This window comes from Dendrobates tinctorius, unplaced genomic scaffold, assembly GCF_039654945.1.
Source record: "Dendrobates tinctorius isolate UK_male_01 unplaced genomic scaffold, ASM3965494v1 ptg000086l, whole genome shotgun sequence".
Taxonomy (NCBI): domain Eukaryota; kingdom Metazoa; phylum Chordata; class Amphibia; order Anura; family Dendrobatidae; genus Dendrobates; species Dendrobates tinctorius.
The window spans coordinates 2,820,899-3,109,256 of record NW_027361754.1 but is presented as its reverse complement, the minus strand read 5'-3'; the positions used below and the strand labels follow the sequence as shown (position 1 = coordinate 3,109,256).

The window sequence follows — 288,358 nt, the reverse complement described above, 5'->3', positions numbered from 1 at the left end:
CATTGACTTCAATTGAGTCAGTCAAATCTGCAGCAAAAACACATGTATAAAAATATTTGTGGATTTGCAGAGTTTTTGTTTTGTGTTTTACCAGCTTTCTATGGTGTTTCTCACGCTGTCATCTGTGTGACAGCGTCGGAAACACAGGAGCAGTAGTTCTTATCGGCGGTAACACTACCGCCTGTAAGACTGTCGATCAGAGCACTGCGGGATCATGCTAGCAGATGTCAGCGTGACCCCACAGCTATGACTGTCACCCGCGGTAACTTTACTGTCGGTCACAGCGCTGCTGGATCATGCTGTCCAATGTCAGCGTGACCCTGCAGCTGTGATCCACGGTAACTCTACCGCAGACTGTCGGCCACAGCTGTGAGGCAGTGACCCCGGTTGCAGCTAGGGGGCGCTGTATGTTCCCTCCAGAATACGCATGGAGGCGTATTGAGCCTATGGGAATGCATTGAGGTAACAGGCATAGCTGGGATTGCAATGGTGTAGCAGTGAACGATGTCACTGTGTGCTCTCCCCAGGTTGTGCATGGAGACATATGAAGTCCATAGGTGTCCATCGCAGTCACGGGCGTATCGGTGACTGTAATGCAGTTTAATAATAGAAAAACAAGTGTAGTCTTGGACATGCTATTGTCCAAGACAGATGTAGGGTAAACCTGCTCTGGAATGGGTGTTTTGAAACTGACTGCAGCATGTCAGTGGTGCAGTCTGTTTCATTTCCAGTCCGGGTTTTCCATGTGGCTGAAGGCCACAGGTTCTGGGTTAAAATCCCTGTATTAAGGGTGCAGAATCATTGTCAGTCTAGTGTGTGCTGATGTGCAGAGCAGAGTCCTGTGTGTGTGAAGCAGCACAGGCCAGCGGAACCAGCAGTCAGGCCAGTTGAATAGCCTGGCACCCGCAGCGTACACAGCGATGCAAGTCGTCCACGGTAACTGGTCTTGGATGTGGACAGTCCTGTTCCCGGAGGTGGATGTCCTGTGCCCGAAAGAGGACCGGCGTGTGTAACGATCAGGTGGATATGGTGCCCGGCTGCAATCCGGAGGATATCCTGGACTGTGTACGGCTGTGCAAGTAAAGAGTAATGCAGCGATGCAGGACACCCACGGGAACAAGTCAGAGGAGGACTGGCGTGTAGTAGTGCCTGCAACATGAAATGCTGTGTGAATAGAGACTGGGATACAGCGGTGCAGGACACCCACAGGAACTAGTCAGAGGAGGACTAGCGTGTGTAGTGCCTGCAACATGTAATGATGTGTGAATAGAGACTTGGATACGCGCACAGACACCCACGGTAACTAGTCAGAGGAAGACTGGCGTGTTTAGATTCTGTAAATGAAGGATGCCGTATAAAACATCTTTATCAACGATTTAGATGAAGGATTTGAGGGTAAACTGATTAAATTTGCTGATGACACAAAGCTAGGAGGGATAGCTAATACTAGAGAAGAGAGAGAGAGAATTCAAAAAGATATAAATAAACTGGAGCAGTGGGCAGCAACTAACAGAATGGTTTTTAACAGGGAAAAATGCAAAGTACTACATCTGGGCAATAAAAATGAAAAAAGCATATACAGAATGGGAGGAATAGGGCTAAGCAACAGCACACGTGAAAAAGGCTTGGGTATACTAATAGATCACAGAATGAACATGAGTCAACAGTGTGATGCAGCAGCAAAATGGCAAATACAATTCTAGGATGTATTAACAGAAGCATACAGTCTAGATCACGTAAAGACATTATTGCCCTCTACTCCTCTTTGGTCAGACCCCATCTGGAATACTGTGTCCAGTTTTGGGCACCACATTTTAAAAAAGACATCAACAAACTGGAGCAAGTTCAGAGAAGAGCGACCAGAATGGTGACCGGTCTGCAAACCATGTCCTATGAGGAACGGTTGCAGGATTTGGGAATGTTTAGATTGCAAAAGAGAAGACTGAGAGGAGACTTAATAGCTGTCTACAAATATCTCAAGGGCTGTCACATTGCAGAAGGATCATCTTTATTCTCATTTGCACAAGGAAAGACTAGAAGCAATGGGATGAAACTGAATGGGAGAAGACACAGATTAGAAAAAACTTTTTGACAGTTAGGGTGATCAATGAGTGGAACAGGCTGCCACGAGAGGTAGTGAATTCTACTTCAATAGAAGTCCTCACACAGAGGCTGGACAGGCATCTGTCTGGGATGATTTAGTGAATCCTGCTTTGAGCAGGGGGTTGGACCAGATGACCCAGGAAGTCCCTTCCAACTCTACCATTCTATGATTCTATTTTTTTCTTTTTTATTGCCCAGATGTAGTAGTTTGCATTTTTCCCTGTTAAAAACCCTTCTTTAGTTGCTCCAGATTATTTATATCTTTTTGAATCCTCTCTCTCTTCTCTAGTATTAGGTTGTGTGCACACGCTGCAGATTCTGCTGCGGATTGATCCATGCGGATTTAGCAAAATCCGCAGGTCAAAAGACCTGCGGTTTATCTGCGGATTAGCCTGCGGTTTTGCCCTGCGGTTTATCACCTCTACAATGGAGGAGATGGTAAACCGCAGCGGAATCCACAGAAAGGAAAAATCTGCACCGTCTGCACTGCGGTTTCCATTTCCCATAGGATATAATGGTACTGTACACCGCAGCAGAAACTGCTGCGGATCTGCAGGACCAAAACCGCTGTGGATCCGCAGCAGAATCTGCAGCGTGTGCACACACCCTTAGCTATCCCTCCTAGCTTTGTATCATCAGCAAATTTAATTAGTTTACCCTCAATTCTTTCATCTAAATCATTGATAAAGATGTTGAACAATACAGGGCCCAGGACAGAGCCCTGTGGTACTCCACTTGAGATATTCTTCCAACTGGACATTCAGCCATTTTGTGAGTCACTGCCTCTTCACTGCAGACAGTGCTACCGCAGTACTAAACAGCGCTGCGGGATCATGCTGTCAGATATCAGCATGATCCCACAGCTGTGATGGCCAACCACGGTAACACTACTGCAGACTGTCGGTCAGAATGTTGCGGGATAATGCTGGAAGAAGTGAGCGTGACTCTGCATCTGTGAATGTGACGCGCAGGCGTGGGCTGTTGAGACTACTTCTCCCATCACACTATGTCTGCTGTCACTGATAACAGTGACAGAAGGTGCCGCTGATGGGAGATGTAGTCTCATCTGCCGGCCCCTGTGTTCACAGTTAAAAAAAAAGAAATAATCTTGAGTGTTCCACGGTGATATCACGTGTAGAACAGTCACATCAGGAGATGTGACCGTTCGACCCGGCGATACACTGACATGATGTAATCACTCACGCAGTGTATTACTGAGCTGCCATGAGAGTTTATCGGAGTTCATCAGCTCTGGTGCTCTCATTTACAACACCACTGCGTGAGAACTTTCCCACACAGCGATGCCGTAAGGGAGATCACTGGAGTTGATCAGCTGAAGAACTCCACTGAAGTCTCACGGCAGCTCAGTGAATATTGTGATTTATTATTTTATTTTTGTTGCAGGAGAGGTTGGCTTTGATGGACTAGGCGTTTGGTGAGTGTGGTTTAATTAGGATTATTAAAGGAGTCTGTGTCGTTTTTTCAAATAAAAGACTTTATTCTGGGTGTGTTTTTATACAATATCACTATGGGGTTACTTATGGATAGGTGTCTTACAGACACCTCTCCATTACTATCATCTGACAATACAAAGGTGACATCAAGCCCACAAATATGAACCCCACTTGCCACACCTACAGGGCAAGTGGGAAGAGCAAGGCTAAGCATCAGATTTGGTGCATTTTATAGATGCTCCTTTTCTTGGGCGGCTGAGACCTGATGTTTTTAGTCTGGGAGAAGCCAATATTCATGGCCCCTTCCTAGCCTATTAATCTCAGCCTGCAGCTGTCTGCCTAGCTGTTGTGAGCTCATTTTCGGGTTTGCTTCTGGTGAGGGTTATGGAGCTGGCTGTGCTGACAGAGGAGTAGTGAGTTCTCTATCTGGACTCCCTCTGTTGGTGAAGGGAGGTAATGAAGCTGATCTAAATGGCAGAGACCGGCCACCTGAGGAAGAGGACTGCGATTGGATATCAGGAGTTTCTGATTGGATTTAAGGCAGCCGACTCCCTAGTTTCTTGCTGGTGATTTTCCTGACTGTGGCTCCTGGTTTCCAGTTTGGTTCCTGCCTTCCTAAAGCTACGTTTTCTCTGCTATTGTTCATATGAGTTTTAGTCTGGTTTACTTAGTTTTTGTGTTCAGCCAGCCCTGCCTGGGACTGGGCTGAATCCCCATTTTCAGTTGATCTCTTTTGCTCTGTCTTCAGAATATACCTGAGTGCTGATATAGTGATTTGAAGTCTAGCGACTTCAGGGCCTTTTTCTATCAGACGTGTTGGACATTCTTTTGGCAGGGTTTTTTGCGTGATTGCAGACAGCAGCTTTTCTTTCCTGTCCTTTCTAGTTAGTGAGGGCCCCATCGTTTGCTCAGCCTGTCTTTCTACCTGTGTCTGTGTTTTCATCTTGTTTCACCGACAATACATGTTGGGGGCTGTCTATTGCTTTGGCGTCTGCTCTGGGGCAGTTTAGATTTTCCCTTTCTTTCTTTAGGCTTATTTAGTTCTCCGGCCGTGACGAGGCGTCTAGGACCACCGTAGGCACGCTCCACGGCTACTGCTGGTTGTTGTGGATAGGATCAGGGGTCTGCAATCCGCTTGTTACCAACCTCTTCGGTTTTCTGGGCTTAGCTTGCTTTTTGTTTTTTCCTCCTCGGTGACTCATTCATAACACCTAGCCTTTGCTGTTTAGATTTTATCGGGTGACCCTATGTCAATTTTTTTCTGGGGTCCCCCTCTAAACTAGCCAGTAAAGTCTAAGCAAACAGCGACGACATGATATTAATAGCCTGGGAACCTTTATGGCTATTGGCTCCTTCCCAGAATATTAACATCAGCCGTCGGCTTTCCCTCTGCTGGTTGTTAAAAGTACTCGAGAGCCCATGCAATTTTTTTCTTTTTTTTTTCTTTAAAATTAACAGTTACTGTGTGGTTACAGCCTGTGTACAGTGGGTACGGAAAGTATTCAGACCCCTTTAACCTTTTCACACTTTGTTTCATTGCAGCCATTTGGTAAATTCAAAAAAAAGTTCATTTTTTTCTCATTAATGTACACTCTGCACCCCATCTTGACTGAAAAAAACAGAAATGTAGAAATTTTTCCAGGTTAAAAAAGAAAAGCTGAAATATCACATAGTCATAAGTATTCAGACCCTTTGCTCAGTATTGAGTAGAAGCACCCTTTTGAGCAAGTCCAGCCATGAGTCTTCTTGAGATTGATGCAACAAGTTTTTCACACCTGGATTTGGGTATCCTCTACCATTCTTCCTTGCAGATCCTCTCCAGTTGCGTCAGGTTGGATGGTGAACGTTGGTGGACAGCCATTTTCAGGTCTCTCCAGAGATGCTCAATTGGGTTTAGGTCAGGGCTCTGGCTGGGCCAGTCAAGAATGGTCACAGAATTGTTTTGAAGCCACTCCTTTGTTATTTTAGCTGTGTGCTTAGGGTCAGTGTCTTGTTGGAAGGCGGCCAAGTCTAAGGTCCAGAGCACTCTGGAAGAGGTTTTCATCCAGGATGTCTCTGTACTTGGCCGCATTCATGTTTCCTTCAATTGCAACCAGCCGTCCTGTCCCTGCAGCAGAAAAACACCCCCATAGCATGATGCTGTCACCACCATGTTTCACTGTTGGGATTGTATTGGGCAAGTGACGAGCAGTGCCTGGATTTCTCCACACATACCACTTAGAATTATCACCAAAAAGTTGTATCTTCATCTCATCAGACCAGAGAATCTTATTTCTCATAGTTTGGGAGTCCTTCATGTGTTTTTTTTAGCAAACTCTATGCAGGCTTTCATATGTCTTGCACGGAGGAGAGTCTTTCATTGGGCCACTCTGCCTTAAAGGCCCGACTGGTGGAGGGCTGCAGTGATAGATGACTTTGTGGAACTTTCTCCCATCTCCATACTGCATCTCTTGATAACCACCACAGTGATCTTGGGGTTCTTTTTTACCTCTCTCACAAAGGCTCTTCTCCCATGATTGCTCAGTTTGGCTGGACGGCCAGGTCTAGGAAGACTTCTGGTGGTCCCAAACTTCTTCCATTTAAGGATTATGGAGGCCACTGTGCTCTTAGGAACCTTGAGTACAGCAGAAATTCTTTTGTAACATTGGCCAGATCTGTGCTTTGCCACAATTATGTCTCTAAGCTCCTTAGCCAGTTCCTTTGACCTCATGATTCTCATTTGGTCTGACATGCACTGTGAGCTGTGAGGTCTTATATAGACAGGTGTGTGTCTTTCCAAATCAAGTCCTATTAGTTTAATTAAACACAGCTGGACTCCAATGAAGGAGTAGAACCATCTCAAGGAGGATCACCAGCAAATGGACAGCATGTGACTTAAATATGAGTGTCTGCGCAAAGGGTCTGAATACTTATGGCCATGTGATATTTCAGTTTTTCTTTTTTAATAAATTTGGAAAAATTTCTACATTTCTGTTTTTTTTTCAATCAAGATGGGGTGCAGAGTGTACATTAATGAGAAAAAAATGAACTTTTTTGAATTTACCAAATGGTTGCAATGAAACAAAGTGTGAAAAATTTAAAGGGGTCTGAATACTTTCCATTCCCACTGTACATAGGCTGTAACCACACAGTAACTGTTAATTTCAAAGAAAAAAAGATTGCATGGGCCGATCTTAATATTCTGGGAAGGAGCCAATAGCCATAAAGGTTCCCAGGATATTAATATCAGCTCACAGCTGTTTGCTTATACTTTAATGGCTTGTTTAGAGGGGGATCCCAGAAAAAAATTGACATAGGGTCCCCCCTATAAAATCTAACCAGCAAAGGTTAGGCAGTGATGTGACTGCTCTCAAAGACAGGCAGTGATACACTTGAAAGAGGGTCAGCGCCTAGCCCGGTAAATGTTAATACTACGGTTTGCTTGTACATGATTGCCATATTTGAATGTCTTGTATCTATGTATCTGTGCTTTATGTGTAAGCTGTATATACGTGTTTATTGCCATATTATGATGCATATGTTAGGGACAGTGCAGTTAGTAAAAAGGACACAAGATGGGGGCACTGAGTACACCTCAAAATAGAGCACAGTTGTAGGTCACTTCAGAGTTAATTAGAGGAGTGGTAGCTGGGAACTTGGGAGAGAGATTTCCTGGTTTAGAGTCAGTCAGGGGTGGAGCCCGGGTGCTGTCAGAGCTCCCTGTTCCAGAGCTGTATAGCTGCCACACAGAGTGTGATGTGAATCCCTAACCATCCTTAGTAGATGTGGGAGAATTGTGCACAGCAGAGAAGTGAAGTATATGGTGTCTGCAGCAGTGAAGAAGTCACTGAGGATAGGTCAGCCTAAGTCTGGTGCTGATGAAGTAGTCAAGTGAGCCACCAGTGAGTTCTTGGGTGGGATAAGCAAAAGGGGGTGGACGACCTAGTAGATAATTCTGTGTCGACTGAATTCGGTTCCAGGGAGATAGATCGAAGTGCCATTTTCACCGGGCTCCTCGTCCCACTGTAACTTTGTGTTCCACTCTGGTGTAGCTGAAAAGCTACGGAAAGCTGAAGAAGATGTATTGCTGGTACCGTGTCAAGTGTCCTAAAGGTGTATTGGATGTGCTGTGTCCTGAAGAGAATAAGTCTTTGTTTGAAGTTATCCTGGGTTCTTCCTCAAATCCTTTGAACTCCAGGAAGAATATGGGACACACCAGGGAAGCAGCAGCTCCAGCACAGTGAGTACAGAATGTGCTGACGTGTCCACCCCCGACCGTACTATTACATGTGGTGTAGTCGGCAGGATCTCACTGCCCCATATGGTGGTGAAACCGCAGCAGCGGTGGAGAAAGAAGAGAAAGTGAAAGTGTTAAAATCCCCTATAAAATACAACTTGAAGACTGTAGCGATGGATGAGTGAACGTGACTAAGATACCGATTTTGACTAAAGAAGAGCTGGAAAGTGAATCTGTGGACCCCAAGATGGTGACTGCCAAGATGGAGAGCTGTGGCGCCAAAATGGACTGTCCCTTTCAACAAGGTGCGCTTCGTGGTCATGACAGCGTCTGGATGACACCAAACATGAGCTGTCAACAATGTCAGGTCTGCCCCTGGAAGGAGTGGTATGTGCAGACGGACGTTCGCCCTTTCCCACCTAATGCCTGAAAATGGGTGGAGAGGCCGGCGAGGGCCCCACCCTGGAATGGGAGGAGCCCAGAAACAGTACCTGGTGGAGGAAAATCTCTTACCGGTGTTGAAGGAACCTAGGAGGCCGCCGGGTTCTGGGCCTCAATGTCAGGAGCCATAGCATCTCTCCCCTTCGCAGGCGTTAGAGACCGCGCCAGCGGGGCCTCGACCAAGAAGATGTGCCATGCCGGAGTCACAAGAGGAAGAACAGTGCTAGCAACATCAGGAGTCCATGCGGGAACTACGGCGGGAGGTGGAACCTATTTCTCCAGAGCCAGTTCCAAAACAGCGGGGACCGGAAGCGGTGGCCAACTCCGAGGAGACAAGGCCGGAAGAACGGGCCGTGCCGGAACCAACGTGCCCAGAAGCTGTTCCCGTCAGACCGCCGGAGATGGAACACAAGTGCACCCCGGAAGCAAGTACCGTCAATGACCGCGAGCTGACGGTGCCCACCCAAGTGGAGGAGGACGTCGCTGCCATATTCGAGAGTGCTGCTGACATCCATCAACAGGAGGAAGTAGAGCTGGAAGAAACCCCAGCCTCCCGCATGAGGCAGTACCTGCACTAGATGAGGGCTAGGGTGAGTGAGCCTTCACCCCAGCGCGCGACGGGTCATACAGCCCCTGCTCCATCGCATTCTCGGGGCAGTGCCGACACTAGGCCCAAGACCCGCGCCACCTCGCCCCCATACTCCCGTCAAGTTTTTGCGGAAAACGATCCCATTGGAGATGTGGATCCACATGCAGAGGCAACCGATGACACCTCTGCCCCTGACCATGCTTATCACTCTGGAGACTACAGTCATGGCCAAAAGTTTTGAGAATGACACAAATATTAATTTTTACAAAGTCTACTGCTTCATTTTTTCTAATGGCAATTTGCATATACTCCAGAATGTTATAAAGAGTGATCAGCTTAACAGCAGTTACTTGCAAAGTCAATATTTGCCTAGAAAATGAACTTTATCCCCCAAAACACATTTCAACATCATTGCAGCCCTGCCTTAAAAGGACCAGCTAACATCGTTTCAGTGATTGCTCCATTAATACAGGTGTGGGTGTTGATGAGGACAGGGCTGGAGATCAATCTGTCATGATTAAGTAAGAATGACACCACTGGACACTTTAAAAGGAGGCTGGTGCTTGGCATCATTGTTTCTCTTCTGTTAACCATGGCTATCTCTAAAGAAACATGTGCAGTTATCATTGCACTGCACAAAAATGGCCTAATAGGGAAGAGTATCACAGCTAGAAAGATTGTACCTCAGTCAACAATCTATCGCATCATCAAGAACTTCAAGGAGAGAGGTTCCCTTGTTGCAAAAAAGGCTCCAGGGCGCCCAAGAAAGACCAGCAAGCGCCAGGACCGTCTCTTAAAAGTGTTTCAGCTGCGGGATCGGGCTACCAGCAGTGCAGAGCTTGCTCAGGAATGGCAGCAGGCAGGTGTGAGTGCAACTGCACGCACTGTGAGGCGGAGACTCTTGGAGCAAGGCCTGGTCTCAAGGAGGGCCGCAAAGAAGCCACTTCTCTCCAGGAAAAACATCATGGACAGACTGATATTCTGCAAGAGGTACAGGGAGTGGACTGCTGAGGACTGGGGTAAAGTCATTTTCTCTGATGAATCCCCTTTTCGATTGTTTGGGACATCTGGAAAACGGCTTATTCGGAAAAGACCAGATGAGCGCTACCACCAGTCTTGTCTCATGCCAACTGTCAAGCATCCTGAAACCATTCATGTGTGGGGTTGCTTCTCAGCCAAGGGAATGGACTCTCTCTCAGTCTTGCCTAAAAACACAGCCATGAATAAAGAATGGTACCAGAATGTCCTCCAAGAGCAACTTCTCCCAACCGTCCAAGAGCAGTTTGGCGATCAACAATGCCTTTTTCAACATGATGGAGCACCTTGCCATAAAGCAAAGGTGATAACTAAATGGCTTAGGGAACAAAACATAGAGATTTTGGGACCATGGCCTGGAAACTCCCCAGATCTTAATCCCATTGAGAACTTGTGGTCAATCATCAAGAGACGGGTGGACAAACAAAAACCTTCAAATTCAGACAAAATAAAAGCATTGATTTTGCAAGAATGGACTGCTATCAGTCAGGATTTGATCCAGAAGTAGATTGAGAGCATGCCAGGGAGAATTGCGGAGGTCCTGAAGAAGAAGGGTCAACACTGCAAATATTGACTTGCTGCATTAACTCATTCTAACTGTCAATATAACCTTTTGTTACAGAAATATAATTGCAATCATATTATGAGTATGTGATAAAAACATCTGACAAACACACATAAAAACCAGAGGCCAGCAGATCATGTGAAAATATAATATTTGTGTCATTCTCAAAACTTTTGGCCATGACTGTATGCGGCTGCAGAGTGCCCTTCGGCCCGTGCCAGGGCCCGGGCTTTAAGCGAAGATACGGCACACGATGCACGCCGCTGAACTCTCCTTGGCTCCTTTCCCACCTAGTGCATGTTTGCACCTCCAGGGACTGTTCTGCGTCCCCCAGGGTAGGGAACCCTGCAACGCTCCAACGGAGAGTTGAATACGGCTGAAAATTGTTTTTTTTGTTTATGGCGCCTGTTGCCCCCCCTGTAGCAGAACTACTTCTGGAAGCGTGGACATACGCTTTGCTCCCCTCAATGGAAAGGGGGAGGGCACCTTTTGTTTTGTTTTTTTTTAAAGATTTTTGACACAAGTGGGCATTTATTTTTTTTTTTTTAATAAGAGGTAGAAAACTTGTAAAAACAAAGAGAAATTGCACTTTATTGTTGTCCTTGTGTGAAGTATTTTTAGTAAAGAGAGTTGCATATAATGGAAAAATGTACAGTATATTTGTGTTTTACAGTAAAAATGTTAATACTGCTTTTACATTGCCGGGGACGGCAATGGTTTTAGGAAGGGGGTACGTAAAAGGGTCAGGGCCTAGCCCTGTAAATGTTGATACTATGGTTTGCTTGTACATGATTGCCATATTTGAATGTCTCGTATTTATGTATCTGTGCATTATGTGTCAGCTGTATATAAGTGTTTACTGCAATATTGTGATGCATAAGTTAGGGACAGTGCAGTTAGTAAAAAGGACACAAGATGGGGGCGCTGCATACACCTCCATAATAGAGCACAGTTGTAGGTCACTTCAGAGTTAATTAGAGGAGTGGTAGCTGGGAACTTGGGAGAGAGATTTCTTGATATAGAGTCAGTCAGGGGTGGACCCCGGGTGCTGTCAGAGCTCCCTGTTCCAGAGCTGTATAGCTGACACACAGAGTGTGAAGTGAATCCCTAGCCATACTTGGGAGATGTGGGAGAATTGTGCACATCAGAGAAGTGAAGTGTATGGTATCTGCAGCAGTGAAGAAGTCACTGAGGATAGGTCAGCCTAAGTCTGGGTGCTGATGAAGTAGTCGAGGGGGCCACCAGCGAGTCCTCGGGCAGGATAACCAAAAGGGAGTGGACAACCTAGTACATAATTCTGTGTTTGGACTGAAGTCGGTTCCAGGGAGATAGATCGAAGTGCCATTTTCACCGGGCTCCTCGTCCCGCTGTAACTTTGTGGTCCACTCTGGTGTAGCTGAAGAAGCTAGGGAAAGCTGAAGATATAATGCTGGTACCATGTCAAGTATCCTAAAGGTGTATTGGATGTGCTGTGTCCTGAAGAGAATAAATTTTTATTGTTTGAAGTTCTGCTTCAAATCCTTTGAACTCCAGGAAGAATATGGGACGCACCAGGGAAGAAGCAGCTGCCAGCACAGTGAGTACAGAATGTGCTGACGTGTCCAGCCCCTGACCGTACTATTACACACTGACAGGAGGTAATCGCTCAGGCAGTGTACCACTGAACTACCGTGATAGCTTACTGGAGTTCATCAGTTGATCAACTCCAGTGATCTCCCTTACAGCACAGCTGTGTGGGAAAGTTCTCACGCAGCGGTGCCAAAAGTGAGAGCACCAGAGCTGATGAACTCCGATAAACTCTCACGGCAGCTCAGTGATATACTGCGTGAACGATTACCTCTTGTCAGTGTATCACCGGCTGCCGGGTAGAGCGGTCACATCTCCTGATGTGACAGTTCTACACGTGATATCGCCATGGTCAATACTGAGCAAAGGATCTGAATATTTATGACCATGTGACATTTCAGTTTTTCTTTTTTAATAAATTTGCAAACATTTCTACATTTCTGGGTTTTTTTTAGTCAAGATGGGGTGCAGAGCGTACATTAATGAGAAAAAAAATGAACTTATGAATTTTTTTGAACTTACCAAATGGCTGCAATGAAACAAAGAGAGAAAAATTTAAAGGGGTCTGACTGAATACTTTCCATACCCACTGTACATTCCTTCTGTTAATGCTCCTACATAGGCTGGTGACAATGTGTGTTTGTGTTGACTTATCGGCTTAGTAATGAGGGTGTCAGGCTGACACCTTTTCATTACTAAGGGTACTGTCACACTTAGCGATGCACCAGCGATCCCGACCAGCGATATGACGCGGTCAGGATCGCTGGTGCATCGCTAAGTGGTCGCTAGTGAGCTGCCACACAGGCAGATCTCACCAGCGACATCGCATGGGTCGGGGGTCGCTACTTACCTGTCAGACGAGGCGATCCTGACGTCCTCCCGCCCGCGTCCACGCATCGCTCGTCTCCACAGCAGGAAGCCCAGCAGGAAGCTGACGACGAGAAACGGTCCAGGACGTTCTCGCGCAATCAGCGATAACCAGCGGGGGAGCGGTCGGAGGTACGTATCAGACATAGCGATATCGCTAGCAATATCGCTATAACGTCACAAAAACCAGTGACGTTATAGCGATATTGCTAGCGATATCGCTTAGTGTGACAGGCCCTTAAGCCTAGAGCTAGGTGTCAATGACAGCTGCTGACACCAAGCCCTACTACTGCATCAGCATGAAATAGGTGGTGTTGAACCAAGAAATTAGATCACAAAACTTTTTTTCTTTAAAATACAGCTCTGGCAAAAATTAAGAGACCACTGCACAGTTTTATAAAAATCAGCTTCTCTACATGTCTGACAACCATTCCATTCCAGTGTCAGTTGAATTCCAACCAGAGGACACCTCATTCTACTTAATGTGTTTCTCATCAGGTGATCACCTGAACCAAATCTTATTTAACGAAGGAACGTATAAAAAAACCTGCTGTGTTGTTCACAATCCTCTTGAAATAGGACAAGCTGGATGGCAAAATAAGTGCTAGTAATATCCCAAAAGTAATAGGAATGAAAAAATAACTTTTAACCATGCCAAAGGAGTTGAAAAGAAAAGTCTTGAGTGAGGAAAAGAAGGGCTCAATTCTTGTTTTACTAGCAGAAGGATACAGTGAGCGTCATATTGCCTCCAAACTTAAAATATCTAAGACGGCAGTCCATTACAAAAAGGTCTAGCTGCAGACATTGGGGACTGGCAGAGGGCGAAAATGCCTCTACACTGACCAGGATGTCACTTAGCCAGGGCTGCACCTAGGAATTTCGGGGCCCCATACTGGCAAAATTTTCGGGGCCCCCTTGAGACTCCGACACTCTCTCTTGGAAAAACTCCACTTTTCACCAATCACACACCAGATCACACATATAGTCAGCAGCTTTTGTTTTGGTCAAAAGATTTTTTAAGCTGCCACCACGACAAGGTAGACTCTTTTCGCCGAGCCCTACTCTACTCTATCCTATTAATCATTTGTTAAAATATCCAATACAATTCAGGCATATTTCTATTCATTTTTCAATTTTTAAAATGACCAATAATATCACATGCAAGGAACAAATACCATCGCACCATGACCAGACACCATATTACCACCACATAGTGACCTATAATACTACATACAAGGGACAAATACCGCCACGCTATGACCAGACCACATATTACCACCACAGTGACCGAATAATATCACATGCAAGGGACAAATACCACCGCACCATGACCAGACCATATATTACCACCACATGGTGACCGAATAATAGCACATACAAGGGACAAATACCACCATACCATGACCAGACCACACATTACCACCACACAGTGACCAAATAATAGCACATACAAGGAACAAATACCGACACACCATTGCCAGACAACATATTACCACCACATAGAGGCTGAATACTACAATACTGATCATTGATAAAAAAACTACTAATATCACCATAAGTGCCATTATACACAGGAGATCTGTACTTAGTATGCAGTGTCTGTGTACAGGTAATACAGTGATCACTGGTGACATTATACACAGGAGCTCTTTATATAGTGTCAGTGTACCTTTTAATACAGTGATCACTGGTGACACTGTACACAGGACCGCTGTATATAGTCTACATTGTATAGTGTCAGTATACAGATAATGCACTGACTCACCAGTGATGTCTCTAGAAGTCCTTCATCTTCACTTTTCATCTTTCATCCAGCACAGACCGCCATCACTTCTTCCAGCCAGGGCTCGTCTCTGCAGGAAATAACACAGTTATCTAGAGCACAGCTTGCAGAACACATTACTTAATTTTTTCCCAAATTCTAAACTACACCAGATGAAGAAATAAAGGTGACATAGTGTCGCTCTGCACAGTAACAGGACCGCTTTCCCGATTTAAAACAGTATCCTCAAAAAATAAAATAAATACATCACTGCAGTAATAATATCCTGGCCCCCGTGTGTCTCATTCCTGACTCCAGCCATATGTTCTCCCATCCTGCCCTCATGATTATCCATTCTGCCCCCATGTGATGTCCCATCCTACCCCATATGATCTCCCCATCCTGTCCCATATGTCTCCATCGTATCCATCCTGCCCCATGATCCTGCACCATGTCTCCATCTTGCACCATGATCCTGCACCATATGTCTCCCATCCTGCCCCTTGTCTCCAATCCTGCCCCATGGGCGTGGAGAGGAGTGAATATTAAGTGGGCAGTGTTTGCCGCAGGCTGCGTTTAACACTGCCCGCTATAAGGGCCCGCAGACCAGGGCCCCCGCACCCCCCAGGGGCCTCCAGCCCATGGGGACGAAAGACGGGGATGTGGCGTCAGACAGGCCCCCCAATGCGCGTTGCAATAATGGAAGAGAGAGCGTCACATGACGGCCACGCTCTGTACACCTTGTACACACATGGCTCCACTCCGTAAACCTTGTACACATGCGGCTTTGCTTCATACTCCTCGTACACACACATTTACGCTCCGTGCACCTTGTACACACACGGCTCCACTCCGTACACACACGGCTCTGCTCTGTACACCTCATACACATGCGGCTCCGGTCCGTACACATCATACAAACGCGGCTCCGCTCCGTACACACACGGCACCGCTCTGTACACCTGGTACACACATTGCTCCGCTCCGTACACTTCATACACATGCAGATCTGCTCCGTACACCTCGTACACACACAGCTCTGTACACCTCGTACACACATATCTCCGCTCCGTACACCCTGTACACACACGGCTCTGCTACATCCACCCTGTAAACCCCTCCTGACCCCACACAAACTTCTCCTCATCCAGCATGATGACAAGCAGCAAAGCAGAGTCTTGCATACACTGAGGCCCCTGATCATGTGACCCCTGACTCCTCCCCTCCTGTGACCTCATCACAGGTCCTGTGTGTGCACACACAAGAGACTAGAACGTAGTGGCCGGAGGCAGAGCAGGGAGATCGATTCTCCCTGCTCTGCTGCAGAATGTAACAGTAGCGTAGCTTCGGGTGGGTTCCCTTAGAGTGCAGGGCCCGGGGCCACCACCACCCCCTCTGCCCCCCCGGTAGCTGCGCTACTGACTCAAAAATATACCTATAAAGAGAAAAATCAAACAGAAAATTAAATTTTGCAGTGGTCCCTTAATATTTGCCAGAGCTGTATCTTTATTTAGCTCAAAAAAGCATTTATTGCTGTACAAAAGCGCATACAAAAACGTGTGTTTTTTCTGCAGCATTTTTCCTGCCAAGAGATGCAGAAACTTTGCAGAAAATTCTGCACGCAAACACTCAACGTGCGCACATAGCCTAACCAGTCAGCCTCAGATTCCTCTTAGTTTGATGGAAATTGTACCTTTACCTAAGGTAAACAAGGAGACAATGGGATGATCCGCAGCTTTCTCTATCTATATAGTTTCTTTCAATCCCTTTAAAGAAGTGCCTTTTAAGACCAGCTTGGCTTTTAAAAAAATTCTTTAGCGTTTGCTATCAGACTCCTTGAATTTATATTTATACACTCAGAGGCACAAAATTAAGAAGCTTTCAGTGATCTTCTGAGAAAATCCACCGGATAAAAAGGGAGCGGAGCTGATAAAGGCGTCTGTTCAGCTCATTGTAAAGCATGGCATGTATAAAACATGTCGTACGCCCACGGCTCGGAGCAGCACATTAAATGCACGACCCAAACGCCCATGAGCGTGAAAACGTATTAAAGGAACAGCGCCATAATCCCCTTTAGAGCGGCCGACGAGATGTATGGCGTCCTATTAGCTCACTGCATTCCTGAGCGCAGGATGGATGTGGGGAAAGGTTTTGCTACGTGTGATGGAAACCAATCCAGGCCGAATAAAGAGAATTTAATGACACAGAGTCAATCCTATTAGTTCCGGTTGTGTATCCTGGAGGCTGGGGCTGATGGTGGATGAGCACTGGGTACATGGGGGCCAGCCGGCTGTGGACGAGAAAATCTTGTATTTTTAATGAACTTGATGAAGTATCGAGATGTCCACTGCGCCCACTTTCCCTGTTCATTTATCTCTTTGCATTGTTGACAAGCGGTGAAGATGCCATTGTCTGGTTGTGAGACGTAAAATGAGAATGGGTCGTAATTAGCCCCATTAGTATAAATAGAAGAATGTCGAATGTGGGGGTGTCCCCAGGTCGGACCCCAATACTAATTCCTGTCACATTCCTGTCACTCATCCCATGGAAAAACATTACAGTCGCCTCTCCCCGACCTGAGATGGCTGATAACGGAGAGTAATAGATTTAAGTCACCTACCCCAGTAATGGCTGATAACAGGGAGTAATAAATTGTAGTCTCCTGTCCTACAGTCTCCTCCCCCAGTAATGGCTGATAACAGGGAGTAATAGATTGCAGTCTCCTGTCCTACAGTCACCTCCCCAGTAATATCTGATAATTGGGAGTAAGATTGCAGTCTCCTGTCCTACAGTCACCTCCCCAGTAATATCTGATAATTGGGAGTAATAGATTTGTAGTCTCCTGTCCTACAGTCTTCTCCCCTAGTAATGGCTGATAACAGAGAGTAATAAATTGTAGTTTCCTGTCCTACAATCTCCTCCCCCAGTAATGGCTGATAACAGGGAGTAATAGATTGTAGTCGCTTGTCCTACAGTCACCTCCCCCAGTAATGGCTGATAACGGGGAGTAATAGATTGTAGTCTCCTGTCCTACAGTCACCTCCCCCAGTAATGGCTGATAACAGGGAGTAATAGATTGTAGTCTCCTGTCCTACAGTCATCTCCCCCAGTAATGGCTGATAACAGGGAGTAATAGATTGTAGTCCTCTGTCATATATTATTATTGTTATTATTTATATAGCACCATTGATTCCATGGTGCTGTACATGAGAAGGGGTTACATACAAATTACAGATACCACTTACAGTAATGAAAACAAACAATGACAGACTGATACAGAGGGGAAAGGACCCTGCCCTTTCGGGCTTACATGCTACAGGATGGTGGGGAAGGAGACAGTAGGTTGGTGGGTTGCAGCAGTTCCGGTGTTGGTTGATGTGATATCTCCGGTAGTGATAAGGAGGTAGCGGGGTCATTGCAGGCTGTAAGCTTTCTTGAAGAGGTGACTTTTCAGGTTCCGTCTGAAGGATCCAAATGTGGTTGATAGTCGGACATCTTGGGGCAAAGAATTCCAGAGGATAGGGGCAATTCAGGAGAAGTCTTGGAGGCGGTTGGGTGAGGAGCGAATATGTGTGGAGGAGAGAAGGAGGTCTTGGGATGATCGGAGATTACGTGAGGGAAGGTATCGGGAGATTAGTTCAGAGACATATGGGGGAGACAGGATATAGATGGCCTCGCAGGTCAGTATTAGTAAATTGAACTGGATACGCTGAGGGAATGGGAGCCAGTGAAGAGATTTACAGAGGGGAGAAGCAGAAGAGTAGCGAGGAGAAAGATGAATTAGTCGGGCAGCAGAGTTAAGGATGGACTGGAGAGGTGTGAGGGTGTTGGCAGGGAGACCACAGAAAAGGATGTTGCAGTAGTCGAGGCGGGAGATGATGAGGGCATGCACAAGCATTTTTGTAGATTGAGGGTTGAGGAAAGGACATATTCTGGAAATATTTTTGAGCTGGAGGCGACAGGAGGTAGAAAGAGCTTGGATGTGCGGTTTGAAGGACAGGGCAGAGTCAAAGGTTACGCCGAGGCAGCGGACTTCCAGTACTGGGGAAAACGTTATGTCATTAATTGTTATAGCTAGGTCGGGTATGGAAGATCTGTGAGATGGAGGAAAGATGATGAGTTCAGATTTGTCCACATTGAACTTGAGTAAGTGAGAGGAGAAGGAGGATATGGCTGATAGACACTCTGGGATTCTGCACAGCAGAGAGGTGACATCTGGGCCGGAGAGGTAGATCTGAGTGTCATCAGCATAAAGGTGGTACTGGAATCCGTGGGAATTTATGAGTTGCCCAAGACCAAGTGTATAGATTGAGAAGAGTAGGGGTCCTAAAACAGAGCCTTGGGGGACTCCAACAGAGAGAGGGTGGGATGAGGAGGTAGTGTGGGAGTGGGAGACACTGAATATGCGGTTGGAAAGGTATGAGGAGATCCAGGATAGGGCGAGGTCTTTGACGCCAATGGAGGAGAGGATCTGTAGTAGGAGGCAGTGATCAACTGTGTCGATTTGGCTGTAAGTAGGTCGTTAGTAATTTGGTCATGGCTGTCTCAGTGGAGTGATGGGGGCAGAAACCAGATTGTAGATTTTCAAAGAGCAAGTTAGATGATAGGAAAGTTCAGCGCGGACGTGCTGGTCCAGGAGTTTGGAAGCGAATGGGAGTAGTGATATTGGGCGATAGCTGGACATAGCGGTTGGGTTGAGGGTTGGCTTTTTAAGGATAAGCGTGATTGTGGCATGTTTGAAAGCAGAAGGGAAGGTACCGGACGTTAGTGATAGGTTGAAGAGGTGGGTTAGGGATGGGATAAGTGTGGTGGTGAGGTTGGGGAGGAGGTGGGATGGGGTCGAGAGCACAGGTTGTGAGGTGCGATTTGGAGAAGAGACAATTAAGCTCCCCTTTAGTCATCTCTCCCCAGTAATGGCTGATACCAGGGAGTAATAGATTGTAATCTCCTGTCCTACAGTCTCCTCCCCTAGTAATGGCTGATTACAGGGAGTAATAGATTGTAGTCACCTGTCCTACAGTCACCTCCCCCAGTAAGGGCTGATAACAGGGAGTAATAGATTATACTCTCCTGTGCTACAGTCACCTCCCCAGTAATGGCTGATAACAGAAATTCTATTTCTCTGCAGTGAATGTAAAAGTTGTCAGATTTAGGGCATGTGCACACGACGTCTTTTCTCTTCCTAAAATAGTGCCTCAAAACCGCTGCAAAAAATGGACGTTACGCAGAGCAATGTGACAACGACATCCCTGCACTCATGTTCCTTCTTATGTCTCTTCTTTTAAACTCTTCAGGGTTTAGAATCTCGGCAAATTCCAAAGGAAACTCTTACAGGTTACCTGTAGGCACAAAACTTGAAAAACAGTTACATATATACATACAGTTTCAACATTCACATAAACTAAGCTATATACGATATCTGATGGGTGGTATACCTTGTGTAGCACGGGTAGACCTGCGTAATACTGGTGTAGTGTGTAATGTACTGGATACACTACTGATGGTTCTGCATGGCACAGGGATACTAGATTGTGAACTCTTTAGACTCACCATGGGCATAACAGGTTCACCACTGGCAGGGCGAGGGTTCTCTGGCTCCACTGCTGGTGTGGCATCTGCTGCCTGATTTTCCTGATCTTCAGGATTTTCTTGAGTCACTTCTTCCTGTGCTACTGGGTCGCCCTCACACCCAGGGCAGCGGGGTACTTGGTACCGGGCCGGTGTCAGGGGGATGTGTCACAGCAGCAGTGACCTGGTCCATGGCCCTGGGCTCCCAATATCAATGGCGGTGATGTTAATAGTATAGTTTATATGGATAGTTCGTGACGCCACCCGTGGTGTTTGGCAAATAAAATGTTGAGTCAATGCTACATGCAGATCCACTGGGACTGATGGTGTGGTGCAGCAAAGATGGTGTAGCTCCCCACAGGTGGAGCTGTAGTCCCAGGGCAGTGTGGTGCAATGGATGAGGAGAGGTGCAGAATGGTATAGATGCTGGTACCCAGATGTAGCAGTGCTGAAGGTGTTAGCGGCGAATGAATGGAGGACACCAGAGCTTGCAGTTTCAAAGCTTTACTCACAGCTCGTGGTACCCACTGGTGCCTGCCTCCGTGCCGTGTCCTCCGGGGTAGAGACTCAATCAACCTCCCGGGCAAGTCAGGGTTCTCCTCTCCAACACTCCGCCAACATGTGCCTTTCCTGAACGACTCCTCTTTTGCGCCTTTAGTGTGAAGAGCTCCATTACCGTGGTTACTCTGAAGTTCCTGCTGTCAGATGTTCCTAACAACTCTACTTGTATGACAGACAGCTGTAGCCTCTATCGGGGACTCCTCTCAGAGTCCTGGCTCGCTAATCATTTGCTGTTGTGTCCCAAGTCTTGGATGGGAGTAGTGCATTTACAGCCAACTACTCCACCGGTGTCTGCTGCAGAACCATAAGTGTCCATACAACCTCGGGGACCGGGCCCCGGCCTTGCGCTGAGAACCTATAGGCAGGGTTCCTCTTCCAACCCACAACTCCTCTCTGTTCTCCTACTCCTTCGTTCCGCGCTGTTCCTTCTCTTTCTTATGGAAGCTTAGGTTGCAGGTCTAGTCTTTCTCTTTCTCTTCTCTTTCCCGTGCCAGCTGGCTCAGATCACTGAGGCAGCTGCAGCACTCTTTCTAAACTGAACTCAAACTGAACTCAAAACTAACTTCAGAACTGAACTCCTTCTCGCCTGACCTCCTGTCAGACTGACCTACAATTCTCAACTTTCCCTCTCTTTTATACTAACTCCACCCACCTCCCAGCACATCTCGTGTTACGAAGCAGGATTCCACGAAGGGTGCTCTGCTACCCCCAGCCTGAAGCTGCTAGGTGGACCTACTGAACTATCCTGTGTGTGGGATGTAGATGTTGGAGTGTGGAAAGGAGTTCCCAACTTACCAAGGCGGTGGGGCACCACACCTTAGGAGAAGGTGCAGTACCTCTGTGGCGACTGAGCCTCAGGGGCGCCACACTACCAATTGGGGAAATGTCAACACTGGCGCCACTATAGCATCATTTACTTTAGTCCAATTTGCAGGGAATTCTCCAAGTATGGTGCTGACCTTTTCTTCTTCTGTGGGTTGGATGTTATCTTGTTCTTCCATTCTTTCTTTTAACTGATCAGGACATAATCAAATGATCCCTTGATATTGCTGCTGAGGTTTCTCCTCCATCTTTACTAATAAGGCACACCTTGGTATTGTCAAAATTTGAGGGTAGAATGGTGTAGGGCTCAGCTTCCCATTGATGATCCAGCTTATGCAGTCTTCTTTTCCTCTTGAGGACTTGTTCTCCTGGTGACAAGGGAACTGCAGGTGCATGCTGATTGTAGTTCCTCCCCTGCTTTTGTCTTGCCTGAGCTAAACTCTTTTCCACACATTCTTGTACTCTTCTGTACTGTTGCTGCCTCTCTGTATCCCAGTCAGCATCTGGTGATGTTACTTCAGGTGTCAGGACTCCCATGTCCAAATCAATAGGCAGCTTACCAGGCCTTGCTCTCATCAGGTAGGCTGGAGTGCAGTTGGTGGAATTCACAGGAATGTGGTTGTAGAGGTCTACCAGATCTGGCAACTTTTCTGGCCACAGATTCCTCTCTTCCAAGGGCAAGGTCTTCAGTAGGTCAATCACTACCTGTTTCATCTTCTCACACATGCCATTGGTCTGTAGGTGGTACGGTGTTGTCCTGATCTTCTTACAGCCATACAAGTTACAGAATTCCTGGAACACTTCTGCCTCAAAGGCGGGACCTTGATCTGTAAGTACTTGCTCAGGATATCCATGTGGTCTACAGAAGTGCTGTTGGAATGCTCTGGCTGCTGTCCTGGCTGTTTCATATTTGACAGGCACAACTACCAGGAATCTTGAGTAGTGGTCCACAATGGTAAGAGCATAGATGTAGCCCGACCGGCTTGGAACCAACTTCACAAGGTCCAGGGGTACCAACTCAAGTGGCTGTTTGGTGATGATTGGCTGTAGAGGAGCTCTCTGGCTGTCTCGATCCTTTCTGCGCAGGTTACATTGTCCACACTCCCGGCACCACCTCTCAATGGCTTTCCTCATACCAGCCCAGTAGAACCTCTCCCGGAGCAATGCTTCCAACTTCTTCCATCCGAAGAGTCCAGCTCCATTGTCGTATGCTTCCAGGACCATTGATGCCTCTCTTTTTGGGACTATCACCTGCCAAACCAGCTCATGAGTGCGGGCATTGATACTCCTCCGACACAGCTTTCCTTCATAAATGAACAGCCGGCCTCTCTCCTTCCACAACTGCTGGGTTTCCTCAGGAGCATTCGACTCTAGGCTTGAGTCAGCTTGTGACAGTAGCTCCTTCACCAGGTGGACTGCGGGGTCATTATCCTGAGTTTCTGGCCAGTCATGATGGGGCAATGGATTTAGGGTGACTTCTTTCAAGCCAGACTGTCTGTTTCTCACTCCTTGAGCACGCTGTGCCGCAAGTGGCCGGTGGAAGGGAGGTAACTATTTCTTCAAGAGCCTCAGGGTCTTCTCCTGCATCTGGCAGATTAGGCATCCTGGACAGCGCATCAGCATTGGCATTCTTGTGCCCTGCTCGGTACTTGATGGTAAACTCATAGTTAGACAGCCGAGCCAACCATCGCTGCTCCAGTGCACCTAGTTTTGCAGTGTCCAAGTGAGTCAACGGGTTGTTGTCCGTGAAGATGGTAAACTTGACTGAAGCTAGGTAATGCTTGAATCTTTCAGTCACTGCCCAGACTATGGTGAGGAACTCCAGCTTGAAGGAACTGTAATTGTCAGGGTTCCTTTCAGTGGGATGCAGCTTCCTTCTGGCATAGGAGAGCACTCTTTCCTTGCCATTCTGTACCTGTGACAGTACTGCTCCCAGTCCCACGTTGCTGGCATCAGTGTACAACACAAAGGGTTTGTCATAATCTGGGTAGGCCAGAACTTCATCTCCTGTGAGAGCCATCTTCAATCTGGTGAAGGACCTCTCCAGCTCCTCAGTCCATTCAAATGTGGAATTCTTCTGCTTGGCCTTCTTGGGCTGTCCAACCAGGAGATTCTGCATAGGAGTGGCTATTTCAGTGAAGCCTTTGATGAACTTTCGGTAGTAGCCTACCAACCCGAGGAATTGGCATACTTCATGGAGGTTGCTGGGCTTTGGCCAGTCCCGGATGACTGTGACTTTGTCAGGATCTGGTGCCACACCTTCTGCACTTACTACATGACCGAGGTACTGTACCTTGGGCTTCAGGAGGTGGCATTTGGAAGGCTTCACCTTTAGGCCAAAATTGGACAAGGCTTCAAACACCTCAGCCAGGTGCTCCAGATGGTCTCCATAAGTCTTGGAGAAAACAATGACATCATCAAGGTACAACAGGACTGTCTCAAAGTTCATGTGTCCAAGGTAGCACTCCATCAGCTGTTGAAACGTTCCTGGGGCAGTGCAGAGCACAAATGGCATATAATTGAACTCACAGAGACCCATTGGAGTGGTAAATGCTGTTTTCTCCCTGTCTGCCTCTGCCACGGGAACCTGCCAATACCCACTGGTGAGATCTAAGGTGGAAAAGTAGTTAGCAGTTTTAAGTGCAGCTAATGACTCTTCAATTCTGGGTAATGGGTAGGCATCTTATGTGTAATGCTGTTAATTTTCCTGTAATCAACACACATTCTCATGGTACCATCCTTTGTCTTTACAAAAACTATTGGAGCTGCCCAGGGGCTACAACTGTCTCTGATAACCCCTGCTTCCTTCATCTCTCTCAACATCCCTTTTGCACATTGGTATTGTGTTGGGGGTATAGGTCTGTACCTCTCCTTAATGGGTGGATGGTTTCCAGTGGGGATATGATGTTGGACCCCTTTTGCCTGCCCAAAATCTAGTGGGTGTTTGCTGAATACCCGCTCATATTCTTGTGTCACTCTGTAAACCCCATTTTTCTGGTATGAAGGTGTAGAGTCAGTCCCCGCCTGCAGTTGCTGACGCCATTCCTCCATCTGCTTCACAGAGCCATTGTCCTCCACCTGATCGGATGAGACCAAGGGCTCTGCTGCCTGCAAAGAGTTGTTATTAACAGTGAGCAGCTTAGCAACTGTGGCGTACCGAGGTATTGTGGCCTCCTCCTCCCCACACTTCAAAAGGCGTACAGGTACTCTCTCCTTACGTACATCAACCACCCCTCTGGCTGTCAGGACAGTGGGCCTGCTATCAGAGTATACTGGCTCTACCAATGCCTGGTAATCTTTCCATCTGAGGCCTATGGCTGCCGATACCAAACCAACATTTCACATCTGGGGGTATTGCAATGGGGAAAGGATCACTCACTCTGACACTACCAATTTCTCCGCCAGAGAGTTCTACCTGTTGTCTTTGCATCAGGGCCTTGATCTCCTTCTGCAGGACTCGTTCACTGGAACCAGCAGTCTCAGCCACCTGTTGGAACAAGACAATAACCTCGGAAAGACAATTTTCAATTACATTTGTACCAAGAGTCATCATGGGATTACATTCACATCGATCAATATCCACAACTATCAGACCTTGAGATTTTAGCTCTACCCGACCCACTTTAAGGCTGTGTGCACACGTAGCGATTTTTAAGCGTTTTTGCCGCGATTTTCGGCGCGAAAACGCTTAAAAATCGTGTACAGAATGCCCCCCATGCATCCCTATGGCATTCCGCACATGCTGTGCTAATGCTGCGCTTTTTTCCGTGGCGGAATCGCATCGCGGAAAAAATCGCAGCATGCTCATTCTTTGTGCGGAATCGCAAAGAATTGCCGCGATTCCGCACCCATAGGAATTCATGAGAATCGCTTACTTCCCGCATGTGGCTATGCCCACCATGCGGGAAGTTAAGCGTCTCGTGTGCGGTTGGTACCCACGGTGTGGAGGAGAGGAGACTGTCCTCCAGGCCCTGGGTACCATACCCCTGTAAAAAAAGAATAAAAAATAAAAAATCGGGGTATATTTACCTTCCGGCGTCCCGCGATGCATTCCCGGCCTAAGCGTTCCCAGTAATGCCTTGCGGCAAGGTCCTGTGATGACGTGGTCTCGCGAGATCGCTATAGCAACGCGAGACTACCTCATCACAGGTCTCGCAAGGCATTACTGGGAACGCTGAGGCCCGGGAATGCAGCGCGGGACGCCGGAAGGTAAATATACACCGATTTTTTTTATTTTTTTTAGCATTTTAACATCCTATCTTTTACTATTGATGCCGCATAGGCGGCCTCAATAGTAAAAACCTGGTCACACTTGTCAAACACTATGTTTGACGAGTGTGACCAACCTGTCAATCACTTTCCACGCGATGCTTCAAATCGCTTGGAAAGTGCTTGAATATCGCACGCGAAAATCGCGGCAAAATCGCGATCATAATCGCGGTAAAATCGCGGTGAAATCACGCGGAAAAAACCGCGCGATTTCTGGGAAGGAGTCCGGTTTTTAGTAAGCGTTTTAAAACGCTACGTGTGCACATAGCCTAACAGTAATTTCTTTACATCCTATCTGCGGCAAAGACTGACCATTACTGGCAACTACTGTTAGTTCATCAGTTGGGCCACGGGTGAGTTCAGAATCAGCCCAATACCGCTTGTAGTGGATATAGGGCATAGTGGTCACCTGGGAGCCAGTGTCCAGCAAAGCGTTCATGGGGATACCGTCAATCACCACAGGAAGGATCGGTCTCCCTCCCACATACTTGGCTCGCCAGTTCCTTGGGCCTTGTGGTCCTACTCCTGGGGGTTGGCCCTCGGCCCCAGGGGTTGCTCGTTTAAAGGACAAAATCTTGTAAGATGACCTGCCTTGTAGAAGCGACGACAGATGGGACGTCCGTCCTGGTCATAGCGGTCGTTGTTCCTTCCTCGGAGTGGCGGGGTTCTCCTCCTCTGGAGCCACGGAACATCCTCTGGACCTGAAGCCAGCTGGATCTTTTCTTTGGAGGACACCTGCAGGGACTGCACGGTTTTAGTAAGTGCAGCCATCCCTTTGGTCAACTCCTGGACCTGAAGACGCAGCTCTTCTGTAGGATCTTTATCCAGAGTTTGTGCATCAGCCTCCACAGGGATGGAAGGGAAAGATGTTGCTTCCTGGTGGTAGGTGATCGCTGGGCGCCTAGGGGGCACTGGACGGCTGTCAGTTGATTCCTGCAGGAATAGCCCTGTCCTTAAAATCAGCAAAGTCCAGATCAGGGTTTTGCAGGGTTATGATGCGCAACTGTCCTCTGTGGGTACTGGAGAGGAGTCCTTCAATGAACTGCTCCTTTAACAGTTTGTCTTCCTCCTTCACACTGTCAGGATCAACTTGTTTAACTGCTCGCAGGGCCTCCTGCAGGTTAAGAGCATAGTCCCTTATACTGTCCTGCGCTTTCTGTTTACATCCAAAGAACCTCATCTTGATCTCTGCTGCAGTGCGGGTGTCAAAGGTGCTTCTCAGCTTGGCTAGAATCTTCTTAACAGTCTCTTTGTCAGTGTCCTGCCAGGCTTTCACCTCTCTCTGCGCTGCACCCGTTAGCTGTCCAATAAGGATGTTCACTTTCTGGCTTTCAGACAGAGGGTATACTTTAAGCAAACTGCACAGTCTCTCTTTAAATTCACTCAGGGTATGTGACTCACCCGAGTACTGCGGTAGCCAGGCCGCTCCCAATATATAGGGCATAGACAGCGGCATTATGGGGACCGCTGCGGCAGTCGCTACTCCTTGCGGCTCTGCAGGGTTGGCTACGGCATCCGCCGCTGCATTGTTGCTCGGCACAGACATTCTCTTCCCCCCCTAGTTAACGTTAGCCAGGGCCGGGGGTTGCATGAGCTCACCGGTGGCCGCTTCGCAGGCCCGACGCTCTGGGCTGTCGGCATCAGCTCCTCCCCTTCTCGCGCGCTGTCCTCTCTTCCTGCGTGGCACTTCACTTCTTCGCGCTGTGGCAGGCTCCGCCCACAAAGGCCTGCCCCTTTTATTCCCACGCGCGCCAAGCAGCGTGGCAATGGTGGCAATTGGCGCCAATTTCACACAGTCTTTTACACAAGCACATTCTATGGCACACAGTACCCAGGGGGGTACCGGGCTCCGTATTCCTGTGTGTGACATCAAGTTGGGTCGCCCTCCCAGGGCTGTGGGGCACTCGGTACTGGGCCGGTGTCAGCGGGATGTGTCACAGTAGCTGTGACCCGGTCCGTGGCCCTGGGCGCCCAAGTATTAGGGGAGATTGAATGGTGGAATTTAGTTAATGGAATAGTTTGTGACGCCACCTGTGGTGTTTGGCAAGGGAGATGTTAAGCCGACACTGCATGCAGATCCACTGGGACTGATGGTATGGTGCAGCAAAGATGTACAAGCTCCCCACAGGTGAAGCTGTAGTCCCAGGGCAGTGTAAATGTGGCTGGCACAGGGATGTAGCAGTGCCGGAAGGGTAGGAAGCAGATAAAGGCACAGCAGGGTGAAATTTCGGTACCTTTACTTGATAAATGCAATCCAGGGTCCTGACTACAGATGGTACAGGAGCAGGCTAGCCTGGAAGCATCTCAGGATTCTCTCTCAGCAGAAGGGCTGTGCAGTCTCCTACTTAGCGCTTATTTGAATAAAGTACTCCTAGTACTGAGTTACACTGGAGTTCCTCCTAATTCTCTTCTACTAGCACTCCTCGTATGGCAGACAGCTGTAGCCGCTATTCCTCTCTTGGCTCACTCCGTGCTGTTGTGCCTCCGAGTCTTGGATGGGGTAGAGGGCATTTACTGCCTCCTACTCCTCTTGTGTCTGTTGCAGGACCGTTAGTATCCGTACAACCGTGGAGACCAGGCTCCAGTTCATGCGCTCTCGCTGTGAGGGAGCTCTCTTTCCTCAGCTCAACCTCCAGCTTTTCTCCACACGTCTGCACACGTGGACCTCCTCACACTAACTGACCACTCCTTCCTCTTGGCCCTCAGAGAGCACTCCTCCCCTCAATTCCGGTTCAGAGTCCCCCCTGTTGGCCTGGAGTGGAACTGTGTTGCATGTATAGGTTAACTGCGAGAGAGACCCTTCACTGCTTCCAAGCCTGGCATTACCCTCCCTGGAGGAAGGCAAAGCCACTGTGGCAGCAATACTCCTGGGGGCGCCACATTTACAATAACAAAAACGCGGTGACAGAACTGCGGCGTTTTCTGAAGCGGGTTCACCTGGGAAATCAGCAGCTCTGCCACCATCTAAATTACAAACTGCCTGAACTCTGGTATGTTACAATTCACTGACAACAAGCAGAAAAATAAGAACTATTGATTAATTAATTCTTAGTTCCATAATGTTGTGAGCACTCTTTACACCACTAAATATCCAGGTATTTCCCATTCTGCGTATGGAGGTAGAAGGTGGGGGGCCCGAGTGGAGGTCCCAGGGATGATGCAGATGAATTTTCAGAGGATGAGTTGTGAATAGCACTGGAGATAAGGAGTGACAGGCATGGCGGACTCTCATCTTCATACATTGTGAGGCATAATCCTCCGCAGGGATCCTCTCCGCTGACAGGACGTCATAAATGTCAGAGCTCAGTGGTCACATAATCATTGGCGCATTGTACAGCTCAGCATGGGTCCTGTGCACGGTGCCCGATGATCCGTTGCTCTCCTTGTACAGAAAACGGATTTGTAAAAGCCATGAATGGAGCATGAACAGGATATATCTCCTAATCTATGGCAAGAATAGGCTGGAGCACCGGGAATCTACGAGGCGGACAGGCTGGTTAATGACTTGTGTGACCCAAAAAAGGCCTCCAAGAGGCCAGGTGCTAGACCAATCAGAACTTGGCAGAAGAGCTGACAATCCACTGTGGCTAGTGCCGCAATGTGGTGGAGTTCAGGAGATTTTACAGAAATTACCGAAACAGCTTTTTTATGTGTAATGAGTCATCCAAGATCTCTGCTTGCTGTTAGTGAATGGAAAAGTAAAGTCAAGCCATGCTGACCTAATGACAATTACATCCATCTATACAATTCACTGGGAGGTAAAACGCTAAGGCTATGTGCACACGTAGATTTTGGTCCTGCGGATTTATAAAAATCCGCAGGTAAAATCTCAGGTCAAAAGACCTGCGGTTTACCTGCGGATTAGAGTACAGTTTAGCCCTGTGGTTTCACACCTCTACAATGGAGAAGGTGTGAAACCGCAGCGGAATCCGCACAAAGAATTGACATGCTGCAAATCCGTGCAGAAAAATCTGCAGCATGTGCACAGCTTTTTCAGTTTACCATTGAAAACAAAAGTACTGTACAACGCACCTAAATCTGCTGCGGACCAGCAGAGCCTGAAACACTGCGGATCTGCAGCAGAATCCGCACCGTGTGCACATAGCCTAAATCCCAGAGTCATTTTTTTTTTGCAGTTATGCTGCAGGTTTTTATAAGAGCAGAAAATCGTAATTCTTATTCACTGACAGCAATCAGAGATAATAACTCTGACCCTTCTTTTGGCTGTTTCTGCCCCACACCCTGAATTTTAAAAGCACCTATGAGCTGGAGGATATTTCTGCCCCAATTCACAACATTTTCTGGCATTAAATCTGCCAATGCGACTGCCCCAACCTGCTATGTCCAAGTCAGTTTTTAGAAAAGGGCAGAGGTTGGTGACACAAAATTAAAAAGTGGCTTGTGCAAAACATTGCAACTTTTGTTGCAGAAACTAACATATAAGGAGTTTTCCATTCCCCCATAGCAGTTATATCATATATTTAGTGACATATTTCACACATCGTTCACGTGATGTCGTAGTTTTCGGAGCTTCAGCACCAACTTCTTCAAGCTGCACCAGAGATCCTACATGTAAGGAATCTGAGGGGAAACTCGAAGCTGCTGAGCCCCGCACAAACTCTGTAACAGGTCCCCCACCCATTATATATATAGCCCAGGACTCTTCCTTTAGGGCAGAAAACCTTTATTGTTAGGGTTTTCATCACCTGTAGCAAAGATTGATCACACTTAGTTTTCTTGCAGAGTTTTTGGAGTACAAACTCTCCAATGAAAATGTGTAGTTTTTGAAATACTTGTGGTCTCTGCTCGAAAATCTGAGCCAAACGACTCAGAGCGAGCCACCCTACGTAAAGTGTCCTGGTAGCACCACCCCGGCCACCTGTACTTATAGTTGCACCATGGCAGGAAATCATCAATGCCTGAAAATACTTGCCTTGCCAGGGTCAGACCTACCATTGGTGCCACCATAAAGAGGCCTAAGAGGTAGTGGGGCCACATCCACCTCCAAAGCCACACATAAGGTGCATTATTATTAACTATTGGACTCCAAAGGGCCCACAAACTGTTCAGGGGACATTTTCTGTTTCCATCCGCCTCCGGTAGCGACTGTACCCATGGATTTTAGTACGAGATTGTAAATATCTTCATAATCATGGGCAGCTCAGCAGCACCTTGATCTGCCAACTACTTCACCCACCCTCCTGAGCCGCCCCCCACCATTCCCCGCTCAGAGTGGGAAAAAGCCATGAACAATACTGCTCTGTATCGCCCTGTCATTGGAGATTGTGTATGGCACCCTTTGTCAGGATTCAGCTGGGAAGAAGTGACAAAGAAATGGTCTTCCTCACAAGCTGAGGATCCGCCATTCAGTATCAGTCAAGCAGAAGAAGACCTCGGACTTGGCCCTTTCAATTCCCCATTCCCCTTTTTGTCTGCATTTATCCAAATTCCACTTTTACCACCTTTTAGCAAGTTGCGGGACACGTCCCCTCCATTCAGAGACATGTACTGTTCATTATGAAAGGCCCGCTGACACTTCATATTCCCTTTCATGGTCAGCAGGTTTGGCTGTGGGGAGAGGGAAGATAAAAGGCAAGGGCTGCTGCAGTCACTGGGGTTGCTATGGGATTTTGTGTGGCCTGTGCCAAACGCAAAAATAAAAAAAAAGTAGCTTCCAAATGGCTCACCTGCAGAGAGGAAGAATTTAGCAATTTCTTGCAAAGGACTTGGGCTCCACAGTTTGCTGTCAAATGGCAACATGGTGGAACAAAAAGCTGAGGGCGAAGAGAAATGGCCTCTCTTCAGGGGGCATTACAAAGCTGAAGAGGGTCCCTGTGGGGATGATTAGGGCCCAATTTAAGGGTCAAACTCTATGGAAAGGGCTCATGCTGCTCTAGTCTATGGTGGAACTACCTGCCTGCCGGGCTGGAGTGTGTCCTCTGCCAGTGAGAGCAACAGTGCCCAGGTGACTACAAAAAGAGGCCAGACAAGAGGATGCTGAGTAAAAATAAGGGGAAATGAGGGTCAGCTACACAATGCTACAATCGTGTTACATTACCCATATACACCTACCTTTATATTAGACCTTTGTTGTACTATGTCTGCCATATAAAGTCTCCTTGAGCAGAACTAAAATGACAAAAACAGATTAGCTGCTGATGATTAAAAGTTACAGTTCAAATACGAGTATAAGATAGCAACATAGTATTAGCACAACAGCAACATAGTATCAGCACACAGCAGCAACATAACAGTGAACAGCAACATAGTGTCCGTGCACAACAGCAACATAGTATCAGTGCACAACAGCAACATCGCATCAGCACGCAGCAGCAACATAACAGTGCGCGACAGCAACATAACAACAGTGCACAACAGCAACATAGTATCAATTCACAGCAGCAACATAGTGTTAGTACACAACAGCAACATAGTGTCAGTACAAAACAGCAACATCATATCAGCACACAGCAGCAACATAACAGTGCACGACAGCAACATACAACAGTGCACAACAGCAACATCGTATCAGCACAAAGCAGCAACATAACAGTGTATGACAGCAACATAACAGTGCACAACAGCAACATAGTGTCAGTGCACAACAGGAATATCGTATCAGCACACAGCAGCAACATAACAGTGCACAACAGCAACATAACAATGCACAACAGCAACTAGTATCCGTGCACAACAGCAACATAGTATCAGTGCACAGCAGCAAGATAACAGTGTATCAGTGCACAGCAGCAACTTAATGTCAGTGCACAACAGCAACATTGTATCAGCACACAGCAGCAATATAACAGTTTATCAGTGCACAGCAGCAACTTATGTCAGTACACTGCAACTTAGTGTCAGTGCAAAACAGCAACATCGTATCAGCACACAGCAGCAACATAACAGCAACATAGTATCAGTGCACAGCAGCAACATAACAACAGTGCACAACAGCAAAATAGTATCCGTGTAAAACAGTAACAAAGTATCAGTGCACAGCAGCACATAGTGTCAGTGAATAACAGCAACATAGTTTCAGTGCACAACAGCAATATAGTATCAGTACACAGCAGCAACATAATATCAGTGCATAGCAGGAACATAGTGTCAGTGCACAATAGTAATATAGTATTAGCGCACAGCAGCAACATAGTATCACCTCACATCAGAAACATAATAGTGCACAGCAGCAACATAGTATCAGAACACAGCAACAACACAGTATCATCGCACAGCAGAAAAATAACAGTGTACAGCAGCATCATAGTATCAGCACATGGCAGCAACATGACAACAGTGCACAACAGCAATAATAATAATCCCTAGTAGCAGTGCACAACATCAATATGTATCAGCACACAGTTGCAACATAGTATCAGTGCACAACTCTTCAGTTTTTGAATTTCCCAAAAAAATTAAAATAACCAATAAATTTCATTCAACTTCACAATTGTGTTACACTTGTTGATTCTTCACCAAAAATTTACATTTGGTATTTTAATGTTTGAAGCATGATATGTGGGAAAAGGCTGAAAAGTTCCATGGGGTCGAATACTTTCATAAGGCACTGTTTGATCATTGCAGCCAAACAAAATGTTCTATTTTAACCTCATCGGTCCACAGGACTTGTTTCCAAAACGTTTAGATGTTCTTTTGCATACTTCTGACACCGATTTTTATGGTGAAGACACAGGAGATGTTTTCTTCTGATGGCTCTTCCATGAAGGCCATATTTTGTGCAGGTGTCTCTGGACAATGTACCACAACTCCAGAATCTGATAAATCTTTCTGAACATCTTTTGCAGTCAAGCAGGGGTTCTGATTTGCCTCTCTATCAATCCTACGAGCAGCTGTGACTGAAATTTTGCTTCGTTTTCCAAAAGTTATCTTGACCTCCACTGTTCCTTTTAACTGACATTTATTAATTACATTTCAATCTGAGGAAAGGACAACTCAAAAATGCTTTTCTATCTTTTTATAACCTTCTTCTACTTTGTGGGCCTCTGCCATTTTTATTTTCAGAGTGCTAGGAACCTACTTAAAAGAACCCATGGATGCTGTATTTTTTAGCACAAGGATGTTGTAATTTTACTTTTTAAATGTAAAAATTTACTTTTTTGCCTAAAATACAAAGGAAATGTCTTATCTTTAACTGTAGGTCTTTTAGAGATCAGTTAAGCTTCAACTTGCTTAACTGTTCACAATAACAGTGATAGCATTAATGCACAGTAGCAGCATTATTTCAGCATACAGCAGCAACATAGCATCAATGCACAGCAGAAACATAGGTATCATTACACAACAACATAGTATCAGTACACAGCAGCAACATACAGTATATCACAAAAGTGAGTAGATCCCTATACCTGTTCATAGGGAGCAGTATTATAGTAGCTATATTCTTGTACATAAGCAGCAGTATTATAGTAGTTATATTCCTGAATATAGGAGCAGTATTTTAGAGTAGTTACTGTATATTCTTGTACATAAGAGCAGTATTATAGAAGTTATATTCTTGTAAATAAGAGCAGTATTATGGTAGATATATTCTTGTACATGGGGCATTATTATAGTAGTTATATTCTTGTACATAGGGGGCAGTATTATAGTAGTTATATTCTTGTACATAGGGGCATTATTATAGTAGTTATATTCTTGTATATAGGGGCAGTATTATAGTACTTATGTTCTTGTACATAGGAGCAGTATTATAGTAGTTATGTTCTTGTACGTAGGAGCAGTATTATAGTAGTCAGCGTCGGACTGGAGCACCTTGCGCCCACCAGAGAAACTCATTCTTGTGGCCCACTATGTATCTACATAGAAATAAATACAAGACCACCAACTGTGCGATATATAGGGGTGATACAAGGGGAGAGGGGCTCAGTCAGGGTGATACAGAGAGAGGTGACGCAATCAGTCAGGGGTAATACGGGGGGAGGGGCTCATGGTGCAATAGAGGGAGGTTCCGCAGTCAGTCAGGGGAGATACAGGGGGAGGTGGTGCAGTCAGGGTGATACTAGGGGAGGTGGCGCAGTCAGGGTGATACAGAAGGAGGTGGTGCAGCCAGGGGTGATAGAGGGGGAGGGGACACAGTGAGTCAGGGGTGATAGAGTGGGAGGTGGTGCAGTCGGAGGTAATACAGGGGGAAAAAGGCTCAATCAGGATGATACAAGGGGAGGTGATGCAGTCAGGGGTGATACAGGGCTAGAGGGGCTCAGTCAGAGTGATACCGGGGTGAGGGGGTTCAGTAGGGGTGATACAGGGAGGGGATGCAGTCAGGGGTGATACAGGAGGAGGGAGTGTAGTCAGGGGTGATACAGGAGGAGGGAATGTAGTCAGGGGTGGAGGGGCTCAGTCATGGTGATTCCGGGGTGAGGGGATTCAGCAGGGCTGATACAGGGAAAGGTGGTGCAGTCAGAGGTGATACAAGGGAGGGGGCTCAGTCAGGGGTAATACAGGGGCTCAGTCAGGGTGATTCTGGGGCGTGAGGAATCAGCAGGGGTCATACAGGGGAGGGGTGCAGTCAGGGGTCATACAAGGGAGGAGGCTCAATCAGGGGTGATATAGGGGAGGGGGTGCAGTCAAGGTGATTCAGGGGTGAGGGGGTGAAGTTAGGGGTGATATAGAGGGAGGGGGCTCAGACAGGGATGATATAGACGGAGGGGATGCAGTCAGTCAGGAGTGAAAGGAGAGATGAGGTAATGGGGCCCTTATTTATCCCTAAGTAACTTAGCCCCACCCCAGACTAAAGGCCCCCCATTTACACTTACTTTTAGGCTGGCAGGGAGGCCCTTGTTCAACCTTTGAAGCTGTAGCAGGGAGTCCTCTATCTCCCTCTGCTGCTTACACTGAGGGAGAGGGGAGCGTGTGTTATGGATGACAGCAACTCATTACCTGAGATGCGCTGTACAGCCGGGGAGATGAGTACACAAACAAAGATAACTGCGCTGTGGGCAGTCAGTGCCAGCCTTATCAAGAGCTGCTCCACTCTCCCTGCTTGTTCATCACAGGGAAGAGCGGTGACATAAAAAGTCATCAGGACACAAGAGCGGTCTGTTATTTACAAATATTGCTCCGCAGTCTGCAGCAGCCGAACATGTCAGCTGTCATCAGTGATGCCCTGTCAGGAATATGGACACATACACAGCTCTGCTACATTTCCTTGGTTTCTGAATGACATGCTGGCCCCCTTCCTCCCTTATGTTTGTGTTGCCTGGCACCTAGCTGCAATCTTGTCTACCTGTGTGTGATTCCAGCCCCGCTCCTTCTATCCCTGCCAGTACTGTCTAATTCTATCTCCCTCTTTCCTCCTCCCTTGGGAATGTGTTGGTGATCAGAAACCAGCCCTTTGTCTGAAGCACATGGTTCTCATTTGTATATTACAGTGTTCGTTTAAGATCAAAATATAATGGCGCAGAATATTCATAGTAACAGGAAACTCATATTTCTGGAAACTGCAAGTTTAGAGCTACCCACACGTGAGTTTTGAAGCATTGGCGCCTGTAAGGAGCTGGGAAAAGGCTTCCTGCTTCCCGCCAGCCGGCAGATAGTTCGTGTTTGGTAGCAATAGGAAGCTAATCTCAGAACAAGAATAATGATAGTCCCGTCACCACTCTACGAGTTTCCAGCCAGAGATCTGGAATTAATAAGGTTTTGGTAACATCTGAAAAGGGGAGTACATTCCATAGCTCCACCACCCCGCTAGTGAGGTCACTCAGGGAAAATTATAAGGCTAGGAGGTTCATTCAGGCGGCATGTAGACCTGGGGGAGACGGCATATACCATCCATGCTGTGAACTGAATCTTTGTCTTTGGGAACCCCGCCCCCAAACCACATGGCGTACCATTAATAGAAATACGTAAGTCCTCATCTTTAATCCATTTTGTTTTGTTATTGCTTGTACATACTGTAGATTGTCTCATTTGTAATACCTTTTTATATTTTTGTAAACACTGCCTATTTCTTTTTGGAGGAAAAGCTATAATATTTGCTGGTTTGGTTTTCCTTGCTCTAATAACTTATTGCCACATCCTCCGAACTAAGTCAACGCTACTGATTGGGTTGGCTCCTGACTAGTGTTGAGCGATACCGTTCGATACCCAAAAATATCGTATCGGATGGTATCGCCCGATACGAAAAAAATATCGGGTATCGACGATTCCGATACCGGAAGTCCCATTCAAGTCAATGGGACTTCCGGTATCGGAATTAAAAAAAGCCCTTTATTTCCTTGTTGGCTAATTCTACATATTTGAAAACAAATAAGAATCATGTAGAATGTATTGTGGGAGGTGGAGGAGACATTAAAAGCATAGTGGTTTATTCAAATCACATGGCATAGCATTAATTCCAATTTTTTTTTTCAAGACGTTCGGAGTTAAAAAGATATTGACTATGTTAACCTTTTTTATATTTAGTCAGATATGTATGTTTCACAACTTCCATGCTCTTCACCTTCTTTTGTACTTCTCCCACACTTTCTCCTTCATGATCCGCAGCAGTAGCATTTTTTTCATCAACTTTTTCTTCACCTTATTCATCTTCTTCTTCTTCATCTTCTTCCCATTAATTTTTTTTTCCATTCTTCATATTCTTCTTATTCAGCTATTATCAATTTTAATATGCTATTTCTTCATCTTCTTCCTATTCTTCTTTGTCTTCATTTTCTTATGGTGACAGGCATTCCTGTAGTACTTATCTATAAAAGTTATAAGATTACACCTTACGTTCTGCCTGTCACTAAAGATTTACAACAGGATTTGTCCGCGTTCAGTTTGGCCTGCAGCAGCAGGCATTTTCCAGGGGCACCACGAGGAGGAACGGACTCACCCCCATTTACTGCTTAGTCTTCTTCTGCTTATAATTTTGATTTCTTCTATGCTGATTTTTAGTCTTATGCTTAATGTTCTTCTGCTTTCTGTTCTTCTGCTTTTGCTTCTTCTGCTTCTTGTTCTTCTGTCTTTTGTTCTGTATCTTGGTGGTTGTCTTCATGTTCTTTGTCCTCTTGGTCTTATTATTTAGGGTCATATTTCTGGTCTTCTTTGGTGTGGTCTTCAGGGTCGTCGTCATCAGGGTCGTCGTCATGGAGATCAATAAGGATTACCAAAGACAATTTCAAAAAGCTTGATCTTGGAAATGTAGCAGAAGGTACAAGAAGGCTGAGAAACTGGCGAGAACCAGCAGACAGTGATGGCACCCGGATGGGTAGCAGAAGGAACAAGAGCCAATGGCACTACTGAGGACCAACTGACGGTGCTGGACCACGGTTACTAAGCAGAAGGTACCTGTGCTAAAAAGCACTACCAAGGACCAGCTGACGGTGCTGGACCTCGGATACCGAGATGGAGGCACCTAGGCCAAAGGCTGTGGTGAGAACCAGCAGACAGTGCTGGCACCCGGATGGGTAGCAAAAGGAACAAGAGCCAATGGCACTACCGAGGACCAACTGACGGTGCTGGACCACGGTTACTAAGCAGAAGGTACCTGTGCTAAAAAGCACTACCAAGGACCAGCTGACGGTGCTGGACCTCGGATACCGAGATGGAGGCACCTAGGCCAAAGGCTGTGGCGAGAACCAGCAGACAGTGCTGGCACCCAGATGGGTAGCAGAAGGAACAAGAGCCAATGGCACTACCGAGGACCAACTGACGGTGCTGGACCACGGTTACTAAGCAGAAGGTACCTGTGCTAAAAAGCACTACCAAGGACCAGCTGACGGTGCTGGACCTCGGATACCGAGATGGAGGCACCTAGGCCAAAAGCTGTGGCAAGAACCAGCAGACAGTACTGGCACCAGGATAGGTAGCAGAAGGAACAAGAGCCAATGGCACTACCGAGGACCAACTGACGGTGCTGGACCACGGTTACTAAGCAGAAGGTACCTGTGCTAAAAAGCACTACCAAGGACCAGCTGACGGTGCTGGACCTCGGATACCGAGATGGAGGCACCTAGGCCAAAGGCTGTGGCGAGAACCAGCAGACAGTGCTGGCACCCGGATGGGTAGCAGAAGGAACAAGAGCCAATGGCACTACCGAGGACCAACTGACGGTGCTGGACCACGGTTACTAAGCAGAAGGTACCTGTGCTAAAAAGCACTACCAAGGACCAGCTGACAGTGCTGGACCTCGGATACCGAGATGGAGGCACCTAGGCCAAAGGCTGTGGCGAGAACCAGCAGACAGTGCTGGCACCCGGATGGGTAGCAGAAGGAACAAGAGCCAATGGCACTACCGAGGACCAACTGACGGTGCTGGACCACGGTTACTAAGCAGAAGGTACCTGTGCTAAAAAGCACTACCAAGGACCAGCTGACGGTGCTGGACCTCGGATACCGAGATGGAGGCACCTAGGCCAAAGGCTGTGGCGAGAACCAGCAGACAGTGCTGGCACCCGGATGGGTAGCAGAAGGAACAAGAGCCAATGGCACTACCGAGGACCAACTGACGGTGCTGGACCACGGTTACTAGGCAGGAGGTACCTGTGCTAGAAAGCACTACCAAGGACCAGCTGACGGTGCTGGACCTCGGATACCGAGATGGAGGCACCTAGGCCAAAGGCTCTGGCGAGAACCAGCAGACAGTGCTGGAACCCGGGTGGGTAGCAGAAGGTACCCATTCAAAGCAAAGTAGCCAGGCCGCAAGCCGGCCGCAGTTACCGAAACCCACAGTCCTACAGGGGGTCCATGTCCCATTGGCACTACGGATCCAGCCTTCAGTGCCAGTTCCCGCAGCCCACATAGGAGTCACCTAAACTGCAGGCACCGTAGAGTCGGCTAACCCGGCCGCAAGACGACAGGACAACGGATTGGTGGCATAGTGACCTTGACACTACCCGGAAACAGCAGGCGTGCTGGAACCAGGCTGGGCAACAGGGAGTCCCCGTGCCAAAGACACTGCCGAGAACCAGCTGACGGTGCTGGAACCCAGATGGGTAGCAAAAGCTACAAGAGCCAATGGCACTACCGAGGAACAGCTGACGGTGCTGGACCACGGTTACTAGGCAGGAGGTACCTGTGCTTGAAAGCACTACCAAGGACCAGCTGACGGTGCTGGACCTCGGATACCGAGATGGAGGCACCTAGGCCAAAGGCTCTGGCGAGAACCAGCAGACAGTGCTGGAACCCGGGTGGGTAGCAGAAGGTACCCATTGAAAGCAAAGTAGCCAGGCCGCAAGCCGGCCGCAGTTACCGAAACCCAGTCCTACAGGGGGTCCATGTCCCATTGGCACTACGGATCCAGCCTTCAGTGCCAGTTCCCGCAGCCCACATAGGAGTCACCTAAACTGCAGGCACCGTAGAGTCGGCTAACCCGGCCGCAAGACAGGACAACGGATTGGTGGCATAGTGACCTTGACACTACCCGGAAACAGCAGGCGTGCTGGAACCAGGCTGGGCAACAGGGAGTCCCTGTGCCAAAGACACTGCCGAGCACCAACTGGCGTTGTTGGAGCCCAGGGACAATCATGGTGTAGGCCAAGGCCTACTTGGTGGTAGTTTTAGATTGTTTGTAGGCTACAACAGACTGTCAACGTGCTCCAATTATGCATCTGTCTCCACTCTGTTTCCAGGATTTCACGTGGCTACCAACACCGCCAGTTTATGCGTACAGTAGCCGTCTGCCCAATCCACACGTGTTCCTGTGTTACTGGTGTTCTGTAATGTCAGCAGATCCCCTGATGTTTGTCTGCCACTGTCTCCTGCTCTGTCCACTTTCCCACCACTTGCAGTGGGAAGGTGGACAGCGCAGGAGACAGTGCCGGACACACATTGGGGATCAGCTCACGTTACAGAACACCAGGAACACAGGAACAAGTGTGGAATGCGTGGACGGCAACTGTGAGCAAGAACTGGCGGTGTTGGAGGTCAGGGGAAATGCTAGAGACAGAGTGGAGACAGAGGCCAAATCAGAGAATGTTTAAATCTGAAGTAGTTACAATTTGGAGGCAGCAGCAGTTTGCCCTCCACACAGCAGGGGATCAGCTGACGTTACCGAACCCCACTTTCACATGAACGAGTGTGTTTTTCTGTGTGGACAGCACTTCCGAGCACCAACTAGCGTTGTTGGAACCCAGGGACAATCATGGTGCAGGCCGAGGCCTACTAGGAGCCAGGTGTAAAGCTGAGGTATTTTGACTTTGGAGGGAGCAGGACACTTTGCCCTCCACACAGCAGGGGATCAGCTGACGTTACTGACCCCCACTTTCACATGAACGAGTGTGTTTTTCTGTGTGGACAGCACTTCTGAGCACCAACTAGCGTTGTTGGAGCCCAGGGAGAACCAGGGTGCAGGCCGAGGCCTACTAGGAGCCAGGTGTAAAGCTGAGGTATTTTGAATTTGGAGGGAGCAGGACACTTTGCCCTCCACACAGCAGGGGATCAGCCGACGTTACCGAACCCCACTTTCACATGAACGAGTGTGTTTTTCTGTGTGGACGGCACTTCCGAGCAACAACTGACGATGTTAGAGCCCAGGGATAGTCATTTTGCAGGCTGAGGCCTACTTGGAGGCAGTTTAAGATAAGACGTTGTTTGAATTTGGAGGCAGCAGCAGTTTGCCCTCCACACAGCAGGGGATCAGCTGACATTACTGACCCCCACTTTCACATGAACGAGTGTGTTTTTCTGTGTGGACAGCACTTCTGAGCACCAACTAGCGTTGTTGGAGCCCAGGGAGAACCAGGGTGCAGGCCGAGGCCTACTTGGTGGCAGTTTTAGATTGTTTGTAGGCTACAACAGGCTGTCAACGTGCTCCAATTAGGCATCTGTCTCCACTCTGTTTCCAGGATTTCACGTGACCACCAACACCGCCAGTTTATGCGTACAGTAGCCGTCTGCCCAATCCACACGTGTTCCTGTGTTACTGGGATTCTGTAATGTCAGCAGATCCCCTGGTGTGTGTCTGCCACTGTCTCCTGCTCTGTCCACATTCCCACCGCTTGCAGTGGGAAGGTGGACAGCGCAGGAGACAGTGGCGGACACACATTGGGGGATCTGCTGACGTAACAGAACCCCAGTAACACAGGAACACGTGTGGAATGCGTGGACGGCAACTGTGAGCAGGAACTGGCGGTGTTGGAGGTCAGGGAAAATACTAGAGACAGAGTGGAGACAGAGGCCAAATCAGAGAATGTTTAAATCTGAAGTAGCTAAAATTTGGAGGCAGCAGCAGTTTGCCCGCCACACAGCAGGGGATCAGCTGACGTTACCGAACCCCACTTTCACATGAACAAGTGTGTTTTTCTGTGCGGACAGCACTTCCGAGCACCAACTGGCGTTGTCGGAGCCCAGGGAAAATGAGGTAGTAGGCCGAGGCCTACTTGGAGCCAGGTGTAAATCTGAGGTTGTTTGACTGTGGAGGGAGCAGGACACTTTGCCATACACACAGCAGGGGATCAGCTAACGTTACCGAACCCCACTTACACATGAGCGAGTGTTTTGTCTGTGCGGACAGCACTTCTGAGCACCAACTGGCGGTGTCGGAGCCCAGGGAAAATCAGGTAGTAGGCCGAGGCCTACTTGGTGGCAGTTTGCGATTGTTTCTAGACTACTACTAACTGTCAACGTACTCCAATTAGGCCTCTGTCTTCACTCTGTTTCGAGTATTTCCTCTGGCTTCCAACCACGCCAGTTGCTGCTCTGAAATGCCGTCTGCACAACCCACACTTGTTCCTGTGTTACTGGGGTTCTGTAACAGCAGCTTCTCCCTAGAGGTGAGTCAGGCAATGTCTCCTGCTCTGTCCACATTTTCACTACAAGTAGTGGGAATGTAGACAAAGCAGGAAACATTGCCGTGCTCAACTCTGGAGATGAGCAGATGTTACAGGACCCAGGTACCACAGGAACAAGTGTGGATTGTGCAGACGGCACTTGACAGCAGAAACAGGCGGTGTTGTAGGCCGGAGGAAATACTCAAAACAGAATGGAGACAGAGGGCAAATCAGAGAACATATTAAATCAGAGGTAGTCAGAAGTTGTAGGCAGCAGGAGAGTTTGCCGTACACACAGCAGGGGATCAGCTGACGTTACCGAACCCCACTTACACATGAGCGAGTGTTTTGTCTGTGCGGACAGCACTTCTGAGCAACAACGGGCATTGCTGTAGCCCAGGAAATAAAGTTCAGGTCATAGAAACATGAACACAACAGGAGACCTGGAACCTGTTGCCAGCCAATTATTTATTCTGGAAGAGGACTGGCAAATTCAGGTGAGATCCAGGCCTTGTTCATTTTCACAAAAGTAAGCCGGTCAACATTATCGGCGGATAGTCGCGTGCGACGGTCTGTTACCACACCACCTGCAGCACTAAAGACACGTTCCGATAATACACTGGCAGCAGGGCAAGCCAGCACCTCCAATGCATACTGGCTAAGCTCTGGCCATGTATCCAGCTTAGAGACCCAATACTTGAACGGGGAAGAGCCGTCTGGGAGAACACTAACAGGGCACGACAAGTAGTCTGTCACCATCTGACGGAAACGTTGCCTCCTGCTGACTGGAGCCGTCTGTGATGGTGTAGCCGTTTGTGGCGGTCCCACAAAACTTTTCCACATTTGGGCCATACTGGCCTTGCCTTGTCCTGCGGCACTGCCTCTGCTACCTCTTTGTGCAGAGCTTCCTCCACTGCCTCTACCCACATGGCTGGTTTGAAAAGCACTACCAGCAACACTTGTGGGGGGAATGGAGAACATGATGGCCTGCACAAGTGTTTCTTGGTACTCCCGCATTTTTTGCTCCCGGTTCAACTGTGGTATGAGGCTTTGTAAGTTGTCCCGGTAGCGAGGATCTAGGAGGGTGTACACCCAATAATCAGCCGTATGGAGAATGTTGGCGATGCGGCGGTCATTTAACAAGCACTGCAGCATGAAATCAACCATGTGCTGCAGACTGCCAACTGGACCGGAAACGCTGTCCCCAGCTTGAGGCAGCATCTCTGCCTGCTCAGCATCACCCCACCCTCGCTGTACACACTGACTACTAGAGCCTTGTGTACCTCCCTCCTCTGGAGAGATGTGTTCCTCCTCCTCCATTGACTCCTCGTCATCCTCCTCACTAAGTGTCCCCTGCCTGGGCCTTTGTGTGGAAGCATGTTGCGCAGACTTGCCAGAAGCAGATGGCATTTCTGACTGCTCATCCTCGACCTCTTCAAAAACCTCCTCACTTAGTGCTTGTAAGGTTTTTTGAAGCAGACAGATGAGGGGGACAGTCATGCTGATTAGTGCATAATCTGCACTGGCCATCCGCGTGGAGTCATCGAAGGCACGCAAAACTTGGCAGATGTCCCTCATAGTGGCCCACTCAGTGGTGGTGAAGTGTGTCCGGCGCACAGTGCGACTTGTTTGCGCCTGATGCAGCTGGTACTCCATTACTGCTGCCTGCTGCTCACACAACCGCTCCAACATATGTAACGTTGAATTCCACCTGGTGGGGAGGTCACATATGATGCGATGTTCTGGCAGGCGGAATCAGCGTTGCAGAGATGCAATGCGCGATCTTGCCATGCTGGAACGCCGCAAGTGAGCACACTCTAGGCGAACCTTGTGCAGCAGTGCATCAAGATCCGGATAGTCCCTCAGAAAGCTCTGCGCGACCAAATTGAGCACGTGTGCCAGACATGGTATGTGAGTGAGGTTGCCTAGGCCCAGAGCTGCCACTAGATTTCGGCCATTGTCACTACCAAACCTGGCTGGAGATTCGCTGGCACAAACCACACATCGCTCTCCTGCTTGATGGCATTCCAGAGCTCCTGTGCTGTGTGGCTCCGATTCCCCAAAGAAATTAATTTAAGGATGGCCTGTTGACGTTTGGCCACACCTGTGCTCATATCTGGCCTAACAGGCTCACGCAGTGCTGATTCCGAGGAACTAGAGTAGGAGGAGGACTCAATATGTACAGACTGCATTCCTGCAATCCTTGGAGTTGGCAGAATACGTACAGAGCCACTCTCCAGATCTGTACCCGGCTCCACAACATTGACCCAATGGGCAGTGAGGGAAAGGTATCGTCCCTGTCCATGGCTACTGGTCCACGCATCGGTGGTCAGGTGGACATTGCTACTGACGGCACTTAGTAGCGCATTTTTAATTTTTCCCTCCACATGCTTTTGCAGGGCAGGGACAGCTTGCCTGCTGAAATAAAAGCGGCTGGGCACATTGTATTGTGGAACTGCCAATGACATAAAGTTCCGGAAGGTGTCAGTCTCCACCAGCCTGAATGACAGCATCTCAAGGGCCAGTAGTTTGGCAATGCCGGCATTCAGAGCCAGTGCTCGGGGATGGTTTGCCGAGTATGGCCGCTTTTTCTCCCATGCCTGTGCTACCGATTGCTGGTGAGTGGCCTGGGAGTGTGCTGATGACTGCGAACGTGGTTCAGTGGGTGGAATTTCACTGGGTCTCTGGACAAAAGTGGCAGTGGTTCTTCCATGGCGTTCCAGTGAGGAAGCCGAACCAGCTGTGTGTGAGCTGGAGGAAGAGGCCCCAACACGAGCTGAAGAGGTGGTAGGTGCTGCTGAAGGTTGGCCTACATCTTCAGTGTGTCTGTGTAACTCCACCTCGTGCTTGGTACGCGCATGTTTCCACATATTTGTGGTATTGAGATTGGTCACATTTTTCCCTCGTTTCACTTTCTGATGACACAGCTTGCATTTGACAAAGCAAATGTCATCTGCAACTGTGTCAAAAAAAGACCACGCACTGCAAGTCCTGGGAGCGCCCGTTTTGTGTTTTGGAAGAGGATTGCTCCTCACGGGTGCCAAAGTGGAGGCTACAGGCAACCAAGTCTGCCCCCGCCCTCTCCCTCCTCTTTTGGCCGTTCGGGGAATCTCTTCCTCAGAGCTGCTCCCACCACCTTCCTGTGGCTGACGCCATGATGGGTCAAGGACCTCATCATCTCCACTCCCCTCTTCAAGCACCGGCTGGTCCTGGGTTGTCTCGCCAGCACCGTACGCACCAGAAATTGGCAACTGAGTCTCATCATCATCTGATGCATACTGAGGTGTGCTGACCATAGGCACTGGCCCACCCGCCTCTTCAGATTCAGAGGGACAAAGCAGTTGCGCATCACTGCATACTCCCTCTTCACGCTCTAGAATGCTGCTTGGCTGGCCACCTCTTTCCAAGCCAACAGATTCTGAGAACAGAAGTAAAGATTGAGATGGCTCCTGTCCAGGGCTCTCAGACTGCCTGGGCAATTTGGCAGGTGGTGAAGAGACAGATGGTTGCTCTTCAGTGCTCTGGCCTTGGGAGGATGCGGAAGTCATTGAAGTGGATGCATTAGCTGCCATCCATCCGACAACGGCTTCAATTTGTTCGTCACGCAGCAGTGGGGTATGGCGAGGTCCTACAAAGTTGCGCATGAAGGACTGTTGCCTGGTAAAAGTGGGGGATGCCGGGTCACTGGTGGCCGCAGCAGATACCGAATCCCCATGTCCTCTCCCTGCTGAATCCCCCCCGTCCTCTCCCTGCTGAAACTCCACGGCCACGACCACGTGCCTTACTCCCTGCCTTCTTCATCTTGGTAGACTGATAAAGATAGGCAGAAAAGTAAAAAAGGGGTGGCTTAGTGTTCTTATTCCTGAACACCTGCTAACCAGTATAAGAAACACTAAATTGGCTAAGAGTGTGTGTACTACACTTTAATATGATCTAATGTGGCCTAGACAACTGTAAAGTGGAGTGTTTGGTGAACTTTATTTCCTTTTTTTTGGGTGGGGGGAAAGGAAAGGATGTGACCAAAGTTTGAAAGCTATAGTATCACAAACTTTTTGGAGCGATTACAATGCAGAAAGCCAACCTACAATGCAATTGATGAGGCTCCAAAAAATAGGGTGATACTAGCCTGGCTGGCCCTGAAGGGCACAAGCCAGCAAAAAAGGCTCCTCTATCTAATCCTATATAGTGTTTGCAACCAACCAATGACAATGGATGCGGTTGGAAGCACACTAATATAGGAGCAAAAATCTGGCTAAATTAGCTGCAAAAAAAGGACTATGTATGAGGCAGTGACGCACGCTGAGCGGACTACAGCTAGCGGTGGCTGTAGAACATACTGCAACGTGAGCTGCACTCACACACAGAGAGACCTATCAGACAGCCAAAAACAGTGCAGAGAAATGGGCTATAGCACTGAAAGGCTGCTGAAAGGCTCCGCTGTCCACTCCTTTAGTGTTTGCAACCAACGTATATGGATACGTATGGAAGCACACTATACAGGAGAAAAAAAAAGCAGCAATAAAAGAAAAATGTGTATGAGGCAGAGACGCACGCTGGCCGGCCTACAAGCAGACGTGCCTGCAGGACACACTACACAGCGTGGGTCTGCACTCACACAGCCCTTGCAGACAGCTGTGAAAACAGCGCTGCTAGGGAAAAGCAAGCTACAGTGGTGGATTATGTAGCCTGGGTAGAGCAATAGATATTTTAGATCGCTATTTCTAACTGTCCCTCACAGTCTTCAACAGCAGCCTGTCCCTAACTGAATTCACAGCAGAGTGACCAGAAATGGCGGCTGCATCGCTTTTTATAGTGCATCATGACATCATTTCAGCAGCCAATCACAGCCATGCCAGTAGTTAACATGCCTACATGCCTAACAGGATATGCCCACACTTCTGAGGATCCCCATTGGCTGAATCAAATCGAGCGGGCTCCTAGCATTATGGGAACTTCCGATTCCGGTATTCGATATGAAAAAAGTATCGGAACTAAGTATCGGAATTCCAATACAGCTAATATCGGCCGATACCCGATACTTGCGGTATCGGAATGCTCAACACTACTCCTGACCCAATATTAATCATAAAAAATAGGAGCTGGTGGCAGCGAAGTGTTCTGGGTTTTTGGGAAGACTCTGGCAGTGACGGACAGAGTGTATATAAGTGTATTTCCCGCCTGAGACTGGGAATAGTCATATCCTCCGGTTCTCCGGTGGGCCAGTCTAACCCTGATAGTAGTTATAATCTTGTACATGGGGCACTATTATAGTAGCTATATTCTTGTATATAAGCGGCGGTATTATAGTAATTATATTCCTGTACATAGGAGCAGTATTATAGTAGCTATATTCTTGTACATAAAAGCAGTATTATAGTAGTTATATTCTTGTACATAGGGGCAGTATTATAATAGTTATATACTTGTACATAGGGAGCAGTATTATAGGAGCTATATTCTAATACATATGCGGCAGTATTATAGTATTTATATTCCTGTACATAGGAGCAGTATTATAGCTATATTCTTGTATATAGGTAACAGTATTGTAGTTATATTCTTGTACATAGTGGGCAGCATTATAGTAGCTATATTCTTGTACATAGGGGAATTGTTATAGTTATATTCTTGTACATAGGGGACAGTATTATAGTAGTTATAGTCTTGTACATAGGGGGCAGTATTATAGTAGTTATATTTTTGTACATAGGGAGGAGTATTCTAGTAGTTGTATTCTTGTACATAGGGCCAGTATTATAGCAGTTATATTCTTGTACATAAAGGCAGCATTACAGTTATATTCTTGTACATAGGGTGCAGAATTATAGTAATTATATTCTTGTATATAGGGGACAGTATTATAGTAGTTATATTCTTGTACATAGGGGCAGTATTATATGTAGTGCAGTTTCTTAGGATGGCCTTGTGTTCTTGTTGCAGTTATATAGAGACATGTTGCAGTCTGGTGTTACAAGTCCCTGGATAATGGTCTGGGAAGTGACAGTCTATTTGCTCTTGGAATGAAGAGCTACTGAGACTTCTTCAGTCTTATTTCTAGTTTCATGTTTGCAAACATTGCAGCTTTTAAGTCTTTCCATGAATGAGGCCATTGTTGATAGCACATGAAATGGAGGAGTCTTTCTTTTCTTGCACGTGTGACCAGAATCTCAAGGGGGACGATGTAGCTTGCGAGATCTGGCACTCGGTGACTGGAGAAGTATCCTACAAATATTCGAGATGTTTGATGATGTGACACTTTCTTGGCTGGAGGACGGTCTCTATCAGTCTCAAACTGTTAGGAGTCGGATTTCTGCGTTTACTCAGCAGGGATCCAGATCCTCACATTCTGCATTCTCCTCCTATTTTTCCACTGCAGAGGAGATTACAGAGGAGATTGCCTTGCTAAGTTCTTCTGTCCTCTTACTGAGCATGCTCATGGGACGATCTCCCATTGGAGATCGGGAGTCATGTGCTCAGGTCCCGCTCCAGTTCTCGTTGGTCCATCTCAGAGATCTGGAAGCGTGCAGAAGGTCCCGGCTACTATAAAAGGCGCGCATGGCGGAACAGCATTACGCGCCTTTTATAGTAGCCGGGACCTTCTGCACGCTAGTATAGACTTACTTGCTGCTGTGTGAATGAGGATGGATGCATGATTCTGGTGACTGACTCATTTGAAACCCCTTCCCTCTGATATTACGCATGTGGATAGGGACTAAGTTAGAATCAGCGCCAGCGCTCCTCTGCTGCGATTTCCACAACTGCTAGCGTCCGACATTGCGCTTGCGCCTTGCCTTTGTCGTTTAGCGGCAGTATACACGCCGCGCTGCAGTAGCAGCCTCCTTTGCGTTCGCAGTTGCAACGCCGTGCACACGGTAGGTCTAGACGGACGTAGTGCCGCTGTCTTGGGCTACTCCTGTGACCGTATACCATGTGTGCGTTTTTTACTGAGTACTGTGAGCACAACAGGCTCAGTCATTTGTGTTTGTGCTTTTTTGCATCTCTGTGAGTTAACTGAGATTGCTCTGCGCACCTGGGTGAAGTTTAACCCTGTGCGCATTACTGCCATATTGCTCCTGCTACCACTTAGCAGCGGTTATATCACCTACTGCACGGTGGACTCCGAGCGGCGAACGCACTTTATTATTAATTTTTATTTAGTGCGTTCCGCCGTTCCTAACACAAACATGGTCTCCATGATGGCAATGTGTCTTTGGGGAGTGTGGTCACCATGGATCCACCATGGACACCCCTATGGATGTGTGGTAGTTAGAATGGTCGTCAGTATTATCTCACGGTCTTCAAAATTTGGGGTGAAACCACTTGAACAACCACATAAAATACTTTGCCCTAACACAATAACACATTTTACCTCAGCCAGGACTTTGCTCCATCTGCACTGGTTTTCTGTTAATCCCTGACAGACCCCATCAACTAAAACAAGAACCACCATTCTCTAACTGATGGTGAAAACAGACAGTGACCAGATAGTGATTATATTCTGATCCAGAATGGCCCCCGATCACCGCCTCTCATATGGTCTGTACAGGACGACATGTGGCAGGCCTCAGTCATTACAACTGTCTGACAGGAAAACTGTATCATCACGGCTCAGTCTGTATTTTACCTCAGCAGTGCCTCCAATCAGTGCTCAACCTTCATTATAGCACAGGAGAGCAACCAATTAGAGCTCAGCTTTCATTTTACCTCAGTAGTATAAGAAATGAGTGAGGACATCGTCTCCCTCATGCAACTGGTGATTCTCTACAGAGGGCGGTAATAATGTGTGATATACGGTGTATGTGATAGCGGAGAGCGGTAGTGATGTGTGTGATACACGGTGTATGTGATAGCGGAGAGCGGTAGTGATGTGTGTGATACACGGTGTACAGTGGGGAAAAAAAGTATTTAGTCAGCCACCAATTGTGCAAGTTGTCCCACTTAAAAAGATAAGAGAGGCCTGTAATTGACATCATAGGTAGACCACAACTATGAGAGTCAAAATGAGAAAACAAATCCAGTAAATCACCTTGTCTGATTTGGCAAGATTTATTTTGTAATTTATGGTGAAAAATAAGTATATGGTCACCTAAAAACATGCAAGATTTCTGGCTCTCACAGACCTGTAACTTCTTCTTTTAGAGGCTCCTCTGTCCTCTACTCATTACTTGTAGCAATGGCACCTGTTTGAACTTGTTATCAGTATAAAAGATACCTGTCCACAACCTCAGTCACACTCCACACTCCACTATGGTGAAGATCAAAGAGCTGTGGAAGGACACCAGAAACAAAATTGGGAAGACTGAATCTGCAATAGGCAAGCAGCTTGGTGTGATGAAATCAACTGTGGGAGCAATGAAAAGAAAATGGAAGACACACAAGACCACTGATAATCTCCCTCGATCTGAGCCTTCACGCAAGATCTCACCCCTTGGGGTCAAAATGATCACAAGAACGGTGAGCAGAAATCCCAGAACCACACAGAGGGACCTAGTGAATGACTTGAATAGAGCTGGGACCACCGTAACAAAGGCTACCATCAGTAACACACTACGATGCCAGGGACTCATCCTGCAGTGCCAGACGTGTCCCTCTGCTTAAGTCAGTACATCTCCGGGCCCGTCTGAAGTTTGCTAAAGAGCATTTGCATTATCCAGTAGAGTACTGGGAGAATGTCATATGGTCTGATGAAACCAAAGTAGAACTGTTTGGTAAAAACAAAACTCGTCGTGTTTGGAGGAGACAGAATGATGAGTTGCATCCAAAGAACACCATACCTACTGTGAAGCATGAAAGTGGCAACATCATGCTTTGGGGCTGTTTCTCTGCAAAGGGACAGGATGACTGATCCATGTAATGTACATGAAAGAATGAATTTGGCCATGTATCGTGAGATTTTGAGAGCAAACCTCTTTCCATCAGCAAGGGCATTGAAGATGAAACGTGGATGGGTCTTTCAGCATGATAATGATCCCAAGCACACCGCCAGGGCAACGAAGGAATGGCATCGTAAGAAGCATATGAAGGTCCTGGAGTGGCCTAGCCAGTCTCCAGATCTCAACGCCATAGAAAACCTTTGGTGTAGGGATTTGAAAGTCCGTATTGCCCAGCGACAGGCCCAAAACATTACTGCTCTAGAGGAGATCTGCATGGAGGAATTGGCCAACATACCACCAACAGTGTGTTAACCTTGTGAAGACTTACAGAAAACGTTTGACCTCGGTCATTGCCAGCAAAGGATATATAACAAAATATTGAGATCAACTTTTGTTAATGACCAAATACTTATTTTCCACCATAATTTGCAAAATAAATATTGCCAAATCAGACAAGATGATTTTCTGGATTTGTTTTCTCATATTGACTCTCATAGTTGTGGTCTACCTATGATTTTAACCCAAGGGCGGATACAGACTGTAGTGGGCCCCTGTGCAAGAAATTTTTTGCCCCCCCCCCCGCCCTTCATAGGGCAACAAAGTCGTTATTTGTTGTTATCTAATATTGAGGCTATGCAGGGCTGGATATAATATCTATATAGAATATAATGTAACCCCCCCATAGAATAAAATGCAGTCCCCCCCATATAGTATAATGCAGCCCCTCCATAGAATATATGGCAACCCCCTCATAGGATATAATGCAGCCCCTTATATAGTATAATGTAGCCCCTCCATAGAATACAATATAGCCCTCCTCATATAGTATAGTGCAGCCCCTATAGAATATAATACAGCCCTCTATAGAATATAATGTAGCCACAAATAGAATATAATACAGGCAACCTCCCCATAAAATATAATGTTGCCCCCCATATTATATAACACAGCCTACCCCCTATAGAATATAATGTAAAATGTACCCCCTATGGTACATAACACAGCTGCATAGTATATAGCCCAGCACCACATGTTTTATAGTCCAGCCCACCATGGTATACAGCCCACCATGGTATATAGCCCACTATGGTATATAGGCTGTATACCATGGTGGGCTGTATAATACAGCCCACCATGGTATATAGCCCCCCAGCATGGTATAATACAGCCCAGCATGGTATATAGCCCCACCCAGCATGGTATAATACAGCCCAGCATGGTATATAGCCCCCCCAGCATGGTATAATACAGCACAGCATGGTATATAGCCCCCCCAGCATGGTATAATACAGCCCAGCATGGTATATAGCCCCTCCAGCATGGTATAATACAGCCCAGCATGGTATAATACAGCCAAGCATGGTATATAGCCCCCAGCCTGCTTTAATACAGCCTAGCATGGTATATAGCCCCCCCAGCATGGTATAATATAGCCCAGCATGGTATATAGCCACAACCCAGTATGGTATATAGCCCCCCCAGAGTGGCCCCACAGTCCAGTACTCACACTGATTTAAAAAAAAAAAAAACACTCCTCACCTTCTCCTCGTCCCTGCGTTGCTCCTGACTCCTCTCCTGCACTGCCTGGTACACAGTGAGAGCGCGATGACGTCATCGCGCACCCGCTGTGTCAGAGGCAGAGCAGGGAATGATGGGAGAGGGAGCGCCAGCTGACGCTCTCTCCTCCATCATTGCCTCCTTGAATGGGGGGGGTGAAGTCGGCGCTGGGGGGCAGGCGGGCCCCCCTGCGTGATGTGCCACTGGCTGGGGGCCCCTAGACAACTGCCTGCCCCTAACGCCGGCCCTGCTCAGGAAGAGTCAGACCCACTCCTCCTTGCTAATGCACATGGCTAATTTGAATTTTGAAATAATTAGCCATGCGGTGCTGGAGGGGAGGGGCCCCCTCTCCCCTGGGGGCCCCGTTCAATGAACGGGTCCGCCCCTGTGTTAACCCCTTAACCTTCAGAGCTTTTTTCATTTTTTGCTCCCCTTCTTTTCAGAGCCATAACTTTTTATTTTTCCATCAATATGGCCGTGTGAGGGCTTGTTTTTTGCCGGACGAGTTGTACTTTTGAACTAAACCATTGGTTTCACCATGTCGTGTACTAGAAAACGGGAAAAAAATTCCTAGTGCAGTGAAATTGCAACAAAAGTGCAATCCTACACTTGTTTTTTGTCTGGCTTTTTTTTACTAGGTTTACTAAATGCTAAAACTGACTTTCCATCATGATTCTCCAGATCATTACAAGTTCATAGACACCAAACTTGTCTAGGTTTTTTATCTAAGTTGTGAAAAAAAATTCCAAACAATAAATTGCGCCATTTTCCGAGACCTGTAGCGTCTCCATTTTTCGTGACCTCGTGTTGGGTTAGGGCTTATTTTTTGCATGCCGAGCTGACGTTTTTAATGATACCATTTTGGTGCAGATAAGATCTTTTGATTGCCCGTTAGTGCATTTTAATTCAATGTCGCGACGACCAAAAACTGTAATTCTGGCATTTTTAATTTTTGTCTCGCTACACCATTTAGCGATTAGGTAAATCATTTTTTTATTGATCGGGCGATTCTGAATGCGGCGATACCAAATATGTGTATGTTTGATTTTATTTTTATTGTTTTATTTTGAATGGGGCAAAAGGGGGGTGATTTCAACTTTTTTTTGTTTAATTTATTAAATACTTTTAAAAGTTTTCTTTTTACTTTTGTCATGATTCAATAGTCTCCATGGGAGACTAGAAGCTGCCACTACCCGATATGCTCTGCTACATAGAGGTTATGAGCAGATCGCCTCTATATAGCAGATTTACTCACTTTCTATGAGCGCCGACCACTGGGTTTCGATCATAGCAAGCCAGCACTGACAACCATAGAAGTCTCCCGGAGACCTCAGGTTGTCATGCCGACACAACAGTGACCTGTGATCACGTGACATAAGTCACCAGTGAGCGTATTTCCGGCGCACTTGTCAGAAGCGCTTGTTAAATGCCGCTGTCAGCGTTTGACAGTGACATTTAACTAGTTAATAGTCACGGGTGGATCGCTATTCCACTCGATTGCGGGCACATATCAGCTGTTCAAAACAGCTGTGTTACACCCGGTCCCCGTCCTGGCGCTGTACCCAGGTCTGCCACTGTTACACCTGGCCCCCGTCCTGGCGCGGCGTCCAGGCCTGCCGCTGCTCTCCGTTCTGGGCACTCACCTCGAGCCTCTCATGCTGCTACTCAGCGTTCTGGCCTCCCTCCTGCCTCCTCCTCCTGGCGTCCTGTGAGGAGATCTGTAGCTAAGGCTATTAGGGAACGCCCGCCCGCTCTCTTGCCTTCTTAAAGGGGCGGCGTGTATTATTCAAAAAATGCAATTAACCAATGGCAGCGCACTGGCTGCTATTTCTGGCCTCTCCTCCATAGGGAGAGCGCTGAGTATCTATCATTGCTACATCTGGTTCTCATGCTGACCTGTCTGCGCTGCATCTGCAGTCTCTGTGCATTGTCTAATGTTCTCTGTCTCCACAGCATATCAGTATCCTGTGTTACCTGATTATATCTGCAACCATCTGGGCCTAAACCATCCCGTTCTGCCAACAGCCATCCGAGCCATCCAAGGACTGTGTGAAGGTCACTGGAACTCCTTTCCAACTACCCGGATCCAGGACCCGTCTCATTACGGACTCTGCTGTAACTTTTGTTATCCCTTTTGGTCCTGCTGGGACAGCTGCCACGTGTTCGGGGACTAACTAGGGTAGCACCTGTGTCCTCCGGGTATTCCATTCTGGCCCTGCCTGAGGGGCTTTACTACGGGTACCCGGGGCTCACTAGTCATGCCCCCTTCGGAGCCCCCCGGACCGTGGTACCGAGGTTCCACTTAAAAAATAAAAACAAATGTGAACTTCACCATCTCTGCCTCCGCTTCCATTTGTTACAAGCTGATATGCCCCAGTAAAGATGTGGGCTCACCGCTGGAGCCCACATCAAAGGGAGGGAGTTCGACATCGGTGTACTATTACGCCCGATGTTAGAAAGGGGTTAATTACAGGCCTCTCTCATCTTTTTTAAGTGGGAATTCCTTGCCTGAGGAGGTGGTGATGGCGAACTCAGTTGAGGAGTTCAAGAGAGGCCTGGATGTCTTCCTGGAGCATAATGATACTGTATCTTACAGTAATTAGGTTCTTTAGAAGGAAATAGATCTGGGGATTTATTCTGACGAAATATAGGCTGAACTGTATGGACAAATGTCTTTTTTCGGCCTTGCTAACTATGTTACAATTGGTGGCTGACTAAATACTTTTTTCCCCACTGTATGTAATAGCGGAGGGTGGTAGTGATGTGTGATACACGGTGTATGTGATGGCGAAGGGCGGTAGTCGGGGCTGTACTGGCCATCTGGTCGTGGGCTGCCTTGTCTGCTATGTTTTTAACAGTATCAGTGTTCTCAAGACACCCATACTGTTAAGAGTTGTGACAGAGCACAAAATTGCTGACTCCATCACTAAAGGCCCCATTACACATAGTGACACACCAGCGATCACGACAACGACACAACCTGGCAAAGATCATTGGTGCATCGCTACATGGTCATTAGTTAGCTGCCAAACAGGCAGATCTCCTCAACGACGCAGCAGCGATCAGTATAACGACCTCGGCAGTCGTTGGGACCTTGTCACACAGCATCTATTGTAACGATTCAGACCTCTATAGGCGTGATTGAGCGTTACCTTTTCCACGCCCCTCTGCACCAATTGGTGGGCACTGCTAAGCTCTCACTTTTTAATTGGGCGACCGCGTCACAAAAGACGACGTATTAGCGCTCCCATCCATTGTTCTCGAGCGCTGTGGTTATTACAAACGGCATTCCTGCAGTGTTCCAGTGCGTGTCCATATTGCGTTCTACGAGGCTTTTGCTTGCCTGCTCCTGCGATCCGGTCTTGAGTCGCTATTGCGTTTTTCTTGGATTTATTCCTTCTGGATTTTTATACTCTGTCTTGCAAGGTAGGCTTTGTTTGTGATGTTGAATGATCTTTGTGGCATTACACTTTTCATAACTGTATTCTACATTTTTATATGCTTTTACATACAGCAGCCATTGTACCTTTCCAGCCGCGCCCGCTGCCATTGTACGCTCTGTATTGCATTTCCATTGATAGAACAGCTGTCATTTATATGTAATTATAACTGTGTTCTACAATTATTTTATGCTTTTACATAGGCATGTTTAGCCATTTCAGTTTTCCTGCCGCGCCCACCCCCGCCATAACTCTATTCTACATCGAAGTCATGGTAAAACGCAAGCTAATGGAGGACCACTTTGGCATGGGCAGCCATTTAAGTTTTCCTGCCGCGCCCACCCCCGCCATTTTAGGATCTTAGCTGCATTTACATTTGTAGGTCATCTATGTATTATTTTTAATCGTAATTCGACTATACTTTTTTGTAATGCTGTTACATAGGCATGTTTGGCCATTTCAGTTTTCCTGATGCGCCCACCCCCCGCCATTTTAGGATCTTTGCTGCGTTTCCTTGTATAGGTCAGCTATCTATAATATGTAATCCTAACTGTATTCTACATTATGGTCATGATAAAACACAAGCAAATGGAGGGCCGCTTTGACATAGCCAGCCATTTTATTTTTTGTGCCGCGTCCACCCCCGCCATAACTCTATTCTCCATTGAGGTTATGCTAAAACACATGCTAATGGAGGCCCGCTTTGGCATGGGCAGCCATTTTAGTTTTCCTGCCGCGCCCACCCCCGCCATAACTCTGTGGGAGGAACGGCCCCCATCGAGTGGCCGGGCCGGAACCAAGGGAGCCGTCATCTGGTTTCCGGGGGAAACTGTCCCCGGGGGGCAGAATTCAGAGACAGGCGACCCTGACAGACAGGTGGACTAGGGGAGGGATGAATATAAAGGGGGCGGGGAATTCCCCGGGCAATGAGTCAGCAGACAGACACAGAGGCAGCAGGAGACGAAGAGAGCAGCTGAGAGCGAGAACGACTCACCAGTGCCAGGGGGGACGTTCACGGGAGCCTCCAGGAGGACGGTACCGAGGCGGATACCCAGGACTTGCTGCCCCGCCCCAGTCCGCGGCCCCTGCAGCTTCAGTTCAGCCCGTGGCCGCTGCCATCTCTCCTCAGCCCGCGCCTGCGGCCTGCCCGCGGATGCTGCCTTCCCCCCCCAGTCCGCGGCTGCGGCCCGTTTCCCGCCACCCGTAGCCGCCCTGTCCTCACCAGTGGCAGCGGCAAGAGCAACACTGCCGGCGGCCTCCACTGTCCCGGCCCACAGTAGAGGCTGGGCCTCCGCTGGAAGAGGGCCCCTGGCGCAGTCGTCAGCTGTGCAGGTGGCCAGCCCTACACCACCACTCATCGGTGCCTCAGGCAAGGGGCTGCGGTCCAACCGTCCAAGGACCCCATCGGAGCCTGTGGGGCTCCAGCGGCAGCAGTGCGCCGGAGCGCGCGAAGACTTCATCACCGTCTCAGCAACTGGGCCCAGCAACTCCTACGCCGAGAGACCGCCAACCCGAACGGCGAGGGACATCTGAATGGCTAAGTTGACTTTATAGTTTAAGGACCCGTAGTCGGCCATTCTGCGGCCCTATAGTGACCGGCCGTTGCCGGGAGTAGTCGTGTTCCATCGGTGGTGTGTGCCTGTATAGAGCCCCTGCGAGGGCAACCACTGTTACCCCTTTCTGCTTGCTGATCGGGCTGGGACTGAGGAAAGCTCCCTCTAGCCCTATAAAGGTTAATACGAAAAGCAACTACTGTCTCGCGATTCGTCATCCTGCGCACCTGCGAGTACCACATTTGGCGTAGTGCAGTCTCCGAGCGCAGATGGCAGTGCGTATGATCAGAGCGGGGCTGCGGATGATGGGGGTCCTCGATCCAGCATCTCCTTTGGGGCTATGCTGAATAACTTGCCCCGATTTTCCGGCTCCGATACCCTGCTGTGTAGCTGGACCGAACGTATGCGGGGCCTCTTCCGTATGCACCCCATGAACCCTGACTTAGAGGTTGAGGTGGCACTTATGGTGTTAGATGGGGAAGCCCGGAAGTCAGTGATGTTGAGGCCCCCGGTGCGTCGTAACACCTTTGCCAGGGTCTTACAGATCCTGGAAGAGACCCACGGGGACCCCACAGATGTGGGAGAGTTGAGAACCCGGTTGTTCAGTCGGATGCAGGGGGCGGGGGAGACCATCACCCAGTATATGAACGCCCTCCAGGAGCTACACACTGCCATAGAAAGGAAGGACGGAATGGGGGTAGGGCCCATCTATATCACCCTGCATGACCTGCTAGTGACTGGACTTCGGGACCCGCTAATAAAACAAGCTTTGCGGGAACAGGTCCGAGTGAACCCACGTTTAGCCTTCTCAGAAGTGGGAAGTCAGGCCCGGGTGCGAGAACAAGAGCAGGGGATGACGGGCCCCGGCCTTGCGCTGAGAACCTATAGGCAGGGTTCCTCTTCTAACCCACGTCCTCTCTGTTCTCTCTACTCCTTCATTCCGTACTTGTCTTTCTTTCTTATGGAAGCTTAGGTTTCAGTTCTACGTCTTTCTCCTTCTTTTCCATTCCCATGCCAGCTGGCTCAGATCACTGAGGCAGCTGCAGCACTTCTTCCTCCATCCCTTCTTCCAGGGATCCTCACTCCTGTCTGAGTGACTTCCTACCCGACTGACCTCCTGTCAGACTGAACATGTCATCCTACACTTTCCCACTCTTTTATGTATCTTAACTCCACCCATCTCCCAGCACGTCCATTGTTCCAAGCAGGGAACCACCAAAGGTGCTCTGCTACCCTCTGAGCAAGGAGCCGCAATGTGGTTGTGCAGAACTACCCTGTTGTGAGGGGTGCGAGTGTTGGAGTGAGGAAAGGAGTCCCCACCTTACCCGGATGGTGGGGCACTACACCTTAGGAGAAGGTGCAGTACCTCTGTGGCGACTGAGCCTCAAGGGCGCCACATACCCCCCGTTAAACACAGCACGTCCACGGGCTGCAAGATAAACAAGGTTGACAGTACAGGAACATACAAAATTTTGCAATGCTGAATAAACGTTTCTTATACTATACTTCCCAATATGAGAGGCACTCATTCTTGAACGTTGCAAACAGTTATCAATTATCTACCTACAATTCTAAGTCAAAAAGTGCAATTTTTCATAAGTGCTATTATCTGTGACTCACTATCACTTCAGTATTCTTTTTCTTTCATTCTCTAGTACACACTTCTTCTCTTTCTGGTGCACATTCTCTACTTTCTTTCAACATCCGTGATACCTGGTTCACCATTCACATTTTCAACTCTTTATTCAAATCTCTCAGCCCTGTATCAAAAACATTCCTAATTCTATATACCGTATATACTCGAATATAAGCCGAGATTTTCAGCCCCTCTCGACTTATATTCGAGTCATATACAAAGGGGTCGGAGGGGGCGGATGTGTCAGGTCATACTTACCCGTCCTGACGCTGTCTTGAGCCCCCAGCTTCTCCCCGTACACTCTCTTCCTGCCTTCAGCGGTCACGTGGTGCCGCTCATTAAAACTCATCAATATGCGCATATTGATGAGTTTTAATGAGCGGCACCACGTGACCGCTGAAGGCAGGAAGAGAGAGCGTGGAGAAGCTGGGGGCTCAAGACAGCGTCAGGACGGGTAAGTACAGCGATACTCACCTGTCCTGCGTCCATGGCTGCTTGCTGCTGTCTGTCATCGGTCAGTGACTTCAGACAGCAGAGGGCGCGGTGACGTGGTTAATGCGCGCCGCGCCCCCTGCAGTCTGAACGTCACTGACTGATGACGTGCAGATAGCGGTGAGCAGCCATGGACGCAGGACAGGTGAGAATCTGACACCCAGCGACGGAGAGGTGAGTATGTCATTTTTTTTTATTTTTACATGCAGCAGCAGCAGCGGCAGCACATGGGGTAATAATCTAAGGAGCTTCTTATGGGGGCAGCATATGGGGGAACAATATGGAGCTTCTTGTGGGGGCAGCATATGAGGGAACAATATATGGAGCTTCTTATGGGGGGGCAGCATATGGGGGAATAATCTGGAGCTTCTTGTGGGGGCAGCATATGGGGGAATAATCTGGAGCTTCTTGTGGGGGCAGCATATGAGGGAACAATCTATGGAGCTTCTTATGGGAGCAGCATATGGGGGAATAATCTATGGAGCTTCTTCTGAGGACACCATATGGGGGAATAATCTATGGAGCATTTCCCACCCTAGACTTATACTCGAGTCAATAAGTTCTCCCAGTTTTTTGTGGCAAAATTAGGGGGGTCGACTTATACTCGGATCGACTTATACTCGAGTATATACGGTAAAAGCTATCATAAGACACATTATGAAATACTTCACATTAAAACTTTCAACAATTATTCTTGTAAGTGCTGGACACCGCTCCCAGCCGGGATCTCTTGCAATGTCCTTTGAGGTAGACATCATCTTCGCAAAGTGTCCTTATGTAAAACCAAGAGAGGGCACCTAAAGAGGTGCAACTATTTATAATAAAAGTTTTTGGATCACTCCAAGTTCATGATCGCTAGTTCCATTGTAGAGGCTGCCAACAACACAGGGCAACACTGGGAAAAACAAAACTAACCATGATGGTCGAAAATAAAACAAGAGCACAACGGTGCAAACAAACCCTCCTGGGTCACGAGAGTTACCGCAAATTATTAGTGCTGGTCCCCTCTTGGGGTGCTGGAAGCTGATTGGGAACCGCTACCTGATGTGGTATCTTCATCTTGATTCTGTTGCTGGTTACCTGCTATAGGGCACTGAAGCTGTGGTAAAGGGATCCCATGATGCATCTCAATGCCCATCAACTGCTCTTCCTCAATAGGTGATTCCGCTGCTCTGGTATGAGACCTAGCACCGAGGGATTCCGCAGCTTGTCGGCGCTGATAAGCAACTATATGGGGGTTCGGCAGCCAAGGGATCCTGAGGTCACTATCCCAAAGCGACTGAGACTCATCTATTCTCCGAAGATGTCGAATTGTGCGTGCCTGTTCCAGCCGTACCCTTCTCAGTAGGGACCTCCTCCACCGCCCCATCTCTGATTGACTAGCACCCCCAGCGGACACTTCCAACTGCCCCATTTCGAGTTGCCGCAAACCCGCCTCAGACAACGTGAATTCGGAGGGCAACCCATTAGGAGGGCCGGGGTATATACCTGGTGCCTCCTGGCGGTGTGGCCTCCGCTTCGGTGCAGGTATGGTGGCAATGGGCGCTACCCGGTGAGACACCGGGGACGGCGGTGGAGCCACTGGCAGCTCCGACTCCTAGGAGGTCGCTGGCGGGACCTGCGCAGCCGCGTCAGGTCCGGGCAGGGGCTTCTCTTCCTCTGCTTCAGCTCCCTGGGCTGTGAACAACTCCTCCGGTGGTAGCGGCAGAGAGGGAACAAGGCACGCTGCCGGTGACATGGCAGCGGTCGCAGGCTCCACAGGGTCTGCCGGGAAGATGTCCGGTGCAGCAGCGGCTGGTACCGGTATCGCAGGTACCGCAGGTGTAGGCCCCTCCTGGGTGCGCTGCAGATTCAATGTCCATAGTGCCTCCTGCCTCAGTTGCAGGCGGCGCGTCAGCTGGGCAATTTCGTCCTCCAGTTGCTGGCGGTTCACCTCCACTACGGGGTCGGAGCCTTCAGCCATGGCGCCGGGGAGATCAGACTTAACCTCCGCGTGCTCTACAGGCCTCCTTCCCTCTCTCTCCAAAATGGCGTTCTCGCGTTCTTCTCCCCGCTTCGGCCCCTTTCCCGCCACTGGCTTCTTTTGCCCCTCCTTCCGGGGGCGGCGTCTTCTTCCAGCGCTTCCATACCAAGCCAGTATACGAACCCCTCGGGGGGTGGGCCATGTTGCTGTTACATAGTAATTCAGGCAGGGGAGGCCCAAGACTCTTCGCGGTCTTTTCCTAGGACCTCCTATCTCTTCATGCCCTTCTCCGTGCCAGCGGCCATTTTTAATATTCATGTCACGGTCTATCAAATTGGGTCTTCTGCACATTTTCAAAAGTTCAAAGTCCAACAAATCTCAGGCACACAGAACCCGATGGCATCGGGTCTCGTCATCCTGTTCGTGACGCCAAGTTGGGTCGCCCTCCCAGGGCCGAGGGGTACTCGGTACCGGGCCGGCATCAGGGGAAATGTGTCACAGCAGCGGTGACCCGGTCCGTGGCCCTGGGCGCCCAAATCAGTGGGGAGAATGTAGTTAATGGAATGGAATAGTTCGTGACGCCACCTGTGGTGTTCGGCAAGGGAGGTGTTAATCCGACGCTGCAAGCAGATCCTCCGGGACAGATGGTGTGGTGCAGCAATGATGGTATAGCCCTCCACAGGCAGGGCTGTTGTCCCAGGGCAGTGTAGATGTGGGGACACTTAGGTGGTGTAGTGTCTGGCGCAGGGGATGTAGCAGTGTCAGGCAGACGGACGCAGGAAGGAATGGAGGACACCAGGGCATGTAGTTCCAACGCTTTACTCACAGTCAGTAGTGCCCGCTTCTGTGCCGTGTCCTCCGGGTCAGGGACCCAGCCAACCTCCAGGCAAGATGGAAAGCTCCCCTCCACACTCCGCCAACTTATGTGCCTTTCCTGAACGTCTCCTCTATAGCGCCTTTTAGTGTGAAGATCTCCAGTACCGTGGTACGCTGGAGTTCCTCCTGACAGATGTTCCCAAGAACTCTACTTGTACGGCAGACAGCTGTAGCCTGCTTCGGGGACTCCCTTCTCCTGAGTCCCGGCTCTCTATCCAATTGCTGTTGTGCCCTCAAGTCTTAGATGGGAGTAGTGCATTTACAGCCAACTACTCTACCGGTGTCTGCTGCAGAACCATAAGTGTCCATACAACCTCAGGGACCAGGCCCCGGCCTTGCGCTGAGAACCTCTAGGCAGGGTTCCTCTTCTAACCCACGTCCTCTCTGTTCTCTCTACTCCTTCGCTCCGTACTTGTCTTTCTTTCTTATGGAAGCTTAGGTTTCAGTTCTACGTCTTTCTCCTTTTCCTTTCCCGTGCCAGCTGACTCAGATCACCGAGGGAGTTGCAGCTCTCCTTTTTCCATCCCTTCTTCCAGGGATCCTCACTCCTGTCTGAGTGACTTCCTACCCGACTGACCTCCTGTCAGACTGAACCTGTCATCCTACACTTTCCCACTCTTTTATGTATCTTAACTCCACCCACCTCCCAGCACGTCCATTGTTCCAAGCAGGGAGCCACCAAAGGTGCTCTGCTACCCTCTGAGCAAGGAACCGCAATGTGGTTGTGCAGAATTACCCTGTTATGTGGGGTGCGAGTGTTGGAGTGAGGAAAGGAGTCCCCACCTTACCCGGATGGTGGGGCACTACACCTTAGGAGAATCTGCAGTACCTCTGTGGCGACTGAGCCTCAGGGGCGCCACAGATCCACTTCCCCGCGCTCCGCAGGCCTCCTCCCCTCTCTCTCCAAGATGGCGTTCTTCTCCCTCCTCTCTCGGCCCCTTTCCCTCCACTGGCTTCTGCCCCTCCTTCCGGGGGCGGCGTCTTCTTCCAGCGCCTCCATACCAAGCCAGTATACGAACCCCTCGGGGGATGGGCCATGTTGCTGTTACATAGTAATTCAGGCAGGGGAGGCCCAAGACTCTTTGCGGTCTTTTCCTAGGACTTCCCATCTCTTCACGCCCTTCTTCTCCACGCCAACGGCCATTTTTAATGTTAATTTCACAGTCTATTATATTGGGTCTTCTGCACATTCTCAAAAGTTTTAAGTCCAACAAATCTCAGGCGCACAGAACCCAATGGCATCGGGTCTCGCCATCCTGTTCATGACGCCAATTTGGGTCGCCCTCCCAGAGTTGTGGGGTACTCGGTACCAGGCCGGTATCCATGGGATGTGTCACAGCAGCGGTGACCCGGACCGTGGCCCTGGGCGCCCAAGTAATGGGGGAATGTAGTGGTTTGGGTGAATAGTTCGTGACGCCACCTGTGGTGTTCGGCAAGGGAGATGTTGTTAAGCCAACGCTGCATGCAGATCCTCCGGGACAGATGGTGTAGTGCAGCAATGATGGTATAGCCCTCCACAGGCAGGGCTGTTGTCCCAGGGCAGTGTAGATGTGGAGACACTTAGGTGGTGTAGTGTCTGGCGCAGGGGATGTAGCAGTGTCAGGCAGACGGACGCAGGAAGGAATGGAGGACACCAGGGCATGTAGTTCCAAAGCTTTACTCACAGTCTGTAGTGCCTGCTTCTATGCCATGTCCTCCGCATCAGGGGCCCAGTCAACCTCCAGGCAAGATGGAAAGCTCCCTTCCACACTCCGCCAACTTATGTGCTTTTCCTGAACGTCTCCTTTATAGCACCTTTAAGTTTGAAGATCTCCAGTACCGTGGTACGCTGGAGTTCCTTCTGACAGATGTTCCCAAGAACTCTACTTGCACGGCAGACAGCTGTAGCCTGCTTCGGGGACTCTCTACTCCTAATTCCCGGCTCTCTATCCATATTGCTGTTGTGCCCTCAAGTCTTAGATGGGAGTAGTGCATTTACAGCCCACTACTCCACCGGTGTCTGCTGCAGAAAAATTAGTGTTCATACAACCTCGGGGACCGGGCCCCGGCCTTGCGCTTAGAACTTCTAGGCAGGGTTCTTCTTCTAACCCACGTCCTCTGTGTTCCCTTTTACTCCTACGTTTCGTACTTGTCCATTCCCTTCTATGGAAGCTCAGGCTTCAGGTCAACGTCCTTCTCCTTCTCTCCTTTCCTTTCCCGTGCCAGCTGGCTCAGGTCACTGAGGCAGCTACAGCACTCCTTCCTCCATCCCTTCTTCCAGGGATCCCCACTCCTCCCGAGAGGCTTCCTTCCTCACTGACCTCCTGTCAGACTAACCTGTTATCCTAAACCATCCCGCTCATATATATATCCTGAACTCCACCCACCTCCCAGCACGTCTAGTGTTCCAAGCAGGGAACCACCAAAGGTGCTCTGCTTCTCTCTAAGCAAGGAGCCGCAATGTGATTGTGCTGAACTACTTTATTGTGTGGGGTGTGAGTGTTGGAGCGTGGTCAGGAGCCTCCAACTTACCTGGATGGTGGGGCACCACACCTTAGGAGAGAGGAAGGTGCAGTACCTCTGTGGCGACAGTAAGGCCATTGGAGGAGATGCTGCCGGACCCCGCAGTCCAATTGAGAGTGCAACCCGAAGATCCCTGTGTAGTAACGGTGCGAACTCAGCAGGATGCTGCATCCTCGATTCAAGAAAAAGGTCGAGTTATCCTGGAGAGAATGTGGGCTGAACTTTCTGGCCTTTCGCCGGCCCAGCTTCTCCAGGTAGAGACATTTCTTGGACAATTTTACAGTGTCTTCGCCAGCCACGAAGACGACTTTGAATGTACCACGGCCATCACGCATGGGATTCCTACGGCAGGAGCGGCTCCCATCCGGGAGCAGTATCGGCAAATACCACCGCAGCTATACCAGGAAGTGAAGACTCTGTTAGCACAAATGCTCCGGAAGAGGGTCATATGGGAAAGCCAGAGTCCGTGGGCAGCCCCTATTGTCCTAGTTCGGAAAAAGGATGGCACCCTACGTTTCTGCGTGGATTATCGCAAGTTGAATGCCTGCACCATCAAGGATTCGTATCCACTGCCCCTCATAGAAGAATCCCTGTCCGCCCTAGGGAATGCGGTGCCGATGTCGGAGGAAGACAGAGCCAAGACGGCATTCATCCTTCCCATGGGACTGTTCGAGTTTAATCGGATGCCGTTTGGGCTGGCCAACGCCCCCGGAACCTTCCAGCGGTTGATGGAGCAGTGTCTAGGAGATCTCAACTTCGAAGCCACGCTGATTTATCTGGATGACATTATCATCTATTCCGCCACGTTCGAGGACCACCTGAGGTGGTTGGGGCAGGTGCTCGGCCAGCTGCAAAAGTACGGGTTGAAGGTAAAGCCCCAGAAATGCCACCTGTTCCGCACCCAGATTGAGTACCTGGGGCATACCGTCTCGGCAGAGGGAGTCCGGCCATCCCTGGAAAAGGTCGCCACCATCCGGGGGTGGCCTACCCCCGAGACGGTGAAGGACATGCGGGCCTTCCTGGGGCTGGCCGGCGACTACCGTCGATTCGTGAAGAATTTTGCACGCCGAGCCCGAGCCCTGCAGGACCTGCTGAAGGGGGCTCCTGCCGGGGTGAATGGACGGAAGATCCAGTGGCAGCAATCGCAAGAGGACACGTTACAACATCTCAAAGCTGCCCTCTCGGATGCCCCGGTATTGGCATATGTGGATTTCTCGCAGCCGTTCATCCTACATACCGACGGGAGCCTCCAGGAACTGGGAGCTGTGTTGTCGCAGGTGCGGGATGGCCGGAAGCCGCCTACGGTAGCCTGTCGCTGCACGACTCGGAACGCAACCCGGACAATTACAGCTCCTTTAAGCTCGAGCTCCTCGCGGTGGTGTGGGCAATGACGGAGCGATTGGCCGAGTACCTGGCGGGCTCCGAAGTAGTGGTGCCGACCGATAACAACCCATTGGCCCACTTAGAGAATGCCAAGCTGGGGGCCCTAGAGCAGAGGTGGGTGGCTCGGATGGCCAAATTTAATTATAAAATCATCTACAAACGGGGAGCTGAAAACATGCACGCCGATGCGCTCTCCAGGATCCGACACACCACACCAGGAAGGAGCCGAGACGATGAATTAGAATCAGACAAGACGCCATTCGCCCTCACCACCGCCGCGCTTACAGCCAACTCGCCAGAAGTGTCTCAGTCAGAACTCCTGGGGGGGATGCTGGAACAACCCCGCGACGACTGGATCCAGCAGCAACAAGAGGATACGGAAATTGGACTTTTGCTCCGATGGGTGGCCTCCGGAAAAGTGCCCACGAGCTCACAGAGACAGACTTTGTCCCAAGATATGCTGCTGATGTTACGCCAGTGGGAAAAACTGGTTATCAAGAAGGGACTATTATATCGAAAAGCTGTATCGCGGGTCACGTCAGCTCCACTATGGCAGGTGGTCGTACCCGGAGTCCAGCTCAACCAACTGGCCCGGGAAGCCCATGAGAAGGGGGCCCATTTTGGTGCACAAAAGACTTTACAATGGTTGCAGCAGATAGTGTACCACTCACGCTTGTTTGCTACTGTAGAGGAGGTTTGTCGAACCTGCCGCCTGTGCGAACTCGCTAAACCCCCCCCGCAACGAGCCCCGGTACAAACTATTGTAACATCGGCCCCTCTGGAGCTCCTTACGGTGAACTATCTAGCTATAGGTCCTGCCTATCAAGGGTACGAACATTGCCTCGTTATGGTGGACCATTTTACTGAGTTCGCCGTGGTCAGCCCCACCCGAGACCAAACAGCGGAGTCGGCCGCCTACGCAATTTGTAAGAACTTTATTCAAGTATACGGCTGTCCTCAAAGAATACATTCAGATCAAGGAGCGTGCTTTCTAGGAAAGGTTATGGAGGAGCTACACCATCTTTACGGTATTGGAAAATCGCGGACCACGCCGTACCACCCGCAGGGAAACGGAGCCTGCGAACGATTTAATCGGACGCTCATACAAATGCTGCGCACCCTGGAGAGCGACCGCAAGGCCCGCTGGCCTGAATATGTCCCCGAGCTGGCGTGGGTATATAACAACCGGGTGCATGCAGTGACTGGTTACACCCCCTACTCATTGCTGTTCGGACGAGAGGGCAAAGGAATTACAGAGGTAGAATTGAATCCGGAGGAACCCCAACCCTGGGCCGGGGTATCCTCGTGGGTCCGAAATCACCGGCACCGACTGCAAACCCTCCATCGCATCGTCCATACAAAGCTCCAGGATCTAGAGCACCAAGGGGGAGCACTGCCCTCACCCATTGACTTTCAGACTGGGGATCGGGTGCTCTTACTTGATCAGCGCCCCCAAAACAAGTTGGAATCACGGTGGGAAGTGAACCTGTACCGAGTGCTGCGTCGAATAAGCCCCGACGGGCCCGTGTATGAGGTACAATCCGAAGGAAGCGACGCACCTGTCACTCAAATTGTGCACCGTAATGTTATGAATGAGTCACCGAAGGAAGAAAAACAAAAATACAAGCTAAGTCCAGAAAACCGGAGAGGTTGGTAGCTATCGGATTGCAGACCCCTGATCCTATCCACAACAACTAACAGTAGCCGTGGGGGGTTCCTACGAAGTCCTAGACCCCTCGATCACAGCCGGAGAACTAAATAGGCCTAAAGAAAGAAAGGGGAAATCTAAACTGCCCCAGAGCAGACCCCAAAGCAATAGGCAGCCCCCAACATATAATGACAGTGAAACAAGATGAAAACACTAACACAGATAGAAAGATAGGTTGAGCAAACGATGGGGCCCAAGCTAACTAAAAAGGACAGGATAGAAAAGCTGCTGTCTGCAATCCGTAAAAAAACCCTACCAAAAAATGTCCCAACCATCTGATAGGAAAAACAGGCCCTGAAGTCGCTAGGACTTCAAAATGACTATATCAGCACTCAGGTAAATTCTGAAGACAGAGCAAAGAGACAAACTGATCAGAGACAAAAATGGAACTCAGCACACCCCCAACCGGGGATGGCTAAACTCCAAAAAATAAGGTAAACAAAACTAATAAGTTCAATAGCAGAGCAAAAACTTATCTTTGGGAAGCAGGAATCAGACTGGTCTCCAAGAATCCAGCAGAGAATTCACCAGCGAATCAGAAGGGCGTCGGCTGCCTTATATCCAGTCAGAATTTCCTGTTACCCAGTCATCATCTACCAGATCAGGTGTTTGGTAATCAGCCTCACTACCTTCCTTCACCAGAAGAGGGAGTTCATCAGACATCGACGGTGAAGGGGAAAATGAACTCACAACACTGTAACATGTTACAGCCTTGTACGTCCACCCATCCCCTGCGACTTGTACCCACACCCCAGGTCCCCGACCCTCTGCCCCGGTTTGGGACCTGGATGACGAAGAGGACTGCCCTGTCCCACCTACGAGTCGCCCTGCTAGTTGCACTACAGCAGACTCAGACCTCCCACCAGAGCCCACTATTCGACCACCCTCCACCACCCCAGAAGACTCCACCACACCTGAGCTTCGACGCTCCGAGCGGTCAACAGCTGGCAAACCCCATGAGCGTTATGAACAGGACCAATTTGTATGGTGACAAGGACTGTCATCCCAAACAGCTGACCCGAGTCTACGAAAACCCTCGCCCGAGGACTGGCGAGCATACAAGGCGGGGGAGTGTGGGAGGAACGGCCCCCATCGAGTGGCCGGGCCGGAACCAAGGGAGCCGTCATCTGGGTTCCGGGGGAAACTGTCCCCGGGGGGCAGAATTCAGAGACGGGTGACCCTGACAGACAGGTGGACTAGGGGAGGGACGAATATAAAGGGGGCGGGGAATTCCCCGGGCAATGAGTCAGCAGACAGACGCAGAGTCAGCAGGAGACAAAGGGAGCAGTTGAGAGCGATAACGACTCACCAGTGCCAGGGGGGACATTCATGGGAGACTCCAGGACGGTACCGAGGCGGATACCCAGGACTTGCTGCCTCGCCCCAGTCCGCGGCCCCTGCGGCTTCAGTTCAGCATGCGGCCGCTGCCGCCTCTCCCCTGCCCGCGGCCGCTGCCTTCCTAACCCAGTCCGTGGCTGCGGCCCGTCTCCCACCACCCGCGGCCGCCCTGTCCACACCAGTGGCCGTGGCAAGAGCAACACCGCCGGCGGCCTCCACTGTCCCGCCCCGGCCCACAGTAGAGGCTGGGCCTCCGCTGGAAGAGGGCCCCCGGCGCAGTCGTCAGCTGTGCAGGTGGCCAGCCCTACGCCACCACTCATCGGTGCCATGTGCCTCACGCAAGGGGCTGCGGTCTAACCGTCCAAGGACCCCAACGGAGCCTGTGGGGCTCCAGCGGCAGCAGTGCGCCGGAGCGCGCAAAGACTTCATCACCGTCTCAGCAACTGGGACCAGCAACTCCTACGCCGAGAGACCGCCAACCCGAACGGCGAGGGACATCTGAATGGCTAAGTTGACTTTATAGTTTAAGGACCCGTAGTCGGCCATTCTGCGGCCCTATAGTGACCGGCCGTTGCCGGGAGTAGTCGTGTTCTATCGGTGGTGTGTGCCTATATAGAGCCCCTGCAAGGGCAACCACTGTTACCCCTTTCTGTTTGCTGATCGGGCCGGGACTGAGGAAAACTCCCTCTAGCCCTATAAAGATTAATACGAAAAGCAACTACCGTCTCGCGTCTCGTCACTGCATCCTGCGCACCTGCGAGTACCACAACTCTATACTACATTGAGGTCATGCTAAAACACTTACAAGCTGATGGAGGGCCGCTGTGGCATGGGCAGCCATTTTAGTTTTCCTGCCGCGCCCATCCCCGCCATAACTCTATTCTACATTGAGGTCATGCTAAAACACAAGCTAATGGCGGGCTGCTTGGCTTCTATGTGTGTACATACGCTTTTGCATGGTCAGCGATAGTAGTTTTAAATTTAAAAAATGTTACATGTATTGGGCCGTTCTCACTGTTTCCTTTTTTTTATTTCAGATGTCCGAGAAGCAAGACTTTTTGAGGGATTTCATTGAATTGTATCAGTCCCTGCCTTGTTTGTGGAAAATCAAGTCGGCTGATTACAGCAACAAGATTTGAAAAAAAGGAGGCATATCAGCAGCTGGTTGAACTGTCCAAAAAGCACAATCCGACTGAGGCGGTGGATGAGGCACTGGTTAAAAAAAAGATACAGGGCCTCCGCACAGTTTTTAAAAAAGAACTGAACAAAGTGGAGAAATCTAGCAAGTCTGGTGCCGGAACAGAAGACGTGTATGTGCCCAAACTTTGGTACTACGATCTTCTGGCCTTCACAAGGGACCAAGAAGTACCCAGAAAAATGACATCAATGTTGGCACCAGACCCAGAGATCCAGCCTGACTCTCCTGTCGGAGATGTAAGTACCTTATTTTCTTGTAATTATCATTGTAATGTTGTATGTACATGGCATAGTTCAATAGAAAATTTCAATTTTACATGATAAATTTTGCAGATTGCAAAACTTATCCCTTCCTGTACAGATAAGTATACTACTTAACCTGCTTAGGCCTACTCATTTTCCATACCGTTGAATGATATTTAATATCCATTAATACTAGTCCCGTCCTCACATTATTTTCCAGTTAACATCAACCCTTGTGACTGATGATCGTGATATCCTATGCAAACGCTTTGCTGTATTTGGGTGTTGTTGTGTGATGAATAGAGTTGAGCGATACCGTCCGATACTTCAAAGTATCGTATCGGATGGTATCGGCCGATCTTTAAAAAAAGTATCGGTATCGCCGATTCCGATACCGGAAGTCCCATTCAAGTCTATGGGACTTCCGGTATCGGAATAAGAAAAACCCTTTCCTGCCCTTGTACAGCCTCTCTGGGGTCTGTACGGGCCTTTCGGGGGGCTGTGCCGGCCTTCCAGGGGGTCTGTGCAGGCTCCGGTGGTCTGTGCCGGCCTGCCGGTGGTCTGTGCAGGCTCCGGGGGGCTGTGCCGGCCTGCCGGGGGGCTGTGCCGGCCTGCCGGGGGGCTGTGCAGGCTCCGGGGGGCTGTGCCGGCCTGGCGGGGGGCTGTGCCGGCCTGCCGGGGGGCTGTGCCGGCTCCGGGGGTCTGTGCAGGCATCGTCCGATGGGACTACAAGTCCCATCGGGCGATGCCTGCTACCATGACAGTGATTGACACATTAGCCAATGATGGGACAGTAGTAGTCCCATCATCCGGCTAATGTGTTAAATGTAAAAAAAAAAAAAAAAATTACATGCTACATACATACAACATGCATACTACATACATGCTACATTCATACTACATAAATACTACATGCAACATACATACTACATATATACTACATGCATGCTACATACATACTGCATATATACTACATACATACTACATGCATGCTACATGCATGCTACATGCTACATACATAACACATATATACTACATGCATGCTACATACATACTACATGCTACATACTACATATATACTACATGCATGCTACATACTACATGCTACATACATACTACATATATACTACATGCATGCTACATACATACTGCATGCTACATGCATGCTACATACATACTACATACATACTACATGCTACATACATACTACATATATACTACATGCATGCTACATGCATGCTACATACATACCACATACATAACACATATATACTACATGCATGCTACATACATACTACATGCTACATACATACCATATACATACTACATGCATGCTACATACATACTACATGCATGCTACATACATGCTACATACATACTACATATATACTACATGCATGCTACATACATACTACATGCTACATACATACTACATATATACTACATGCATGCTACATACTACATGCTACATACATACTACATATATACTACATGCATGCTACATACATACTACATGCTACATACATACCACATACATACTACATATATACTACATGCATGCTACATACATACTACATATATACTACATGCATGCTACATACATACTACATGCATGCTACATACATACTACATGCTACATACATACCACATACATGCTACATATATACTACATGCATGCTACATACATACTACATATATACTACATGCATGCTACATACATACTGCATGCTACATGCATGCTACATACATACTACATACATACTACATGCTACATACATACCACATATATACTACATACATACAATACATTCATACAATACATACATAGACATACAGTACATATAACATAGAGTAACATACTTACCAATACTTGTCACATTGTTCCCCGAAGCCATTGTCGTCTACGGAATAAATATTAACATAACAAACCACAAAAATACTCACCCACGATCCGAAGCAGTCCACGAGTGTGTCCCACGACGATCTTGGGTAGAGAACTGCAGCATCAGCTGTTGCTGCCGTTCTCTACGGGCTGCAGGAATCCAATGACGGAAGGTAGGTATCCTTCCGCACTGTATTCCTCCGCCACTTAAAAAAAAAAAGTCCCTAGTCTCACTTTATGCCATTGCTGTGTGGGAAATTCCCACGCAGCAATGGCATAAAGTGAGACTAGGGACTTTTTTTTTTTTAAGTGGCGGAGGAATACAGTGCGGAAGGATACCTACCTTCCGTCATTGGATTCCTGCAGCCCGTAGAGAACGGCAGCATCATCTGATGCTGCCGTTCTCTACCCAAGATCGTCGTGGGACACACTCGTGGACTGCTTCGGATCGTGGGTGAGTATTTTTGTGGTTTGTTATGTTAATATTTATTCCGTAGACGACAATGGCTTCGGGGAACAATGTGACAAGTATTGGTAAGTATGTTACTCTATGTTATATGTACTGTATGTCTATGTATGTATTGTATGAATGTATTGTATGTATGTAGTATATATGTGGTATGTATGTAGCATGTAGTATGTATGTAGTATGTATGTAGCATGCATGTAGCATGTAGTATGTATGTAGCATGCATGTAGTATATATGTAGTATGTATGTAGCATGCATGTAGTATATATGTAGTATGTATGTAGCATGTAGTATGTATTTAGTATGTATGTAGTATGTATGTGGTATGTATGTAGCATGTAGTATGTATGTAGCATGCATGTAGTATATATGTAGTATGTATGTAGCATGTAGTATGTATGTAGTATGTATGTAGTATGTATTGTATGTATGTAGTATATATGTGGTATGTATGTAGCATGTAGTATGTATGTAGCATGCATGTAGTATATATGTAGTATGTAGTATGTATGTAGTATGTATGTGGTATGTATGTAGCATGTATGTAGCATGCATGTAGTATGTATGTAGTATGTATGTAGTATGTATGTAGCATGCATGTAGTATATATGTAGTATGTATGTAGCATGCATGTAGTATGTATGTAGTATGTATGTAGCATGCAGTATGTATGTAGCATGTATGTAGTATATATGTAGTATGTATGTAGCATGCATGTAGTATGTATGTAGCATGTATGTAGTATGTATTTAGTATATATGTAGTATGTATGTAGCATGCAGTATGTATGTAGCATGCATGTAGTATGTATGTAGTATTTTTTTTTTTTTTTTTTTTTAACATTTAACACATTAGCCGGATGATGGGACTACTACTGTCCCATCATTGGCTAATGTGTCAATCACTGTCATGGTAGCAGGCATCGCCAGATGGGACTTGTAGTCCCATCGGACGATGCTTGCACAGACCCCCGGACATCAGCACAGCCCCCCGGCAGGCCGGCACAGCCCCCCGGCAGGCCGGTACAGACCCCCACAGGGTGCACAGACCACCGGCAGGCCGGCACAGCCCCCCGGCAGGCCGGTACAGCCCCCCGGGCAGTCCACACAGCCCCCCGGGCAGTCCACACAGCCCCCCGGCAGGCCGGCACAGCCCCCCGGCAGGCCGGCAGAGACCCCCGGAAGGCCCGAAATGACGGCGCATCATGATGCGCACACACCGCGCATCATGATGACGTCAGGCCGTCAATCAACTGAACTTCCGATTCCGATGCCGAATTCCGATATTGAAAAAATATCGGAAGTCGGTATCGGAATTCCGATACAGCAAGTATCGGCCGATACCCGATACTTGCGGTATCGGAATGCTCAACACTAGTGATGAACAATAAGTTTTGGTTTGTGATTTAACATGCATTTTCTGTTCACGCAGGAGCCCGAAGAAGCAGTCTCAACACCTCCATCAGTCACACACGATGATGATAGTATGGCAATAATACGAGAGGAGGAAACTATAGAGCCACCATCTACATTGGTACCTCGGCGACTAACAAATTCTGGTCGCAAAAGGAAGGCCCCCACCTCAGCTACACCTGAGTGTTTACAACTGGCTAAAAAAGTCCTAACAACGCCGCAGACCCAACCACTAATTAGCAGATTTGCTCACTATGTGGATGAAAAGCTACGGACATTAGAGGCAACACAACGTGTTCACGCTGAACACGTAATGCTTGAGGCGTTGAGTCAAGCGACTACAGGAAAACTTTGTGACACGTCTGGTGTAGTGGACAGACATCAATATCTGCTGTACTCATGGGCACCCACTCAAGAACCTCTAGAAACCACTATGAGGAGGGGGATAGACCCTCAGCAAAACACGAACCTTGCTGCCCCACCCTTTTTTTTATACTCCACCAAGGCAACATTGTAATGACAATGAAACGTATTATCAACAGTTGTAGTGGTGGTAATATTTTGGTTAGTTTTATGTTGTGTTGTGTATATTATTTTTTACATATTTTTTTGTTCTAATAAAAATGTTATTTTTCTTAAAAATTGTGGTCTGCTTCGTCAACAATGGTTATACGTATATGCTGCCCAAGTAAGCCATTATTTTTAAATAACACGACACTGCTGCGTTTATTAACTTGAAATATATATATATTTTTTTTAATAAATATATAATATATTTATATTAAAGTTTTAACTTTTTTTTTTTAACAAATGAGTAAAAACATAACCCTAATTTGGCCTGCCACCCTGTTGTAGGCCCGCCAATAATCTCTCCAGCATTACTCCGTGTTGGTCCATCGCTGCCAGAGTCGCAGCCATCGCTGCCCTCATCCGCTGGTGAGATCCAGCAGGTCCTTTGTGTTGGGGATTTCTGTAGATGAAATGGTAAAAGTAAACCAGTCAATTCTGTAGAAACATCAAAATTATGGTACATGGTTGTTGATTTAATACTTTCGGTTTTGTGGCGGCTCTGTTCCCTCTGATGATGAGCTCATAGCCCACCCACATCCCGTGGCACCACCGGCTAGGGGAAACAAACAAATATAAATATTACACGACAGCCCTCCATCCTTTCAAAACACAAGGATTCAGTACAAATTGTGTTCAGCTTATAATATGTGCTTTAATTACCGGAAGGAGAGCCTGCACCAATATCACGGAGTGATACTGAAGATAAACCCGCATGTGGCGGCGGGCTGGCAGCTGGCGAAGGGGTTGCTGCAGGGGAAGTTGGAGCTGCAGGATCACCTGGAGATGGTGGGGCTGTTGGTGGTGCAGCCGGAGACGGTGGAGCAGATGGTGATGGTGGTCCTAGGGTTAGGAAAAACATTATATTGATATCAGTAAGTTACATGTTTTTGAATATCCTTATTTTTTCAGGATCTTATCAACATGTGAGTTGAGAGCTCTGAACCCTCAAGGGCTTTGCAGAATGTTATAACATAGAGCCGTTAAATTACAAATTCATACTAAACAGTGTCCCCATTTTGGAAACTCGACCCCCAAGGATTAGATTCTAGATGTGTGGTGAGCACTTGTAACCAAGGGTGGTTTGCCCGTTCATGACCGGGCCAATTTTTACAATGGATCCCAGTGATTCTGGCATTGTTTTCTCGTGACATATTGTACTTCATGTTTGTGTAAAAATTTCCTTCATATAAATTGGCTTTTTTTAAAAAAGAAATTTACATTTTTTGAAAATTTCCTAAATTTGTGAATTTTTAAAATTTGATTTTTTTTATGTTCTTACATCACAGAAATATGGCACACAAAAAACTGAATAAGTAACATTTCCCACATCTATACTTTCCATCAGCACAATTTGGGAACAAAAATTTTTTTTTCTTAGGAAGTTATAAGGGTTAAAAGTTGACCAGTGATTTGTCATTTTTACAACAAAGCTAGGCCGAAGATTGCAAGGCGAGTAGTGAAATCCTCGCCAGTATTCGAGCACCGCTAGTAACTATTACTCGGCGAGTACCAATTCCTAACGAGTATACTTGCTCATCCCTATTTATAAGTTATTTTTGCATCTCCACAACATGACGTTTTCTGCGGTACCATGTTTATTTATATCCATCTTTTTGATCACGCGTTATTGCACTTTTGCAAAGCGGTATGAAGATACCACTTGGATAATTTTTTTTTCTCAACGTTCACAGAAGAGGTGACACTTGGGGGACAATTTTAGAGGTGGGATTTTAACGGACGCTGCGATAACAGACTTTTGTATTTTTTTGTTTGTTTTACTAGTTTGCTAACATTTGAAACGGTATTTATAGGGGGATTTTTTACATAATTTTTTAAATTTTTTTGGGATTTTTTATTAAACATGTTTAGTAAAAAAAAAAAAAAAAAAATTTTTAGCTTGTCACTTTATTTTACTTTCACTTTTGGTATAATACATTACAATGCACCAGCATTTTTATGCATTATACCAATGTTGAAGGCTGATGACACCATGCTGCATGTTTACATGCTAAGACTGTTCAAACACAGAACGTGCACAGTCTGTTATGGTGCGGTAAGTAACCTCCTGCCCTGACACACTGTGCACGTCCATTAACATTATGCATAGACAACATGGTAAAAAAAAAAAAAAATAAATTTAAATTTATCCTAAAAAATGAATATCAAGCAAAAAAAAAAAAAAGGCCTGCATTTCTTTATGAATATACAAATTTACAGCTCTTGTTTGGCAAAACAAACACAACAGAACCTGGCCATATCCGGTCAACAACACTCACCCCGTTCCCTTTCGTTTTCAGCGCGGATGCTGGCGAGGCGCTCACTGGATCGGAAGCGCAGGTCCGCAAGCTTTTTGCCGATCTAGGTGGTGGACTGCCGTATTCTGAATCTCCGTTGAAGGCCTCTCCGTATTTTTCGGAGTACCTTTTTTTTGTGGAGCATGGGACGGTCGTGCTTGGCGCAGTCATAATCCAACTCGCGGACAAGGAAGCGCACCTCAGCTTCCCCCGACGGACCAGAACGCCTGGACGCCATTTTCTAGCTGCTATGTCCACCAGGCCGCATTATCGCCGCCCACCAGAGGGTCATGACGTCACAACGCACGCTCAACGGCCTTGGGGACGCAGATGCGTCCTATAATTCATAGCACCGCTCATCGGAGACGCAACTGCGTTCGCAAATATGTTTAGCCATTACAACAACTATATATTGCTAAAGATTTTCTTTATATATATTCTTATTGACTCTCTCTCCATCACACCCATCACTCCTCTCTACCCATCACACCCATCACTCCCCTCTCCCCATCACACCCATTATCCTTCTCCCCATCACTCCTCTCTCCCCATCGCTTCCATGACTAGCCTTCTCCCCATCACTCCTCTCTCCCTATGAGACCCATCACTCCTCTCTCCCCATCACACCCATCATTATCCTTCTCCCCATCACTCCTCTCTCCCCATCGCTCCCGTCATTATCCTTCTCCCCATCACTCCTCTCTCCCCATCACTCCCATAATTAGCCTTCTCCCCATCACTCCTCTCTCCCCATCACATCCATCACTCCTCTCTCCCCATCACACCCATCATTATACTTTTCCCCATCACTCCTCTCTCCCCATCGCTCCCATCATTAGCCGTCTCCCCATCACTCCTCTCTCCGCATCACACCCAACATTCCTCTCTCCCCATCGCTCCCATCATTAGCCTTCTCATCACACCCATCACTCCTCTCTCCCCATCACACCCATCATTATCCTTCTCCCCATCACTCCTCTCTCCCCATCGCTCCCATCATTAGCCTTCTCCCCATCACTCCTCTCTCCGCATCATACCCATCACTCCTCTCTCCCCATCACTCCCATCACTAGCCTTCTCCCCATCACTCCCATCATTATCCTTCTCCCCATCACTCCTCTCTCCCCATCACTCCCATCATTAGCCTTCTCCCCATCACTCCTCTCTCCCCATCACACCCATCACTCCCCTCTCCCCATCACACCCATCATTATCCTTCTCCCCGTCACTCCTCTCTCCCCATCGCTTCCATCATTAGCCTTCTCCCCATCACTCCTCTCTCCCCATCACACCCATCATTATCCTTCTCTCCATCACTCCTCTCTCCCCATCGCTCCCATCATTAGCCTTCTCCCCATCACTCCTCTCTCCGCATCATACCCATCACTCCTCTCTCACCATCACTCCCATCACTAGCCTTCTCCCCATCACTCCCATCATTATCCTTCTCCCCATCACTCCTCTCTCCCCATCGCTCCCATCACTAGCCTTCTCCCCATCACTCCTCTCTCCTCATCACACACATCACCCCCTCTCCCCATATAGATATACTACAGAGAGACAGAGGATATAGGGAGAGTGCACAATGGGTGCATAGCTGCGTTCCCGGGCCCTTATTAGTGAAACAACAAAGCATTTGTAAAGTAAAACTTAATTTTTATTAACAGAAATTATAACAAATAATCTTAAACCAATGTATAACTGTGATCTGTAGCCCACTATATCTGATGCTACCAAGTCACAGCACCAGGACCGTTAAAGTATTGGCAGTACTTGTCTCGGCAGGCCTTCGCATTGTCTTTGTTTCTGCCGTGACTGACTGGTTGAAGTCCTGCAATTGTGGGATCATTTTCCCGCCAGTCTCCGAGCACCACTTCACCATTACTTTGGCTGTCCGAGTCCACGAAGCCAGGCAGACTGTAAGCAATAGCATCGCGTTGCCGAAGAAAATTGTGCAGCACGCAACAGGCCAAAACCACAGAGTCTATAGATTCCAGCTTCAGGTTAATTGGTGTGTGGAAAACTCTGAAGCGGTTGGCCATGATGCCAAAGGCAGTTTCAACAACCCGTGCCCTTGACAGCCTGTAATTAAAAATACGCCTTTCCTCCGTCAGACTTTTTTGGGGGTATGGTTTCAGAAGATTGGCATGAAGCGGGAAGGCTTCATCGCTAACAAAAACAAAATTAAGGTTGCCTGTTGTGTCTGTGTTGGTTGGCAAGTGCAGTTCACAGTTATTCAATTGTTCCCCAAAAATACTGTGCTCCAAAACTCCACCATCCGAAACCCTGCTGTTCATGCCAACATCAACGTTAATAAATTCATAATTGGCGTTAACAAGGGCCATCAGGATGACGCTGAAATAGCCCTTATAGTTATAGAAATACGATCCGCTGTTAGGTGGTTGCGAGATCCGCACATGTTTGCTGTCCAAAGCCCCACCACAGTTAGGGAACTGCCAAATCTGCTCAAAATCAGATGCAATTTTTTTTCCATTCCGCCTCCGTTTTGGGAAACGGCATGTAGCTCCGTAGACTGCGGTCAATGGCGTTGCATGTCTCTGGAATTAAAGCGCTGAGCAGGGACCTCGAAACAGCTGCAGAAAATTGCAAGTCTTGCAGTGAGCGTCCGGTGGCCAGGAATTGCAGTGTGACTGCCAATCTTTCGTCTGCCGGGACAGCAGCACGCATCGCTGTATCCTTACGTTCAATAAGTGGCCTCACACTTTCCAGTAAGAGCTTGAAGGATTCCTCAGACATCCGCAGGTAGTTCCGGAAATCATGAGGATTTTTCTCCTGAAGCTCTCGCACTAGTTGCATGTGGGAGAATTTGGACCTCTGCTCCAGCCATTCTCTGGTCCACATGTAGGGAGGAGGGCCCCCACAGAGTGTTCGGGTCGGAACCAAGGGGGCCGCCTTTTAGGTTCCTAAGGGAACTGTACCCGGGGAACAGAGGAGGAAGGTGGACGGCTGAGAGTGACAGGACAGCAAGGGGAAGGGCGAGTATAAAAGGGGCAGGGGGCGCGCAAGGGAAGCAGTTGGCAGAACGGCAGACATGGAGCAAGAGACTGTGGGGGCGTGAGAGAGCCAGAGCGAAAAACAGTGACCAGAGAGGAGACCAGCAACAGAGGGGAGATTTACAATGGCCTTTGGGGAGGAGGCGCCGAGTTTACCGACCAGAGACTGCAGCTTCACTCCAATCCGTTGCCGTTGCGACCTGTCCGCTGCCTCTCGCAGCCGCTGCCGCTTCACTCCAGCCTGCGGTTGCGGCCTGCCCGCTGCCGCCCGCGGACGCTGCCGCCCCGCTTCAGCCCGCAGCTGTGGCCTGTCCATCACCGCCCGCAGCCGCCATCACCCCGCTGCAGTCGGCAGTTGGGGCCTGCTCCTCGCCAACAGAGAAACTCTTTGCCCAGCCCTAGGGCGTGCACGCGGCCTACCAACCGCCACTCCTAGTAACTGTGGCACACCCCTGCTTGGGGACTGGAGTCTCCCTGAACCCGCTTACGAGCGGAACCCCGCTGTCTTTACAGAGGGTCATCTCATCAAAGTTCTCACCCAGGGCCTGTTGTGCCCGAACCCCTCCTGGAACCCCACTGTCTTTACAGGGGGTCACCTCATCAAAGGACTCAACCAGGGCCTGTTGTGCCCCAACCCCTCCTGGGCGTTGGGGCGCCCAAAGACTACGCCAGATCTTCAGCAGCTGGGCCCAGCGGCTGCGACGCCGCAGCTACATCATCCGAGACACTGAGGGACATCAGGACGGATAATTGATACAATAGAACTAAGGACCCGTAGTCGGCCATATCGCGGCCCTATAGTAACCGGCCTTTGCCGAGGTAGTTGTGTTCACCTTAATAGTGTTTGTTTGTGCTGAGTCCCTGGGAGGACAATTGCTGTTTCTTTGTTTGGTTGCTTAGGATAGCCCTAGCGGCTTCCATTTATAAAAAGTCATTATCCAAAGCACAAATCAGTCTCGCGTCTCGTCACTGCATCCTACGTATCTACTATAACCACATTTGGCGTAGTCGGCAGGATGCAGTCTCCGAGCGCGGACAACGGTGCCCCAGACCAGGGCAGGGCCGTGAATTCAACAGATAACGAGGGCCCCCGGTCTAGCATTTCTTTGGGGGCTATGCTAAGCAACCTGCCTAGGTTTTCCGGATCTAATACCATGCTATGGAGCTGGACAGAGCGAATGCGAGGGCTCTTTCGGATGCATCCGATGACTCCTGACCTGGAAGCCGAAGTAGCTCTCATGGCATTAGACGGGGAGGCTCGGGATTCGGTAATTTTGAGGTCCCCGGGACACCGCAACACCTTTGGTAGAGTTTTGCAGATTTTAGAACAGACCCATGGGGATCCAACCAATGTGGGAGAGTTGAGGACCCGGTTGTTCAGTCGGATGCAGGGGGAGGGGGAGACCATCATCCAGTATATGAATGTCCTCCAAGAGTTATACACGGCCATCGAACGGAAGGACGGCGTAGGGGTAGGACCTATCGACATTACCCTACGCGACCTGTTGGTGACTGGACTGTGAGACTCGTTAATAAAGCAGGCATTACGGGAGCAGGTCAGAGTGAACCCACGTATGGACTTCTCAGAGGTGGGAAGTCAAGCACGTGCGCAAGAGCAGGGAATGGCGGGGAAGGTCCGGAGTGTGAAGGCCTCCGAGAATGCTGTCAAGGAGCCCAAATGGACAGAGGAGATGAAACAAGAGTTGAAGAACATCAAGGGCGAGTTGGCCGAAGTGAAAAACAGGAACGAGTCTGGGACTGGACGGCCTAGTTTCAATCCCAGTCCCTGGGGGCCTCACCCTACCCGAAGCGGCCGGTCATTGCAATCCCGGTGCTATGAGTGCGGGGAGCCGGGCCATGTCGCTCGAGAGTGTCCGTGGCGTGAGAGATACCCACCTCCAGTGGCCATTAAACTAGAGGGCTCCGGGCTGGGAGGACGCTGCTTGGAGCCAGAAACCACAATCAGGGGTGGTGGAAGTCCCGAAGATTTGGTCGCAAAGTGTCCGGTGGTATGGGCAAAAGTTGAGGGCCGTGCCGTCTGGTGCCTAGTGGACACAGGGTCGCAAGTAACAACCATGCCTGCAACTTATTTCCGACAGCATTTCCCTGAGGCAGCGAGACCCCAGTGGGGGTCCATGATCAGACTGGTAGTTGCCAATCAACTACCGGTCCCTGTTGCCGGAGTGGTGTGGGTGCAGGTGACACTGTGTGGTAAATCCCTCGGCCGCCGAGGAGTGGTCCTGACACAAGGGGAAACCAATAAGCAGCATCCAGTCATTCTGGGCATGAACATACTGCGGGAGTTCGGCAATCTGCTCCTCAATGACCCCACGCGCGAGACTCTGAAGCAGTGGGGTTCCCGCATGGCCCAGGGGCAGGTATTCCAGCAGTTGGTACGGGAAGCGCGAGTCCTCAAGGACTGCCAGGAGGGCGAGGCCCTGGGCAAAGTCATCGCGCCAGCGGCTCCCCTGCTTGTGCTGCCCCCTGGACAGACAGTGGTGGCCCTGCTGATCCGAGCCTCGATACCATTGGAGGGCGTGGAGATGCAGGTGGAGCCATGTTGCTCGGAGCGCTTGCCTCCTGGCATACTGGTGGCCCGCTCCCTGACCACAGTGCGGAAGGGGACCATCCTGTGCGCTGCATCAACCTTGAAGACCAAGACATCATCCTGAAGCCCCGGGCCGAAATGGCCAAGCTGGTCAGGCCTATGGAAGAAGTGCTGCCGGCCCCTGTGGTCCAAATAAGAGTGCAACCCGTGGACCTTTTGTCACGTGGACCCGTCCTGTGTGACACGACCCGCAGGTCGGTAACTAAAACAACCAGACACGGCACGTGTAACTGTCCTGTGTGACACGACTCGCAGGCCGGTAACTAAAACAACAAGACACGGGGGAAGGGGAAAACAATTACAACGGTGGACCCTGCGATAGGGAACGGGGACGTGGAGACCTCCTGCACTCCCCTGAGTCAGTGTCCCTCACACTCCTAACGTTCCCTATACAGTCTCCTCACCTGTCGCCGAGCCGGAACCTGTCACCCTAGCACACCCTACACCTATCCCTTGCTAGGGAGCTAGGTGGTGCAGGCACTGGCCCCACCACTGTACTAATACACACCAGGGAAAAATACAAACAGGGATAACACCACTTAGCTTTGCTCTGTTGCTATTGCTCCCAGCAACAGAGTCCACCACAGAATGCAGCTTTCCTCCAGAATAGCTGCTACTCCTCCAAGCTTTGTCAGAGCTGCAAGGAACACCTCTCTGTAATTCCTTCCTTCACCAGCCTTTACACCAGAGCTCCCCTGAGCTGCTCTCTGTAGTTCCTTCCTTCACCAGTCTTGGTTGGAAATGAGCAATATCACAAACCATGATTGCAACCACCTGACACTCTTTTATAGGTAAGTGCCAGAGCAATCACACCTGCTTCATTATCATGTGCAATAACACTAACCACCACCGGGGGCAAACTAGAACAAAAGACACCACCGTGCAATAACCCCAATGGTGACCGGGGGGCAAGACCAACTCCAAGCAACCAGCTCAAAGGAAAAAAAAGGTTACTTATTCAAAACCTGTCATAATCCAGCATGAATCATGACAGCTTTGGGCAGTAACTATTCAGACTCTGCAGGCTGCTGAGACCTCAACCCAAGAGAAGTGTCGAAACATCCTGGAACAAATGCGAGCCGAGCTCTCCGGCCTGACTTCAGCCCAACTTTCCCAGATAAAGACACTGCTTGGACAGTACCACGAGGTATTTGCCAGTCACAAGGATGATTTTGGATGTACCACTGCCATCACCCATGGGATTCCCACTGCAGGAGCGGCCCCTATTCGCGAATATTATCGGCAAATTCCTCCACAGCTCTACCAAGAGGTGAAAACTCTACTGGCTCAAGTGCTACGAAAGGGGGTCATCTGAGAAAGCCAAAGCCCCTGGGTGGCTCCCATCGTGTTGGTCCGCAAAAAGGATGGCACCCTACGGTTCTGTGTGGACTATCGAAAGCTGAATGCCTGTACCATCAAAGACTCGAACCCACTACACCGCATAGAAGAATCCTTGTCCGCCTTGGGGAAGGCGACGTACTTCTCGACTTTAGACCTGGCTAGTGGGTACTGGCAGTTGCCCATGTCAGAAGAAGACAGAGCTAAGACGGTGTTCATTCTTCCCATGGAACTGTTTGAGTTCAATCGCATGCCGTTCGGGCTGGCCAATGCCCCAGGGACCTTTCAGCGGTTGATGGAGCGGTGTCTGGGGGATCTCAATTTCGAGGCCACGTTGATATACCTAGACGATATTATCATCTATGCTGCCATGTTTGAGGACCACCTGAGGCGGTTAGGGCAGCTACTCCGCCGGCTGCAAAAGTACGGGTTGAATGTAAAACCCCAGAAATGCCACCTATTTCACACCCAGATTGCATATTTGGGGCGTATCGTCTCGGCGGAGGGCGTAAGACCGTCCCTGGAAAAGGTTGCTGCCATCCAGGGATGGCCTACTCCCGAGACGATAAAAGATGTGCGGGCCTTCCTGGGGTTGGCCGGATACTACCGTCGTTTCGTAAACAATTTTGCACATCGAGCTCGAGCCCTGCACGACCTGCTGAAAGGGGCTCCCGCCGGGGCAAATAGGCGGAAGATCCAGTGGCAACAACCGCAAGAAAAGGCCTTCCAAGACCTTAAGGCTGCACTCTCGGGTGCCCCGGTATTAGCTTATGCGGATTTCTCGCAACCGTTCATCCTACACACTGATGGGAGCCTCCACGGGCTAGGGGCTGTATTGTCACAAGTTCAAGACGGCCGGGAGAGAGTGATCACTTATGGAAGCCGTTCAATTCATGATTCCGAGCGCAACCCTGACAATTACAGCTCCTTCAAGCTCGAGCTCCTCGCAGTAGTGTGGGCCATGACAGAGCGGTTCGCAGAGTACCTGGCGGGCTCCGAAGTTGTGGTGCGGACTGACAACAACCCGCTGGCCCATCTGGAGAGCGCCAAACTGGGGGCTCTGGAACAGAGGTGGGTAGCCCGGATGGCCAAATTCAGAATCTCTCCAGAATCCGACATACAACCCCAGGAAAAAGTCGAGACGATGAACTGGAAGGGGAAGAGACACCGTTCGCCCTTACAGCCAATGTGCTTACAGCTGCCACCCAGGAAGTATCCCCCTCAGAAACCCTAAAGGGGATGTTGGAGCAATCCCGTGATAGATGGATCCAACAGCAGCAAGAAGACGAAAAAATTGGGCTCCTACGATGATGGGTAGCTGCCGGTAAACTACCCAATGACTCTCAAAGACAGACTTTGACTCAGGATATGTTGCTGATGTTACGACAATGGGAGAGACTGGTCATCAGAAAGGGACTATTGTATCTTAAAACAATATCATGGGCAACATCTACGACAACTTGGCAGGTAGTTGTGCCTGGAATCTAACTCAACAAACTGACCTGAGAAGCCCACGAAAAAGGGGCCCACTTCGGGGCTCAAAAGATTTTGCAATGGTTGCAGCAGAAAATTTACCATCCACGCTTGCATGCTGCTGTGGACGAGACTTGCCGGGCCTGCCGCCTATGTGAGTTAGCCAGACCACCCGCACAGCGAGCCCCAGTGCAAACGATAGTGACCTCATCGCCCCCAGAGCTACTGACGGTGGATTACTTAACCATTGGTCCCGCATTCCAGGGGTACGAACACTGCCTCGTCATGGTGGACCATTTTACTAAGTTCGCCGTGGTCACTCCCACTCGAGACCAAACCGCGGAGTCGGCTGCCTCTGCAATTTGTAGAAACTTCATACAAGTGTACGGCTGCCCTCAACAAATAAATTCCGACCAAGGAGCATGCTTCTTGGGAAAAGTTATGGAGGAGCTACATCGTCTCTACGGTATGGACAAATCCCGGACCACACCATACCACCAGCAGGGAGACGGGGCCTGCAAACGATTTAATCGGACATTAATTCAAATGTTGCGTACCTTGGAGAGTGACAAGAAGGCACGCTGGCCTGAATATGTCCCTGAACTAGTATGGGTCTATAACAACCGGGTGCATTGAGTTACTGGCTATACCCCCTACTCCCTGCTATTCGGGCGAGATGGCAAAGGGATCACAGAGGTAGAATTGGACCCAGAGGAGCCCCAGCCCTGGACCGGAGTATCATCGTGGGTACGAAATCCCCGACACCGGTTGCAAACCCTCCACCGAATTGTTCATACAAAACTCCAGGACTTAGAGCACCCAGGGAGGAATCTGCCTCCACCACCCAATCTCCAAACTGTAGACCGGGTACTCATACTAAACCAACGCCCCCAGAACAAATTAGAGCCACGCTGGGAAGAGAGTCCCTACCGAGTTCTACGCCGTATAAACCCTGAAGGACCTGTATACGAAATACGACCCGAGAAAGACGGAACACTGCCCACTCGCATCGTACACCGTAATATGTTATGCCCATGTACTTCCACCGACCCGGTACAACCTGAACCTACTCCTCAGGCACACGGTATATGTGATAGCGGAGGGCGGTAGTGATGTGTGATGCACGGTATATGTGATAACGGTGGGCGGTAATGATGTGTGATACACGGTGTATGTGATAGCGGAGGACGGTAATGATGTGTGATACATGGTGTATGTGATAACAGAGGGCGGTATTGATGTGTGTGATACATGGTGTATGTGATAGTGGAGGTGATGTACACACAGGATACAGGCACAGAAACAAACGACTGTTCTGCTGGTCAGTGTCCATTCTTTCCAGCTCCAATAATTAGCCGTACATATGTGACATGATGTTGGCTGAATGGCCAATGCCGTAAGGAATACATACCGCGTGTCCAAGAAACGTGTTATGGAGCAGACGTCAGGAGAGGAATATGAAACGCCCCAATGCGAAAATAACCAGGGCAGATGCAGAACAATATGGCACCATGTACCAACATCACCAAGTCTCAGCAGTGCAAGGATTCAGGAGTGAGCAACAAATCATCGTTGTGGGTACAGATGGAGATATGGATCCTAGAATTGTGTTTTGTGATGAAAATGTGAACGCAGACACAGACCTCCACTGTATGTCCTCGACCAATTTTATTTACAGGTAACTATTATTTTTGTTACTTCCAACAACTCCCATGTTTCTTTATATTGATCAATAAGGATGTTTTTGATGCATAGCCACAAATCAGCTGCCTTTTACCACCACTAGAGGGAGTTCACTACACCACAATATACAAATCTATTCAGCCACTACTAGAGTTAGGTAACTACATATAGCCACCACTAAGATGAGCGCACTACACACATCTACATAGTCACCACTAGAGGGAGTGCACTACATACAGATTTATACAGTAACTACTAGAGAGAGCTCACTACATACAGATTTATACAGCCACCACTAGGGGGAGCGCACTACATAAAGATGTATGCAGTCACCACTAGAGGGAGCTCGCTACATACAGATTTTTACAGCCACCACTAGGGGGAGCTCATTTCATAAAGATGTGTGTGTCTACACTATGCCTATTTTACAAAACAAGAATAAAAATGAAGTTTTTATTTTTCTATGCTGTAGAATTTTTTTTTTCAGATACAGATGTATGCAGCCACCACTAGAAGGAGCTCATTACATACAGATTTAGACAGAAAGCCCCAAAAAAGTGTGATGATATTCATGTCCTGTATCCATGATGACTTATCTAGTGATGATCTTCACCTGATAAATTTGTTGATTTATTCATGTATTTAAATTCATATAATGTTTGGCAATACCCTATGCAATGTGGAGACCATAAACAATGATTCAGATTCGGACACAACTACTGCCAAAAATCCAAACTGAATTAAGTATTGGTCACAAGTTTCATTTACACAGCCGTCCATGATGGCAAAGTTACGTCTCATAAGGGTGTGTGCACACGCTGCGGATTCTGCTGCGGTTCCGCAGTGGATTTGGCCCTATGGGAAATGGAAACCGCAGTGCAGATGCTGTGGAATTTTCCATGCAGATTTTCTGCGGTTTCTAAACCACAGAAAGAATTGACATGTCAATTCTTTCTGCGGATTCCGCAGCGGTTTACCATCTCCTCCATTATAGAGATGGTAAAACCGCAGGGCAAAACCGCAGGATAATCCGCAGATAAACCGCAGATCTTTTGACCTGCGGATTTATCTGCGGATTTTGAAAATCCACGCGGATCAATCCGCAGCAGATTCCGCAGCGTGTGCACACAGCCTAAGACTGTGGCCTAGTTCTAATTTGTTATTTGCAGTACAGCCATTATTTTTTTGTCTCTGTGTTGTGGTTTGGAGAGAAAAGACTCCAAATGGTGGCTCCAGGTGGAGCTGAAGACACATGGTGGTCTGAGCGAGTGAATCCCTCAGACAGATGGACTTTGCTATACATTATCTTTTTGTTTTCTGTTATGCCAGAAAGGCCATGTTTGCTTTGCTGAACCCTCAGGGCCGGACTTTGACAAAAAAGCAGCCCTGCCACACAAACCGCACCAGCCCACGAACTATAACACTCCTCACTCCAATCAGAGAATTTTACTTTGTAGTGCCCCTCACTCTCCTTAAAGGAGATCTTTGAAGAGCCACATGTGAATGGTGCCACAGTGCGTATGACCGACAGCTGCACTTACAAGGTGCTCTACAGAGCTCCGATTTTCAGGACTATGGGGGTCTCAGCAGTCAGATCTCCAGCAGCTGGAAAGTTATCCACTATCCACAGGAGAAGGGATTACTTGGGATAATCCATTTAAACAGCTTCTCCAATATTTTATTTTTATTTGGCCATAATAATATTGAAAATGCTAAAACAACATTGACCCTCCCAAAGTCCAAAGTCGCCTCATCGACAACAAGACAGGAGAAGTGGTACTTTGCAGCGCATACAGGGCCGGCTCCAAGTTTTTGTGGGCTTCGGGTGAAAGAGTCTCAGTGAGCCACTTTAACACGTACCACAATTCATAACACAATTCATCAGATACGGCAGAGAAATATAGGTATAGCACAATGCCAAAAAGATTTCACTTCTTACATTACATGAGTGATAACTATTGTACATTGTACAATAGGTCAGAAACCAGACAGTAAAGTCTTCCATACAGTATTATGGGCACCACATAGCGCTCCATACAGAATAACATGCCCCATATATTGCTCCATACAGTATAATAAGCCCCATATAATGCTCCATACAGTATTATGGGTACCACATAGTGCTCCATACAGTATAATGAGCCCCATAAATTGCTCCATAAAGAATAATGAGCCCCATATAATGCTCCATACAGAATAATGAGTCCTATATATTGCTCCATACAGAATAATAATCCCCATATAATGCTCCATACAGTATTATGGGTACCACATAGTGCTCAATACAGAATAATGAGCCCCATGTATTGCTCCATACACAATAAAGAGCCCCATACCTTGCTCCATGCAGAATGGGCCCCATATAATTCTCCATACAGAATATGATAGGCCCCATATAATGCTCCAGAATATGATGAGCCCCGTATATTGCTCCAAACTCCAAACAGAATGGGCCCCATATAATACTTCATAAAGTATATGATGGGCCCTATATATTGCTCCAAACAGAATGGGCCCCATATAATGTTCTAAATATAATGGGCCCCATATGATGCTCCATATATAATGAGCCCCATATGATGCTCCATTATATGATCGGCCCCATATAATGCTCCATATACAGCTCTAGCAAAAATTAAGAGACCACCACATCAAAACCCTGTCATGGGCAGCCCATTCTCCAGACCTGAAACCCGTTGAAAACCTCTGGAATGTAATCAAGAGGGTGATGGCTAGTCATAAGTCATCAAACAAAGAACTGCTCCAGAAGCAGTGTGAAAGACTGGTGGCAAGCATCAAGACTCATGTAAGCTATTTTTAAAAATCATGGATATTCCACAAAATATTATTTTCTGAACTCTTCCTGAGTTAAAACCTTAGTATTGTTGTTTCTAAATGATTATGAACTTGTTTTCTTTGCACTATTTGAGGTCTGAAAGTACTGTTTTTTTATTTTGACCATTTCTCCTTTTCAGAAAAGAAAACAACAAAATTTATTGCTTGGAAATTTGGAGACATGTTGTCAGAAGTTTGTAGACTAAAAGAACAATTTACATTTTACTCAAAAATATACCTATAAAGAGAAAAATCAGACAAACTGAACATTTGGAAGTGGTCTCTTAATTTTTGCCAGAGCTGTATAATGGGCCACATATGATGCTCCATTATATGATGGGCCCCATATAATGCTCCATATATAATGGGCCCCGTATGATGCTCCATTATATGATGGGCCCCATATAATGCTTCATATATAATGGTCCTCATATGATGCTCCAGTATATAATGGGTCCCATATTATGCTTCAGTATAATGAGCCCCATATGATTCTCCATACATAATGTTCCCCATATAATGCTCCAGTGTATGATGGGCTCCATATATTGCTCAAAACATAGAAAAAACCTGAATTCCTCTCCTCACTGGCCGCTACTCTGCTCTGCTACTTCTAAGCGGCGTCTTCTGGCTCTTTGCATTGTGACTGTTCAGGCAGAGGGCGCACAGACGTGACGTCATCGCGCCCTCTGACCTGAAACATCACAATCAGAAGATGCTGCAGGGGAGAAGCAGGAAGAGGTATCGCAAGTGCCGGGGCCCTGAGCAAGCGGGGAGGGATGGACTCTTTATTAGTCCATGTGGCAACATTTCAGTTTCACAGCAGAGAAAGGTTATGTTATGGATCTGAAACTTTGCCACATGGGCTAATAAAGAGTCTGCCACTTATTTCACAATTTGTTGGAGTGATTATACAGTATATATTGTGAGGGGTTGGTTGACTCGCTCCGCTGCTTCACAAAGGTAGATGTGGCGCCCCTGAGGCTCAGTCGCCACAGAAGTACTGCACCTTCTCCTAAGGTGTAGTGCCCCACCAACTAGGTAAGTTGGGAACTCCTTTCCACACTCCAACACCTGCACCCACACACAGGATAGTTCAACAATGGACCAGATTGCGGCTCCATGCTTAGAGGATAGCAGAGCACCTTTCGTGGGTCCTTGCTTCGTAACACGAGATGTGCTGGGAGGTGGGTGGAGTTAGATATAAAAGAGAGGGAAAGTTTAGAATTACAGGTCAGTCAGATGGGGAGTCTGAGTCAGAGAGCAGGCTGACAAGAGGTCAGCCTGAGGGGAGCTCAAGGCGGAGGAAGACAGTCAGTCAGGCGAGGCTGAGGACTGGTCTTAGTGGAACGAGCTCCCTAGGAAAGGAACAGAAGGAGAAAGACGTAGAACTGAAACCTAAGCTTCCATAAGAGAGAGAAGGAACAGCGCAGAACGAAGGAGTAGGAGAACAGAGAGGAGTTGTTGGTTGGAAGAGGAACCCTGCCTATAGGTTCTCAGCGCAAGGCCGGGGCCCGGTCCCCGAGGTTGTATGGACACTTATGGTTCTGCAGCAGACACCGGTGGAGTAGTTGGCTGTAAATGCACTACTCCCATCTAAGACTTGGGACACAACAGCAACCGAATAGAGAGCCAGGACTCAGAGAGGAGTCCCTGATAGAGGCTAGAGCTGTCTGTCATACAAGTAGAGTTGTTAGGAACATCTGACAGGAGGAACTTCAGAGTACCACGGTACTGGAGTTCTTCACACTAAAGGCGCAATAGAGGAGTCGTTCAGGAAAGGTACATGTTGGCGGAGTGTTGGAGAGGAGAAGCCTAACTTGCCCGGGAGGTTGATTGAGTCTCTGCCCCAGAGGACACGGCATGTAAGCGGGCACCAGTGGTTACCAAGAACTGTGAGTAAAGCGTTGAAACTGCAAGCCCTGGTGTCCTCCATTCCTTCTTGCGTCCGCCAGCACTGCTACATTCCCTGCGCCAGACACTACACCATCAAGGTGTCCCCACATCTACACTGCCCTGGGACAACAGCCCTGCCTGTGGAGGGCTATACCACCATTGCTGCATCCCACCATCTGTCCCAGAGGATCTGTCTGCAGCGTCGGCTTAACATCTCCCTTGCCGAACACCACAGGTGGCGCCACAAACTATTCTATTTCATTGGCTACAAACCACCATTGATTTGGGCGCCCAGGGCCACGGACTGGGTCACAGCTGCCGTGATACTTTCCCCCTGACACCGGCCCGGTACCGAGTACCCCACTGCCCTGGGATTGGAGGTCGAGCCATAGACACATGAACAGTTCTAGTAGAAATTCACCTGCTGGTTTATTTTAGACAGCATAAACCTTTGCAGGGTTCAGGAAAAACAAACAAAGCCCTTCTGGCAAAAAGGTAAAACAAAAATAAAGTCTCTCAGAGTTCTTGTCCTGCAAGCTTCACTGCAGGTAACATACACAGCATCCTTAGCTCCTATGGGAGCCACGTGGGAGTTCCACCTCTCTCCCAACACACACACACACAGACTGAACCACAGGTCCAGGTATATATCACAAGTACTAGTCATGTGATCATGACATCACTACAGGTCCTCATACACCTGCAGGTCCTGCAGGGAAAAAGGGTACAGTGAGTACTAGGGTGATGACTATTTTTAAAATTTTGCAAAACAAAAATGAAACCCCTTGCATTGGAGGAACAATTGCATTAAAATGACATTAGTATCATCAAATTTGTAAAATATTCAAAAAAGTTCCCCCTCTTTTTCATTTCAAAATTTAAAAAAAAAAGATTTTTCATGTTTTAATTTTAATCTATAAAGAAAATATCTTTCTAAGTTGTAACAAAAAGTGGTATTTTATTCACATCTAGAACATTCTGGAATATTTTAAAATATTTTGTAATTTAGTTTTATCTTTTCATTTTCAGTGCAAAGCTTCAAGTTTTACGATCAAGAAGTGCAGGACAGGTCATTCAGAAAATGTCTTCTAGAAATTCCAGCAACAGTGTAAAGGCAAACAGGTCTATCTGGACGAGGAATCTGCCCTCCTATTCTCAACATAAAAGGGATCCAAGTATTCCATATGTTGAAAAGCTCTCCAATCTCACGCGGATGCCAACGAACTGCCAAATTCTTGGAAACTTCAGTTTTCTGTTCAACAGCGAGAAACGGCGACTGGATCGAATAAAAAATATGATAATGGATATAGAATTGCGCTGGAGGGAAACTCTAGACTTCCCACTTTTATCCAGTGCACTCATCAGAAAGAAACTCAATCGTCTGATTGATCTAAATGACAAAAACAAAAAGAAACCTTCTGATAAATTCACTGCAACACTTTCTCAGTTATTTGATGTCACCAACGTTAATGGAGAATGGAAAAACTCGGAGGATAAAGAGCTCTACCTGAGGCAAGTTGAGAGTGGAGGCAAGGTTGGTTTTTCGACGCTCAAAACAGCTCCTTTGGAATCAATTCATCCAAGAAAACGAATCCGACTATCAATATTTTAAGCTCAAGCCAGCACTTCGCAATCGCAACCCACACATGATACTGTCTCTGAATCTTTACCCGAGACTCCAAAGCCAACCTCTTCTTCCGCGTCATCTTCTCCTGAACGCACACCGAAATACAAAAGAGCAAGCACTACAACAGCGAGTTTACTGGTACTGAAAAACAACATTTCTACACATAAAGCAAATAAAGTGCTTGCAACCATTGCTGAACAAGGTCATGATGTACCGGTTCCAAGTCAGTCGGGTGTCTGGAGACGAACAATCTCAGAAGGACAGAAAATGAAAACCAAAATTTTGGAAAAACTTCAAAGCAAAGATCCCTATTGTCTCCACTTCGATGGTAAAAGAATCCAAAGGGAAGAGTATCAAGTAGTTCTGCTGAAAAATACCACAACCGAAATCAAACTCGGTATTCTGAAATGTGAGAATGGTTCTGCCACAGCTATTCACAAGGAACTACATCAGCTAATTGATGAATACGACGCTTGAGAAAATATTCGCATGATAATCTGCGACACGGCAGCAGTAAATACTGGCCGTTTGAACGGGATTGTAACGCTGACACAGGATGATGTCTTGAGAAAGGGCTTTCAGAAGCCACAATACATTGGCTGTCAACACCATGTACTCGACCTCCTACTGAAGCACGTCATGAATTTCCTTATTCCAGAGTCAACGAAGAAACCAGAACTCAATTATTTCTTCATTGACAAATTAACAGAAAACTATGCCTCACTTCAGATTGATACCACCAAGTTGCAACAGATGATGTCAACACAGGCGAGAATCCTGGATGGCGAGATGATTTCATGTTCTTATATGAACTATGTCAGGCATATCGTCATTACAAAACAACATCACGTTGGCCTCGAATCAGTTGGAAGAAACTCCCAAACCTGCACATGGCAAGATGGAACTCGCGAGCCGTATATGCTGTTATAGCATTTTTTCTGATACCAGAGTGGCGCCGCGTCCTCGGTATAGCATGCGACTTCATCTGCTATGAATGGGCAAATGCCTGGTTCCAGTCGCAACACTGCAACGAAGCATCCTTCAATGAACTGTTAACCTCACTCACCAAGACAAAGTGCAAGAAGGCAATTAAGTGTTTGAAGGCGCACTGGTTGGTCGAGGAGTCATTAATTGACATTCCCAGATCTAACCAAAATGCTGAACGTGCTGTAAAACTGATGGAGGAACTACATGCGAAATCGAAAAAAATTGAATTTGTGAATCTAAAATTCATAGGAAAAAATTTTTTTTAAACACTTCTTTTGCACATATTGTACTTATAATTAACTGTTTTATACCGTATTTGTTAAAAAACGAATAATAAAAGTTGCTTAGTTATTACTATTATCGTTTCAATAATGCAAAATTGCATGTCCTTTTTTTGGGGGAAAAAACAATTTTTGCCTTATTTAATTTGAATGAAAGGGGGAACTTTTTTAAAAAACAAAAAAAAGCAATACTTATTCTTAAATAACCCATAAAAGTTCCTCCATTGCACATGGTTTCATAAAAAATTTTTTTTTGTCATTACACTAGTGAGTACCCTCCCACCCGCACTGTGGGTGCTCACATAAAACCAGCCCATTAAACTCTGTACCAGGTTCTCAACACCTAGTGTGCTGGAAACACTAAAGCATTCCATTCTCACGTCACTGACTGCTGCATGCGCAGTGGCACGTACCTCCCTTCCTCCACAAATCCAGTGACTTGGTCACATATTAGCCCCTCTGTCCAAAGCCGGGGTTTTTGGCACCATCAGACACTAGACAGGGAATCCGGGAGAGAGCATCCACTGTTGTGAATTCCCTTGCTCGGACTTCTGAGCCGAAGCTCCCTCTGGTGGTTACTGAGAGTAGTGGAGCTGGCCAAGTTGATGGAAGTTTCCCACCTGACAACGATAATTGGGAACCTGGGATTACTGGCTGGGAGCATATAACTGAGCTGGCTGCTCTTGGTGGTTGCTGGTGATTTCCTCCTTGTGCATTTGGAGTTCTTTTGTCTCCTGCCTGAGCTGCATGGTTCAGTTAAGTGATTCTTTGGCTAATCCTTTGCATCTAATCTTGTTGTGCTTTTTTTTTGCTTTCTGCTTTGTTGCTAGGGTTCAGCGTACTCCCTGCTGGGGGCAGCGCTGGGCCCCGCTCCATATGTTACAGCTTGTGTCAGTTTGTTCAGTCCCCTGTTATGTTAGTATCTTTTGCTTTGCTGCCAGTTTATACCAGAGTGATGATCCAGTGGGGGTGAGGTCGTGTGGCATCAGGTTTTTTGTATATCAGATGTGTTGGATTTTTTTAGGGTTTTGTGCGTGATTGCAGACAATATCTTTTCTGTCCTGTCCTGTCTAGACAGCTTGGGCCCCACCATTTGCTCAGTGAGTTCTCTGCCTGTTTTTGAGTCTCATCTTGTCTCACCGACAATATATGTTTGGGGGCTGTCTATTCCTTTGGGGATCTGCTCCGGGGCAGTTTAGATTTCACATTTCTGTCTTTAGGCTTAGTTAGTTCTCCGGCTGTGACGAAGTGTCTATGGCATCGTAGGAACGCTCCACGGCTACTGCTAGTTGTGTGGATAGGATCAATGGTCTGCAATCCGCTTAGATACCAACCTCTCTGGTTTTCTGCTGGCTTAGCCTGTTCCTGCCATCATTCATAACAATCCACGTTGCCATGTAACTTACCTGGCCTGTGTTTGACCTGAAACAAGAAGTCTTGAAGAGCTAAGAACCACCTAATCACCCTGGCATTATTACCCTTTTTCTCACTCAACCATCTCAGCATGGCATGATCTGACACTAATTTGAATCTACGGTCCAGAAGGTAGTACCTTAGTGTATCTATGGCCCATTTTATGGCCAAATACTCCTTCTCCACAATTGCATAATTCTTTTTGAAAGATGAGTTTTTGGCTCAAATACAGGATGGGATGCTCTTCTCCATATATTTCCTGTGAGAATACCACTCCTAATCCAGCCTCTGAAGCATCGGATGCCTACACAGAGCCCGCTTGAGTTCTTGAAATGCCTTCTGTATGTCAGGAGCCCATTTTGTCACAGATGGCCTGCTTTCACCGAGAAGGTCCGTTAACGGTGCTGCAGTCATGGCAAAGTTCGGGACAAACTGCCAGTACTTTTGGGAGATGCAAGCTCCAGTCATGGCTGAAGATGACAATGTCATCCAAGTAAGTGGCGGCATACTGTCATGATCCCAGTGCAGGTTTTTGAGCTGCACGTCAGGGGTTAATGTCTGGAGCTCAGTGCAGGTTTTGACCTGCACACATGGGGTTAATGATTGTGGCCTCTCTATGGTTCTGGGAGAGCTTCTTAAACCCCTGGGAAGCTCCAATCGCTGTCAGATATACTTTTTCCTTTGGCCGAGTGTGGTGACCTCTGTGTGCCTGTGCCTGTTCGTTGCTATAGCTTGTTTATATGGTTCTGACCCGGTTCTGTTCACCGCTGTGAGTTTGCCTGTTGATTCTGTACTTCACTACCCTCCCTGTGTATGACTCATTGCCTGTGATCTGACTACTCTCTGCTCGCCCCTCTTGTACCTTGCAACTATCTCTGTGTATGACTCATTGGCTACGTCCTGGCTATCCTCCCTGTGGTTGCCCCTTGGTAACTTTGTCTCGCAGTTACCCTGCTAGGAGTTCTCGTGCAGCTCCTAGCTCTCTGGAGTTTAGGCCACGCCCCCAGCAGTCACGTGCTTCAGGTCCTGCTGTTCTGAAGTACGCACCTACTCGGCTGCTGCCTGCTCCACAGGTATCTTTGAGCACAGTTCGCTTTACTCAGGATACATGCAGTGGCTCAGTGAGCAAGTGCAGTGCGGTGTTCCTGACACATACTTCCTATGTGGCGCCAAGACCTGATCCATTGCCCTCTGGAAGGTAGCAGGGGCCCCCTGCAGACCGAATGACATCCTGGTGTAATGGAAGCAACCATCCGGCATAGAGAAAGCCATCTTCTCTTTGGCGCTCTGTGACATGGGAATCTGCCAGTACCCCTTCGTTAGGTCGAGGGTGGTGTTATACCTCGCGGGTCTCAGTCGCTCGATCAGTTCATCCACACGGGGCATTGGGTATGCATCAACACTGAACACCTCATTGAGCTTGCGGTAGTCATTGCAAAACCGCCACTCACCACTAGGCTTTGGTACGAGGACGATGAGACTGAATCAGCCACTTTTTAATTCCTCTATTACCCCGAAGTTCAGCATCCTCTTCACCTCTTGTGAGATTATCTCCCGGCGTGCTTAAAGGACCCTTTCAAGTTTTAGGTTCACCCATACCTGTGGTTCCTTTAAAATGTCGTGTTCAACGACCTGTGTGGGCCCTGGCAATTTCGAGAATAGATCATGGGTCTGCTGTAGCAGCTCTCGACATTGCTGCTTCTGAGCCGGCGTTAACATCTCCGCAGTCATGACTTCCTTGACCTTGTCTTCAGGACGGGTCCCCAGGCAAGAAGCTTCCAGAGGTTCACGGTCCCGCCAGGGTTTGAACAGGTTCAGATGGTACACCTGGTACGGCTTACTGTCACCGGGCTGGTGTACCTTATAATTCACGTCCCCAAGTTTCTCCACAACTTCATATGGGCCTTGCCACTTGGCCAGGAACTTGCTCTCCACATCACTGCAGATCCTCATACACCTGCAGGTCCTACAGGAAACAGGGGTACAGTGAGCACCCTCCCACCCGCACTGCAGATTTTCACATAAGACCGGCCCATTAAACTCTGTACCAGCCTCTCAGCTGGAAATACAAAACACAAAAACATTCCGGTTTCACATCACTGACCGCTGCATGCGCAGTAACACATACCTCCCACAAAGCCAGTGGCCCTGTCACAATATATAAATATAAACATATATATAATAGAACGCTGGGAGCGTCACTCTGTCTGAAGCCTTTATAGACTGCGCAAGCGCGACGGGCCTGCGCAGTCTGGACAGAGTAATGGACCCAGAGATGAGGCGGGTGGCCCAGGAGATTGTGGTATGCGTAAGCACTGAACGCATACTGTGATGCCCGGCACAACACCTTACCGAGATCCGGTGTTGCCACAGAGTCTTGCTGGAATATCAGGAGAGGGCGGGTTGTGGCGCCGGAATCGGCGCATGCCCAATCCGCGCTTTCCGGCGCCATATTGTGGAAGACACACTGCAGTGTTTCTTCAAGAAAATGGCGCCGGAAAGTGAGGACTGCACAGGCACGATTTCGACCGGCATCGGCGCATGCCCAGTACGTGCTTTCCGGTGCCATTTTGTGGAAGACACACTGCATTGTGTCTTCAAGAAAATGGCGCCGGAAATCAATGACTTCGCAGGTATCGATTTTGCCGGCACAATCCCACCCTCTCCTGACATCACGGCACAACAACTTACCAATCCGGTATTGCCGCGGGGTCTCGCCGTGATGTCAGGAGAGGGCGGGTTGTGGTGCCGTAATCAGGGGCCAATTTCGGCGGCACAATCCCGCCCTCTCCTGACCTCATGGCGAGACCCCGCGGCATCACCAGTATTGGGGGGGATGAGGGGTACCATGCATACCAGGATTGGGGGGTGAGGGGTACCATGCATAAAAGGATTTGGGATGAGGGGACCGTACATACCAGGATAGGGATGGGGGGGTACCATGCATACCAAGATAGGGATGAGGGGGGTACCATATATACCCCCCTCATCATCTCACTGTCCAATAACCCGAAACGTCTCTTTGACACTTTTCATTCTCTACTCAATCCAAGAGTACAGGCCCCAACCACTGAGCTCCGAGCTGACGATCTGGCCAATTACTTCAAAGAAAAAATTGACCAGATCCGACAGGAAATTATCTCCAAATCCCCTCATACCATGCACTGTCCTCCCTCCCCCACTGCATCTAACTCACTCTCTGATTTTGAACCAGTCACAGAAGAAGAAGTAAGCAGGCTCCTTGCATCTTCTCGCCCAACTACTTGCACCAGTGACCCATTTCCGTCACATCTCCTCCAGTCCCTTTCCCCTGCTGTCACCCCTCACCTAACTAAAATATTTAACCTCTCTCTCTCTTCTGGTATTTTTCCCTCCTCATTTAAGCATGCCATCATACATCCACTACTTAAAAAACCATCCCTCGACCAAAACTGTGCCGCTAACTATAGACCTGTCTCTAATCTTCCCTTCATCTCTAAACTCCTGGAACGCCTGGTCCACTCCCGTCTTATCCGCTATCTCTCAGAAAACTCTGTTCTCGACCCTCTCCAATCCAGTTTCCGCTCTTTACACTCCACTGAAACTGCCCTCACTAAAGTCTCTAATGATCTGCTAACAGCTAAATCAAATGGTCATTACTCCATGCTAATTCTCTTGGATCTCTCTGCAGCATTCGACACGGTGGATCATCAGCTCCTCCTCACTATGCTCCATTCCATTGGCCTCAAGGACACCGTTCTCTCCTGGTTCTCCTCCTATCTCTCCGACCGCTCCTTTACTGTTTCTTTTGCCGGTTCCTCCTCCTCTCACCTTCCCCTTACTGTTGGGGTTCCTCAAGGATCGGTTCTAGGCCCCCTCCTCTTCTCCTTGTACACTGCCCCTATTGGTCAAACAATCAGTAGATTTGGTTTCCAGTACCATCTCTATGCTGATGACACCCAATTATACGCTTCTTCTCCTGACATCACGCCAGCCTTTCTAGAAAACACTGGCGATTGTCTAAACGCTGTGTCTAATATCATGTCCTCACTATATCTGAAACTGAACCTGTCAAAGACTGAACTCCTTGTGTTTCCTCCCGCTACTAATGTACCTACACCCGACATTGCCATTTCCGTCTGTGGTTCCACTATTACTCCCCAGCAACATGCCCGCTGTCTTGGGGTCATACTTGATTCCGAGCTTTCCTTTGCCCCCCACATTCGATCACTGGCTCGCTCTTGTCATCTGCACCTCAAAAACATTTCTAGAATTCGACCTTTTCTTACTTTTGACTCTGCAAAAACTCTTACTGTTTCTCTTATTCATTCTCGTCTCGACTATTGTAACTCTCTTCTAATCGGTCTCCCTCTTACAAAACTCTCCCCTCTCCAATCTGTCTTGAATGCTGCAGCCAGGATCATATTCCTCACCAATCGTTAAACTTATTACCCTCACCCACAAAGCCCTCCATGGCTCAGCACCACCCTACATCTCCTCCCTTGTTTCAGTATACCACCCTACCCGCGCCCTCCGTTCTGCTGATGACCTGAGGTTAGTATCCTCAATAGTCAGAACCTCCCACTCCCGTCTCCAAGACTTTACACGTGCCGCGCCAATTCTTTGGAATGCACTTCCCAGGTCAATACGATTAGTCCCCAATCCCCACAATTTTAAGCGTGTCCTGAAAACGCATTTATTCAGACTGGCCTATCGCCTCAACACATTAACCTAACCTATCCCTGTGTGGCAGAGCCAAAAATTTTACCATAACCAGGTTCCCAGCATCATGTTCCCACATGCTTTATGCATCCATTAGCCCTCTGTGTCTGTACTGTTACACACTTAACATTATGGCTGGTCCATACAATCAGGGCAATTGTTACCACCCACCTTTCGTGTCTACCTCTTTCCTCATAGACTGTAAGCTTGCGAGCAGGGCCCTCACTCCTCTTGGTATTTGTTATAATCTACTGTATGTGATTATTGTTATGCTGTAATGTCTATTGTCTGTACAAATCCCCTCCGAAATGTAAAGTGCTGCGGAATATGTCGGCGCTATAAAAATAAAATTTATTATTATTATTATTATTATATACCACGATTGGGGGGTGAAGGGACCATGCATACCAGGATGAGAAATGAGGTGCCATGCATACCAGGATTGGGGGGGCCATACATAGCAGAATAGGGATGAAGGGGCCATGCATACCAGGATAGAGATGAGGGGCCATGCATACCAAGATATGGATGAGGGGCCATGCATACCAGGATTGGGGGGACCATACATAGCAAAATAGGGATGAGGGGGCCATGCATAGCAGGATAGCGATGAGGGGGTACCATGCATACCAGGATTGAGGGGTGAGGGGACCATGCATACCAGGATGAGGAATGGGGTGTCATGCATACCAGAATTGGGGGGGACCATACATATCATTATAGGGATGAGGGGGCCATGCATAACAGGATAGGAATGAGGGGTACCATACATACCAGGATAGGGATGAGGGGTGCCATGCATACCAGGATAGGAGGAGGCAGCAATTACCAGGATGGGAGACCATATACCAATAAAAATGCTTGCCACCCGGGCATAGAACAGGTTCATAGCTAGTATATATATATATACTGTATATTATTATTATTATTATTTATATAGCACATTTGATTCCTTGGTGCTGTACATGAGAAGGGGTTACATACAAATTATAGATATCACTTACAGTAACCAAACTAACAATGACAGACTGATACAGAGGGGAGAGATGACCCTGCCCTTTCGGGCTTACATGCTACAGGATGGTGGGGAAAGAGACAGTAGGTTGGTGGGTTGCAGCAGTTCCGGTGTTGGTTGAGGTGATATCACCGGTAGTGGTGAGAGAGAAGGAGGTAGCAGGGTCATTGCAGGCTGTAGGCTTTCTTGAAGAGGTGGGTTTTCAGGTTCCGTCTGAAGGATCCAAATGTGGTTGATAGTCGGACTTGTTAGGGCAAAGAATTCCAGAGAATAGGGGAAATTCGGGAGAAGTCTTGGAGGCGGTGGAGTGAGGAACGAATAAGTGTGGAGGAGAGAAGGAGATCTTGGGAGGACCGGAGATTACGTGAGGGAAGGTATCGGGAGGCTAGTTCAGAGACATATGGGGGAGACAGGTTACAGATGGCCTTGTAGGTCAGTATTAGTAATTTGAACTGGATACGCTGAGGGAATGGGAGCCAGTGAAGAGATTTGCAGAGGGGAGAAGCGGAGGAGTAGCGAGGAGAGAGATGAATTAGTCGGGCAGCAGAGTTAAGGATGGACTGTAGAGGTGCGAGGGTGTTAGCAGGGAGACCACAGAAAAGGATGTTGCAGTAGTCGAGGCGGGAGATGATGAGGGCATGCACAAGCAGTTTAGTAGATTGAGGGTTGAGTAAAGGGCGGATTCTGGAAATATTTTTGAGCTCGAGGCGACAGGAGGTAGAAAGAGCTTCGATGTGCGGTTTGAAGGACAGGGCAGAGTCAAAGGTTACTCCGAGGCAGCGGACTTCCGGTACTGGGGTAAGTGTGATGTCATTGTTATAGCTAGGTTGGGTAAGGAAGATCTGTGAAATGGAGGAAAGATGATGAGTTCAGATTTGTCCACATTGAGCTTGAGGAAGCGAGAGGAGAAGAGGGAGGATATGGCTGATAGACACTCTAGGATTCTGACAGCAGAGAGGTGACATCTGGGCCAGAGTGTCATCAGCATAAAGGTGGTACTGGAATCCATGGGACTTTATGAGTTGCCCCAGACCAAGTGTATAGATTGAGAAGAGTAGGGGTCCTAAAACAGAGCCTTGGGGGACTCCAACAGAGAGAGGGTGGGATGAGGAGGTGGTGTGGGAGTGAGAGATGCTGAATGTGCGGTTGGAAAGGTATGAGGAGATCCAGGATAGGGCAAGGACTTTGATGCCGAAGGAGGAGAGGATCTGTAGTAGGAGGCAGTGGTCAACTGTGTCGAATGTGGAGGACAGGTCTAGAAGCAGTAGTATAGAGTATTGTCCATTTGATTTGGCTGTAAGTAGGTCGTTAGTAATTTTGGTCAGGGCTGTCTCAGTGGAGTGATGGGGGCGGAAACCAGATTGTAGATTGTCAAAGAGCAAGTTAGATGATAGGTGGGAGGAAAGTTCAGGATGAACGTGCTGCTCCAGGAGTTTGGAAGCGAATGGGAGCAACAATATTGGGCGATAGCTGGACATAGCGATTGGGTTGAGGTTGGCTTTTTAAGGATAGGCGTGATGGTGGCATGTTTGAAAGCAGAAGGGAAGGTACCGGACATTAGTGATAGGTTGAAGAGGTGGGTTAGGGATGGGATAAGTGTGGTGGTGAGGTTGGAGAGGAGGTGGGATGGGATGGGGTCAGTGCACAGGTTGTGAGGTGCGATTTGGAGAAGAAATGATTAAGCTCCCCTTCAGTGATGTTGGAGAGTGAGGTTATGGGGTTTGGGCATTGGTCTGGTATACAAAGGGGTTGTGGTGGTTGAGTGATGAAGACTTGCCTTGTTTGGTCAATCTTATTTTTGAAGTGTGTGGCAAAGTCCTCGGCAGAGATGAGGGAGGTTGGAGGAGGCAGTGGTGGGCAGAAGAGGGAGTTAAAAGTTTTCAATAACTGTTTGGGGTTGTAAGATAGGGAAGATACGAGGGTTGTGAAGTAGGCCTGTTTAGCAGAGGTGAGGGCAGATTTGAAATCGAGTGTTGCCTGTTTGAATGTGGTGAAGTCATCTTGTGAATTTGTTTTCTTCCAGCGCCGCTCTGCAATCCTGGACACTTGCCAGAGCTATATATATATATATATATATATATATATATATATATATATATATATATATATATATACAGTGGGGAAAAAAAGTATTTAGTCAGTCAGCAATAGTGCAAGTTCCACCACTTAAAAAGATGAGAGGCGTCTGTAATTTACATCATAGGTAGACCTCAACTATGGGAGACAAACTGAGAAAAAATAATCCAGAAAATCACATTGTCTGTTTTTTTTTCATTTTATTTGCATATTATGGTGGAAAATAAGTATTTGGTCAGAAACAAGCAATCAAGATTTCTGGCTCTCACAGACCTGTAACTTCTTCTTTAAGAGTCTCTTCTTTCCTCCACTCATTACCTGTAGTAATGGCACCTGTTTAAACTTGTTATCAGTATAAAAAGACACCTGTGCACACCCTCAAACAGTCTGACTCCAAACTCCACTATGGTGAAGACCAAAGAGCTGTCAAAGGACACCAGAAACAAAATTGTAGCCCTGCACCAGGCTGGGAAGACTGAATCTGCAATAGCCAACCAGCTTGGAGTGAAGAAATCAACTGTGGGAGCAATAATTAGAAAATGGAAGACATACAAGACCACTGATAATCTCCCTCGATCTGGTGCTCCACGCAAAATCCCACCACGTGGGGTCAGAATGATCACAAGAACGGTGAGCAAAAATCCCAGAACCACGCGGGGGGACCTAGTGAATGAACTGCAGAGAGCTGGGACCAATGTAACAAGGCCTACCATAAGTAACACACTACGCCACCATGGACTCAGATTCTGCAGTGCCAGACGTGTCCCACTGCTTAAGCCTGTACATGTCCGGGCCCGTCTGAAGTTTGCTAGAGAGCATTTGGATGATCCAGAGGAGTTTTGGGAGAATGTCCTATGGTCTGATGAAACCAAACTGGAACTGTTTGGTAGAAACACAACTTGTCGTGTTTGGAGGAAAAAGAATACTGAGTTGCATCCATCAAACACCATACCTACTGTAAAGCATGGTGGTGGAAACATCATGCTTTGGGGCTGTTTCTCTGCAAAGGGGCCAGGACGACTGATCCGGGTACATGAAAGAATGAATGGGGCCATGTACCGTGAGATTTTGAGTGCAAACCTCCTTCCATCAGCAAGGGCATTGAAGATGAAACGTGGCTGGGTCTTTCAACATGACAATGATCCAAAGCACACCGCCAGGGCAACGAAGGAGTGGCTTCGTAAGAAGCATTTCAAGGTCCTGGAGTGGCCTAGCCAGTCTCCAGATCTCAACCCTATAGAAAACCTTTGGAGGGAGTTGAAAGTCCGTGTTGCCAAGCGAAAAGCCAAAAACATCACTGCTCTAGAGGAGATCTGCATGGAGGAATGGGCCAACATACCAACAACAGTGTGTAGCTACCTTGTGAAGACTTACAGAAAACGTTTGACCTCTGTCATTGCCAACAAAGGATATATCACAAAGTATTGAGATGAAATTTTGTTTCTGACCAAATACTTATTTTCCACCATAATATGCAAATAAAATGAAAAAAAAAACAGACAATGTGATTTTCTGGATTTTTTTTTCTCAGTTTGTCTCCCATAGTTGAGGTCTACCTATGATGTAAATTACAGACGCCTCTCATCTTTTTAAGTGGTGGAACTTGCACTATTGCTGACTGACTAAATACTTTTTTTCCCCACTGTATATATATATATATACATACATATATATACAGTGCTGGCAAAAATTAAGAGACCACTTCCAAATGTTCAGTTTGTCTGATTTTTCTCTGTATAGGTATATTTTATAGTAAAATAGTAAAATATAAATTGTTCTTTTAGTTATAAACTTCTGAAAACATGTCTCCAAATTTCCAAGCAATAAAATTAGGTTTTTTTTCTGAAAAGGAGAAATGGTCAAAATTAAAAAAAAAGCAAAAAACCAAACCCCAGTGCTTTCAGACCTCAAACAATGCAAAGAAAACAAGTTCATAATCATTTAGAAACAAAAATACTAATGTTTTAACTCAGTAAGAGTTCAGAAACTAATATTTTGTGGAATAACCATGATTTTTTAAAAATAGCTTTCATGCGTCTTGGCATGCTTGCCACCACTGCTTCTGGTGCAAAAATTTAAGGATTTCTTCTTTGTTTGATGGCTTATGACTATCCATCTTCCTCTTGATTACATTCCAGAGGTTTTCAATGGGTTTCAGGTCTGGAGAATGGGCTGCCCATGACAGGGTTTTGATGTGGTGGTATCTTAATTTTTCCCAGAGCTGTATATATAATATACTGTATGTATATATATATATATATGTGTGTGTGTGTATCTATGTATATCTAACTATCTATCTATATGTATATATATATATATATATATATATATATATATATAGTGTAATGTAGAGTTGCGCGTATATATACGGTATATATATATATATATATATATATATATATATATACACACAGTGCTTTGCGAAAGTATCAGGCCCCCTGGAAAATTTCAACCTTTTCCCACATATCATGCTTCAAACATAAAGATATCAAATGTAAATTTTTGGCGAAGAATCAACAACAAGTGGGACACAATTGTGAAGTTGATCGAAATTTATTGGTTATTTAAAATTTTTTGGGAAATTCAAAAACTGAAAAGTGGGGCGTGCAATATTATTCGGCCCCTTTACTTTCAGTGCAGCAAACTCACTCCAGAAGTTCATTGTGGATCTCTGAATGACCCAATGTTGTCCTAAATGACTAATATAATCCACCTGTGTTTAATCAAGTCTCTGTATGAGGCTGAGTTCACACGTGGTGTTTTTTTCGCGTTTCCACGGCAGTTTTAACCGCGCGATTTTGCCGCGAAAAATAAGCATCCTGTCAGGAACACCGCACTGCACTTGCTCACTGTGCCAGTGCGGGTGTCCTGAGTACAAAGACAGTACTCACAGATACCTGTGGAGCAGGGCAGCAGCGGTGACGATGTGTGCTTCAGAGTATCAGGACCTGAAGCACATGACTGCTGGGGGCGTGGCCTAAGCTCCACAGATCTAGGAGCTGCAGGGAAACTCCTAGAAAGGTAACTACGGGGCAATGTTACCAAGGGGCATAGACAGAGACAGAAACCAGACGAAGCCAGGGTCAAAGCACCAGATAGCAATACAGTACCACGGGGTTTAGACAGAAAGGATAGTCAGGACGTAGCAATAGGTCAGAAAACCAGAACGGGTAATAGACGGTACAATAGGGACAAACTGTAACGGAGTAACGATAGCCAAGCCAGGAGGTCAGAACCGGAGAAGACAGTAGTACCAAAGCGAGAGACGGAGTACAGAGTGAGGGAACAGGCCGGGTCATACACGGGAATCAAACAAGCAACGCAGAATACACGCACACCAGGGGTCAGACACACCAGAACAACAGTATAGCTGACAGAGAACCCTGGTAAAGAGTGAGTATAAATACCCCTCCCAGATCCAGAAAGAGGCCACGAACACTTAACCCTGTGAGTGCAGGGCAAGAACCCTGTTCAAACCATGATACATCCCATGCATTCCTATGGGATTCCGCAATTGCGTGCTAATGCTGCGGTTTTTACCGCGGCGGAATTGCTTCGCGGTGAAAAGCGCAGCATGCTCATTAATTTCGCTGAATCGCGGCGATCCTGCACCCATAGGAATGCATTGTTCTGCTTACTTTCCGCATGTGGCTGTGCACACCATGCGAAAAGTAGGCAGAACATTTGGGGATGGTACCCACGGTCCGGAGGAGAGGAGACTGTCCTCCAGACTTTGGGTACCATATCCCTGTAAAAAATAGAATTTAAAATAAAAAATATTGTTATTCTCACCTTCCGACGTCCCACGCAGCCTTCCCGCCTCTCTCCACGCTCCCGGTCCCAGTAAACCTTTGCGAGCGATGACGTCCATTCTCGTGGGATCGCAAAATATCACGGTCATTCAAGCGACGTCATCCCGCGAGAACGGACATCATCGCGGTAATTGTCGCAAAGGATTACTGGGACCGGGAGCGTGGAGAGAGGCGGGAAGGCTGCGCAGGACGTCGGAAGGTGAGAATAACAATATATTTTTTTTATTATTATTATTTACACTCTATCTTTTACTATTGATGCCGCATATTCAGCCTCAAGAGTAAAAAGTTGGTCACACTCGTCAAACACTATGTTTGACGAGTGTGACCAACCTGTCAATCAGTTCTCCAAGCGATGCTACAGATTGCTTGGAAAACGCTAGCAATTCTGCAAGCTAATTACGCTTGCAAAATGCTAGTTTTTCCGCAGGAAAATCGCGGGAATTTAAAATGCGATTTTCCCACGGAATGGAATTCCAGAACTCTCACGGTAATTTCCGCGAGAGTTCCGCTACGTGTGAACCCAGCCTTTATGTACCTGCTCTGTGATAGTCTCAGGGTTCTGTTTGATGCACAGAGAGCATCATGAAGACCAAGGAACACAACAGGCAGGTCCGTGATACTGTTGTGGAGAAGTTTAAATCTAGATTTGGATACAAAATGATTTCCAAAACTTTAAACATCCCAAGGAGCACTGTGCAAGCGATCATATTGAAATGGAAGGAGTATCATACCACTGCAAATCTACCAAGACCCGGCCGTCCCTCTAAACTTTTATCTCAAACAAGGAGAAGACTGAGATGCAGCTAAGAGGCCCATGATCACTCTGGATGAACTGCAGAGATTTACAGCTGAGGTGGGACAGTCTGTCCATAGGACAACAAACAGTCGTACAGTGCAGAAATCTGGCCTTTATGGAAGAGTGGCAAGAAGAAAGGCATTTCTCAAAGATATCCATAAAAAGTGTTGTTTAAAGTTTGCAACAAGCCACCTGGGAGACACACCAAACACGTGGAAGAAGGTGCTCTGTTCAGATGAAACCAAAATTGAACTTTTTGATAACAATGCCAAACGATATGTTTGGCGTAAAGGCAACACAGCTCATCACCCTGAACACACTATCCCCACTGTCAAACATGGTGGTGGCAGCATCATAGTTTGGGTCTGCTTTTCTTCAGCAGGGACAGGGAAGATGGTTAAAATTGATGGGAAGATGGATGGAGCCTAATACAGGACCATTCTTGAAGAAAACCTGTTGGAGTCTGCAAAAGACCTGAGACTGGGACGAAGATTCGTCTTCCAACAAGACAATGATCCCAAACATAAAGCAAAATCTACAATGGAATGGTTCACAAATAAACGTATCCAGGTGTTAGAATGGCCAAGTCAAAGTCCAGACCTGAATCCAATCGAGAATCTGAGGAAAGAGCTGAAAACTGCTGTTCACAAACGATCTCCATCAAACCTCAACAAGCTCGAGCTGTTTGCCAAGGAAGAATGGGCAAGAATTTCAGTCTCTTGATGTACAAAGAGACATACCCCAAGCGACTTGCAGCTGTAATCGCAGCAAAAGGTGGCGCAACAAAGTATTAAGTTAAAGGGGCCGAATAATATTGCACGCCCCACTTTTCAGTTTTGAATTTCCACAAAATTTTAAAATAACCTATAAATTTCGTTCAACTTCACAATTGTGTCCCACGTGTTGTTGATTCTTCACCAAAAATTTACATTTGGTATCTTTATGTTTGAAGCATGATATGTGGGAAAAGGTTGAAAAGTTCCAGGGGGCCGAATACTTTCGCAAGGCACTGTATATATATGTTATATAATGTACAGATGTTTATATAGTATGTTGCTGTGTATATAGTGTGGAATCCACACTATATACACTGGCACATCTCTACACTGTATACTATATACACAGCTCCACTCTATATTCCTTACCACAGTATATATTGTGACGCTATGCATGCTGTGTATACTTCTCCTGTCCTGTATACATGGTGTAATTCTCAGTATCTGCTCTTATTAAGGAGAACGCTGAGGTACTGCCTAAGGTGCTATTACCCCGTAATGTACTAACTAGAGGATGTGGAACTGAGTACAGGGAAAGAGCAGAATGAGAACTGCATGGAACTTGCTAATGTGCTGCCAAGTTATTCAAGTAAAGTTTCATTTGTTGCATTTGAACCGGACTGTGTCTCAAATCTCGCGAAACCAATTGCAGAAAAGCTTCAGCACCATAGTGGTATCCCTGATGGCGCAGTGAGAGAAGACACAGGTATGCTGGTGAGAGAATGCTGTTTTCATGTAAGAGGCCAGGGCACACATGTGCAAGAGTGCTCGGCCATGACTACGGTCCTGGACCTCCCTTACAACCTCATCTACATTGACTATAACAGTACATCGAAAGGTGAATCAGTTTTATATAGGCACATTCACATGGTGCAATTACATCAAGGCTTATTGCCTTGATTACTGTAAAATGTTAGGGGTTTTACCAGAATTTTGTAAAAACGACAGCATCTTGCTGCAATTTCATGGTATTCTGGGATAATAAACTGTGATTTGGTCACAATATGTGATTCATTACATTCAGGTTGCTAGAATAATTTGATCCACATTAAGCATGCACAAATATATTGTGTCATGTCCAGGGTTCTAGATACTGACTGGAACCTTTTGAAGGGAAGCTGTCAGCACAGAATGACTTTTCTAAGCTAGTAGAGGCACTAGGTGCATCATGGCGCCCAAACATTTAACTATACTTTCCCACCTGCTCTTTTTTTCTGCTCTATGAAGCCAGAGCTGTCAATGAAGAAGGGGTGAAGATAGAGGGAAAAATATTTGGACTCGCCTATACTTAGATTGAACAATCATGTTGTGCTGAGAGTTCTTTTAAACATTAGGAGTCCTACAAAAATACTAGGTTGCACAAATGGATGTCTTGGGCAAAAGTAAACATGTCATGAGTATTTGCAAAGAAAATTTCAGAAAGGTGCAAAAAAAAAGGCTCATTGGACACACAATAGGTCATCACGTATAGCCTGCACAGGGGCCTTTCTCAAGTGTGGCTAATATGTGGTAACATTTGTGAATCCAATAAAAGATTTCTCTGCGCCTTTGAACTTTTGAATGATGGCAAACCATTTTTTACTTCTTTTTTTTTTGCATCTGTAACTATTTGCCCATGCTTGCTTACAATTTTATTTTCCTGCTCTTGTTATAATAATATTCAGATATTTTTAACCCAATCCCCCTTTCCCACCGGCCCAGGAGCTGATGTCTTCATGGCTGATGGCGGTAGGTATGGGCTCCTAATGAATTCCGCTTAAGGTCAATCAACAACTTGGTTCTGGCTCCTTTGACAACTCTAAAGACGCTGATGGATGGCACTGTATTTTTTCAATACTATCTGGTCATGAATTAATCAGAAATTTGACTTGTTCATGAAAACTCTTTGTAGGAGAATCTCTTCATTATCATTCCGGAACAGTCCGGCAATTTTAATTAAGAATATCACCGACATTTCCCCAATTATGTAGCTTAACAACAATGGTGACCTGACTTACAAAACCTCATTCAGGACTATACAGTCCACAGTCCTGCATCCTAAATGGTCCCTTCATCACTTTCCACCATCCTGTCAGCTTTTCAATGGCAATGATAAATGGCCCCTACACCAACCTCTTAAGTGGTACAAATTTCCTGCAGCTAATTATGTTTGTTCCTCACCAGGAGAGAAGGAATTGTCCCGTGCAACATGGAAACAAGAGGTGATGATACTAAGACCTACCACCATCGATGAATGTTTTCCAACACGGCTGACCCCTTCCACGTAATTGCAACCTACGAAGGTAAATGTGATTGGGAGCATTTAAAGGGCATTGTTCCGTCTTGACAAATGGAAACATCTTAAGCTCCCTTCGAAAAATTCACCGACTCTGACAGACTTTGCCGATGCTTTAAACAGTATCAAAGGGCCATCAATTCAGGTTGGAAACGGTCGTCAGCCAAAGCTGCTTCACTATTCAATGATGCGGTCAATCTTGTGGAGGAATGCTGAAAATCGCATTGTGACACAACTGTTCTTCTTTTTACTCAAAATTTAAAAAAGAATACAAAAACACTAAAAAAAAAAAAAAAAAAAGAGAGACGACATCGTGACGAGTGCTGGCCGGAATTCATGAGAAAATAAAAACACAAATTACCTATTTACTTAATGGTGCAAAATACCGTCCCATGAGCCCCCACCCCATGGGCTTCTCTTCCCCATGACACAGATGCTGGGGAAAGTGGAGCCCCTGTCTAAACTTCTCAGCCCTTCTCTCAGCATGGGGTCTTGCATGCTTTTCTATTCCATTGTTCCGCATCTTCATAAAGGAGGAGGAATGAGAGAGTAAGAAGAAAAAAAAGCACAAAAGCTATTGAAAAACATCCTTCATAACAAATTCTAAATAATTTAGCCCTAGTTGGACACATGGGGTAGGATGCACAAGCCACAGGTTTACTCTCAGCAACAGTCACTTAACGGTGGCTTGTGGGCATCTCCCATTACCTGGACCCAAGTTTTACGCTGACATTGGTTGGAGTCTTTGTGTCCAAAAATAATGTTTTTTATTTTTTTTGTTGTGATTTTTGCATTCCTGCCGCTGCGGTGGAGCCTACAAGTGAACTACTGTCAATGCAACCATGCAGTAGAGTACAGGAAACATTACTTGATGTCTTCCCACCGACAGCCAAGACATATCCACCACCACAGACCCGGCAGGAGACACCGCCTGAGAGGTAAGAGCCGACCCTGGAGGGGGTGATTGTTTTGACCTTAGTTTGTGCAGTTGCTGGAACTAATTTGTGTAGAATTGTTATGACCTGTAGCCTGGTATATACATGAAGAATGAACGGAGGTCTCTTCTATGTGAAGATATGAGCGCTAGTCAGCGACAGAGCAATTTTTCAAGTTTGAAAGACACTTCTAACAATACTTTCTAGTTTTGATCGATGCTGAAATCGCTCAACTTTCCTCTACTAGGTGTCTGTTTATGAGAGGACAAATGACGATGAAGTAGATAAAAATGACTGATCATTAAGTCAGTATAAAAAACAAAATCTATGAAGAAAAGCTCATTCTCGACAGTCAGTCAATAGCTACATGTGTTATATAGGACAACAATTAGGAATCCACAGTTTTTGTTTTTTTTAAATTTTCATTTATTTTTAAAACATGATAATTTCCCCTTGTAAAATCCCCTTTATGGTGGTTTCACATCCTGTTCAGCAGTGCCCACTTTTAAAAAGTTGGCAGAGCAATCAAAATACAGGAAAAATTTCCACATCTGTATGTGATACCACCACAAAAGAAACGGGTTTACACAATGTGGGCTTTTTTCAAAAATGTTGTAGCAAAAACACATTCTTTTGCTGTGATTAAAAAAAAACAAAACATAAAAGTTGCAATGTGACAACTTTGTGTCAACCCACCCTTAGTATGCCATTATACGTGCAGAGATCTGACCAATATATGTTCAATCAAACTCAACATAGTCAATGGTTGATTGATATGAATCTGACATGATTAGGTCGCCTTCACACAGAACATTTTTGTCTTGAATTTTGACAATCAAATAAAAAAGCAACATATTAATGCAGCCTTAAAGGTCCTTTATCACAAGGAGATAAATTGCCCACAATGAGCGCCGACTGAATATATAGTATATATATGTCATTGTTTGTTTAATACCGTTTACGTATTGCAAGTATTGTGGTGGTTTTGAATAAATGATTGTCAGTGCCACGGTTCATATAAAACCCTTTAAATTATTGTCGGCAGCACATCTATTTACACAGTGAGGATGTGCTGCTGATTATTACTCTTTTTGTAGGTCGACTGGGCATTTTTACATTGGGTAATAATTGTGAATGAACAAATTTACAAACTATCGTTCAGGTGATCGTCTCCTTTAGTAAAAGGATCTTTAATCTGTCAGTCTGCACGAAACATCACCTGATAGACAACTCCATTATTGGGAATAGGTCAGTTTTATTTTTGGACGATGATTATAGAGCGGTGACTATCAGCACAGAGTTATATTATCCCCTGATCCTTCCTATTATTCCTGATTACCTTTCTCATTGGAATTGCCGTTCTGTTTTTTTATAGATTACAAAATGGAAACAGAATGGAACTGTTCAATTTACAATGTGACAATTTAGCCTTAATCACCTGTTGTTTAAAAGATCATTGCTTGTTGACAGTGAATATAAACATTTAAAATGAAGGGGTACTCCCAACAATAAGGCTATGTGCACACGCTGCGGATTGTTCTGCGGATTTTTCCGTGCGGATTTTGCAAAATCCGCAGGTCAAAAGACCTACGGTTTATCTGCGGATTAGCCTGCTGTTTTGCCCTGCGGTTTTTCATCTCTACAATGGAGGAGATGGCAAACCGCAGCGGAATCCGCAGAAAAGAATGACATGTCAATTCTTTCTGCGAATTGGACACTGCAGCAAAAAACGCGCGTGTTAGCGTGGGTGGTCAGGAGCGGGAGCTCCGAGAGTGGACCCTCTGGACCGTGGCACCGAGGGACCCCGGGCGAGCTGCCAGGTGGAACCGACCCCTATACAGGGACCGTTAGGAGCAGGCCCAGGGGTTCGAGTACCACGGTAGCCGGTACCGAGAGGGGCGACTCAGGATGGACCGGAGTAAGACTGAGACTGGAGTAGGACGGCAGGAGCACTGAAGACAGGACTGGAGTAGGACGGCAGGAACACTGAAGGCGGGACTGGAGTAGGACGGCAGGAACACAAGGCAGGACTGGAGTAGGACGGCAGGAACAGTGAAGGCAGGACTGGAGTAGGACGGCAGGAACACAAGGCAGGACTGGAGTAGGACGGCAGGAACAGTGAAGGCAGGACTGGAGTAGGACGGCAGGAACAGTGAAGGCAGGACTGGAGTAGGACGACAGGAACACGGGTAGCAGGACTGAGAAGCTGCTGTGAGGAGCAGAACGAGGCAGGAACTGCAGGAGCAGAGCGTGCACGATGGAGCGAGGCCAGAGTGTCAGGAAACACAACGATCAGGCGCCTCCCTCAGGGGGAAGCGGCCAGATATGGCCCCGTCTGGTCAGCCATTGGTCCAAATGTGCTTCCGGGTCAGGGCACAGCCGGAGCATAAGAAGCAGGAAGGAGGCGCGGCCGCGGCCTATGGCGCATGCGCATAGCATGCAGGGAAGGCATCGGTCGCGGGTCTGTCTCAGGTGACCGCCGCGGCCGTCGGGTGGAGAGAGGCTGCGGCGTGGGAGCGGAGGCCGGGTGAGTATGGCGGAGCGGAGTAACAGCGCGTAAAATTCCGCACCGTCTGCACTGCGGTTTCCATTTTCCATAGGATATAAAGGTACTGTACAACGCAGCTAATTCTGCTGCGGATCCGCAGGGCCAAAACCGATGCGGATCCGCAGCAGAATCCGCAGCGTGTGCACATACCCTTACATTTCTATAGGATATGCCATAGATTTCTGATAGTGGGAGGTGCCATTAACATAACACTAGTCATAAATGTCCAAGGTGATGATATAGCTTTAATACCCCTTGCTAAAATATCTTTGCGTTTTTTACCTGTTTCCTGCCTATGCAATTCTCTCCAGACTGATACATTTTTTTTTTACCTTTTCTGATATATTGCAGCAAATGGAAGGAGAGAGATATGTGCTGCCAAAGATGTGGCAGCTGTCAGATGATTATCTAGAATGGCTACAATTGTAACAAACTCTCAGCTGTGAAAATAATTGGATCAGAAGGGCTTCCACCATGTATATGGATGGACTTTGCAAATGCACTGACAGCTATCAGAGATCTCGACTGATAACTTCATTGATACTTAATATCAGTGATCAAGCCTGGGTCAGAACTCACTTTAAGGGTACATACTCATTTGCAAGAAATACGGACAAGTGCAATCCGATAAAATATCTGATTGCACTCGAACCAGTGTTATTCAATGGGTTTCATCTCATCTGCAATTTTTTTCTCAGCTGAAATCGGACTGAGAACAAAATCACAGCATGCTGCGTATCTCGGATGAGACTCGCCAATGCAAGTCAATGGGTGCGAGAAAAAAATCGCACCGCACTCGCACCATGCGAGTGCAGTCCGATTTTTATGCACCGGTGTCCTTTGAACAGCCATCAATTTTTGTGCGGTGTACAGTAAAATCACACTGAAGAATAGAATAGATATATACACATGGAATACATATGTATATACATGTCAGTGACACACACACATATATATATGTATTTATGATAGGTAGATAGATAGATAGATAGATAGATAGATAGAAGAAATGGCTGTAATTCATATGCGGTGTACAGTAAAATCACACTGACAGGTTAGAAAAGAATATATATATATATATATATATATATATACACACATAGAATATATATATAGATGTCAGTGACACACACACATATATATAAATTATATATATATATGTGTATATATATATATATATATATATATAATATTTTGCAGAGGGAGATATATAGAAGAGTAGCCGGTACTTCATTTGCCGACTTCTGTAGAATCACTGCAGGAGCCCATAGGATAGGAGAGCTGGATTACATACAGTAAATCCATATAGAATAGGTAGATATATAGATTTCTGTGACAAATACAATTGTGTGTGCAAAATACTAGACATGTATTTATTTAATAAAAGATTATTTTACGCAAAAAAATGGCATGGGTCCCCCAATACTTAATAGCTAGCAATGGCTATGCAGACAGCTGAGGGCTGATGTTAGTTGTCTAGGAAGAGGCCATGGATACTGCCCCCCCCCCCCCCCCCCCCCCCCCCCGGCTAAAAACATCAGCTCTCAGCTGGCCCAGAAAAAGTGCATCTGTAAAATGTGCCAATTCTGGCACATAGCCTTGCTCTTCCTACTGCCCTGTAGCGGTGTCATATGGGGTTATAGTAATGGAGAGGCGTCAATAAGAAGCTCCTATTACTAACCCCATAGTCAAATTGTAAAGAAAACACAGACACCCAGTAAAAAAATCCTTTAATTGAAATAAAGACACAGACTCATTTATTATTCTTAATTTAACCATACTTACAACCACACCTAATCCATGCAAAGCCCTTGTTCTCCTGTAATGAAATAAAATAAAAAAGCAACAATATACCATACCTGTCCGTCGTTGTGTCCCACCCCGTAATCCATATCTGGGAGATATACATTTTTCAACCTGGACGGTGCTAAAATGAGACCGTCCCAGCTGAAAAACACTGGTGAATGAGGAGATGCTGCAAAGACGCTGAGCTTCAACTGCCGTGACCTCATCACTGGCATTTTCCCACAGTCCTGAGGTCACAGCAGTTCAGCCCAGCTGCGAAAACAGCTTCAGTGAATAGCGGTGATGTCACTGATGCTGCACTCCCTGACAGTCTGACCCACGCTGAACTATGGAGTGTGGGAAAATTAACTGGCAGTTCAGCGCGGGTCAGGCTGTGAGGGAGCACAGCATCAGTGACGTCAGCGCTAGTCACTGAAGCTGCGCTGGCAGCATCTCCTATTTCATCAGTGGTTTACAGCCGGGATGGTCGTATCTTGGCACTATCCTGGTTGTAAACTGTATATAACCCAGATATGGATTACGGCGTGGGACACAACGACGGACAGGTATGGTACATTGTTGTTTTTTGTTTTACTTATTGACACCTGTCCATTACTAAGCCGTGGGCTTGATGTCACCAGACAAAACAAATGTGACATTAACCCCACAACTATTACCCCACTTGCACACCGTTACAGGGCAAGTGGGATGAGCAAGGCTAAATGCCAGAATTGGCGCATCTTAGAGAAGCTCCTTTTCTGGGGCAGCAGGGAGCTGATGTTTTTAGCCGGGGGGGACATAACCATGGATCCTTCCTAGGCTATTAATATCAGCCCCCAGGCACTGGCTTTCCCTCTGCTGGTTCTGTAAATTGTGCGGGACCCTACGTAATTTTCCCCCCAAAAAAGAATCTTTTATTAATTACGTATATGTCCCATAATTTGCACACACACACACACTATTAATTGTATTGGTCACTGACATCTATATATCTACCTATTCTGCATCTCTCTATGAACTATAAAACACACATATATATATATATATATGTGTGTGTCACTGATATATATAGATAGATAGATAGATAGATAGATAGACAGATACATACAGCTCTGGCAAAAATTAAGAGACCACCACATCAAAACCCTGTCATGTTATGAACTTGTTTTCTTTGCATTATTTGAGGTCTGAAAGCACTATTTTTTTTGAAATTTTGACCATTTCTCCTTTTCAGAACCCCCCCCCCCCACAAAACTTAGTGCTTGGAAATTCGGAGACATGTTGTCAGAAGTTTGCAGACTAAAAGAACAATTTACATTTTACTAAAAAAGTTCGGATTCTTTGAATTTGAATACACCTATTCTTTGTGTATATATTCTATCTATTCTATTCTAACCTGTCACTCTGTGATTATACTGTATGCGGCAAATCATTTGCCGGCTTTTAATCTATCTATCTAATATTTATATATATATACTAGATGGTGGCCCGATTCTAACGCATCGGGTATTCTAGGATATGTATGTAGTTTATTTATGAAGTTTTAATAATAATGCAATAATGCACCCCCCAATCCTGATATGCATGGTCCTCTCACCCCTCAATCCTGATATGCATGGTACCTTTCCTGGTATGCATGGTTCCCTTACCCCCCTTTCCTGGTATGCATGGTCCCCTCACCTCCCTTTCCTAGTATGCATGGTCCCTTCACCTCCCTTTCCTGGTATACATGGCCACCCTCACCCCCCTATCCTGGTATGCATGGTCACCCTCACCCCCCTTTCCTGGTATGCATGGTCACCCTCACTCCACTTTCCTGGTATGCATGGTCACCCTCACCTCCTATCCTGGTATGCATGGTCACCCTCTCCCCCCTTTCCTGGTATGCATGGTCACCCTCACCCCCTTTTGCTGATATGCATGGTCCCCCTCACCCCCCTTTCCTGGTATGCATAGTCCCGTCACCCCCCTTTCCTAGTAAGCATGGTCCCCTCACCCCCCTTTACTGGTATGCATGGTCCCGTCATCCCCCTTTCTTGGTATGCATGTTCTCCCTCACCCCTCTTTCCTGGTATGCATGGTCCCCTCACCCCCCTTTCCTGGTATGCATGGTCCCCTCACCCCCCTTTCCTGGTATGAATGGTCCCTTCACCTCCCTTTCCTGGTATACATGGTCAAGCTCACCCCCTATCCTGGTATGCAAGGTCACCCTCACCCCCCTTTCCTGGTATGCATGGTCACCCTCACCCCCCCTATCCTGGTATGCATGATCACCCTCACCCCCCCTTTCCTGGTATGCATGGTCACCCTCACCCCTGTCATGAACTCATTTTCTGCTCCACCAGTTGAGAGTTCCCCTTCCATTCTCCCTCTGGTGGTGACAGGAGGTAGTGCGGTTGGTTTAAGAGGTAGTGATCTGCCACCTGATGAGGAAGATAACGATTGGATCTCTGGAGTATCAGACTGGATATAAGACAGCCGATGCCCTATCCGGGTGCTGGTGATTCAGTCTGCTTCTCGGGTCCTGGACTTCAGCTCTCTTCCAGTCTTCTCAAGTTAAGTTTGTTTTTTGCTAATGTTCACACTTGTGCTTGTTGGTCAATTCAGTTTGTTGTGTAATCAGCCTGCCCCTGCTGGTGCTATGCTGAAATTCCACTGATATTAATCTGTATTTGCCAATCTGCTTTTTGTCCCTTATTAGATTGGCCTTTTTTTTGCTCTGTCTCAGAATATTTCAGAGTGCTGATATAGGTTTAGAAGTCTAGTGACTTCAGGGTTAATTTTGCTATCAGAAGTGTTGGACAATATTTTTGTAGGTTGTTTTTGGCAGATTGCAGACAGTGTCTTTCCTTTTCTGTCCTTTTTAGTTAGCCGGACCCCATCGTTTGCTCAGCCTATTTTCCTGCCTTTGTTTGTATTTTCATCTTGTTTCACCGTCAATACATGTGGGGGGCTGTCTTTCCTTTGGGGTCTGCTCTGGGGCAGTTAGTTTTCCTCTTTTCCTGCTTTAGGCTTATGTAGTTCTCCGGTTGTGACGAGGCGTCTAGGACCAACGTAGGAACGCTCCACGACTGCTGCTAGTTGTACGGTTAAGATCAGGGATCTGCAATCTGCATAATTACCAACTTCTCTGGTTTTCTGAGACTTAGCTTGTTGTCTTGTTTTTCCTCCTCGGTTTCCCATTCATAACACACCCCCCTTTGCTGGTATGCATGGTCGCCCTCAACCCTCTTTCCTGATATGCATGGTCACCCTCACCCCCCTATCCTGGTATGCATGGTCACCCTCACCCCCATTTGCTGGTATGCATGGTCACCCTCACCCCCCTTTGCTGGTATGTATGGTCCCCTCACCCCCCAATCCTGATATGCATGGTCCCCTCACCCCCCAATCAGGGATCTGCAATCTGCATAGTTACCAACTTCTCTGGTTTTCTGAGACTTAGCTTGTTGTCTTGTTTTTCCTCCCCGGTTTCCCATTCATAACAGAATCACCAGCCTTACCGCAAATTCTAGGGTACTCAAAAGCAGGAAAGAATTGTTAGAGAAAGAAAAAAAAAAAGTGTCAGAATTTTTTCTTTTAATGTATTTTTTCCTCTTTTTTTTTTTCTGGGGCCGTAGGGGATTTTTTTTTCCTAATGGAGATTAAGCAACTGTCTGATTGTGTGGAGCAGCTTGCTGCTGAAGTACAGGGAATTTCCACCTACCTTATTCAGTCACATGCTGCTGAATCCAAGATTCCTACTCCTGATGTGTTTTCTGGGGATCAGTCTAAATTTCTGAATTTTAAGAATAATTGTAAATTATTTCTTGCTTTGAAGCCTAACTCATCGGGGAGCTCTGTGCAGCAGGTTAAAATTGTCATCTCCTTGCCCGCGCGGCAATCCCAAGATTGGGCTTTTTCTCTGACACCTGAAAATCCTATTCTGACTAATGTGGATGCATTTTTTCAGGCCTTGGGGTTGTTGTATGATGAACCTAATGCCGTTGATCAAGCTGAGAGAACCCTGTTGGCATTAAACCAGGGTCAGGATCCTGCAGAGTTGTACTGTCAAAAATTCCGAAAGTGGGCGGTCCTTACTACATGGAATGATAGTGCATTGGCAGCTCTCTTTCGGGAAAGGTTTGTCAGAGACAGTAAAAGATGTTATGGTGGGATTTCCTGTTCCCTCTAGTCTGGATGGCTCTATGTCATTAGCCATTCAAGTTGATCGGCGTTTACGTGAACATAAAGCTACACGGGAGGCGCTGCCACCTTTTGAACAAATGTCTGAACCTATGCAATGTGATGGGGTTTTGTCTAGGGCGCAACGTCGGGAGTTTAGAAGGTGTAATAAGCTGTGTTTTTTCTGTGGAGACGCCTCTCATACTATTTCTGTCTGCCTTAAACGAGAGGCACGTTTTGCACACACATTTGCTGTGGGCAGTATGCAACCTAAGTTCCTTTTAGCAATTACTCTGATCTACTCCTTGTCCACATTTTCCACTAAGGCTTTTGTGGATTCAGGAGCAGCTCTGAATCTGATGGATTTGGACTTTGCTAAACGTTGTGGTTTGTCCATGACGCCTCTGCAGACGCCCATTCCTTTGAGGGGTATTGATGCCACTCCTTTGGCGGAGAATAAACCTCAGTTTTGGACCCAGGTGATAATGCGAGTTGCCTCAGACCACCAAGAAAATTGTAAATTTTTGGTGCTACATAATTTGCATGATACTATTGTTCTGGGGTCCCCTGGTTGCAAACTCATAACCCAGTTTTGGATTGGAAATCTGTGTCTGTGGTGAGTTGGGGTTGTCAGTGTGTTCTTAGGGATGCTCTTGTTTTCTCCACCTCTCCTCAGTCTCATGATATTCCTGATTATCTGGCTGATTTCTCTGATGTTTTTAATGAGTAAGTCTGCGTCTTTGCCTCCTCATAGGAGTTATGACTGTGCAATTGAGTTTATGCCTGGGTGTAAATTTCCCAAGGGTCGACTTTTCAACTTATCTGTACCCGAACATGATGCTATGCGATCCTATATTAAGGAGTCGTTGGAGAAGGGTCATATTAGACCATCCTCGTCACCGTTAGGCGCTGGTTTTTTTTTGTGGCCAAGAAAGATGGTTCATTAAGACCGTATATTGATTATCGTTCCCTTAACAAGATGACGGTTAAATATCAGTACCCGTTACCTCTGATGTCTGATTTATTCTCCAGAGTTAAGAGTGCCTGCTGGTTTACTAAGCTTGACCTCAGGGGGTGTATAATCTTATTCGCATCAAGCACTGGGATGAATGGAAGACGGCGTTTAATACTCCGGAGGGACATTTTGAGTACCTGGTGATGCCTTTTGGGCTCTCTAATGCACCTTTTGTCTTCCAATCCTTTATGAATGATATTTTCCGAGACTTTGTGGATAAGTTTTTGATCATCTATCTGGATGATGTTTTGATCTTTTCTAGTGATTGGGATTCCCATGTGGAACATGTCCGGACTGTGTTCCGGATTTTGAGGGAGAATTCCCTGTTTGTTAAGGGATCGAAGTGCCTCTTTGGTGTACAGAGGATTTCATTTTTGGGATTTATCTTATCTCCATCGACTATTGAAATGGACCCGGCCAAGGTACAGGCCATTTATGATTGGGTTCAGCCTACTTCTTTGAAGGCTGTCCAGAAGTTTTTGGGTTTTTCTAATTTCTATCGTAAATTTATAGGTAATTTTTCTGGTATTGTCAAACCACTGACTGATCTGACCAAGAAGGGAGCTAGTGTGCTGAATTGGTCTCCTGAGGCTGTCTCAGCATTTCTGGAGCTTAAGCGGAGATTTACTTCAGCTCCAGTTTTACGGCAACCTGATGTCTCACTTTCATTTCAAGTGGAGGTGGACGCTTCTGAGATTGGTGCAGGAGCTGTTTTGTCCCAAAAAGACCCTGTGAATTCTAAGATGAATCCCTGTGCCTTCTTTTCTCAAAAGTTTTCCCCATCTGAACGCAACTATGACGTGGGGAATCAGGAATTGTTGGCCATGAAATGGGCATTTGAGGAGTGGAGACATTGGTTGGAGGGAGCTAGACATCAATTTGTGGTCCTCACCGATCACAAGAATCTGATTTATCTGGAGCCGGCCAAACGGTTGAATCCTAGACAGGCTAGATGGGCCTTGTTTTTCACGCGTTTTAATTTTGTGGTCTCTTTTCTTCCGGGCACTAAGAATGTTAAGGCAGACGCCCTTTCTAGGAATTTCTTTGCTGATTCTCTTAATGTGACCGAGCCTACTACTATCCTAGGTGAGGGGGTAGTTCTTTCTGCCATTTCGCCCGATTTGAGACGCGGCCTGGAGAAATTTCAGGAGGATAAACCTGAGCGTTGCCCTATGGGAAGATTGTATGTTCCTGACCAGTGGAGAAAGAGAGTGATGTCTGAAGTCCATTGCTCCGCATTGGCTGGTCATCCGGGTATTTTTGGTACCAGAGATTTGGTGAGTCGGTCGTTTTGGTGGCCTGCCTTATCTCGTGATGTCAGGAATTTTGTACAGCCCTGTGGGACTTGTTCTCGGTCTAAACCCTGTTCTCGTTCTAGTGGGTTGCTGATGCCCCTGCCGGTGCCCAAGAGGCCATGGACCCATATCTCAATGGATTTTATTTCTGATCTTCCTGTCTCTCAGAGAATAACTGTTATCTGGGTGATTTGTGATAGATTTTCGAAGATGGTCCATCTTGTACCACTCCCAGAGTTGCCATCTTCCGCTGAGTTGGTGCCCTTGTTTTTACAACAGGTGGTTCGGTTACACGGGATTCCTGAGAACATTGTGTCCGATAGAGGGGTCCAGTTTGTTTCCAGATTCTGGAAAGCCTTTTGTTACAATCTGGGAATTCAGTTATCCTTCTCCTCCGCGTTTCATCCCCAGACCAATGGGCAGACTGAGAGAACAAACCAGACCCTAGAGTCTTATTTAAGATGTTTTATATCTGCTGATCAGGATGATTGGGTCTCATTTTTGTCCTTGGCCAAATTTGCGCTGAACAATAGAGCTAGTTCTGCCACTTTGATGTCACCCTTTTTCTGTAATTTTGGGTTTCATCCTCGATTCTCTTCAGGGCAAGTGGAATCTTCGTCCTGCCCAGGTGTGGACACTGTGGATGTGAGAATGCAGCAGATATGGGACCAAGTGGTGGATAAGTTGTCACTCTCTCAGGAAAAGGCCCAGCGTTTTTGCAACCGGCGTAGGACCATTGGTCCCCGGTTTAAAGTGGGTGATATGGTTTGGCTGTCGTCTAAGAATATTCCTATGAAGGTTGCATCTCCAAAATTTAAGCCAAGATTTATTGGACCTTATAAGATTTTGGAGATTCTTAATCCTGTTTCTTTTCGATTGGCTCTTCCAGTTACGTTTAAAATCCATAACGTATTTCACAAGTCACTGTTGAAGAGGTTTGTTGAGCCAGTAGTTCCTGTGGCGGCACCTTCTGATCCTGTATTGGTTAAAGGCAATGTGGAATATGAGGTAGAGAAAATATTGGATTCTCGTTTGGTTAGACGGAGACTCCAGTATTTGGTCAAATGGAAGGGTTATGGCCAGGAGGATAATTCTTGTGTCTCTGCCTCTGATATTCATGCCAATAAATTGGTTCGTGCTTTTCACCGGGCCCATCCTGATCGGCCTGGTGGCATGGATGAGGGTTCGGTGACCCCTCCTCAAGGGGGGGTACTGTCATTAACTCATTTTCTGCTCCACCAGTTGAGAGTTCCCCTTCCGTTCTCCCTCTGGTGGTGACAGGAGGTAGTGTGGTTGGTTTAAGTGGTAGTGATCTGCCACCTGATGAGAAAGATAACGATTGGATCTCTGGAGTATCAGACTGGATATAAGACAGCCGACGCCCTATCCGGGTGCTGGTGATTCAGTCTGCTTCTCGGGTCCTGGACGTCAGCTCTCTTCCAGTCTTCTCAAGTTAAGTTTGTGTTTTTGCTAATGTTCACACTTGCGCTTGTTGGTCAATTCAGTTTGTTGTGTAATCAGCCTGCCCCTGCTGGGGCTATGCTGAAATTCCACTCCTATTAATCAGTATTTGCCAATCTGCTTTTTGTCCCTTATTAGATTGGCCTCTTTTTTGCCCTGTCTCAGAATATTTCAGAGTGCTGATATAGGTTTAGAAGTCTAGTGACTTCAGGGTTAATTTTGCTATCTGAAGTGTTGGACAATATTTTTGTAGGTTGTTTTTGGCAGGTCACCCTCACCCCCCCTTTCCTGGTATGCATGGTCACCCTCACCTACCTATCCTGGTATGCATGGTCACCTTCACCCCCCCTTTCCTGGTATGCATGGTCACCCTCACGCCCCTTTGCTGGTATGCATGGTCCCCCTCCCCTTTGCTGGTATGCATGGTCCCCCTCACCCCTCTTTCCTGGTATGCATGGTCACCCTCACCCCCCTATCCTGGTATGCATGGTCACCCTCACCTCCCTTTCCTTGTATGCATGGTCCCCCTCACCCCCCTTTCTTGGTGTGCATGGTCACCCTCACCCCCCCCTTGCTGGTATGCATGGTCCCATCACCCCACCTTCCTGGTATGCATGGTCTCTGTTAAAATAAAAAATAGTTATATACTCACCTTCCGACGGCCCGCGATCTCCACTCCACGCGCCTAGCCTTGCGGTCCCAGTAATGCTTTGCGCGAAACACTGCTGATGACGTCACGCTCTCGCGAGAGTGACGTCATCTCCGGTCTAAGGCGCAAGGCATTACTGTGACCGCGAGGCCTGGCACGTGGAAAGGAGATCGGACGCTGTCGGGAGGTGAGTATAAGCTTTTTTTAATTTTAATTCTATTTTTTACAAATTAACCCCTTCACCCCCAAGGGTGGTTTGCACGTTCATGACCGGGCCAATTTTTACAATTCTGACCACTGTCCCTTTATGAGGTAATAACTCTGAAACGCTTCCATGGATCCCGGTGATTCTGACATTGTTTTCTCATGACATATTGTACTTTATGTTAGTGGTAAAATTTCATTCAAATAACTTGCGTTTATTTGTGAAAAAAACGGAAATTTGGCGAAAATGTTGAAAATTTCGCAATTTTCCAACTTTGAATTTTTATGCCCTTAAATCACAGAGATACGGCACACAAAAAACTTGATAAGTAACATTTCCCACATGTTTACTTTACATCAGCACAATTTTGGAACCAAAATTTTTTTTTGTTAGGAAGTTATAAGGGTTAAAAATTGACCAGCCATTTCTCATTTTTGCAACACCATTTTATTTTTACGGACCACATCACATTTGAAGCCACTTTGAGGGGTCTATATGATAGAAAATACCCAAAAGTGACACCATTCTAAAAACTGCACCCCTTAAGGTGCTCAAAACCACATTCAAGAAGTTTATTAACCCTTTAGGTGCGTCACAGGAATTTTTTGAATATTTAAAAAAAAAATGAACATCTAACTTTTTTTCACAAAAAAAATACTTCAGGTTCAATTTTTTTTTATTTTACCAAGGGTAACAGGAGAAATTGGACTGCAAAAGTTAGGCCGGAGTCACACTAGCGATTAAATCGGACGAATGCAATGCGATAAAAAAATCGCATTGCATTCGTCCCAATGTTATTCAATGGTGCTGCTCCCATCATGCGTTTTTTTATTGGATCCGTTCCTTGGACCGAGACAATCGCAGCATGCTGTGATTATCACCGATTTTCGGATCGGATTCGCCAATGCAAGTCTATGGATGCAATTAAAAATCGCATTGAAAACGCAGCACACGTGTGACTTGCGATTAAATCGCAAGACTTCTCCAGGTCAACAGGAAAGAGCATCAGGCATTGGCATTGGATGTCAATTTGATGCTTAGATGCAAATAAAATCTGTTCCTCGCCGGAAAATGGGCTGACAGACGGATCCCTGGACAAGAATTATTTGTGCGATTTCGTACCGTTAAAATCGGACCGATTTTTTATTCGTTGTGTGCGACTCCAGCCTTATTGTGCAATTTGTCCTGAGTACGCTGATTCCTGATATGTGGGGAGGAACCACTGTTTCGGCGCATGGCAGAGCTCAGAAGGGAAGGAGCGCCGTTTGACTTTTTCAATGCAAAATTGGCTGGAATTCAGATCGGACGCCATGTCACGTTTGGAGAGCCCCTGATGTACCTAAACAGTGGAAACCCCCCACAAGTGACCCCATTTTGGAAACTAGACCCCCCAAGGAACTTATCTAGATTTGTGGTGAGAACTTTGAACCCACAAGGGCTTCACAGAAGTTTATAACGTACAGCGGTACAATTAAAAAAATCATATTTTTCCACAAAAATGATCTTTTCACCCCCAATTTTTATTTTCCCAAGGGTAACAGGACCCTAAAAGTTATTGTGCAATTTTTCCTGAGTACGCTGATACCCCACATGTGGGGTAAACCACTATTTGGGCGCATGGCAGAGCTCGGAAGGGAAGCAGCACCATTTGACTTTTTTGGCTGGAATTGAGATCGGACACCATGTCGCGATTGGAAAGCCCCTGATGTACCAAAACAGTGGAAACCCCCCACAAATGACCCCATTTTGGAAACTAGACCCCCTAAGAAACTTATCTAGATGTGTGGTGAGCACTTTGAACCCCCAAGGGCTTCACAGAAGTTTATAATGCCCGGGCATGAAAATAAAAAAATTGTATTTTTTCCACAAACATGATCAATTAGTCCCCAATTTTTTTATTTTCCCAAGGGTAACAGGAGAAATTGGACCCAAAAGTTGTTGTCCAATTTGTCCTGAGTACACTGATACTCCATATGTGGGAGAAAACTAATGTATGGGCACACGTCGGGGCTCGGAAGGGAAGTAGTGACGTTTTGGAATGCAGACTTTGATGGAATGGTCTGCGGGTGTCATGTGCGTTTGGAGAGCCCCTGATGTACCTAAACTATTGAAACTCCCCACAAGTGACCACATTTTGGACACTAGACCCCCCACGGAACTTATTTAGATGTGAGGTGAGCACTTTGAACCCCCAAGTGCTTCACAGAAGTTTACAACGCCCGGGCGTGAAAATAAAAAAATCATTTTTTTTAAAAAAATGATATTTTTGCCCCCAATTTTTTATTTTCCTAACGGTAACAGGAGCTTGGAAGGGAAGGAGCACCATTTGACTTTTTCAACTCAGAATTGGCTGGAATTGAGATCAGACGCCATGTTGCATTTGGAGAGCACCTGATGTGCCCAAACAGTGCTAAAAGACTCTTTTTATTGTAAAAATAGTTTATGCATCACCACATATTGAGAGCTATAATTTTTTCCGTATTTTGACCCACCGAGTCATGTGAGGTCTTATTTTTTGCGGGACGAGTTGAAGTTTTTATTGGTACCATTTTTGAGCACGTGACATTTTTTGATCGCTTTTTACTCCGATTTTTGGGACACAGAATGAACAAAACCAGCGTTTCATGAATTTCTTTTTGGGGAGTGCGTTTACACCATTCCGCGTGCGGTAAAATTGATAAAGCGGTTTTATTCTTCGGGTCAGTACGGTTACAGCGATACCTCATTTAGGTCTTTTTTTATGTTTTGTCGGTTTTATGCAATGAAATTTTTACATCGCTTTATTCTGCGAGCTATAACTTTTTATTTTTTCGCTGATGATGCTATGTGGTGGCTCGTTTTTTGCGGGACAAGATGACGTTTTCAGTGGTACCATGGATATTTATATGCATCTTTTTGATCGCGCGTCATTGCACTTTTTGTTCGGTGGTATGATAATAAATCACTATTTTTTGCTTTGTTTTTTATTTTTATTTTTTAAGGAGTTCGCTAAAGGGGTTAACTAATGGGACAGTTTTATAGGGCAGGTCATTACGGACGCGGCGATACCTAATATGTGTACTTTTATTGTTTTTTTGTTTTTTTTCTTCCAAAAAATTGATTTATTGGGGGAATTTTTTTTTTTTCTAATTTATTTGGCGATTTTTTAAAAATTATTTTAACACTTTTTTTTTTTTAACTTTATCACATAGTCCCAGGTGGGACATCACTGTCCTGTGACAGATCGCTGATCTGTCACATCACAGATCACTGTGACAGATCAGCGATCTGTCACAGGCACTGCTGCAGACTTCCTCATGCCTGCGCTTTGCAGGCACTGAGGAAGCCGGCTACCTGCAGGCCCCCGTCACCATCTTGGATTCGGGGGCCTGCAGGGAAGGAGTCCCCCGCAGCAGCGCTGCTCATTGCACTGCCGTGGGGGGCTCAGGGAAGCACGGAGGGAGCTCCCTTCCTGCTGATGCTTCCCTTTACCCCCCGGTACACCGCGATCATGTTTGATCGCGGTGTGCAAGGGGTTAACGTGTCGGGGGCGGTCCGTGACCACCCCTGACACATTGTACCGGGTGTCAGCTGTGATAATTAGCTGACACCCGGCCGCGATCAGCAGCGCTCACCACGTGGGCGCCGCTTATCGCTGAGACGTACTATCCCGTCCATGGGCATAGGGGCCCGGGTCCCATGGACGGGATAGTACGTCTGATGTCAGGAAGGGGTTAAGCGCTACGCCCGATTGAGCGCTGCACCCGCTGCTGATTGCCACGACCAATCAGCGCAGCGGGATTTCGGTTACAGACAGACACGATAGACGATTATATATGAACAACGACAAAGCAAAGTCCAGCAATAACGTGAGCAATCCAGGATGCTGTTAAAAAATTTTTTCTTTTTATTCATAAATCCATTAAAATGCAATGGTCCAAGCAGTTCAAAACAGCAATAACGCAGGAAAGTCGTGCAGATAGGACTACGTGTTTCAGTGGTAGAACCCGCCTTCTTCACGGTCCAGAATCATTGCATTTTAATGGATTTATGAATAAAAAGAAAAAAATTTTTAACAGCATCCTGGATTGCTCACGTTATTGCTGGACTTTGCTTTGTCGTTGTTCACATTTGTATGGATGGACTCCTACATCCAGATCCGGGCACAACGGAGTTAACCAGGTCAGCTGAGGTTCCAGGTGGTTCACAGGAGTGAGCTGGTCTACATTGTTGGTTTTATAGACGATTATATAGATATATTTATATGTGTGTGTTTTGAAGAATATTTTGTTTTAAAACTATGTGTCAATGTCAGGGAACTGCTGTATGTAAAAGCTCATGTTAAAATCGCATTGCATACGGATTGCATATGCATGTCATACGGATGTTCCGTTTAAAAATCGCATGACACTCATCCGTTTTTTCGGCACAGAAATCAGACCTTTTTTTTCTCACATATGGGTGTGTACCCTTAGGTGACTCTACACACAACGAGCCGGCAGGTTACAGAAGCGGGGAAGTGATGCCAGCAGCGACCGGAGCACTGCTGAGACTGGGAGAAGACTGTGACCAGGGAGTATGTTACTACTATTATTAACCTGGCCGTATGATCCCTAAGGCTGTGTGCACACGCTGCGGATTAGGTGCGGATTCATCCGCGCGGATTTTGTGAAATCCGCAGGTCAAAATACCTGCGGTTTTACCTGTGGATTGCTCTGTGGTTTTGCCCTGCGGTTTTTCATCTCCTCAATGGAGGAAATGGCAAACCGCAGCGGAATCCGCAGAAAGAATTGACATGTCAATTCTTTCTGCGGATTGAAAACCGCAGATAATCCGCGCGGAAAATTCCGCACCATCTGCATTGCGGTTTTTGATTCCCATAGGGAATCATGGTACTGTACACCGCAGCAAAAACTGCTGCGGGTCCGCAGCGGCCAAAACCGCTGCGGAACCGCAGCAAAATCCGCAGCGTGTGCACACAGCCTAAGGGCTTGTGCAGATGACCAAATAACTCAGACGCTTGCCCTCTGTGGCTTTCATGGATAGCACTCATGCACAAGTCCGATTTTTTTTTTTTGTGTGTGTAGGATGCACAATTTGCCTCCGAGAATTGGATTCAACTCTATGGGTTTGTGAAAAAATCAGACCACACTCGAATGACATTCAAGTGCGGTTTTATTTTCACAAACTGACACTATAGAGAAGGTATATAAACTTTTTTTCTCTCCATCTCTGATAAAATTAGATCACACTCTGATCAAACTATAATTAGAGTCTGATCATAGTGTGATTAGTATAATCGGACGGATTTTTTTTTCAAATGTGGAGAAAACAGTTCTGTGCACCTGCTCTAACGAATGGGCAAAAAAGAATATTCACTGAAGTGGGGCTTTAAAGTAGCAAGAAGTTGAAACTTAAAGACGCATCCCATGCAACCTTTTACTGCCTGAACCTATGTAAATGCATATAGAGTGTAGTATAAGTGTGGTAATATAATTGTCGATCCAGTCCTTTTCTGGTTCATGTTACTTCTATTCTGACATGGAGGATCACACCAGGGTTTATATCTGAGCCAAATGTTGCTTTTACAATATAACTCTATGGAATCTTGTTCTGATGCTCCATCCAGGGTCAGGATTCTCCGGTGGGCCCAGGCACTGACACCTGCTGGTATACTGGCCAGCAGCTGCCTAGGGCCCCCACTGCTCCAAGGGCCCCCAGCCAGTGGCGTGTCCCTAGTAGCGGCACACACAGTTGCTATGGGGCCCCTGAGTCAAGGGGGCCCTCCCGGCGCCAGCGGAACAGCAGCTGGAGACAGGAGCCTGTCCCCGCTACTAAAGAGAAATGAATATTCACGCCTCCCCATGCCCTCATGGGCGTGGAGAGGAGTGAATACCATTTCACTTTAATAGCGGGCAGTGTTAGCCGCAGTCTGAGGCTACCGCATACCGCATGTGATGTACCCCGGAGGTGGGCCTCTGCAGGGTGGCTAACCCTGAGGTCAATCGCCGGGTAGGGAGCGATCCTGCAGCTTGGCAGCAGAGTGGAGCTGCAGAGATCCGATGCCGTCCTTCTTCCTGCCCGGCACTTCCTGTCTGACACAGCGCAGCTGAATGACGTCATCATTCAGAACGGCTGTTTCAGAAAGAAAGCTCCAGGGATGTGCTGCAGCTGCAGGAAACGTGTGGAGAGGTGAGTGGTGCTGTGTGTGTCTGTCTACATGAGTGTGATGCTGTGCTTTGTGTGTGTGTATGTGGTGCGGTGCTTTGTGTGTGTGTGAGAGAGTGGTGCGGTGCTGTGTGTGTGAGAGTTGCTGTGTGTGTATTGGAGATTGGCAATGATGTGGGTGATGGAGAGAGCAGTGATGGGGGTGGTGGGGAGAAGGCAATGTTGGTGGTGGTGGTGGAAAGGACGATGGGGGTGGTGGGGGAGGAAGCAATGATAGAGGTGGTGAAATGGGCAATGATGGGGTGGTGGGGGAGAAGGCAATGATGGTTGTGGTGGAAAGGACAAAGATGTTGGTGGTGGTGGAGGAATCAATGATGGAGGTGGTGGAATGGGCAATGATGGAGGTGATGGGGGAGAAAAAAATGATGGTTGTGGTGGAAAGGACAATGATGGTGGGGAGGAGGCAATGATGGAGGTGCTGGAAGGGTAATGATAGGGGTGGTGGGTGAGGAGGCAATAATTGAGGTGGTGATGAGGACAATGATGGGGGTGGAGGGGGACTGCATTATACCCTATGAGGGAGGCTGCATTATACCCTATGAGGGGGCTGTGTTATACTTTATGAGGGGGCTACATTATATTCTGTGGGGGGCCTGCATTATTCTCTCAGGGGGCTACATTATACTATATGAGGGGGCTACAGTATATTCTATGGGGGGCTGCCTTATGAGGAGGTTGCATTATAGTCTGAGGTTGCTACATTATATTCTGTGGAGGGGCTGCATTATACCATGTGAGGGGGTTGCATTATACCAAATTAGGGGGCTACATTATAGAATCATAGAATCGTAGAGTTGGAAGGGACCTCCTGGGCCATCTGGTCCAACCCCCTGCTCAAAGCAGGACTCGCTAAATCATCCCAGTCAGATGTCTGTCCAGCCTCTGTTTGAAGACTTCCATTGAAGGAGAACTCACCACTTCTCGTGGCAGCCTGTTCCACTCATTGATCACTCTAACTGTAAAAAGTTTTTTCTAATATCTAATCTGTGTCTCCTCCCATTCAGTTTCATCCCATTGCTTCTAGTCTTTCCTTGTGCAAATGAGAATAAAGTTGATTCTTCTACAATGTGACAGCCCTTTAGATATTTGTAGACAGCTATTAAGTCTCCTCTCAGTCTTCTCTTTTGCAAACTAAACATTCCCAAATCCTGCAACCTTTCCTCATAAGACAGGGTTTGCAGACCAGTCACCATTCTGGTCGCTCTTTTCTGAACTTGCTCCAGTTTGTTGATGTCTTTTTTAAAATGTGGTGCCCAAAACTGGACACAATATTCCAGATGAGGTCTGACCAAAGAGGAGTAGAGGGAAATAATGACTTCACGTGATCTAGACTGTATGCTTCTGTTAATACATCCTAGAATTGCATTTGCCTTTTTTGCTGCTGCATCACACTGTTGACCCATATTCAGTCTGTGATCTATTAGTATACCCAAGTCTTTTTCACATGTGCTGTCACTTAGCCCTATTCCTCCCATTCTGTATATGCTTTTTTCATTTTTATTGCCCAGATGTAGTACTTTGCATTTCTCCCTGTTAAAAACCATTCTGTTAGTTGCTGCCCACTGCTCCAGTTTATTTATATCTTTTTGAATCCTCTCTCTCTCTTCTCTAGTATTAGCTATCCCTCCTAGCTTTGTGTCATCAGCAAATTTAATCAGTTTACCCTCAATTCCTTAATCTAAATCGTTGATAAAGATGTTGAACAATACAGGGCCCAGGACAGAGCCCTGTGGTACCCCACTTGAGACATTCTTCCAACTGGATGTGCAGCCATTTACGACCACTCTTTGGGTCCGATCACTAAGCCAGTTATGAATCCACCTAACAGTTGCCTTGTCCATTCATACTTAGTCATTTTTTCAATAAGGATTGTATGAGATACTTTGTCAAATGCTTTGCTGAAGTCAAGATATACTATATCTACAGCATTTCCTTGATCCACCCAATCAGTGATACCGTCATAGAAGGAAATTAAGTTAGTCTGACATGACTTATTAGTTACAAACCCATGCTGACTCTGTTTATTCACTTCATTCTTATCCAGGTATTGACATACATGTTGTTTAATAATTTGTTCAAAGATCTTTCCTGGTATAGAAGTCAGACTCACCGGCCTATAGTTGCCTGGGTCCACCTTCTTCCCCTTTTTGAAGATAGGAACAACATTTGCTCATCTCCAGTCTTCTGGCACTTCTCCTGTTCTCCAAGAATTTTCAAAGATTATGGAGAGGGGTTCAAAAATTTCTTCTGCTATCCCCTTCAGTACTCTGGGGTGTAATTCATCTGGACCTGGAGACTTGAATTCATTTAGGTTAGCTAAGTGTTTCCTCACTATCTTTCTGTTTATAGATATCCTGGATTCTTCTATTCCCTTAATAGGACAGTGAATAACAGTTGATGCTACATTTCCTTTCTGAGAGAAAACAGATGCAAAATAGGAATTTACAAGTTCAGCCTTCTCAACATCCTGTCTTACCATTTCATCATTTTCATCCTGTAAAAATCCTATAGCATCTTTGACTTTTCTTTTACTTTTGACATATCCCCAAAATCCTTTATTATTGCTTTTGACATCTCTTGCAAGCCTCAATTCATTTTCAGCTTTAGATAATCTGATTTGTGCCCTGCAGGTTCTGCAGACAGCATTATATTCTTCTTTAGATATGCCTCCCTCTTTCCATTTTATAAACATTTTTTTCTTCCTTTTTAGCATGTGCTTAAGTTCTGTGTTCATCCATCCTGGTTTCCTTAAATGCTTCCTATTCTTCCCTCTTTTCGGAATTGTTAACAACTGTGCTTTGAGAATTTCATTTTTCAAGATTTCCCATCCTTCCTGGACATTTTTGTCTTTAAGGATATCCAGCCATTGGATCTCTCCAATTCTCTTTCTGAATCCCTTAAAATCTGCCTTTCTGAAATCTAACCTTGACGTCTGAGTCTTCACAGGTCTTCCGCCTCTAGTTATCCAAAATTCTAAAATAGCATGGTCGCTACCTCCTAGAGTCCCAGCCACTTTACCTCCTCAACCATTTCCTCCCTGTTTATAAGGATTAGATCCAAGGTAGCAGTTCCCCTTGTTTTCTCCCTATATTCTATGGGGGGCTGCATTATACCTTATGAGGGGGGTTGCATTATATTTTGTGGGGTGCTGCATTATACCCTATGAGGGGGGCTGCATTATATTCTATGAGGGGGCTGCATTATATTCTATGAGGGGGGATGCATTATAAAGGGCGCACAGCTGCAGAGGCATAAAAGGAAAAAACATGCTAAGCTGGGCAGTTTGGCGCTGGCGGGGAGCAGCGCAGAGAGCAGCGCGCAGAGTGGTGAGCAGCGCGCTCTGCTTCTCCCACCAGAGAGTACTGGTTTGGCGACGGGCCATATAGAAGGAGCCCCCGTCGCCTGCAGAGTGAGCTGTGCAGAGCAGAGTCGTGCCAGCAGAGCAGAGTCGTGCACACAGAGCAGAGCTGGGCCGGGTGTTGCAGCAGCGAGAGAGAGAAGTGCTCCGTCCGGGGAGCACCAGCCCCACACAGACCAGCGACCGCTATCGCCCGCCGCCAACCGCAGAGACCAGAGAGAGAGGGACGGGCCGTGTGTGCCCGGTGAGCGACATAAACCCAGGAGCCAGACACTTCAGGATCGTGAGTACTGTGCATGTGCCACCTGAAAGAGACCGGTAGCGTTACCGTAACCTACACCCTGACTGTGCTAATAAATCTCATCACCAGACACTTGTGACTAGACTTTGCCTTCATATACTTGCAGAGCCACTCTGGGCTCGTACAGAACTGTGTTCCTTACTGTTGTTCAGCCACTACAGTACATGGACTAGGGACAGTGGAAGGTACCGGAGACCGACCACTGTCACAAGAGGACGGGGTATTGACATTTACTTGGCCCTACTGGAAAGGACATCGCAACAGCCGCTGTCGGCGCAATTGAGTACGCAGCCGGAGCTGCGGATTTAGGACTTCCTAACACGCTTGCTACTGAACTGCCGTCAACTGTACCATTGTACCTCACCTTTCAAAAACCGTTGTTATTTATATTTGTCATTTATAATATCAGTTTGCAAGAGAAAAAGACGATTCACGGCCTTAAGAACAACAGGGAGATCACTATTAAGCCTGAGGATAAAGGTAGTGCCATAGTTCTCCTTAATACAACCGACTACATCAAAGAGGCACACAGACAACTGATGGATATACAGTACTACACCAAACTGGATGATGACCCAACTCCAAAATATCTGAGGGAGCTGAAAAGAGTCATCAAATGTCTATGTACAGACCCCATAAACCTTCTGGACTTAATGCCCGAGAATCCAAGGATGGTAACTTTCTATATGCTTCCCAAGATTCATAAGCCAGGTGTTATGAATGGGTCACCGAGGAGCAAAAAAACTAAACAAGCTAAACCACAGAAAACCAGAGAAGTTGGTAACTATGCAGATTGCAGATCCCTGATCTTACCACACAACTAGCAGTAGCCGTGGAGCGTGCCTACGATGTTCCTAGACGCCTCATCACGGCCGGAGGACTACATAAGTCTAAAGCAAGAAAAGGGAAAACTAACTGCCCCAGAGCAGACCCAAAAGGAATAGATAGCCCCCACACGTGTACTGACGGTGAAACAAGATGAAGGCACAAACACAGGCAGGAAAATAGGCTGAGCAAATGATGGGGCCCAAACTAACTAGACAGGAAAGGAAAGGCAAGTCACTGTCTGCAACCTGCAAAAAACCCTACAAAAATAATGTCCAACACTTCTGATAGCAAAATTAACCCTGAAGTCACTAGACTTCTCCCACTATATCAGCACTCTGGAATATTCTGAGATAGAGCAAAAAGAGACCAAACTAGTATGGGACAAAAAGCCAATAGGCAAAATACTGATAAATAAGAGTAGAAATTCAGCTCAGCCCCCAGTCGGGGCTGGCAGACCACACAAAAAACTGAATAGACCAACAAAATCAAGTGTGAACATTAGCAGAAAAACTTAGCTTTAGATGACTGGAACAGAGCTGAAAACCAAGAGCTGACAAGCCAGAAGGAATCACCAGCAACTGAATAGGGCGTTGGCTGTCTTAAATCCAATCTGAGAATCCTGAGATCCAATCATCATCCTCATTCTCAGGTGGCAGATCTCCACCGATCAAACCAGCCGCACCACCTCCCGAACCAGAGAATGAACTCACAACAGCCAGGCAACCCAGGGAGGCCAATAATCTCAGGGGTGGGAACACTTGCTGAAAAAAATCTCAGGGTGGGTTGAAAAAATCCTCAAGCCACTGGTAAGGAAGACAGCCATCTATATACAGGACACTATACAGACCTGCTGAATAGGCTATCCACGATAGGTCCCCTCCCCGACAGCACCATCTTAGCCACCATGGACGTCGAATCCTTATATTCCAACATCCCACACGAAGATGGACTAACCGCCTGCCGAATGTTTCTTGAGGCCAATGGGATCCACTCCGAGTCTGTAATAGCACTTACCAGATTCATCCTCACACACAACTTTTTCTCTTTCGGTGAGGAGCTATACCTACAACGCACCGTCACCGCTATGGGAAGTAAAATGGCAACCCAGTATGCTAACCTCTTCATGACTAAACTGGAAAATGACTTTTTAACATCCTGCTCCATCAAACCCTTTGCCTATTTCCATTACATCAATGACATCTTAATAATCTGGACTGAGCCTGAACAAGAACTTCTAAATTTCCATGACAAATTCAACAAATTTCATCCAACCATAAACTTTACATTAGACCACTCAAAAACAAAAATCAACTTCCTAGACACCACCATAAAAATCCAAAATGGTTCATTCCAAATATCAGTGTATCGGAAACCAATTGACTGTCCCACATACCTCAAATTGGACAGCTTCCATCCTAAACACATTAAAAAGTCCATTGTCTACAGCCAGGCCCTCAGATATAACCGTATCTGTTCCAGTCCCAAGAATAGGGATGAACACCTGACCCAGCTTAAAATGTAATTTTTAAATCAAGGTTACCATCCCACCTCCATTGATGATCAGATCGTTATGGCCACAAGGATCCCTAGAAGTCAAGTACTTCAATACAGAAAAAAAGATAATCATCGTGTACCTCTGGTAGTGACCTACAACCCACAGCTTGAAATACTGTGAAAAATGGCTAAGAAACTTCACCATATCCTACACAAGAATGACCGGTGAAAAACACTGTTCAAAGACCCCCCCTTGCTATGTTACAGGCAACCTCCCAATCTAAGAAACATCATTATCCGAAGTTCAATGTCCTCAGATTCACCAAGAGGAACATATCCTTGCAATGGGAGAAGATGCAAAACCTGCGTTCATATAGAGACCAAAGACAAAATCCAAATTCCCAACACACAGCAGGACTATAAGATCCCTGGGACATTCACATGTTCCTCTTCCAATGTGGTGTATTTAATTCAATGCAATATGTGTCCTGTGGGTGGCCTCTATGTTGGAGAAACAGGACAGATACTGAGAGCAAGGATGAGGTCTCATCGTCATACTAATAATAATAATAATAAATTTTATTTTTATAGCGCCGACATATTCCGCAGCACTTTACATTTCAGAGGGGATTTGTACAGACAATAGACATTACAGCATAACAATAATCACATACAGTAGATTATAACAAATACCAAGAGGAGTGAGGGCCCTGCTCGCAAGCTTACAGTCTATGAGGAAAGAGGTAGACACGAAAGGTGGGTGGTAACAGTTACTCTGATTGTATGGACCAGCCATAATGTTAAGTGTGTAACAGTACAGACACAGAGGGCTAATGGATGCATAAAGCATGTGGGAACATGATGCTGGGAACCTGGTTATGGTAAATCTTTTGGCTCTGCCACACAGGGATAGGTTAGGTTAATGTGTTGAGGCGATAGGCCAGTCTGAATAAATGCGTTTTCAGGACACGCTTAAAATTGTGGGGATTGGGGACTAATCGTATTGACCTGGGAAGTGCATTCCAAAGAATTGGCGCGGCACGTGTAAAGTCTTGGAGACGGGAGTGGGAGGTTCTGACTATTGAGGATACTAACCTCAGGTCATCAGCAGAACGGAGGGCGCGGGTAGGGTGGTATACTGAAACAAGGGAGGAGATGTAGGGTGGTGCTGAGCCATGGAGGGCTTTGTGGGTGAGGGTAATAAGTTTATACTGAATTCTGGAGTGGATGGGTAGCCAGTGTAATGACTGGCACAAGGTAGAGGCATCGGTGTAACGATTGGTGAGGAATATGATCCTGGCTGCAGCATTCAAGACAGATTGGAGAGGGGAGAGTTTGGTAAGAGGGAGACCGATTAGAAGAGAGTTACAATAGTCGAGACGAGAATGAATAAGAGAAACAGTAAGAGTTTTTGCAGAGTCAAAAGTAAGAAAAGGTCGAATTCTAGAAATGTTTTTGAGGTGCAGATGACAAGAGCGAGCCAGTGATCGAATGTGGGGGGCAAAGGAAAGCTCGGAATCAAGTATGACCCAAAGACAGCGGGCATGTTGCTGGGGAGTAATAGTGGAACCACACACAGAAATAGCAATGTCGGGTATAGGTACATTAGTAGCGGGAGGAAACACCAGGAGTTCAGTCTTTGACAGGTTCAGTTTCAGATATAGTGAGGACATGATATTAGACACAGCGTTTAGACAATCGCCAGTGTTTTCTAGAAAGGCTGGCGTGATGTCAGGAGAAGAAGCGTATAATTGGGTGTCATCAGCATAGAGATGGTACTGGAAACCAAATCTACTAATTGTTTGACCAATAGGGGCAGTGTACAAGGAGAAGAGGAGGGGGCCTAGAACCGATCCTTGAGGAACCCCAACAGTAAGGGGAAGGTGAGAGGAGGAGGAACCGGCAAAAGAAACAGTAAAGGAGCGGTCGGAGAGATAGCAGGAGAACCAGGAGAGAACGGTGTCCTTGAGGCCAATGGAATACAATTAAAGACAAAAAAATTCATTTACCTGTGGCTAAACATTTCTGTGATCCAGGACACAACATAGACAATAAGAAAGTTGCCATTTTAAAAGGCCATTTTAAATCACAGAAGCATCGTAGGGTGTGGGAACACAAATTCATTACAATCTTTGATTCTATTCACACAGGACTCAATTTGTCAGAAGGTTTTATGGCCCATTACCATATCTGAGCTATTTCCTCCAAATAGCCCTTTGATCTCACAGAACTTTCAAACCACATATGTGATCTTACCTAATTAAGGATTCTCTCTTCAAGCTCAGTATTTGTTTATTGAAATGTCCATGTACCACACCAGCATGTGCTTTAAACTGTATATAAATAAGGTTTCTTCAAATATTTTGTTATATCAGCCTGATGAAGAGACGTAAGTTGTCCCGAAAGCTTGCTTTGTAACATCATTTACTATTATTTTTTAGCCATTAAAAGGTATCATACCCACAAGATTCCTATTTTGTTTCTCTCACTGAGAGTACTTTATATATTGTTTTACATTTATATTGTTTAACCTTTTACCTCCCTGCTTGGAGTATTCCGCTGTAAATAAACCTGTTAACCCTTGCTCTGCCTGTGTCCTGTCACTGCATTGGAAACTGGGAAAGGCAGCGATTGATGAGTATAGTAATGCACTTGCACTACGCTACATACATAGTATGCACAGTAACCATTGACAGTCATCTCTTCTTTTTTTAAACCAGTTATTTTTATTTAGGTTTCAAAAGATTTTAAACAATAAACAGTGGATATCAATATACATGTAACAATTCACATATCTTGTAGTAATACAATCAAAGCCATCCCCCCCTCCCCCCTGCCCCAATACTCCTTGTGCCGGGTATACTTGAGAGTCTTAGCAATCATATCACCGCCATCCAGGCGGACCATATTTTTTCGAAAGTGCTTTCACCATGCCTTCGCCTGTAAATGCTTTCCTCTAAATGCATTACCGTACGTGTCTGAGCAATAAATTCCCTCCTAGTGGGGGGTTCCGAATCCTTCCATTTTCGTGCTATTAGTTTGCGTGCCACATACAGCAACCTCGCTATTGCCACTTTGTAATGTTCTGAGACAGGTATCCCATCCACCTCCCCCAAAACACACAGCACTGGATTCCTGTCGAGCGTACATGCATAAGCTCTCTCAATTTTGTTGATAACGACCAGCCAGTATGCCACCAGCCGCGGACACGACCATAACATATGTAACAGTCCGGCCTGGTTTGTGCCACATCTAGGGCAGCTAGAGTCTCCCCTCAAGCCCGCCTTGAATAGGACCAGCGGTGTTTTGTATGTTCTATGTATTACATATAATTGGGAGAGCCGTGCCTGCTCGCTTAGAGAGATCTTCGGGACATATTCAAGAATAGTCTCCCATTGTTCTGTTGTGAGGGTACCCACCTCCCTCTCCCATTTACTCTTTGCAGTGAGGTGATTGTCCCCCAGATAGGAGTGTAGTAGATCATGATATATGCTCGATATAACTCCCCTCGTCCCTCCTTTCATACACACAAATTCTAGTACAATGTCGCCCTGAACCGTCATGGCTCCCAATCTACACTGTGCCCTCCAAGCATGTCGAAGCATATAGTATTGAAACCCCCATACCGAAGGCAAATCAAATTCCTCTCTCAATGTCTCAAAGGTCTTCAGGTCCGTTTCACTCTGCAGCTGGCACACATATCTTACTCCTTTCGCCTTCCAATTGCCCATTTGACGCAGCTTATTAAGTTCCGGCAGATGCTCATTGTCCCACACCGGTGAGTACCTAGTCAGCTCATCCACCCCTCTGATCCTTTTAATGGTGTCCCATACCTTCTGAATCATGCCTATGGTAGGATATGGTGCTCCCAGTTTCTTAAAGGTACCATCCTCTAGACCCTGAATAAGTGGGCGTCTCCCCGTCACATGTACCAGCACCCGGTGAGCTGCTCCTCCACAATCGAGCTCTCTCCATCCCCTGACATGCTGGCCCTGTACTGCCAAGAAATAGACCCATGGATTTGGTGCGGCCAGTCCTCCCTCTTCCTTTCCTTTTTGCAGAGTTCCAAATTTAATTCGTGCCTGCTTCTTGCCCCATATCAAGGATCTGAAGATAGAATCAATGCCCCGAAACCGTTTTTTTGGTAGCCATATCGGCGAATTGTGCAAAACGTACATTAGTTGTGGCATAAGGACCATCTTAATCAGGTTAGTTCTGCCCGTTACCGTTAAAGCCAATTTGCACCATGCACCTATTTTCCCTTTAAATTTCTCTAGCAGAGGAACCAAATTCAGATCCGTGAATCGGGACAGTGGAAGAGCTACCCATATCCCTAGGTATTTAAACTGTGAAACTAGCTGGAGTTGTTTCCCCCTCTCATCTATCTCCTCCGCTTCTATTGCTCTATCCACAGCCATGACATAAGACTTGTGCCAATTTATCTCCAGTCCCGAAATGCTCCCAAATTGTTTAATTACATCCATCGCGCACCCCAGTGTCTCTCCTGCACTTTCCAAAAACAACAGGATGTCGTCGGCATACAATGATATTTTTTCTTCCAGCTTCCCAAATTTAAATCCGACCACTCCCCTCTCAGCTCTGATCTTGGCCGCCAGGGGCTCCACTGCCACCGCGAACAATAGCGGGGACAGCGGACACCCCTGCCTTGTGCCCCTTGCAAGTCAAACATCCCGGACTGTTCTCCATTCACCTTAACTACCGCTGGGGATGGGGATGAGTACAATAACTTCACCCAGGCCATGAATGCGGGGCCGAATCCCATCAGTTCCATGATTTTCCATAAGTATTGCCATTCCACGCTATCAAATGCTTTCCTAGCATCCAATGACATCACTATTCTCCTGCCACCATTATCAGTAGGCAGTTGCATATTAAGAAATAATCTTCTTAAGTTAACAGCCGTGGAGCGGTTAGGCATAAAGCCCGACTGGTCCTCGTGTATAATGGTATGCGCAACCCCGGTGAGCCGGGTGGCCAGGATCTTAGCGAGTATTTTGACATCCGTTGTCAACAACAAAATGGGCCTGTACGACTCCGCATCCATGGGATCTTTTCCCTCCTTCGGCAGAACCACTATCACTGCTTCCTCCATTGATCTCGGCAGTGCCCCCGTCACTAAAGCCTCATCAAACACAGATTTCAATTTCGGAGCCAGCAGTTCCACTAACTCCCTGTACACCTCCCCAGGTAGACCATCAGCTCCCGGTGATTTGTTATTGGGCATAGACAGTATTGCACATTCCACCTCCTTCACACTCACAGGTTCTTCCAACCTCAACCTATCTTCCTCAGACAATTTAGGTAGTGAAATGCCTTCCAAAAATTTCTCCACATCCCCCTCTGTGTCCCGTGCTCTCGAAGTGTACAGTGCCATGTAATATGCCTTGAAGACCTCCAGTATGTCCTTTGTGTCTGTCAGAGTCGCCCGTTTGATCTCTCAGTTTATACACCCTGGAAGACTCCCTTTGTGCCGCAGATATCACCGCCAACAAGTGACCTACTCTCTCTCCTTCTTCAAAGAATTGAGCTTGCTGAAATGCCCTTTTCCTCTCAGCTTGCATCATGTGCAGTTTATCAACTGCCTCCTGAGCCAATTTTAGTCTATTGTGAGCTTCACTCGTTGGCGCCAAAATCATGTCTGCCTCCGCTCTTGTCAGGTCATCCTTTATTTGTTGATCTGCCAATTTAGTTTTGGTCTTACACCTCGCAATCTCACTTATAAAAAGTCCCCTCATAAATGCCTTCATGGCATCCCATACCGTTGTGGCCTCAGTACTCCCTTCGTTCATTTGGAAGAAGTGCTCTAGCTCTTTGGTTATGCCACCCATGTCCACCACTTTAAGCCACGTCGGGTGTAGACGCCAACCTCCCCTCTGACCCCGAGCAGATCTCACCAGAAGCGTGACCACCATAGGACCATGATCCGAGAGAGTCCTCTGTACGTATTCCACCTCCCCCACCATCCCGTCCATAGCGGTATCCCCCAAAGCCAGGTCTATCCTCGACAGTGTTCCATGTGTTGCCGAATGACATGAAAAAGTCCTCTTACCCTCATTTCGTACTCTCCACAGATCTACCAGCCCAAGTTCCCCTACATACTTGCCAAAGGCAGTCATCCTGTCCTGTCCAGCTTCCGTACCTGCCGGTCGTACTTTATCCCAAAAATCATTCATAGTGTTATTAACATCTCCCATAATCAACAATGGAGTCTCCCCCCATCTGCCCGTCAGTTCCAGTACTGCTTGTAGTTTCTTTTTAGAGTAAGGTGGAGGGATATATAAAGCCACTAAAATCATTTTGTGTCCGAACAATCTGCAAGCAATCCATACATACTGCCCTTCACTGTCTACATGCACTTCCAGCTCTTCATAATGTGTGTTTTTGTGTATTAGGACTGACACCCCCCTGGAGTACGAGGAATAAGAATGATATGTCTTTAGCATCCAGGCTCTTGACAACCAGTGCATAGTGTCTCTTGTGAGATGTGTCTCCTGCAAGCACGCGATCATAGGTTCACAGGATTTGATATGATTCAGAACAGCCGCCCTCTTAACCTTATCAGATATACCACGTACATTCCAACTTAACATCCGAACAGTACGGTTACTCATTGTGCATTAGAAAGAACAATCCATCATCATCAAGTAACATCATTACATTGTGGTCCCAATCATACCCGGTCAAACAGCATGAAAACCCCCATCTCCCTACAAATCCACCCCACCCACCTCCCCCCATCCCTCTCCGCTTCCCCTCCCACCACCCTTCCCCTTTTGCACTTGTCACTCTCTCCCCAACGTGAGAGTGGGAGCTCAAAGAACCTGAGCAACTTCTCAGTATTCCGCACTTCAACATGCGTCGTGTCCTCCTCCATCATTGGCAGCCTCTCCGCCATATTGTCAACAGTATGCATAGTCCCGAACCATTAGTCAAACAATTAACCATAATACGTAGATCCCAGTGGGGAGTTCTCCCCCTCCTCTGTGCTCCTATTTCGCAGAGTAAAGCAGCGCCACAACCCTGTCCAGTGATCAGTCTAGCAGGGTCATGTGGTCATATTGCCATTATCTTCTCTCAATTTGCTCCGGTTGCGCTCCAACCACGAAGCAGCCTCAACCGGTGACGGGAAAAAAATGACCTTTCCAAAAGCTTCCACTCTTAATTTAGCAGGATAAATTGTAGAGTATTTCAAATGCAAAGAGCGGAGCTGTTTCTTCACTTCGCCATACCGCAGTCGCAACTTTTGCACCTCGGCTGAGTAATCCGGGTATATTTCGATTCGTTTGCCCTCCAGGTTAAGATCTGTCAACTTTGCAGCCTTTCGTAAGATAGTGTCCCTGTCTCTGCAATTCAGGATTCTGGCTAGCATCGTGCGAGGTCCATCTCCCGACACTGGGGGTCTCATGGGTACGCGATGGGCACGCTCCACCGCAAACACTCTCGACAAGTTATCAGCACCAAACTTGTCCAGCGGCCAGGTTTCAATAAAGGTTGTGGGGTCAGCACCCTCAGCTCTCTCAGGGATGCCCACAATGCGCAAATTGTTCCTACGTGACCGGTTCTCCAGGTCATCATTTTTATTGGCTACTACCGTGATCCTCTGAGTGTGCTGTTGTTGTGTCTTTTGCACTGAGGTTAAGTGATCTTCTGTTACACCAACTCTGTCCTCCACCTCAGTTAATCTGGCTGTAACTTTCTGCATAGATGTTTTTATGCCTCCCATTTCTTCTTTCAGGCAATTCACTTGCTTTGTTAGAGCAGTTAAGGCAGTCTTGCAGTATAAGACAGCTTGGAATACATCCCGCAGGGTGGGCTCTGCTACATCTGCACTTTCAGCTAACTGCACAGTGTCACCATCCCCCTCTTCCTCCTGCTCCAGCTCTGCATTCAGCACAGGCATCTCCTCATCGTCTTCCTCCTCATCTCTGTGCTTCTCACTCCCTCCATTTCCTTCTTCATCTGTCTCTATGCCCTTCACATACCTGTTCAGCCGGGCTGAGACTTCCAGCCTCTGTGCAAAGGCTGTGTTTCTTCTTCCCGCCTCCTCCTCTCTCTCAGCACCATCTTGGACTGAGGCACTGCTGCAGGCTCCGACATCTTTCTGCCTTTTGCGGCCCATGTCTGTCTCTCTGAGTCTGGCAGAAGCTCACCCCTGACTCCTGGGACCTTCAGACATCTGATCCTGGTAAAGGAATTAGCTGGTTCGGGCTCTGTGCAGGATAATTGAGGCTAATGGTGGCAGAGAAGCACAGCCACCCGACTTCTCACATCAAGAGCTAGGCCGACAGTCATCTCTTCTGATGCTTTTGTAGACCCAGCAGTACAACCTGATTCAGACATCCCTGTAGCACTGACTTCTGATTGAGACTTTACACTGATATAGCAGTGCCATTGTTCAGAGCGCAGCAGCCTGATGTCACTGTTGTACTGTGAATACTGGCTCTAGTAACAGCAGTGTGAACATTCCCTCAGCCTGACATTGCACTACTAATACCAGGCTACCCCCCTGTTCAAGAAGCCTCCACCACAGCCCTGCTCTCAGAGCAGGATGAGAACTGGCCATACTAGACTGCTAGACCTTTGCTCACCGCATCTGCCCTCTGTCACTGCTGAAAACTGTGCATGAGGGGTGACGGGGAAAATTGTAGCTATGCGTACAGCGCAGGGCTAAGAAAAATTGGTGCCTGTCTCCACTTACAGCTGTGAACTGGGCACCCCAGGGTCTTTGAAAATGCCTCATATCATGACTTTTCATAAGTGACACAACGTGCAAAAATCCTGGTGCAAAACGTGAAATGCGACCACCGAGTCAGGGCCTGGGTGCAACTGCAACCCTTACCTCCCCAATAGCTATTTCACTGCACCCCCAAGTAGATAGAAGGGTGATGGGCTCAATAAAAACTTCCCAGTGTAAATCTTCTAAAAGGGCCACTGCCCTACCATGTGCCTTTAATAATACTAATTTCTTATGTGGGCCCAGCAGACATCAGGGCCCAGGTGTGACTGCTGTTGAAGATCAACCACATCTCACTTCAATAGAGCTGCAATCCCTGATATGACCCCTAAACCGAAGTGGCGCTGTTTAACAATCAGCTTTTTCTCTCATCCTGTACTCCCCAATAAGACCCCATCATTTTGCCCTATGGACTGCTGGCTGCTCTCAGTACATTTCACTTATTTCTAGATCTGTCCCAAGTCCTATTCTCATCGCATTTCCTGACCCTTTCTATTATGGGATGCCCTGCTTAAAGCTTTGTCCGGTGGTGACGTCCACGTCCTGTTTTCAAGGAAGGAGGACAATCTGGATCCTTCTTCATATTGTCCTGTTTGGAGAGGCTTGTGTCCCGGGCTCTATTTATATGGATCCATCCATACTGGGACTAGGAAACTTCCTGGAAATTGTCACAAATCTGAAAATTCAATTTCCATGTAAAAATAAAATGTACCAAAGTGAGAAATTGGACCTACCGACCAGCAACGTCTGGAGAGGGTGACCGCATGCCCTGTATACAGGATACATGTGAGGTGGGTGACCGTATACGCTGTATACAGGGTACATGTGAGGCGGGTGACCGTATACGCTATATACAGGGTACATGTGAGGCGGGTGACCGTATACGCTATATACTGGGTACATGTGAGGCGGGTGACCGTATACGCTATATACAGGGTACATGTGAGGCGGGTGACCGTATACGCTATATACAGGGTACATGTGAGGCGGGTGACCGTATACGCTATATACAGGGTACATGTGAGGCAGGTGACCGTATACGCTATTTACAGAGTGCATGTGAAGCGGGTGACCGTATACTCTATATACAGGGTGCATGTGAGGCGGGTGACCGTATACACTATATACAGGGTACATGTGAGGCGGGTGACCGTATACGCTATATACAGGGTGCATGTGAGGCAGGTGACCGTATACACTATATACAGGGTACATGTGAGGCGGGTGACCGTATACGCTATATACAGGGTGCATGTGAGGCGGGTGACCGTATACGCTATATACAGGGTGCATGTGAGGCGGGTGACCGTATACGCTATATACAGGGTACATGTGAGGCAGGTGATCGTATACGCTATACACCGTGTTCCAAATTATTATGCAAATTGGATTTAAGTGTCCTAAAGATGTAATTTTTTGTTTTTCAAATAAACTCATAGATGGTATTGTGTATCAGGGCTCTTTGGATCACTGAAATCAATCTCAAACGCCTGTGATAATTAGTTTACAAGATGAGCTCAATTAAAGGAAAACTACTTAAGAATGATGTTCCACATTATTAAGCAGGGCACAGGTTTTAAGGAATTTAGGAAGGAAAAAGGATCTCTCTGCTGCTGAAAAGCATCAAATAGTGCAATGCCTTGGTCAAGGGATGAAAACATTAGATATTTTCCAAAAACTTAAGCGTGATCATCGTACTGTTAAGAGATTTGTGGTTGATTCTGAGCACAGACATGTTTGTGCTGATAAAGGCAGAATGAGGAAGGTTTCTGCCAGGCAAGTTCATCGGATTAAGAGAGTGGCTGCTAAAAAGCCATTACAAACCAGCAAACAGATATTTAAAGCTGCTGGTGCCTCTGGAGTCCCTCGAGCCTCAAGGTGTAGGATCCTTCAAAGGCTTGCTGTGGTGCATAAATCTACTATTCGGCCACCCCTAAACAGTGTTCACAAGCAGAAACGGTTGCAGTGGGCCCAGACATACATGAAGACTAATTTTCAAACAGTCTTGTTTAATGATGAGTGTCGAGCAACCCTGGATGGTCCAGATGAATGGAGTAGTGGATGGTTGGTGGATGGCCACCATGTCACAACAAGGCTGCGACGTCAGCAAGCAGGTGGAGGAGTCATGTTTTGGGCCGGAATCATGGGGAAACAGCTGGTAGGGCTCTTTAAGGTTCCTGAAGGTGTGAAAATGACCTCTGCAAAGTACTGTATATAGAGTTTCTGACTGACAGCTGTCTTCCATGGTATAAAAAGCAGAAACGTGCCTTCAGGAGCAAAATCCTCTTCATGCATGGCAATGCACCATCTCATGCTGCAAAGAATACCTCTGAGTCATTGACTGCTATGGGCATAAAAGGAGAGAAACTCATGGTGTGGCCACCATCTTCCCCTGACCTCAACCCTGTAGAGAACCTTTGGAGTATCATCAAGCAAAAGATCTATGAGGGAGGCAGCTCACATCAAAACAGCAGCTCTGGGAGGCTATTCTGACTTCATGCAAAGAAATACAAGCAGAAACTCTCCAAAAACTGACAAGTTCAATGGATGCAAGAATTGTGAAGGTGATATCAAAGAAGGTTTCCTATGTTAACATGTAACTTGGCCTGTTAGGATGTTTTGAAGTTAAATAGCTTTTTTGTTCAGTGAATGTGACCTCCTAATGCTGCAAATTCCACAAATGAGCATTTTCAGTTCTTTAAAACATATCAAATGTTTAGAAATTCTAATGTGCGTAATAATTTGGAACAGTGCGATTTGAGGTTTTATTCATTTTGGAGATTATACTGTTATCATTGGGAGGTTTCTTCAATAAAATTTGATGTATACTCTAACCGGTGATAACTTTTATTAGACTGACTGTCATTTTTTACCGACTATTTAGGAAAATCAGAGAAAAATATCATTTGCTTAATAATTTGGAACACAGGGTACATGTGAGGCGGGTGACCGTATACGCTATATACAGGGTGCATGTGAGGCGGGTGACCGTATACGCTATATACAGGGTACATATGAGGCGGGTGACCGTATACGCTATATACAAGGTACATGTGAGGCGGGTGACCGTATACGCTATATACAGGGTACATGTGAGGTGGGTGACCGTATACGCTATATACAGGGTACATGTGAGGCGGGTGACCGTATACGCTATATACAGGGTACATGTGAGGCGGGTGACCGTATACGCTATATACAAGGTACATGTGAGGCGGGTGACCGTATACGCTATATACAGGGTACATGTGAGGTGGGTGACTGTATACGCTAAATACAGAGTGCACGTGAGGCGGGTGACTGTATACGTTATATACAGGGTACATGTGAGGCGGGTGACCGTATACGCTATATACAGGGTGCATGTGAGGCGGTGACTGTATACTCTATATACAGAGTAAACGGGAGGTGGGTGATAATATACTCTATATACAGGGTACAAATGAACAATGTACATCATCAGGGTAGATTTACTAACCCAGTCCTAATTGTAAACTTACACTTAAGCCCCCGTCACACATAGCGATCTCGCTAGCGAGATCGCTGCTGAGTCACAAGTTTTGTGACGTTACATCGATCTCACCAGCGAGATCGCGGTGTGTGACACCTATCAGCGACCGGCCCCCCTGCCGGTATCGCTGATCGTTGTTGGAAAGCCCTGGACATTTTTTTGATCGCTGGTCTCCCGTGGCGTGTGACAGGCGGGAGACCAGCGATCAGCGCGCTGGTAACTAAGGTAAACGCAGGGTTTCTAAGCAGCGCGCTGTGCTTAGAAACCCTCTGTGTACCTTAGTTACCAGCGCGCTGATGCAGGGAGCTGGTAACCAAGGTACACATTGGGTTTCTAAGTGACGCGCGCTGCTTAGAAACCCGATGTATACCTTAGTTACCAGCTCCCTGCATCAGCGCACTGGTAACTAACGTACACAGCGACGCAATCCTGACAAATTGATATCGTTGTCGGGATCGCTGGTGATTCGCTATGTGTGATGGGGCCCTTAGTCTTAGGCTGTGTGCACACGATGCAGATTTGCAGCTGATCCGCAGCGGATTTTACCTTGCAGAAACGTTGCATATCCGCATTGTGATGTACAGTAGCCTTAAAATCAATGTAAAAAAAAAACCGCTGTGCAGACGCTGCAGATTTTTCCGCGCGGTTTTACCGCGGTACAAAATCCGCAGCATGTTACTTCTTTTGTGCGGTTTTCCATCTCCCCTGTCACTAAATCCGCAGAGGGAAAACCGCGATGGAAAACCGCACAAAAACCGCATGAAAAATGGAAGAAATCCGCAGAAAAAATGCAGGTAATTTGACCTGCGGATTTCTTCCATTCTGCGCGTAAAAATCCGCAGGGCCAAAAAGTACGTGTGCACTCAGCCTTAACATGCACCAAAAATGATCTTATCAGTTCACACTGGATTGATGCATCTTTACTCTCGAATCGAATCTTGTACCATTTATTGGTTTTGTTAACTTTGCTCCATCTTTTGAGCCAAATCTGTGGCACATCATTGCATTTAATGAAGGCATGCACTGAGCAGTGTGGGGGGCTCCTAGACTTACCATGGAGTCTGTACCGCGATCCATACAGGAGCTGAGCTGTTCGTTTTCAGCAATTGGTGGAGTTTTCAGACCTGGATCCCACTGATTAGCAGGACATACTGTATAATGAAGAGAAAATAGATAAAAACAAAGGTTCTCTTTTAATTTCAGCTGAAGCCGCCAGTTTCTGTGGAGTCAGCCCCCATGTTTTTGGGGGTCTTCTGACGCTCAGCTGTCAGGTGGAGGTCAGGTGCATTTCAGCTAGATAAGCGGCTCCCAAAGCAGTCCTGGTGATTGATAGGCAGCATTCTCAGTGATGTCACTGCTGATCTCTAGCAATAGGCAGCATTCTCAGGGTGGCATTTATGTACATGTATTTAACTATTTCCAGCAACTTCACTGAATCCTGCATGTGTCCAACCTTTATCATTCATCTTTGCAGCATATATAATGATATATAGTTATTTCAACTCACCCTGCTTGTCCCCTTATGCTACTGAGGTCAAGTAACTTTTCAAAGTGGTTTATGATCCATGTAGGCCTGGACACTTGTTTATCTGCTAAATACATTTATTGTGTCCTGCTGTCCTAACTTAGTTTGATTGATTGCTAACGAGTAAGGAGAGAAAAAAAAAAAAAAAAGGAAGATCTTAGAACTGGCCTTCTATAAATTCAGAGCTAGCCTGGGGAAGTCATTTATGCAGGGGTGGCATTTATGTACATGTATCTAAGTACGCTGGCAGTTATAACATGGCAGTTAGACAGGTAAGACACATAAATATATCTCTTCCCTGTACATTTGGGCAACCCCAAATATTTACCATATGCATTCGTATAATTTATATCCTGGCCGCTGCATTTATACACATTCACCGCCCTGGTATTAACTCTCTACACTCCGTCCATATTGGCCCTTCACTCCTTTCCTCTCCTATGTATAGCACTCACACTCTTTTCACATTGCTACACAGCACAGATCCATTCAGTCCCACCATTCAACATCAGAGACGCTCTCACAAATCACTTAACCATCTGCCCACTCTTTCTATCCTCCTTCTCCTAGTCGCAGGCGACATTGCTCCTAACCCTGGTCCCTCATGTTATAGAAAGTCAAACCCTCCAACTGCTACACTCAGAAATCCCTCTAATCTTATTAATATTCCCTGGATGCCACCTGTCTCTCTTAATTGTGCACTTTGGAATTCTTGCTCAGTGTGTAACAAACTCTCCTTCATTCATGACTTTTTTCTTTCTAATTCTCTTAACCTCCTGGCTCTTACTGAAACCTCGATCCAGCAGTCAGACACTACCGCTGCTGCTGCTCTTTCATACGGGGGACTACACTTCTCTCATACCCCAAGATCAGACAATAGAGCAGGTGGAGGCGTTGGTCTACTCCTATCATCAAAATGTATCTTTCAGGTTATCCCTCAAGTACCCTCACTTGTCTTTCCTTCTTTTGAGGTCCATGCCATCAGACTCTACACCCCCTTCTCCATGCGAGTGGCGGCGGTATATTGTCCTCCCGGCCCCCCCCCATCAGTTCCTGGATCATTTTGCCACTTGGCTTCCACATTTTCTCTCCTGTGACATCCCTACCCTCATCTTGGGCGATTTCAACATCCTCATTGCTCTTCCACTCTCCCCATCTGCTACTCACCTTTTATCTCTAACCTCCTCGTTTGGCCTTTTGCAGCTTACTAATTCTCCAACGCATGAAGACGGGAACTCCCTCGACTTGGTCTTCTCTCGGCTTTGTTCAGTGGATGATTTTGCAAACTCCCCTCTCCCGCTCTCTGACCACAACCTTCTTTCATTCTCTATCAAGAACTGCCAGGCTGCTCAGGTCACCCCCACTGCCCATATTTATAGAAACATACAGGCCATTAACACCCAGAAACTTATGAAGAACGTGCACACTTCATTGGCCCCATCTCCTCCCTTTCATGTCCTGATTCTGCATTGAAGCATTACAATGAAATACTTCAAAGTGCCCTGGATGAATTTGCTCCTCCTATACATAGAACACCACAACACAGACGGCGACAACCCTGGCACACCCTGCAAACACGCTTCCTGCACCGGTGCTCCAGGTGCGCCGAACGTCTGTGGAGAAAATCCAACCTACCCGAAGATTTCATCCATTATAAGTTTATGCTTCGAACATACAACACTGCCCTTCACCTCTCAAAACAAACCTATTTCAACACCCTCATCACCTCACTGTCCAATAACCCTAAACGTCTCTTTGACACTTTTCATTCTCTACTCAACCCAAGAGTGCAGGCCCCTAGCACAGAGCTTCGAGCTGACGATCTGGCCAATTACTTCAAAGAAAAAATTGACCAGATCCGACAGGAAATTATCTCCCAATCACCTCATACCATGCACTGTCCTCCATCCCCCACTGCATCTAGCTCACTCTCTGACTTTGAACAAGTCACAGAAGAAGAAGTAAGCAGGCTCCTTGCATCTTCTCGCCCAACCACTTGCACCAGTGACCCATTTCCGTCACATCTACTCCAGACCCTTTCCCCTGCTGTCACCCCTCACCTAACTAAAATATTTAACCTCTCTCTCTCTTCTGGTATCTTTCCTCATTTAAGCATGCCATCATACATCCACTACTTAAAAAACCATCCCTCGACCAAAACCGTGCCGCTAACTATAGACCTATTTCTAATCTTCCCTTCTTCTCTAAACTCCTGGAACGCCAGGTCCACTCCCGTCTTATCCGCTATCTCTCAGAAAACTCTCTTCTTGACCCTCTCCAATCCGGTTTCCGCTCTTTACATTCTACTGAACCTGCCCTCACTAAAGTCTAATGATCTACTAACAGCTAAATCAAATGGTCATTAGTCCATGCTAATTCTCTTGGATCTATCTGCAGCATTCGACACTGTGGATCATCAGCTCCTCCTCACGATGCTCCGTTCCATTGGCCTCAAGGACACCCTTCTCTCCTGGCTCCTTTACTGTACCTTTTCCTGGCTCCTCCTCTCATCTTCCCCTTACTGTTGGGGTTCCTCAAGGATCAGTCCTAGGCCCCCTCCTCTTCTCTTTTTATACTGCCCCTATTGGTCAAACAATCAGTAGATTTGGTATCCAGTACCATCTCTATGCTGACAACACCCAATTATACGCTTCTTCTCCTGACATCACGCCAGCCTTTCTAGAAAACATCGGCAATTGTCTAACCGCTGCGTCTAACATCATGTCCTCACTATATCTGAAACTGAACCTGTCAAAGACTGAACTCCTTGTGTTTACTCCCGCTACTAATGTACCTATACCCGACATTACCATTTCCGTGTGTGGTTCTACTATTACTCCCCAGCAACATGCCCGCTGTCTTGGGGTCATACTTGACTCTGAGCTTTCCTTTGTCCCCCACATCCGATCACTGGCTCGCTTTTGTTATCTGCACCTCAAAAACATTTCTAGAATTCGACCTTTTCTTACTTTTGACTCTGCAAAAACTCTTACTGTTTCTCTTATTCATTCTCGTCTCGACTATTGTAACTCCCTTCTAATCGGTCTCCCTCTTATCAAACTCTCCCCCCTCCAATCTGTCTTGAATGCAGCTGCCAGGATCATATTCCTCGCCAATTGTTACACCGATGCCTCTACCTTGTGCCAGTCATTACACTGGCTACCCATCCACTCCAGAATCCAGTACAAACTTATTACCCTCACCCACAAAGCCCTCCATGGCTCAGCACCACCCTACATCTCCTCCCTTGTTTCAGTATACCATCCTACCCGCGCCCTCCGTTCTGCTGATGACCTGAGGTTAGCATCCTCAATAATCAGAACCTCCCACTCCCATCTTCAAGACTATACACGTGCTGCGCCAATTCTTTGGAATGCACTTCCCAGGTCAATACGATTAGTCCCCAATCCCCACAATTTTAAGCGTGCCCTGATAACGCATTTATTCAGACTGGCCTATCGCCTCAACATATTAACCTAATCTATCCCTGTGTGGCACAGCCAAAAGTTTTTTTTACCATAACCAGGTTCCCCACATCATGTTCCCACATGCTTTATGCATCCATTAGCCCTCTGCATCCGTACTGTTACACACTTAACATTATGGCTGGTCCATACAATCAGGGCAACTGTTACCACCCACCTTTCGTGTCTCCCCTTTTTTTCCTCATAGATTGTAAGCTTGCGAGCAGGGCCCTCATTCCTCTTGGTATCTGTTATGATCTATGTGATTATTGTTATGCTGTAATGTATATTGTCTGTACAAGTCCCTTCTGAAATATAAAGTGCTGCAGAATATGTCAGCGCTATAGAAATAAAATTTATTATTATTATGTCACCGCTGATCTCTAGCAATAGGCAGCATTCTCAATGATGTCACTGCTGATCTCTAGCAATAGGCAGCATTCTCAGTGATGTCACCGCTGATCTCTAGCAATAGGCAGCATTCTCAGTGATGTCACCGCTGATCTCTAGCAATAGGCAGCATTCTCATTGATGTCACTGCTGATCTATTGCAATAGGCAGCATTCTCAGTGATGTCACCGCTGATCTCTAGCAATAGGCAGCATTCTCAGTGATGTCACCGCTGATCTCTAGCGATAGGCAGCATTCTCAATTATGTCACTGCTGATCTCTAGCAATAGGCAGCATTCTCAATGACGTCACCGCTGATCACTGAGAATGAAGCCTATTGCTCAAGATGTCACTGCTGATCTCTGGTGATGGCTAAGCGGAATTCTCAGTGATGTTACCACTGATCTCTAGCAATAGGCCTCATTCTCAGTGATGTCACCGCTGAACTCTGGTGATGGATAGGCGGTGTTCTCAGTGATGTCGCCGCTGATCTCTAGCGATGGATAGGCGGCATTCTCAGTGATGTAACTGCTAAACTCTAGCAATAGGCAGCATTCTCATTGATGTCACCGCTGATCACTGAGAATGAGGCCTATTGCTAGAGATGTCACCGCTGATCTCTGGTGATGGATAGGTGGCATTCTCAGTGATGTCACTGCTGATCTCTGGTGATGGATAGGCGGCATTCTCAGTGATGTCACTGCTGATCTCTGGTGATGGACAGGAGGCAATCTTAGTGATGTCACTGCTGATCTCTAGTGATGGATAGGAGGAATTCTCAGTGATGTCACCCACCACCTACATACAGTATTCTCGTCATCTTTAACAGATTACTTTCTGTGGGAAAACAAGATAAACTTGTTATGCCTTTTAATAGCTAACAGAAATAAAATAAATTATGTTCCAAAGCAAGCTTTCTAGACTTCTCAGACCTTTTCCTCAGGCATGTTATATCAAAGTATTTGAAGAAACACAATTTTAGGCACACACACAAAAAAAAGAGGTAAGGCGTAAAAAAATGGACTGTTTTTTTATGTGCATATAATCCTGTTTCTTCAGATACTTTGGTTTACCATGCCTGAAGAAAAGACCTAAGTCTCGAAAGCTTACTTTGTAACATAATTTATTTTATTTCCGTTAGCCATTAAAAAGTATCATAACTACAAGATTATCTTGTTTTTCCCACCGAGAGCACTCTTTTTTTCAACTGGCTAACACCGTTTGGCCCCCCCACCCCTACGTCACGCATTCGACTGTATAAGCATCATAGATGAAAGTGATGGAGGAGAGAGCGTCAGATGACGGTCCCTCTCCCATCATTCCCCCTCTGTGTCTGACGCTGTGGGCGTGATGAGGTCACTTCATTGCACACCACACTGCTGAGGAGACGCGAATACTACAATATCACATCCTAGATATCAATGAATTAAATATTCCAGTTGCAAATCTTTATTAATTACGTAGTGGAATACGATGAGAACAATAAAACTTAAAAATGATCAATGTACATTAAAGTTTATAACCCACAGAGGTCTGGATTTAGAATGATACTCAAAATCAAAGTTTAAAATCAAATTACAGGCTGATCCAACTTCAGTGGAAATACCTCAAGACAAAGAAATGATGCTCAGTAGTGTGTGTGGCCTCCACGTGCCTGTATGACCTCCCTACAATGCCTGGGCATGGTCCTGATGAGGCAACGGATGTTGTCTTGAGGGATCTCCTCCAAGACTTGGATTAAAGCATCAGTCAACTGTTGGACAGTCTGTGGTGCAACAAGGCATTGGTGGATGGAACAAGACATGGTGTCCCAGATGTGTTCGATTGGATTCAGGTCTGGAGAACGGGCAGGCCAGTCCATAGCCTCAATTATTTCATCATGCAGGAACTGCTCTCACACTTCAGCCCCATGAGGCCTAGCATTGTCATGCATCAGAAGGAACCCAGGGCCAACTGCACCTGCATATGGTCTCACAATGGGTCTGAGGATCTCATCCCAGTACCTAATGGCAGTCAGGGTACCTCCTAGCTAGCAAATGGAGACCTGTTCCACCCTCCTAAGAAAACCCTCCCCACACCATTACTGACCCACTTCCAAACCGGTCATGCTGGAGGATGTTGCAGGCAGCAGAAAATTCTCCAACGTGTCTCCATACTCTGTCACATGTGCTCAGTGTGAACCTGCTGTCATATGTGAAGAGCACAGGGCATCAAAGTCGAGCTTGCCAATCTTGATGTTCTCTGGAAAACACCATCGCCCTGCACAGTGTTGGGCTGTAAGCTCAACACACACTTCGGCCCTCATACCACCTTCATGGAGTCTGTTTCTGACAGTTTGAGCAGACACATGGATGTTAGTGTTCTGCTCGAAGGCATTTTGTAGGGCTCTGGCACTGTTCCCCCTGTTCCTCCTTGCACAAAGGAAGAGATAGAAGTCTTGCTGCTGGGTTGTTGCCCTCCTTCGGCCATCTCCACATCTCAAGGTGTACTGGCCTGTCTCCTGGTATCTGCTCCATACTCTGGACACTGTTATAACAGACACATCTACCCTTCTTGCCGCAGCTTGCTTTGATGTGCCATCCTGGATGAGCTGCACTACCTGAGCAACTTCTGTGAGTTGTAAACACCGCCTCATGATACTGAGGGGTGAGAGCAATGTCAAAATAAAAAAGTGATAAAAACAACAGCCAAAAAGATGATAACTTAGAAATGGTCTGTGGTCACAACCTGCAGAACCACTCCTTTATAGAGGTTGTCTTGCTAATTGCCTATCATTCTTACCTGTTGCCTGTTCAATTTGTGCAACAGCAGGAGAAATTGATTCACAATCAGTGTTGGTTCATAAATGGAAAGGTTGATTTAATAGAAGTGTGATTAACTTGGAGTTACATTGTGTTGTTTAAATGTTCCCTTTATTTTTTTGAGCAATTTACTATATGCAGGACTATGGGAGTGCATTATACTATATAGAGGACTATGGGGGAGTGCATTATACTATATAGAGGACAATGGGGTAGTGCACTATTCTATATAGAGGACTATGGGTGAGTGCATTATACTATATGGAGGACTATGGGGAGTGCATTATATTATATAGAGGACTATGGGGGAGTGCATTATACTAAATGGAGGTGTAATGTCACAACGAATCCTGGAGCAGATGCGGGGCTGAACTAACGGAGCTCTCACCACAACAGGTACAGCAAGTGGAAACAGTGCTAGATTGGTGTCAGAACATTTTCACCCGTCATGACGAGATGATTTCGGCTGCACCACAGCCATCACCCATGAGATTCCAACAGGAAACACCGCACCCATTCGGGAACGATATTGACAAATCCCACCACAAATGTACCAGGAGGTGGAGATGCTTGCGCATATGCTACAGTGTGAGGTCATCCGAGAGAGCCCCCATTGTTCTAGTACGAAAGAAAAACGGAACCCTACGTTTCTGTGTGGATTACCTGAAGCTGAATGCCTGCACCGTGCGAGACTCTTATCCGCTGCCAAGAATTGAGGAACCCTGTCTGCTCTGGGAAAAGTGACGTACTTATTGTCACTGGATCTGGCCAGTGGGCACTGGCAGATGCCCATGTCTGAGCAGGATCGGGCGAAGACCGCATTCATACTGCCTATGGGATTGTTCGAGTTCAGTCGGATGCCTTTTGGCCTCATCGACACACTTTGGACATTTCAACGATTAATGGAGAGATGTTTGGGGGGACCTGAACTTTGAAGCTACCCTCTTTTTCCTAGATGACATCATCGTCTATGCCGCCACTTTTGAGGAGCACCTGCAACGGCTGGAACAGGTGCTGAGTCGGCTGCAGAAGCATGACCTGAAAGTGAAACCTCGGAATTGTCACCTCTTTCGCAAGCAGGTTAAATATCTGGGACATGTCGTATCCGCTGATGGGGTGAGACCCACCCGTGAGAAGATAGCCGCAGTACAAGACTAGCCCACTCCGAAGACCGTGAAGGATGTCCGGGCCTTTCTGGGAATGACCGGATACTTGGACTACTGCAATGCTCTATTAATTGGCCTCCCCGTTACTCGACTATCCCCTCTCCAGTCCATCCTTAATGCAGCAGCCAGGGTCATCCATCTGGCTAATCAGTACTCAGACGCGTCCGCTCTTTGACAGTCCTTACATTGGCTGCCCATTCATTATAGGCATTATTGTCACCCACAAAGCTCTCCACAGTGCAGCACCCCCCTACATCTCCTCCCTCATTTCTGTCTATCGGCCTAATCAACTGCTGCACTCTGCAAACGACTTTCGACTAACCTCTGCACTAATCCATACCTCCCACTCCCGACTCCAAGACTTCTCCCGCACTGCGCCAATCCTTTGGAATGCTCTACCCCAAAAAATTAGGACTATCCACAATTTGCATAGTTTCAGGCGTTCCCTCAAAACACATTTGTTCAGAGCGGCCTATCACGTTCACTAATCAAAGTCATTCTATGTGTAAGTGTGCGTGTGTAGCCCATTTACTATCTCCATCCATCCCTCACTCCCTCAAGATGGCTGGACCTTCATTGTAAATTCACCATTGTAAATACACACCTGTACTTTGTATCTCCCCCACCTCATTGTAGATTGTAAGCTCTCACGAGCAGGGTTGTCTTATTTTGCTTTAATTATTGTATTGTTAACGTTGTTACTTATGACTTGTGTTTTGAAACTGTTAAACTGTAAAGCGCTGCGGAATATGTTGGCGCTATATAATAAAGATTAGTATTATTATTATTGGACCATTCCGTGGAGGAAAGTCAAAAAGAAGCTTTTCGAGCCCTAAAAATGGCCTTGACTGAGGCACCCGTCCTGGCTTATGCAGATTTCTCTCAACCCTTCATTCTCCACACCAATGGAAGTCTACAGGGATTAGGATCATTACTGTCACAGATGACTGCTACATCATCAGAGGTAATTCGTGCAATGCATCCCTGGGAACAGAAGTTGCCAGCAGCGCCGATGAGGACCGGGAAGACTCCGGGGGCCGACAGAGGGTAAAGGTACTGTCACACTTAGCGATGTACCAGCGATCCCGACCAGCGATATGACGCGGTCAGGATCGCTGGTACATCGCTAAGTGGTCGCTAGTGAGCTGCCACATAGGCAGATCTCACCAGCGACATCGCTGGGGACGGGGATCGCTACTTACCTGTCACACCAGGCGATCCTGCGTCCTCCCGCCCGCGTCCATGCGTCGCTCGTCCTCACAGCAGGAAGCGCCACAGGAAGCCTGTTCTCGCGCGATCAGCGATAACCAGCGGGGGAGCGGGTCGGAGGTAAGTATCAGACACAGAGATATCGCTAGCAATATCGCTATAACGTCACTAGTTATAGCGATATTGCTAGCGATATCTCTTAGTGTGACAGGCCCTTAAGTATTAGCTCTATTTTTTTATTTTTTTTAATTATTTTTCACATTTTATCTTTTAGGCCAGGTTCATATAGGGTTAATGCAGTCCGTTCAATGCATAGAATTGACGGACTGCATTAACGCTACTCCCATAACGCGATCGCGTAGTGTTATCCCGCTAGCGCAGATGCTTCATCTGCGCTAGCAGTGATGGACCCCCAGACGCTGCAGCCTGCGTCTGAGGGTCCGTCACAGAATGACGGCTAATCGCTAGCACATGCCGATTATGGCATGCTTTAGCGATGCCTCGTCTATTGCAGTGTATGGGTGCATTAACGCATCCGTTATATAGCATTAATGCCGCTATGTAACGGATGCATTAAACGCACCCCTCTAAGGCTGTGTGCACACGCTGCGGATTGGGGTGCGGATTTGGCCGCGCGGATTTTGTAAAATCCGCAGGTAAATCTGCAGGTCAAAAGACCTGCGGTTTTATCTGCGGATTGCTCTGCGGTTTTGCCCTGCGGTTTTTCATCTCCACAATGGAGGAGATGGCAAAGCGCAGCGGAATCCGCAGAAAGAATTGACATATCAATTCTTTCTGCGGTTTCAAAACCGCAGGAAAACCGCGCGGAAAAATCTGCACCGTCTGCACTGCGTTTTTTTATTCCAATAGGGAATAATGGTACTGTACACCGCAGCAGAATCCGCAGCGTGTGCACACACCCTGACACTATGTAAACTCAGCCTCATTATTGATGCCACATAGGCAGCCTCAATAGTAAAATGTTGGTCACACTTGTCAAGCACTATGCTTGACAAGTGTGACCAACCTGTCAATCACTTTTCCAAGTTATGCTTCAAATCACTTGGAAAAGCGCTAGCATTCTGCAAGCTAAAAACGCTTGTGTATGCGAATTCCGCATGCGTTTTACCTGCGGCGGGGAGTTGCGGAAATGCTGCGGACAATTCCGCAGCATTTCTGCAACATGGGCACATAGCCTTATAATTGGACTGCAATTCTCCCATTTAACCCTTCATCTCCCTGCGAGGAGTTCATCCCCTGTTAAATTAAAGCTGTTAAACTGGTTAACCCTTGCTCTGCCTTCTGCTTGTCACTGCATTCCGCAACCTGCTTACACTGTGACCTCTGGAGTGCCGTGACCATGACAAGCAAGTTGTAAATGACAGACCGAGTAGAATTTTTTCAATCCCAATATGTGCCATGGACAAAGTCGACATTTTCAACGTTACTCCCTGCTGTTAGTAAATGCACATTACCTGCATGCTACCTGTGTACGGTGCACTGTTGGTCCTTTTTTGCATTGTGCTGGAGTTCCCCCTTACATGTTGTTTTGTAATATACTGTGTACAATTCAAAGCTCCCAGGCAAGGGGGCAGGAACTGAGATGTCACCCCGTGTGTCATTTATACTAACTGGTGCCGTATAGGGCACATGGATCCTTTGGGCACCCTCAGGCAGCAAGGACGGGATGCCCCCACTGCAACCCTTGTATCTACCCCTGACTTCTTGGATAAGGTATTCAGGATGTGCTTTCCTATATCGCTTTCCTTTCAGGGGACTTGTGACTTCATCTGGAGCAAAATTCTATCTCCATATTTTGGGTTAGTCATATGATCCATAATTACATTACTTTTCCCATGAATTGTAGTCTAGAAGAGTAGGACAATACCCACAGTATTCTGTAGTGAGGGGTACAAAGGCTGTGGACAATGAGGACCCTCAGAGAGCAGTTAACCAGTAACTTTGCATTGTCCTGTGCTTTGTGATGGGAGGGACCTTTGTCACTTTGTTCAGCTTCCCTGTGAGGAAATAGGAAACAGAAGTCCCAGAAACTGGAAGCAGAGGAGGGTCCAAATAATCAGTCTGAGCCAAGAGATGTGAAGGCTGGAAGTGCACATTTTGGAGCCCAGGACATTTTCTGTGGACACTTAAGTCACAGGATCAAGTATGGAGTCTTTGCTCACCTCTGGTTTATTCATGGTTATAATGGTGTGTAATGCAAAAAATGAGCTGCCTCAAGGTGAGTACTCTGGTGCTGGGAGTCCAGGGATCACTAATCTAAATGCTTCAAATGCATTATATTTCTGGGAGTGTAGAGAATATTGCCTTGAAAAACAAAAATTAAAATGACGGTTACTCTTTAAAGAAAGTGGACGTTCTTCAACTTCCTTAAAATCTTTTTATGTTTCAGTGCCCAAGATCTTTGCATGCTAAAAGTGAATGGAAACTTGTTCCCATTCAGAATCTATAGAGTCTGCGCAGGACTAATCCTGGTTGCTCAGTTGCTCCTGTCTTTCTGCTCTTTTTGCTTTTAAGCTCAATAAAGGATTGCTGACAGCCTGAGATTGTTGTTGTGTGAAAATAGATCTTGGTCTGCATGTTTTTTTTCAGCATCTATGTAGTAAGATATGTTTCCATTAATTGATAGCTAAATGTCATTTTGAAAATATACCGTATTAGAAAGTTTAACAACATACACCCAATAATAAGAGAGGCATGCAATTTTTAGATCCTGAACTGCTGAAAGTGTAGAGAATCTAGCACTGTTTTGCACAGTCAGATGGCCATATAGGCCATATAAATTGGACAGAAATTGGAACGCAATGCCAAGACTATCCAGCGGCTCTCCCGACCCCAGTGTGGCAGCTTCATGTATTTTTATGCAGCTGTCATGTTTGGGTCAGGAGAACTTGCAGCCAGTCAGTGCACTGCTTTCTGATCTTCGTCCGATTTATACTGCCAGCTGACTGCATCCTTATTCTGCTGAAATATTTTAAAATTTGGAGTGAATTACACCTGTTACATTAAACCTACAGACATATAACTTATTTGATTCCAGATTTTCAGAATAAAAATGCTGGAAGCGTAGAGAATCTTGCACTATGTTATAATATACAGCGGGGTTTACTATTGCTTAAACTATGCAGAGTCCTTCTGCATAGAGTCTAGATTCTGTACTGCTGAGAGTGCAAGACTCTCTACACTATGTTATAATATACTGCTAGGGGTAGAATATTTTAATACAATGGGGTTGACCATCGCTTAAACTATTGTACTGCTGAGAGTGTAGAGAATCTTACTCTCATTATACTGGTGGCGATGGAATATGTTAATTAAATGGTAATGACGGTCACAGACTTACACTGTTGCTTGAAGCATGAAGATTCTGTGTTTTCTGCAGTTCTCCATCTATATCATGGGCTGCTCGGACAGTAGAGATTCCTAATGTTCTTTAGTTCTATATCTAGATCCTTTACTATCAATGCTGTAGAGATTTCTGTGTTGTGTCTGTTATACACTTGTCCCTGGTCTGGGCTCTGCTCCCTTGCCACTGGTCCGCTAAACTCTCTTGTGTTCTATGTCACTCTTTGCAAGTAGCCTGGTGTGCTTCCTCCTTGTGATCATCTACCAAGGCCTACCAAGACACCCACCCGTGCCTTGCTATTGAGACTCTTAGTTTGCTGGTGCATCATGACCTGTTCCTGGTCTTCCAAGACCTCTGCTACCCTTTCCTGGTCTGCCAGAATGTCTGCTACCTGTGTACGGTTTCCAGGACATCTCCTGTCTGCCTGCGTCTTTCAGAACCTCTGCTACCTGTCTGCGGTCTCCAGGACGTCTCCTATCTGCCTGTGTCTTCCAGTACCTCTGCTTTGTTTTATTTTAAACATCTTTTTATTGGTTTAACAAAGAGAAATAACATTACATGTGACTGATATGATCAAGCATTATTAGTTTCTCACATTTCAAGTTTGATCTTACTAATCGTATATTCACATCTCATATATTACTGCTTGATACTTGTTGCTATGCAGTAAACCAGGTAGTATCCGTCTAAGTTTTATTGCTTAAACTCATGAGTCCCAGACAAAATCTTTGACGTAGATCCCTGGAAAAGATGTACACATCAATCGTAGCAAAATACAAACTTTTAACTGTGTAGAAAGAATAAAAGTTAGGTAGAGAAGTAGAGTGGATAGAAGGAGGAGTAATTAAGGGTGGGATGGAGTAGGAATTCCAGTCAGGGGGGTGATGTCCATTCGGCAGGGGGTTTTGCCCTATTGTCTGAATGGTCAACCAATGTTGCTCCAAGATTAGTTGGTCTTAGGGCAATTTGGTAAATTTTACTAAGGGTTTAATAATTTTAAGTATTCATCTGTTTCTCTAAAGAGTGTCCACGGCGCCCAGTACCTCTGCTACTTGTTCCTGGTCTTCAATGGCCTCTGCTATCTATCTGCATTCTCCGGGACCTCTGCTACTTGTTCCCACGTGCCTCAAATGCCTGCTGCACTGATGCCCGTGACCTGTGTCTCCACCTGGACCTTGGAATTCAAGGATCCACCTCACCTAGTGAGCCTAACAGTGTCTTATTACACTGCTGTTGGTTTTTAGAAAATGTGATGGTAATGACTCTCAGAGGCAGGTCTTATGTAGGATGTGTCTGGATTTTGCACTATTAGGAACATAGAGAACCTTGATGTAGAAGTCACTGATTAATTGGCTGAGGATGGCGCTAAACAAGCAACTAACTGTTTCCAAGTGGAACTATAGGAATATGAAAACTGCTCTGTGCAATGAGAGAAAATACAGTGGGCAGCACCTTGTTTTAGTGATTACTCCTCTGTTTCCGTTTACAATATGGCCAGGAATCTACAGTGGGTTCAGTGTCCACCTTGGTCAATGGTCACCAACCTGTGACCCTCCATCTGTTGCAAATCTACTACTCCCATGATGCTCTGACAACTTTGGGAATAGTAGTTTTCCGTCAGCTGGGGGCCCCAGGAGGAGATCACGGCCTTCACTGCTATGATACATGTATCTAAAATGTTCTGTTCAGCATCACAATATTTATTTCCTGCCATTGTCCTCATCCAGTAAACGCAGCAGCTGCCCGATTCTGTAATACAGAGGAAACTTGCACACCCACCGCCTGTCATAGCTGTCCCTTATTGTCCCTCTACTCTCTGAACATTCTTCCTGTTCGGCGTTCCTGGGATTTTTTACTTATTTGTCATTAATAATTGCATCCATGATATTCAGTACATGTGCTAGTCTTCCATATATGTATATATTGGGGCAAACTGACCACTGAGGCAAAGCCAAAAGCCACTGACCAGTTGGGCTCACAGCTCTTTGGTTAGTAGTCGCATTCCCATCATATATCCCTAGGTTATATCATACTTACAAATTTCCCCAAAACATCTCGGAGGCTCCCGCAAAATGAGGAGACATCTGGAAGAGTTTGGCACACGCCTAAAGCCCCCGTCACACATAGCGATCTCGCTAGCAAGATCGCTGCTGAGTCACAAGTTTTGTGACGCAACAGCGATCTCACCAGCGAGATCGCTGTGTGTGACAGCTATCAGCGACCGGCCCCCCTGCCGGGTATCGCTGATCGCTGTGGAAACCTCTGGACATTTTTGGGGTCGCTGGTCTCCCGCTGGCCAGCACGCATTGCTGCGTGTGACAGGCGGGAGACCAGCGAGCAGGAGCTGGTAACTAGGGTAAACGCAGGGGCTCTAAGGGGCGCGCAGCACCTAGAAACCCGTGTGTGTACCTTAGGCCTGTTTCACACATCCGTTTTTTGGCATCAGTCAAAATCCGCCAATTTCCAAAAAAACGGATCCGCCAAAAAAGGGGCGGATTTGTTTTTTTCCCCATAGACTTACATTAGTGGCGGATCTTGACTGACGGTCGTCCGTCACACCCTTTTTTTGGCGGATCCGCCAACATTTTTCGGTCTCCCGGGCGGATGGGACGGACACTGCAACATTTTTTTTTTACTTTTTTTTACTTTTTTACCGCTATTTTTAACTGCGCCTGCGTGGAAGCTCTGCTCCAGGAACACTTTTAACCCTCAAATACCATTCCAGGACAGAAAATTTTTTTTCCTCTCTCTCTCTCCCCCCCCCCCCTTATTCCAGTCACGGTTCCTTTAAAATTCTACCTTACACGGATCCATCAAAACAACGGTCCGGTGCCACCCGTTTTTTTCAATCCGCGTTTTCCGCCATTTTGGCGGATTTTGACTGAGCGGAAAAATGGATGTGTGAAACAGGCCTTAGTTACGCACGCCTCATAGAAACCCGATGTGTACATTAGTTACCAGCTCCCTGCATCAGCACGCTGGTAACTAAAGTACACAGCGACGCCGCGCGCTCAGCGTCGCTGGTGCTGATCGCCAGTGAAGCTGTCTGTTTGACAGCTCACCAGCGATCATGTAGCAACTCACCAGCGATCCTGACACGTTAATATCGTTGTCCGGATCGCTGGTGAGTCGCTATGTGTGACGGGGCCCTAAGCCTCCTGGAAAGCAGCACATCCAGGATGTTTCTTGTGTGCAACAATAGGAGCTCCATCACTAGGCGATGCCCTGATATGCAAATGGGTGTGGCCTGAAAAAGGCCAGGCTGTAGTTATGGGGAAATTTTGCCACTTTTCCCACCTTCTTGGCAGGTATTAGCAAAAGATGGCAAGTATCGGTTTTGTCCCAAATGTGAGTTTTATGTAACCTCTGATAATCTAGAAGACTGGAAAATCCAAAACCTATCAAATCCCAATGATGCCGAATTAAATAAGCTTTTCTGTAAATTAATAGTTACAGCTGATGACCAATCAATGCCAATCAATGATTTTTTTTCTGTGGGAAGTCATCTATTTACATAATTGCCTTGTAATGTTTTCATTTCCTGTTCTGTCCAGATGTCACCGTATCCCAGAATTCCAAGCGGAGGAAGTTCACCGACCGCCATATTGGGACACCAAAGTGATGGGTGTCTCAATATGGAAACTGCTGCTGGTACCAACCTATTGTGCGGTACCACCAGCGGAACACCGTCGCACCACACACACACACTCTATACGCTATATGCACCACACACTATATGCCGTATGCACCACACTCAGTGTCTCACAGTCACACTCACACACATTCACACTCACAATCACACTCACACTCATACGCTCAGTCACATTCACAAACTGACACTTACACACTCAGATTCACTCACTCACACTCATACGCTGACACTCATACACTCTCACACTCACACACAATGCAGCCTCTTGCGCGGTACCACCAGCGGGACACCGTTGCACTGCGCCTGCGCAAATTCCGTGCAGGCACAGTGAATCATTTGGCTGATCCCGGCGGCAGATGCGCGACGTGTCTACAGGCAGAGGAAGCCAGTCACATTAAAGGGGTTTTCCCACGAACGAAAGTTCATTTTAAAAATTGTCTGTGTTTGACCGTGTACGGATCATACCACATCTCCTGGGCAGGGGAGGAAGCAAAAGACAATACTGTAATTACAGCAGGGGATCACAGAGGATTCATTTTGTGAGGTAAAATATTTCACTGACTGTTTTTAAACAATATTTTACCTCACAAAATGTATCTTCTGCGATCACCTGCTGTAATGTCAGTTTTGTCTTTTGCTTCCTCCCCTGCCCAGGAGCTGTGGTATGTTATGTACACTGTCAGACACAGGGGTGAGAGAAACAGAGCACAGGGGGGAGACAGCTGAAACGGGACAGCACAGGAAGGAGAGAGACAGCAGACAAGGTGGAACAGCACATGGGGTAGACAGGTCAAAGAAGAGAGCACAGACGGGAGAAGTCAGCACATGGGGAAAGAGAGGGTGGATAGGTGGGTGAGCACATGGGGGGGGAGAGATTCTCAACGCTGCAAAGCCTGCCCCCATCGTGACATTACCACCCTCCCGATGCGATAGCATCGGACCTCCATCTAGTTAATAATAATGCAGATAATAAGTGTTCATTTTATTGTCATTTTACAACTAGATGAATCAATATTAGTGATTTTTATCCTTCTCTTTAGGCCCCAAATCCCGTCCAGACTTCTCCATGCCACGCATCATCGAGCATCCATCTGACCTGATTGTACGGCGAGACCAGCCCGGCACCATGAATTGTCGTGCGGAAGGGAATCCGGAGCCCACCATAGAATGGTACCGAAACGGCGAGTCCGTCAACTTCTCTAAAGGCCACAACTCCCTCATCCTTGGGGGCTCCCTGTTCTTATTGCATATCAAAGGAAAGTCGGACGAAGGGGTTTACACCTGTGTGGCAAGAAACTCCCTGGGGACGGCCATGAGTAGGAACGCATCGCTCACAATCGCCTGTAAGAACACACAAAATTAGTTATCTGCTTATTAGTTGTATCAGTGAAAAGCTCCACCCCAGAGGAGTTACATAGAATCCTAGAATGGTAGAGTTGGAAGGGACCTCCTGGGTCATCTGGTCCAACCCCCCCGCTCAAAGCAGGATTCACTAAACCATCCCAGATGTCTGCAAAGCCTCTGTCTAAAGACTTCCATGGAAGGAGAACTCACCACCTCTCGAGGCAGCCTGTTCCATTCATTGATTGCCCTCACTGTCAAAAAGTTTTTTCTAATATCTAATCTGTGTCTCCTCCCATTCAATTTCATCCCATTGCTTCTAATCTTTCCTTGTGCAAATGAGAATAATGATGATCCCTCTACACTGTGACAACCCTTCAGATATTTGTAGACAGCTATTAAGTCTCTTTTCAGTCTTAATTTTTGCAAGCTAAACATCACAAATCCTGTAACCGTTCCTCATAGGACATGGTTTGCAGACCGGCCACCATTTTGGTCACTCTTCTCTGAACTTGCTCCACCTGAAGCTCTTGGGGCCCCAACGCAAAGTCTGTAACCAGACCCTACTGCCATTTATATTACTGGTGGCTTCTTAAGGGACACAGGAGCTTTGGACCCCAGGACCAGGGTGCAATTGCGATCTCTGAATCCCCTATATCTACCCTTCATTTATATGATGCCATTACAAAAGTCATGGGACCCGATTCCTAATTTAGGTTTTTTTTATTTGCTTTTCTTCTTTATCCTGTTGTATTCGTTGTTCGTAGCAACAAATTCTTCTAAATTGCACAACCCTTGTCCATGAATTTTGTTATAAATCAGAAATATATTTTGCTTTTTTAGAAGCAAAGTCTCACGATCCATTAAAATGTTGCACACAATTCTAACATTTGAGCAGAAATTTATGGTGTAAAACATCACTCTGGGACCCAGGAAGAATTTGGAGCAAAATAGAAAGAAACAACAGGAAAAATCAGGCGCAAATGCAATAATGAATTTGGCCCCTAGGTTGTGTAAAGTTGGAGAACGACCCCTGCTTGCTGTTATAGTGTTAAAAAAAAAATAGTCCAATATTAACAAATTTCCCAAAATCCCCTATTACCCTAGAAAAGAAATGGTTACAAAAGTGACATCAACGAGATCAGTACCGGCCGCCATGTGAGGCAGGCCCCTACAATGCTACCAATCATCCCAGGCTTTCCTATGTATCCGCTGATCCCGAAAACAATGACTAACGAGCTGATTAATTAGCAATGTCATTAATTCCTGTCTAGCATGCAGTCGGCAGCTTTCATTAACACTCCGTTTTCTGTCAACTTTTTGTTTTTGCCTGTTGGCTCCCACGAGATTTGTATAGAGCCAACCCCCGGGGTCAGTGTTAATAAATATTCAGCGGCTGGCTTTATTATTACATGTAACATGGCGACGGAGGGGACGGACGTGAGCGCGAACGAGCCGTATACTGCTAATTATAAAGCAGAATTTAATGGGGCGGCCCAGCGCTAAGAAGTATGGCTTCATCAATATAAAATAAGCTTATGTTTTAATTCCTCACCATTACGTGTTGATGAATGGGAACATTCCTGTTCATGTATGGCAGCTAAATACTAGTAGAGAGCAGAGCTGAGGGTTTGGTACAATATAATGAGTATGATTGCTCCAGTACAATAGTATCCAGTCTAGACAATCCTCTATGAGCTGTACAGTCTGGACTGCAAAATGATTACCTGCTCCGATAAATTGCAACCAGCCATCAGTGTGGCGGAGAGATTTGTGCTGACCTCCTCTTTCTCACAGTGGATGGTCTAGACAGGATACATTTTCATCAAATCCTCAGCAATGAGAATTATTTTGCTGACACAATTTTAAGTATCTAAAAGATATCAAAAATATTTTGTTTTACTGACAGCAAGCAGGAGTCCTGTATAACCGAGTAAATTACAAAGTTAGGCCACGTTAACATATTCAGTATTTGTAGCCAAAACCAGGAGTGAATCAATCAGAGGAAGAGTATAATAGAAACTTGTCACCACTTCTGGATTTATTACTGAACAATTCACTGATTTACAAATTTAAAAAAAATAGAAAACCCTAAGGTCAGATTCATGTACCTGGGTTTCACAGTTCGTACTATGGACTGGTTGTGGGTCTCCAGACCAGAACTAGACACCCTATATATGCCTATGAGGCTGTTCGGTTTGGGCCAGGAAAACTGTGATCAGTTAGTGTTCTGTCACTTATAAGCCATAAAGCGCAACAACACCGAAATTATATTAAAAAAAGTATGTAACTATAGATTTTTGAGTATGTCATCAAGTTGGTAAAATTGAATTAAGTTATTCCTTGCAAAGTTTGCTTATTCTCTGGAAAAACAGTGTGGATGGATAGGTGGTAGCTGGGTGACAGGGTGGATGTCTAAGAGCTGGGTGACGGTGTGAATGGATAGATGGTAGTTTGCTGGCAGAGTGGTTGTATTGGTCGTGGCTTGGTGATAGTTTGGATGTATAGGTCATAGCTGGGTGGCAGTGTGGATGTAGAGGTTGCGGCTAGATGACAGTGTGAATGGGTAGCTAGTAGCTTGGTGATATTGTGGATGGATAGCTGGTAGTTCGTTGACTGTCTGGATGGGTAGATGGGTGACATTGTGGATGGGTAGGTGGTAGCTGGGTGATTGTATTAATGGATAGATGGTATTTAGGTGGCAGTGGGGGTGTAAAGGTAATAGTTGGATGTGTGCTCGAAAAATTATTTGGCTTTATAAATTTACATTTGTGTATTGTGATTATGAGATCCATAAGGCTTAGCGAGGGCTAATGCCTGCGCACATGTGATAGCAATGACATCCTAAACGTGTGTAACGTGGTGTGGGGCAGTAGCCGTGGGCGAGCTACTCATTTTCCATGCTCCATGAACATGGAGGTCTTGGCTGGATGTATGGACTTTGTCTATGGAGGTGGTACACCCTTCTAGGTCGCATGGACAGGACCCATGGCTGTGGAGTTGGTGTCCATTTTGGTGGACTCGGAGTTGGAATTGGAGTTGGTATAAATGGACTGACCGACTTCTAAAATATATAATACATTGGGTGCAGTAGTTCAGTGCAGGATGTGCTGTAAATGTTTTCAGAATCATTTGGGAAAGTTCTGAAATGTTCTATAAATGTCCGTTCTGTTCCTGATCTAAGGATCTCGGCTCTTAGCTGAGATGAATTTGTGCTGCACTTCATGTACATGCTCTGTAGTGACCAGTGCTGTGGAGTCGCAAGTCAGGGAAAATGAGAAGTCAGAATCGGTGGTTTGGCTTACCGACTCCACAGCCCTGTCAGGACCAGATGGTGTAAAGTTCAATGAGGGAGACCACCAACCATACATAAACAGTATTTTACTGATCACCAAGTTGTTGAGGATTATGTATAATAGAAAGCGAGTGAATAACTTCACAAATGTTTTCTTACAGCATAGCGCATGTCTCTCCACCTCTCCCAGGCTTACTTGCTTCTGTCCCCAGGTTCCTCTGCCTTCACCACAACCCAGCTCAGTACTACCGTCCAGTTAGCGAGAGTCCAATTTTGAACCTGCGGTTCCACATCTCCTCTTCCCCTTAAAGGAACTAGTTTGCCACTATGGCTGGTACTTAGCTTCTCTGCTTGATGACGCCTTGGAACTCCCGCCCGGGGCAATCTCTTTGTCTCATGTTATCTGTCCTGTCTTAGCCTATTACCTGTCTGAGTTATAAACTTTGGGCCGTACTGCTAGGCGTCCTGTCCCAGGAGCTGTCTCCAGTGCATCTCTCTGCCCTTCTGTCAGTATTCTTTCCGCTTTGCTCAGGATCACGCTATCCACTGTCTGTATCCTCTGACTTCAAGGACATCCACGTCATGTGGCTTTGCTCACTATCCAGACCTTAGGGCCCAGCGTGCAGTAAAAGCAGACCTATCTGACATCTTGACAAGAAAAGTTGTCTGTCCCTTCACATTATCCCTTCCCACTCTGGGCTAGTCCCAATCATTAACCCTAACTCTCCTTACTGTCAGGCAGAACACAACACGAATAGTAATAACGCATGTCAAAATTCATATTACACATCAATATACTTTTGCATCAATACAGTTGTCTTCAAGGGGGAGCGTGGGCAGTATGTCCATCTCCTTACACATGGTCACACAAACATAGTGGGAGAAGGCAGGAAGGAGGTTACAGATGCAGAATATCATCAATATTAGAACAGTAGAGTACATACAGTACAGAGCATGTGCTTCACAGGGTTCATTAGAACAACAGGATTATCCCAGGGGAACTTCTATCCATGTGCTGCTAGTGACCATGCTGTCATAAAGGGGTTTTCTGGGCACACAAATTTTGAAAACATTGTGAAGCCTATGTGAAATCAAGGACCTTAATGATTTACTTGCTGTTGAACTTTAGTTCTGCTCATTTGCTGCCACATGTGGTGACCTTCATCTCCTTACTTCATGCAAGAAATATAGACATATGTAGACTTATGAAACACAGAGTGCGGCGATTTCCTGTTTGTGCTTTGAACAGAACAAAGCCTGTAAGTTAAGCACAGGCCTGAATGCTGAAGGCGGAACTCAGCCAGTAGCTCTCAAGTAGTGCACTCTGAATGGAGATGTCACAGGGACATGGCCCCAAAACCCTACATGAGGGAGGCAGGGCTCAGGAAGCAGTTCTCAGTGATTATGTTATAGGGGTGTGGCCTGTGATTCTGACCAGTTGTGAGTGGCTGACTGCTGTGGGTGTGTGCAGGGATGGAAGGCAGAACCAAAAGAGGCAGTGCAGGAAGGGAGGGCAGAACCCATAGAGGCAGTACATGAAGGGAGGTCACAAGCCATAGAGATTGTGCAGAAAGGGAAGGCAGAACCTGTAGAAGTCATGCGGAGAGAGTGGGCAGAACCCTAGAAGTCATGCGGAGGAGGGCAGAACTCATATAGGCAGTGCGGGGAAGGAGTACCGCTCTCGTAGAGGTTGTGGGTAGAGGGAGAGCAAAACCAGTGGAGGGACACTGCAGTAAGAGAAGGCATAATTGGTAGCGGCAGGGAGGGAGGGCAGAACCCATAGAGGCAGTACAGGAAGGGAGAGCATAACCCATAGAGGTTGTGTGGCGAGGAAGGGAAGAACCAGTAGAGGATGTGCGGAGAGGACAGAAATGGTAGAGGCAGTGCAGGGAGGGAGGGTAGAATCCATAGAGGCATTTCAGGGAGTGAGAGGTAGAGGTTGTGTGGAGTGAGAGGGCAGAACCCATAGATGCAGTGCGGGGAGGGAGTACAGAACCCATAGAGGCAGTGTGGGGAAGGAGGGCAGCACCCATAGAGGCAGTGCAGGAAGAGAGGGCAGAACCCGTAGAGGCAGTGCAGGAAGAGAGGGTAGAACCCGTAGAGGCAGTGCAGGAATAGAGGGCAGAACCCGTAGAGGCAGTGCAGGAAGAGAGGGTAGAACCCATAGAGGCAGTGCAGGAAGGGAGGGCAGAACCCGTAGAGGTTTTGCGAACAGGAAGGGCAGAACAAGTAGAGGTCGTGCGGTGAGATAGGGCAGACCCCATACAGGCAGTGCTGGCTCCACAGAGAATAGTAATCACATGAACTGTTGACTTTATCCAGTGGGGTGGTGCTGGGTGCTCCATAGTGTAAGCTTACATTATAATAAATTAATACATTATATGATCCATTGCTCCCGTGCAGCACACTGCGCCTGTATGCTACCAGCACGTGGAACATTACTGACTGCAGGAGAGTATCAGGATAGCATATACTAGGTGAAGTGGTAGGAATGTTAGGAGGCACAAGCAGTATGGGCAGCAGTTTATCCATCTTGAAACTATGGGAGTCTCAGGATGGTGCTTTGTGGGAGCTGGGTGGAGTGAACAGTCACTGAGTATTGGTAGAGCAACTAGAATGCACTGCTTTTTGGGAAATGTAGTCTTGCGACATTTAGAGGGTGACCTCACAGGAAGTTCAGAATGTAACCAATAGCAAGCCACAAGGAACTCTGCATGGGGAAAGGGGAGCTGAAAAAAAAAAGTGGGGGCTTGGTGACTCATTTCAGGGTCAATCAGATCTTTTTTTTATTTTTTTTTTTTTTACGTAGAAATCCCCTTCAAGCTATAAAGAGGCATTAGATGCAAACCCCTCAATTAGAGTATTATAACTTCTGGCAGACTGACAATATATTGATGCTTCATTCACATCCAAACCTGCAGCAAACTTTTTGCCGGTTTCTTGATTACTTGTATACTTCAGGAGCTTGTGTCGTACTGCGGCCTTTTCTGGTTCAGTGTATGTATATGAGCATTCACAGTGGGGATATTGGTATCTACACCAGAAAGAGGACAGTAAAATAGTCTAATGCATGCACGATGCATCAGCACGAAGTTATTAATGAACACATGAACGCCAATATTGCTGCCTGTAACATTAAAAATGTTAAAAAAAAGTTTTTTTTCTCATCAAAGAGTTCAAAAGCCTCCAACCACATCAAGGTGTACCCAAATATGGATGGTCCCTAATGTTCTATCTCTCCATGTGCCAAACCAGGCTTCCTGTGAATGGGGAATGAAAGGAAACCAGGTGAGGTTCGCAATTAAACCCTCAGCACCCATATCTACACATCCTTCCCAGACAAGGTTTTATTTGCGAACTACGCCTGGTTTTCCACTATCTTGTAAGCTTTAGAGCTGAAATCAGTTGTTCAAAGACTGCAACAAGGACGGTGGGTCTGCGTCTGTATTTTGGGGGTCTGAATTGGGATCCCTATTACTTGCGAAGGTCTGTAAGGTATTTATTCATTTTGCTTTTTCAATACCCCTGATGTGTGTCCTGTAGAAAAGAGTAAGACAGATTGTAAAAAAAATGTTTCTCTTCTCAGTATCCCCCAATGTCACTTCTTAGAAATTAGCAAGTATAACAAGGCAGGCATCCATTGATCAGACGTTGCCGCAGTCTCCGAAACTTCTGCCCTTTCCTATCTTGTGCTTTCCTGTTTCTTTCAGTCTTGAAGGATGAATTTCGCCAGGAGCCGTTGGATAAAGTGGTGATCGCAGGGAGGCCGCTGGTGATTAACTGTTCTTCACCCAAAGGACATCCAGAGCCTATGGTGACATGGCGGAAGAATGGAGCGTTGCTGGACAGAAACAACAGCCGCTACACGGTACAGAGCAAGGATCGTCGTACATCTGCAACCAACACTCAATAAAATAATATACTGATATGGGAATGGATGAGTGAATTAATAAAAATAATTTTATTTCTATAGCGCCAATATATTCCGCAGCACTTTACGTTTTAGTGGGGACTTGTACAGGCAATAAAAGACATTACAGCATAACAATAATCACATAAATCAACAGATACCAAGAGAAATAAGGGCCCTGCTCGCAAGCTTACAACCTGAGGAAATAGGGGAGACACAAAAAGTGGATGGTAACAATTACTTGTATTGCAGGGACCAGCCATAGTGTAAGGGTACCGTTACACATAACGATGTCCCAGCGATCCCACCTACGATCCGACGTGGATGGGATCGCTGGGACATTGTTAGCTGATCGCTAGTGAGCTGTCACATAGACAGCCCCTCCAGCGATCAGGACCAGCGAGCACGCTGGTTACCAACGTAAACATCGGGTTTCTAAGGGCTGCGGGGCCCTTAGAAACCCGATGTTTACCCTAGATACCAGCGTGCACTGCAGGCAGGGCGGGAGGTGGAAGCAGAGCAGCACAGACAGACCGGCGTAGGGAGTAGCAGATAGCAGAGCTACTCCGGTCTGTGCGCCGCTCTGCTTCCACCTCCAGCCCTGCCTGCAGTGCACGCTGGTATCTAGGGTAAATATCGTGTTTCTAAGGGCCCCGGAGCCCTTAGAAACCCGATGTTTATGTTGGTAACCAGCGTGCAGCGTCGCTCATCGCTGGCTCCCGCTGCCACACGCAGCGATGCGCGCTGGCCAGCGGGAGACCAGCGATGAAAAAACGGGCCAGGACGATCCAGCACGATCAGTGATACCCCGCGGGGGGGCCGATCGCTGCTGGATGTCACACACAGCGATCTCGCTGGAGAGATCGCTGATGTGTCACAAAATCAGCGCTCTCACCAGCGAGATCGCTGTGTGTAACGGGCCCTTAAGAAATCGGGTGTTCATGTAAAGCTGCATGAAACGGTTATCAGCCTGAATATGTAAAAGGTTGTTAAACGCCGCCCTTTACTAAAGGGAATGGATGTCAGTCCTCACCTCCTCCACAGTATAGCATTGACCCTTAGAACAGATCTCACTTTTATTGATGATTGTCCTCTTCTTACCCCTAGTTTGGTGACGATGGCTTCTCTATCCGCCGCACATTGAGCTCGGATGCTGGAGTGTATATGTGTGTGGCGTCCAATCAAGCCGGTGAGAGGACAAGTCGCGGTGCGGTTATCTCTGTACAGGGTGAGTGACGGGTCACAGCTGTAACCCAGTAAAAAAATCAGAGAAATTATATATAGCAGATTATGACTAAATTCTTTACAATGTCTGTCCACTGCAATATTTTTTATCATGCCGATATGCCCTAAACTCAAGAGTTGCAATCACTGTTTTGCTGATCACAGTGATTTCACCAGCAGACTAGTGAGTGAAGCTCTGGAGTATAATACCGGATGTAATTCAAGATCAGTACAGGATCAATAATGTAATGCATGCACACAGTGACTGCACCAGCAGAATAGTGAGCGGAGCCATGGGCGTACTCACAGTGGGAAGGGGGGGGCAACTGCCCCCGCCCACGATGCGATTTTTAAGCGTTTTTGCCGTGATTTTCGGCGTGAAAACGCTGCGAAAACGTTTAAAAAACTCGTACAGAACGCACCCCATGCATTCCTATGGCATTCCGCACATGCTGTGCTAATGCTGCGCTTTTTTCCGCAGCGGAGTCGCATCGCGGAAAAAAACGCAGCATGCTCATTCTTTTTTGTGGAATCGCAAAGAATTGCCGCGATTCTGCACCCATAGGAATGCATGAGAATCGCTGACTTCCCGCATGTGGCTTTGCCCACCATGCGGGAAGTTAAGCGTCTCATGTGCGGTTGGTACCCACGGTGTGGAGGAGAGGAGACTGTCCTCCAGGCCCTGGGTACCATACCCCTGTAAAAAAAAGAATAAAAAATAAAAAACTGGGGTATATTTACCTTCCGGCGTAACGCGCTGCATTCCCGGCCTCAGCATTCCCAGTAATGCCTTGCGGCAAGGTCCTGTGATGACGTGGTCTCGCGTTACTCTAGCGGTCTCGTGAGTTCGCTATAACAACGCGAGACCAACGTCATCACAGGTCTCGCAAGGCATCGCTGGGAACGGGAGCGTCGCTGCGACTGCACGGGACATCGGAAGGTAAATATACCCCGATTTTTTAACAATTTTTAACATTCTATCTTTTACTATTGATGCCGCATAGGCGGCCTCAATAGTAAAAAGCTGGTCACACTTGTCAAACACTATGTTTGACAAGTGTGACCAACCTGTCAATCACTTTCCAAGTGATGCTTCAAATCACTTGGAAAGTGCTTGAATATCGCACGCGAAAATCGCGAACATAATCGCGGTAAAATCGCACTAAAAAAAACGCGCATTTTCTGGGAAGGAGTCCGGTTTTGAGTGTCCGGATTAAAACACAACGTGGGCACATAGCCTAAAGAACACCTCCTGGCTGCGGTAGTGGAGAGCGAGCTTACTTTTCCCGCCGCCACGCCCCCCCATGCACCCCATCCTCACCCTCCCAGAGTGACACACCGCAGCCCCTCACTGCTAATAAATCCCAGCAATGACGCTGGGTTGCTCTGTGTGCACAGGACCTGTGATGAGGTCACAGGAGGGGAGGAGTCAGGGGTCACATGATCAGGGGCCTCCATGTCTGCAGGACTCTGCTGTGCTGGTTGTCATGGTGCTGGATGAGGTGAAGTTTCTGTGTGGGGTCAGGAGGGGTTTACAGTATGTATGTAGCGGAGCCATGTGTGTACGAGGTGTACGAAGCGGAGCCACGTGTGTACGAGGTGTACGGAGCAAAGCAACATGTGTGCGTGGTGTACGGAGCGGAGCTGCGTGTGTACAAGGTGTATGGAGCAGAGCCGTGTGAGTACGAGGTGTACGGAGCAAAGCCACATGTGTGCGAGGTGTACGGAGCGGAGCCGCGTGTGTACGAAGTTACGGAGCGGAGCCGCGTGTGTACGAGGTGTAAGGAGCGGAGCCGTGTGTGTACAAGGTGTACGGAGCGGAGCCGTGTGTGTACGAGGTGTACGAAAAAGAGTCCTGTGTGTACGAGGTGTACGGAGCGGAGCCGTGTGTGTACGAGGTGTACGAAAAAGAGTCCTGTGTGTGTGAGGTGTACGGAGCGGAGCCGTGTGTGTGCGAGGTGTACGGAGCAGAGCCGTGTGTGTGCGAGGTGTACGGAGCAGAGCCGTGTGTGTGCGAGGTGTACGGAGCAGAGCCGTGTGTGTGCGAGGTGTACGGAGCAGAGCCGTGTGTGTGCGAGGTGTACGGAGCAGAGCCGTGTGTGTGCGAGGTGTACGGAGCAGAGCCGTGTGTGTGCGAGGTGTACGGAGCAGAGCCGTGTGTGTGCGAGGTGTACGGAGCAGAGCCGTGTGTGTGCGAGGTGTACGGAGCAGAGCCGTGTGTGTGCGAGGTGTACGGAGCAGAGCCGTGTGTGTGCGAGGTGTACGGAGCAGAGCCGTGTGTGTGCGAGGTGTACGGAGCAGAGCCGTGTGTGTGCGAGGTGTACGGAGCAGAGCCGTGTGTGTGCGAGGTGTACGGAGCAGAGCCGTGTGTGTGCGAGGTGTACGGAGCAGAGCCGTGTGTGTGCGAGGTGTACGGAGCAGAGCCGTGTGTGTGCGAGGTGTACGGAGCAGAGCCGTGTGTGTGCGAGGTGTACGGAGCAGAGCCGTGTGTGTGCGAGGTGTACGGAGCAGAGCCGTGTGTGTGCGAGGTGTACGGAGCAGAGCCGTGTGTGTGCGAGGTGTACGGAGCAGAGCCGTGTGTGTGCGAGGTGTACGGAGCAGAGCCGTGTGTGTGCGAGGTGTACGGAGCAGAGCCGTGTGTGTACGAGGTGTACGGAGCAAAGCCACGTGTGTGAGGTGTACAGAGCGGAGCCGCGTGTGTACGAGGTGTACGGAGCGGAGCCGTGTGTGTAAAAGGTGTACGGAGCGGAGCCGTGTGTGTACAAGGTGTACGGAGCGGAGCCGTGTGTGTGCGAGGTGTACGAAAAAGAGTCCTGTGTGTGTACAAGGTGTACGGAGCGGAGCCGTGTGTACGAAAAAGAGTCCTGTGTGTACGAGGTGTACGGAGCGGAGCTGTGTGTGTACAAGGTGTACGGAGCGGAGCCGTGTGTACGAGGTGTACAAAAAAGAGTCATGTGTGTACGAGGTGTACGGAGCGGAGCTGTGTGTGTACGAGGTGTACGGAGCGGAGCCGTGTGTGTACGAGGTGTATGAAAAAGAGTCCTGTGTGTACGAGATGTACGGAGCGGAGCCGTGTGTGCGCGCGAGGTGTACGGAGCGGAGCCGTGTGTGTATGAGGTGAGCGGAGCCGTGTGTGTACGAGGTGTACGAAAAAGAGTCGTGTGTGTACGAGGTGTACGGAGCCGAGCCGCGTGTGAACGAGGTGTACAGAGCAGAGCCGCATGTGTACAACGTTTACGGAGTGGAGCCATGTGTGTGTACGAGGTATACAGAGCGTGGCCGCATGTGAACAAGGTGTAAGGAGCAGAGCCGCATGTGTACAAGGTTTACGGAGTGGAGCCATGTGTGTGTACGAGGTGTGCGGAGCGGAGCAGTGTGTGAACAAGTTTTATGGAGCAGAGCTGCATGTGTACGAGGTTTACAGAGTGGAGCCATGTGTGTACGAGGTGTACGGAGCGTGGCCGCATGTGAACGAGGTGTATGGAGCAGAGCAGCATTTGTACGAGGTTTTCGGAGTGGAGCCATGTGTGTACTGAGTAGAGCCGTGTGTGTGCGATATGTACGGATTGGAGCCATGTGTGTACGAGGCATACAAAGCGGAACCGTGTGTAAGAGGTGTGCGGAGCTGTGCATGTACAAGGTGTATGGTGGGGAACAGTCCCGATCTTGAGAGTCTGCCCCGCTGTCCCGGCCGGGAGCTTACTTTTCCCACGGACACAGGAGTACACGGCAAAGCCCCGAGGAGCACTTTAAAACTCGCATGGGATATTCCACCGGAAATGACGTGCTGGAAGCTGACAAGAAATTAGGTAATTTCGGGAGGAGATTGTGACGGAACCATGGAGGAACTTCAGGGAATGCTTCAGATCCATCACCATGTCCTCCTCCGACAGCACGGATAGCGGGATTGCCGTGGAATCGGGGATGCCGGCTATGTAAGCGGATCATGATATGTCCTGCATCGGGAGGCTCAGGTGGGCACTACAGTAGCAGCAGGGCTGCTATAGCATCTTTCTCTCTCTGTTCTTTCTTTCTCTTTCTAATCTTTCTATCTCTGTTTCTTTCTCTCTCTCTGTTCTTTCTTTCCCTCTCTAATCTTTCTTTCTTTCTTTGCTTCTTTCTTTCTCGCGCTCTGTTCTTTCTTTCTTCCTTTCTTTCTCTGTTCTTTCTTTCTTTGTTCTTTCTATCTCTCTCTCTCTGTTCTTTCTTTCTTTCCCCTCTTTCTCTCTCTGTTCGTTCTTTCTCTCTCTGTTCTTTCTTTCTCTCTCTGTTCTTTCTTTCCCCTCTTTCTCTCTCTGTTCTTTCTCTCTCTCTGTGCTCTCTGTTCTTTCTTTCGCTCTCTGTTCTTTTTTTCTCTCTGTTCTTTCTTTCCCCTCTTTCTTTCATTCTTTCCCCTCTTTCTTTCTCTCTCTATCTCTGTTCTTTCTTCTTTCTCTCTCTGTTATTTCTTTCTTTTTCTCTCCCTGTTCTTTCTTTCTTTCCCCACTTTCTTTCTCTCTCTATTCTTAAATTCCCCTCTTTCTTTCTCGCTCTGTTTTTCTGTCCTCTCTTTCTTTCTCTCTGTGTTCTTTCTTTCTGTTTTTTCTGTCTTTCTCTCTCTCTGTTCTTTCTTCCTTTCTTCCCCTCTTTCTTTCTCTCTGTTCTTTCTTTCTCTCTCTGTTCTTTCTTTCCTCTTTCTTTCTCTCTCTGTTCTTTCTTTCCCATCTTTCTTTCTCTCTCTGTTCTTTCTTTCCTTCTTTTTCTCTTTCTGTTCTTTCTTTCCCCTCTTTATTTCTATCGCTCTGTTCTTCCTTTCTCTCGCTCTGTTCTTCCTTTCTCTCTTTCTGTTCTTTCTTTCTCTGTTCGTTCTTTTTTTCTATCTCTGTGTCTCTCCTATCTTTCTTTCTCTCTCTGTTCTTTCTTTTTTCCCTCTCTCTGTTCTTTCTTTCTTGTCCTCAGTATCAGTCAGTGTGATCAGGAGTGCTAAATGGGTGCTGTTGGGGCGTGCATATGGGTGTGACTAGTTGTGAAATGGTTTGGTCGGGGGGCGTGGCCTAAAATTTGCCAGGCCGGAACAGGAGGCATGTAACCCTAGGTCCCGAGGGGTACGCTCCCGGTGGGGACAGTTACAGGCCAGGACTGATCGTCGACCAGGAAACGTGGGGGCGGGTCAAAGAAAGGGGGCAGAGCGACTATAAAACGAGTGGTGGAGACCAGCAGGGGACACTCGGCAGGGAGAGAGACGAGAGACAGGAGGGAGGAGTCTAAGTGGCGTCCAGGAGCGAGAGTTAGTCAGCACTTTCAGGACAGCAGTGAGGGGGGCTCACCTGACAAGGGAAGTGGACGGTGCCGAGCAGCGCGAGGAGGATACTCAGCGAGACCCGCGGCCGCCTCTGCCCCGCTCCATACCGCGGCATGTACAGCGAGACCCGTGGCCGGCTCAGCTCCGCTTCATACCACGGCTGCGGCCTGTACAGCGAGACCCGCGGCCGCCTCTGCCCTGTTCCATACCGCGGCTGCGGCCTGTACAGCAAGACCCGCACCCGCCTTGGCCCAGTTCCATACCGCAGCTGCGGCCTGTACAGCGAGACCCGCGGCCGCCTCTGCCCCGCTCCATACCGCCGCTGCGGCCTGTACACCGAGACCCACGGCCACCTCTGCCTCACCTCCCGAAGAGACAACCCCAGCGGTGGGGGACCGGCGTGGGGCCTGTATTGCCCACCCAGCACCAGAGCGCAGGAACTTTTGAAGCCTTTGGCAACTCTTCTTTGGCTGGACCCGGCGGCTAAGGCGCCGCCCGGACATTTCCCGGACACCAACTCTGCAGGACGTCAGAGACCGATAAGTGACACTCCGTTGTTCATATTCCCGTTTAGTCCAATGGTCTTTAGCCGGCCATACCGTGGTCGTATAGCCTCCACTTCTCGCCGTACTGTTTAGCTCTGTGTTATTTGTGTATTTGTGTTTGGCTTCCCTGTGTGGAAAACCGTTGTCAGCTTTATCCGTTAACTCTATATAAAAGTTGAGTTTAACCATTGCTCTGCCTCCAGCTCCTCACTGCATCCTGCATACCTGCAAGTACCACAACTGCACCAGCAGAATAGTGAGTGCAGTTCTGGGGTATAATCCAGGATGTAACTCAGGATCAGTAATGTAATGTATATGCACAGTGACTGCACCAGCAGACTAGTGAGTGCAGCTCTGGCGTATAATACAGGATGTAACTCAGCATCAGTAATGTAATGTATGTACACAGTGACTGCACCAGCAGAATAGTGAGTGCAACTCTGGAGTATAATACAGGATGTAACTCAGCATCAGTAATGTAATGTATGTACACAGTGACTGCACCAGCAGAATAGTGAGTGCAGCTCTGGGGTATAATATAGGATGTAACTCAGGATCAGTAATGTATGTACACAGTGACTGCACCAGCAGAATAGTGAGTGCAGCTCTGGGGTATAATATAGGATGTAACTCAGGATCAGTAATGTATGTACACAGTGACTGCACCAGCAGAATAGTGAGTGCAGCTCTGGCGTACAATACAGGATGTAACTCAGGATCAGTAATGTAATGTATGTATACAGTGACTTCACCAACAGAATAGTGAGTGCAGCTCTGGCGTATAATACAGGATGTAACTCAGGATCAGTAATGTAATGTATGTACACAGTGATTGCACCAGCAGAATAGTGAGTGCAGCTCTGGGGTATAATACATGAGGTAACTCAGGATCAGTGCAGGAATGCCTAGGGTTAAGATTTGTACAGGATAATGTGTAAAAAATGTAATGTTATACTTCACATTGTGTTTCCTGAAATCTCATGTTGTTTTTATTTACAGAGATGCCACAGTTCACGTATAAACCAGCTGATGTGGTTGCAAAACCAGGAAGCCTGGTGAAATTTGTTTGTGGAGCTCAGGGCAGCCCCAAACCTTTTGTGCGATGGAGCAAAGACCAGGGAACACTCCCCATAGGGAGGTAAGTGTCATTGCCAGTGATTTTATAGATAAGACGTGGAGACCAATATATAATGGTAATACTTGTATCTCCTGGCAGGTATGCAATTACAAATGAGAACACGTTATGTCTACAGCGAGTGACTGTGCAGGACTCGGGGACCTATGTCTGCACAGCAAGAAGCAATATAGGTGCTGTGTCTGCATCCGCAAAGCTAGTGGTACAAGGTATCATCTGTCCATACTACCCATACAAATCATATATACAGATGCATCTCACAAAATTAGAATTGTTACCACCCACCTTTCATGTCTACCTCTTTCCTCATAGACTGTAAGCTTGCGAGCAGGGCCCTCATTCCTCTTGGTATCTGTTATGATCTATGTGATTATTGTTATGCTGTAATGTCTATAATCTGTACAAATCCCCTCTGAAATGTAAAGTGCTGCGGAATATGTCAGCGCTATAGAAATAAAATTTATTATTATTATTATTATTATTATTATATCTTCAAAAAGTTATTTTATTTCAGTTCTTCAATACAAAAAGTGAAACTCACATATTATATAGAGTCATTACAGACAGAGTGATCTAGTTTAAGTGTTTATTTCTGTTAGGCTAAGTGCACACGTACCGGAACTCTCGCGGAAATTACCGCGAGAATTCCGGAATTCCAGTCCGCGGGAAAATCGCATTTTAAATTCCCGTGATTTTCCCGCGGAAAAACTAGCATTTTGCAAGTGTAATTAGCTTGCAAAATGCTAGCGTTCTCCAAGCGATCTGTAGCATCGCTGGGAGAACTGATTGACAGATTGGTCACACTCGTCAAACATAGTGTTTGACGAGTGTGACCAACTTTTTACTACTGAGGCCGCCTATGCAGCATCAGTAGTAAAAGATAGGATGTAAAAAAAAAATAAAAAAGTGTTATTCTTACCCTCCGACGTCCCGCGCATCCGTTCCCAGTAATCCTTTGCGAAAATGCCCGCGATGACGTCAGTTCTCGCGGGATCGCGACGTCTCGCGGTCATTCGCGATGACGTCGCGCGAATGACCGCGAGACTTCGCGATCCCGCGAGAACGGACGCCATCGCGGGCATTTTCGCAAAGGACTACTGGGAACGGGAGCGTGAAGAGAAGCGGAAAGACTGCGCGGGACGTCGGAAGGTGAGAATAACAATATTTTTTATTTTTAAATTCTATTTTTTACAGGGATATGGTGCCCAAAGCCCGGAGGACAGTCTCCTCTCCTCCGGACCGTGGGTACCATCCGCAATTGTTCTGCTTACTTTCCGCATGTTGTGCACAGCCACATGCGGGAAGTAAGCGGAACAATACATTCCTATGGGTGCGGGATCGCCGCGATTCCGCAAAATAATGAGCATGCTGCGGTTTTTACCGCGAAGCGATTCCGCCGCGGTAAAAACCGCAGCATTAGCACAACATTGCGGAATCCCATAGGAATGCATGGGATGCTTATTTTTCGCGTTTTCACGGCAAAATCGCGCGGTTAAAACAGCCGCGGAAACGCGAAAAAAACGCCACGTGTGAACTCAGCCTTAATGTTGATGATTATGGCTCACAGCCAATGAATACCCAAAAGTCATTATCTCAGTAAATTAGAATACTTTATAACACCAGCTTGAAAAAATGATTTTAACCCCTTAACGACCACCGATACGCCTTTTAAAGGCGGTAGTTAAGGGTACCTAAACTGTGGAAAAAGTGTATAGCACCCCCCAGAGTCCGATTTTCTCCAGGGTCTCGGCGGTCAGGGGTAGCCGAGACCCCAGAGAACATGATTCGGGTCGGTTTTTACCGACCCCGCTTTTGCGATCACCGGTATTAACCGTATAACGGCGACCGCAAAAAAAAAAGTCAGATGTGCCATTTAATTTCTTTCTCCTCTGATGTGATCGCACATCAGAGAAGAGAGAAATAGGGTCCCCGATTCCCCCCCCCCGGTACCTCCCGGTGGTCCTCGGCCGCGTGCTTCCCCTCCATGGGCGCCGCCATCTTCTTCCGGGAAGAAAATGGCGGGCGCATGCGCAGTGAGCCCGCTGAGATCTGCCGGCTGGTACCCAGCAACAATAGGAAGATTTTTCTTATTGGTTCATTTTGGTCACTGTGATAGACCCCCTATCACAGTGATCAAAGTAAAAAAGTAAATATCCCCCTTTATCACACCCATAGGTAGGGAAAAATAATGAAATAAAGAAAATATATTTATTTTCATTTTTCCATTAGGGTTAGGGTTAGAATTAGGGTTAGGGTTGGAATTAAGATTAGGGTTGGAATTAGGGTTAGGATTAAGGTTAGGATTGAGTTTATGGCTAGGATTAAGGTTAGGGATTAGGGTTAGGGTTGGGATTAGGTTTAGGGTTGGGATTGGGACTAGGGTTAGGATTGGGATTAGGGTTAGGGGTGTGTTGGGGTTAGGTTTGTGGTTAGGCTTGGGTTTAGGGTTGTGGTTAGGATAATGGTTAGGGTTGGGATTCGGGTTAGGGTGTGTTGGGGTTAGTCTTGTGGTTAGGGTTATGGTTATGGTTGGGATTAGGGTTAAGGGTGTGTTGGGGTTAGGTTTGTGGTTAAAGTTATGGTTAGGGGTGTGTTGGGGTTAGGATTGGAGTTAGAATTCAGGGGTTTCCACTATTTGGGCACATCAAGGGGTCTCCAAATGCGACATGGCGCCACCATTGATTCCAGCCAATTTTGCGTTCAAAAAGTCAAACGTTGTTCCCTCCCTTCCGAGCCCCGACGTGTGCCCAAACAGTGGTTTACCCCAACATATACGGCATCAGCGTACTCAGGACAAATTGCACACCAACTTTGGGGGTCTAATTTCTCCTGTTACCCTTGGGAAAATAAAAAATGGGGGCTAAAAAATCATTGTGGAAAAAAATGATTTTTTATTTTCATGGCTCTGCGTTATAATCTTCTGTGAAGCATTTGGAGGTTCAAAGTGTTCACCACACAGCTAGATAAGCTCCTTGGGGGGTCTGGTTTCCAAAGTGGGGTCACTTGTGGGGGCGTTTCTACTGTTTAGGCACATCAGGGGCTCTGAAAATGCAACATGATGCCCGCTCCTTCCTTTCCAAGCTCTCCCATGCGCCCAAACAGTGGTTCTCCCCCACATATGGGGTATCAGCGTACTCAGGACAAATTGCACAACAACTTTTGTGGTCCAATTTCTCCTTTTAGCCTTGTGAAAATGTGACATGGCTTCTGATCTCAATTCCAGACAATTCTACATTGAAAAAGTCAAACGGCGCTTCTTCTGTTCCAAGCCCTGCCATGCACAGTGGTTTACCTCTACATATGGGGTATCGGCGTATTCAGGAGAAATTGCACAACAAATTTTGTGGTTCATATTCTCTTTTTACTTTTGTGAAAATAAAAAAAATTGTTTCTGAAGTAAAATGTTTGTAAAAAAAAGTTAAATGTGAATTTTTTCCTTCCATATTGCTTCAGTTCCTGTGAAGCACGTAAAGACTTAATAAACTTTTTGAATGTGGTTTTGAACACCTTGAGGGGTGCAGTTTTTAGAATGGTGTCACTTTTGGGTATTTTCTGTCATATTGACCTCTCAAAGTGACTTAAAATGTGAGGTGGTCTATAAAAAAAAATGGTTTTGTAAATTTTGTTGTAAAAATGAGAAATCGCTGGTCAACTTTTAACCCTTATAACTTCCTAACAAAAAAAATTTTGTTTCCAAAGTTGTGCTGATGTAAAGCAGACATGTGGGAAATTTTATTTATTACGTATTTTGTGTGACATATCTCTCTGATTTAAGAGCCTAAAAATTAAAAGTTTGAAAATTGCAAAATTAAAAATTTTCGACATATTTCCGTTTTTTCATAAATAAATGCAAGTCATATTGAAGGAAGTTTACCACTAGCATGAAGTAAAATATGACACAAAAAAAAAAATTCTCAGAATCAGTGGGATCCGTTATAGCGTTCCAGAGTTATTACCTCATAAAGTGACAGTGGTCAGAATTGTTAAAATTGGCCTGGTCATTAAGCTGCAAATTGGCGTGGTCACTAAGGGGTTAAAATCTGAAATATTGTCCTACTGAAATGTATGTTCAGTAAATGTACTCAATACTTGGTTGGAGCTCCTCTTATATCAATTACTGCATCAATGCGGTGTGGCATGGAGACGATCATGCTGTGGAACTGCTGAGGTGTTATGGAAGCCCAGGTTGCTTTGATAGCAGCCTTCAGCTCATCTGCATTGTTGGGTCTGGTGTCTCTCATCTTCCTCTTGACAACACCCCATAGATTCTCTATGGGGTTAAGGTCAGGAGAGTTTGCTAGCCAATCAAGCCCAGTGATACTGTTGTTTTTAAACCAGGTATTGGTACTTTTGGCAGTGTGGACAGGTGCCAAGTCCTGCTGGAGAATGACATTTCCATCTCCAAAAAGCTTGTTGGCAAAGAGAAGCATGAAGTGCTCTAAAATTCCTGGTAGATGGCTGCACTGACTTTGGTCTTGATAAAACATAGTGGACCGACACCAGCAGATGACATGGCTCCTCCAACCATCACTGACTGTGGAAACTTCACACTAGACCTCAAGCAGCTTGGATTGTGTGCCTCTCCACTCTTCCTCCAGACTCTGGGACCTTGATTTCCAAGGTTTAGTGTGAAGTATCCACAATCAATGATGGTTTTGGGAGCCATGTCATCTGCTGGTGTAGGTCCACTGTGTTTTATCAAGACCAAATTCAGCGCAGCCGTCTACCAGGAAATTTTAGCAATTCTTGCTTCTCTCTGCCGACAAGCTTTTTGGAGATGGAAATTTTATTCTCCAGCAGGACTTGGCACCTGTCCACACTGCCAAAAGTACCAATACCTGATTTACAAACAACAGTATCACTATGCTTGATTGGCCAGCAAACTCGCCTGACCTTACTGGGGTAGTGTAAAGAGGAAGATGAGAGACACCAGACTCCACAGTGCAAACGTGCTGAATGCTACTATCAAAGCAACCTGGGCTTCCATAACACCTCAGCAGTGCAACAGGCTGATTGTCTCCATGCCATGCCACATTGATGCAATAATTGATGCCAAAGGAGCCCTGACCAAGTATTGAGTGCATTTACTGAATATACAATTCAGTAGGCCAACATTTTGGATTTTAAAATAATTTTTTCAAGCTGGTGTTATAAAGTATTCTGATTTACCGAAATAATGACTTTTGGGTTTTCATTAGCTGTAAGCCATAATCATCAACATTAACAGAAATAAATACTTGAAATATAGCACTCTGTTAGTAATAACTCTATATAATATATGAGTTTCACTTTTTGTATTGAAGAACTGAAATAAATTAACTTTTTGATGATATTCTAATTTTGTGAGATGCACCTGTAGCACATAAAATTTGTACAGAATAAGGAAAACTCAAGTATTTACAGTGGCTTGATTTTATAAATTTCAATTTCTACTTTACTCCAGAGCTGTGCTCTCTATTCTGCTGGTGCAGTCACTGTGTACATACATTACATGACATTGGAGTAGTCGAGTTACAGTTAGGCTACCTCTTTAAACAGTTATCCCAGTTAAACCACCACCCAACCCAAACTCCAAAATAATACCAGGACACCAAAATGGAATAGTAATGGCCACAGCAGCCTTTTATTTAAATAACATACAACAGTTAGAAATAATATACGTAACATTGGGAGGGTACTTGAAGCTCTAAAAATCTGGTGACCAAACGTGAAGAATACTTTTGCGGACAAAAGTGTACCATAAATTACTCCCAGCCGTTACCCCACTATCTCGGGAGCACCAATACCCCATCGGGGTTGCACTGTCCACTTAAGCCCTGGGGATCCGACCAACCACTGCCGGAAGTCCCCCCAAATCACCAGACCCAAACACGAATAATATCAATTGAGGAATCCGTATTACCACAGATCCCCAAAACAAATTTAGCACCAACTTCAAGGACCCCCTCCCCCAAATGCAAACCAGCCACCATGACCCGTGTAAATAAAGGCCTACACCCAAGCACCAGTCACAAAACAAGGACGGGCGGGACAATCTCTGCAGCTCAGGAGCGGTAACTGAGGTAACCGCCCCACAAGCCGCCCCTCAAATACCCCCCTTATTTACATACCCCACCCCCCGGGACAGTTAACCCCCTCCCTCCAACCCGCTGTCATGTGGGCCTCCACTTACGCCGCTGGAGGGGGGGTGCGGCTCGCTCTGGCCCCTGCCTTTACTGATCCTGAGTTACATCCTGTATTATACCCCACAGCTGCACTCACTATTCTGCTGGTGCAGTCACTGTGTACATATATTACATTACTGATCCTGTACTGATCCTGAGTTACATCCTGTATTATACTCCAGAGCTACACTCACTATTGTGCTGGTGCAGTCACTGTGTACATACATTACTGGTTCTGAGTTACATCCTGCATTATACCCCAGAGCTGCACTCACTATTCTGCTGGTGCAGTCACTGTATACATACATTACATTACTGATCCTGAGTTACATCCTGTATTATACTCCACAGCTGCACTCACTATTCTGCTGGTGCAGTCACTGTGTACATACATTACTGAACCTGAGTTACATGCTATATTATACTCCAGAGCTGCACTCACTATTCTGCTGGTGCAGTCACTGTGTACATACATTACTTATCCTGTAGTGATTCTGAGTTACCTTATTTATTATACCCCAGAGCTGCACTTGCTATTCTGCTGGTGCAGTCACTGTATACATACATTACATTACTGATCCTGAGTTACATCCTGTATTATACTCCACAGCTGCACTCACTATTCTGCTGGTGCAGTCACTGTGTACGTACATTACTTATCCCTTGCTGATCTTAAGTTACATAGTTACAAAGGTTGAAAAACGACCTAGGTCCATCAAGTTCTCCTTTTCTCCACCAATTGTGCATTTCGTCACTAATTTAACTATAACCCGCAATGCTATGTGTATCAAGGAAATCGTCCAGCCCTTTTTTAAAAGCTGTTATAGTGTATGCCATTACTATCTCCTTTGGTAGGGCATTCCACAGTCTGACTGCTCTAACTGTAAAGAACCCTTTCCTATTTAGCTGTCAGAATTTCTTCCACCCGTAATGAGAGCCCTCTAGTCCTCAGCAGGGGTGGATTAAGGGTAGCCAGGGCCCGGGGCAGTTCAGACTCTGTGGGCCCCCCCTCGTCACGTGACGGGGGTCACGAATCGTAGAGCCACACTCTACATAGAGAATAATGGGGCCTCCAGCACCGACCTCCACCCGCAGAGCCACACTCTACATAGAGAATAATGGGGCCTCCAGCACCGACCTCCACCCGCAGAGCCACACTCCACATAGAGAATAATGGGGCCTCCGGCACCGACCTCCACCCGCAGAGCCACACTCATAGAGAATAATGGAGCCTCCTGCACCGACCTCCACCTGCAGAGCCGCACTCCACATAGAGAATAATGGAGCCTCCAGCACCGACCTCCACCCGCAGAGCCGCACTCCACATAGAGAATAATGGGGCCTCCAGCACCGACCTCCACCCGCAGAGCCGCACTCCACATAGAGAATAATGGAGCCTCCAGCACCGACCTCCACCCGCAGAGCCGCACTCCACATAGAGAATAATGGAGCCTCCAGCACCGACCTCCACCCGCAGAGCCGCACTCCACATAGAGAATAATGGAGCCTCCAGCACCGACCTCCACCCGCAGAGCCGCACTCCACATAGAGAATAATGGAGCCTCCAGCACTGACCTCCACCTGCAGAGCCACACTCCACATAGAGAATAATGGGGCCTCCAGCACCGACCTCCACCCGCAGAGCCGCACTCCACATAGAGAATAATGGGGCCTCCAGCACTGACCTCCACCCGCAGAGCCGCACTCCACATAGAGAATAATGGAGCCTCCAGCACTGACCTCCACCCACAGAACCGCACTCCACATACAGAATAATGGGGCCTCCAGCACCGACCTCCACCCGCAGAGCCGCACTCCACATAGAGAATAATGGGGCCTCCAGCACCGACCTCCACCCGCAGAGCCACACTCCACATAGAGAATAATGGAGCCTCCAGCACCTACCTCCACCCACAGAGCCCCACTCCACATAGAGAATAATGGAGCCTCCAGCACCTACCTCCACCCGCAGAGCCACACTCCACATAGAGAATAATGGAGCCTCCAGCACCTACCTCCACCCGTAGAGCCGCACTCCACATAGAGAATAATGGAGCCTCCAGCACTGACCTCCACCCACAGAACCGCACTCCACATACAGAATAATGGGGCCTCCAGCACCGACCTCCACCCGCAGAGCCGCACTCCACATAGAGAATAATGGGGCCTCCAGCACCGACCTCCACCCGCAGAGCCACACTCCACATAGAGAATAATGGAGCCTCCAGCACCGACCTCCACCCGCAGAGCCACACTCCACATAGAGAATAATGGGGCCTCCAGCACCGACCTCCACCCACAGAGCCCCACTCCACATAGAGAATAATGGGGCCTCCAGCACCGACCTCCACCCGCAGAGCCGCATTCCACATACATGGCTGCTCTCAGTGCTCTGTGCTGTGCGCACAGGACCTGTGATGAGGTCACAGGAGGGGAGGAGACAGGGGTCACATGATCGGGGGCCCTCACACCTTCCCTCCTGTGATCTCATCACAAGCCTTTGCACGCTACCAGCAGCATCAGCGTTCACGCTACTTGTAGATGCTGCTGGTAGCAGAGCACATAATGCCGCCCCCACGGTCACTCACTTTTAGGTGGGGAGAAGATGGAGTGCCATTGCAGCAGCCAGCAGGAATGTGGTGGGGGCCCCCTTAGAAGCTCTTGTGGTGGGGGCCCCGGGGCTGAAGCCCCGCCTGCCCTGCCTATAATCCGGCCCTGCGCGGTGGCGGATTATAATGGGGCAATTTACTGGCCTAGGCTGTGGGCCCCTTAACCCCACTGGGCCCGGGGCAACTGCCCAAATTGACCTCATTATAATCCGCCACTGGTCCTCAGTACGGTCTTTGGAAGGAATAAGTTACGTGCCATCCTTTGTACTGACCACACATATATTTATACATGTAAATGAGATCCCCTCTGAGGAATCTTTTTTTTCTAAGCTAAACAAGCCCAACTTTTTCAACCTCTCATCATATAAAAGGCCTCCTCCCCGTGTAATTTATGAGAGGCCTTCCATCACTTGTAATAATCTAGTTGTCGTCTTTGAACTGATTCTAACTTCTGAATGTCATTTTTAAAATGTGGAGCCCAAAACTGGATCCCTTATTCTAGATGTGGCCTCACCAGTGATTTATAAAGGGCTAGCAATACATTGGGATAGCGGGATTTTCTCTCTTTTCATACATCCTAAAATCTTGTTTGCTTTTGCAGCTGCTGCTTGATATTGAGTGCTGCTGCTCAGCTTACTTGTACCTAGAATACCCAAGTCCTTCTCCTGTTCTGTAGTGCTGATTACACTCCCATTTAATGTGTATGCAGCAATAGCATTACTCCGTCCTAGGTGCTTTACTCTACATTTATCTATATTAAACCTCATTTGCCAAGTCTTTGCCCATTCAGACATTTTATCCAGATCGCAAAAGAAAAGAATATACAGGAACTCATGAATGAAAGCATTGGGTAAGGATATAAAAGACAGCCATTTTGTAGCCATACTGCTCTGCAGTTTACCTGATACATTCAGTGCACTGATTTAGGCTGGTTTCACACTTGCGTTTTTTTGTGCTGTTTTTTAGCGCAAAAAAACGCATGCGTTTTTTCCCCCATACTTTACCATGGGTGCGCATACACATGCGTTTGTATGCGCATGCGTTCTTTTGTAGTGTGCGCTCGGGCGCATAAAATGCATCCTGTTGCATTTTTTGTGCATCCGACTTGCCCCAAAAAAACACATGCGCACGCAATGCGTTTTTTTTTTACAGCAAAACACCCATTATAGCCTATGGGTGGCGCATACATGCGCATTGTAATGCGCATGTATGCGCAAAAAAAGCATGCCATTTAAAAAAAAAAAAAACGCACACAAACGCATGATGCTTTTTTTATGCGTTTGCGTGCGCAAAAAACGCACAGCAAAAAAACACAAGTGTGAAAGTAGCTTAATGCATTAGAGACCAGTCTAGTGTATGACAGCTATGGAACGTACTGTGGAATTCTAAGGTGATGAGCGGGTTATCCTACATGGAGAGAGGGTGATGGATAATGTCAAAGTGTTACATAATTGATACAGTAAGTGAGACCCTGTGTACAATGACCCACAAACTGTATCGACCCACAAACTGTATCCATAAGAGGCATAGACGTCTGGGTCACAGACATACAGAAACGTGAAAGAACTGAAAAAATCATGCCCACTGGACCAAAAGCTGTGGAGTATAAATATTACATTAAATCTAAAGGACACAACTACTCCCCAAACAGAAAACTGCCTGCAGTCAGACGATTGCTGAACAAATGATTGAAGTAGGCACAAGTCCAAACATTGCAACAAAGCAGATACGAAGACACCCAGAAATAGAACCAAGTCGTTCAGCAAGAGAGCACAAAAGTAAACCACCTGTATGTCTCTCATATATACACACACACTACACACACACACTGACAGTGTATATGTACCCACATTTTAGGAAGATGCATCTCTGCCCTCAAAAGCTGAAAGCCAATTAATGGCTAAAAACTGATGAGGAAGAAAAGACGAATATAAAAGATAAGCAGTGGAACTATTGGAAGGATCCGTCAGAGAATTAGGAAGAATTATTATTATTTATTATTATAGCGCCACTTATTCCATGGCGCTTTACATGTGAGGAGGGGTATACATAATACATACAAGTACAGTAATTTTAAACAATACAAGTCACGACTGGTACAGGATGAGAGAGGACCCTGCCCGCGAGGGCTTACAATCGACAAAGGAATGGGTGAGGATACAGTAGGTGAGGGTAGAGCTGGTCGTGCAGCGGATTGGTGGATCGGTGGTTAGTGCTGGTTGTAGGCTTGTCGGAAGAGGTAGGTCTTCAGGTTCTTTTTGAAGGTTTCCATGGTAGGCTAGAGTCTGATATGTTGTGGTAGAGAGTTCCAGAGTAGGGGGGAAGTGCGGGAGAAATCTTGCATGCGATTGTGGGAAGAGGAGATAAGAGGGGAGTACAGAAGGAGATCTTGTGAGGATCGGAGGTTTCGTGCAGGTAAGTACCGGGAGACGAGGTCACAGATGTATGGAGGACTCAGGTTGTGGATGGCTTTGTATGTCATGGTTAGGGTTTTTAACTGGAGTCTTTGGGTAATGGGAAGCCAGTGCAGGGATTGAAGAAGAGGGCAGAGGCTGGGGAATAGCAGGCGGACAGGTGGATTAGTTGGGCAGCAGAGTTTAGAATAGATTGGAGGGGTGCGAGAGTGTTAGAGGGGAGGCCACAGAGCAGGAGGTTGCAGTAGTCAAGGCGTGAGATGATGAGGGCATGGACTAGGGTTTTTGCAGATTCTTTGTTGAGGAATGTACGGATCCGTGAAATATCTTTGAGTTGAAGTCGGCAGGAAGCGGAAAGGGCTTGGATATGTGGTTTGAAAGAGAGATCAGTGTCAAGCATAACCCCGAGGCAGCGAGCTTGTGGGACTGGAGAGAGTGGGCAGCCGTTTACTTTAATGGATAGGTCCATTGGGGGGGTCACATGAGATGGGGAAAGATGATTAATTCTGTTTTGTCCATATTAAGTTTTAGAAATCTAGCAGAGAAGAAGGATGAAATAGACAGACATTGAGGGATTCTGTTTAGTAGGGAGGTGATATCTGGTCCAGATATGTAGATCTGTGTGTCATCAGCATAGAGGTGATACTGAAAGCCATGAGATTCTATGAGCTGTCCGAGGCCGAAGGTGTAAATGGAGAAGAGCAGGGGCCCTAGGACTGAACCTTGCGGGACTCCGACGGCTAGGGGGCGCGGTGAGGAGGTGGTGTGCGAGTGGGAGATGCTGAATGTCTGGTCTGTTAGGTACGCAATCCAAGATAGGGCCAAGTCTGTGATACCAAGAGTTGAGAGGGTCTGTAGTAATAGGGAATTGTTCACTGTGTCAAAGGCAGAGGACAGGTACAGGAGGAGGAGGACAGAGTACTGTTGCTTGGCTTTGGCAGCTAGTAGGTCATTGGTGACCTTAGTTAGGGCAGTTTCAGTGGAGTGGTGTGGCCAGAAGCCAGATTGTAATCGGTCAAGGAGGGAGCAAGAAGAGAGGTGGGAGGGACAGTTCAAGATGGGCGTGTTGTTCCAGTAGTTTTGAGACATAGGGGAGAAATTATATAGGGCGATAGCTAGATACAGAGGATGGGTCAAGAGAGGACTTTTTGAGGATAGGTGTGATTGAGGCATGTTTAAAGCTTGAGGGTAAAACACCAGTTGTTATTGATAGGTTGAAGAGGTGGGTTAGGGTTGGGATGAAGACTGTGGTGAGGTTTGGGATGAAGTGGGATGGGATCGGGTCAAGTGCACAAGTAGTGAGATGTGATCTTGAGAGTAGAATGGAGAGTCGATCTTCTGTAATGGTGGAGAAGTTGGTTTTGGAGGAGGAGGGCAGGGCAGTTAGGAGGAAGGGCACTGGGGGTTGTTGACCAAAACTGTCTCTGATGTTATCAATCTTCTCCTTGAAAAATGAGGCAAAGTCTTCAGCTGAGATGAGTGGGGAGGGAGGAGGTGCTGGGGGGTGGAGGAGAGAATTGAAGGTATTGAATATCTGTTTAGGGTTGTGAGACGGAGGATATGAGAGATGAGAAGTAGGTTTGTTTTGCTGCAGAGAATGTGGCCTTAAAAGTAGTGAGGGACTGTTTGAATGCAATGAAGTCCTCATTGGAGTGGGATCTTTTCCATCTCCGCTCAGCAGCCCTGGAATCCCACCTCAGTTCTTTGGTCAGACTGGTGTGCCAGGGCTGTCTGTTGATTTCGCGAGCTTTGGTATGTTTGAGAGGGGCAACTGATTCCAAAGCTACAGCTATTGTGGTGTTATATAGAGCGGCAGCGGCATCCGCATTGTGCAGGGAACTTATGTCTGTAAGATGGAGGAGGGATTCAGACAGTGAGTGTAGATCGAGGTTTTGAAGATTTCTGCAAGTTTTTGAAGTGGGGATTGTGGACCTGAGGAGGATAAGGAAGAAAATGTAAGTAGGTTGTGGTCAGAGAGAAGAAGAGGTGAGTTAGAGACCTTAGATAGGGAGCAGAGGCGGGTGAAGATGAGGTCTAATGTGTTGGCATCTTTATGAGTGGCTGCAGAAGACCACTGAGTGAGGCCAAAGGAGGAAGTGAGAGATAGAAGTTTAGTGGCAGCTGAGAGGGAAGTGTCGATGGGGATGTTGAAGTCGCCCAAGATGATAGTGGGGATAACAGTGGAAAGGAAATGAAGTAGCCAGGTGGGTAAGTGGTCAAAGAAGGTGGTGGCTGGCCCTGGAGGGCGGTATATGACAGCCAGTTGAAGGTTGTTGGGGGAGTAGATGCGCACAGAGTGCACCTCAAAGGAAGGGAGGGTAACAGAGGGTGGCAGTGGGATTGGAGTGAAGGAGCAGTTATCTGACAGGAGAAAACCAACTCCTCCACCATGCTTGCTACTGGGGCGAGGGGTGTGGTAAAGGTGGAATCCACCATACGATAATGCAGCAGGAGAGGCTGTGTCAGAGGGGGTGAGCCAGGTTTCGGTGATGGCGAGGAAGGAAAGTTTGTTAGTAATAAAAAGATCATGGATGAAGGAAAGTTTGTTGCAGACAGAGCGAGCTTTCCACAGAGCTCCTGTTAGTGGGACTGGGGAAGCTGGGGCTGGGCGAATGTGTATAAGGTTGGAGTGGTTACGGAAAGTTGTGATTGGGTGTGGATGGGAGGTAGAAATGACTGTGAGAATGTGGTGAGGAGGACAAGGATTTGGAGAGATATTTCTCCAGAAGTGAGGAGGAGCTGAGAGAATGATAGCAGGTGGGAGCAGGAGAGGGCATGAGGGGGCTGTCTGTGTTTGGAGACAGAGGATTGTATGTTGAGGAACAGATCTGAGGAAGAGGTGAGATGGATTGGAAGGATTGAAGAAGAAATAAACAGTTCCTTGCTTGGTGTAGGGATTAGTGGAGTTATCAGAAATTTAAGGATTATAGGGGTCAGAGTGGAAGCAAACAGAAACATTGTTTACAGTGACTCTTTCCAGTTACCTTCTGTTCCCTTCTGGTTCATTCTGGATTAATTCATATATTCATATCATTTCACACTTTTAAGATACACACTTATAGGATACACACTGCAGACTAAAGTCTTGGCAGACTTGTGCTATGCAACATATGTGCTACAAAGTGCATTCAGGTGTGAAGCTGAAAGGAGTGGTCTGTGCTCATCTTGGTCAGACAATTAAGAGTGGACCAGATGCATATGATCAAGCCAAAGTAAACAAGGTCATAAATAACACTGGGGTAAAGCAGGGGGTTAGTTGAGAGAAATACAGAGTGAGTACTAGGAGCAGAGGTAAGAAGTCTGTGTGGAAAGCTGGGTGACGTACTGAGTGAATACTAGGAGCAGAGGTAAGAAGTCTGTGTGGAAAGCTGGGTGACGTACCTGTAAGGAGAATAGATAGTCATGCTGGTTAGAGTGTGATGGTGGCAGATGAGAGGGCACAGTCTGTATGCATCATTCTGGATTAATTCATATATTCATATCATCTGACACTTTTAAGATACACATAGGATACGCACTGCAGACTGAATCAAATGACACAAAGGCAGGTGAAACAACTGAGACTCTATAGATAAAGATAGCAAGACGCATGAAGAAGAGATGTGTCCAGAGACAGAAAGTGTTAGTTACTTGTCCAAAAGAAAGAAGGAAATAGACATGAAGATCATGGAAAAGAATATTCTGAAGGTGAAGATCGGTGAATTTGGACAAGCCAGCACAGATATTTTTACAAAGTTACCGACTACACAAAGAGACATCTTTGAAGATGCTGGGCCTAATGGACCAAGCTGTTGAGAACGGGTGGTGGAGTATACAGCAGCTGCAGGCTTATGCAGTGAGACACTATGTTTACCAGACATCAGATGGCACTGTGTTCAGTTCTACATTGTGTAGCTTCTCTGTTACCGCTTGTAATCCTCCATGATGGGGGTGATGCACATAACTGTTGATGTATGTTCCAAGGAAAACCAATCATTCTTCCATATTGAGTGCAGAATGATTGCACTGAAATCTGCAACACATTATCAATGACTGTCTATAGGCTTGCTGTTTCCAAAAGACTCCCATCAGAACTGATCCTCGATCATAAGATTGATAAAGGTTTTGCTTTTTTCATTTTAGATCCTTTGGACACCGGTCAGATCGTTCATGAATTATCAGGTGTGGAGCTGTTCCTGGACACTGTGACGTTGCACAACTTCTCATCGGCCCGCCTGCACTGGATGGTGAGAGAAGTCAACGTGTTCTCATTTCTCCCGCAGGATTTTGGCGTCTGCTAATATAAAGACCTAGTCGCCTTCACATTAGATGGATACTGTCAGGAAATTTCCTGTAGTCAGTAAAATACAACTGACTGATGGTAGTGAGAACGGTGACAAGACTACATGAGGAAAGACCACCATTCATTCATTCTTAGCGGAGGGGTTTAAATTACATTTTATTCTTTTAATAAAGGGGATATGATATATAGTAAATATCTACTTGACGTGGGGTCCACTATGTGATCCCCATAACAGAGATCAAAGGATCCTAATCTGGCAAAAACCTCAATGGCTGTAGGTTAAAACTTCAAAAATATATAGCCATCTTTAAAACTGGCACAGTCCAGCAGTCACTGTGGCCATAACCCGGCCACTAGGTGCACAACCAAATAATGCATTGCTCTATGTTCCAGGCATCTTCATCATCCCAGTATATAGAAGGGTACATCGTCTTCTACCGCACCCACACTGCATCAGATGCGGTCTGGGAGAAGTGGGGTGTTGTCCCTGTTAATGAGAACACTGCTATCATCCCCGAACTGCGCAGAGGACAGAAGTTTGAGTTCAAAGTCCGACCATACGGATGGACGGTATATGGTGCGGACAGTAACATCCGACACATCCTGATCCCCGAGGACGGTAAGATACAAGATGGCTAAAGTGTGTGAGATCCTCCGATAGAGCAGGAAAGATGCAGCATTTCTTCTATAATGTCTGGTGATCAGCACATTTCTCTCCTGAATAACTCTGCGCTTCATTGGAGCCAATCTTTATGATTTTATTAATTGTTTTTTCAAATTGCTGTGACAAAGGAGATCAGCACTTATGTCATCATGTCATGGTGACCGCACATACACAAAGAGTTCAGTAGGTGGCGACAAACATCTGAGAAATAATAAAAACGCAACAACCAGTCAAAACAAAATCGTAAAACAACCCCTCCTCCTGAGTAATTGTCCTGTCCTCCAATTGTCAGTGTCATTATCCGTACCCAAAGTATTAACATCATTAACCTGCACCCCGAGTGTCGGCGTCTTTATCCTCCCCTTCCCCCCGAGTGTTTTCCTCATTATTTTGTCCCCACAAAAAAGAAAAAAATGACCAGCATGTTCATATTGTGTGAACAGGTGCAAGCTGCAATCACTGCACAACATACATATATGTGCTGAATAGTTTTTTTTTTTTTATTACATTTTACTGTTGCAGGTTGTGACTGCCTCCTTTCTGACTCTACATTCCTCCCATCAGCCCAAGGGTGTTTTTAATTAGTGCTGGTTCATACCTGCCCATTTAAATTGTTGGCTTATAGCTCGGGAGAGGCATGTTTAATAAGTAGTAGGATAGGTTGCCATCAGAGAAGGGTCACCTTGCCGTGGTTGATGGACATACATGATTTGGCCAATTTATGTGCTAAGAACCTTCATTTTTGTAAGTACATTCTACATTCTATGATACAGATCTGGAGTGATCTGTATCATTGCAAGGAACTGCTCACTTTTCCTTTCATGTGTTGCCACTTTTTGTAATTAATTGCAAGCTTTGTGATTGGTTTGTAACCTGTATATATCTTTCTATGCATATTGTTTTTATTTACCTATGACTAAGGGTGCCTTTGTGCACCGGAAACGCGTCAGGTGTTTTTTGCATTTTAATATGGCATATTAGCCTAATAAAGTTTTTTTTTCATTTATGCCGGTGTGCTGAACGAACTTTCTTCTTCTTGTGGACATCTGCTGTGCTCACCAGCGTATTCATGCACCCACCCGTGGATCAATGAACTCAGCCCAAAGTGGTTTTCATTTGGATGCGATGCAAGCTCCCAGTCCTCCCTCTCCTACATTCTATTTAGCAACAATGCAGTTTAGATATCATGTATTCAATGTTTGTATATATCTCGACCCTCACAGAGGCTGCTGTGTTCTGTTTCTGAATTATTTGGTCTCCCGTCATTACCCTGTACAATGAGCATCAGCGTCATTATCCCGTGCTGAGAGTGAAGGCATCTTAATCCAGTACCCCGAGCATCAGTGTCATTATCCTGTACCCCGAGTGTCAGTGTCATTATCCAGTACCCAGAGTGTCAGCACATTTATCCTGTATCCCAAGTGTTGGCATCATCATCGAGTACCCCAAGTGTCGACATCACTACTCCATACGCTGAGTGTCGGTGTCACTTCCCTGTACCCTGAGTGAATCCGCCCCCATGTTCCAGCTGAAATGTGCTATAAGGTAAGACTTTCAGCGTTCTCATTGGTTGCCCGAGGAGACGATCATCCCTCTCTTCCCTGGCCTCTATTTCACTGTGGAAATCAATTCAGCAGAAAATTAATTAGAGCTTATGAGACGGAGAATGAGAATATTGCAACCGCCTGGAACACACAGATCATGTCACCACCCCATACAGGAGGACTCCATCACCCTCACCAGTACCACAATGTGGGAGAAACAATGTTTATTTTATGCTTTAATTCTCACTGCTGAGAGTTTGTTACAGTTATGTCCAGTCTAGTTTGTCATCTTTGACGCTCCTTCCTGTGCTGATTCATTGTTACAATGTATCAGTGCAGGTAACATGTATCAGCCTGGAGCCTAGATTGTGTGCCTCATGAAAAATTGTCTAGATTGGATATAATTGTGGCAAACCCTTAGCTGTAAAAAGTATTTTACATGAACTCTGAGGTTGTGACTATGAAGCTGAGGTTTTTTGACTCCAGTATTATCTCTTCTATTCAGTAGTTCCTGGACCTGCTCCACAGGAGGTGAACATCACATTGATTGGTGGTGGTAACGGATCCATCATTGTGGGCTGGGAACCTCCCCTGCTGGATCGGCACAGCGAACACATCAAGGCTTACAAGGTAAATCCAGGGGTTCAGCGGGACCGGACACTCGAGGCCGTCCTCATCTATTACACAGTTATACATGTCCTGCTGCTTTCAGCCCTGTCAGTTCCTAGGAAAGCTGGGTGAGAACCTTTTTGGGAGCTGTGATGGTCATCTTATTAGTTGTTACCCAACTTTCCTAGAAGCAGATTAACCACCAAAGACAGAGCTGAGGAGGGTTTCAATTGCTGCACCATATACTGGGATATTCCTTTACCTTAGTGAATGCAGAGGAGAAATCTTTCACTGTCGTTCATTTTGGGATTATCTCGTCTTTGGTGCCAGCGTTTTTTAGAGTCCCGTGTCATCGTTACATCTCACACCTGGCGGCTGCTCCTGCAGGATTACCCCGATTTATGTTTGTATTTCGAATTTATGACAATTACAAATCTGATGTATCTGGGGCAGGCGGCAGTGGCAGGCGTCAATCACAGGTGAATCTTTATTAATTACATTGTCATTTTCACTTCACATTAGCATACACTTCTCTGGAAGCACGAAGGGATGGAGGAGCGGGGAATCGCTCTCAGCAGGGTGTGATTAGTTTCACCGCAGGGAAACGTCGCCGGCGGCAGCGCAACATCTCAGATTTCTACACAGTAAATGACACGTCCACTTTATCAAACAATGAGAGCGGCTGTCAGACACCTAAGAAGATACCTGAGCTGTGTAATACACTGATTAAGATCTGTGCTTACCATCAATGAATAGAAATATGCATTGGTTACATTCAGAGGGCACAGAGGGCACAACCCTGTTCAGTCTTAGCCCTTTTTTTAGGAGGGTTATATCGTCACCACATAATGTAGGACGTTCTGAGACATTGTGCCTGCTCCAAGTTAAATAGTAAAATACAAATATGTGCACTGAAGAGCCACTTTAATACATTAGTAATCAAAGCAGATCTCTCCTTATTACTTCATAACATCATCTTATATAGGTTATTAGTATTCATGCATTGCATAATGGTATAATATAATTGGCTCATCTTATCTCTAATATGCGCTGACATTATCATACATACATCTCAGTGGCTAAGTAAACACTGTTGACCCCCAGCTTTTGGTCTAGGTGTCATACTACCCCCCATAAGTTTCATTTCTCCAACCTTGCTATGTTTTCTCTAAGTCCGTTAGGCCTGTTTCACACTTACGTTTTTTCTGTCAGCTGCAATCCGTGAAAAAGGCAGAGAACGGATCCGTGTCCGCTGAGACACAAACGGGTGCCACCGGACCGTTGTTTTGACAGATCCGCCGAAGTCTGCATTTTAAAGGAACCGCATCCTGAGAGAGAGAGAGAGTTTCGCCGATCCCGGAATGGCATGTCATGGTTAAAGTGTCTCCCGGAGTAAAGCTTGCATGCGCAATTCAAATTAGCGGACCGTCAAACAAAAAAAAAGTTGCAGAGTCCGTCTCATCCGCCCGGGAGACGAAAACATTTTGACGGATCCGTCAAAAAACTGGTAGGATGGACGACCGTCAGTCAAGATCCGCCGCTAATGTAAGTCTATGGGGGAAAGAACGGATCCGCCCCTTTTTGGCTGATCCGTTTTTTCAAAACTTGGCGGATTTTGACTGACGTCGAAAAACGGAAGTGTGAAACAGGCCTTAGAAAAAGACCTTCTGGCTCAAACTCCATCTTGGAAAGCAGGAGAGAATATGTGTAGAATAGCCACAATATAGTCAGGATAGATAAATATAATTCCTGCTCTCACAATTCCCTTCTGTTATGGTAGTGGGTGGCTGTTCCAGCTGAAGTGTATGTCAACAGACTCCCTCAGATACATTCTCCTCCCCTAATAGAAGAAGCTGGTCTTCCTACACCACTTTACCGGATTCTCCAGATCCATCGTATGGACACAAAAGCAAGGAAACTATATGGGTGTCATATTCATGTGCTGGTCAGAGTTGGCATCCAACAGTTTGTCATAGTAGATATTATTTTTCCAGTCCACATTTTAACTTACTGTAATGATGAGGATTAGCGATTCTAATCTCGCAACTACTTGATCGCTTGCTTGGAATTCGTCTGATACTCCTCTTGGGACTCCAATTGTGTCGATGTACACGTCCGGGTCGAAAAGAGTAGTAATACTGGTGCCTCTGGTTTTCCGTTGCGTATTCGTGGTGCTTGTCTGGAGTTGGAGTCACAATCTTGAGTGGTATCAGGAATTTAATGATAGCACATGTACCCTGCCATCCCACGTGCAATACTGGATAAAAGTCACCATTTCCTCACATCCATCACTAGCTGCTGTCTGATTCACGAAGGCGTGACCTGGTATCAAGTCAGTGGTGGTGCTGGGACTGCAGGACGAGAAACCTGTGCTTTATGTTAATAGTACCTGTTAAACTCTGGAAACAACTGTAATTCCCAGGATAGGGGCTAACTCCATTGGTCTTTATGTTTTTAGGATTTATAAGGGGATACAACTGTCAGAGCAGATTACACTCTGAAATATTTCTCCTTCTGCAGCAGAAAATAGCTGAATTAAGCAAGAGAAAACAATGGGTTTTGTTTGGTTGCTTATAGGGAAGGACACGAGGAATGAGTCGTTGGAAGTATAAGGTTGTGGGGTCTCATTTAGAATAGGTCGGTCTCGGATATCCTTAAGATAAGAGTCCTAATCGGTCAGTGTCCCCCGGAATATTTATGCCCATCGCACATAGTCCAGCTTCCCTAACAGAGGGGTTCTCTTTCATCAAGTTTAAGGGATGACAGTTGTCAAACTTACAAGTTAGACAGGACCCTACTGTATAACATAAGGACACATATTCTGATTGTAACAGAGTTATTCTATTAAAGAGGCGTCTACCCTTACTATCTGTCTTCTCTCAGGCTACAGAAGGGTTGTAGGCCCAGTCTTCCCCAGTGTTCCACCTCACCATACTCCAGGACTAACAATCAGACCCATAGCCAGTTTTGGAAAGATATATACCTTTGGGTGAGTCTGTAGGTGTCCCCATGCTACCACTCCACCCTAGGGCAGGAGACATGTCACACAGGTCAAATTTATACTTACAGGGTCTAAGGTATTAAATTAGAAAGTCGTAACAGTCTCCTCATTTTTCAAAGCAAAAAGGATAAGGCGCAGGGTATGTGTCCACATCATTCGGTATCTTTCTAGCGCTCAGCTGTCTTCCTGCCATGTGAGGCATAGATCCAGTTGGGCTTTCTTTCGAGCTTTACGGCCGTCTCCATTGTCAGCAGAACTTGGAAGGGTCCATCAAATAGAGGCTAAAGGGCTCTCCTGACGTGTCTTTTACCACCCCCCAGTCTTTAGGCTCCCTCCCATAGAATCTGGATCTGGAAGAGAGTAGTAAACTCGAGAGTATATGTCAGACAAGCATTTTGGCAGTGCAATAACATAAGAAGACAGCCTATCATGTTGCATCTGGAGCTGTTGTTGAAAATGCAACTCTAGCCTAGGGGCTGACCCAAATAACACCTTATATGGGCTGAGGCCTGTCTTTTATTGTGAGAATGCCTGATTGAGAAGAGTGCAAGGGGCAAGCATTCTGTCAATGGTCTGTCCTTTTCAGCCATGGTTTTCTGGATTTTCAGTTTCAGGGTCCCATTCAATCTCTCTACTCTTCTGCTTCTTTGTGGATGGTAATCGACTCCCAGGTCAGGCATTTTTTCCTGCATTACTTGTCCGGTAAAAACGGGTGCTGCTGTAATTCGCTATGGTCTCAGACACTCTGTATCTGCAGACTACTTCTGAGATTAGTCTCTTCGCAGTACCCTTGGCAGTGGCTTTATACACAGGGGATACACTTCTGTCCATCCTGAGAAGAGGCCGACACACACAAGTACATCCTTGAAAAGCTGAATGTAGTCTTTCTGAAGTCGCTAGAACAGGTACAGGGGCCTTGATGTGTGTCTCATAGGCGTCTTGGTGATACGTCCCACGTTGTTGAGCTCACAGGTCAGACAGGCTTGAACGTGTTTAGCGGTAGTGACACTGACCCCAAGAGCATACCAATGGCGGTGCACGAGGTCTGTCATGGCAGTCTTTGATTGGTAGGTATTGTCATGGCTGGCTTAAGCCATCATGGAATACAGAACTCGTGGAAGGCAAACTTTGCCACCCACGTGCTCCTGGTGATGGCACAGCTCCTTTCTCTTGCTATCTGTTGAATTTTTTCAACACCAGCTTGTTGTTGTAGCTTCTGGAGAAGGTCGTAGGTCAAAGGTGAGTCTGCGATGGAGGCCACTTATGCAGTTGCCACCCCGGCAGAGTTGTATCTTGGTTGGGAAGCTGCAGATTTTTCAGTCTGGTCAGCCAGGTGGTTACCTTTAGCTGTAGTGGAGTCATCCTTTAAATGTCCTTTGACTTTAATAATGGCAACTTTCTCGGGTAGAATTAGGTCCTCCATCAGGTGTTGGAAGGATTGATCATTCTTGATAGGCTTACTTGCCACTGCGAAGAAAGCTTAAGCTTTCCATATAGGTTCATAGTCGTGAAACCATAGCAGCTATCTGCTATGTATGGTGGCAGTTTAGTCTTTAGCATGTCTGCAAGCTTCTTCTAGGTCACGGTGTTCAACTTCCTGGATGGACATGTGTGAAGGCAGCGGTTCTGCTTTTATGGTTTCATGGATGGAAGCAACAGCATATCCCGTGTAGAACTAGTCATCCATGCCATACTGCAATCCATTCACAAAGAGCTCAAGGTCTGGATTATCAAGTGGGACATTGGTAACATGACTGAACCCCCCCTTCCCGTGGGACATTATTTGTATACAGTCATGTTCCTGTTGTGGCTCAACTAGCAGGTCACCCAAGTTATCACTACCACCCCCCCCTCCACCACCCAGAGGCAACACGGTGGCTGGATTCAGAATAGTGCAACGGTGAATACTGATGTTATCAGGCATGAGGAAGGCATATCAAATTCTGAGATGTCAAGCAGTACATGAGAAAGAATGGCCATAACATCAAGAGAAATATAAACCGTGAAGGAGAAAGAACAATTACAGCTGCACAGCATTCATGACTTGGTGAGACCCTGACTCCCCCATTGGAGAAGGTCGGAGGAGGGGGGTTATCATGCTGTGGTCTAGCAGACAAACTACTTGGTACTCCAGGTGGACACTATTAGTGGCTCTCTAATCACAGGCTTTAAACCTTCAACAAAGGCACAGGACAGTAAACAGGTGTGGACCTCGGACATTCTCTCGTATCCTAAGGTTCCCGTTACATTTAGCGATGCACCAGCGATCCTGACAATGATACGATCTGGTCAGGATCGCTGGTGCATCACTAAATGGTCACTAGTGAGCTGCCAAACAGGCAAATCTCACCAGTGACACAGCAGCGATAAGCGACCCGTCGGCGGTCGCTTTTACCTGTTATACCGCAGCGATGATGACGCCTTCCGCCTGCGTCCATGCGTCGCTAGTCGCCAATGATGAAAAAATGGCCCAGGCCGTTCCAGCGTGACCAGCGATATCCAACGGGGGGGGGGGGGGGGGCGGTCGCAGGTAAAGTCACACAAAGCGAGATCGCTAGCGATATCGCTGTTGCGTCACAAAATCGGTGACGCTTTAGCGATATCGCTGTTCTGTCCCCACATGAGGCGAATGGTGGTGTAGTTGAGTGGGGCTGGGAGAGATTCCTACCTTCCGTTTCCTCGATGCAGAGCAGACAGGACCATTGTTGCTGTTTTGCTGTTCATGCATCCGGAGAGATGATACACACCAGATATTGTGAAGTCCAGACTTGTTTATTGGAAATCTGGACATACAGCGTATGATTGGTAATGCAGTACTTCTCCAGAAATGCAGGTGTAACGACCTAGGTGGTACAACAATGTGTGTGCAGCAAGGTGTGCAGCAAGTTTAGCAAATTGTGTGTGGTCAAAAAACTGATGTCTTCCACAGTCTGGTAAGCGTGTCTCTCCCGGGTGAAAAGGAAACTAGTAATGGCCATCGGCAGGAAGAGAAGGAGTCACCTGACCTGGAAGTGGGAGGCATGTACTAGAATTAATTAGCTGCCGTCTGCTATACAGAAAAGAACAGCAGGTGGCAGCAGACCAAATGCAAAACTGAACACAAAGAATGGTAACATAACACAATCTATATAAGTATACAATCATAACCTTAGATGGAACATCACACTCCCGTCTGAAAATTCCGAAAGGGATTTCACTATATTAATGTTTTTTGTTTAAGTAAAGTTCAATAACCTAGAAAGGAAACACAAATATGCATGCAATAATAACAACTTCAAAACGAGGTAGATGACAGTTCCTGAGACAATCCAATGGTACCCACCTTCGGATCGAAGAAGCCGCACAAACTGTCTCCGACCCAACGGTAATCCAATGGACGAAGTAGTAGGGCAGTGTTCTGTTCGTGGTTCATCCTACCGGAATATTCTCAAATGGTAGTGATTTATGGCAAACGTGCCAACCGTGACAGTCTTTGTCTCCACGTGAGCTGAGATTAGATCTCGCAATGTGGACTAACCTTGCTACAGTCTTAAGAAGTTTCATCCCATTGGAGAAGTATTTGAAGCGCTGGCAACCGAGGCTGGAGGTTGGTTTAGTGTTCGTCGCCAAAGCACTGACCTCGGAGCGGACTTCTGGATCGCCATCCGGATCCTGGATGCTGAAGACTTCCTGGACACATTCACTTCCCTTCTGTTCTGACAAACTTAGGACCTGAAAGCAAAGAAGAGTTAGCAAAGGACCTTATATACATAGGTCTAGTGGCATGGTCAGCTGGGTTAAGTTCAGATGGGATATAGTGCCATTGTTCAGGCTTGGAAGACCTCCTTATTCTCTCGATGCGGTTACTGACGTACACGTAGAAGCGCCTTGTTTGGTTGTAGATGTAACCTAAGACAACCTTACTGTCACTGTAGTATTGCACGTCCTCTATGTTGGTGTCCATGTTGTGCTGTATAAAGTCTCCGAGTTCTACTGCAAACACGGTTGCACAGAGTTCCAGCCTGGGAATAGTGTGATCGGGCTTGGGAGCCAACTTAGCCTTGCTGAAAACGAACCCAACGTGACCTTGATTGTCGGGACCCGTCACCTTCAAGTAGGCGACAGCTGCAATGGCTTCTGTGGATGCGTCTGAGAACACATGGAGTTCCTTCCTAGTGCTAGCAGCAAGTGAGGTTCTGGCGTAGCATCTCGATATGTGGATCTCATCCAAGGCACACAAAGACTGCTTCCAGGTTTCCCATTTTGGTTTCTTCTCAGGAGGGAGTGGGGCATCCCAGTCCTTGATGGTTTCGGAAAGCTGTCTCAGAAGGGATTTACCTTGTATGGTAATTGGTGCTACGAACCCCAGTGGGTCGTATAAGCTATTCACCACTGACAGGACACCACGTTTAGTGAATAGTTTGTCTGCACAGTTTATTTGGAAACTGAAGGTGTCGATTGACAGGTTCCACCTCAAGCCTAAGCTTCTCTGCACAGGCGGACAGTCTGGTCCCAGGTCTATGTCCTTGAATCCTGGTGCGTGGTCACTTCAATCAAAGGCTCTCATGACAGCCGTGCTGTTTGAAGCAATTTTGTGCAATCTAAGCTTAGCTTGGTACAGCATACCTTGGGTCCTCTTGAGTAGATCGATAGCCGCTTCTTCTGTGGGTAGAGATTTTAGTCCATCATCTACATAGAAGTTTTTCTCTACAAAATCTCTGGCGTCTGTTCCATATTCGGACTCTCCTTCTTGTGCGGTTCTCCGCAGGCCATAAGTTGCCACTGCGGGGGAAGGGCTGTTCCCGAATATGTGCACTCTCATGCGATACTCGACCATCTTTTTGCTGGGGTCATTGTCCTTGTACCACAGGAACCTGAGGAAATTCCTATGGTCCTCTCTGACTATGCAACAGTGGAACATCTGTTCAATGTCGGCGGTGATGGCAATGGGCTCTTTCCGGAACCTCATCAACACTCCTACTAGGTTGTTTGTAAGGTTAGGACCCGTGAGGAGGACATCGCTTGAATCAAAGACAACTCTAATTTGCTTAGGTTTCCGTGGATGATATACTCCGAATGAGGGTAGGTACCAGCACTCCTCGTTTTCCTTTAAGGGAGGCGCTGGCTCCGCATGGTTATTCTGGAATATCTTGCTCATAAATGTGACAATGTGTTCTTTCCTCTCTGGTTTGTTGCTAAGTGTGCGCTGGAGAGAGTTGAATCTGGACAAGGCTTGTTCACGATTGTTCGGGAGTCTTACCCTGGTAGCTCGGAAGGGTAGGGGAAAAACCCAGTGATTGGTCTCGTCCTTAAAGAACTCATTGTGCATTATCCTGACAAATTCCTTGTCTTCCGTTGACGGGGCTACATTGTTGTCATCCTTAGTTGTATGAAACACCGATCTTCCCAAGTCATCTGCATAGGGAGAAGGAATGACATCAGGCAGCTGTACGGGATCTGGAGGCTTCTCTTTCACCTCGTAGTGATGAGGGCATGGTTTGCAGAAAGTAGCTCGTCCGTCTCTGCGTACATAGGTCTTAAAGGAATCGACTCTTGTTCGGTCCAAGCACACATTTCCTATGATTACCCACCCCAAGTCGAGTCTCTGTGCATAGGGGGCATAGTCGGGACCATTGCACTGTTGGCGTACCTTATGTATACTTAAATTGTCTCTGCCGAGCAGAAGTAGGATTTCAGCATCTGGGTCCATAGGTGGGATAACACTGACTAGGTGTGGTTGGTGGAACGCAGCTTCTGGGGTAGGAATCTCATCCCTTTGGTCGGGTATTTGATCGCATTCGATTAGCGTAGGTAAGGGTATTTCTACGCCTCCGTTGACAGGAGAAGCAATGAAACCTTGTGCCCTCCTGCCGCTAGTCTCTATGCGGCCTGAGCAAGTGTTCAGAGTATATGGCGTTGCTGGTCCCTTGATTGCTCTGATTGTCAATGATGGCATACATTTTTACTCCCTTCTCTGATTGCCCTTCTGGATAAACTCTGATTAGGCATATCCTGGCACAGCATTTATCACTTTGGCTCTCCCAATATACTTCTGAGCATGAGCAGGAGACAGCCGTGGTAGAATTGGCGTTATTGTTATGGACGGCGGAACGCACCAAATATAAGTAATAGGAGGTGCGTTCGCCGCCCGGGGTCCACCGTGCGGTAGGTGACAAGACTGCTGCTGGACAATGGCAGACTAGCTAGGAGGCGGAGCACTACACTCGGGTTAGCGTCACCCGAGGTGCTAGGCGCGGCTCTGTTACAGGCACAGAGACACCCTAGAGGAAATAAGGCGTAAGCGCCGGACCTGTTAACCTCACAGGCGGCCGGCATGTGGCGTCGCAGCCGCGAACGCCAAGAGATGCTGCTGACTGCAGCGCGGCGTAAACTGAGGCCGCTTAACGTCAGTGCCGGAGAAGCGGTCACCGACAGACGCTAGTGTATGGTATGGTAGCTCAGTGGCGCATAGCTAGCCACTACCTGGCGCTGGCTAAACCAACACTCTGTCACCATTCGTAATATCCGAGGGTAGGGGTTTCAAATTTTCAAATAAGTCAGTCACCAGATACATGCATCCATAACCATTCACACATAGCATAATAAGTCTACACTAGCACATGGCCGAGCCGCCATGCGGGCTTTTTATAGCCATGCGCTTCCGGGACCTTCCAATACTCTGGGAAGGACCAATCAGATCCGACACAGGACCTGAGCATGTGACCTCTGCTCTTCACTGAGAGGTCATCTTGCGGGCATGCCCAGCAGCACGGCGAGAGGACTTAGCCTCTGGAGCGGTTCCCTGCACAGCAGTTTGCGCTACCATTGCTGCACCAGAGGTGGCAGCAACATCCAGGCTCACAGAGCGAGTCTGAGCAGGATGCCTGGATCGCTGGGATTGCTGAGCAGGTCCCTGAGCGGTCGGAGGGGAATGGGAGACCGCTGGATGTACGGCTCTGGATTCCTGTTGTGCAGACGCAGGAATCTGACGCCTAACGGTTATTCTGTGGCTCCCTGCCATGGCTTGTAGCCGGACTAGAGGTGGCTGAGGTTGGATGCAAAGCTGAAGGGTGTTTGTCACTATGACACTCTTCACACTTAATGGCAGATTTACAGTCCTTGGCCATGTGTTCTAATGAAGCGCAGCACTTGAAACGTACCCCAAGTTTGCTGGAGATTTTCTTGCGCTCTTGCATGGTTTTGAACCTGAAGCCTCTACATTTATTCAGTGAGTGCGTTTTTTTGTGAATGGGACACTCACGATTGAAAGACTTATCTCTCGATGGAATAGTGTACTGTTTATCGTCAGTTACTGCAGATGGTGGCAGGTTAGTCTTTCTGACACTTGTACTGCTCCTCAAGTCCTTGCGTCTGTGTGAGACGCTTTCATATCTTGATGACGGTGCTGCTGGAGCTGTAGTGTTAGACTCCAGGAAGTCTAGGCTAGGGTTGTTCCTCATTTGGGCCTGTTCATCGACAAACTTGGAGAACTGATTAAACGGAGGAAAGGTGACATCATGTGACCTTTTGTACCTGGAAACGCATACTGCCCACTTCTCTTGCAGACTATGCTGCAGCTTTGAGACGATTGGGTTCACCCCATGGGCAGTGTCCAGGTAGCATAATCCAGACAGACGAGGGTCTCTCTTTGCGAGTTCCAGTTCCATAAGCAGATCGCTTAAGTCCAGAAGCTTGTGGGCTTCCTTAAGGTTGATCCTTGGAACATTCTGCAGTCTCTTGAATAGGGACTTTTCTATGGCTTCAGCGCTGCCATTGGTTCTTTCGAGTCTCAGCTAGGCAGCAGCGAGACCTGCTTCAGATTGCCCCACATAGACGTTCCGAAGACTCTTGATACTGTTTGTAGAGTCAGGACCCAACCATTATACCATGAGGTTGAGCTCCCGATCTGCAGATAGATTGAGGTCAGCAATGGTGGCCTTGAAGGTTGCTTTCCAGGCTCTGTAGTTCTCTGCACAGTCGTCAAACTTTGAGAGGCTGATTAGATCTTTACTCACCATAAACCTGGCTAACTCGGGCATATCCGGTCCTTCACTCCTTGTTAGCTTGTGTTGCCTCTCGGGCGTATAAGCTTTGCGGCGTGGAAGGGTGAATTGTTCCCGGGTAGAATGATGTTGCTGCAGGGTTGAGCTGTGGTTTAGGCTGTGTGCACACGTTGCGTATTCTGCTGCGTTTCTGCAGCGGTTTTGGCCCTGAGGAAACGCAGCAGTTCCGCTGACATGGTACAGTACAATGAAAGCCTTTGGGTTTTCAAAAAAGTTGTGCTCACGCTGCGTTTTTTTCCATGCGGTTTTGCTGCGATTTACAAACCGCAGCATGTCAATTGTTTGGGCGGTTTCCGCAGCGGTTTCACACCTTTACCATAGTAGAGGTGTGAAACCGCAGGGCAAAACCGCAGGATAATCCACAGATAAACCGCAGGTCACTTGATCTGCGGTTTTACCTGCGGATCCGCGTGGAAAAAAACGCAGGTGAATCTGCAGCGTGTGCACATAGCCTTAACCTCTGGAGATTATGATGACTGCGGCTTGAACTGTGGAGATGGACTGGAATGCATCTTGCGATCGTCTTGTGATGATTGCTGCACCTGAGGGGACACATTATGGCGTTGGTCTTGGGTCTCTGCAGATGCTGTGGGTAACACTGGCACCATAAGTTGGGCTGACTTGGACATTTCCACATTGTTGGGTTGAACGTCGGTGGAGGTGTGTGCTGCAGATATCTGTTTCTGCACGTAATCACTGGTACGGACAGCTGGGTCCTCTTCTTCCAGTGTTGGTAGCCAAATTGGGTCAAGGTTTTGATTCAATGCTTGCTCGAGTATTTTTACTTCAGCTAGCGTGATTTCTTCCTCCATTTCTGTTTGAAGAATCTTTGCCCGAGCCTCTGCTTCTGCTTTCTTGGTTTCTGCCTCTGCTTCTACTTTCTTGGCTCCTGCCTCTGCTTTCTTGGCTTCTGCCTCTGCTTTATTGGCTTCTGCCTCTCCTTCTACTTTCTTTTCTGTGTAGGAGCATCTTAGTTTGGATCGCTCTGCGTTTAAACAGGCCTCTAGAATTCTGTCGCTGAGGGCTGAAGTTCTTGAGCAGGATGATTTGTATGACCGAGAAGAGTGTCTGGATGAGCCTGACCTGCGGGATCTTGATTCTTGCAGATGAGCAATACGGAGCTCCGCTTTATCTTTGGCGTCTTGCACGGCGGCGTCCCTTTCTCTGTCTGTGGAATCTACTTTGCTTAACTCTGAGGAGGCTTCATCAATATTGGAGTCTTTTAGGAAGGCGGCGTACCTTGCGGACAGTCTCTTGTATCTTCCGTAGGCCGTTTTATAGTGTCCTGTAGACTTGCTGCATCATTTTTGTGGCGTTGGATGCTTGACATGAGGGAGGTGACTCGTTCCCATAGGTCGTCCAGGTTGTCATTAAACTCATCCTTTGTTTGCTGAAGGGGTTGTTATATTAGGGGGTGACTTTAATTTGACTCTTAACCCGACATTGGATTCCACAGCGGCATCTTCGTCATCTGTCCTCTTTGAAAAGGGACCTTCATGATTTACGACTCACTGATGTCTGGAGACTTTTTAACCCCAATGGGAAAGATTATACGTTCTTCTCCACACCACATAACTCATATGGCAGAATAGATTTCTTTCTCCTTAGTCATTGCGCAGTGGCCTGGGACCCGAAACCATCCATTGGAAGTTTTCTGTGGTCGGATCATGCTCCAGTCTTTTTAGACATTAGTCCTCCTGACTCAGTGACGCGACGGTGGACGTGGAGATTGAACGATAACCTTTTAAAAGATAACACTTGTGTGGCCGATATGAAGACTACTATAGCAGAATTCCTACAAGACCATGCACATGACACTACTGCTATGCCTATCAAATGGAAAACTCTTAAATGCATCCTTAGGGGGGTACTCATTAAACACGGATCTCGTTTGAAACAAATAAAAAGTAGGGAAATTATAGACCTGACGGAAAAAATTTTAACGTTAGAGATGAAGCATGAGATGAATAAGGAGACGGAGACGTTGACTGACTTGATTAAATGCAGAGACGATCTGAAGTCCCTGCTAAATGAAAAATACCGACATCATAGAAATCGCTTTAAGAGTATATTATACAGTCAAGCTAATAAATGTGGACATCTGTTAGCTACATTTCTACATCCACGTAATCAGACCACATACATTTCATCTCTCCAACGACATCGGGGCCAGACGACGTCGAACCCAACAGAAATTCTGGACATAATGCGGCGTTATTATCATACATTATATAACATCAACGGAGATCGCCCCCCTCAAACATCCCTGGATCCTCAACCACACATTGAATCTTATATACAGGACACCGCCCTTCCGACATTGTCCACGGACTTGACGACACCACTAGACACTGACTTTACGACTGAAGAGATTGACGAAGTCATTCAAAATACCCCGGCCGGTAAAAGTCCGGGACCGGACGGGTTTTCCCCTCATTTTTATAAGATGTTTCGTCAACAACTTAACCCCATTATGACGCTGGTGTTCAACTCCATCGCAGTTGACTCTCCGTTTGTTCCACAATCTTTAGAGGCTTTTATTACAGTAATACCGAAGCCAGGGAAGGATCCTAAAGTAGTAACAAATTATCTCCCAATATCTCTCATTAACGTTGACGTAAAACTATACGCAAAAATCTTAGCGAACTGACTGGCTCCTCTTTTACCTTTAGTAGTACATTTGGATCAGGTGGGGTTCGTGCGGGGAAGAGAAGCGAGAGACGGCATAGGTAAGACCCTCATCTTTACTGCACATGCTAAATCAAAATGTAAGCCGTTGGCTTTGCTATCGATTGACGCGGAGAAGGCCTTTGACCGTGTGCATCGGGGCTTCATGTTCTCGGCCCTACGACAGATGGGCCTGGGAAATCGCTTCCTGCATAGGGTCGCAGCCCTATACTCTGGTCCTTCGGCAAAGGTTAAGGTTAACGGGGCAACGTCTGAGTCTATTGCCATCGGGAACGTGCAAGGTCTGTGGGTGGACAGTGTTCATTATAAGGTCTCTCTTTATGCGGATGACCTCCTACTGTATATATCCCAGCCACATATTACCCTCCCATCATTGATGGAAGAGTTTCAAAAATATGGAGCAGTCAGCAATTTTAAAATTAATTTTCAGAAAACTGAAGCCCTTAACATATCCCTAGGACAGACAGAACTTACAAGAATCATGGGAAATTTCCCCTTTCGGTGGAAAACCGGGGCCATTCAATATTTCGGTGTTCAAATTCCTACTGACATGACTGACCTATACAAACTAAATTATGTGCCCCTCTTAGAATCGACTTTGAAACGGTTGAGGGAATAAGGACGGAAGAACATCTCGTGGTTTGGCAGGATGAATTCATTTAAGATGGATATTCTCCCCAGGTTTTTATACCTGTTCCAGGCGGTTCCGGTTGTACCGCCGAAGACATTCTTCCAGACCATTAGATCTGCACTAATCCGCTTTATCTGGCAGACCTCTAAACCTCGTCTAAAATATTCTATTCTAACCGCCCCGAAATCCAGAGGTGGTGCGAGTCTTCCTGACCTGGAACTCTACCATAGGGCCTCCATACTTGCACGTTTATTTGACTGGCAATTCGGCCACCGTTCTAAACAATAGGTCCAACTGGAACAGACATCTTTTAGCACTCCACTGCGCCATCTTCCATGGATCCGACGCTACGATTCGGTTGCAAACGGCTTTGAGGGACCCACTGGTTTCTTGACTCGAGAAGTTTTACAGATTTGGAATCGTTTTAAACATAAAAAGAAATTGATCAGCACTCTGAATCCGTTGACACCAATATTTGGTAACCCGGATTTTCCTCCAGGGTGTCACAGAGACCAATTTTTGGGTTGGCATAGAAGTTCTGACTTACGACTGGGACAGGTACTGGTGGAAGGGAGTATTCCGACATGGGATGCCTTACGGGAAAAGTTTCCCAACAGGACATTTTCCTGAATGGAATACAATCAGCTGAGATCGTTTATCCGGGGACGTTTGGTTGACCGTACTTCTCACCCCCCCATTACACGGTTGGAAACTTTATTACAACTGCAGGACCCTCCCTCTCATCTGATTTCTCTTTTATATAAGGAATTTCATTCAGGAGATTCGGACGAGGTTCCGAGCTACATCCGAGCATGGGAGGATGAGATGGGATATAAATTTTCAGTTGAAGACCTTGACAAAGCATATCTCTTTACACACAAAATGTCTCCGGCTGGGGGCGCACAGGAGAAAAATTTTAAGATACTGACCAGGTGGTATCTGTCCCCCGTCAGATTGAAGACCATTTTCCCGTCAGTAGATGATAACTGCTGGCGATGTGAAGCTGAGAGAGGCACGCTATTCCACATATGGTGGCAATGCCCTGCTATACGACCCTTCTGGGAAAAGGTGTTTTGAGCATATCAAAAGATTTCTGGAAAATATGTTCTCCCCTCCCCACAAATTGCCATCCTATCAATTCTCCCGGTTTCCGTATCCACTCAAAAGAAGAGCCTTCTTCGGTTTTGTATTACCGCGGCACGCATGGTAATCCCACGCCACTGTCGTACGACGACACCACCAACTATGGCAGAATGGCTGTCAGAATTTGCAGACATTTTCCGGAGTAATTATTGGCTGAATTGGAAGGAGATAACACCCGTTTGGTCCGAGTATGGCAGCCTTGGATCATATTCAAGGAAACTCCCGAACTACTTCGATTCATCGAGGACGCTCCTTAAGGGTCGGCTCGGAGATCTGAGGCCCGCTTTCTTTCCCCCCCTTTTTTCCCTCACCCCCTTCCCTTTCCTCTTTTTATTCTCTACTCTCTGTGAATTTCCTCTTCCCTTTCCTAACTTCTCTCTTTCTTTGTTGTTTGAAACACACCTCCACTGGTTACGAGTAAAGACGTTGTTAAACATGCTCGCAATTATTAAGTTTCATATTTGACCACTGATGATGCTGACATACGGGAGGACATGCGGGGAGGAGTGACGTATCTTCAAATTGTTTCATTATACATGAGTAAACATCGCATGAAAAATGTTCATACAGCTGAATTTATCAATCTGTGGTGACAAATTCCTGTTTGTTCTCTTATATAAAGTAGGTCTGATGAATAGGCATCGATTTTCGTCCAACTGCGACATTACGAGCCTTTGGGCCGGAAGACATCTCGCCTTTATAGGAGTTTGTTTATTCTGTAATCTACGGCATGGTGTACAATTCTTGTTGTCTTGTATGTTATATGTCCAATTGTTTTCAATAAAATAGATTCAACATAAACTCATCCTTTGTACTGTGATAGTTTTCGATGACCTTTATGGTTGGTTTGACTGAGCGTCTTGGTCGTGAGTCTTGGTCTGTTTCTGAAGCTGGCTCTGTTTCCCCCTCTTCATAATGGACAGTATCGGGTAGTATTTGCTCTGTTTCAGCAGTGGGAGACTGTGCAGTGTCTTTTTCGGCCATTTTGAGTTAAGGTGCACTGTCTCTTTAAGAAACTGAACTTTTGAATTGGGGGCTGGAAATCGCAGTGCAGCTTAGTTAAGACGTCCTGACGAGATCCCCAATGTGTTTTTAGAGAATTGTGGGGTTTTGCAATTTGCAGTCCGACAATCTGCAGCAATGTTGTATAATATACAGACAGTCTCTATGCACAATGCGGTCTGGGGTGACGTTGCAGAGTTTCTTAGCAGAGCAGGGCTGCAGTATGTGAGCGGGCAGGCGGGTTAGGATCTAAGGGTGATTTTTTTTGCCGGGCTTCAAGGCAGTTTTTTGACTGTTCTGTCCCCACATGAGGCGAATGGAGGTGTAGTTGAGTGGGGCTGGGCGAGATTCCTACCTTCCGTGGAGTCAAACTGGAAGCGGCAGGGTGATCAGCGCCATCTTTTTTACAGAATCTCACATTCAAAAACTTATAACCATGTTTTTCTTCCTTTGCCTCTACACATTTAGTGGTTTTTCCACTATATCTCAGTCTGATCTAACAAGCCAGAATCATTTAAACATCCTTTCTGTTCCTGCAATACACTTCCAGAAACCCTCGTTAAGCCTTCTACCTGGTGGACAAGTAGACACTGAACAAAACCTATGCATTTTCTGCACAATTTTCGTTTCTTTCTGTTTCACCAATTTTTAACAGCACCTCTACCATGTTCAATCTGCACCTTAATAAACAGATTAACCCATCTTCTGTTTCTTTAAAAATAAAAACAGGACTAGAAAGGCAAACAAGTCGGGACTCTCACCACATTCACTATGGATTCCTTCTGTCACTCCATGCCTGACTTATACATAATCAGACGAAAACCATCGCCCCCTACGTCTAGGAGATGGAACCATATGGGTTTCCTTAGCAATACAAGAGGCTTCTGCCAACTATCACCAATGTCGACTCCACTTGGTACAATCAACTAATCGTTACAATTCAACCCCACATACAGATGAGCAGTGAAATGACAAATGCACACTCCCCATGCAACATAAGGCCACTTTCACACATCTGTTTTTTTAAATCCGGCACGATGCGGCGAAAATTGTGAAAACCGGATCCGGAATTGGATCCGGTTATTTTACATAGAATGTAATGATCGCCGCATCGTGCCGGATGGACATGCGGCGCCTCCGGGTTTTGCCGGATACGGCAAACATGCGCTGTCCGGCGCCTGCAAAAAACGTTGGCTGCAACTTTTTTTGCAGTGCCGGACCGGCTTTTTCAACAGCGCATGCCCGGGCACTGTGAGTTTTAACCCCACAAGTGCCCGGCGCGCATCTCTCTCTCTAACCCCTCTCCTTCTCTCTCTCCCTCTCTTTCTCTCTCTCTCCATACGCTCAATACCTTTCTTTGGCTGGCTCTCTCGTCCCCCGCTGTCTCTCTGGCTGCTCTCTCGTCCCCCGCTGTCTCTCTGGCTGCTCTCTCGTCCCCCGCTCTCTCTTTGGCTGCTCTCTCTTCCCCGCTGTCTCTCTGGCTGCTCTCTCGTCCCCCGCTGTCTCTCTGGCTGCTCTCTCGTCCCCCGCTCTCTCTTTGGCTGCTCTCTCTTCCCCCGCTGTCTCTCTGGCTGCCCTCTCGTCCCCCGCTGTCTCTCTGGCTGCTCTCTCGTCCCCCGCTCTCTCTTTAGCTGCTCTCTCGTCCCCCACTGTCTCTCTGGCTGCTCTCGTCTCCCGATCTCTCTCCGGCTGGCTCTCTCGTCCCCCGGTGCTGCGGCTCCTTTAAATGTCCTCCAAGCCGCATCAGGCGCCGCATGTACATCCGGTGTCACCGCTGCAGGCCCGATCCGGCGGCCTGGCTTTTCGCCGCACGCCGCCGGACCCCTGACACGGATGTGTGAAAGAGGCCTAAAACACAGGAACTCAACACCGCACACAAGGTCTCATCAGGGTTCTTTGTCTAATAATAATGGACCCAATTACATGTTGTGCCTGCTCCAAATTAAATAGTTAAATTCAAATACATGTACGGAAGAGCCACTCTAATGCATTAATAATAAAAGCAGATCTCTCTTTATTACTTCATAACATTATCTTATATATGTTATTAGTATTCATGCATTGAAACAACATAATTGGCTCAGCTTATCAATAATATGTGCTGGCAATAGCATACATACATCTTACTGGCTAAGTTAACACTGTTGACACCCAACTTGTGGTCTAGGTGCCCTACTACCTCCCCTAAGTTTATTTTCTCCAACTTTCCTATGTTATCTCTAAGTCCATTAGACAAAGACATTCCAAGAGACCTCTGTTATCTCACACACATACTGGCTCAAACGCCATCTTGGAAAGCAGAATATATGTAGAATATCCACAATAGAGTCAGGATAGATAAATATAAATCCTCCTCTCACAGTTATTATTGACCATCCTTCTCTGCCACCTCCCCCGTCAGGGTCCGGATCGTCCCACTGATGTTATCTGTTCATTAATGTTGACGTTTTATCTTTTAGACATATCACCCATTGACTGCATTTAACTTGTGATTTTGGAAATATCTCCTTCACCCATCCACCAATTACAGGATAACCTACTGATTATTGAGGATCTGACCGATGGGAACTTGTGCAGTTCTGAAATTGGAGTCCTGGATCCGGAGATCTGAATGGAGAAGATTTGTTTATGCTCCTCCTCTGAGAAAACTGAATACAGAGCCCCACTATTGATGGCAGTCCCGTGGGCAGTGAATGGAGCAGAGATCCAGCATACGCAACTCGTCTCCATTCGTGACACAGTTACAGAGCCATGAGCTTGGGATCACTGGGGGGTCCCACCAGTAAGACCTCCAGCGATTGGCCACTTATAGTCTACTCTATGGATGGAGCAAAACATGTGATTTTGGGCCTAACCCTTTAATATCTATTATGTTTTTTTGCTGTGTGTTGTCTGTGGGAGAAGGGGATGAGTAACCGGTGTAGAGAGATGGTGTTTGGCTTTATTTCACGGATACAGACTATGGGTGAGTGCAGGTATACCTGTGAGTTGTTGTAGGGTGTGGGAACCCAGCTGGCGCCAAAATGCATCAATTATATTGAAGCCTGAATGGCACACGACTTGGGCAGGTGTGGTACACGTGTGTGAAGCGTGAGAATGCTACTAGCATGACCAAGAACATGTTATCCTGGCTCTGTGGTCAGTTGTAGAAGGTTTGCACAGCAGTTGAGTGCAACGCAAGAGAGAGGCCACAACGTGCATCTGAGGGACAGGTACATATTCTGTAACTGGGCTGCCTCCGTCTACGTCACCAGATACCTTTTGTGACCGGCCGCCTGTAGAGCGGAGCTGCCACTGAGAGCGACTGGCTTAGTAAGAGAGGTTGCCTGTGACTCTGGGGTGAGACGAGAGACCATTGTTCACCTCTGTTGCTGTGAATGGGAGTGCAATGCCAGTAAGCTGAACAGTAGGGCTATAAAGGCTTTAGAAAGACATCAGGACCTTGTTATGGATCGGCCCACTGAGCCCACCTAGAATCAGGCCCAACAGGGCACATACAGTGGACTGGTATTGACTCAGCGAGAGAGAGAAGACGTGGTGAGTCCAGTGTGAGGTCTGAGTGTGAGGTTTCGAGGACATCGAGGGTGACGTGACTGCCCTGAAAAGGACGAACTCTTCTCACTAGTAATAGATAATGAGTGGTATCTCATTCTGGACGTGTAATAAGGCCTGGTTACTGTGAGCTGCTATTTGTACCATTTGGTCGGGGCTCCCATCTCGTTCTGGAGCGCCTCTAGATGGTCACAACCGTGGACGGTCTCGTGATGCACCTGCACAGAATTCATGCACAGAAATCTCCCGCTCTTGCCCACTTCCCATTGTCTTCATATTCCTATGCATTTTTTATGTGATTTCATAGATCTGGTGTCTTGGAAATGAGACCCTTCCTCATACTAACTGGACGGTGGATGGTGGGACCCACAGCCTGGAGATCTCCCAGTTGCCAGCGGGTGTGAAATATCAGGTTCAGGTGGCAGCCATGTACGAAAGTGGCGTGGGAAAGTCGAGCACTCCGAAATACATCTTAATTGGTAAGGATTGGTTTAAGGAAACCCTTAATGGGGGTGTCCATGTCCTGACAGTTTTATTTGGTGACTGCTGGAGCAGTTTTCAGCTAATTGGTGGGGATGTCGGGTGTTGGACCCTCAATGATCTCATATGAATGACTGGTACTATGGATATTTCATTATTTCTATGTGCAGTTGCCTAGTAATTACTAGGCACTCTCCCAAGTGTCTGTGGGGGCACCCCGCTCTATCTTGGATCAAGGCCTCTGTGTTTTGTAAGTTGTGGGGTTCAGACATGATCCTCTCCTGTCTTTACTTTTCATCCTCATTACTTCTTCTGGTTACCCCTCATCCTGCAGAAACTCCAAAGATAAAAGACGACATCCCGGACAGTGCGATCCCGCTGGATCTCCTCCTCCAAGTGATAAAACACCCCGCCTTCATCGCCACCGTGGGTGGAGCGACCTGGCTGATGCTGATGGCGGCAGTCATCTACTTGTGTCAGAGGAGCTCGAAACGTTACAGCAAAAAGAAACACAGCGGTGAGCGGTCATGTTATCGCGTTCTGATGTCAGTCGTGTATTATACTATATATTGGGGAGTGCTGCCTCAGTTATGGGATATTATTCCACTGAACTGCGACAACCTCTCACACAGAAGATACAGGCAAGTTGTCAGCAGTAACTGATAAAATAGCTTTTAGGCCACGTTTACATGGTCAGTATTTGGTCAGTATTTCACATCAGTATTTGTAAGCCAAAACCAGGAGTGGAACAATCAGAGGAAACGTGTAATAGAAACACGTCACCACTTCTGGATTTATCACCCACTCCTGATTTTGGCTTACCAAATACTGATGTAAAATCAGGGCCGGCCCGAACGTATAGGCGAACTAGGTGGCCGCCTAGGGCGCCGACCCAAAGGGGGCGCCAGAGAAAAAATTATAAAAAATCTTTTCAAAAGGCAAAAAGTTTTAGGGATGGAAAGAAAAGTGTACATATTTAAGGGCAAATATGACGCAAGAGAGGTTGGTTGGGTTGGCAACAATTTCGATAGAATCTGAAGTTGCTAAACAAATTAATCTCGGTGTCTTAGTGTCATCCTTTTCAAAAAAAAAGGCAAGGAAACAAAAATTTTAATTACCTATGGTCGTTTTTGTTTTGTGTTATTGATTACTTTGTATATATTTGTCCTATACAACTTCTCAGAAGATTAAAGAGTTAGGAGAGAGTTAATTAATCATTGTTGTTGTGGTTTATTTTGCTCCTAAATTTATATCCCAAGTTTTCATCTACTGCCAAGAATAGTAGGGGCGCAACAAAATAGTTTCGCCTAGGGCGCCGTAATCTCTCTTGCCGGCCCTGTGTAAAATGCTGACCAAATACTGAACGTGTGAACGTGGCCTTAAAGGATACATCCAGAAATATCTGTATTACTTATATTTTGTGCACTCTTCATTTAGGTCTTTACCGTTTTGCCAGCGAGGACACCATCATTAAACACAGGTAGGGGCTGTGTTATTACGGGTGTTGCAGATCGCCATCTAAAGGCCGCAGAGAAGAGTACTTTTCGTTACAGAGTATCCAGTAAGGACAATCCTTTGAGCGTAAGCGCAGCAGCACATATCTCTCCCATCCTGTTAGTCTGTTACATTTTACCTGCACTGATACATTGTATCATACAGAGGAGTGTCTATACTGGATACAACTGTAACAGACCCCCGGCTGTGAGAACCATTAGTTTTAGACACGTTGGGTTCCTCGATCAGCAGCGCCAGTCTTCTGTGGTAATGAAGCAGTGGTGCCATGTAATGTTCCTCTTATACCGATCATTATGGGATCAGGGAGGCTCCTCACCGCCCTCAGCACCGTGCGCGCCAGACAGGTCATAACTCAACATGAAGAATCAGTTAAGAAATGAGTTTGTGGCAGCGCCATTTACCGACTATAAAATATCGCTCTGTTTCAGCAATTCCTCAGCTCAATAAGACTCATTTGCGTTTGTCCTTCACAGGCGGCTGTAAATCGCGCTCTTGGGAGGCACTGTGCAATGTACACTTTACATGACATATCTTCCACAGAGATATCTTACCTGCACTGAAATATGAGCCCCCACTTGAGAGGGGTACGCAGCTCCCTTGCTTTTTATTACTGACAAGTTATACTTAAAGGGACCTTGTCACATACATTGTATTTATAGAATTTTTGCAATTAAAGGGCTTAATTGCATCCATTATTCTTACACACGTGGTCAAAATTGTTGGTAGCCCTCGTTTAATTATAGAAAACCCCACTATGGTAACATAAATAACTTGAATCTGACAAAAGTAATAATAAATAAAAAATCTATGAAAATGAACAAATGAAAAAATCAGACAGTGATTTTCAACCATGATTCCACAGAATTTAAAAAAAAATTAGTCATGAAATAGGCCTGGATAGAAATGATGGTACCCCTGAAAATAATGTGACAAAAGGGACATGTTAAATCACGGTGTGTCCACTAATTAGCATCACAGGTGTCTACAATCTTGGAATCAGTGAGTGTGCCTGTATAGAGGGCTACAGATACTCACTGTGCTGTTTGATGACATGGTGTGTATCACACTCAACATGGACCAGAGAAAGCGAAGGAAATAGTTGTCTCAGGAGATTAGAAAGAAAATTATACACAAACATGTTAAAGGTAAAAGTTATTATACCATCTCCAAGCATCTTGATGTTCCTGTGACTACAGTTGCACATATTATTCAGAAATTTAAGATCCATGGGACTGTAGCCAACCTCCCTGGACGTGGCCGCAGGAGGAAAATTGATGACAAATCAAAGTGACGGATAATACGAATAGTAACAAAAGAGCCAAGAAAAACTTCTAAACAGATTAAAGGTGAACTTCAAGCTCAAGGAACATCAGTGTCAGATCGCACCATCCGTCGTTGTATGAGCCAAAGTGAACTTCATGGGAGACGACCAAGGAGGACACCATTGTTGTAAAAATCATAAAAAAGCCAGACTGAAATTTGCCAAACTACATGTTGACAAGCCACAAAGCTTCTGGGAGACTGTCCTCTGGACAGATGAGACCAAAATGGGTATTTTTGGCAAGGCACATCAGCTCTATTCTCACAGATGGAAAAATGCAGCATATCAAGAAAAGGACACTTTCCCTACTGGGAAACATGGAGGAGGCTCTGTTATCTTCTGGGACTGCTTTGCTGCATCTGGCACAGGGTGTCTAGAATCTGTGCAGGGTGCAATGAAATCTCAAGACTATCAGGATTCTAGAGAGAAATGTGCTGCCCAGTGTCAGAAAGCTTGGTCTCAGTCGCAGGTCATGGGTCTTGCAACAGGATAAAGACCCAAAACATACAGCTAAAAACACAGAAGAATGGCTAAGAGAAAAACATGGACTATTCTAAATCCTATTGAGTATCTTTGGGAAGAGCTGAAATGTAAGGGGGTGAAGAAGAAGAAGAGCCCAGGGCTGGTTACCTTCTCTGCTCCTTACCCGGAACCACTTAGCCAGACAACAGGGTTGCCAGGGGGGAAGACTTTCTGCCCTGGACGCACAGGACCATGTGACTGCCTGGGGCAAGGAGGAAGTGGAAGGGATGGTGGACAGGCAGGTGTACAGGCAGAGGGCGCGAAAGCAGAGCGCGCCAGGTATGGAGCAGAGTGCGCCAGAGACAGGGGAGAGCGTGCCAGAGAGAAGGCAGGTGGCAGCACCATGCTCTCAAAGAGAGAGGACTCCCCGTCAGAGCACTGAGACTGAGATACGGGCCATAGTGAAAGCTGTGTGTGAGTACGTGGACTCGGGAGCCTCCATGACCAGAGGACACTTTCCCCCTGACAGTGTAGAGACAGTGACCCGAGCGCGCAGCCCCGGTGACCGCAGTGGCAAGCCGAGACCCCTGAGTGTGGCAAGTAAACTGCCCAGTGTGCGCAGCATCGTTAATGCAGAGAGACTGTCAGCCTAACATACAGAGATTTAGAGCAGGAGAGACCCCATTTAGCAGCGTCACCTTGCTTCCTGCTTTCAGCTTCACTCTGAGAAGATACTGCAGAGATTTAACCCCGCAGTTCCCGATTCCCAAAGAGAGGAGAGACTATAGAGTCGTCAAGTGCCGCTGTTGATGGTGCCTACGTTGGAGAAAAGGACCCTTCAATCAAGACTTCACTGGACTGATATGTTACAAAAATTCCCGTTAACCATTTCTATTCTGCTTAACTGTTTCATAGCTTTACTTAGCTTTTTGCGTACTGTTTTACCATTTACCCTATTACTTTTAACCCCCACTGCTCCTCCCTGCATGGAGAATTTATCCCCTATAAATAAATTTTTTAACCCCTTCCCGACCTTTGACGCCACGTAGGCATCATGAAAGTCGGTGCCAATCCGACCCATGATGCCTATGTGGCGTCATGAATTGATAGCCCCCCTGCGGGTGGGGTGACCGGGGTCACTGGAAGGTCACCCGACCCGCAGGCACAGGACCCTTTGTACTTCACCACAGGGGGTGGCTTAGCCCCCCGTAGTACGATTGCTCTGATTGGCTGTTAAAAGTGAAACAGCCAATCAAAACCATTTTTAATATTTCACCAATAAAATTTGGTGAAATATTACAATCCAGCCATGGCCGATACTGCAATAGCTCGGGCCATGGCTAGAGACAGAGATCAGACCCCCCCACGACTGACGGGGCGATCGGCCACCGACTGACGGCGGCGATCTGCCACCGCCGTCACATCTGCTCCCCTCCCCCTTCCCTCCGCTCCCCCCGTCTTCCAATCCCCACCTCACCCCCTTGGTACCTCCTATGTCCCTGTGTCCGTCCCGGTGTCCCTCCTGGATCATGGGCGCCGCCAACTTGCAAAATGCGCCCGTCGAATCTGGGTTAGGGTTAGAATTAGGGTTGGAATTAGGGTTAGCGTTAGGGTTGGAATTAGGGTTAGGGTTGGAATTAGGGTTAGGGTTGGAATTATGTTTGGGATTAAGGTTAGGGTTGGAACTAGGGTTAAGATTAGTGTTAGGGGTGGGTTGGGTTTGGGATTAGGGTTAGGCTTGTGGTTAGGGTTAGAGTTGAGATTAGGGTTAAGGGTTTGTTGGGGTTAGGGTTGTGGTTATGGTTATGGTTAGGGTTGGGATTAGGGTTAGGGGTGTGTTGGGGTTAGAGTTGGTTATAGAATTGAGGAGATTCCACTATTTAGGCACATCAGGGGGTCTCTAAACGCGACATGGCGCCACCATTTATTCCAGCCAATTTTGCATTCAAAAAGTCAAACAGTGCTCCCTCCATTGCGAGCCGCGACGTGTGCCCAAAAAGTGGTTTACCCCCACATATGGGGTATCAGCGTACTCAGGAAAAATTGCACAACAACTTTGGGGGTCTAATTTCTCCTGTTACCCTTGGGAAATTAAAAAATTGAGGGCTAAAATAATTATTTTTGTGGAAAAAAAATGATTTTTTATTTTCACGGCTCTGCGTTATAAACTTTTGTGAAGAACTTGGGGATTCAAAGTGCTCACCACACATCTAGATGAGTTCCTTGGGGGATCTAATTTCCAAAATGGGGTCACTTGTGGGGGGTTTCTACTGTTTAGGCACATCAGGGGCTCTGCAAACATAACATGACGCCCGCAGACCATTCCATCAAAGTCGACATTTCAAAACGTCACTACTTCCCTTCCGAGCCCCGACGTGTACCCAAACAGTGGTTCCCCCCACATATTGGGTACCAGCATACTCAGGACAAACTGGACAACAACTTTTGGGTTCCAATTTATCCTGTTACCCTTGGGAAAATAAAAAATAGCAAGCTATAAAATCATTTTTGAGGAAAAAAAAATTATTTTTTATTTTCATGGCTCTGTGTTTATAAACTTCTGTAAAGCACTTGGGGGTTCAAAGTGCTCACTGCACATCTAGATAAGTTCCTTGGGTGGTCTAGTTTCCAAAATGTGGTCACTTGTGGGGGGTTTCTACTCTTTAGGCACATCAGGGGCTCTGCAAATGCAACATGACGCCCACAGAACATTCCACCAAAGTCTGCATTCCAAAATGGCGCTCCTTCCCTTCTGAGCTCTCCCATGCGCCCAATCAGTGGTTACCCCCCCACATATGGGGTATCGGTGTACTCAGGACAAATTGCACAACAACTTTAGTAGTCCAATTTCTCCTGTTAGCCATGTGAAAATAAAAAATAGCGGGCTAAAAAATCATTTTTGAGGAAAAAAATGATTTTTTATTTTCACTGCTCTGCGTTATAAACTTCTGTGAAGTACTTGCGGGTTCAAAGTGCTCACCACACATCTAAATAAGTTCCTTAAGGGGGGTCTAGTTTCCAAAATTGTGTCAATTGTGGGGGTTTTTCACTGTTTAGGCACACAGGGGCTCTCCAAATGCAACATGGTGTCCGCTAACGATTGGAACTAATTTTCCATTCAAAAAGTCAAATGGCGCTCCTTCCCTTCCGGCCCTTCCGTGCGCCCAAACAGTAGTTTATGATCGCATATGAGGTATCGGTGTACTCAGGAGAAATTGCCCAACAAATTTTAGGATCCATTTTATCCTGTTGCCCATGTGAAAATGAAAAAACTAAGGCTAAAAGAAAATTTTTGTTAAAAAAAAGTACTTTTTTTTTACGGATCATTTGTGAAGTTTCCAAAATGCTGATGTAAAGTAGACATGTGGGAAATGTTATTTATTAACTATTTTGTGTCACATAACTCTCTGGTTTAACAGAATAAAAATTCAAAATTTAAAAATTGGGAAATTTTCAAAAATTTTCGCCAAATTTCCGTTTTTTTCACAAATAAACGCAAAAATTATCGACCTAAATTTGCCACTAACATGAAGGCCAATATGTCACGAAAAAACAATCACAGAATCACTAGGATCCATTGAAGCGTTCTTGAGTTATTACCTCATAAAGGGACACTGGTCCGAAAATGGCCAGGTCATTAAGGTCAAAATAGGCTGGGTCATGAAAGGGTTAACTCTTGGTCTATCTTTGATCCATGGTGACATCACCAGTACCTGTACATTTATTACAAGTGGCGTAGTCGGCAGGATGTCGCACAATGGCGCGGAGGAGACAGACCAAGCAATTAGGGGAGGCCCCAGGTCTAGCATCTCCCTGGGAGCCATGTTAGTTAACTTGCCAAAATTATCGGGGAGCAATGTTATGTTGTGGAGTTGGACGGAGCACATCACAGGGATGATGCAGATGCATCCCATGACGCCGGCCCTGGAGGCGGAAATAGCTGTGATGGCCCTAGAGGGGGACACATGGGACTCTGTTATGCTCAGACCCCCCCAGGCTAGAGATACCCTGAACAAAGTACTACGTATACTTGAGAAGACGCATGGGGACCCCTCTGACGTAGGGGAGCTGCACTTGCGACTGTTTCACCGGGTACAAAGAGAGGGAGAGACCATGACGCAGTTTATGAACGCCCTGCAGGAACTCCATACTGCCATCGTATGGAAGGATGGCATAGTTGTAGGGTCAAATGACGTTGTGCTACGAGACCAACTGGTGACGGGCTTGGGAGATGTGATGATGAAGCAGGCCCTGCGAGAGCGCATGTGGGTGTAGGGAAGTGGACTGACCCATTAACCTGTCTGCAGCAGGAGGCTAAAGGTACAGTGTGCTTGACGTGGACTGCTGTATATGAAGGTGGGAGACAGCTGGAGATAGTAAGGAATGGTGAAATACCGGGTTTGGCCACTAGAGGGAGACCAAGGACAGCAGAAACAGAAGATGGTGTAGTACCATAGTTTGGCCACAAGATGGGAGCAGGGAGCAGTGAGAGAAGGGCTTAACATCAGCTTATGGCTACGAAACCGCAGAGTCATGGGGGGGCGGAGTTATAGGATCTCTAGAGGGGAATTCCCAGGGAGGAATATATAAGAAGGGTAGAGAGTTCCAGAAGTCAGTCCAGGGAGAGGAGCTCAGGAGAGGAGAAGAGCGAAGGGAGAGGTGGACAGAGAAGAAGCTCCTGAAGGGACTGATAACAGAGACGGTCAGGGGGGTGGCCCTGACAGGAGAAGCCGCAGAACAGAGAAAGCCTGGGGTACCACAAACGGATGGACTCGGACAGGGGAAGCGCTGTGGCCTTGGGCCTAATGGCAGCCACAGTGAAAGAACCTCGAGGGACGTCACTGTAAAGGAAAGAGGAGAATGTGCAAGGTACCCGGGCCTGTGTGCGGAAGTGTCATGCAGCTGGTGTGTGGTGCTGCAGTCGTCAGAGGGACGGCCAATAAAGAGAACCTGATGAACGCACTTCAGTCTCTGTCTCAAGTCTGTTCTCGGCGGAAAGTGGACCACCCCCCAGTCGGCGCACGTACCTACCCGTGTAGGTAAAGCCAGACATAATTTTCTCTGAGGTCGGGAGTGAGGCGCACAGGCACGAGAAGGAGCAGGGAGAGATAGTGCCGTGGGGAAGATATGGAGTGGGTAGGTAGCTGCCCCCGAATGGGTGGAAGACTTGAAGAAGGAGATTAAGCGGGTCCGCGAACAAATGGTTGAATATAAGAGGACCCCTGCTGTAGAGTCCAGCCCACCAGTGCGAGGCAGAGAGACCGCCCCCAACGTGAGACTGGTGCCGCTCGGCGAAGAAGACCGGACACATTCTACAACTGTGGAGTACTCAGCCCGAATGAAGAAGAGACAACATGGACCCGGGATTCATGGCTGAAGATAAGAAGAATCTGGGAGAAGATTGAGAGTCTGGGGGAAGCCCTTGCTGCTGTCTTGGGAACCAGCGACATACCCCGAGGTGACGCCTGGAAGCAGAAGGAGGGAGATAGAGGAGAGGTGTGGAGCATGAAGAAGGTTTCAGTTGCAGCTCCAGAGTGTAACCCCGTATCCTGGAGTGAAGAGCAACCGCAGAGGGGAGATACTTCCCGCCGAGGTCGACGACTCAGACAAAAGCGCCCACCAGACAGACGCAGACGTGACTGTTTGGCGTGCAGAAGAGTAGGACAAAGTGATAGCAAAGGCCCGCTCACCCCTCTGAAGGTCCTGCTAGTTGGAGGGAACGTCGACCCTGGAGGGAGTGGTATGGCGGGAGAAGGAGAACTCCACACAGAGCAAGACAATGTCACAGCGCCGGGCTCAGAGAAGAGATATAGAGGATGTCGACTGTCCATAGTCAAACGTCCTTGCTGTCCTGACACGTGGAGGCTGGTTTAGCAGAACTTCAGCCTGGGTCTAGAGGTCCCGACGGTGAGATTAGACCTGAAGAGAAGGAAGGGACGACTGCCCGAGTGGTGCATCGAAGTAAGTCACCACCCAGCCGCCACGAGCTACCGACAAAGGAGAAGAGGCGACAAGAGCTCTCGAGAAACACGCTCTTACAGTCCTCGTCAACAAGAGGGAAGAGCCGCTAGTGTCGTCCCCTGAGGTGGAGAGTGTGTCGGCCATCAGCTCACGAGATCCTGACCAGACCAAAAAGATGGAGCAGCTGTGTGAGACAGAGAATGTGGCTGAGGAGCCATGGGAAGTGATGCCCTCAGAACCCGGCGCGGATGATGAAGGTTCTGGCTTGCATGGTCTTGATCCAATCGGTTCTAGTTTTGACAAGAGTGCTTCTGTCAAAGAGGGGGGAGCTATGGAGAAGAGTCACCTGTACTAAGCTCCCAGACCGAGAAGCCAGAGCAAGAAACCCCCAAAGTTGCCAATAACGACAAAGAAAAGGGCGAATCACCTACTGGAATGTCTGCTAGCGACAGAGCAAAAAAAAAGAAGACAAAGCCAAGTTCATCCGAGGTATTCTCTTCCGCAGCTGATGAAGATGAGAATGAAGGCTGGAATCTTTACGACCAGCCCTACTTTAAGGACTTGGGGTACTGTCACACTTAGCGATGTACCAGCGATCCCGACCAGCGATATGATGCGGTCAGGATCGCTGGTGCATCGCTAAGTGGTCGCTAGTGAGCTGCCACACAGGCAGATCTCACTAGTGACATCGCTGGGGACGGGGGTCGCTACTTACCTGTCACACTAAGCGATCCTGCGTCCTCCCACCCGGCTCCACGCGTCGCTCGTCGTCACAGCAGGAAGCGCCGCAGGAAGCTGATGACGAGAAACAGTCCTGGACGTTCTCACGCGATCAGCGATAACCAGCGGGGGAGCCGGTCGTAGGTAAGTATCAGACACAGCGATATCGCTAGCAATATCACTATAACGTCACTAGTTATAGCGATATTGCTAGCGATATCTCTTAGTGGGACATGCCCTTTGGAGCCAGAAAGACGATAGAAGTTGCAAAGGATGTGGGCAGCTGTCGGTCCACAGGAGTACATAATGGAGGATGACGAACCCTCGCCCGTGGAATGGCGAACTTTAAGAGAGAGAGAATGTAAGGGAGTGAAGAAGAGCCCAGGGGAGGTTACCTTCTCTGCTCCTTACCCGGAACCACTTAGCCAGACAGCAGGGTTGCCAAGGGGAAGACTTTCTGCCCTGGACGCACTGGACCATGTGACTGCATGGAGGAAGTGGAAGGGGCGGTGGACAGGCAGGTGTGCAGGCAGAGGTCGCGAAAGCAGAGTGCGCCAGGCACGGAGCAGAGTGCGCCAGAGACAGGGGAGAGTGTGCCAGAGAGAAAGCAGGTGGCAGCACCACGCTCCCAAAGAGAGAGGACTCCCCATCAGAGCACTGAGACTGAGATACGGGCCATAGTGAGAGCTGTGTGTGAGTACATGAACTCAGGAGCCTCCATGACCAGAGGACACTTCCCCCCCTTACAGTGCAGAGACGGTGACCCAAGCGCGCAGCCCCGGTGACCGCAGTGGCAAGTAAACTGCCCAGTGTGCGCAGCATCGTTACTGCAGAGAGACTGTCAGCCTAACATACAGAGATTTAGAGCAGGAGAGACCCCATTTAGCAGCGTCACCTTGCTTCCTGCTTCCAGCTTCACTCTGTGAAGATACTGCAGAGATGTAACCCCGGAGTTCCCGGTTCACAAAAAGAGGAGAGACTATAGAGTCTTCAAGTGCCGCTGTTGAAATGGCCTACAGTGTAGAAAAGGACCCTTCAATCAAAACTTTACTGGACTGATAAGTTACAAGAATTCCCGTTAACCATTTCTATTCTGCTTATCTGTTTCATGGCTTTACTTAGCTTTTTTGTGTACTGTTTTACCGGTTACCCTATTACTTTTAACCCCCACTGCTCCTCCCTGCGTGGAGAATTTATGCCCTGTAAATAAACCCGTTAACTCTTGGTCTGTCTCTGATCCGTGGCGACATCACCAGTACCTGCACATTATTACAGAAACATGCCGTCTGGAAAAGGCAATCTTCAAACACGACACAACAGGAGCAGTTTGCTCTTGAGAAGTGGTCCAAATGCCTATAGAGAGGTGCAGAAGTCTCGTTGACAGTTACTGGAATCATTTGATTGCAGTGATTGCCTCAAAAAGTTGTGCAACAAAATATTAAGTTAAGGGTATCATCATTTCTGTCCAAGCCTATTTCATGAGTTTTATTTTTTTTATTTAATTCTGTGGATGGAAGCATGGTTGAAAAGCAATGTCTGACTTTCATTTGTTCATTTTCATACATTATTGATTTATTATTACTTTTGTCAGCTTCATGTTATTTATGTGACCATTGTGGGTTTTCCTGTCATTAAACGAAGGGTACCAACAATTTTGACCATGTGTGTATCCTGTACTGATCCTGAGTTACTTTCTGTAGATCTTTTATTATAAAAGTGAAAAACATAATAATAACAATAACAGAAATAAAACAAAAAGTATCAGCCAGAAAAATAATCAGTATAATGAACACAGGTCCAGCAGCTCATTCTCTCCTCTCACACATATCTAATATATAAAGCTCAAGTGTGTGTATGTATGTATGTCCGGGATTGGCATCCGCACCGTCGCAGCTACAGCCACAAAATTTGGCACAGTCACATGTCTGGACCCCGAGAGTGTCCTAGGCTATGTTGTGAGGCGAAATTTTAACTCCGCGCGTTCCAATTCACCAAACAATTTTGCCCCTATCTACATAATGGGGAAAAAGTGTGTGTGTATCAAGCCCCGCCCCTCATTATGATGTCATAATGGTTGCCATGGTGACGCTGATGTCATCATAGGCTGCAAGCCCCGCCGCTCACTATGATGTCATAATAATAGACTATGGGATGGAGGATGTGTGATGGGTATATGGGCACTGGACTATGGGATGAAGGATATGTATGATGGGTATATGGGCACGGGACTATGGGATGGAGGATGTGTGATGGGTATATGGGCACTGGACTATGGGATGGAGGATATGTATGATGGGTATATGGGCACGGGACTATGGGATGGCGGATATGTATGATGGGTATATGGGCACGGGACTATGGAATGGAGGATATGTATGATGGGTATATGAGCATGGGACTATGAGATGAAGGATGTGTGATGGGTATATGGGCACTCGACTATGGGATGGAGGATATGTATGATGGGTATATGGGCACGGGCCTATGGGATCGTGGATATGTATGATGGGTATATGGGCACGGGACTATGGGATGGAGGATAATTACAATTTGCTATAACTAACCACAGTTAGTTACTATGCCCGGGCAACGCCGGGCTCTTCAGCTAGTTATAAATATATACAGAATAATAACTAATATTAAGTAGTTACACCTTCTGGTCCGGTCAACAAACAAACTAATAACAAATAAAATAAACACTAGCAAACAAAAATTATATACATACTTTTTTTTTCATAATTTTTTTATTTTAAATAAAATAACCACAAACTATACAAATATATACAATACTAAGCTAATCACCACTCCACACTCAAGCCCACCCATTCCCAACCCCCGCACTTATCTGAGAACTGGTTCTGTGTCTCATGCCTCAGTCCATGTCCAACGTCCATAGGCCAGATCAGGCAGTGCCAGTTTTTCCCCCAAACACCCCAGTGTCCCATAGTCCCACAAGATAAACCCACCTTCCCCCTTTTCCCATCACCTAACCTAACACCTACACCCAAATCTATATCCCTATATACAATATATACAGCAGCACACACTACAATAACCACGCATCACAAAGCCCAAGTTCGGCGCCTGCAGCCCTACATCACTGTATACCGATCAAACAAAACAAAAATCTACAGTGTCAGCAGCAGCCCACCACCAGGAAAGGAGATGACTAGACTAGGGCACACTAAAAGAAAAGCCCCTTCAGAGGAGAGTGGCCCTACGTGACCCCAGTCACTCATACTCCAGAGAGCGCACCTTCACCAGGTCACCGAGTATGGTCCTAAACACATCGTCCACTGAGAGGATTTTCTGTTGCGTCGCTACTAAGCACCATGCGTTCCACATGTGATACCTAACCACTGCACTAACTAGAAATAAGGTGCAGCGGTCCCCACCACCAAGGTCTCCGAATGCCCCATAGGCCCATTCCACATAGTAGAGACTGGCCAGCCGAGACCAGCCAAGGGAGGCGCCCACCCTGTTGTACACCTCTGTATTGAAGGGACAATGAAGCAGGAAGTGTTCTATGCTTTCCATCATGGTACCAGAATGCTCCCGAGGACAGTTCCTGTCCTCAGAGCTCCTACACTTCAGATTGTCCCCACACACAGTTCCTGGAAGAAAGGCTGAAACCATCTCCTACAGGAGAATACCCACGGAGGAGTCCTCTCTTACCAGAGGTTTGCAATATTGATCTTAATGAAGGTATCCACAAGGAATACCACAGGGTTGACCATACCCAACCCTCCTAGTCTCCTCGTACAGTAAGTAACCTCACTCTTGACCAGATTCAGTCTATTCCACCATAACAGTTGGAAGAACAAACTATAAACCCGAGTCCAGAGAGACCCCAGCAAGATGGACACACTGCCCAGATAAATCAAAAAAGGGAGCAGGTAAGTTTTGATCAGGTTTACATTTTCCCTTAGGATGAAAGACCAACCCTTCCATTGGTTCACCTTCTGAGTGGCAGTCTCTAGCCTGCTGTCCAAATTTTGTTTGGGGTAATCTCCCTGGCCAAATTCGATGCCAAGGTCTTTTGCAGCGATCTTGGACTTGGATGCCTCCAAGTAGCGATCTACCTCTGACATCAGCCACCCTGCCTCCTCGTGAGAGGAAACAAAAACAGTGACATCATCTGCATATGCCACCACCCTCAGAGTGGCTTCCGTTGCTGCCCGATCCATCCCAATCCCGGCCAACGGTCCACGCTCCACCCTCCTAAGAAGTGGGTCAATGGCAAACACGTACAGCAGCGGGCCCAAGGGACAACCCTGGTGAACACCAGATCCAACCTCAAAAGAGCTGCCAATCCAACCATTCCAACCATTCACAAGCGAGAAACTCTCTGCCCCACCATACAAGGTCTTAAGCCAATCAAAAAAAACCCCCAGCAGGCCATATCTCAGAAGGACAAACCAGAGGTACTCGTGATTAACCCAATCAAATGCTTTTGCCTGGTCCAGTGACAGCATGTACCCCTTTCAGTGACCAGCCCTACCCTGCTCCACAGCTTCTCGGACACAGTGCACAGCACTAAATGTGCTGCAGGCTGGAACAGAGCAATGCTGGGCCTCCGAAAAGAGTCGGTGTGCAAATTTCACCAGCCGATTAAACAGCACCTTTGCCAGAACCTTCCTGTCTGCATTGAGAAGCGCTATGGAACGCCAATTCTAAATGCAAGATGGGTCCTTACCTTTTGACAATATGATCAGGGCAGACCTCCTCATTGACTTTGGCAGAGTGCCCAAGGAAAGACACTCATTGAATACCTCAGTCAAGAGGGGAACCAAAGCTTCCTTAAAGGTCTTATAGAATTCAAATGTTAAGCCATCTGGACCGGGCAATTTTTTTTGGGGGGGAAGCCCTTCAATTGTCAACCTGACTTCCTTTTCACTGATCATCTCTGTCAAAACGTCAAAAGAGGGGTCTACCCCTGGTTCGGGGACGATTTCAGCCAGGAAAGCCATCATCTCATCCCAATTAAGATCCCTCTTCCCTAATAAGAGGTGCGAGTAGAAGGATCTAACAACCTCCTGGATACCTGATCTGCATCGCCTCAGGGACCCCGCAGTGTCAACCAGTCCTGTAACCACTTTACTTTTAAAACATTTAGGAGGCCGCAATGGCACAGTGAATAAATAAAAATGTAGAGTAGGACCCCCCATATGAGATTGCCTTGGCGTGGCGGGGTGGCTCAATATATTGATCAATATTTTGCTAAATGTCTCATTTTGAATGCAGTAAGATATGTGCATATGCACCTCATGTTATGCGTTCTGACCACTGGCAGTGCTGGCTCTTCTCCTTTTTTAACCACTTTACTATTCACTGACATTTTGCAGTTTCTGTAAGAGTCGGGCAAGTGGTACTTCCTGTAATGCCTCTCAAAAACCAAAGATGCGTGTCTATCGTACTGACACCTCATAAGCAAAGATTTCACTCTGGAGATCTCCTCGCGGCTACCTCCAGTTGAGACAAGATGCTCGAGTTTCCTCCTCAGACCCGGAAGAATCTCGCCACACTTTTCTTGAACATCTCCCACCACTCTGATTTACTACTACAAAGATCCAGTAAGGGTACCTGGCTCTGAAGAAAATCTTCAAAGGACTGTCTTATCCGCTTCTTCCAAGAGAAACGAATTGAGCCTCCAAAAGCCTCTTCCCATCCGGAGGGTCTCTGTAACATTCAGAGAAAACAAAATTAAACAGTGGTCAGAGAACTCCACCTCAACAACAGATACTGCTGAAGAGACAGCTGCCTCCTTTAAATAAAACCTATCTATTCTGGACCTACAGTTACCTCTATGATAGGTGAACCCCTCGTTGCCTGGAGTGTGCCGAATGTGGACATCCACCAGGCGAGCCTCACTAGCTATACTATTAAGGGCGACGCTATCATAAGTCAGCTTGTCTCTGGAACCTCCTCTATCTCAGGGCCTCGTGACAGTATTGAAGTCCCCTCAAAAGACATCCTGCTTGTAAAAAGGTGGGGCTTGATCCTCATAAAGAGACACTTCCGGTTAGATTGGGGACCATAGATGTTAATGAATTGGAGCTCTTGTCCCTTCATGAGGACATCTAAGATCAGGCACCTCCCCATTTGTAACTCAATAACCTGTCGGCATTCCACCGGTGCGGTAAAAAGGACCACCACTCCGCTATATGGCTCGGCCGCAAGAGACCAATAGGAAGTGCTGAGTCTCCACTCCCTCTTAGCTTTAAACACGTCTGCCATGTTTGGCAGCCTGGTCTCTAGCAAAAAGAAAACGTCAGCTTCAACACTGCTGAGAAAATCAAAGGCCACAAATCTAGCTGTATTTCACTTTATGCTAGCGACATTAATGGATGCCAGCATCAAAGGAGTGGGTACCGCCATCATTGGTGATTGAGTTAGATGGTTTTCTTCTTCCCACTCCCCTTATCCTGTGCCTCAGAGGAAGATTCCTTCCCCCTCTTTAATGACACAGAAGTGTCCATTCCCACAAGCTTGTTTTTTTATCGTCCTCGTCTTCGGACTCAGGGCCAGTCCCTTCCTCCAAGGACCTTACATTCACAGAAGAAAAAGACTCGGCACTCCCTGTAAGCCCCGCCGAAGCCGGAACCTCACACTCAGCTTCCTCCTTAGAGGAAGAGATGTTCTCAAGGGCTTGGATCTGGTTAGAAAGACCAACTAGAGGGGAGTCAGTTTTTCCTTCCTTAGGTACCTTGGTCAGAGCGGGAGATGTTTTATCTCCCTTCTTTCTCTTCTTTTTGGTGCTGAGCTTACGCTTGTCCTCTAGCCACTGCCTATTATCATCATCCATACTTTCATAATGGGAGGATTTGCAGGCAGTGGCACTTTCCTCCCTGTGGATCCTCCTGACCTCCTTATCCAACTCATCATCCCTAGGGGCCTCAGCATCAAGACTGGCGTCCAGGACAGGGGCCACCTCAGTAGCCCGGGGGTCGCCCAACTCCCTCTCCTGTCTGTGCCTGTCTAGATGCCTCAGCTGGGCAGGCATCTTTTTATTGCTTTTCCTCCTTGGTCCCTCAGCTCCCTCACTCCTGCTAGTCCATTCCCCAGCAGAATCAGCCTCACGGCTTTCTCCCACCGCGGTCATGACTGCATTAGGGAAGGAGTGAGGACGACGGCTGAATGGGTGACCTAAGTCACCACATTAGATGGCACCTAATCTCCACACAAGATGCAGCAAGATGGCTGATATCCCCACACAATGCACATTTCTACACAGTGCAGTTTGCAGTGAAGTGTGTGGGGTCACCGCACCTGTAACAGAGCTTCGGTTGCCCCTGATAGAAGACCTGGATACGATCCCTACCCAGGAAGGCAGATGATGTAATGTGGGCAACCGTGCCACCTGAACACTTACGTTTTATCATAAACGTCCAGGCCCCTGACCAGATACCAAATTCATCACGGTTTTTCTTTGGCATTTCCACCACCTCTCCATATCGGCCAAGCCACGTCATGATGTCATAACAAGAAAGCGACTTGTTACAAGTCATCACGGTCACTTTCTTGACTTGGTTTTGGTGAGACACCGCCTGAATGGCAAAGCCTCACCAGCCGGGTTCATTTTTTGCCAATTCATAATTCAACCAGAAGAGCTTGAATAGGGATGTATCAAGGCATAGATGTCAATTGCCTTGGAGCCCATCCTTAGCAGGAACTCCAAAACCTTAGACCTTGGAAGACATGCATCACTGCCCCTCCACCGAAGACGGACCACATTCCTACACATACTACCTGGACTGGCTGTTGAGAGGGACCATACTGCATCCCCCCTTTTTGCTCTTGGAAGGCCCCGAGGCCATGCCTCTCTATCCAGAAGGATAGATCAACCTCTCGACCCTCTACCATTAGTGATCTCTTCCCCTTCTTTAGAGCCTCCAGGAGACGCCGCTGCAACATGCCTTCCTCAGAGCCCGGAGACGAGGAGGACGCCCTACTTCCCCCCGGAGGTGACAGTGGCATAACTCCTGATGGGTTCTGCCACCACCGGGGGGGGGAACCGGACCAGTGACCACATCAACACCAACAGTATCACTATTACCGACCTCCATAACCCCTCACCCTCTAGCAACCACACCACTAGACAAAAAATTTTCCTCATCCATACCTCCCACCACATTCACTCCTGCTGGATCAGTGACAACAGGGGGTGACATTTTGACCTCCGCATCATCAGGCACAATGGGCTGTCTCCCCCACAGAACTGGGGGCAACCTCACCTCTGGACTTGCGTGTGCCCTCCACATCATCAGTTGATATTTTCCGTTTCTTCACTGTTGATACCAGACACCGCTGATCTTTTGCCACTGTGAGGTGCTGCTGATCCTTTGTATCAGGATCTTGCTGACCAGCGATGCCAACACAGAGTAGGACTTTGGGAGGACCGGAACATCCAGCCCTGGTAACCTCCTCATACTGCCATCACGTCTCAACTAGGTGATCAGCAGCAACAGTATTGAGGGGCGCCGAGGCTACCGGAGCCGCCCCCGACACTGGGCCGCTCCCCCCTCCCACTGAGGAGCGCACTACAGTATCGTGTCCTGACCGTTCGCCCGCTGATGGTCCGTTCTCGCTATCCAGCCTCTTGGCTGATGCACCTCCTGCTATGTCTCTGCTACTACAAGCAGAGACGGAGCTCTGCGCCTCACTACTGTGCTCTGTACTCTCTCCGCACTTTTGCACCGGATCCACAGCAGAACCCGGGCTGGGCTGGGCAACGGGGCTTATACAGTGAGCTGACACTGCAACTGACTCAGGGGATACAGGGAAGGGGGCATATACATAGCTTACCACTTCCTACAGTTTTGGCTTGGTGGTCTTTGCCTTTTTCTTCTGGCCCCCAGATGCCTTCTCTGGTAAATCGTTGCCAAGATGGAAATTTTGAAGGCACACTGGGGACTCCAGGAGCTTGATCTCCTTCATTAGCGCCCCTCCCTGGCTGTTGTTATCACTGTCTTCCCCAGAGCCAGCAAAACCACGACCAGGTGTCAATGTCGCCTGTCTTGCAGGGAGCTCGCTGCACTTGGCCTGCAGGTGACTTGGCAGGCTGCCAGGTGGGGCTTTCTGCTGGTCATCATCATCATCATCATGATCATCATCCACCTGGCTCTCAGGCTGCAGCCCCATCTGCCTTTACTCTCTGGTGTCAACCATTTATCTGAATCTGTCCTCATACAGTAGTTTTTCTTTAAATGGTCCACTTTTTTCCCTAAGGAATGCTTTCCTCACCTTGAGCTCATTAATTTCAAGCTTCAGCCTCTTTTCCTCATCCTGGAGTTGTGTCTTCCTCGGCTTGGAGGAACCTGTAGCTTTGGCACTTCTGCAGCGCAGCTCCTCCCGGAGCCTCCTCAGGGTCTTACTCGCCTCTTCATACTCTCAGAGGAGGCTCATGACAGGGGAGGCCTAGGTGGACACAGAATACCGGGGTCTCTGCAGCCCCCAACCCTCCTCAGTGAGGTCGGCCTCACGTCCATGAGCACTCAGCTTTCCTCCTGTCGGATCGCCATCATGCACACTTGCAGGCTTCTCCTCCATGTTGGAAGCCTTACGGCTTCTCTGGGTGGGGGGAGGGGGGGTAGGAGCCACACTGCTTTGACTCCTGGTGGAGCATCTCACCCCTGAGTCCTCTGATGTGCAGGCGTTGCTGGTTTCTTCTGCCCCCTGCCGGCCTGGTCCGGAAAACAGAAGCCAGAGACTTGGCTCCTTTGCTCATCCCAGGAAACCTGGGTAGGAGAGAAAGCAGGAGCGCACAGCAATATCAGTAACAACTACAACAAAAATTACCAGAGCCAGCAACAGCTTAACAGAGCTGCACTCACTATTCTACTGGTGCAGTCACTGTGTACATACATTACTTTACTGATCTTGATTTAACATAGTAACATAGTTTTGAAGGCTGAAGGAAGACCTTATGTCCATCTAGTTCAGCCTATTTTTAGTGCAGCTGTTCTGCATTGTTGATCCTGGGGAAGGCAAAAACCCCACAGAGTAGAAGCCAATTTTCTCCATAGGGAAAAAAATTCCTTCCCCTAAGCTGGGTCAACCATCTACCTATAATATTCTGTTATTCGTAACCTTCTATACTATTACTCACAAGAAAAGCATCCATTCCTTTCTTAAATTCATTCAGTGAGTGGGCCATCACCACTTCCTCAGGAAGAGAATTCCAGAGCCTCACTGCTCTTACCGTGAAGAACTCTCTTCTATGCTGGTGCAGAAATTGTCTTTTCTCCAAACGAAGAGAATGCCCCCTTGTTCTTGTCACAGTCCTTGGTACAAACAGTTCATTGGAGAGATCTCTGTATTGCCCTCTGATATACTTGTACATATATATTAGGTCTCCCCTAAGTCTTCTCTTTTCTAGAGTAAATAGTCCTAATTTTGATAACCTTTCTGGGTATTGTAGTGAACCAACTCCATTTATCATTTTAGTAGCCCGCCTTGAACCCTTTCAAGTTCAGTAATGTCTTTCTTGAGCACCGGCATCCAAAATTGCACACAATAATCCAAGTGTGGTCTGACGAGTGATTTGTACAGAGGGAGAATTATGTTTTCATCTCGTGTCCCCAGACCTCTTCTAATGCATCCCATGACCCTATTTGCTTTGGTGGCAGCTGCCTGACACTGGGCACTCCAATTTAGCTTCTTATTGACTAAGATGCCTAAGTCTTTTTCCATGTCTGATTTCCCCAGCAGTTTCCCATTTAGTAAGTAATTGTAGCATCTGTTTCTCCTTCCCATGTGCATAACCTTACACTTATCTGTGTTAAACCTCATTTGCCATTTTTCAGCCCAATTCTCCAATTTACTCAAATCTGTCTGTAGTTGCAAACTGTCCTCCTTTGTGTTAACTACCTTACATAGTTTTGTATCATCTGCAAATACTGATATTTTACTGTGTAATTCATCCACTAGATCATTAATAAATATATTAAATAGTAGGGGGCCCAATACAGAACCCTGTGGTACCCCACTAGTAACCCTGGCCCAATCTGAGTATGCCCCATTAATAACCACTCTTTGTTTTCTGTCACTAAGCCAGCTACCTACCCATCTACACACATTTTCCCCTAGCCCAAGCTTTCTCATCTTAATAACCAATCTTTTATGTGGGACAGTGTCAAATGCTTTAGAGAAGTCGAGATAAATGACATCCAATGATTCTCCTTGGTCCATTTGAGAGCTTACATCCTCATAGAAGCTGATCAGGTTAGTTTGACAGGAGCGATCCTTCATAAATCCATGTTGATATGGAGTTAAACATTTATTAACATTGAGATATTCCATAATGGTATCCCTTAGAAACCCTTCAAAAATTTTACCCACAACAGATGTTAAGCTTACCGGCCTATAGTTTCCAGGTTCCCTTTAACACCCCTTTTTGAATATTGGTACCACATTTGCTTGCCGCCAATCAAAAGGAACAGACCCTGTTTCTATAGAGTCTTTAAATATAAGGAATAGAGGCCTGTCTATCACATTACATAACTCCCTTAATACCTGAAGGTGAATGCCATCAGGGCCTGGTGATTTGTCAATTTTAATCTTACTAAGGCGGTTCTGCATTTCTTCTTGGGTTAGGCAGGTAATACTTAATGGGGAGTTTACATTATCACTCTGCATTTCTCCTGGCAAAACCTTTTCCTGTGTGAACACTGTTGATAAAAAAGTATTTAAAACATTTACATCCTGTATTATACTCCAGAGCTGCACGCACTATTCTGCTGGTTCAGTCACTGTGTACATACATTACATTACTGATCCTGAGTTACATCCTGTATTATACTCCAGAGCTGCACTCACTATTTTGACGGCCGTTAGTCACTAGTCTTGTAGTCAGACACCCATACCAGTAAGTGTAGCTGAGCTCTTGCTGGGGGGAGTATGTTTTATCTACATCAGATACAGTTGTGGCCAAAAGTATTGACACCCCTGCAATTCTGTCAGATAATACTCAGTTTCTTCCTGAAAATGAGTGCAAACACAAATTCTTTGGTATTATTATCTTCATTTGTCTTAAATGAAAAAACACAAAAAGAATTGTCCTAAAGCCAAATTGGATATAATTCCACACCAAACATAAAAAAGAGGGTGGACAAAAGTATTTGCACTGTTCGAAAAATCATGTGATGCTTCTCTAATTTGTGTAATTAACAGCACCTGTAACTTACCTGTGGCACCTAACAGGTGTTGGCAATAACTAAATCACACTTGCAGCCAGTTGACATGGATTAAAGTTGACTCAACCTCTGTCCTGTGTCCTTGTGTGTACCACATTGAGCATGGAGAAATGAAAGAAGACCAAAGAACTGTCTGAGGACTTGAGAAACCAAATTGTGAGGAAGCATGAGCAATCTCAAGGCTACAAGTCCATCTCCAAAGACCTAAATGTTCCTGTGTCTACCGTGCGCAGTGTCATCAAGAAGTTTAAAGCCCATGGCACTGTGGCTAACCTCCCTAGATGTGGACGGAAAAGAAAAATTGACAAGAGATTTCAACTCAAGATTGTGCGGATGTTGGATAAAGAACCTCGACTAACATCCAAACAAGTTCAAGCTGTCCTGCAGTCCGAGGGTACAACAGTGTCAACCCGTACTATCCGTCGGCGTCTGAATGAAAAGGGACTGTATGGTAGGTGACCCAGGAACACCCCACTTCTTACCCCGAGACATAAAAAAGCCAGGCTGGAGTTTGCCAAAACTTACCTGAAAAAGCCTAAAATGTTTTGGAAGAATGTTCTCTGGTCAGATGAGACAAAAGTAGAGCTTTTTGGGCAAAGGCAGCAACATAGAGTTTACAGGAGAAAAAAAGAGGCATTCAAAGAAAAGAACACGATCCCTACAGTCAAACATGGCAGAGGTTCCCTGATGTTTTGGGGTTGGATTGCTGCCTCTGGCACTGGACTGCTTGACCGTGTGCATGGCATTATGAAGTCTGAAGACTACCAACAAATTTTGCAGCATAATGTAAGGCCCAGTGTGAGAAAGCTGGGTCTCCCTCAGAGGACATGGGTCTTCTAGCAGGACAATGACCCGAAACACACTTCAAAAAGCACTAGAAAATGGTTTGAGAGAAAGCACTGGAGACTTTTAAGGTGGCCAGCAATGAGTCCAGACCTGAATCCCATAGAACACCTGTGGAGAGATCTAAAAATGGCAGTTTGGAGAAGGCACCCTTCAAATATCAGGGACCTGGAGCAGTTTGCCAAAGAAGAATGGTCTAAAATTCCAGCAGAGCATTGTAAGAAACTCATTGATGGTTACCGGAAGCGGTTGGTCACAGTTATTTTGGCTAAAGGTTGTGCAACCAAGTATTAGGCTGAGGGTGCCAATACTTTTGTCTGGCCCACTTTTGGAGTTTTGTGTGAAATGATAAATGTTTTGCTTTTTGCTTCATTCTCTTTTGTGTTTTTTTTCATTTAAGACAAATTAAATGAAGATAATAATACCAAAGAATTTGTGTTTGCAATCATTTTCAGGAAGAAACTGAGTATTATCTGACAGAATTGCAGGGGTGTCAATACTTTTGGCCACAACTGTATGTGTAAATTCACACTTGCAGAATACAGTGCAGTAGAGGAAGCTTTGAGCACACTGAACAAGCAGGGAATGCTATGAGACTTCAGCTTAAAAGCTGCAGAACCCCAGATTCACATGATGCTCTTTCCCACAGAATGGACACAAGTGACTCGCCGTGGCTCTCGAACACCTGGAAATCGGCTTCATGTTCTAGAAACTACAGCAGTACAACCAGCATGAACAGTCAGTTGCTTTGGATGGAGAATAAGGACACAGCAGACTTCCATAAATCCAGTATGTGAATGGGGAGGTGACATTACTAGTGAGCTCTGCTCAGCGGGGGCTGTACTGGGGACCATATTGGTTGTGACTGATCTTTCCCATATATGACCTGATTATTATAGGGGGACATGCACAGGGTGATGCTGCTGTCGCATGTGTCTGACAGCTCTTGGCTTCTGCTGGTGCCCATGTCTCAGAAGCTGTTCTTGGGTTACACAGATTTTGCTCATTTCGGATCTGGATGGCTCTTCCAATTTATTCCACAGAAGTAAAACTAATAATTTATGCTTTTCAGTAATCTCAGGATGAGAATTACCGAAGCTGACAGGGCGAGTATTGTGACGTAATGCTGTATTAGTGTGCATGACTAGAAATATTGGAATATTCTACACTTTCATCAGATTGACTTCTTGATAAAGAAACATGTTACAATGTCTTTTGATATCAACTGTGAAGAGCCTAGTAATCAAGTGTGACCACCGGAGGGCGAAACCTACACAGTAAAGTTATTGATGTGGGGGTATTTATATCATGTAATAATGGTTACCTTTGTAAAGCTTCATACACTGCATTACACGTTATACAATACATAGTAATAATCGGGGTACAGGATAATGACACCGATACTCAGGCTACTGGATAATGACACTGACTTTGGTAAAACAGAGTGATCACACTGACACTTGGAGTACGGGGTGATGACGATGACACTCGCAATACAGGACAATGACGCTGACATTGGGGGAACAGGATGGTGACGCTGACCCTCGGGGTACAGGATAATGGCATTGACACTTGAGGTACAGGATAATGACACTGTTACTCTGGTTATGGGGTAATGACTCTGACACTCGAGGTACAAGGTGATGACACTGACACTTGGAATGCGGGATGATGACACTGACACTTGGCGTACAGGATAATGACACTGACCTTTGGGGTACAGGATAATGACACTGGCCCTCGGGGTACAGGATAATGACACTGATGCTCTGGGTATAGGATCATGACACTGATGCTCGAGGTACAGGATAATGACTAGCCCTCAGGGTACAGGATAAAGACACTGGCCTTCAGGGGTACAGGATAATGACACTGACACCTGGTGTACAGGATAATGACACAGACCTTCAGAGTATAGGATAATGACACTCATGCTCGGGGTACAGGATAATGACACTGACGCTTGGGGTACGGGATAATGATGCTGACTATCAGGGTACGGAATAATGATGTTGACTCTAAAGGCCCCTTTACATTCAGCAATGCACCAGCGATCCCGACAACGATATGACCCGGTCAGGATCGCTGGTGCATCGCTAAATGGTCGCTAGTGAGCTGCCACACAGGCAGATCTCACAGCAATGTAGCGACGCAGCAGCGGTCGTTACTTACCTTTCAGACGCGGCGATCCTGACGTCCTCCCGCCCACGTCCACGCGTCGCTCGTCGGCGCCACAGGAAGCCCAGCAGGAAGCACCCGACGAGAAATGGAGCTGCCCGATCTCGTGCGATCAGCGACAGACATCGGGGGAGCCGGTTGGAGGTAAGTATCACACATAGCGATATCGCTGCTGCGTCACAAAATCGGTGGCGCTTTAGGCTATGTGCACACGTTGCGGATTCTGCTGCGTTTCCGCAGCGGTTTTGGCCCTGCGGAAATGCAGCAGTTCCGCAGACATTGTACAGTACAATGAAAGCCTATGGGTTTTCAAAAACGCTGTGCTCACGCTGCGGTTTTTTCAGCACGGTTTTGCTGCGGTTTTCAAACCGCAGCATGTCAATTGTGTGGGCGGTTTCCGCAGCGGTTTCACACCTTTAACATAGTAGAGGTGTGAAACCGCAGGGCAAAACCGCAGACCAAACCGCAGGAAAACCGCAGGTCACTTTACCTGCGGTTTTACCTGCGTTTCCGCGCGGAAAAACCCACAGCGGAATCCGCAACGTGTGCACATAGCCTTAGCGATATTGCTAGCGATATCGCTATGTGTAAAACCGCCTTAAAGGTAAGAAATAATGACGCTGACCCTTGGGGTACAGAATAATGGCACTGACACTTGAGGTACAGGATAATGACACTGTTACTCCTGGTATGGGGTAATGACGCTGACTCTGGTGGAACAGGGTGATGACACTGACACTTGAAATGCGGGATGATGACGTTGACACTCGGGGTACAGGATAATGACACTGACCTTTGGGGTACAGGATAATGACACTGATGCTCTGGGCACAGGATTGACACTAGCCCTCGGGGTACAGGATAAAGACACTGGCCCTCAGGGGAACAGGATAATGACACTGACACTCGGTGTACAGGATAATGACACAAACTCTCAGAGTATAGGATAATTACACTGATGCTCGGGGTACAGGATAATGACACTGACGCTTGGGGTACGGGATAATGATGCTGACTATCAGGGTACGGAATAATGATCTTGACTCTAAGGGTATAGAATAATGATGCTGACCCTCTGGGCAATGGATAATAACGCTGACACTCGGGGTATAAAATAATGAAGCTGATACTTGGGGTGCGGGATAATGAAGCTGACACTTCAGGCACAAAATAATGATGCTGACACTCGGTATAAAATAATGACGCTGATACTTGGGGTACAAAATAATGACGCTGACACTTGTGGTACACGATAATGACGATGACACTTGGGGAGCTGTACAGATGTGTATCATTTCTGTCCCGTTTTGCAGACCTCTCCTTTGAGCGTAAGAGTGATGGCAGCCGCAGTCAGATCATCCCGCTGGTTCCGGACAGCAGTATGTATGGCGCACTGTATGTGGATGTTCCAGGAAAAGACCTGACAACGTTCCAGTGCTCCTCTCCTGTTAGGCCTCCTGGAATGGGAATTAGCTCTAAGTCGGGGATACCTCTGTATGATCACAGCCTGTTCCCACACTGTCATGGCAGTGCCAACAACCTCACACACGGAGGAGCAAGAAGCAAGATATCTGGAAAACCTGTAGTTCCTGTACCACTAAATGTGGCCCTCAAGGAGCCCAGGAGCCACTATCTTAAGAGGGGTGAATATGAATATAAAATTGCACTCATAACAAGAGGCCGCGGGCGTTCTACTGCACTGTAGAGAGGAGGAGGCACTATATTGTACTGTAGAGAGGAGGAGGCACTATATTGTACTGTAGAGGAGGAGGCACTATATTGTACTGTAGAGGAGGAGGAGGAGGCGCTATACTGTACTGTAGAGAGGAGGAGGCACTATACTGTATTGTAGAGAGGAGGAGAAGTCGTTATACTGTACTATACAGAGGAGGAGGCGCTATACTATACTGTAGAGAGGAAGAGGAGGTGCTATACTGCACTGTAGAGAGGAGGAGGAGGCACTATATTGTACTGTAGAGGAAGAGAAGTCGCTATACTGTACTGTAGAGAGGAGGAGGAGGCGCTATACTGTACTGTAGAGAGGAGGAGGAGGCGCTATACTGTACTGTAGAGAGGAAGAGGAGGTGCTATACTGTACTGTAGAGAGGAGGAGGCGCTATACTGCACTGTAGAGAGGAGAAGTCGCTATACTGTACTGCACAGAGAATGAGGAGGTGCTATACAGTACTATAGAGAAGAGAATGTGCTGTACTGTAATGAGGAGGAATCGCTATACTATATTGTAGAGAGGGGGAAAAGGCGCTATACTGTACTGTAGAGAGGAGGAGGTGCTATACTGAGAGGAGGTGGTGCTATGCTGTGCTGTATTGTAGAGAGGAGGATGCGCTAGACTGTATTGTATTGTAGAGGAGGTGCTATACAGTACTGTATTGTAGAGAGGAAAAGGCGCTATACTATACTGTAGAAAGAAGGAGGAGGTGCTAAACTGTATTGTAGAAAGGAGGAGGTGCTATACTGTACTGTAGAAAGGAGGAGGAGGTGCTATACTGTACTGTAGAGAGGAGGAGGAGGTGCTATACTGTACTGTAGAGAGGAGGAGGAGGTGCTATACTGTACTGTAAACAGGAGGAGGCACTATACTGTACTGTAGAAAGAAGGAGGAGGTGCTAAACTGTATTGTAGAAAGGAGGAGGCGCTATACTATACTGTAGAAAGAAGGAGGAGGTGCTAAACTGTATTGTAGAAAGGAGGAGGTGCTATACTGTAATGTAGAAAGGAGGAGGAGGTGCTAAACTGTATTGTAGAAAGGAGGAGGTGCTATACTGTACTGTAGAGAGGAGGAGGAGGTGCTATACTGTACTGTAAACAGGAGGAGGCACTATACTGTACTGTAGAAAGGAGGAGGTACTGTACTGTTGTAGAGAGGAGGAGGTGCTACACTGTACTGTAGAAAGGAGGAGGTGCTATACTGTACTGTAGAGAGGAGGAGGCACTATACTGTACTGTAGAGGAGGAGGAGGAGGCGCTGTACTGTACTGTAAAAAGGAGGAGGTGCTAAACTGTATTGTAGAAAGGAGGCGGTGCTATACTGTACTATAGAGAAGAGGTGCTATACTGTACTGTAATGAGGAATCGCTATACTTTACTGTAGAGAGGAGGACGAGGCGCTATACTGTACTGTAGAGAGGAGGAGGTGCTATACTGTATTGTAGAGAGGAGCATGCGCTAGACTGTATTTTTTTGTAGAGGAGGAGGTGCTATACTGTACTCTATTGTATAGAAGAGAAGGAGCTATACTGTACTGTAGAAAGAAGGAGGAGCTGCTAAACTTTATTGTAGAAAAGAGGAGGTGCTATCCTGTACTGTAGAGAGGAGAAGGAGGTGTTATACTGTACTGTAAACAGGAGGAGGAGGCGCTATACTGTATTGTAGAGAGGAGGAGGTGCTATACTGAAAGGAGGTGGTGCCATGCTGTGCTGTACTGTAGAGAGGAGGATGCGCTAGACTATTGTATTGTAGAGGAGGAGGTGCTATACAGTACTGCATTGTAGAGAGGAGAAGGCGCTATACTGTACTGTAGAAAGAAGGAAGAGGTGCTAAACTGTATTTTAGAAAAGAGGAGGTGCTATACTGTATTGTAGAGAGGAGGAGGTGCTATACTGTACTGTAAACAGGAGGAGGAGACGCTATACTGTACTGTAGAAAGGAGGAGGTGCTATACTGTACTGTTGAAGAGAGGAGGAGGTGCTATACTGTAAAAAGGAGGAGGAGGTGCTATACTGTACTGTAGCTAGGAGGAGGCACTATCCTGGACAAGGCACTATACTGTACTGTATAGAGGAGGAAGAGGTACTTTACTGTACTGTAGAAAGGAGGCGCTATACTGTACTATAGAGAAGAGAAGGTGCTATACTGTACTGTAATGATGAATCGCTATACTGTACTGTAGAGAGGAGGAGGTGCTATACTCTACTGTAGAGTAGGAGGTGCTATACTATGCTGTGCTGTATTGTAAAGAGGAGGAGGTGCTATACTGTACTGTAGAAAGGAGGAGGAGCTATACTGTATTGTAGAAAGAAGGAGGAGGTGCTATACTGTACTATAAACAGGAGGAGGAGGAGGCGCTATAATGTACTGTTGTAGAGAGGAGGAGGTGCTATACTATGCTGTGCTGTATTGTAAAGAGGAGGAGGTGCTATACTGTACTGTAGAAAGAAGGAGGAGGTGCTATACTGTACTATAAACAGGAGGAGGAGGAGGCGCTATAATGTACTGTTGTAGAGAGGAGGAGGTGCTATACTATGCTGTGCTGTATTGTAAAGAGGAGGAGGTGCTATACTGTACTGTAGAAAGGAGGAGGAGCTATACTGTATTGTAGAAAGAAGGAGGAGGTGCTATACTGTACTATAAACAGGAGGAGGAGGAGGCGCTATAATGTACTGTTGTAGAGAGGAGGAGGTGCTATACTGTACTGTAGAAAGGAGGAGGCACTAAATTGTACTGGAGGGAATATTATTATTATTATTATTATTATTTATATAGTTTTAGGATTATGCTCCCACAGGTCCACACACTCTTGGTTGCTGTGATTTGCACCTAGATAATTCTAATGTTCTTTGTAAGTGAGATAAAGACCCATCTTTTCTCTTGCGCCCGCAGATCTGCATCATGTGAACAGCGCCCCCCTGTCTCCCTCTTGTCAGTCAGACAGCTGCAGTGTTCCCAGCGTGAAGAGTGTAGATGGGATCCCAGCAGGAAAAGGTGAGTAACCGGCCTGCAGCAGAGTCTGATCTGCGTCACATAGAGATTTGCTCCACTGCTTTGAATCTCTGATTCAGTTCATAAATGGGGGCAATAAAGGGAATCCGATGGGTCTGACCTGCAGACGGGAATTCACACAACGGGAGGAGCTGATCAGATTGATGGACATTATTGTTGAAAAAGTTTTAATCAAACTTTGATTTTATTCCTTGCACTTCCTGGTGTTTGTATGTCCACGAGTCCGGTAGGCGGGGGGCTACTTAGTGATTGACATGTTGGCACCCTGAGTCCCGGAATATGTGGATGCTGCAGCGGCCAGCTCTCATAGGATAGAACTGATGAGAATTTCCCTCCTCAGCAGATTATGCAAAAGTAATGAAGACGTTCAGCTCCCCGAAGATCCTCCACTACACCACATCCCTGAAAGTGATGGACCTCCTGCCATATGGCAGCCCCCTGCCGCCACCACCGCCTCCTCCTCTGCCAGAAGAAGAACCGAGGAGCCGACAGGACAAACCGTAAGAGACATCTTATAAGGGTCCTGACATTCCCTTGTGTTGACAGCAGGCAGAGATCATAAATATGGAAGGTCTTATATACCCATATTATACATGTGGGTATAAGGAGCGCTGCGTGCGGTTCCCGTGAAGGTCACCAGCGCTCTATACACTGCGCACTATATATAGTACAGGTGTAAACTTCCATTGCTTCCTATAATTCCTTCGACAGGCGGTCATTCTGGAAATGGCTTTTATAACTTTATGGCGTCATAGTACTAAGTGCTTCACTGTAGATCTGTGCATCTGCTCCTCTTATTCATGTGTGCACAATGTCTGCCATATGCAGAGCATTTCACCACATACATATCTATCTTAAGAGAGACAGACCCTTGTCCATGTGTAATATATTACTTATGATGGGCAGTGCCAGGTGACAGCGAATATGTGCTGCCTGCCGGGGTCATTGTATGAAATATAGTACAATGGCCAGATATTAATATGTGATTATAACCGAGCTCCGATAATGCAAAGCCGGGATCAAAAATGGAAGAATCATGTGTACAGCTCTGGATTATAATACTGGATGTAACTCAGGTTCAGTAATGTATGTACATAGTGACTGCACCAGCAGAATAGTGAGTGCAGCTCTGGAGTATAATGCAGGATGTAACTCAGGATCAGTAATGTAATGTATGTACACAGTGACTGCACCAGAAGAATAGTGAGTGCAGCTCTGGATTATAATACTGGATGTAACTCAGGATGAGTAATGTATGTACATAGTGACTGCACCAGCAGAATAGTGAGTGCAGCTCTGAAGTATAATAGATGTAACTCAGGATCAGTAATGTAATGTATGTACACAGTGACTGCACCAGCAGAATAGTGAGTGCAGCTCTGGAGTATAATGCAGGAGGTAACTCAGGATCAGTAATGTAATGTATGTACACAGTGACTGCACTAGCAGAATAGTGAGTGCAGCTCTGGAGTATAATACAGGATGTAACTCCTGATCAGTAATATAATGTATGTACACAGTGACTGCACCAGCAGAATAGTGAGTGCAGCTCTGGGGTATAATACAGGATGTAACTCAGGATCAGTAATGTAATATATGTACACAGTGACTGCACCAGCAGAATAGTGAGTGCAGCTCTGGGTATAGTACAGGATATAACTCAGGATCAGTAATGTATGTACATAGTGACTGCACCAGCAGAATAGTGAGTGCAGCTCTGGAGTGTAATGCAGGATGTAACTTAGGATCAGTAATGTAATGTATGTACACAATGACTGCACCAGGAGAATAGTGAGTGCAGCTCTGGAGTATAACACAGGATGTAACTCAGGATCAGTAATGTATGTACACAGTGATTCCACCAGGAGAATAGAGAGTGCAGCTTTGGAGTATAACACAGGATGTAACTCAGGATCAGTACAGGATCAGTAATGTAATGTATGTATACAGTGACTCCCATCAGCAGACTAGTGAGTGCAGCTCTGGAGTATAATACAGGATGTTACTCAGGATTAGTAAAGTAATGTATGTACATAATGACTGCACCAGCAGAATGGTGAGTGCAGCTCTGGAGTATAACACAGGATGTAATTCCGGATCAGTACAGGATAAGTAATGTAATGTACACAGTGACTTCATCAGCAGAATAGTGAGTGCAGCTCTGGAGTATAACACAAGAGGTAACTCAGGATCTGGAAAGGATAAGTAAGGTAACGTACAGTTGTGTGAAAAACTGTTTGCCCCCTTCCTGATTTCCTGTTCTTTTGCATGTTTGTCACACTGTTTCCAATGACCAAACAAATGTAAATATTAGACAAAGATAACACAAGTAATCACAAAATGCCGTTTTTAACTTTATTATTAAGGGGAAAAGAAATTGAAACCTACAGGGTGCTGTGCGGAAAAGTGATTGTCCCCTAAAACTAATAACTGGTTGGGCTTTTAGCAGCAGCAACTGCAATCAAGCGTTTGCGATAACTGGAAATGAATCTTTTACAACTCTCTGGAAGAATTTTGGCCATTCACCTTTGCAGAATTGTTGTAATTCAGCCACATTGGAGGGTTTCCGATAATGAACTGCCTATTTAAGGTCATGCCACAATATCTCAACCAGATTAAGGTCAGGACTTTCACTAGGCCACTCCAAAGTCTTGATTTTGTTTTTTTTAACACATTCAGAGGTGGGCTTGCTGGTGTGTTTTGGATCATTGTCCTGCTGCGTAACCCAAGTGCGCATCAACTTCAGGTCATGAACAGATGGCTGGACATTCTCCTTCAGGATTTTTTTTGGTAGACTACAGAATTCATGTTCCAATTTACCACAGAAAGTCTTTCAGGTACTGAAGTAGCAAAACAGTCCCAGACCATCACAATACCACCACCATATTTTACTGTCGGTATTATGTACCTTTTATGAAATGCTGTGTAACTGTTGAGGGAGGGCTAAATTAACCCTTCACGGTTGGCCAGGTGATTTCCAAATTAATTCACAGGATGTTGCTAGCAACTGAGACTGACCACACAGAGATGTGTCTCTGTATAGGAGGATCAAAGCAGACCACTAACCCCGTTTATTGAATCTCACATTACATAGCATTCTGCTTAATTATGCAAAGTATACAGCTACCAATAGAATCGTCGTAATACATTTACTTTATAAGCCAATAGTATTGCAAGAAAATCGGAATATGTCCCTAGCTGCGTGATGTAGAAAATAGAACAATAGCATATTCTTCAGGGTCTCATATCTCATATCTTGTACAAGCTGGAACAGTCTGGTTTCATAACAACCGTGAACTTTCATCTAGTTAAGTTACAAAATTTAACTCGTAAACAACAAAATGGCGTCGCAAGCACAAAAATGGAGTCTGGAGAACAAGATATCCCATACAACTGAATACTGTACTTCACAATACTTCTACGCCAGATAAGTCTCCTCACCTCGACATGTCAGGCTTGACATGGCGCTCTCCGCAAGGAGGAGCACTACCCCTTGGATCCCAGTCAGACGCCTCTCACCCAGCCAAACCAGTTGTCATACTTTTTACTGACGAAGGGCAGTACTCCAAAACAGTGTCAGCAAATTGAGATTTTGGTTTTGGCTTTTTTCCTAAGTCATATGACAAAGCTCGTTAAAGAGTCAATATTGACTTTTAGGATTGCTACTTCCTATAGGTGGTGTCACGGGGTCCTTCTCCGATGGGGAAGTGTGAACAATCCCAAGACCTTTATTATAGGCAAAACTAAAAGGTCCATAAACAATCCACCACACTGAGGATACAATAGTCCAGAACACGAATGCAGTTCAGTAACAGGATGAATGTCCAAGAAGATGAAAGTCAATAATCCAGCAGACAGAGGATAAAATGGGTCCATATGCTTCCACTCCTCTCTGACGTGCTGTCTTCACATGATCATCACCACAAAGACCTTTATTATAGGCAAAACTAAAAGGTCCATAAACAATTTACCACACTGAGGATACAATAGTCCAGAACACAAATGCAGTTCAGTAACAGGATGAATGTCCAGGGAGATGAAAGTCCATTAATCCAGCAGACAAAGGATAAAATTGGTCCGTATGCTTCCCCTCCTCTCTGACGTGCTGTCTTCACACAATCACCACACAAGGTCTGACTTGTACAGCTCCTGTCCTCACCAGCCCCCTCCTTATGTCCAGGGGTAGTCAGACAGGTTGGGGCGGTTTTCAGGCCTCCCAGACCTGACAAAGGTGCCTTGGGGATTAAGGCACTACAGGGGGTTCATCAAGAGGCATAGATACAGTCAGGCTGTAGACAGAAAGTGAGCTAATTTAATTATCAGACTTTTGGAAGGTAGTTGAGACTCTAGACAATATGGGGAATACACCGAATGATACAGGGTAACAAGAGAACACTATGGAAATCCATAAAATATAAATAGACACAAAATGATACCCACATAACATATCACACCATCACAACCGGCATTAGAGTTCTAGTACTCTTCCTTTCTGAAGAATCAATTTGCGCATTTCTATGCTAGATGTAATGGGACATACACCGTTCAAAAAGTTCCACTTTTGTCTCGTCAGCCCACACATTATTCCCCCAAAGGTTTTCAGGATCATCAAGATGTTTTCTGGCAAAACTGAGATGAGCCTTTATGTTCTTATTGCTCAGCAGTTTTTTTTCATCTTGGAGCTTTGCCATGCAGGCCATTTTTCCCAGTCTCTTCCTTATGGTCAAGTCATGAACACTGATCTTAACTGAGGCATGTGAGGCCTGCAATTTTTTGGATGTTGTTGTGGGGTCTTTTTTCACCTCTTGGATGAGTTGTTACTGCGCTCTGTTCCATGTTTTTGCCGTGTGTGGATAATGGCTCTCACTGTGGTTCACTGGAGTTACAAAGCTTTAGAAATGGCTTTTGTAACATTTTTCCGACTGATAGATCTCAATGACTTTATTTCTCATTTGCTACAGAAGTTCTTTGGATCGCAGCATGATGTTTAGCTTTTGAGGACCTTTTGGTCTACTTCACTTTGTCAGGCAGGTCCTATTTTCGTGATTACTTGATTGAAAACGGGTGTGGCAGTCATGAGGCCTGGGTGTGGCTAGGGAATGTGAACTCAGCTTCCCAAAGAAGTGTTAAACCACAGTTAATTTATGTTTTAAAGGGTTGGGGGCAATCACTTTTTTCACACAGGACCCTGTAAGTTTGGATTTCTTTTTCCCTTAGTAATAAAGACCTTCATTAGAAAACTGCATTTTGTGATTACTTGTGTTATCTTTGTCTAATATTTTCATTTGTTTGGTGATCTGAAACATTTAAGTTTGACAAACATTCAAAAGAATAGGAAATCAGGAAGGGCGAATGGAATAGGAAATGGAAGTATCATGAGTGCAGCTCTGGAGTTTAATACAGGATCAGTGATGTAATGTATGTACACAGAGACTCCACCAGCAGAATAGTGAGTGCAGCTTTGGAGTATAACACAGGATGTAACTCAGGATCAGTACAGGATAAGTAATGTAATGTATGTACACAGATGTAACTCAGGATCAGTAATGTAATGTATGTACACAGACTCCACCAGCAGAATAGTGAGTTCTTCTCTGTGGTATAATACAGAATGTAACTCGGGATCAGTAGTGTTAAGTATCTTTCATATTGTTCCATTTGCTTCATTTTTTTCTTGTTTTTTAGGATCCTCATCCTGGCTACTGAACCACAACTGGATAATAGTCACCAACAGAATCAATTTTGTAAGAAGAAGTCTCCTCCAGAGTCGCTGTTCTTCAGACACACGTCATCAGTTTCGCTGTCCGTACATGATGATACTGTGCTGACTCCAGATGATGTAGCTCATTACCTGGAGTTTAATGAACATGGAGACCGCACCAGGTGAGTCGATAACAGTGAGTTTTCTACAAAGCCATATAAATGTATTATGCTTTGCTCTGGGGTTACCATGGTAGCCGCAAGTCATCTTGCATTCTGTCATGTGACCACTACTTATTAGAAGAGTAGAAGTCATACATCAGTCTGTGCACCGAGATGTTCAGTCTGTGGATGCCAATATTGAATTACAGACTCGTATGGATTTCCAACTGTTGGAAGACTACTACTCCCAGCACATGGATTCTGTTTTAATTAGGATTTTGTCCCATAGTAGTTAGCAATATTTTGCAGCACCATAAAACAAGGCTGATAGATTATGGATCAGGAGAAACGTCTTCTCTGTGATGGCAAAAGTTAATTTATCATGCCATACATGATGGTGGTGGAGATGATTGCTCCTCACAATTAGCAGCGCTGGCTCGGCACTTTTCCTCTGTCCTCCGCTTTAGGTGACTTTCTGCAGTCTATCTCTGGCCGGCCTAACATCTGGCTGCAGAATTTACTGGAAATGTATTGATCATAGAAGGTTTTATAGAAGGATTGCAGAGTGGGCACATTGTGAAGCGGCTCATCCTGGCATCGCTCGCCAAGTTACAGCATAATTCACCGAGTTATGAAATGCAACCGCAAATTCCCCGAGTCCTGTGCACTGCAAAATGTGTGCACCATACGGGGAGTATCAGTAATGGGACTGGTATTAGCTGCGCTTGTTGATACACTGCAGGGTCCCAGACCACTGTGTTGTAAGGTTTACCCCCTATGTTTTAGTAGAACCAGATTATGTCGGTAGGTTACTGATCACACTTTAATAATAGGTAATTGATCATCTTGCATTAGTAGCTTACTGATCGTTCCATATTGGTAGTTACTGATCGCCCTCTTTTGGTAGTTACTGATCGCCTTATATTGGTAGTTACTGATCACTCCGTATTGGTAGTTACTGATCACTCCATATTGGTAGTTACTGATCGCCCCGTATTGGTAGTTACTGATCGCCCTCTTTTGGTAGTTACTGATCACCCTGTATTGGTAGTAACTGATCGCTCCGTATTGGTAGTTACTGATCGCCCCGTATTGGTAGTTACTGATCGCCCTGTATTGGTAGTAACTGATCGCTCCGTATTGGTAGTTACTGATCGCCTCGTATTGGTAGTTACTGATCTCCTCGTATTGGTAGTTACTGATCGCCCCGTATTGGTAGTTCCTGATTGCCCCGTATTCGTAGTTACTGATCGCCCTCTATTGGTAGTTACTGATCGCCCTCTATTGGTAGTTACTGATCTCCCCGTATTGGTATTTACTGATCTCCCCGTATTGGTATTTACTGATTGCCCCGTATTGGTAGTTACTGATGAAATGCAACCGCAAATTCCCCGAGTCCTGTGCACTGCAAAATGTGTGCACCATACGGGGAGTATCAGTAATGGGACTGGTATTAGCTGCGCTTGTTGATACACTGCAGGGTCCCAGACCACTGTGTTGTGAGGTTTACCCCTTATGTTTTAGTAGAACCAGATTATGTCGGTAGGTTACTGATCACACTTTAATAATAGGTAATTGATCACCTTGCATTAGTAGCTTACTGATCGTCCCATATTGGTAGTTACTGATCTCCTCGTATTGATAGTTACTGATCGCCCCATATTGGTAGTTACTGATCGCCCTCTATTGGTAGTTACTGGTCGCCCTCTATTGGTAGTTACTGGTCGCCCCATATTGGTAGTTACTGATCGCCTCGTATTGGTAGTTACTGATCACTCCGTATTGGTAGTTACTGATCGCCCCGTATTGGTAGTTACTGATCACTCCGTATTGGTAGTTACTGATCACTCCGTATTGGTAGTTACTGATCACTCCGTATTGGTAGTTACTGATCGCCTCGTATTGGTAGTTACTGATCGCCTCGTATTGGTAGTTACTGATCACTCCGTATTGGTAGTTACTGATCGCCCCGTATTGGTAGTTACTGATCGCCCCGTATTGGTAATTACTGATCACTCCGTATTGGTAGTTACTGGTCGCCCTCTATTGGTATTTACTGATCGCCCCATATTGGTAGTTACTGATCGCCCTCTTTTGGTAGTTACTGATCGCCCCGTATTGGTAGTTGCTGATCGCCCTGTATTGGTAGTAACTGATCGCTCCGTATTGGTAGTTACTGATCGCCCCGTATTGGTAGTTACTGATCGCCCTGTATTGGTAGTAACTGATCGCTCCGTATTGGTAGTTACTGATCGCCTCGTATTGGTAGTTACTGATCTCCTCGTATTGGTAGTTACTGATCGCCCCGTATTGGTAGTTCCTGATTGCCCTGTATTGGTAGTTACTGATCGCCCTCTATTGGTAGTTACTGATCGCCCTCTATTGGTAGTTACTGATCGCCCTCTATTGGTAGTTACTGGTCGCCCTCTATTGGTATTTACTGATCGCCCCGTATTGGTATTTACTGATTGCCCCGTATTGGTAGTTACTGATGAAATGCAACCGCAAATTCCCCGAGTCCTGTGCACTGCAAAATGTGTGCACCATACGGGGAGTATCAGTAATGGGACTGGTATTAGCTGCGCTTGTTGATACACTGCAGGGTCCCAGACCACTGTGTTGTGAGGTTTACCCCTTATGTTTTAGTAGAACCAGATTATGTCGGTAGGTTACTGATCACACTTTAATAATAGGTAATTGATCACCTTGCATTAGTAGCTTACTGATCGTCCCATATTGGTAGTTACTGATCGCCTCGTATTGGTAGTTACTGATCGCCCCATATTGGTAGTTACTGATCGCCCTCTATTGGTAGTTACTGGTCGCCCTCTATTGGTAGTTACTGGTCGCCCCATATTGGTAGTTACTGATCGCCTCGTATTGGTAGTTACTGATCTCCTCGTATTGGTAGTTACTGATCGCCCCGTATTGGTAGTTCCTGATTGCCCCGTATTCGTAGTTACTGATCGCCCTCTATTGGTAGTTACTGATCGCCCTCTATTGGTAGTTACTGATCTCCCCGTATTGGTATTTACTGATCTCCCCGTATTGGTATTTACTGATTGCCCCGTATTGGTAGTTACTGATGAAATGCAACCGCAAATTCCCCGAGTCCTGTGCACTGCAAAATGTGTGCACCATACGGGGAGTATCAGTAATGGGACTGGTATTAGCTGCGCTTGTTGATACACTGCAGGGTCCCAGACCACTGTGTTGTGAGGTTTACCCCTTATGTTTTAGTAGAACCAGATTATGTCGGTAGGTTACTGATCACACTTTAATAATAGGTAATTGATCACCTTGCATTAGTAGCTTACTGATCGTCCCATATTGGTAGTTACTGATCTCCTCGTATTGATAGTTACTGATCGCCCCATATTGGTAGTTACTGATCGCCCTCTATTGGTAGTTACTGGTCGCCCTCTATTGGTAGTTACTGGTCGCCCCATATTGGTAGTTACTGATCGCCTCGTATTGGTAGTTACTGATCACTCCGTATTGGTAGTTACTGATCGCCCCGTATTGGTAGTTACTGATCACTCCGTATTGGTAGTTACTGATCACTCCGTATTGGTAGTTACTGATCACTCCGTATTGGTAGTTACTGATCGCCTCGTATTGGTAGTTACTGATCGCCTCGTATTGGTAGTTACTGATCACTCCGTATTGGTAGTTACTGATCGCCCCGTATTGGTAGTTACTGATCGCCCCGTATTGGTAATTACTGATCACTCCGTATTGGTAGTTACTGGTCGCCCTCTATTGGTATTTACTGATCGCCCCATATTGGTAGTTACTGATCGCCCTCTTTTGGTAGTTACTGATCGCCCCGTATTGGTAGTTACTGATCGCCCTGTATTGGTAGTAACTGATCGCTCCGTATTGGTAGTTACTGATCGCCCCGTATTGGTAGTTACTGATCGCCCTGTATTGGTAGTAACTGATCGCTCCGTATTGGTAGTTACTGATCGCCTCGTATTGGTAGTTACTGATCTCCTCGTATTGGTAGTTACTGATCGCCCCGTATTGGTAGTTCCTGATTGCCCTGTATTGGTAGTTACTGATCGCCCTCTATTGGTAGTTACTGATCGCCCTCTATTGGTAGTTACTGATCGCCCTCTATTGGTAGTTACTGGTCGCCCTCTATTGGTATTTACTGATCGCCCCGTATTGGTATTTACTGATTGCCCCGTATTGGTAGTTACTGATGAAATGCAACCGCAAATTCCCCGAGTCCTGTGCACTGCAAAATGTGTGCACCATACGGGGAGTATCAGTAATGGGACTGGTATTAGCTGCGCTTGTTGATACACTGCAGGGTCCCAGACCACTGTGTTGTGAGGTTTACCCCTTATGTTTTAGTAGAACCAGATTATGTCGGTAGGTTACTGATCACACTTTAATAATAGGTAATTGATCACCTTGCATTAGTAGCTTACTGATCGTCCCATATTGGTAGTTACTGATCGCCTCGTATTGGTAGTTACTGATCGCCCCATATTGGTAGTTACTGATCGCCCTCTATTGGTAGTTACTGGTCGCCCTCTATTGGTAGTTACTGGTCGCCCCATATTGGTAGTTACTGATCGCCTCGTATTGGTAGTTACTGATCTCCTCGTATTGGTAGTTACTGATCGCCCCGTATTGGTAGTTCCTGATTGCCCCGTATTCGTAGTTACTGATCGCCCTCTATTGGTAGTTACTGATCGCCCTCTATTGGTAGTTACTGATCTCCCCGTATTGGTATTTACTGATCTCCCCGTATTGGTATTTACTGATTGCCCCGTATTGGTAGTTACTGATGAAATGCAACCGCAAATTCCCCGAGTCCTGTGCACTGCAAAATGTGTGCACCATACGGGGAGTATCAGTAATGGGACTGGTATTAGCTGCGCTTGTTGATACACTGCAGGGTCCCAGACCACTGTGTTGTGAGGTTTACCCCTTATGTTTTAGTAGAACCAGATTATGTCGGTAGGTTACTGATCACACTTTAATAATAGGTAATTGATCACCTTGCATTAGTAGCTTACTGATCGTCCCATATTGGTAGTTACTGATCTCCTCGTATTGATAGTTACTGATCGCCCCATATTGGTAGTTACTGATCGCCCTCTATTGGTAGTTACTGGTCGCCCTCTATTGGTAGTTACTGGTCGCCCCATATTGGTAGTTACTGATCGCCTCGTATTGGTAGTTACTGATCACTCCGTATTGGTAGTTACTGATCGCCCCGTATTGGTAGTTACTGATCACTCCGTATTGGTAGTTACTGATCACTCCGTATTGGTAGTTACTGATCACTCCGTATTGGTAGTTACTGATCGCCTCGTATTGGTAGTTACTGATCGCCTCGTATTGGTAGTTACTGATCACTCCGTATTGGTAGTTACTGATCGCCCCGTATTGGTAGTTACTGATCGCCCCGTATTGGTAATTACTGATCACTCCGTATTGGTAGTTACTGGTCGCCCTCTATTGGTATTTACTGATCGCCCCATATTGGTAGTTACTGATCGCCCTCTTTTGGTAGTTACTGATCGCCCCGTATTGGTAGTTACTGATCGCCCTGTATTGGTAGTAACTGATCGCTCCGTATTGGTAGTTACTGATCGCCCCGTATTGGTAGTTACTGATCGCCCTGTATTGGTAGTAACTGATCGCTCCGTATTGGTAGTTACTGATCGCCTCGTATTGGTAGTTACTGATCTCCTCGTATTGGTAGTTACTGATCGCCCCGTATTGGTAGTTCCTGATTGCCCCGTATTGGTAGTTACTGATCGCCCTCTATTGGTAGTTACTGATCGCCCTCTATTGGTAGTTACTGATCGCCCTCTATTGGTAGTTACTGGTCGCCCTCTATTGGTATTTACTGATCGCCCCGTATTGGTATTTACTGATTGCCCCGTATTGGTAGTTACTGATGAAATGCAACCGCAAATTCCCCGAGTCCTGTGCACTGCAAAATGTGTGCACCATACGGGGAGTATCAGTAATGGGACTGGTATTAGCTGCGCTTGTTGATACACTGCAAGGTCCCAGACCACTGTGTTGTGAGGTTTACCCCTTATGTTTTAGTAGAACCAGATTATGTCGGTAGGTTACTGATCACACTTTAATAATAGGTAATTGATCACCTTGCATTAGTAGCTTACTGATCGTCCCATATTGGTAGTTACTGATCGCCTCGTATTGGTAGTTACTGATCGCCCCATATTGGTAGTTACTGATCGCCCTCTATTGGTAGTTACTGGTCGCCCTCTATTGGTAGTTACTGGTCGCCCCATATTGGTAGTTCCTGATCGCCTCGTATTGGTAGTTACTGATCACTCCGTACTGGTAGTTACTGATCGCCCCGTATTGGTAGTTACTGATCACTCCGTATTGGTAGTTACTGATCACTCCGTATTGGTAGTTACTGATCACTCCGTATTGGTAGTTACTGATCACTCCGTATTGGTAGTTACTGATCGCCTCGTATTGGTAGTTACTGATCGCCTCGTATTGGTAGTTACTGATCACTCCGTATTGGTAGTTACTGATCGCCCCGTATTGGTAGTTACTGATCGCCCCGTATTGGTAATTACTGATCGCCCCATATTGGTAGTTACTGATCGCCTCGTATTGGTAGTTACTGATCACTCCATATTGGTAGTTACTGATCGCCCCGTATTGGTAATTACTGATCACTCCGTATTGGTAGTTACTGGTCGCCCTCTATTGGTAGTTACTGGTCGCCCTCTATTGGTATTTACTGATCGCCCCATATTGGTAGTTACTGATCGCCTCGTATTGGTAGTTACTGATCACTCCGTATTGGTAGTTACTGATCGCCCCGTATTGGTAATTACTGATCACTCCGTATTGGTAGTTACTGGTCGCCCTCTATTGGTATTTACTGATCGCCCCATATTGGTAGTTACTGATCACCTCGTATTGGTAGTTACTGATCACTCCGTATTGGTAGTTACTGATCGCCCCGTATTGGTAATTACTGATCACTCCGTATTGGTAGTTACTGGTCGCCCTCTATTGGTATTTACTGATCGCCCCATATTGGTAGTTACTGATCGCCCCGTATTGGTAATTACTGATCACTCCGTATTGGTAGTTACTGATCGCCCCGTATTGGTAGTTACTGATCGCCCTCTTTTGGTAGTTACTGATCACTCCGTATTGGTAGTTACTGATCGCCCCGTATTGGTAGTTACTGATCGCCCTCTTTTGGTAGTTACTGATCGCCCCGTATTGGTAGTTACTGATCGCCCTCTTTTGGTAGTTACTGATCGCCCCGTATTGGTAGTTACTGATCGCCCCGTATTGGTAGTAACTGATCGCTCCGTATTGGTAGTTACTGATCGCCTCGTATTGGTAGTTACAGATCTCCTCGTATTGGTAGTTACTGATCGCCCCGTATTGGTAGTTACTGATTGCCCCGTATTGGTAGTTACTGATTGCCCCGTATTGGTAGTTACTGATCGCCCCATATTGGTAGTTACTGATCGCCCTCTATTGGTAGTTACTGGTCGCCCTCTATTGGTATTTGTTGATCGCCCTGTATTGGTATTTACTGATTGCCCCGTATTGGTAGTTACTGATTGCCCCGTATTGGTAGTTACTGATCGCCCCGTATTGGTAGTTACTGATTGCACCGTATTGGTAGTTACTGATCGCCCCGTATTGGTAGTTACTGATTGCTCCATATTGGTAGCTACTGATCGTCCCATATTGGTAGTTACTGATCTCCTGGTATTGGTAGTTACTGATCTCCTCGTATTGGTAATTACTGATCGCCCCGTATTGGTAGTTACTGATTGCTCCGTATTGGTAGTTACTGATCTCCTCGTATTGGTAGTTACTGATTGCCCCGTATTGATAGTTATTGGGGCAATTGATCGCCCTGTATTGATAGCCGAAACCAAGTTACTTTTGTCAGATATTGGACCAGCATTATTCATAGTTTTATGAAAAACCTCGGCACCAAACAGACTAAAAGCTGCATCAGTTTATTGATTTTGCGTGTTATCGCACAATATTTTCTATATGATACATGAGTAGGTGGGCAGCATCCCCTTCTCTGTGTGGAAGGGGCTTACAACTCTGTTCATCCAGGTCTTTCTGATTCATGGATAATTTACGAGAAAACACTGACACAAAGATCAGGGACATTAGCGAGGAGTAGCAGTTTTGGAGGAGAAAATCATGACTGTCAATCACAAGGAGTCCCTTGTCTTGTGTGGAGTCACCGCAGACGACATCTCTCTGTACCTGCTCAGATTTACTTCAGTTGACAAAGGGTTAATGCAGTCCTTTTTATTGATCACGTTTCTGAATTATCAGGTGTCCTGTCATCCGCTCTGGCATTTATCTGTCTATCTGATGAGATTAATTAGATCGGACATATTATAGAATCATAGAATCATAGAATCGTAGAGTTGGAAGGGACCTCCTGGGCCATCTGGTCCAACCCCCTGCTCAAAGCAGGATTCGCTAAATCATCCCAGTCAGATGTCTGTCCAGCCTCTGTTTGAAGACTTCCATTGAAGGAGAACTCACCACTTCTCGTGGCAGCCTGTTCCACTCATTGATCACTCTAACTGTCAAAAAGTTTTTTCTAATATCTAATCTGTGTCTCTTCCCATTCAGTTTCATCCCATTGCTTCTAGTCTTTCCTTGTGCAAATGAGAATAAAGTTGATCCTTCTACAATGTGACAGCCCTTTAGATATTTGTAGACAGCTATTAAGTCTCCTCTCAGTCTTCTCTTTTGCAAACTAAACATTCCCAAATCCTGCAACCTTTCCTCATAAGACAGGGTTTGCAGACCGGTCACCATTCTGGTCGCTCTTTTCTGAACTTGCTCCAGTTTGTTGATGTCTTTTTTAAAATGTGGTGCCCAAAACTGGACACAATATTCCAGATGAGGTCTGACCAAAGAGGAGTAGAGGGAAATAATGACTTCACGTGATCTAGACTGTATGCTTCTGTTAATACATCCTAGAATTGCATTTGCCTTTTTTGCTGCTGCATCACACTGTTGACTCATATTCAGTCTGTGATCTATTAGTATACCCAAGTCTTTTTCACATGTGCTGTCACTTAGCCCTATTCCTCCCATTCTATATATGCTTTTTTCATTTTTATTGCCCAGATGTAGTACTTTGCATTTCTCCCTGTTAAAAACCATTCTGTTAGTTGCTGCCCACTTCTCCAGTTTATTTAAATCTTTTTGAATCCTCTCTCTCTCTTCTCTAGTATTAGCTATCCCTCCTAGCTTTGTGTCATCAGCAAATTTAATCAGTTTACCCTCAATTCCTTCATCTAAATCGTTGATAAAGATGTTGAACAATACAGGGCCCAGGACAGAGCCCTGTGGTACCCCACTTGAGACATCCTTCCAACTGGATGTGCAGCCATTTACGACCACTCTTTGGGTCCGATCACTAAGCCAGTTATGAATCCACCTAACAGTTGCCTTGTCCATTCCATACTTAGTCATTTTTTCAATAAGGATTGTATGAGAGACTTTGTCAAATGCTTTGCTGAAGTCAAGATATATTATATCTACAGCATTTCCTTGATCCACCCAATCAGTGATACCGTCATAGAAGGAAATTAAGTTAGTCTGACATGACTTATTAGTTAGAAACCCATGCTGACTCTGTTTAATCACTTCATTCTTATCCAGGTATTGACATACATGTTGTTTAATAATTTGTTCAAAGATCTTTCCTGGTATAGAAGTCAGACTCACCGGCCTATAGTTGCCTGGGTCCACCTTCTTCCCCTTTTTGAAGATAGGAACAACATTTGCTCTTCTCCAGTCTTCTGGCACTTCTCCTGTTCTCCAAGAATTTTCAAAGATTATGGAGAGGGGTTCAAAAATTTCTTCTGCTATCTCCTTCAGTACTCTGGGGTGTAATTCATCTGGACCTGGAGACTTGAATTCATTTAGGTTAGCTAAGTGTTTCCTCACTATCTTTCTGTTTATAGATATCCTGGATTCTTCTATTCCCTTAATAGGACAGTGAATAACAGTTGATGTTGCATTTCCTTTCTGAGAGAAAACAGATGCAAAATAGGAATTTAAAAGTTCAGCCTTCTCAACATCCTGTCTTACCATTTCATCATTTTCATCCTGTAAAAATCCTATAGCATCTTTGACTTTTCTTTTACTTTTGACATATCCCCAAAATCCTTTATTATTGCTTATGACATCTCTTGCAAGCCTCAGTTCATTTTCAGCTTTAGATAATCTGATTTGTGCCCTGCAGGTTCTGCAGACAGCATTATATTCTTCTTTAGATATGTCTCCCTCTTTCCATTTTATAAACATTTTTTTCTTCCTTTTTAGCATGTGCTTAAGTTCTGTGTTCATCCATCCTGGTTTCCTTAAATGCTTCCTATTCTTCCCTCTTTTCGGAATTGTTAACAACTGTGCTTTGAGAATTTCATTTTTCAAGATTTCCCATCCTTCCTGGACATTTTTGTCTTTAAGGATATCCAGCCATTGGATCCCTCCAATTCTCTTTCTGAATCCCTTAAAATTTGCCTTTCTGAAATCTAACCTTGACGTCTGAGTCTTCACAGGTCTTCCACCTCTAGTAATCCAAAATTCTAAAATAGCATGGTCGCTACCTCCTAGGGTCCCAGCCACTTTTACCTCCTCAACCATTTCCTCCCTGTTTATAAGGATTAGATCCAAGGTAGCAGTTCCCCTTGTTTTCTCCCTTACCTTTTGGAAGATAAAGTTGTCAGCAAGAGAGGATAAGAATTTCCTTGACCTGTTAGTTTTGCCTGAGAGAGATTCCCAACAAATGTCTGGATAGTTGAAATCTCCCATGACAACTATGTCATATTTTTTGGAGAACTTGGCCATCTGATGCATAAAGAGTTCATCTATATCTTCGGCTTGCACAGGTGGCCTGTAGTAAATGCCTACAATGGTGTCCTTTCCATTGTTCTATCCTTGTATTCTTACCCAAACAGTTTCCACAGAACTCCCAGTCTCTGAAGCTTCAATCTCTGTGCAGATATACGCGTTTCGAACATACAATGCGACACCCCCTCCTCGTTTATCAAGTCTGTTTCTTGCAAATAAGTTGTATCCTTCTAGTCTTGTATTCCAATCATGTGTATTGTCCCACCAAGTTTCAGTGATTCCAATTACATCATATTTCTGTTCCTGTGTTAGTAGTTCCAATTCTCCTTGTTTGTTGCCCATGCTTTGTGCATTAGTATAGAAACATTTTAGTTTGTGATTGGTTTCTCTTTCTCCAATATTTTTATTAATTAGATTCTTTCGTCTTTGTTCTTCCTTTCCACTTCTAATAGCAGAGTTCTCAATAGCATTTGTCAGGTGTATGGCTTTTTCTGGTCTTTTGCTTCCCTTCCCATGTTGTTCTAGTTTAAAGCTCTCCTTACAAGTGTAGCAAGGCGACTTCCAAATACATGCTTTCCAGTCTTCGTAAGGTGCACCCCATCTCTAGCAAGTAGTCCATCGTATAAGTAGTTCACTCCGTGATCCAGAAATCCAAATCGTTGCTGACGGCACCATCGACGTAGCCAGTTGTTCACCTGCAGAATCTTATTCCACCTCCTTGTTCCATGGCCATCCACTGGGAGGATGGAAGAGAAGACCACCTGCGCTCCCAGTTCTTTCACTTTCTTGCCTAAGTCTTCAAAGTCTCTGCAGATGATTTCCAGGTCGTTTCTTGCGGTGTCATTTGTCCCCACATGTAGTAGCAGGAATGGGTAGTCATCTGTAGGTCTGAAGAGTCCTGATATCCTGTCAGACACATCTTTAATTTTTGCACCTGGAAGACAGCACATTTCTCTTGTAGTTATATCCGGTCTGCAGATAGCGGCCTCTGTTCCTCTCAGCAGGGAATCCCCCATGACCACCACTCTCCGTTTCTTCTTCACAACATTTTTCTTTCTCCATCCAGGAGGACTCTGAGGGCGTACAAGGTTGCTGTTTGTTGGCAAAGTCTTATCCTGATGTATTTCTTCATCGTTTTCCTGCGTTAGAGCCTGGTACTGGTTCCTGAGCAGTATGGGTGCTGACTGCCTCCTGATCCTCCTGCTTCTCTGGGTCACATGTCTCCATTCCTCTGTTTCTTCAGGTGCACTTCGAATTTCTTCTCTTTCTGTAACATGAAGAGATAATTCTGCTCTGTCCAAGAACTCTTCACCTTCCTTAATGATCTTCAACGTAGCTAACCTCTCTTCGAGATTTTGCAACTTTTCCTCCAACAGGGACACAAGCTTGCATTTGTGGCATGTGAAGTTTGGCTTTTCCACTGGTAAATCTGTGAACATGTAGCAAGAAATGCAGCTCACCAAATGGCTCCTGGCCTCTTCCATCTTGAGATTTCTTAAAAACGATGAAAGATGAGCCAAATATGCAAATGATCTCCTCAAGACTCTTCCCCTGGTTTTCCAATTTCCTCTTTTCAGCTGCAACGGCCAAAACCCAGTGATCGTTGAGCTCGCGGAGACTCTTCACTTATCCCAGAAGGCACTGGGAATATGCAAATGATCTCCTCAAGACTCTTCCCCTGGTTTTCCGATTTCCTCTTTTCAGCTGCAACGGCCAAAACCCAGTGATCGTTGAGCTCGCGGAGACTCTTCACTTATCCCCGAAGGCACTGGGAATATGCAAATGATCTCCTCAAGACTCTTCCCCTGGTTTTCCGATTTCCTCTTTTCAGCTGCAACGGCCAAAACCCAGTGATCGTTGAGCTCGCGGAGACTCTTCACTTATCCCAGAAGGCACTGGGAATATGCAAATGATCTCCTCAAGACTCTTCCCCTGGTTTTCCGATTTCCTCTTTTCAGCTGCAACGGCCAAAACCCAGTGATCGTTGAGCTCGCGGAGACTCTTCACTTATCCCCGAAGGCACTGGGAATATGCAAATGATCTCCTCAAGACTCTTCCCCTGGTTTTCCGATTTCCTCTTTTCAGCTGCAACGGTCAAAACCCAGTGATCGTTGAGCTCGCGGAGACTCTTCACTTATCCCAGAAGGCACTGGGAATATGCAAATGATCTCCTCAAGACTCTTCCCCTGGTTTTTGATTAATGCCTGAGAGTTTTATCACATAGTATCACCGTGCCATCAGATTAACTCTTCCTGTGCCACACATCATTGGAGAGGGGACACCGTGTCCTTATTTCTGTCAGACAGACACTGTTTCTGTGCTGCTGGTAATGCTGTAGGCACCAGGGTAAAATAAGTACTCCCCTAAAGTGCATTAGTGAGAGATGGGCACCAGGAATAGACCTGGTGGTGCCCCATGTAGATGGGGGTGAATAAGCACAGGAGAGGAGCCAGCGCAGCTGCCTACAGTAAAGAGGTAGAGATCCCACCAAGTGGTGCAGTGTCCCAGTGAATATAGGGCGCTACTTGAAACCCCTTCTTTGGGCACCAAGACAGCTTTCTTCTCCGCTGACTAGTTGATACTTCTCTTGCCAACTGTGTGATAAAGATTTCTATACTTAAATGGTCACAGGAAGTTGCACCTACTATACCAGAGGCTGCCACTCCATGATGCACAGACTTGTTTTAGATCTACTGTTACTTTTCGCTTGTGGTTCAGTTACTGTGATGCAATAATTTGTGGCATTTCTGTTCCCCATAGACATCCCTCTGAGAGCGACTCCACGCTCCCGGGGCCGTTCTCCACAACCTCCAACACCTACGGTTATATCTGCAGCCCTTCAGAACTGACAGAACTGGACGCCGCCGATGAAGATGATGACCTGGACCTGGGAGAGCTCAGCTCCTTAAAGTCCTACAGAAAGTATTGTGAGACGCCGACCTCCAGCGTCAGTGATTATGAGGGCTCCATGGCGGGGTCTCTGGTCAATGGTTGGGGGTCTGTATCGGAGGATAACTTCACCAGCGCCCGCTGCAGCATGGTCAGCTCTTCAGATGGCTCCTTCCTTATGGATGCCAACTTTGCCAAAGCCCTGGCTGTGGCTGTGGACAACTTTTGCCTTGGCATAACCCCGTCTCAGCCTGTAGGCGCAGACCGAATCTCCACTGGTGAGTATAGTCCTGTAGCAGGCAATTGATTGTATGGCAACTTCATAATACACATGTGGTCAAAATTGTTGGTACCCTCGTTTAATGACAGAAAAACCCACAATGCTCACAGAAATTTCTTGAATCTAACAAAAATAATAATAAATAAAAAATCTCTGAAAATGAAAAAAAGAAAGTCAGACATTGCTTTTCAACCATGCTTCCACAGAATTTTTAACAATATAAAATTCATGAAATAGGCCTGTACTGAAATGATGGTACCCCTGCAAATAATGTGACAAAAGGGACATGTTAATCAAGGAGCATGCTCGGGTGTTCTCCGAGTAGTTTGGGCGTGCTCGGAGATTTATTTTGTGTCGCCGCAGCTGCATGATTTGCGGCTGCTAGACAGCCTGAATACATGTGAGAATTCCCTAACAAACAAGCAATCCCCACATGTACTCATGCTGTCTAGGAGCCGCAAATCATGCGGCTGCAGCGACACAAAATAAATCTCCGCGCACGCCCAAATTACTCGGAGAACACCCGAGCATGCTCAGAATTCTCGAGAAACAAGCATACTCGCTCATCACTACTAATTAGCATCACAGGTGTCTACAATCTTGGAATCAGTGAGTGGGCCTGTATAGAGGGCTACAGATACTCACTGTGCTGTTTGGTGACATGGTGTGTATTACACTCAACATGGGGAAGCGAAGGGAAGAGTTGTCTCAGGAGATTAGAATGAAAATTATAGACAAACATGTTAAAGGTAAAAGTCATAAGACCAACTCCAAGCAGCTTGATGTTCCTGTGACTACAGTTGCACATACTGTATTATTCAGAAATGTAAGCTCCGTGGGACTGTAGCCAACCTCCCTGGATGTGGCCACAGGAGGAAAAATGATGACTAATCATAGAGACGGATAATACGAATGGTAACAAAAGAGCCAAGAAAAACTTCTAAACAGATTAAAGGTGAACTTCAAGCTCAAGGGTCATCAGTGTTAGATCGCACCATCCATCGTTGTATGAGCCAAAGTGGACTTCATGTGAGACAACCAAGGAGGTCACCATTGTTGGAAAAAAATCATAAAAAAGTCAGACTGGAATTTGCCAAACTACATGTTGACAAGCCACAAAGCTTCTCGGAGAAAGTCCTATGGCAGATGAGACAAAAATGGAACTTTTTGGCAAGGCACATCAGCGCTATTAATACTATGGCTATATACACATGTCTAAATCTTTTGCTCCTTTTAAGGGGTCCTTCCTGTCCATGCGTCTCTGGGATATATGTTACTCTTTTGATATGTACTTTTATTATTGATTGATACCCAATAAAATTTATATTGGCTTTTTTTTATCACCTGTCACTCCTTTGTCTCCTGATTTCCCATCTGGCACAGGGTGTCTAGAATCTGTGGAAGGTACAAGGAAATCTCAAGACTATCAAGGGATTCTAGAGAGAAATGTGCTGCCCAGTGTCAGAAAGCATGGTCTCAGTCGCAGGTCATGCGTCTTGCAACACGATAATGACCCAAAACACACAGCTAAAAACAACCAAGAATGGCTAAGAGGAAAACATTGGACTATTCTGAAGTGGTCTTCTATGAGCCCTGACCTAAATCGCATCTTTGGAAAGAGCTGAAACATGCCGTCTGGAAAAGGCAACCTTCAAACACGAGACAACTGGAGCAGTTTGCCCTTGAGGAGTGGGCCAAAATACCTGTTGAGAGGTGCAGAAGTCTCATTGACAGTTACAGGAATCGTTTGATTGCAGTGATTGCCTCAAAAGGTCGTGCAACAAAATATTAAGTTAAGGCTACCATCATTTCTGTCCAGGCCTATTTCATGAGTTTTATCTTTTTTTTTAATTCTGTGGAAGCATGGTTGAAAAGCAATGTCTGACTTTCATTTGTTCATTTTCGTAGATTTTTTATTTATTATTACTTTTGTCAGATTCAAGTTATTTCTGTCACCATTGTGGGTTTTTCTGTCATTAAACGAGGGTACCAACAATTTTGACCAAGTGTGTATACTTCCATAAGTAACTATGCAGGCAAGGACTGTGGCATGTTCTGTGCCTATGGCAATACTTCCTATCTGTGCTTTGGCCTTGTAATGGATTGTCAGAGGAACAATACATGGAACAGATCATACTCATCCTTACTGGCCTGGATCAGTGTAAACCTTACTGAGCTGCATGCGCAGAATGTCCCAATGACATGTCGGCGCTCGGACAAGAAGTGTTGTCATGAGTACAATAGTATAACCTTGGGCTTCATGTTTAGAGTTTGTACACTTTTCATCTGTCTTGCTTCCTTTCCTGCATACTAAATTGCCAGCGTCATCCTGATGGACGTCCTGGGCACTGGAGGGGGCATTGATCTTCCTACAGCCGCCAGTCATAGTTATCGGATCGCCTCAGTTCATCCATTCAGGATTCTGATAATAGATGTATAGAAGGGAATCACTGTACATGTAGTCCCCAAATTTATCAGTGCAGGTGTCCTTAAAGGAAAAATACCACTTATATGTACGCACGTGATGTATTCTGCAGCGCTCTCCACACTGTAGGCCGGCGTGTGGCTGAGAACAATGCGTATTCCCGGCGTCACACTTCCATTAATTATCTATTACCTTCCCGCTCTTCTGCTACATTACTGATACATTGTTTTGTTAGTGATTTGGTGATTGCGGTTTCCATAGTAACCGTCCTGTGTACAATGTATCAGCTGATAATTGACAGCTCCGAGCTTCCAACCACCAAACCAGCGAGAGGGTCGTGCCCCCCCAGGGCTCATTACTCCTTACTAATTATTAGCAAGGTATTGTGAATCTACATTTTTTTAACTCCTGTGATGTGTTTTCCTTTCCACATTTCACTGCGGATAGGGCATGACTCCACTGTCTTTACAGAAACCTCCTTGGAAATTGGGAGGGATTCAGCGCTTTCATGGAAGATGACCTGTGCACGGTCCCTTAGGTGGGGAATGGATGAGCGGCGGAGTGCTGAGCCCATTCCGGACGCGTATTTTCCTGACAGGGTTAAGTAAGGTCACGCAATGAGATCTCGCCGCCATCTGTTCCCGTATGGTGTGTTTACACCGCCGCGTCCATCCATCGCCTCACAATATATCCCAATCATCATTATTATTCATTGCTGCAGCATCAGGCAGCGCTAAGGCGATGGGATGTAAGTGGGGCCCATAGGTGACCTTTGTGAGGCCTTATACCAACAGACAACGTGGCGGCATGTTCCTGCGAAATCTGTGACATCTGCACATGCAAAGAACGGAGATCATAGATGAGAGAAGAAAGGTCGCTGGCCCTTTTTGGAGCATTTCCCCTGTAATTACATGGAAACTTCAGTTCCTCATATCATCTTAGTATCTATCAAAACCGTTCTCTGCAACCTGTGGCTCTCCATGACATGCTGGGAGTTGTCGTTTGCATCAAATGGATAACCATGGGTGGTGGATTCGAGAGGAAGCATCATAAATCCTCGCATTAAAACTTATGTTTAGTGCCACATTCTCCATAGCCGTGCTCAAATCACTAGTCCGCTCTGTGGTTATACATAGGCTTAATGGGGCAGAGCTGACAATCTGCATATCACAATTCATGGAAGCCATAAAGCGAAGCCCCAGCGCAGTAAATCCTTATTTTCTGGAACAAATCATCTTTACTCCAGTGTCTGTTAGTCATTTGGATTTACCGACGCCTTCTGGCAGCTGGAGAGTTAATTTCACATTTTTACAAACAACTTATTTATGTTCTGAGTGAAATCCTGAATTATCAGATGAAATCTGATTATTTTAAGCGGCTTTTCTGGAACATCTGTCTGTCACGCCGCACAAACCAAAGTGAGATTCAATGACGGCCAAGGTCAAGGAAGATTAGTATCCAGCCACGAGCGAGGGAACCTGGCGATCAACGATCAGAGCATTTCTAGCAACAGGATGGTTCATTATATAATAAACAATGTAATGAAATGTGCGCAGAAAAGAGGGGGACACGACTACCGCAGTATTATTACTGAGTCATGTGGTAAAGACGTTCCATGGAATATGGTTTATTACCTAATGTTTTCTTACTAACAGGAAATTAATTATTTGCTAAATTCTGCTCCTATGTACAAGAATATAACTACTATAATACTGCTCCTATGTACAAGAATAGAACTACTATAATACTGCCCCATGTACAAGAATATAACTGCTATAATACTGCTCCTATGTCCAAGAATATAACTACTATAATACTGCTCCTATGTACAAGAATATAACTACTATAATACTGCACTTATGTACAAGGATATAACTACTATAATATTGCCCCCTATGTACAAGAATATAACTACTATAATACTGCTCCCATGTACAAGAATAGAACTACTATAATATTGCCCCTATGTACAAGAATATAACTACTATAATACTGCCCCTATGTACAAGAATATAACTACTATAATACTGCCCCTATGTACAGGAATATAACTACTATAATACCGCCTCCAATATACAAGAATATAACTACTATAATACTGCTCCCTATGTACAAGAATATAGCTACTATAATACTGCCCCTATGTACAAGAATATAACTACTATAATATTGCCCCTATGTACAAGAATATAACTACTATAATACTGCCCCTATGTACAGGAATATAACTACTATAATACCGCCTCCAATATACAAGAATATAACTACTATAATACTGCTCCCTATGTACAAGAATATAGCTACTATAATACTGCCCCTATGTACAAGAATATAACTACTATAATATTGCCCCTATGTACAAGAATATAACTACTATAATACTGCCCCTATGTACAAGAATATAGCTACTATAATACTGCCCCTATGTACAGGAATATAACTAATATAATAGTGCTCTTATATACAAGAATATAACTACTATAATACTGCTCCTGTGTACAAGAATATAACTAATATAATAGTGCTCTTATATACAAGAATATAACTACTATAATACTGCTCCTATGTACAAGAATATAACTACTGTACTATAATACTGCTCCTATATACAAGAATATAACTACTATAATACTGCTCCTATATACAAGAATATAACTACTATAATTCTGCCCCTATATACAAGAATATAACTACTATAATACTGCTCCTATGTACAAGAATATAACTACTATAATACTGCTCCTATGTACAAGAATATAAGTACTATAATACTGCCCCTATGTACAGGAATATAACTACTATAATACTGCCCCTATGTACAGGAATATAACTACCATAATACTGCCCCCCTATGTACAAGAATATAACTACTATAATACTGCTCCTATGTGCAAGAATATAGCTACTATAATACTGCCTATATATACAATAATATAACTACTATAATACTGCTCATACAGTATGTACAAGAATATAACTACTATAATACTGCTCCTATGTACAAGAATATAACTACTATAATTCTGCCCCTATATACAAGAATATAACTACTATAATACTGCTCCTATGTGCAAGAATATAACTACTATAACACTGCTCCTATGAACAAGAATATAACTACTATAATACTGCTCCTATGTACAAGAATATAACTACTATAATTCTGCCCCTATATACAAGAATATAACTACTATAATACTGCTCCTATGTGCAAGAATATAACTACTATAATACTGCTCCTATATACAAGAATATAACTACTATAATACTGCTCCCTATGTACTAGAATATAACTACTATAACAGTGCCACCTATGTACAAGAATATAAGTACTATAATACTGCGCCTATGTACAGGAATATAACTACTATAATACTGCCCCCCTATGTACAAGAATATAACTACTATAATACTGCTCCTATGTACAAGAATATAACTACTATAATACTGCTCCTATGTACAAGAATAGAACTACTATAATACTGCCCCTATGTACAGGAATATAACTACTATAATACTGCCCCTATGTACAGGAATATAACTACTATAATACTGCCCCCCTATGTACAAGAATATAACTACTATAATACTGCTCCTATGTGCAAGAATATAGCTACTATAATACTGCCTATATATACAATAATATAACTACTATAATACTGCTCATACAGTATGTACAAGAATATAACTACTATAATACTGCTCCTATGTACAAGAATATAACTACTATAATTCTGCCCCTATATACAAGAATATAACTACTATAATACTGCTCCTATGTGCAAGAATATAACTACTATAACACTGCTCCTATCAACAAGAATAAAGCTACTATAATACTGCTCCTATGTACAAGAATATAACTACTATAATTCTGCCCCTATATACAAGAATATAACTACTATAATACTGCTCCTATGTGCAAGAATATAACTACTATAATACTGCTCCTATATACAAGAATATAACCACTATAATACTGCTCCCTATGTACTAGAATATAACTACTATAACAGTGCCACCTATGTACAAGAATATAAGTACTATAATACTGCGCCTATGTGCAGGAATATAACTACTATAATACTGCCCCCCTATGTACAAGAATATAACTACTATAATACTGCTCCTATGTACAAGAATATAACTACTATAATACTGCTCCTATGTACAAGAATATAACTACTATAATACTGCTCCTATGTACAAGAATATAACTACTATAATACTGCTCCTATGTACAAGAATATAACTACTATAATACTGCTCCTATGTGCAAGAATATAACTACTATAATACTGCTCCTATATACAAGAATATAACTACTATAATACTGCTCCTATGTACAAGAATATAAGTACTATAATACTGCGCCTATGTACAGGAATATAACTACTATAATACTGCCCCCCTATGTACAAGAATATAACTACTATAATACTGCTCCTATGTACAAGAATATAACTACTATAATACTGCTCCTATGTACAAGAATATAACTACTATAATACTGCTCCTATGTACAAGAATATAACTACTATAATACTGCTCCTATGTACAAGAATATAACTACTATAATACTGCTCCTATGTGCAAGAATATAACTACTATAATACTGCTCCTATATACAAGAATATAACTACTATAATACTGCTCCTATGTACAAGAATATAAGTACTATAATACTGCGCCTATGTACAGGAATATAACTACTATAATACTGCCCCCCTATGTACAAGAATATAACTACTATAATACTGCTCCTATATACAAGAATATAACTACTATAATACTGCCCACTATGTACAAGAATATAACTACTATAATACTGCCCCCTATGTACAAGTAGCGTTTTCCTATGTGAATTTTCGTTCCCATCATGCACCTGGTGACGTCAGGGTAACATTAGAACATTGGATGGGGCAGGTTTCTCCTCTGAGATGTGATGGTGATAAATCACCATTTTCATTTTTCGCTCTCCATGAGACTATTCTGATTAATGAGATGTGGGGGAGGACGGACTATGCGAGGTGAGTTCTTTCAGTATTTTTGGCTCCTTGCTGAGATCTGTTCTTCGGGAATCGCTCTGCATATCATAAAGTCTGTGTTCCCCAGCTATCACTGACTGCGCCAATCTCTTCTCTGGCAGCGGAGCCGTTTAATATTATATCTGCTGCCAATACATTTACGTTCTGATGCCTCATCCCCTTGAGTCGCCTATAGTTAATGCTTTATACTTAAAGGGAACCTTCCTACTTGCAGGCACAGAAGGAGACGAAGGTGCTGCAGGAATGCTATGATCAGACTATGAAACAAAGTAATCTGATCGCCTCCGCTGTGCAGAGTATTTCAGGAGAAGATTGTGTTCATCTTGTAAGGCAGACTGACAGTGATGTAGTAAGAACTGCAGGATCCCCAGCAGCACAGAGTATTTCAAGGAAGAACTGTACTTTTTGTAAGGTCAAGGACTGAGAATAACATAGTTGTAGGAGCTGTATCTTCTGAGCAGCACAGAGTTTTTAAGGAGGTGAATGTACTGATACTGTGGGGGCAGTGACTGATTCATTCCATCTATAACACAGACCTGATCTCTCCTCTGTTTATCTTCAGACTTATCGCCCTCGGCGTTCCCCCTGGATGGATTACTGGCAGCTCAAAAGCCGGGGAACAGCAGTGAACTGAACGGTAGAAAGCCCAAAGCAAATCCGCTGCCGGTTCTGGACTGGAACATTGACTGGATGGACGAACTGGAGGCAAAATACCGACACAGGAGCCAGACGAGGCCGCAGTATCCGTTCAGTAAGAAGGTGTGGACACGTCTGGTATATGAGCGCTTTGGCAATAGAAAACAGTGTCGTATTGGGGCAGTGGTCTTAGGTGTGGCTATAGGGGGTGCTGTGGTCTGACATGTAGTTATAGAGAGACCCATAATTCGGGGTGTAACTATTAGGAGTGCAGTGTTCATTGGTGTGGCAATGTTGAATGCGATATAACTATAGGAAATGTCAGACTGAAGAACACTGGGCCGACCAGAGGATTTGATTTTGAGGGCCCATCTTTCACCCCAGTAAAGAGCCGCAGCTGCAATGTTTGCACTATGAACTCTCCTGAAAGTGAAGCCAGGGCCCACCGGAGGATTCTCTGGTTCTCTGGTGGGCCAGTCCAGCCTTGACTATAGGAGGTGCTGTGGTAGGTGAAACTATTGGGGGCACAGAAGTTTGGATGTAACTATAAAGGTGCAGGGGTCAGGTGTAACTTTAGGGGGCGCAATGATTTTAGCCTGTAGCTATTCAGGGCGCAGACATCTTGACTTTAACAGTAAGGGCAGCAGCAGTCTTTGCTGTAGCTATTGGGGGCACAGCAGTCTTGGCTGTAGCTATTGGTGGCACAGTCGTCTTGGCTGTAGCTATTGGGGGTGCAGCAGTGTTGGCTGTAGCTTTTGGGTGTTACTGTCTTGGCTGTAGCTATTGGTGATGCAGCGGTCTTGGCTGTAGCTATTGGGGGCGCAGCGATCTTGGCTGTAGCTATTGGGGCGCAGCAGTCTGGGCTGTAGCTATTGGGGGGGAAGTGGTCTTGGCTGTAGTTTTTGGGCGTGCAGCGATCTTGGCTATTGGTGATGCAGCGGTCTTGGCTGCAGCTATTGGTGATGCAGCGGTCTTGGCTGTAGCTATTGGGGTGCAGCGGTGCTGGCTGTAGCTATTGGGTGCAGCGATCTTGGCTGTAGCTATTGGTGATGCAGCGGACTTGGCTGTAGCTATTGGGGGCGCAGTGGTCTTGGCTGTAGCTATTGGGGTGCAGCAATTTTGGCTGTAGCTATTGAGGTGCAGCGGTCTTGGCTGTAGCTATTGGGGGGAAGTGGTCTTGGCTGTAGTTATTGGGGGCACAGCGATCTTGGCTGTAGCTATTGGGAGGAAGTGGTCTTGGCTGTAGTTATTGGGGGCGCAGCGGTCCTGGCTGTAGCTATTGGGCGCAGCTCTCTTAGCTGTAGCTATTGGTGATGCAACGGTCTTGGCTGTAGTTATTGGGGATCGCAGTGATCTTGGCAGTAGCTATTGGGGGAAGTGGTCTTTGCTGTAGTTATTGGAGGCGCAGCTGTCTTGGCTATTGGTGATGCAACGGTCTTGACTGTAGCTATTGGTGATGCAGCGGTCTTGGCTGTAGCTGTTCGGGCGCAGTGGTCTTGGCTGTAGCTATTGGGGGCACAGCGGTCTTGGCTGTAGCTGTTGGGGTTGCAGCGATCTTCAGTGTAGCTATTGGGCGCAGCTGCCTTGGCTGTAGCTATTGGTGATGCAGCAGTCTTGGCTGTAGATATTGGGGGGCAGTGGTCTTGGCTGTAGCTATTGGGGGCACAGCGGTCTTGGCTGTAGCTATTGGTGATGCATCAGTCTTGGCTGTAGCTATTGGGGGCTCAGCAGTCTTGGCTGTAGCTATTGGTGGCGCAGTGGTCTTGGCTGTAGCTATTGGGGGTGCAGCGGTCTTGGCTGTAGCTATTGGGGGTGCAGCGGTCTTAGCTGTAGCTATTGGGGGTGCAGCGGTCTTGGCTGTAGCTATTGGGGGCATAGCGATTTTGGGTGTAGCTATTGGGCGCAGCGGTCTTGGCTGTAGCTATTGGGGGTACAGCGATTTTGGGTGTAGCTATTGGGCGCAGTGGTCTTGGCTGTAGCTATTGGGTGCAGCTGTCTTGGCTGTAGCTATTGGTGACGCAGCGGTCTTGGCTTTAGTTATTGGGGGCGCAGCGATCTTGGCTGTAGCTATTGGGGCGCAGCAGTCTGGGCTGTAGCTATTGGGGGGAAGTGGTCTTGGCTGTAGTTTTTGGGGGCGCAGCGGTCTTGGCTATTGGTGATGCAACGGTCTTGGCTGTAGCTATTGGTGATGCAGCGGTCTTGGCTGTAGCTATTGGGGCACAGCGGTCTTGGCTGTAGCTATTGGGGGGCAATGGTCTTGGCTATAGCTATTGGGGGCGCAGCGGTCTTGGCTGTAGCTATTGGGCGCAGCTGTCTTGGCTGTAGCTATTGGTGGCGCAGTGGTCTTGGCTGTAGCTATTGGGGGCACAGCAGTCTTGGCTGTAGCTATTGGTGGTGCAGTGGTCTTGGCTGTAGCTATTGGGGGTGCAGCGGTCTTGGCTGTAGCTATTGGGGGTACAGCGATTTTGGGTGTAGCTATTGGGCGCAGCGGTCTTGGCTGTAGCTATTGGTTACGCAGCGGACTTGGCTGTAGGGAGGCGCAGTGGTCTTGGATGTAGCTATTGGGGGCACAGCGATCTTGGCTGTAGCTATTGGGGCGCAGCGGTCTTAGCTGTCACTTTTGGGGGGAAGTGGTCTTGGCTGTAGTTATGGGGGGCGCAGCGGTCTTGGCTGTAGCTATTGGTGATGCAACGGTCTTGGCTGTAGCTATTGGTGATGCAGCGATCTTGGCTGTAGCTATTGGGGCGCAGCGGTCTTGGCTTTAGCTATTGGTGATGCAGTGGTCTTGGCTTTAGCTATTGGGGGCGCAGTGGTCTTGGCTGTAGCTATTGGGGGTGCAGCGGTCTTGGCTGTAGCTGTTGGGGGTGCAGCTGTCTTGGTTGTAGCTATTGGTGAAGAAGCAGTCTTGGCTGTAGCTATTAGGGGACAGTGGTCTTGCCTGTAGCTACTTGGGGCGCAACGGTCTTGGCTGTAGCTATTGGGGGCGCAACGGTCTTGGCTGTAGCTATTGGGGGCACTTCAGTCTTGGCTGCAGCTATTTGGGGCACAGTGGTCTTGGCTGTAGCTTTTGGGGGCGCAGCGGTCTTGGCTGGAGCTATTGAGGGCGCAGCGGTCTTGGCTGGAGCTATTAACGGTGCAGCGGTCTTGGCTGGAGCTATTGGGGGTGCTGCGGTCTTGGCTGCAGCTATTTGGGGCGCATTGGTCTTGGCTGTAGCTTTTGGGGGCCCAGTAATCTTGGCTGGAGCTATTGGGGGCGCAGAAGTCTTGGATGTGCTTATGAGGATGAATTTTTGGCCACCAAATAGACTCCCGCTTTCATTTTTGTCCCTTTGGACATTGAGAGCTGCCACCTGCCTCTTGTTATCTTGCGGCTCCAGTTACTACTATTGAGGTTTCTAGATTCCATCATTTCTTGTCTTCTCGCTGCCAAATCACATTATTGTCATGTCATCTACACGTGACCCTACAGTGGAGTATCGCCCTGGCCGCCATCTACACATCACCCAACACCAGGGAACCTGCTATAATCTGAGGCTTCTCTGCTACGTCCGCAGTGAGCGCAGGATCAATATGCTGCACTTTACGCCTCCTCTGGGATCTCCTGCACAGTTTGTACACATATGGGATCTTAATGTCGGACATTCACACTCGTCTCATGTACTTTCTTGCTCCCAGACGGCTCCAGAATAGCACAGTGAAGTCTGGACATATTATTGGGGCATCGGGGGTGATGACTGCAGGATGGTGGGTGTTCCCCTGCATCCAGGCATCCAAGGTGGGGAGACTTCATACCTGACAGGTAATGGGGTCTCCTATTTCCTGGGGAATTAGATGTTATGTTGAGGATTGCTCAGGCTGCTGCTGTCACTGACTCCACACACAAGGAAATATTTGGCGGCGATTGCGGCGAAGCTTTCAGCGTAGAAGGCGGATTTATCTGTGGACGCCACGTTGTGACTTTACCTTTTACATTGTGTTTTAGGTGGAATCATTCAAGTAGCGACCACTCCTCGACCAATGAGCTCCTCTGAAAACCGAGGGCCTGACAAGTCCAGCCAATCCCAACAACTGCAGTGAAAGGTTCATGGGGAAACCTGCGGAGCGGCGTATGCAGAACACACAGAGCAGTCACCATACTGGGACTGAGACCGGGCAGAGGAGCTGCCGCTCTGCCTGATGATTCCTCTATATAATTGTAGTTGACTTTCTAGAACATTGGCGTCTCTATATTGCAGCCAGCGGACAGTGGCAGATGTAAACGTCACTATGGACAGCCATTTATAGATGCTGTTCCCAGGACTCGATGTCGGTGCTGTGTATATAACAATACATTGTGATACATAGGGGGAGTAATCACAATGCACTGAGAGCCCTTTAGTACGAATCAGATATTCTGGATTATCAGATGGTCAGCTACCAGTGATGGCGCTTAGTATTGTCTGACTTTCTTATGACAATCAAGATCTCTGTTTCTGTTAGTGAATGAAAACCGCGTCAGAGGCTGAGCCGATACTTCTCACTGCTTTAAGGAGCATTTATACAGCACCATTATCGTCCCTAGGAACATTCATAACACGATAATCCTGCAGTGTTAACAGGCAGCTGATCCCCGACAAACAAGAAAAACGCTCGGACATCGGGTGAAATGATCCTTTGGTTAGCATAAACGATCATCGTTCTCGGCAGCACATTGTCCTCTGCATAAAGTATGTGCTGTCGAGAAGTATGGCATTCTATATGCACTAAACAATCGGACGCACCCAGACTAGACAATCCTCTGTGAGCTAAACAGCCTGGACCGATACATTGTAACAAACCATCAAGTGTTTGAGTTTGCACAACTTCAAGAGGAATTATCTAGAATAAAAACCACTGTAGCAAACCCTCAGCTGTGAGACATCTGGGTCCGATCATTTCAGCTTCTCAGTTTTCCCATTCACTGGCAGCCAGCAGAGATCTTGAAGAAATAGAAATTTACAAAGACCCTGATTCATCAAACAGTTTTTGGCAGAATTCCATGTAAAATGTCACAGAATTCTTCCAAAACTCATTGTTGTGCAGCTACAACTCCCATCATGTCCTAATTGTTACAACCCATAAAGCTCAGCTCAGCCCAGCAAATCACTTGAAATCAATCTGACAACTCGTAGGCAGAGAATGCGGCTCTCCCTAGTAGTCAGACAATGATTTATACATTTTTATTTTTTTTTAAGAAAATGTTTTAGTTTTTTTTAAAATAGTTTGAGTAAAGGTGATATCGTGTAACTTGGGGCTCAGCTGTGGACAAACTACAAATCCCAGCGTGTTCTGTCATCTGCTGGGAGTTGTAGTCTAGCATGCCCTGTGTGTCCCCGACTGCGGAGAGGTAGATATTATTGGATTTTGTAGTGAGGATATTATGTGTTCGACTTGTTTACACTTTGTTTATTTTTGATAAAGTTATATTTGTACATCTCAATGTTCGCAGGTCACATGATTTGTGTGTGAGCGATCGAACAGACCGATGATCGAGGTGTCGCTCCATTCTGGGAATAATGGGGGCTTTCAGACAAACTTACATGAGACGTCTTAAAACGTGCCAGTTTATCACGGTGTCTGATGCCGGCTGATACATGGCGCATCATTAGACTGTAGATTGCTGAATTTAGTTGTTTCTGTCAGCCCCTTAGAGAATGAATGTAGCTGTGGTCGGGTGTCCGACCTGATGCACCATCTTGTAATGTGGACTAAAGTTCTCTGTCAGGATATAAAGTCCCAGATCTGCTGATCAGTGCAGGTAGTCCCAACGGTCGGACCCCCAATATCAGCAAGTTGTCACACTTTTCACTGAACAATCCCTTTAAATTTCACATAATTGTCACAAATATGGGAGGGCAGGAGCCACCTGGCATTGAGCATCCTGGCATTCATGATCCTGGCACATTGTCATGCTTGTCTAATTAGAAATGTTAAATGGTGAGATGCAGAGAGTGGCGCCCCGGGCACCTGCAGGCCGGGTATTGTGCGCTGTTGGCAGTGAGGACGCATCGTGTCAGTGATCACCGATCATTACACAAGGACGTGTGAAGGTCACTGCATCATTGTATTAGAGTGGGGCCATATCTACATGTGAGCCTCGGGCACCGTCCCTCTCGTTGATTAAATGGTCATTTCATTAAATAAATTCAATGTTGACATTGGAGGAGAAAGTTCTTCACAGAAATCCTCAGCTGAGACCAGAGAGGGAAACAGCAGCGGGGT

General features: G+C 46.5%; 1 protein-coding gene and 1 long non-coding RNA gene across 9 annotated transcripts; one reads left to right on the top strand and one right to left on the bottom strand.

The window, feature by feature from the left end:
* Nucleotides 1–75,791: 75,791 nt before the first annotated feature.
* On the bottom strand, nt 75,792–152,672 carry LOC141097620 (uncharacterized). Its single transcript, XR_012234015.1, has 5 exons — nt 152,544–152,672; nt 152,090–152,187; nt 76,283–76,462; nt 76,103–76,175; nt 75,792–76,022 (listed from the first exon to the last, which is right to left on the bottom strand). It is a non-coding gene; the product is annotated as an uncharacterized lncRNA (long non-coding RNA).
* On the top strand, nt 113,057–287,576 carry ROBO4 (roundabout guidance receptor 4). 8 transcript variants are annotated; one of them, XM_073584888.1, is made up of 20 exons: nt 113,057–113,463; nt 169,648–169,950; nt 176,954–177,111; nt 178,261–178,381; nt 185,203–185,341; nt 185,420–185,511; nt 200,648–200,751; nt 201,201–201,426; nt 203,521–203,645; nt 223,991–224,162; nt 224,498–224,680; nt 225,601–225,643; nt 247,829–247,968; nt 250,671–251,000; nt 253,978–254,079; nt 254,438–254,597; nt 259,783–259,980; nt 273,601–274,007; nt 282,045–282,241; nt 286,101–287,576. In XM_073584888.1, the coding sequence occupies exons 1-20, from the start codon at nt 113,286–113,288 to the stop codon at nt 286,116–286,118; spliced, it is 3,396 nt and encodes a 1,131-aa protein (XP_073440989.1). In that variant the 5' UTR covers nt 113,057–113,285; the 3' UTR covers nt 286,119–287,576. The 8 variants fall into 8 exon arrangements, with proteins under 8 accessions (XP_073440989.1, XP_073440987.1, XP_073440984.1 ...); XM_073584886.1 differs by having other exon boundaries at nt 185,420–185,547; nt 203,524–203,645; XM_073584883.1 differs by having other exon boundaries at nt 185,420–185,547.
* The last annotated feature ends 782 nt before the right edge of the window (nt 287,577–288,358 follow it).

Bases quoted from the DNA above. Each gene is read 5' to 3' on its own strand.
- ROBO4 (XM_073584883.1), top strand. From the start codon at position 113,286: ATGTTTTTTATTTTTTTTGTTGTGATTTTTGCATTCCTGCCGCTGCGG. The intron at 177,112-178,260 runs GTACAGAGCAAG...TCTTACCCCTAG, and splicing joins GAAACAACAGCCGCTACACG to TTTGGTGACGATGGCTTCTC. The intron at 200,752-201,200 runs GTGAGAGAAGTC...TCTATGTTCCAG, and splicing joins CGGCCCGCCTGCACTGGATG to GCATCTTCATCATCCCAGTA.